Below are 288,358 nucleotides of genomic sequence, written 5' to 3'. Positions count from 1 at the left end.
TGATTTGACAGCGAGTCGATCGCACCGCGAAGAGGTTCGACACGCTCGATTGCCGCAATCTGCGGAGGTGACGCCTGGCGAGCCACCGCATGTTTCACCCATTGCTAGAGTCGCAAGCGGCCGGATCGCTTGTGATGACGAGCAACGGAGCAAACAGTCGCCAACGGAGTTGATGGCTGCCGAGGGAGAAAGCCGCAGGAACATGCACGGAAGTGCATCGCTCCGCGGACCGGGAGCGCCTTGATGACGAGAGGCGCTTCCTGAAGCCATGCCGAGTCATCGGCAATAAAGACGAGCGCGTCGAGACGGATCTCGCAGCCCAAGAACGAATCACAGCTGACATGACGTAGAATGAAAATCATAAACTTGTCGGAAGTCGCTTAGACGCCTGCCCCAAGGTGGGCGCCAACTGTCATGGGAATGAACCTAACAGTAGAGGTGTAGGTTACGAAAGGAGAGGGCATAGTCCTAGGTATGACAAGCTTGTATGGAAGATGTATGAGTTCAGGCCCCTCTCGTGGAGGTAACAGCCCTACGTCTCAGTGCTCAGGAGCTCTTGAAGTGTGGAATGCGTGCTACAAGGGCTACAAACCCTTGTGCTAGAGGGGAGTGGCGGCTTATATAGAGTGCGCTGCCCCTCATCAATACCAGGCCACTAAGGGTTCGATCAATGGAGCTTAAAGGCGTACGTTACTGATAACGTACACAATTAATGTTACTTATGACGAACAACCGAACGCTCGCCTGTTGGCATCCCTGGAGTGGCTTGTGGTCTTCTGCGTTGACTGGCTTCTGGTTTTTCCGAGTGGAACTTGATTGTCGACTGAAGGGGGAATTCCTCCGAGTGATTTCTTACCGAGTGATTCAGACAATATGGCTATCCAGTCGGAACCCTGCTTGTAGTCTTCAAGTCTTTAATGACGTGCCCTTAGGTAGGACATGTGGGTGAGGCCTATGGCCCTACCCTAGGTACATATCCCATCAGCAAGCACTGTGTTAGCAGGTGGTCGACGCGTGGAGCAATGACCTGTTGGGGTAGGAGTAATTGTCATAGCGAGCGTGTCCCCTTTTCGGTAAGAAGTTTTCTTTGAAACCCTGGTCAAGGAAGGATGTATCCTAGGATGGTCAGCTATGAGGGTAACCTCAGAGCCATCAATGCTTGCATGAAAGAAGAAACCATCCTCAAAAATGATCGAGTATAGGGATCATCATGGAATCCTGGATCATCGTCCCTGGCATAGTTCTCTAGTTGGGGAGGAGGGTAGTTAACTTCCTCTACCCACCGTCTCATTCCTTCTTGACGAATTTTGAAAGATTCAACTCGCGAGAATCATTATAAAATAAAACCCAAATTAGGAAAATAGAGTTGTACTCACCCATTCAATGGGGTTATGGTTGTAGTAGCCTTCCTTGGTATTTGAACTGACGAAATCCTCCTTTTTTGTATTGAAAAGGTCGGCTAATATAACAACCAATGCTGCTCGACTGGCTGGACCCTCTCGTTTATATTGAGTGGCATCACTTGAACTATTATATTTCCATATAGTATCGGACCTTTGTTGAAGTGTTCAACACATCGCTTTACGGCCGCAGCCATCACGTAAATAATGGTGAGCTTAAAATGTGCCAATCATTTCACCTTGACAACAAGTTGTTTCACTTCCGAGCTATCCTCTTGAAAAGAGCTCTTTGAGCGCTAGTTACACCGCTTCTTAAAAGGTGCGGTTGAAAATTTGGGCAAATACCTCCCAACGAGATCAAATAGAGGAACTTCTTCAATATAGAACCGTTATGAGGTCCACTCTTCGGATGCTTCCTTCGTAGTCCCTACTGAATACCTGGTTCTTGGAATGTGTCATACTTTAGCTCCGCCTACTTCGGAAATTTTCCCCCCGGGTTCGGGGGACAAGGCAGAAAACCTTCTCCACAGACCGAAATGGGCTTCAGAACCAACAAACAACTCACAAAGAGCGACAAACCCCAAAATGCGAAGAATGGATCCGATGGTGAGGTGGTGGAGTTGAATCCCATAAAACTCCAATAAGCCCCTTAAAAAGGGATGAATAGGGAAGCCTAAAACTCGTAAGAGGAACAGAACAAAGCATACCTCCTCCTTGCGTGGGGTTGGGAATTTCTTTCCGAGAGGCTCGTCGTCGGCGCTGGTTAATCTGAAACGGGAAGGCGCTGGAGCTGAGCAGGGTAAATACCCTTGCACTACAAGTTTGCATAGACAAAGACATGAGACACAGCAACTAGCCTAGTCTCCTAGGAGAGGGCCATGAGGGTTCGAGGAAGAGCCTGGAGCACTTGCCATTGTCTTTGTTTTTCTGTTGTTCTTCTCGACACTTGAGGGGATGGGAAGTGTCACTTTATACACGCATGGATTATATAATAAGTATTTTACCTCATTCTCCATAGAGGAGTTTTTGCGGAAGGGTTATTGGAACCGCTTATCTCTTATTAGCACATGGGAATCAAGGGGTGTGATTAACGTTGCGGATGAAATATTAATTTTGTGGGCGAAGCAATACTTCGACAATCCCGAATGCGGCGCAAGCTAGACCGATGTCAGTCGAACATATGGATGAGAAGAACTCGCCTCGCAAGCCGAAGACTGTGAACACGTGAAGATGATGATCAAGACTGCAGCATTGGAGGCCAGTTTGGGGGCTACCGAGGGAGTCCGGGACTAACGGTCCTCCGGTCGCTTACCTATTTCCATGAGCCGGACTCGCGGGCCATTTTACCATCATTATGGGACTGCGGATTAATAAAGTGATGCAGTATTCAATATGGACTCTTCCAAAGATTTGACATGTACTCCATGGTCACATGGTGATAGGCATGTTCCCTCCTTGATGTAACTGACATTGTGTGACCCTAGCACCCCTGGTATCTATATAAACGAGTAGGCCTTATTTCATAGGGAGGATTAAGCTCATTGTTCCTAGGGTTTAGACCACAACATACGATCCGGAGATAGATGAACCGTGTACTCGGTACCCCACCATTAGTATAAACTAAAGCAGGACATAGGGTTTTAGCTCTATCAAGAGGGCTCGAACCTAGGTAAACGTCGTCTCCTTTGTCTCCAGTCACCAATCGATTCGAAGATCCATAGTTTGGACCCCCTATTCGAGATCAACCGGTTTTGACAAGGACAATAGCCCCACAGTCGAGAACACTCTATACAAGATGAGAGCAAATGGGGTGAAATTTGAGTATATTCCCCGGGAAGAAGGACAACACCTGTTGGCAGAGATACACAATGGAATATATGGCTCCCACCTTGGATCACAAGTCCTTGTCAGAAAGGCATCCCAACAAGGCTTCTATTGGTTGATAAACCTTCAAGACCCTTGGCGGTAGTGACTACATGTGAAGCATATCAATTCCATGCCAAGTTGATATATCAGCCAACACAAGCCCTCCAAACCACATCGCTCTCCTCGACATTTGTAGTCTGGAGGCTCGACATCATCGTCTCTTTCCCCCGTGCTACCAGGGGCTTTCAATTTTTGTTCATATTTATCGACAAGTTTACAAAGTTGTACAAAGTGGAGCTAGTGAGGAAGGTAACGACGCAAGCGACAGTCAAGTTCATTAGAGGGATTGTTTGCTTTTTGGCGTACCCAACAGGATCATCACTCGCAACGGCATGCAATTCACCAGCAACATCTCCATGCAATACTAGCAAGACATTGGCACAAAGATCTGCTTCGCGTGAGTTGCACACCCTAGGAGCAACAGCAAAGTAGAGGGGGCCAATGTTGAAGTCTTTTGGGGCCTCAAGACATGGACTTTCGACAAGCTGCACCAGCACGGGAGACGTTGGATTGATGAGTTGTCGACCGTTCTTTGGTCAATCACAACGATGCCAAATCAAGCCACAGGGGAGACACCCTTCTCCCTGGTCTATGCTGCAGAGGCGATGCACCCCACGGAACTCACATATGGGTCACCTCGAGTACAAGCATTCAATGAGGAACAACAAGAGCAATTGTGACAAGACGATGCCATGCTCCTCGAGGAAGATCGTCTTGAGGCTATGGTTTGTGCTGCCCGATACGAGCAAGCCTTGCGCCGCTATCATAGCCGCAGGGTGCGTGCTAGGGGAGTTGCGGAAGGTGACCTTGTCCTTTGGCACATCCAGTATGCGAAGGGAACAAACAACTTGACACCAAAGTGGGAAGGCCCTTACCGGGTCGTACAAGTCACCAGACCCGGTGTAGCCCGCCTGGAGATACAAGATCGCACCCGGCTGCAAAACTCGTCGAATACCAAGCATCTCCGCAAGTTCTACCTTTGAGGCGTGGTTGTTGGGCCACTTGGCAGCCTCTTTTGTACGAGTCGGCCCGACAAGGTTTGTAATCCTTTGTACAAAGCTAGGCGAAGACCGGGTGCGTAGTCAATAAAGCTAAGTGTTCTACCAGTTCTTGTCAAATGTATATTTATTTTGTGTACCCTTCATGAAATGTAGTGCTCACCTTTTGACTTGCTTAACATAACCGTTGAACTGCCAAGGTTCCTAGCCTCCTCTATTTTATCCTCTTTCTTTTGCTCTAAAGGAAGAAGGGTCCCTCGCGTTCAAGTGTTCCGAGGGAGGAGTGACGGGATGGCCACCTACGTATGTTTTCAAGGACGGCCACCTTGCAACAAGGAATGCAATAAAGAGAAAGCTAAGTCATAAAAGACTTTGAGAATTTCTTCGTTGCACACAAAGGACCCTTGATGGATTTGTCTACGCTCCTTGTTGTTTTTGAGTCTGCTCAACAACCCGAGTAGTCGCTACAAGGACGACAAGGTGGTCTAGCCAGCAGCCGCATCTTCGGCAAGCTGCTAAGGACCCGCTCCTAAAGTGCTCACGGGAAGAATATGCGCGTCGGCGGGCATTTCCAATAAGCGTAGGCACCAAAACCATGCAAGTGCAAAATCAAACATAAGGGAAAAAAGGGCCACTCGACAGGCATAACAAGCACTTAAATATTTACCGAAAGGCACCCGACAACTTTTCTTTGCGTTTCCGCAGGATTACATCGGGTACCATATAAATGCAAAAGGAGATCTACCACTATGATGTGGCGATTGATCAAAAAAGAAGGCCTTGCGGATGGAGCGCCGAGTGTGGAGCAGCCAAGCCAAGGTGCGGCCATTCTTGAAAATCCGGCTATGGCGTCGTTGCACCTACTCGGAGTCGTCGCCCTCGAGCTTGAAGTTGGGGGAGCTGTCACTTTGTCAATTTCGCTGGAGAAGTCGAGGTCGCTGTCGCTCGAGCTTTCCGCGTAGCACTCCAGTCGGTTGCCAGAACCCCTGAAAAACTTCACGAAGAGGGTGACGTCTCCATCAAACTTGAACTGCAGAAGATGCTGTGGACCGAGGCCGCAGGAGCGAGCGAAAGACTTCCACCGCCGCGTAGGGAACATGGCGCTTACGAGGAGAGATCGACCACCACCCACACAGGTCCGTTGTAGGAGTCGTCTGCCCGAAGAAATGGGCCTAAGGGCCTGCTGCCTTCCATGGCCCAACAAAGGGGTCGGGGAGTCGCAGCTAATTGCGAGGACGCCCGTGCAACATAACCACGGACTAATGTGCCACATCCCATGCAGGGGGCTCCACCCGGGTCAATGGGAAGGGCGTGCCACCATGACCTCCTTCACTCAAGGCGCCTCATCCTCTGTGGCTCAGGTCCGCGCTCATACCACACGAGCCACAGCTAGACCCCACAACCATGACCACAATGCCCGTCTAGGGGGAGGCCCTCAAAGTGGCTACAGATGCTTTAGATCAACCACGACCCCTGCCCTCGCCATTGCAATGGTGGCCCTTAGGGGGAAAGGAAGAAGATGAAGGAGGATGGCGAGGGTGGCTCCCAGTATGATAGAAGAAGTGGTGAATGATCAATGCTCCCCGTGACCTCCCTTTTATAGGGAGAAAGGAAGGATCTAGCTCTTTATTGTTCCAAGAAATGACTGCGCATTGCCAAGCGCACCATCGCGGCGGACGCCCATACCTACCAATACCATTCCTCACATGCAACACAGGACATAAAGTACACAATAACGGACGGGATGGTGGGCAGAGAAAGTTGGACTGGGATGAGAAACACCCCTGCAAATTCCCGCCGTTATTTTTATCATCCAAGGGCGGAATATGCACATGGCTCCTCTCCTCGTCTTACATTCCTCCGTTTTCCCAGATGCACTCTGCATGCGTCGTTTCACTCCACCACTCCCATGACCCGCCTTCAACACGCATCATGGGAAAACAGTGAAAACCATCATCACTACCATAGTACAAATCACCCACATATATGTGCACTACTTTGGGCCTAGCCCAACAGCATCATGGACTTCAGTATGGTTTAGGCCTGGGGGCTACTGTCAATGTAGTAAAGAATGAGTCCCTTAGTACCCTATCTTGTGCACACACGACAACGACCTCCTCCCCGGCATGCTCTACCGGCAGACTATGCATCCAACACGATGCTAATCATCAAGGCCAAGCCAGCGGCAAGCCACCTTTCGAGTCAAGAAGACCCGACAGCCACGATGCATGGCAAGGACCCCACTACCACTTCACTGCTCCACCTCATTAGGCTGATTGTCAACATTAGTGAGGTGTCGAGCGAGCAGGCGGTTAGGTGAGCCTTTACAAAGGCACGTGGCAGCCCCAGGGATTTACAACAGCTATAATGACACCCATCCCATGGCATGGCAAGATAATGGGAGGTAGTTGGGAGAATGGCACAGAAGGAGAGGTGATCCTTGTCATGAGACGCCACTAGCATGACACCTCACTGTGCATTCAATGCACCTGTCCTAATCCGTCAAGTTTAGGTGTTTACCACTATAGCTCATGTCAGTAGATTTGGCAGCTATAGGATCCCCATGTAATGAGCATTTTAGTCACTATGGTAACCCTTGACCTATAAAAGGAGGTCCGTGGATACATTTACAAGGGCCGACTCTTCGTCCATTTGCACATGTAGCTGCACACATCAAGCATTCATGTCGGATTGTCGCGCTCTTGTACTTGGACCAATATAATCCAAAAAACACAGGACAGAGGGTTTTACGCTTCCGAGCAGCCCAGACATGTCTAAACCATGAGTACATATGAGGTTGGTGATCCTCTTTGTGCCTCCACGTCCCCAAAGTTAAACCTGCACAGGTCCCATAGATTTTTGTACCATGATAAATATCTTCTTGATTTTTTCTAGGTCAAAACCCATCATATAGCAGAAAAGGGTGGCCGGAGGCCACTTGTGAGCCCGCCAGTGGGCGCGCCCTGTTGACTTGGCACCAATAGGTGGCCCCCCTCAAGTATATTTTTTCTCAATAAATTCAGGTATATTCCACATAAATTCCTCTTGAAGTTTTAGGTCATTTGGAGTCCACAGAAATTTCATCCTTTTTCTTGGTTTTCATGTCCAAAATTCCAGTTTCTGGTAATTTCCCTCTTTGTGATGTACCTTGTCAATTAAGAGAGAAAAGCATAAGAACAGTATTATAAAGTGGAATAATGATGAAGTATAATATAATTATCAATAATAATTCATGATGCAAAATGGACGAATCACTTTAACAACCTTGATCGAGTAATGGAGAGATGTGAAGAAAATAAGCTTGTTTTGAATTTGGACAAATGTGACTTTATGGTGAATGAAGGTATATATAGTCCTTGGGCCTAAAATCTCTGAAAGAGGTATTGAGGTATATAAATCTAAAGTTGATCCAATTGAGAAAATGCCATGTCCTAAATATATTAAAGGTATAAGATGTTTCCTAGGTCATGTTGGTTTTTATAAAGGTTCATAAAAGACTTTTCCAAGATTTTTATACCTCTTACCAGTATTTTGCAAAAATATGTTTTCTTTTTATGATGATTGTGTAGAAGCCTTTAAAATACTAAAGGGGACCTTAATTTCTACACCCATTGTTTAACCATCTCATATGATCCTACCCATTTAAATAATGTGTGATGCTAGTGATTATGCTATTGGCACTGTTCTAGGACAAAGAGTTGATAAGAAATTTAATGTTCTTCACTATGCTAGTACAACTCTAACAATACTCACAAGAATTATGCTGCTACCAAAAAAGAATTTCTAGCAGTTGTCTTTGCATGTGATAAATTTAGATCTGACATTGTTGATTCTAAAGTAATATCTCTGACTAATTATTTTGCTATAAAATATCTTATGGAAAAGAAAGATGCTAAACCTAGATTGATTAGATGGGTTCTTTTATTACAAGAGTTTAATTTTCATATTGTCGGTAGAAACGGAGTTGAATATCCTATAGTAGATAATTTGTCTAGCATGGAAAATGTTTTTGGTGGCCCACTTCCTATTGACGATAGTTTTCCTGATGAGCAATTAGCTATTATAAATCCTTCTTCTCCTAGCAATAGCCCTTGGTATGCAGATTATGTTAATTACATTGGTGCTAAATATATAGCACCTAATTTCACATAACAACAAATGAAAAAGGTTTTCTTTGACTTCAAATATTACTTTTGGGATGACCCACAATTACATAAAGAAGGAGTAAATGGTATTATTAGACAATGTGTGCCTGGCCATTAACAAGAACAAATCCTAAAGAAGTGTCATTCCGAAGCATATGGAGGACACCATGCTGGAGACAGAACTGCACATAAAGTACTAGTGTCTAGTTTTGATTGGCCTACTCCCTTGAAGGACGCATGTAAGTTTGTCATCTCTTGTGATGAATGTCCAAGAATTGGTAATATTGGTAGATGTTAGGAAATGCCTATGAATTATTCACTCATTACTAAACCATTTGTTGTTTGGGGCTTTAATATATGGGACATTTTCTTTCCTCTAATGTTTACACTCATATTTTAGTTGCTCCACTACAACACGACCTCACCTCTAGCAACGCTCTTTTCCGTATCTAAAAGTCCACATATGCGTTGCTAGCGTCTTTACCAACGGTTTAGGATGCGTAGCCTTATCCAGTGTTGCTAGCACGTAATGCAACACTTATAATGTCGTTGGTAAAAGGGACCGTTGCTGGAGTACAACACATAAAACTCATTTTTACAACAGATTTATGTGTTGGTGTTTAATGTACAAGAATCCAAATCTCATTGGTTGGCAACTAAGAATTTACAGCGTTTCACGTGTTGGTACACATATAATGTCAATACTATAATATTTTTCACATATATATTAAGGCTCCACATAAAGGTGATAATTATGTATATCAAGTATGGAAAAAGAAGAGAATATAATCACAAAAGGAAAAAACATATATTGGATATAACTGTTTGGTTACAATAGCGAACATTACAGGAGGAACATCATCCAAACGTGATAAATTTAAATATTTTCTTTACAGCAAAACTTAAACTGAACACATCCATCGACATCCCTACATCTTAACTAAGACTTAACCGAGGAACATCATCCAACAGGAACAACATCCCTACAACTTAACTAAAACTGAGAGCCATCCATCATCATCATCATCAACCAGAACACCATCATCATCATCATCATCATCATTGCAATATACTTGCCACCGCACCCATATAATCATCCATATATATTTTGAATCTACAAAGAAATAACAAAATGAATTGTTAAAACGCAATGAATTTAGATGATGTAAGTAGTGATATAGGTAGAATATTAGACACGTACAAAGGTTGAAGGCCATGCAATCTTTGTTTTTCCGCATTATCGGGAGTATTGCAGTTTTTCCGACTCTATACCAAATCTTCAGTTTTCACATGTGCCTTATCGACATGCGCTTCACAGAATTCATTTGTAATTTCAGCACCATCAAGTTTAAATTTAGGATCACTATTTAGTTGGCAAACTGAACTACAACAGTTTTTGTCATCAGAAACTAAACCAAAACATTTTCATCTAGCCGGTTTTACTCATCCAACTCGAAACAGACAAGCCTACAATGTTCACAATGCTTTGGAACAAATCTACAACCCCAAATCCACTAAACTGATTTACATGGTCATCACCAGCCTAGAGATCCACTTCTAATTTTGTAGACGTACAGCCAAAACTTTTTTATGTGAACCAACAGATTTATTTATTAGTGAACAAATCCACTGAACCTACAATCCCACATGCTATAAGTTTGCATGGACAACATCATATAAACTAGCATGTAACAATGGACATGGACAGAGGAAGCAGTAGCATGGTACGGAGAGGGGAGAGATTATACCTTCCATGGCATCATTCATGACTTGTTCCACGAATTCGACTTGCTCCATGGCGTCCCCTTGCATCGAGTTGGTGCATGCAGCTGAAAAACCAATGGAGAAAGGTTTTAGATTTACAGGTCTCTCATGCTTGTCTAGAATAGGGCAACACAAGTAAAGCTTCATCAAGTTCCATTCCTACTTAACAAAAGAAGAGCCAGCTATATTCCTTCCCCCCCATGAATTTATCCATGAGTTAGTTAGATAGTTGTACACACACCTTAGGATCAATTATCTCGAGAGTATATATATTACTTCCTTCGTTCCTAAATATAAGACCTTTTAGATATTCCATTATGAACTACATACGAATGTATGTTGTCATATTTTAGTATGTAGATTCACTCATTTTACTCTGTATCTAGTCTATAGTAAAATCTCTAAAAGGTCTTATATTTAGGAACGGAGGGAGTAGAACATAAAGGGTCGCTTTATCGCACCCACCCATATTCACAACAAATAACAAAACTATTATAAAAGAGGAAACTGAATGGTACATTCATCCAAGAAATTTGTATAGTTTCGATGAGTTCAAATATGGACGACACATATTTCTGAGGTAGCAGTCCAAAGCTTCAAACCATAGATCAAAAAGCAGTGTTGCACTTTTGCTGAACCATCTTAACCAAATTATCGAAAATCTCTAGAAAAAGAAAACAAGACTGATAAGCACATGGGCACTCCCCATGCACTCCAATACCACCTAATACTTCCATAAAGTGTTCAAAAGGAAAGATGCAGCATTAAAAATGGTATTCGCTACATTTAGGTTGTCCTTTTACCAAACTGTAGTCAATCTGTTCCATTCTTGTAGTGTTGTGAGTATACGATGCATAGAACATCATACACACAATGCGAAATGTAGAAAGCTTCTGGTATCTTGTATCTAGGTCACCGGGTGCGTACATCGCCATGTAGATAACTCGATCTCAGTCATACAAATTCTTTTGCTGCCACAGAAACCTAAAATGGCACAACTGAAGTCAAGTGCTCAGTTAATTGCAAGAAACACCGCGTGAATGTCGACTTCAGTTGCTCCATTTAAGAACATTACAACAGAATGCAAATGTATATTTATTTATCCGCACAGGTTATGAATTTTAAAACCATGCGGCAGAATGAATTAAGTTTAGCTAGATGAAATAAAAGATTTGCTGCAGCTTAACAGCGGAACATGTACTTTCAAGAATTAGCTGTGCATGTGCACAATCAGCAAAGGGACAAAATATTCTAACAGTAAATTGTTATAAATACTTTCAAGAGTAATACACGAAAACAGGAATAAAATTAGCTTAGGAAACAAACCTTGGTTTAGTTAAAAGCTTAAACAAAGAGCACTTACGTGCACTTCACATCTATCAGAGCACAATCAAGCATAAGAAACACTTATTGAGAGCATCAACACATCATCTGCATGGTCATGAAAAAAACTGAATCTCAACTCGAGGGATCATCAGATCATTAGCACTTGATCAGTACATACATGCGAAGATGGTCCAAGTTAGGCACAAATCTCGCACAATGAGAATCAACTCTCATACTCAATTGGACAATTGCAGGCTACAGAAAAAAATCATACACTATTTTTCTGAATCCAACACGAGTTCAACCACATAGATTCTTGGCCTTACTTGGATATTCCCACAGGGGAAAAACAAACTCATTGGTCCATCAATGATAACATAATAGGAACTATATGCAAGAATAGACTGAACAAGAAAGAACAGTCAAAAGTAGGGAGGGGTGGAACTTTATCCCAATTTCTACCAGCGTCCGCTCAGAAGGAAGAGAGAAAGCGACAAAGAGAAGACATCACCGCCATCGCTTCCCCAAGGACATGCAAGCAGGTTTCCATCAGCAATTTCCAAACAGTTTCTGCAAGAATAACAGGTCTACACTTAAAATCGGGAGTAAGCTACTATCCATCCAGACCAAAAAAACAAAATCATGTTTATTATCGAAGAGCCAACCTAGGTAACAAGAGATGACTGCCGGGATAAGCATGTGGAAAAGAGAACCACATGGCCAATGGTGCCGGAGCCGACGCCCGGCGCCCGAAACCCTAGCCATGAGGGAAGTCTCGTGGTTGGTCTTTGGTGGTTGCGATCAGCATACCTAGCCGGACGGGGGCACCATGGTGTGAGGGGGCCTCGAGTTGTGCTTGGAGGTGGCAGGATTCACTGGACGCCGCATGAATCAGACGCCGCAGGTGGGGCGTCGAGAAGCCGCATGAAAGATAGAGATGGGACGCGAGAGGGATCGGTGGATGGTGGATGCGATGGATCAGTAGCCTCTGGAGCTACGAGGTGGGAGGAGGGGGAGGGCCGACGGTGAGATGGGTCGGGGGAGGTAGACGAGGCAGTTGGTGGCGGCGATTTAGGAGAGAGGAGGGGAATTTGGCGCTTTGTTTCTCTCGCGTCTTTTCTCTTTTTTTACATATATGTACCAAATAGGAAGGGTTATGACCTGCCAATCTACAACGCATATGTTGCACCGGTTATATGCGTATCTACTATAAATTTTGCAACATATAGTTAAAACGTTGCACGATTTGTGTTGCTTTACATGGGATATTCTTGTAGTGCTCTTGAATATGTTACTTAGTGGGTAGAAGCTATTCCAACTAGTAGTAATGATCATAACCCTTGTATTAAACTGCTTAAGGAAGTTATCTTTTCAAGGTTCGGAGTCCCTAGATATTTAATGACCGATGGTGGTTCACATTTTATTCATGGTGCATTTCGTAAACTCTTAGCTAAATATGATGTTAACCATAGAGTTGCTTCTCTATATCATCCTAAATCTAGTGTTCAAGTTAAGTTGTGCAATACAAAAATAAAATTAATTCTGCAAAGTACCGTTAATAGATCTAGGAAGAATTGGTCTAAGAAACTTGATTATGCATTGTGGGCATATAGAGCTGCTTATAAAAATCATATGGGTATGTCCGCCTACAAAATGGTTTATGGAAAGTATTGTCATATACCTTGAGAATTGTAACATAAGGCTTATTAGGCAATTTAAGAACTTAATTATGGTTTCAAAGTTGCCAATGAAAAGAGGTTATTTTACATGAGTTCTCTAGAAGAATGGAGAACACGAGCCTCTGAAAATGCCAAGTTATTTTAAGAGAAATTTAAAAGATGGCATGACAAAAGGATAGAAAAATGAGATTTTAATTATGGTGATCAAGTTCTGTTGTACAATTATCGTTTTAGATTATTTGGAGGAAAACTCCTCTCCAAATAGGAAGGACCTTATGTTATCGAGCAGGTTTATCGCTCGAGAGCCATCAAGATTAACAATGCCGAAAGCACTTATACTAAGATGGTTAATGGGCAAATAATCAAACATTATATTTCAGGTACAACCAGTAATAAGGAAATCAATATTATCCAAACGAAGACCCTGGAAGATCACATAAAAGAGTACTTCTTGAATGCTCCAAAACCCTGAAAGTATGTGGTACAATAAGAAACCGACTCCAAAAATTCCGTAAAAACATATTTTCTCTGTTTTGCAATATTTCAAATATTACAAAAATAATAGATAACAAGTAAAGTGCATGAGGTGGCCACAAGGCTAGGGTGTGTGCCCTTCCCCCAGGGCGCCCCCACCGAGCTTGTGGGCCCCTCGTGTGTCACATCCCTAGCTACCCTTTGCAGTCTAGCAAGATTGTGCTCATGTTTATTATTGCATTTAAAAGTGAATATAGAAATCAAAGACAAAAACCCTAGCAACTCCATATTCAAACTAATTCAAACTTGTGACAAATCAATGAACTCAAAATGGCCTTCATAAAAGTCCATCATTTTTGATAAATATTGGAAGCAACAATTCAGGGGTGGATTTATTTTTAAAAATACTTTTGGCATTTTATTTAAACTACAAAAGCCACTAAAATCAACTATATATTTGATTTCAAATATTTCAGAGTTTCATAAAATGTTGAATCTTTTATATGGGGTTAGAAATAATCCAAATTACACCCCAGCATTATTTTCACTATTTTAGAAATAGTTTGGAGCCAAAAATAAAATGGAACAAATGTGAGAAGGATTAAAACAGAAAACAGAAAAGATAGAAAAGAGAAAACTCTTACGTGTCGCTCACCTGGCCGAGCCCAGCTCCTCTCCCTATCGTCTTACTCGCGCCAGTCGGCAACAGGAGGTGGCCCCCGCTCTCTCCGGCACAGTCACGCACCTGCGTGCCTGCCTGGACCCTCCAACGCGCTCGCAAGGAAGATAACTCTCCCCGCAACCCATTCCAGCTCTCTCCCTCTCCCCGTTCGCCCCCTGTGTCCCTCTCTCTCGGCCGCCATTAGAGACGAGCTCAAGCTCGAGCTTGCTGTCGTTCCCTTGGCCACCCCAAACCAACCTCGTCGAGCACATCGTCCCCGCCAAAGGAAAAGAGCCCCCGAGCCCTGCATCGTCAGATCACCGTCGTCTTCTTCCTCGGGCCGCCGTTGATCGCCGTCGTCGTTCTCCTTCTCCAGGCCGTCCCTGAGCCCACTCTCGACGCCTCTGCAATCCCTGTGAGCCCAGGGATCTTTTCCCCTCATTTCCCCTCTCGATCCCGTGCCCTAGCGCCCAATTCCACTGGAGCCCGATGAGATCCGCCGTGGGAGCTCGTCGCCGGTGACACTCCGGTGATCGGTCGGTCAATCTGAGGCTACCATCGGCTTTAGCTAAACGAGTAGGTGTCGTAGGAGCCCAGCCCCACGCGTGATAAGCCCGGTAGCAATGACCTCGATGGTGCCCGAGCTTCGGCCGCCGCCAAGCTCGTCGCCGGCGTCAGCTCTGGCCACTTCAACCCTTGAGACTAGCAAAAATGGACTCGCGGGTGAAGTGTCGTTCCCCTGGTGCCCTCCGTCGTCCTTTTGGTCACCGGGAGAGCAATCCCGAAGCCCTCTGCCGTCCCTAGAGTCACAGGAGGCTCGCCGCCGGTGGGTTTGACCCGATCGCCGGTGGGTTTGACCCCCCAAGGTCTATGACAGGTGAGGCCATCTCCTGGCGAATTAAAGTTTAAACTAATAAAAATATTTAGTTAATTAAATTACTAAACAGTCACTGACATGTGGGCCAGCCCCTGTTAAATAAATAATTAACTTATGGTTTAATTAAAATCTTGCTAGAGTCACTGACCAGTGGGTCCCACTGGTCAGGTTTGACTTTCAACGCCCAGTTGGACCTGCTGATGTCATGCTAATGTAATAATACTAATTCTGTTTTAAATAATTCCAGAATAAGTGCAAAACTTTGGAAATTCATAGAAAATAGAATATAACTCCAAATTTGACAAATAATATATGAAAATTGATCAGAAAAATTCAATGAACACAACGATGCTACTTTCATGCATGACAAACAAAGTTATGAAACAGCATCAGGTCAAATCAAGTAAATGAATATGATAAATATACTATTTCAACTAATATTTGAATTTGAATTCAAATCAGCATCATCCCAAAGGTTTGATAGCCACACTAGCTCATGCTACATTCCATTTCATGCCATGATCATGCATCATATTGTTGCATATGAATGTTATTGATTTTTGTTATTGTTTTGGTAGGTTTGCCCTTCCGGATACCTCCGAATATCCGACTGGCGGATTTAATCCCTTTGCTGAGCAAGAAGGCAAGCACCCTTTTGATCATCCCGATATAATCCCATGTTCTGCTCCTGCTCCCACTTATTGCATTAGGACAAAATATTTCAAATGCTTTACTTCGGTAGCTGAACCTATTCCTTTGCATGACCTGTCATTGTCACAGTAAATAGCCAAACCTTGCAACCTAGCATAACTGGTAGTTGCTTGAGCTATGATGTTTTTTACCCTGCTATGCTTGCTATGCCTAGAGTTGTGTTAGGTCTGTTTCATCTGGGTGATGAACAGGAACGAATGAATGTGTTCTAGTGACTAAGAATAAGTGTGGAACCTGATTTCGTAAAGGTACCGATGAAAGGCTATGTAGGAGTACATGGTGGGTTGTTTCATTGGAACCGTCCTTAGGAACTGAGTTCCGTGTATGTAATCCAAGACTAGTTACTACCACATGCTGGGCCCTGAAATATGACCCCGCTCGACTTATTAATCGCCTATTACTCGGTCCAAGAGTTGCAATTAGTTTCTGGTGTTTATAGTCATGCTGGAGGCCGTGCATAGTGCTCACCTTAGAAGTGGGCTGTGATGCGGTAGGCAGTGGCACGGTGTACCAAGTGGCACCCGGATGGTGGGCTTGGGAACCCTGCGCACATCGTTTGGGGCCGTGGTGGAAACCTCGGTCGTACTTCCGTGCGGGTTCACTCTCAAATAGGCGATAAACCTGGACTAGGTATTAGCGTGGTTAAGGCCGTGGCCGACTCCCTCACTGAGCTTCCGCTTGAAGGTTACCGAGGTGCATGACGTGCACATGGCGATAAGTGGCGAGAGCATGTGTGAAGAAGTACACCCCTACAGGGTTATGATCTATTCGAATAGCCGCTTCTGCGGATATGGACTACTTGGAGACATAAGTTGTTCATAGATAACTTTAATGGCTACTCATAAAAGTATGAAGATAAGCGTGAGTATCATGTATGGCATTTCCATAGGGAGACGGAAAGGAGTTCATGATAGTGTATTGTTGTGGTGGAAGTGGACTCGTGTACGACTTATCAAAGTTGTTTAAAACTATTTAAAATTGTAGTTTAGTCTAGCCAAGAGTCAAATCTGGCTTGCTGCATGAAACACCACAACCCCTTTATTGATACATGTGCATGAGTTGATAGATCTGTTCTTAAGTCTTGCTGAGTACTTTTGTACTCATGTTTGCTTAATAAATGTTGCAGAGGATACCCACGAGCCAACAGGTGGGTTCTATCTAGACATCGATGATGACGAGTAGCTGGTGTCCCAGCTACGACCTGGCCCCTTTCTGAAAGGGATCTGTAGATAGTCAGGCTTTAGGCCTTTTCCTTTCAACTGTCTGTACTCAGACAGCTTTTATGCTTCCATTGGTTTGTATGACTCTGTTTGTATGACTTGAGTGTCGGGTCGTTTGACTCCTGCCTGTATGTACATATTATGCAAGACTCTTCCAAGTCTTCTAAATAAATGTTGTGTTGTTGTATGGTTATGTTGTGATGCCATTGTTGTATCTATGCATATCGAGTATGTCAGGCGTACGAGTGATGCACTGTGATATGTATGGGATTCGACACCTAGTCGTATGCCCTTAGTAGCTCTCTATACAGAAAATGCCCCTTTGTGATTCCACCGAGCCTTGGTAGTTCGCTACTGCTTTGGACACATTGGTTGACCGGCATGTATCCTTCTTAGCTGTTGTGTCTGTCCCTACGGGGAAATGTCACTCGGTGTAATGGAGTCCTTGTAGCTTGCTATGAGTCGTCTACGCTCGCTGATGACCGGCACCTGCTTTGCTGGGTTATGTATGCCTGTCTCTGTACACTCGAGCCACTTGAGTTTATGACTAGTTATGTCGACCTAGGTTCTTTGACATTGGAATACTAGCGACACAAATGCATACGTGAATCAAAAGGCGCATACGGTCCCGGCTATGGTAAGGTGGCAGCCGTGGGGTTAACCGTGCGTGAGACCGCAAAGGGATGCGATGTGTTATAGGGTGGATTCCTATGGCTTAGGATCGGGGTCCCGACATCGTGGACTTTCCCAACTGTGTTTTCTTCTCGTAGACTTGTCCTGCATGAGAAAAATTCATTGTATATACTCCTCTCTTTTTTGACCACCGTATCACAAATTTTCCCTTTGTTTCTATTTTGAGCTATTTTTTGGCAGATTTAGAAGCACTATGCCGTCTCAAGATTCAGATGGAGAGAGTTATATCTCATACCTCCTTGCAGACCCCAAAATCTATGCGGATATTGATCCCTATGGATGGACAACACATGTGGAGGAGGAGGCCAATCTTAAGAGGATGGAATCATCTAGCAAGGAAAGCTTGCTATCATGAGGGGAAATATGAAGTGACATTCCACTACAAGAAATAAGCTCATTTATGACCCCAAAAAGTGATGGCGGTTGAATTGGTCATAGATCTATGACTAAAATTTACAAAAAGGTCATGAGGTGTCTAAAAGGGTCCAAACCCTAGAAATTTTTGACCATCTCTATCAAGAAAGTCATAATCGCATTGCACAAAATGGTCACTGACATGTGTAGCTCTATTTATGCCCGCATTGTAGGTCCTCCATGATAAAATTAAGAAGGTCATAGGCTTATTTACAGGTGACTGGGCAGACAACTCAACAGTTGCACCTACGTGGCTTGTATAGGTGTCGACAAGGCCACAAAGTATAAATACATTGATAGGTTAGAATTTATATTTTCTTAATTGCCCTCAATATTTTTGGGCACTCTTTCATACCCAAATCATTGCCTCATGAAAACATTTAGATCTATTTGCCTATTAAACCGTCCTTAGAAAAATTCCAAAGTTTCTATTCAGCTAGAAGCTTTATGAAGGAAGTACTAGCTACACCTCTCCTAATGAGAAGATTTTTTGCCGAATATTCTATATGCCCAAATCTCACCTCTCCGCAAAATTTGGTCTCCATCTAACAACACATCTAAGCTCACAATCCAATCTTTGTTTCTGGTAATATTTTTAGTTTGTGAAGCGACTATATTTTATATTGCTTTATAATTGCTGAAATTTTACCAGGGCATGACACTACCCATAGAACCTCCCTCCACCAAATTTTAGCTCATTTTAATGTAACCAATTTGCCTCATTATTTTTCCCAATTTTCAGTTCACTTGAGAGCAATGTGAAGGAAGTAGCATCTTTATTTATCCATATGGTATGCAATTTTTATAGTTCTTTCAAATGCCCAGCTTATCATCCTCATCAGAATTGCAAATCAATCCAATCACCTATGTGAGCCCAGCTTAAATTTCTATTTATTTGGTCCAATTTTTCAACAAATATAATGTAGGTCCTTCACAAAAAAACTCATTTTGGTAACTGAAAAAATGGAAAATGAATTTTTTGTTCAAAGAAAATGAAACTTTCTTAGGCCACATTGTTTTCTGTTCCAAGATGCACCCTTGTGCAAAATAAGATATTATTTGAACAAACTATCTCATGAATGTTGCCATAACAGTAGTTATTTGCCTTGAAACAATGAATCTTCATACATGATAACCCTTTTCAGAGAACACTTTTTTAAGACATTTGTCGTATTCCATTTACAAAAAAACTCATGATATTATAGGTTCTTTACAGAAAAACTCATTTTGACCACTCGAAAAATGAAAAATGCAAAAAATATATGGTAGTTCCAATTTTTTTTGCTATAGATTGTGGTGGATCTTTTTGTTATCTTACTTGTTTGTTCTATAGTCTTTCATATTCAAGAGACGTATTCAATATTAGGAGTAATTAATATATGCGTTTTTTAACACTGGTCTCTTAAAAATAACTTATGCAATATAAGCTGATCCATTAGGCCCATATAGTGGAGTATATATACTAGTGCTATTCTCAAACCCTAAAACAACCGTCGCCCCACCCAAAAACCAATTGTAGCTCACGGCGGCCGCCGCCGCCCCGTCTCTCTCTTTCTACCTCAACTCCGACGCATCCGGCCTCAGATCCGGCGGCTGGTTGGGAGGATGAAGTAAACCAGCTGTCGAGCTGGTCCTAGATCCACGATGGCAGCATCCTCTAGAGTCGACCTCGTCCACGGCGACATCGGCGAGTCCCCGTCCATGTCCATGACTTCGATGCTGGGAGCGCGTCCACCTCGACATCATTTGCAACGAGGATGGGGGCGCTCCTACCCCTCATGTGGCGATTTCGGGGCATGCCCAAGGGGTGGTTGATTCGGCCGTAGTGCCGGAGGACGACGCGGATGAAGGTACGGACCTCCATTAGATCCTGCCCGACTCCATCCGCCTAGTTGCCGGCCTAGCAGCCATACAGCAACATCTCCCTTCTGCTAAGGTTTGTATAACAATAGATCTTCGTGGGTATAGTATTTTTGGGTCGGCATGCGTGTGTATATAGGGAGGCATCTTAGTCCCTGTTAATGCCGATGCTGCTACTGTACGATCAATTCTACCCTTGTCTGAGTGCGAATGTGACCTAGCAGGGGCAGCCGTTCCTGTTCGAGTCTGGTGTGAGTGCGAGTTTTTCATATACTCACATTTTCAGTTTTAAGAAAACCATGATTTCCTTATCCAAGTATTTGTTATGTCCAACAAATATAGTTTTAGGTATATACGTCCTCAATTAGCAGAAACTGGTTTGTCAAAAACTCTGTATCCATACAACCCCTGGAAGTATCGCCCCTGTGCATTATTGTTATTTCCTTCTACATTAACTGCTACCGCCCACGGAAACTCCGCTGTGCAGGCATGCCGTGTTTTTTCTTTTGTGTTTGAAACTAGAGAATAATCAGATTGTTGTTGTGAAAAGGGGTAGTGTTAGGATGGAATCTCTGAATTGGACCAGGTTCATCAACCTGATAACATACTCAGTGTGTATCAATATATTTGTTGTAAATCTAGTTCTCTGCTATACTGTATAAGTGCATCAGATCGTTACCTTTTTCTAGCTAATTTAGTTGGTTTTGTAGATTGCATGACCTATTATTTTTATTATTTCTATATCCGTAACTATTGTCATTATCCAACGTATTAATCCTTGTGTTATCAAGTATATGATTCATTGTATCCTGAGAAGTACTATTTTCTTGTTGGATGTAGTGTTGGTGCTTTTTGTGATATGGTTGCCTCATTGACGCCTTCTTCTGGTGTGGCCTTGTCGTGCTTCCTCACAGATGGCGGAGTCTATGTACAACAGCAGCATCAGCGATTCGACTACCCAGCGCAGAGGGCGCCTATGGATGCCCATCAGAAGGTGCCTCAGTAGACCACACTAGGTCTATGCTGCTGGCAATGGCTCTCTACAGGTAGCTCCTCCCTCTCCCCATGCCCACTCACTTGCTAATTTCCTTTAGCGACAAACTGTTGCTGCAAGTGCCATTGGAAGGTATCTTTCCTGTAATGTGTTTCTTTCCAGGTAGCTCCTACCATGCAAGTTTTCAAATACTTTTCTTTTATATTGAAAAGTGTAAATATGTTGAAGAAAAATCTACTAATTATCTGTCGACCCGCTATGTGGCTACATGCGTAATTGCATATGCACATACATCCATATTTCTTTTATGCATAGCCTATAATGTGTGTCTTCCCTGCAGGAATAGACAAGCACACGAGAAGACGCTCTCAGCTAGCAGCAAACCAAATGCAATATGGTCATCACACTACTCTAAATATGTTCTTTATTCATGTTTTCCTCCCACTATATTGTCTACTTTTTCAAGGAAGATGGGCATATATCAACTTCATTCTACATGTCCTATAGACATAGGAAATTTCTTAAATTTAAGATAAAAGGAGATACTCAACCATAGGCTAATTAGTAATCATCACATGAAATAAAAATAATACCCCATATCCAAGCGTAAACCCTTTATAAGTTGTTTTGTTGAGTTAAAACGTAAATTGGATTGCCGCCTCATGTTGATGGCATTGCCTCCAAAATTTTCATAAGGTCTCCTTTTAGTATTATTCAAAATAAATATTTCGCCATCTATTTGTCGAGTCATTTCTATCGAAGCCTAACAAGTTTTCATGTTTTTCTTTCAACAAAAAAATGACAAATTAATGGATGAAATTACATTAATTTACTTAGTCACTCGCATGTATTTGTGTTTTCCTATGTTCCAAGTTACTTTCATGGCTTTGGTAGCATGTTCCAATATATTGACATATCTTTCGATTGTTGGTTGCAAGAAATATCTTATATAAAAGCTTAGTACACGGGTTGCACTATGGATAATATTTTATATAACATACATGTAAAATATAAAGTGAAAAAGACAAAAAATTATAAAAAAAGATCGTGCGAATGCATTGGTTGGCGACTATATAGTTAATAGTAGTCTGTATATACTTATTAATAGTTTGTAATAAAACAAATTTGGATGTAGATCTATTTTTACCTGTTATTCAGATTTAGTTCTTGCTTTTCAATGTTCAGTTTGCCGTTTAAGCAAATTAATTCTAAAAAAGTTGGACTGAATTAACAGTTATGTTTATTTTGACATGGTTGAGAATCGCATGAATTTGTCCAGTTTTTATTTGTTATTTAGTTGATGTATGTTTAGGCGTATGTATACATAATATAACATGGCTTTGAGTTGATGTATGTTTAGGTGTAGGTATACGTAATCTAGCATCTTAATTAAATTTCGGCCTGTTATTCTTGAAATGTTGTGTTGTTGTATGTTTCGTGTTGCACATTATAATTGCTCTTACATTTTCTATTACTGTAATAGGGAACACAATCCATTGTCACTACTGCTTTACTAACCTTGTTAACTACATTTTCATCTGAGTATGTTTTACTTCCATTAGTGTGAACTTACTTTTTGTTCAATATCCAACTGTTTTGACTGGTTTGAGCATGTGAGGTGTTCTAATGGATATATGTTGTTTTGGCACAGATGACACCACTCCCAAGTACACGAAGGCCCATTATGATGTTCTAATTGTTAAGAAAGTCTCTTCATACCTGAAGAAGATTGGACGTGTACAAGATTGGTGCTATTTGTGTGCATGTCGGTCATGTTGAGACCAAGTCATCAAGCCCGTAGTTGAGGGACGATGTTATTGTATTTTCTGTGATACGATACAATTGTAAATTATTTCAGTTTTGTGTGTAAATAATTGGTTTTAACTGAACATGCTTTTCTGCACTCAAACCTTGCAAAATAATGCCAAGAACTAATTCAATTAGACTATGTAAACCAAATTATTGGCCTGAATATATTATGGACACTATTTGACCAAATAAATGCGTTGAACAGATAATGGCTGTAAAAATAAATGGGGTTGAACCATATAACTGGGTCGAAATGAATATGGCCATAAAAATTAATGGGCCAAAATATTAGGCCTGGCCCATGTAGAATTGATCAAGGAATGTCCATGCCATGTCATATTACATGTCACCACAAGCGACACCTCAGCATGCCATGTCAGATCCTATGTGGTTCACCTGTGCCACGTCACCTTGCCATGTAAGATCCTACATGGTTTAGGCACATGGCCATGACCAAAATTTTGGTCATACATTTAACGACCAAAGCATTTTCTTCATAGATCTAATGACCAAAATATTATGAAGGTCAAGTTTCTACATTCTTGACGGCCAACTGTTGACCTCCTATATTTGGTCATAACATGGTCATAAAACAATAACAGTGACCAAAATGGAGCATCATGATTGCACGAATTTCTTGTAGTGTTCCTTTCCATTAAGAGTTTGCACATCTAAACAAAAAGCGCATGACAACCCCTACTTCCCTGTGCGAAGGGCCAATCTTTTATTTTCAAGTATCTACTTTTACGCAAGAGTCATCGATATGTCTCCAACGTATCTATAATTTTTTATTGTTCCATGCTATTATTATTTTTTTGATTTTTTATATGCATTAGATATCTTGTTTTATATTATTTTTAGAACTAACCTATTAATCTAGAGCCTAATGCCCATTTCTGTTTTTTCCATGTTTTTAAGTATTGCAGATAAGGAATATTAAACAGAGTCCAAATGGAATAAAATCTCCGGAATGATTTTTCTTGGACCATAAGAAACCCAGAATACTTGGAGTAGGGGGCAGGGCTCCTGCCGGGAGGCCACAAGCCTGCAGGGTGCGCCCTAGGGGGGGCCCTGGATTGTGGCTCCCCTGCAAGTCTCCTAACCCTATTCTTTGGCCTATAAATTACGAAATATTCCTGTATCGAAGAAAGAGAGCCACAAAAATACTTTTCCGCCGCCGGGAGCCTCTGTTCCCATGAGATTAAATTTGGGAGCCTTTTTCGGTTATCTGCCGGAGAGGGAATTGATCACGGAGGGCATCTACATCAACTCCATTGGCCCTCCGATGATGCGTGAGTAGTTCACCACAGACCTACGAGTCCATAACTAGTAGCTAGATGGCTTCTTCTCTCTCTTTGATCTTCAATTCCATGTTCTTCATGATCTTCATGATCTATTTGATGTAATACACTTTTGCGGTGTGTTTGTCGAATTCGATGAATTGTGGATTTATGTTCTGGTTATCTATAATATTATTTGAGTCTCTTGTGAATTCTTATATGCATGATTTCATATCTTTGCAGGTCTCTTCGAGTTATTGGTTTGGTTTGGCCAACTAGATTGGTAATTCTTGCAATGGTAGAAGTGCTTAGTTTTGGGTTCAATCTTGTGGTGTCCTCACCCAGCGACAAAGTAGGGTAAGCGAGGTACGTATCGTATTGTTGCCATCCAGGATAAAAAGATGGGGTTTTCATCATATTGCTTGAGTTTATCCATGTACATCATGTCATAATTAATGCGTTACTCTGTTCTTCATGAACTTAATACTCTAGATGCAGACAGGAGTCGGTCATTGTGTGGAGTAATAGTAGTAGATGCAGAATCGTTTCGGTCTACTTAACATGAATGTGATGCCTATATACATAATCATTGCTTTGGATATCTTCATAATTATTCTCTTTTATGTCAATTGCTTGAAAGTAATTTGTTCACCCACCATATTATTTTCCTTTATGAGAGAAGCCTCTTGTGAAACCTATGGCCCCCGGGTCTAGTTTCCATATTATACTTTCAGATCTATAAACCAAAAAAACCAAAAATACTTTGCTAAAATTTATTTACTTTTTTTCGCATTCTTTTATATCTATCTCTATCACATCTCATCTTTGCAAATAAATCTTCAAGGGATTGACAACCCCTTTTTAGCGTTGGGTGCAAGTGCTTGATTGTTTGTGTAGGTACTACGATTGGGGACTTGCTTGTTCCTCCTACTGGATTGATACATTCGTTCTGAACAAACTGAGGGAAATACTTATCTACTTTGCTGCATCACCCTTTCCTCTTCAAGGAAAACCAACGCAAGCACAAGAAGTAGCAAGAAGGATTTCTTGCGCCATTGTCGGGGAGGAGACATAGCAAGATCAAGCCTACGAAGTACCCATCACAAACTCATCTCTTGCATTTACTTTATTTTCCATTCGTCTCTCATTTTCCTCTCCCCCACTTCTAAAACGATTTTCAGAAAATACCGAAATGATTTTATTTTTTTATTCGCCCTTTTTCCCTCCGTCTTTTTGTTTGCTTGCGTGTGTGCTAGATTTCTTGCTTTGTCACAATGACTCAAGAGAATACCAATCTATGTGATTTTTCCACTACTACTAATAATGATTTAATTAGTACTCCGATCGCTCCCGCCACTAGTGTGGAATCTTGTGAAATTAATGCCGCTTTGCTCAATCTTGTTATGAAAGAACAATTTTCTGGCCTTCCTATTGAAGATACCGCATCCCATCTAAGTACTTTCATTGAGTTGTGTGATATGCAAAAGAAGAAAGATGTGGATAATGAAATTGTTAAATTGAAGTTATTTCCTTTCTCACTACGAGATTGTGCCAAAACTTGGTTTTCATCTTTACCTACAAATAGTATTGATTCATGGAATAAGTGTAAAGATGCTATTATTTCCAAGTACTTTACGCCCGCTAAGATTATCTCTGTTAGGAACGATATAATGAATTTTAAGAAACTTGATCACGAGCATGTTACACAATCTTGGGACCGGATGAAACTAATTATTAGGATTTGCCCCTCTCATGGTTTGAGTTTATGAATGGTTATACAAGTTTTTTATGCGTGATTGAATTTTCCTTCTAGAAATCTTTTAGATTCCTCCGCGGGCGGTACCTTTATGGAAATCACATTAGGAGAAGCTACTAAACTCCTAGATAATATTATGGCAAATTAATCTCAATGGCATAGCGAAAGATCTCTTACTAGTAAAAAAAGTGCACGCTATTGAAGAAATAAATACTTTGAGTGGAAAGATGGATGAATTTATGAAGTTGTTTTCTAGTAAGAGTAATCCTATTGATACCAATGATATGCCTTTGTCTTCTTTGATTGGAAATAATAATGAATCTATGGATGTGAATTTTGTTGGTAGGAACAAGTTTGGCAATAATGCATATAGAGGTAATTTAAATCGTAGGTCGTTTCCTAGTAATTCATCTAACAATTATGGTAATTCCTACAACAATTCTTATGGAAATTATAATAAGAAGTCCTCTGATATTGGGAATAATATTAAATAATTCATTAGCTCTCAAAAATGTTTCAATGCTATGACTGAAGAAAAATTGCTCAAGATTGATTATTTGTCTAGGAACGTTGATAGAATTTCTCTTGAGATTAATTCTTTGAAAATTAAATCTATTTCACCCAAGCATGATATTAATGAGTCTTTAAAAGCTATGAGAATTTCTATTGATGAATGTAAGGAAAGAACCGCCAGAATATGTGCTAAGCATGAATGGCTTGAAAAAGTGTTTTCCCGTGATAATAATGATGAAGATCTTAACGTGGTTGATGTGAATCCTATTGAATCTTTGTTTTCGTGAATAAATCCTAAAAAGATGGGACTAGAGATGAGTCAACTTTAGTTCAAAGGCGTCCCAATGATTCGTTATAGATCTTAATGATAATATTGGTAAACGTGGGATGGAAGAGGTCAAAACTTTAAATACCACCAAGCCCACACTTTTGGATTTCAAGGATTTTAATTATGAAAGTTGCTCTTTGATAGAATGTGTTTCCTTGTTGCAATCCATGTTGAATTCTCCGCATGCTTATAGTCAAAATAAAGCTTTTACTAAACATATTGTGGATGCTATTATGAAATCTTTTAAAGAAAAACTTGAGTTGGAAGTTTCTATACTTAGAAAGCTTTACGATGAGTGGGAACCTACTATTAAGATTAAAATTAAATATTATGAGTGCCAAGCTTTGTGTGATTTGGGTGCTAGCGTTTCCACGATTCCAAAAACTTTATGTGATGTGCTAGGATTCGATGAATTTGATGATTGCTCTTTAAATTTGCATCCTGCGGATTCTACAATTAAGAAACCTACGGGAACGATTAGTGATGTTCTTATTGTGGCAAATAGGAATTATGTGCCCGTAGATTTCATTGTTCTTGCTATAGATTGCAATCCTACATGTCCTATTATTCTTGGTAGACCTTTCCATAGAACGATTGGTGCAATTATTGATATGAAGGAAGGAAATATTAGATTCCAATTTACATTAACTAAAGGCATGGAGTACTCTCCTAGAAAGGAAATAAAATTTCCTTGCGAATCTATTATGAGAGCTACTTATGGATTGCATACCAAAGATGACAGTACCTAGATATATTGCATTGTGGCTAGCTAGGGGCATTAAACAATAGCGCTTGTTGGGAGGCAACCCAATTTTATTTTTATGATTTCGCTTTTGATTCTGTTTTTGAGGTTTGAACACATTATTACCTCTTTAATAATTGTTTTTTCTTGTTTTAATTAGTGTTTGAGCCAAGTTGATTTTGCTGAAAAACAGAAACTTTCCCTCTTAGTCCAGAAATTTATTAAATTCAGTGAAATGTGGTGTTGATCTGAATTTTTTGTACAAGATTTATTTACAAATTTCCCAGATGTTTCTAATGTTTCAGAATTTTTGGAGTTAGAGAAGTATTTGAAGTAAACATATTGCTACAGACTGTTCTGTTTTTGACAGATTCTGTTTTCTTTGTGTTGTTTGCCTATTTTGATGAATCTATGGGTTGTATCGGCGGGTAGGAACCTTGGATAAGTTGGAATACTGTAAATATTACATCAATATAAATAAATAATGAGTTCACAACAGTAGCTCAAGTGGTGATTTATTTTTCTTATACTAACGGATCTCATGAGTTTTCTGTTGAGTTTTGTGTTGTGAAGTTTTCAAGTTTTGGGTATAGATTTGATGGACTATGGAATAAGGAGTGGCAAGAGCCTAAGCTTGGGGATTCCCAAGGCACCCCAATTCATATTCAAGGATACCAAAAAACCTAAGCTTGGGGATGCCCCGGAAGGCATCCCCTCTTTCGTCTTCAATCCATCGGTAAATTTACTTGAGGCTATATTTTTATTCACCACATGATATGTGTTTTGCTTGGAGCATCTTGTATGATATGAGTCTTCACGTTTTAGTTTACCACAATCATCCTTGCTGCACACATCTTTTGAGAGAAACACGCTGAATCATGAATTTATTAGAATACTCTTTGTGCTTCACTTATATATTTTGAGTTAGGCAATGTTGCTCTAGTGTTTCACTTATATCTTTTAGAGCACGGTAGAAAATATTAAACTCTTGTACCTCATTTATATTATTTTGAGAGTTATTTAAACAACATGTTAATTGGTCTATGTTATGAATTTAGTCCTAATATAATGGGCATCCAAGAGGGATATAATCAAAACTTTCATATTAAGTGCATTGAATATGATGAGAAGTTTGATTCCTTGCATATAGTTTTGAGATATAAAGATGGTAATATGAGAGTAATGCTATTAAGTAACTGTGAATTAGAAGAAATACTGGTGTTAAAGCTTGTGATTCCCGTATCATGCACGTATAGTGAACCGTTATGTGATGTAGTCGGAGCATGATTTGTTTAAAGATTGTCAACCTTTGTGTGGAGGTCGGGATCACGCGATGCTTATCTCCTATCAACCCTTCCCCTAGGAGCATGTGTCTAATACTTTGCTTTGATAAATAATAGGCTTTTGCAATAAGTATGTGAGTTATTTATGACTAATGTTGAGTTCATGGATTATACGCACTCTCACCCTTCCACCTTTGCTATCCTCTCTAGTACCGCGCAACTCCCGCGGTACATTAAACCCACCTTCCTCAGAACAGACACCATATATTTTCCTCAAAATATCCACCATACCTACCTATTATGGCATTTTCATAGCCATTCCGAGATATATTGCCATGCAAAACCACCGACCCGTTTTTATGACACGCACCATCACTTCCATATTTCTTATAAAGTCATATTTTGTTCTAGACATCGAGATGTAATTTTTGAGATGTAAGTAAATAAAAGTGTGATGATTTGCATTATTAGAGCATTGTCCCGTGTGAGAAAAGGATGATGGAAGCTATGGTTCCCTCACAAGTTGGGATGAGTCTCCGGACTTTACAAAAAATAAAAGAGGCCACTGAAGCCCATAAAAAAAGAGGCAAAAGATGCCCACCAAAAAAAGGAAAAAAAAGAAAAAAGAGAAAAAAATGAGAGTAAGAGAGGAGGGACAATGCTACTATCTTTTTTTCCACACTTGTACTTCAAAGTAGCACCTTGTTCTTCATAGAAAGTTTCCTATTTTGTCACTTTCATATAACTAGTGGAATTTCATATTTTGCAGAACCACTTAGTTTTCTTTTTCAGCTTTCATACACTTATAGCTCTAGTGCATTTGTTGCATGGCAATCCCTACTCACTCACATTGATATATATTGATGGGCATCTACATAGCCCGTTGATATGCTGTCGGGACCCCGATCCTAAGCCATAGGAATCCAGCCTGTAACACATCGCATCTCTTTGTGGTCTCACGCACGGTTAACTCCACGGCTGCAGCCTTACCTTAGCCGGGACCGTTTGCGTATTTTGACTCACGTATGCGATCGTGTCGCTAGCATTCCAATGTCAAAGAACCCGGATCGACATGTATAGTCATAAACCAAAGTGGCAGTTCCGCACAAGGACAGGCATACATGACCCAACAAAGCAGGTGTCGGTCATCAACGAACGTAGACGAGTCGTAGCAAGCTACAAGGACTCCATTACGTCGTGTGACATTTACCCAAAGGGGACAGACACAGCAGCTAAGAAGGACACATGCCAGTCAACCAATGCGTCCAGAGCAGTAGCGAACTACCAATGCTCGTTGGATAACAAAGGGGCATTTCCTTGTAAGGAGTGCTCCTAAAGTTCACGACTAGGTAATCGAACCCCATACATATCAAGTAAGACACACGTACGCATGGCATAACGATATGTATAGATACCTCGATGGCATCACAACATAACCATAAACATACAAGCTTTATTGAAGAGGCTCGGAAGAGCCACACACATATTATTACACATTAAGGGTCTCACGACCCATAATACCAGTCACACGATACAAGCCAGCGGAAGAGTTATAAGCTGTCTGGGTACAGACAAAGCAACTAGGAGGCACATGGCCTGCCTATACTACAGAGCCGACGTAGGGCCAGATCGTAGCTGGGACACCAGCTACTCGTCGTCGTCGATGTCTACGAAGAACCCTCCATTAGGGTCATTAACAACCTCTGCAACATGAGTAAGCAAACATGAGTACGAAGGTACTCAGCAAGACTTTAGGATGGCTAACTACTCATGCAAGGTATCAAGAAGGTATTGTGGGGTTTCATGCGGGAAGCCAGCATTTGACTCGTGGCTAGACAACTTGCTTTTGAAATTAGTTTTGACAACTAGATTTCTCGCACACGAGTCCACTAACACCACAACAATACACTATCGTGGAATCATTCCGTCTCCATACGGAAATGCCGTCCATGACACTCACGCTTATCTTGACAATTTTATGAGTAGCCACTGAAATTATCTATGAACAACATATGTCTCCAAGTAGTCCATATCCGCGGACGCGGCTATTCGAATAGATCATAACCCTGCAGGGGTGTACTTCGTTACACACGCTCCCGCCACTTATCGCCATGTGCACGTCATGCACCTCGGCAACCTTCAAGCGGAAGCCCAGCGAGGGAGTCGGCCACGACCGTTAACCACACTAGTACCTAGTCCAGGTTTATCGCCTATCTGAGAGTAACCCGTAGGGAAGTCCGGCCGAGGTTTCCGCCACGGCCTCAAACCATGTGCGCAGGGTTCCCAAGCCCACCATCCGGGTGCCACTTGGTACACCGTGCCACTGCCTACCGCATCACGGTCCACCTCTCAGGTCAGCACCATGCACGGCCTCCAGCATTACTATAAACACCAGAAACTACTTGCAACTCGTGGACCGAGTACTACGCGATTAATAGGCCGAGCGGGGTCATATTTCAGGGCCCAGCATGTGGTAGTATCTAGTCTTGGATTACATACACGGAACTCAGTTCCTAAGGACGGTTCCAATGAAACAACCCGCCATGTACTCCTACATAGCCTTTCACCGGTACCTTTACCAAATCAAGTTCAACACACGACCTTTGCTCACCGAACACATTCCACATTTCTGTTCATCTCCCAGATGACAGACCATACACAACTCTAAGCATAGCATGCATAGCAGGATAAGGCACATCATAGCTCAAGCAACTACCAGGTATGCTAGGTTGCAAGGTTCGGCTATTTACTGTGACAAGGTTAAGTCATGCAAAGGAAGTGGGTCCAACTATCATGGCAAAAGCAGTTGAAGCATTTGATCCTAATGCATTAAATAGGTGCAGGAGCAAGAACATAGGTGTTATCGGGATGATCAAAAGGGGTGCTTGCCTTGTTGCTCAGAGGAGGAACGATATCCGTCGGGCGTATATTCGGTGGAATCCGGGGGTGCGGAGCCTACCGAGATGAATGGCAACATTCAATAACAATCATATGCAATCAAAATGATGCATGAGCATGGCATGAGAATGCAAAGTGATAAGTTATTATAATCAAGATGTTTTAGGATTAGAGTTGATTTGAATCACATTCGAATAGCAATTCAAACGGGTATTCCCGGATACCGGTTTAATTGATTCGACCTGATGCTCAGATCAACCTAATGTTAACATGCATGAAATGTCATGTTATGGTACTGATTTACATCTAGGGCAGTGTGTGATCATTGCATTTATAATGAAATTTGGATATTTTTGCAAATTCCATTTATAAAGTGATTAAAAGAATTGAATTATTCCTTATTTCACAATTTAGGGTTCTGTAACTTTTTCAAACTTAGCTGAAAATAGCATAATCAGAATCCTTGAATTTTTCTGATACTTTTTCATGTATAAATTATTTTCATTGGAGTTACAGATTAATTTCTATGATTTTTGCAATTTTTAGCAATTTCCTGAATTATTTTTATACTGGAAATTCCATTTATTGCATCAGGCTGACGTCAGCAGGTCAGCCGACCTGTGCAGGTCAAACCTGATAGGGGGGCCCCACTGGTCAGCCTCTCTGGGACTAATCCCGCGCTGACCAGCCCCTAATTGGGGTTTGACCAGGCGTGGGGCCCTCTGTCAGTGACTCAGAGGAGGGCGATTAGGCCCTAATGGCCGGCCACGTCGACGGCCACCGGAGGGTGGTCGCCGGCGACCCAACCCGCGGCGGAGGGCTCGCCGGAAGCGACCTAGACGGCGCTGCACAGCACCAAATCGCACGCGGATGGCAGCTACAGCAAGCTCGCGAAGCGGCCGATCTGGCAGGACCAACTAGGGAGGCTAGGGTCACCGGAAGAGGCGTCGGTGACGAGCCGGAGCGGCGGCCGAAGCTCGAGCGTCGTCGGGGGGCTCGAATCAGAGGGTTCCACGCTTAGATCTTAGCTGCTATGGCGTCTACCCGTCGTCCTGGAGCTTCTGGTGCTCACGGGAGGACGAGCTGGACATCGGAGGGCTACCGGCGACGAGCGGCAGCGGCGGTGCTCGTCGGGCTCCGGTGGAACTAGGGCTAGAGGAGGGGATCGACGGGGAAAGCTTAGGGAAAACCACCGCATGCTCACAGGGAGTGCAGAGAAGAGCTCAGACGGCTCGGGGAAGGCCTGGGGGCGACGAATCGACGGGAGAGGTCCGGCGGCCGGAGGAAGAAGACGACGGCGTTGCGGGCGTTGCAGGGCTCGAGGGGACTTCGGCTTCTGCAGAGACGACCAGGGCGACGAGGCGGATCTAATGGCGTGCTCGGGGAGGGGTTCCTATGGCCAGGGCAACGGCCAGCTTGAGCTCGAGCTCGGCTCTAATGGCGGCAGCAGGGAGAAGGAGGGGATCCGGGCGGAGGAGGAGAACCGAGGCGGGGAATGGATAGGGGAGGCTCTGGGGAGCTTATCCCCGCCGTCGCCAGCGCGAACCGGCGGCCAGGCAGGCACGCAGGTGCGTGGCCGCGCCGGAGGAGGCGGCGGCCACCTCCTACTGCCTACTGGCGCGGGGAAGGGGACGAGCGGAGAGATGGGCTGGGCCTGGCGTGGGCGTCAGGTAAGTCTTTTCCTTTTTCTTCTGCTTTTTTTTTCTGTTTTGCTATTTATTGCTTTGCTAATTATTTCAGGTCCAAAACAAAAAGTAAAAACTATTTTAAACCTCCTGAAATATTTGTTATAATGTCCCCACTCATTTCCAAGACTTTCAACATTTTTGGAAAATTATAGCTTCTGTTTTCAAATTTTTAAATTTGAAACCAGTGGCTTTTGCATTTATTTAAAATGCTTGAAGTGTCAAGGAAATAGTTTTCTCCAATGCTCATTTACTTTCATGATTTATCAGAAAGTTTGAACATTTCTTGAGGCCATTTTGGGTTCATTGATTTTGAACTAATTTGAAATTTCCTTTAATTGAAATGGTGGCTAGGGTTTTGAGTTTTTCCTTTGCCACTTTGTTGTTTTTGTTGAAACTTCTTAGATGCAAATGCAAAGAAGACATGAGCACAATGCTATCTAGCTTAAGGTTTAGGGATGTGACATATGCCTAGTTTATGTGAGACTATCTTCTCCTCTCTTTCTTGCAACCTGCACCACACACTATTCCACCTATAGTGCTATATCCATGGCTCACGCTCATGTATTGTGTGAGAGTTTAAAATGTTTGATAACATAAAAAGTGCGAAACAATTGCTTGATTTTCATTGGGGTTGTGCAATATTTAGATACTTTGTGTGGTGAAGATGGAGCATAGCAAGACCATATGATTTTGTAGGGAATACTTTCTAAGATCATGTTATTTCGAAAGTAAGCAATTGCCTTATTGGTATGCTTGAAGTATTATTGTTTTTATGTCAATATTAGACATTTGTTTTGAATCTTATGGATCTGAATATTTATGCCACAATAGAGAATATTACATGGATAAATATGTTAGGTAGCATTCCACATAAAAAATTCTGTTTTTATCATTTACCTACTCGAGGACGAGCAGGAATTAAGCTTGGGGATGCTTGATACGTCTCCAACATATCTATAATTTTTGATTGTTCCATGCTATTATATTATCTGGTTTGGATGTTTTATATGCATTAATATGTTGTTGTATATTATTTTTGGGACTACCCTATTAATCTAGAGCCTAGTGCCAGTTTCTGTTTTTTTCATGTTTTTGAGTATTGCGAATAAGGAATATTAAATGGAGTCCAAACGGAATAAAATCTATGGAATGATTTTTCTTGGACCAGAAGAAACCCAAAAGACTTGGAGTAGGCGGCAGGGCACCTGCCAGGAGGCCACAAGCCTACAGGGCGCGCCCTAGGGGGGGGCCCGTGTGGCTTGTGGGTCCCATGCAAGTCTCCTAACCATATTCTTTGGCCTATAAATTCCCAAGTATTCCCGCATCGCAAAAATAGAGCCATAAAAATACTTTGCCTCTGTACTCGTGAAATTCAATCTAGGAACCTTTTCCGGTAATCTGCTGGAGAGGGAATTGATCACGTAGGGCATCTACATCAACTCCATTGCCCCTCCGATGATGCGTGAGTTGTTCACCACAGACCTACGGTTCCATAGCTAGTAGCTAGATGGCTTCTTCTCTCTCTCTTTGATCTTCAATACCATATTCTTCATCATCTTCATACAGATCTATTTGATGTAATACTCTTTTGCGATGTGTTTGTCGAGATCCGATGAATTGTGGGTTTATGTTCACATTATCTATGAATAATATTTGAGTCTCTTGTGAATTCTTATATGCATGATTTCATATCTTTGTAAGTCTCTTCGAGTTATTGGTTTGGTATGGCCAACTGGATTGGTAATTCTTTCAATGGGAGAAGTGCTTAGTTTTGGGTTCAATCTTGCGGTTTCCTCACCCAGTGACAACGTAGGGGTAGCGAGGCACGTATTGTATTATTGCCATTGAGGATAAAAAGATGGGGTCTTCGTCATATTGCTTGAGTTTATACCTCTACATCATGTCGTCTTACTTAGTGCCTTACTCTGTTCTTCATGAACTTAATATTCTAGATGCAGGCAGGAGTCGGTCGATGTGTGGAGTAATAGTAGTAGATGCAGAATATTTTTGGTCTACTTGACACAGACGTGATGCCTATATGAATAATCATTGCCTTGGATATCTTCATAATTATTCTCTTTTCTATCAATTGACTGATAGTAATTTGTTTACCCACCGTATTATTTTCCTTTATGAGAGAAGCCTCTAGTGAAACCTATGGCCCTCGGGTCTATTTTTCATATTATACTTTCAGATCTATAAACCAAAAATACTTTGCTGCAATTTATTTACTTTTGTTTACGCAATCTTTTATATCTATCTCTATCAAATCCCATCCTTGCGAATAACTCTGAAGGGATTGAAAACCGTTTTAGCGTTGGATGCAAGTGTTTGATTCTTTGTGTAGGTACTACGATTGGGGCCTTGCTTGTTCCTCCTACTGAATTGATAACTTGGTTCTCAACAAGCTGAGGGAAATACTTATCTACTTTGCTGCATCACCCTTTCCTCTTCGAGGGAAAACCAACGCAAGCTCAAGAGGTAGCAGTCATTAATGTTCATCCCTATTCCATCCTTAATTATTCTATACTTGGCAAGCTCATGTGGTGGGGAAAGATCTAGGCATACATATCCAGTTGGATGTAGGTGATCATGAGTTATTATTGTTGGCATTATCCTTGAGATAACTAGTTGGGTGGTAAAACTATAAACTCCAATCTTCCTATGTGTCTGATAGATACTTTTCATTTCAAAAATATACTGTGAGTGTCCGCAATCATAGAAGACTAAATTATAGTTGAGTATGCAAACTTGCTAAACAAAGCTCTGACATACATTCTTTCTGAAAATATGATGGATTGCAATTGTTACAATGACTAATAACATAGTTTGTTAGTTTTCAATAAGGTTTGTGATTAATAATCTAGCGTATAAATTGATTATTATCACTTGTTCATGACAAGCTTTATGATAATATATTTCTTCTATGATAATGAGCATGATCCATGCATGTTTTTATATTTTTTTATCGACACCTCTCTTTCTAAGCATGTGGTCATGATTATCGAGTTTCACTTTTTCTTGAGGACAATTGATGTCTAAGATTGTGGGAGTTGATATATACATTTTGCACATATTTTCCTATTGATATTTATTATGTTTTTCCATTGTTTATTTCACTTTATGATGCAATCTTAATGCCTTCTCTCTTATTTTACAAGATTTATACATATAGGAAAATTATTGATAGTTGGAATTCTGGACGGGAAAGGGCTATTGGAGAGTTGGATATTTTCCGAAACTCCAAATGACATGAAAATTTATGGAGATTTATTTTGGAATATATAAAAATTATCGGCGAAGGAATCACTAGAAGAGGACCCACCACGTGGCCACTAGGGCTCGCCCATGGAGCTTGTGGGCCCTTGGCAAGCATACGGTGCCCACATTATCCTATATGATGTCATTTACCCCAGGAAAAAAAACATAATATTGCTTTCGGGATGAAGCGTGTTAGTCTCGAGGAGAACCTGGACAGGAGTACTTTTTCTCTCCCCATAGAGTGATTCCGTCCGGGAAACATCCCTTCGGGAGGAGGAAACCGAAGCCATCATCATCACCAACACTTTCTACATAATGGGAGGACCAATGTATTTCAACATATTCACTAGCACCATCTCATCTGAAACTCTAGTTCATCTCTTGTACTCAATGTTTGTCTCAAAACCTCAGATTGGTACCTAGGGGCTTCTAGTAGTGCTAATTAGACCTTGTAGTTGATGCTATTTGGTTTACTTGGTGAAAGATCATATGTTCATATCGTTAATAATATTCATTACACCCCTGATATTCAACATGGTGATGATTCGTGAGTAGTTACTTTCGTTCTTGTGGACATGGGATAAGTCTTGTTATAAATAATCATGTGATGCTGGTATTCATTTGATATTTTGATGGTTTGTATGCTGCTCTTCCTTTAGTGGTGTCATGTGAACGTCACTACATGACACTTTACCATATTTGGGCCAAGGTAAATCATTCGGGAGTAATAAGTAAATGATGGGTTGCGAGAGTGACAGAAGCTTAAACCACAATTTATATGTTACTCTCTAAGGGGCTGATTTGGTTCTATATGTTTCATGCTAAGGTTAGATTTATCTTAATTCTTATTTCATAGTTGCGGATGCTTGCAAGAGGGGGTAATCATAAGATGGTTGTTTGTTCAAGTAAGAACAACACCGTAGCACCGGTCCACCCACATATATCAAATTATCAAAGTACCAAACGTGACTGAGCTAAACATGATGAACTTGACTAGGCAACAAATCCCGTGTGTCCTCGAGAGCACTTTTCTTCATATAAGAGAACTTTCAGGCTTTTGCTTTGCTACAAAAAGGATTGGGCCGCCTTGTTGTACCCTTTTTACAATTGTTACTTGTCACTTCTTATGAATTACACTATTATAAAACTATTTGTTACTGCTACTATCACTGCTTGCAGGTATTATCTAGCTGAAAACCACTTATCATTTCCTTTAGCTCCTCCTTTGGTTCGACACTCTTAATTGTCTACAGGACTATGATTGATCCCCTATACTTATGGGTCATCATAGAGGCACACTTGTGTTTCAGGAACAACATGAATAACCATAGTGTGAAGGTGGCAATCTTTATTTTCTTTCAGCTGACTAGCCCTGTTCCTCGCCTTCTGACGTTCTTCTTCTTTCTCCCTTCTTCACGAAAGATCCTCCTAGCAAGCAATTTCTTCATTTCTCATGTTACACAGTTGAGAAATGTCCAGGTGCATGCGGGAGTGATAATCAACTTTTCACTTTGCAAAAAACGCATAGAGTGTTTGTGATGTGGATCACTTCCTTGATTAGCTTACTCTCTCTTCTCCATTTGTTTGAAATTCCTTTCACATTTTCTCCAAGTATTTTTTTATTGCTCACAGCCTACTTGAAATTCTTGATAATCTTCCTTAGATCAGCAAAGTGCTTGGCCGTCATCTTAGTAACATCATCTCGCAGACCAAGACCACCCAGATCATTTGACTTGGCATCGTAAGAAGCACTGCCAACAATGTCGATGTCAAGTTAAAATCATACTTTGGTTCCTCTACGGGAGCTGGAACACTTGGCTTTTCCTTACTAGAAGATGCTTCAGCTTTTTGTTTGGACTAAAGCTTTCGTTTTTGTAGTGCTGTTGGCCAAAGATTTCTGAGCACTACGGAATGAGGGTTTATCAGTGACTGGGGTTGCATCATGTCTTGGAGATATTATTGGAGACATCTGAAACTTTGTAGGAGAGGAACTTCCAGCCAGTTTGTTGACGAGTGCTGGCAAATCATACAAGGGAATTTCATCAGCAATATCTTCGCTTGACTAATCACATGAGTCAGAGGAAGCCTTCTTTGATCTTTTTGTTTCTAACTGATGGAGGGGAAACGACTTCTTTGATTTACTTTCTTAGAGGCAGAAGAAAGCTCTTTCTTCTTTTCCACATCTTTCTTGGTCAGGGCCACATTTGGTGCATCAACCTAGATTTTCTTCTCTTCCCTCGCGTCACGCCTGGCCTTAGCCAAGGCTCCTTTTCTACTTCCTTCGGGAAGTCAACTTTGGTTTTGATGGAGTAAGCATGAGGATTTTCTTTTGGTTGCCTAACATTCGGATCACCTTCATTCAAGAGTCCTTCAACAATGCATTCGTTCCATGGATCAGTGAAGGCGAACAAGATCTGATACTTCTCTTTGTCATTATCATGCAAAAACCACTTTCTTGCACAGTGGCATCGAATCCTTTGCAACATGTTGTCGCGATCTTGTGTATACTCAAAGCCTTATGGAGTTGCATAACTTTCGGGATCAGACATTTCTGCAATAGTATTCTTTTCACAGCCATGACCACCTTTTCATGCATTTCCATCACAGAACATGGTTAGTGCATCCTTTACAAGGTGATCCTCGGTATGACTAATATTAGTTGGAACTTCCTCATCAGATTCCTAAGGTTCAACAACTTTCTTTCTCTTTGAAGCCTTTGGAGCTTTCAAGGGTCCCCCCAACCATCAATTTTCTGCTGGACTTGGGTGAGAGCTGAGGCATATCTTCCTCAGATTTAGAATGATCTCGTTAGCTCGAATCCACGAACAATTGTGAGCCAGAAGGGATACGAGGGAAGGCAAGGTAGGGTCGCAAAATGCGCACATATAGATTCTTATTTAAGAACTTTCAGGGAAACCTATCTAGTGGGATTATTGAAAATATCCTTGATAGATTCTCGTCTAGACATTACAAGGTAGATGAGATCTATCTAATCTTAGAAAATAAGTATCCAGTGAACTAGAATCGGAAGTATGTGCGTGCGGAAAAACTACAGACAGTACACATCAAAACTATGTGATGGTATGATATCTACTGGAGCAAGATAAAACGTGAGTAAATTACTATGGTAAGAATAACTCCTAGAACAGAAAGAACGGAGTAATTTATATCCTTGAGGATAAACCACCTCTCCAAGATCTACAATCCTCAAACAATACATGCACTGTATTCAATAGACAAGATCACGATCGAGAGATTGTGGGCACGTGTCAACCGTTTTTTGCGAACGTGTCAAATCGGGAAGTGGAGTGGTTGGTCAAAAGGTTTGAAATGGGCTAGTACCAAAATTAGATAACCATTCGAGATCCATTTCTTTCACGATCAAATTGTGTGCTTGTGACATATAACATATATTTAAAATAGATAGAATAGAGACGAAACCTGGTCCAAAACAAAACACTTAGCCAAAGAAACACAAGCAATCAATAAACTATAAGTGAGTTGTTTATCAGACAAAACAGAAACACATCAAAGTCTAGAAGTAGCCGTCCAAATGAAAAAAAAGAGGAGCAATAAGGTATGTCTCACAACTGTTGGTATGCGAAAGATTATTCCTGCAACAAAATATTGGTTCTTCTTCACAACCACACTTGAGTGGGAGGTGGAGTCCGGATGTCCCTTCTCTATGTTGGGACCATCTTCCTTTGTGGGTTTTTGTAACCTGCCTATGAGTAGCGAGAGTAACCATAGAAAAATGTATTGAAGTTGTTTCGTGATACATGAACATAGTGATATGAGAAGGTGCACATTCATACCGAGATTGATTTTTAGCTAGTTCCATTCAATGAATTCATAATGCCATACCGAGATTGATTTTTATTTTTATGAATGAAATCCCCCTATAGAGAGAGATTAGTCGTAACAAACAAATTTTTTATCAAAGCCTTTTTCACCCATATTAATTTCTTAGGAGAACCTCCCCTACAGTTAGGTCCAGTATATCGAGCAAAAACCTTACCATTCTGTTGTTTGAAGAATTTGTAGTTGGTGCAATTAGACTCATGAGATTCAAAAATTGAGGTTCTTTTCAAACCCTAAACTTTCTTTGCTGGAGTTCTTGTGCGGAATAGATTTATTGAGCACATCACATAATGATTGATGACCTTTGAGACTCCTGAGCATGCCAGTCTCGATTAAGCTTCTTAGCCTAAAATTTTCATCAAAAAGAGCAAAAGTTCCTTAGAGGAGGAATTAGCAATATCATCGGTAGCTCTTGTTGCATTCATCATTTTCACATGCTAAGTTTCAGCATCGGAATCATTATTGATGTGATCTAGGCATTTTAGATAAGGTGGAACAAATTCATCAGGAAGCTTTTTGAATTGCTCAGCGATGCGAGAAGCCTTTTCTTTCACAATTATACTATAATCCTCCCTTAGTGACTCGAGTTCTTGATTCTCATTAAGGAGATTGATACTTGTGATCTGCGTTGGGTTTTCCGTGAAGGGAAACAAGTGATGTAGCACATTATAGATAAGTATTTCCCATAGTGAGAACTAAGGTTACCAAACCAATAGGAGTAACACGCAACTCTGTCTTGATTGACTACACACAAAGAAGCAAACACTTGCACTCAATGTGGGAAAGAGGGTTGTCAATCCCCTTGGACTCGTTACTTGCAAGCAAATGAAGTGTGTAGATGATAGTCGATAATTGCAGAATAAATAAAAGGTAAAAAAAGGGAGTGAGGTAATTGTAGTGTCTGTAAAAATATAAGCGAATAGACCCGGGGGCCATGGTTTACCTAGTGGCCTCTCTGGTGTAGTAAGGATACGGTGGGTAAAAAAATTACTATTTTGCAATTTATAGAAAAACCATAGTTATGTGACATTCACGGCAATGATCATGTGTACATACGCATTGATACTTGTGATCTACGTTGGGTTTTCCATGAAGAGGAACGGGTAAATACAACACAATACATGTTTTCCATCAGTTAAGAAGCCAAGGTATATCGAACAAATACGAATATTATTCCGAAACCATCTTCAGCGGCTCGATATAAAAGAGCAAACAACTTGCACCCAACAGGGGCAAGAGGGTTGTCAATTCCATTGATCTTGTTATTTGCAAGCGAGTGAGGTGTGTAGATAATTGTAGAGAACGGTAACTTGCAAAATAAAATATAAGACAAATAAAAACAAGTAGGAAATTATATGTTTTCTGAATATATATATGTGAATAGACCCGAGGGACATAGTGCTCTCTAGTGGCATCTCTTATGAAAGTAACATATGGTGGGTAAACAAATTATTGTTGGGCAATTGACAGAAAAGAGGATAGTTATGCTATTTTCACGGCAATGATCATGTCTATATAAGAATCACATCCATAAGCAAATAGGACGACTCCTGCCTACACCTACTACTATTACTCCACTTCAAGAGCGCTTCTATGCTTGCCTCTCTACATATTGAGTTCATGACAAATAGAGTAATGCTTATGAAAGTAACATATGGTGGGTAAACAAATTATTGTTGGGCAATTGACAGAAAAGAGGATAGTTATGCTATTTTCACGGCAATGATCATGTCTATATAGGCATCACATCCATAAGCAAATAGGATGACTCCTGCCTGCACCTACTACTATTACTCCACTTCAAGAGCGCTTCTATGCTTGCCTCTCTATATATTAAGTTCATGAGAAATAGACTAATGCTTGGAGAACGATGACATGATGTAGAGAAAGTAAACTCAACCAATATGAATAAACCTCATCGTTTTATCCTTAGTGGAAACAACACAAAAATGCAACTTGCCCCCTTCTGTCGCAGCGATATAGAAACTCGTGAGGTTGAACTTACTACAACACACCCCTCTCACTGAAGAAATACCAAACTACTTGGCCAAAGTAATTAAATAGATTGTATAGAAATGCGAAGCTATGAATCATAAAACTCAGAGAAGACTCAAATACATTTCATGAATAATCTGAATATAGACCAACAATTCATCGGATCCCAACAAACACACCATACAAAAGAATTACATCGAATAGATCAAAGCGAAGATGCAATGATCATTGTATTGAAGCTCAAGAGAGAGAGAGAGATCCATCTAGGTACTAACTACAGACCTTTAGGACTGTGGTGAACTACTCACACATCATCACAAGGGAAGCAAGGTTGATGAAGAGGCCCCGCGTGATCGATCCCCCCTCTGATAGGGTGCCAGAACAGAGCTCCAGATAGGATCACCGTGGAACAGAGACTTGCGGTGGCAAAAAAGTGTTTCTCATTGATAGTTAGGGTTTTGGAATATATGTGAATTTATAGGCTCGGAGAGGGTCCACTAGCTCGGACAAGCCATTAGGGCGCGCTGATCCCCTTGGTCACGCCCTGTTGGATTGTGCCTCCCTCGTGTGGCTTTCGGCCTTCCCTTAAAGCTTCCACGTCTTCTTTTGGTCTCTAAAAAATCATAAAAAAGTTTTGGGGCAATTGGACTTCGTTTGGTAAAGTAAACCTAAAAAGTAAAAAACACGCAGAAAACAGCAACTCGCACTAGGCACTAGGTCAGTAGGTTAGTGCTAAAAAAAGTATAAATTGCTTAATTATGACCCAAAAAGTATCCTAGGATGATAATAAATTAGCATGGAACAATAAAAAATTATAGGTACGTTGGAGACGTGTCAAGCATCCCCAAGCTTAATTCCTGCTCGTCCTTGGGTCGGTAAATGATAAAAATAGACTTTTTGATGTGACATGCTATCCAATATGTAAAATTTTGCATGTATGCTCATTAAGAAATGATGAATTGACAAACATCAACATAGAAATATTTCTAAGGCCAAGCAACAAAATTATCAATCTTTTGAAGTATACGATCCTAAAAGAATGTTTAGCTCCATTAAACTTCCGTATTAGCATGGCATGGCTCTGTCCTCATCACATTAATACAAATGTCAAGCACTACGGTGTCCAAGTCACCCAATTGGATCATACTTTTTCAATGTGAATCAACTTTTTATTCTTCACACGTTACATCAGCGTGAACCATGGGCACAACATAAGGTTGGAATAGAATATGGTGGTACATATCAAAGAGGTAAAAAGTGGAGAAGATAGTCTCACATAAACTAGGCGTACCAATGGGCTATAGAGATGCACATCGGTAGATGTCAATGCAAGGAGTAGGGATTGACATGCAAATGATGCACTAGATCTATAAGTGTATGAAAGTTCAACTGAAGCTAAGTGGGTTGTGCATCCAACTTGCTTGCTCATGAAGACTTTGGGCATTTGAGGAAGCCCGTCATCGAATATGCAAGCCAATTTTATAATAATGAAAAATTGATTGCCACTAGCATATGAACATGACATATCATGAGAGTCTCTATATGAAGAACAAGGTGCCACTTTGAGGCACAAGTGTGGTAAATTGTGACGCCCTCTATTTGATCGTACGCTAATCGTACACGCAAATGTGTACGACCAAGGCTTAAGGACTCATGGGAAGATATCACAACACAACTCTAGACACAAATAAAAACATACAAGCTTCCTATTTCAAGCCAGGGGCCCCGAGAGCTAGAATACTGAAGCTCGATAAACACACGAGTTAGACGGAGCAACAAATATCTGAGTACAGACATGAAACATGATAATGCCTTAGAGAAGGCTAGCACAAAAGATACAACGATTGAACGAGGCGAGGCCTCCTGCCTGGGAACCTCCTAAACTACTCCTGGTCGTCAACGGCCTCCACGTAGAAGCAGGCACCATCGAGGTAGCAGTCGTCGTCGGCGGGACATGCCATCTCCTAGGATCCATCATCTGGTCGTAGCAACGGATCAAGGGGAAAAGAGGGAGCAAAGCAAAGGTGAGTACTCATCCAAAGTACGCGCAAGACAGACATCAGAACTATGCTAAGTTATGCATCAATATCAAAGGAAGAGGTTATATGTCGACTGACTGCAGCAATGCGAGAATAGAGAGAGGGGACTAGTCCTATCGAAGAATAGCATCTTAAAGGGTCTTGCAACAATAGATGAGAGTAGATCAAGTAACACAATTAATAGTCATATTGTTGTGGCAATATTAATTAAAGTCACGCCCAGAGATTCTTCCTCGACTCCCTGCGAGGAAGCAATCCCGGAGCAAACATTCCAGTTAAGTAACCGTTGTAGTTGTATAAGATAAGGGCACAACTCCAAATCGTCCTGTAACTGTGGATACGGCTATTCGAATAGTTAATATTCATCCCTGCAAAGGTGCACCAAGTTTCCTGTCACGCTTGATAAACACTGGCCGGACACACTTTCCTGGGTCATGCCCGGCCTCGGAACATCAACACGTCATAGCCCTACCTAGGCTCAACAGAGAGGCTAGACCACCGGTCTAAATACTAAGCGCGCAGGGGTCATGGGCCCATCACCCTTTTCTCTCGTGCATGATGCGAGGGTGGCCGATGTCAGTCCTGGCACCTCTTGTACTAGAACGATGCTTATCCGGTCCACTCGGGCAAGCGCCACTCCATTGCTGGCGTCTGAAGAGCTTCGGTTGACACCACGATGTCAGGTACCCGTAACTTCTCCCACGTAGACGGTTAATGCGAAAAGGTCTCCGACCAACCCATATCAAATACCAAAATCCTTGGCATTTTAGTTAACTCATCATCTAATCCACGCGGGAATCCACCCACAACACACCATTCATGTTCCAGTAGCATGGTCAAGTAACTGTGTGGTTGTAACATCAGAGGGATCCGGGATATCACCCTTGATGGATTCCGAACGATTTAACCGTCAAGGTGGTCAAGAAGGAATCACCCTCGATGGACCATGCTTGATGGGTTGTACGACAGAGTCCTTATCAGAGGTGGTGAAGGAGGAATCACCCTCCGAGAACCACCATCGGTCGACTACACTACAACGCTAACATTGGACTACGTAATGAGGTGTCACCCTCGGTACTCGATAGTAGCTCAGCAGCGTCGTACAACTAAGGGGGTTGTGAGTGATGTGACAAGTCACGGCTCGTCGATTAGATGATCGAGACTTGAGGAAAAAGCAGGGGCAACTGTACTAAGGGTCTAAGGGGATGACTGCTCCACCTATACTAAATAGTTTTAAAGGTGCAGTACAATAAAGTAGCAGTTTATCAAAACCAGGCTATGCATCAGATGTAGGATCTAACTACAAGAGTAGCAAAATTCTAATGCAAGCATGCGTGAGAAAGAATATGCGATATAGGAATGATCAAGGGGTTTTTTCTTGCCTTGTTGCTCTACAGATAGATACAGATCCTCAACGTTGAAGTAGTCGATCACCGGATCAACATCGGTCTCGGGGTCTACCGGAAAGGATGTAATAGAGGGAAAACACAATAAATAACAAAGCAATCTAATGCAATACAAAGCATGACAAGGCTATATGCAGCGGTAGACATGATCTAACACAGTACTAAACGTTATAGACGAATCAGGAAAATATATAACGATATTTCCCGGGTCTCTCGCTATTATCTCACAAACAATCCTAATGCAAAATGTCCATGATCATCATGCTAGAGGAATGTGACACATGAAAGGATAGTGTATTCGGATTTGTTGGATTTTTCTGAGCAACTTTCATATATACAATATTTTCATCTGACTTACAGTTTATTTTCTATTAATTGTCAAAGTTTTAAAGGTTTTCTAAAATTAACAGAATTAATATTAATTCGAAAAATAGGGGAAATTGCTGGGTGCACGTGGTTGAGTGCACCCAAAGGGGTGGCAGAAGCTGACCAACGGGCCCAGTTGACTGGTCAACTGACCAGTCAATTGAGGCTGACTCGTGGGCCAGGCTGCTGAGTGAGCACGCTGACTTGGTCAGTCTTACCCACTATAACAATGGGTAGGCCCCACCTGTGAGTCTCAAAGGGTTAATTAAGGGTTTGCTTAATCAGTTTGGTTTAAATAGCGGGTGGGGCCGATGTCAGTGGCTGATTTAATTAAACAAGTTATTTTTTTGTTAACCTAATTAACCCACTGTGCGGGCCCACAAGCCAGTGGGTCATCTAGCGGTTTAAACGGCAGTGCATGCTAGGAGCATGATGGCGGCGAGCCAGACACGACGGAGGTGCTCGCGTGGCCGCCTCCGGTTACCAAACTACATGACGAGTGACGGGATTGAAACAGTGTGGAGCGCCGCATCCAGTGATGCACGAGGGAGGGTCGAGGTTTGACCAAAACGACGACGGCGAGCTAACCCGACGGTGGCCGGAGCAAGCGAGCTCGGCCACGGCGGCTGCAGCCACTAAACACACAAGGGGAAGAGGGGTTTTGAAATTGCGCTCACAGCTCTGACGGGAAGCCGGTCGAGGAGGGCGGAAGAGATCGAGGCGGCACGGATCGACGTGGTGGTCGCCGAAACCAGAAGAGGAAGGAGAGGATGTGTGCGACATTGAGGGAGCGCCTCGGCTTCGATCCAACACCGACGAGAGGAAGTAGACCGCGGCATACCTTCTGGGCAACCTCCAGGGGCGGCGGGACGGCGGTGGCCGCGAAGTCGACGGCGAGTGGTGACAGAGGCGCTCGGGAATGGCGGGGTGGGGGGGAGGGGGTGTGTAGGAGAAATCGAGGGTGAGAGGGGAGCGCGACTATGGGGGCTTGGGTTTCAGGGGCGATAAGTGGGGCACCGGGGTCATCTTACCCCTCGCCGGCGCGCCGGGATGGCCGACGCGTGTGGCCCTGCGCCATGGACGGTGCACGGGTGAATAGGGGGAGGAGGAAGGGGAAGGCCTGGCCGGGCTAGCTGGGCCAGGTGGGCCGACACTGTGCAGTAGGCCCAGTGCAAAGTGGCCCTTTTACCCCTTTCTATCCTTTGGTTTTTCTTTTTTATTCAGTTTTTGTCTCTGTTTTGTATTTATTTTCTTCACCAAATGTCTTTTTTGATATTTTTAACTTGGCCCATCAATCATATTGTACTTATGAGATATCCCTATAAGTGTCACGAACAACCTAGATATCCCTATAAGTGCCACCAAAAGTTTGGGGGTAATTGAAATAGGTTTGGATATTTTCATAAGTCAAAAGGCCTCTTATTTATTATTTTGGCTTCTGTTTCAATTTTTTAGAGATTTTAAATACTTACAAAAATGTTGCTTTATATTTTACAAATAATCAAGGAATATTTGTAACCAAACCATGATTTTAGTTTTCAGGTTTGTGAATTTAACATTTCACCTTTTATTTGAATATTGAATATTTAAGTTGCAATTTCTAATTTGCCTTTGATTTTTATGAGTGGCATTTTGGCTTAACCAATCTTGGTGACATGGCACCATTAGCGTGTGATTACTGTAGCTTAACTACCGGGGCGTCACAACTCTCCACCACTAAAAGAAATTCTTGTCCCGTGAATTAAGAGGTAGACTTAAGGGGGAACGTTTGGTTACGATATTCTAACGAGTCTTCTCAGTGTTGTTTGTTCTTCCCAAAGAAATTTATCCTTTCCCTTAATGACTTCAATTCTCTGACTTAGATCATCCTGATGAATTCGTCATCCTTACTTCGGGATCTTCATCACCCTATGAATGCGATACTTGGGAAAACTTTGGAAGAATGTAGCTACATAAAGTTGGGCATCTAGGTGAATTCACGGAAGAGGACATGAATTATTCCTCAAGTTGTAACTCATGGAATTTATTGGGAATACAACAAGATGGTACAGAGGTTTCAAACGATTCTACAATAGTTTGGTGCCTAAACACATATGAAAAGGGGGTTTAGAGCAACGAAATAAACATTCCGTCTAATACAAGAATAGATCATCACATTGGATGGTGGCTCGGGAATTTTCACACGAAGCCACATGCAAAGGATACTTTGGAGTCAAATATGTACAAGAGAGTCAGGTTTCGATCTTGTGTAACTTTGGATTATGGGCCCACCATGCGGGCCAAGAGTAGGCAGAGTGTTGTGATGTTTACTACACAACCTTCTTCTTGTAGACTCACGTTGGGCCTCCAAGCGCAGAGTTTTGTAGGACAGTAGCAAATTTCACTCAAGTGGATGACCTAAGGTTTATCAATCCGTGGGAGGTGCAGGATGAAGATGGTCTCTCTCAAGCAACCATACAATCAAATAACAAAGAGTCTCTTGTGTCCCCAAAACACCCAACACAATGGTAAATTGTACAAGTGCACTAGTTCGACGAAGAGATGGTGATACAAGTGTAATATGGTTCGTAGATATAGGTTTTTGTAATATGAAAATATAAAAACAGCAAGGTAACAAGTAGTAAACAGCGAGCAAAATGTTGTATAAATGCCTAGAAACAGGGCATAGGGTCCATACTTTCACTAGTGCAATTTCTCTCAACAATACTAACATAGTTGAATCATATATAAATCCCTCACGTGCGACAAAGAATTCACTCCAAAGTCACAAATAGCGGAGAACAAACGAATAAATTATTATAGGTTACGAAACCACCTCAAAGATATCTTTTCTGATCAATCTTATGAGCTATCCCTATCGGTGTCGTGAACAACCCTAGAGTTCGTACTAAAATAACACCTTAATATACACATCAACCAAAACCCTAATGTCACCCAAATACTCCAATGTCAACACAAGTACCCATGGCCATGATTATACGATATGCATCACATAATTTAAGATTCAACATGTGCAATCCAACACAAAGAACTTCAATGAGTGCCCCAAAGTTTCTACCGGAAAGTCAAGAGGAAAACCTGTGCCAACCCCTATGCATAGATTCCCAAGGTCATGAAACCCGCAACTTGATCACCAAAACATATATCAAGTGGATCAATAGAACATCCCATTGTCACCACATATATCCCACCACAAGACATACATCGAGTGTTTTCAAATCCTTAAACACTTAATCCGGTAAGAAAACTTCAAAGGGAAAACTCAATTCATCACAAGAAGATAGAGAGGGGAAAACTCCATATGATTTATCTATATTGATAAAGCTCGCGATACATCAAGACCGTTCCATCTCAAGAACATGACAGAGGGAGATTGAAGACATAGCTACTAGTACATACCCTCACCCCCGAGGAGGAATACTCACACATTATCATGGTGAAAAAGACAGATTTATTGATGGAGAGGTGCAGCCTAGAAGAGATGGAGGCGATGGCGGCCACGACACCGGCGACGGGCGGCGGCGGTGGCGACCGGAGGCGGCCCCTTGGCTCTCCTTCTTCTTGGTCATGGTGCTGCAATGAAGGAGCCTCTATCATTCTTGGCAGCTGGCAAGGGAGAGGCAAATTCGTGGCTCTTGGTGGCTCTACCAAAATTAGGATTTTTCTCTCCTTATATGTGCCTCTGTGGTGCTCTATGGCCCTCCGATGGATGGACCCTTGATCAAATGGCTCTCGGGCACCACTAGAACCTTCCTAGGGGCTCCTCACAGCCCTCATGAGTTTCCAAAGTTGTGGCTTTGCCGAATATATCAGATATGTTAAGAGTTGGACTCAATCATGTAAAAAATTCTCATGATCCCATAATAAGATATTTGCCTTCAGTAAAACGGGTCTCCAGATCACATACAAACTCCGTTTTGGACGAATTTGTTGTCCAGAATCATTGCCGTAAAATTTCCCACACTTACCTAGTTTGAGATTGTTCCATTTGACGCCGTACTCGGGGGTAAAAATGATGATCTCTAAAAAATGTTTGTGGACAGATTTTAGGAGAGTCAGAGTCCTCCTCCAACAAGGCTCCTTTTGCATTTTTAAACAATTTCTAATTAATTCCTACAAATCAAAGTGTGAAATAAGAACTTGTGAAATTTTGCAACCATTAATAGGTTAGTCCCAAAAAATAATATAAAGTTGTAGTAATATGATTGTAAAACATCCAAAAATGATAATATAACAGCGTGGAACAAGCAAAAATTATAGATACGTTGTAGACGTATCAGCATCCCCAAGCTTAATTCCTGCTCGTCCTCGAGTAGGTAAATGATAAAAATAGAATTTTTTATGTGGAATGCTGCGTAACATGTTCATTGTTTCTTATTGTATAGCACGGGCATTGGACTTGTAAGTGATTCAAAGCAATAGTCTAGTTCTAACATAATGACTTCAATACTCAAGCATGTCAACAAGTGTGAGGACCGGATTTTCAGGGATTTTCAATTTCCCTTCAAATGGCCCTTAAGTATACCAGCCCCAGGAATATTGTTAGCTGGCACACAATCCCTTGATAGAACTGTCCAAGCAAACATACAAATTGAGGTACAAGACAAGGTTGGTCCATAGAGTACATCAAAAGGTTTCAAATGGTTGATTGCGGAAGCGGTTCGGGGACTTCCAGCGTCTATGGGACTCCATTTCCCACATGAACAACTGACCTGGATAATTCCTATCTCACGCGGCTGCTGTCTTTGAGGCCTAGGTTCCGGGTTTATCGTTAAGCTCGTCCTCTCCAAGCACGCAATCTGGCCAAGACAATAGCCAAGGATAAGCCAGTGAGTACTTTGAATGTACTCGCAAACATCATGAAACAAACATAAATTGACAGGGTTAATTATACACTTATAACAATGACACAATACTTTATCAACCCAGAAATACTTCTCAAGTATTAGTAGTGAAACTATGATCATACTGAAATTTAATAAGAAATCAATAAGGGTAATAATAACGATCGTAATATAAAACATGCCACAGTCGGGTCTCGGAGCGACACCAAATAAAGGGCTTATATGAAATAATAAACATGCCACAGTCGGGCGTCTAAGCGACACCACATAAAATGAAATAATAAACATGCCATAGTCGGGCATCTAAGCGACACCACATAAAGTGCTTATATGAATAAATATAGAATATCCTGGAGATAGAACCATCCCAGGGATATTCATCAATCAATATCATAAGGGTTAGTCCACAGAAAATAATGTTTACAATCATCTACCATATTCCCAAATTAGTATGATACTTCTTTAACTACCTCTGAAGACCGACACTTGACTAGCCAAGAAGCCGTCCTTGACCGAGGACACGGCTACTCGAATAGTTTTGACTCTGCAGAGGGTGTGCTCTTTACCCATAGCTCACGGGTTCCAATAGTCAACAAGACTAATCCCGCATACAGTACCTTAGAAGCAGATACTCAGAACCAGCACACACCCATTTTACCTCCGCAAATCCCGGCTTCACCCAGACTATGCTGCCAAGGCAAAACCATAAGACGGGGAGGCTCCGACCTCGACTAGCATGGGATTAAAAAATTATACCACGTGCTAACGGGGAGTGCCCTCCCTTCTGGTCCCAGACTGGAAACAACCATGCCCCCTTTATTGGATGACTGGATTTAGTCCACGGTTGTGGATACCTTCATCCCGGCCCCTCTACTTGGTGTGTGACAGATAATAGGTGTACAACTGGCTATACCGAATCCATTATCCAGGAAACTGTGGTAGCATGAAAGGGTAAGGTGACATTTTGACAAGACTCGATCTATGGTCCACTCACGAGGTTTAAGTATTACCTGCATAATTAGTACCAACAAGATGCAGACAGAGTCACTACATGCCCTAACATGCATCGCTGACAACTCTCCTCCCACGAGATGTCAGTCCCACGGTCGTGTCTCCACCAGACACCGAATTTTACCGAATCCCATCCGGTAGGTATGTAGGGTAGGAAGGTGTGACCAATGTCGCGTGTATCTCAATGTAACAATCTTTACTTTCTAATCATGAAAGCACATGCATGATTTTCACATGAAATAACACCATATATTCAGCATAACCATAAGTTATCCTCATCTAACAACCCAGACATAACCAAGGTAGATGTAGGTTCAGGGTGCTTTCGAGGAGGGTGATGTGTACCCCAACATCTTGGAGTAGGTACCCTTTTCTCAAAAATCCTATTTTGAAATATTTGAATTAACACAAAAATATGAAAAAACACACAAAAGTTGTTTGAATTTTTTTGAAATAAATCTTAGAATAAACTAGGTGAAATCATAGACAGGTAGGAAAAATAATCATCTGATTTGGAGTTATAAATAAAGAGCTGTGGCCAGAAAAAGTTTTGGTTTGAATCTGTTTTCAAAATAGAACAAGAAGAAAATGTTTCGCCTAAAAGGCGCTTTCGCAAAGGGGATTCGTACCAGGATGGCATCTTCTTTCCTAGGGTAACACACACTCACGTTTGGGCGTGGCTGAGATGATCAGACTACACGCCGACAGATGGGACCCATCTGTCGGGTCTTCCTTCTTCCTCCCAAGCGCATAGACAGTGAGCAAGGATCTCACTCCGGCGGCAATTGTAGGTGACATGGTGCACCTCAGGCGAAGCTCCGGCTATGAATCTTCTCGGGAGGATGAGGCACATCCATTTTGTGGGTTTGGGGACATGGTGAGGCTCGAGGACGAGAAGCGAACCAAGGAGAGCTCTAGCGTGCTTCGAGGGTTGGGGTAGCTCCAGGGCTAGGAAACTGCGCTTAAGCCAAATCGATCTGAGACGTGGTGGCCGATTGGTTCATCGTAGATGGGGAAGACAACTGCTTCGGGCTAAATTGGAGGAGGGAAAGGCCTTGCTACGACTACTAGGGGTTATGCGAGCTAAGCAGCAGTTCTAGGGCATCTTAAATAGCCGCGGGACGTCGGTGCTAGGGTGGCCGGGGATAAGCTCGTCGGGGACAGAAATTCAGGCGATGACAGGGGCAACAGGGACAAACTAGTCGTGTAGGAAGAGAAGCAGGGCAGCGGGGCACCAAGGGGCGATGCTGGGGATGGGTCCAGGGGCAGCTGGTGCCCAGAGAAGGCTCGGGTGGCGCTGCAACGTTGGGTGGCCACTTTGGCATCGACGGCCGACATGGCGGCCATGCTCCACGTGCAGCAGGGGCAGCAGGAGCCCACGAAGCACACGTGCGAAAGGCTAACGCGTCGTGGCTTCATTGGACACCAAGGGGGCACGCAGGGATCGAGACACGGTGGCTCAGGCGTTGGCTGCAACACGCATCGTCCAGAGCGCGCTCTTGGGATGCCTGCTAGGTGCTCGACGAAACGCCAGAGTTTGCCATGGCCTTGGATTGGAGCCCAAGGTCTCCAGATCCCAAGATGGGGGTGGGAAAGGTTTACTCGACATGCTGGTTTGGCCTAGAAGAAGAATCCATCATGCAATATACAAACCAACACAATTATGGTCACGCACACAAGGTGCTCGACAAAATGCCATGGGCATTTAGGAATGCTTACCAGGCACCAAAACTACCAGGTAGGTGTATCCTTGGGTGCAACCAATGATGGCATAGCTAGATTTGTCAACCCAAAAACTTCCTAATGCAATTCTAGCAAAAAGTCCATTTCCAGTTGAACTAAATGATGATGCAACTAGGTATTAAGCAAGTTAGATGGGGATGAAATCTATTACTTAAGGGTTTTGCAGGGTCTACTACAAGCACAAAAAAATTCAAGGGCAATAGAAAAGAAAATAATAGGGTTGTAGTGCAAATTGTAAATCTGGTCCAGAATAGAAAATAAGAAGAAGTGCTCAAAATTTTCAAAAGACCAATATATGTTTTTGTATGAAACTCATTTATATGAACTCCTTGACGACTACAATTTTTTGTAGTATTTTTTAATTCTCATACCTAGGGGTTGTAGTACAAAACTCCAATTGGACCAGAATGTAAAATCAATTAATGTGCTCAATTTTTTAAAACACTTGGCTTTATTTTTATATAAAATTGATCCAGAAGCATATTATGTAATTTCCAAGTTTTTGTGGAATTTCTAGAAGAAGTTATCAGGTGGTTGTAGTTTAAATTAGGCCTTTTAAAGTATTTAGAGGTGAATTTTTGAATAAATGAACCTTAGAGATATATTATAAAAATACCTCATTTGATTTGGAAATAATGAGAAGAATATTTGAGGGAGCACTCAAATCAATCATATCTTTAAAAAAAACTCCTTAAGAAGAAATCTTTTTATAAAGTAAAACAAAGAAGGGTCTCAGAATAGCAGAAAACCAAGGATAAAATTTTTAAATCACCAAGGCAAAATTTTAAATAATAATAAAAAATCATGCCCTAAATTTTGGGGTGTTACAAACTCTACCCTCTTAAGAAAATCTCATCCTCGAGATTTGCTAGGGACATTGCAAAATTTAAACTCCCACCACACTGTAGTATCTACACAAAAATAATTACTCTCCGAGGTTATAGTAACAACGATAATTGGTGCAACTGTGGTGGTACAGGGGCTACAGGCTATTGCTACTGTTGGGGAAAACGAGGTTGCTACAAATGGATGCGACAAATTTTTTGAAATAGAAAACCTTCCAATTTACGGATTTGTGCTTGTCGTACCCGAGTGTATAGTGTTGTCTCTCGCTGACAGGTGGGTCCTAGGCCCATGGTCAGTCTCTTCTTCTTCCTCCGGCTCTCCTCTTTCCTCTCTCTCGCGGGCTTTTCGCTGCTTTCTCCATGTGTGGTGTCTAGCTCGTAGGCGTCTTGGGTCGTACTGTGCTAGTGTGCAGCGTGCTAGCTGCCGGCGCAGCGAGCATTCCCATCGCGGGCCAGCGCTTTGTCGGCACTGCTCGCGGATTCATTTTTGAATATCGGCGAACCAGCAACGAGCGGCGCTGGTGGACTGCGTCCATCGCGCACTAGTTTCACGCTATAAAACGACCGTGTCGTTCTCTCTTCTACCTCACTCTCAGCCTCACCCGTCCTGCTTCCTCCTCCTCTTCCTCTCTGTTTGCAGGAGCTCGAAGCGAGGCTCCAATGTTGGACGAGCACCCGGGGTGGATGATAGTCCTGCTGGCTGGAATAACGGCGGCGTAGAGCGGATTCTCAATGCTCCTATGCTTGATGATCCAGGATGATTGTCGCGATGCTGCCGCTTGGGTGGCGGCTCTCCGAAGTGGCGATGAACACGAAGACTATGCGCGCGCAAAAATGCAGGTGTGGCTGCAAGCGTGCTGGTAGCACTTTTGGAAAAATAAAGTACTCACAGGCTATTCCCTTCGGAGAAACTGTGGTGCTAGCGAGGCAATTAGCTACGGTTCTCTATGTGTGGTTCTCCTCTTAGTGCATTGGCATAGTGAGTGTGGTTATGAGCTGATTGGCATGCAAATAAAATCTTGTAGAAAAATATTTTTGCTGCAGTAGTTGTATTAAGAAAAATAATCACGCAGGGTCATCCTAAGAAAAAGCAATCTAAGGCAAAACTTTGCAGTGATCACACAAACAAAACACATGCACGCAGTAATATATAATACAAGGCACAATCATCTCATTACACAAACAGAACTATACTAGTAGATACATCAAGGCGTTTACGGCACATGCAAAAGAAAAATCTAACGGTCTTAAGGGAATATTCCTGGTAGTTGAATATCTACTTCCTCTTCAGGGGCGAGCGGTTGGAGGACTCGCAAAATGCGTCCTGCTGGGTCTATCCTCAGCGGTTCGCCAATGGCGACTTGAGGGTTTTGGATGGTGAGGTTATGGAGAAAATCCATCACGTGTTGTATCAAGCGCTCTTGAGCGATGACATATTGCACGAGCATGATCAATACGGGATCTCTCTCTGAACGGGTTCCCGAAAAAGATGTTGCTCCTCCGGGCTCTACTCGGCTCGGAAAGTAACAATACCCGCTTTCACTGGCATATGGCATTGCATATCGAAGACGAGTAACCGCTTCATAGGCAGCAGCCTGTATGTCCATTTCCAGGGTAAGCATAGATTTTCCGCTGAAGCAGATTTCCGCGAGGTCTTGGTTAGGGTCTACTAGGAAAATGTGCACAACTGCCCAATATTTCGAGGTAGTGGAAGTGATCCTCAATTTGAACAGCTCGTACCGGGGTGGAAGGGAAGAACCCATGGTACTGTGGGTAAAATCCCACAATACTTTAACAAAACTGCCCGGAGTTGAATCCGGAGTTCTGAGGTAACTCTCTTGGAGTAGCATGGTAAAAGGTTGTGAATGCAGTGCACAAGGTGACAGATGCTGGAAACATCACTGGGTGACCCTTATATAGGCGGGGTTGGGACACAAGTCGTAGGTTGGGTTGGTCTCGGTGGTTAGCTTCGCTCTAATGTGGTCTGGTCAAGGCCACAAATAAAAGTCCACGAAATGTGACACCTTACTGTCGTGGTCTATTGGGAATCGTCTTCCCGCGGTTACGTCCAACTATGGCCATGCAGCTTAAAAGCATACACATGTGATTATATGTGGTTCTTATAAAAAAATGGTACAAAAACAGCTTGCCCTTTCATTTTATAAAAATACCAGCTCATACATTACACGCAAGAGAACTTATAAAGCAGGGTCAAAGCTTAGTCTACTTCGTTTACATCTAGGTAAGCGGGTCTTGCAGACGTCGAGTTTGCTGGAACTACAACGTCATGGTTGCTCGGGGAAGAAGGTGGAGCTACAAGGTTTGGTAGCAGTGGTGTCCATTGCGGGGTGCTGTGGCTACCATTCCGTTGGAGGAAATCCCTAAAATGTGGCGAAGCTCCCCGGGGGAGATAGGCACATGAGTCGGGTCGGCAGCTGGGACGGACCTCTGGAGCTCAATCGGTCTCCCAAACTGCACTACAGGGTTGATGGCGTCGGGCTCCACTTCTCTCCTCCTTGGGTCAAGACGGGCCAACTCTTCACAAGCCTCAAGCAGGTCGAGGGTGACCTGAGCGTACAATGCCTCTTGCGCTGTGACATAGTGCACAAGGCTCAACCGGGCGGGGTCGTTCTCATTGTCTCTGCTGGCGACTTGGATCGGCCTACCATAACCTTCACGGCTAGGGTAGTAGTAGAACGAGCGAGAGTTAACTCCGGGCGACAGGTGTCGGAGTTGAACTATTGCCTCTCGAGCTGCCAGCTGGATGGCTTTGGGCTCGTAGGAAGTTGTCCTTCCGGTGAACCGATGGGGACGCTCTGGGGTGACACTCCTGCCGTAGATGTGTACCGTGGCCTAGAAGTGACGAGTGGCATCACTCGTGCGCTCTTGGTATACAACATACTCCGGAGGCTCTTCCATGGCAAAGGCACGACGGGTCGGGTTGGCTAGGATGGCTACAAAACCTCCTTGGTCCGCAGCAGTGGTCTCATTGTGGACAATGGGGCCTGGCATCTTGAGGTGGTTATGGTTGTGATGTGCTATGTTATGCAATCGTTCCCTTTATAGAAAAGGAAAGCAAAGTCTTCTCTCGCAAGATTGCGAGAAAGGACAAATAGGTCATGGGTCACTTGCGTGTGACCACACGGCTAGTCTGATAGGTTGGGCACCGATTGTCTAAATTTGTTGGCGAACACTATTCGGGCTATTGGTTTAGGCAGGCTTGACTGGGTTGCTTCCTAGGTTTATTGACCCGGCTAAGATAGGATTAGCCAATGGCCAACCTGGCTCTGATACCAAGGTTGTGAGGACCGGATTTTCGGGGATTTTTAATTTCCCTTCTAATAGCCCTTAAGTATACCAACCCTAGGAATACTGTTAGCGGGCACACAATCCCTTGATACAATTGTCCAAGCAAATATACAAATTGAGGTACAAGACCAGGGTGGTCCATAGAGTACATCAAAAGGTTTCTAATGGTTGATGGCGGAAGCGGTTCGGGGATCTCCAGCGTCTATGGGACTCCATTTCCCACAGGAACAACTGACCTGGATAATTCCTATCTCATGTGGCTGCTGTCTTCGAGGCCTAGGTTCTGGGTTTATCGTCAAGCTCCTCCTCTCCAAGCACACAATCTGGCCAAGACAATAGCCAGGGAAAAGCCAGTGACTACTTTGAATGTACTCACAAACATCATGAAACAAACATAAATTGACAGGGTTAATTATACACTTATAATAATGCCACAATACTTCGTCAACCCAGAAATACTTCTCAAGTATTAGTAGTGAAACTATAATCATACTGAAATTTAATAAGAAATCAATAAGGGTAATAATAATGAATGTAATATAAAACATGCCATAGTCGGGCATCTGAGCGACACCACATAAAGGGCTTATATGAAATAATAAACATGCCATAGTCGAACATCTAAGCGACACCACATAAAGGGCTTATATGAAATAATAAACATGCCACATTCAGGTGTCTAAGCAACACCACATAAAGGGATTATATGAATAGATAAATAATATCCAGGAGGTAGAACCGTCCGAGGGATATTCATCAATCAATATCATAAGGGTTAGTCCACAAAAAATAATGTTTATAATCATCCACCATATTCCTTGATTAGTCTCATACTCCTTTAACTACCTCCGAAGACCAACACTTAGACCGACACTTGACTAGCCAACCAGTCGTCCTTGACCGAGGACACAGCCACTCGAATAGTTTTGACTCTGCATAGGGTGTACTCTTTACCCATAGCTCACGAGTTCCGATACTAAACAAGACTAATCCCGCGTACAATACCTTAGAAGCAGACACTCAGAACCAGCACACACCCATTTTACCTCCGCGAAGCCCGCCTTCACTCGGACTACACTGTCAAGGCTAAACCAAAAGACGGGGAGGCACCGACCTCGACTAGCATGGGATCAAAAATTTATAACGCGCGCTAATGGGGAGTGCCCTCCCTTCCGGTCCGAGACCGGAAACACCATGCCCCCCTGACCAAATAACTGTATTTAGTCCATGGCCGTGGATACCTTCATGCCGGCCCCTCTACATGGTGTGTGACTGATAATAGGTCTACAACTGACTATACCGAATCCATTATCCAGGAAACTATTGTAGCACGAAAGGGTAAGGTGCCATATTGACAAGACTCGATCTATGGTTGACTCACAAGGTTTAAGTATTACCTGCGTAATTAGTACCAACAAGATGCAGACACAGTCACTACCTGCCCTAACATGCCTTGCTGACCACTCTCATCCCACGAGATGTCTCTCGCATGGTCGTGTCTCGACCAGACACCGACTTTTACCGAATCCCATCCGGTAGGCATGTAGGGTAGGAAGGTGTGACCAATGTCGCGTGTATCTCAATGTAACAAACTATACTTTCTAATCATGAAACCACATGCATGATTGTCACATGAAATAACACCATATATTCAGCATAACCATAAGTTATCCTCATCTAATAACCCACACATAACCAGGGTAGATGTAGGTTCAGGATGCTTGCATTAGGCTTCGAGGAGGGTGATGTGTACCCCAACATCTTGGAGTATTTACCCTCTTCTTTAAAATTCTATTTTAAAATATTTGAATTAAAACACAAACATGAAGCAGCACACAAAAGTTGTTTGAGTTGTTTTTAAATAAATCTTAGAATAAACAAGGTGAAATTATAGACAGGTAGGAAAAAGAATCATTTGATTTGGAGTTATAAATAAACTGCTGTGGCTAGAGCAGGTTTTGGTTTGAATCTGTTTTTAAAATAGAAAAGGAAGAAAACGTTTCGGGTAAAAGGCGCTTTCGCAAAGGGGAGGAATACCAGGCTGGCGGCGTCTTTCCTAGGCTAACACGCACTCACGCGTGGGCGCGACTGAGGGGATCACACTACTCGCCGACATATGGGACCCATCTGTCGGGTCTTCCTTCTTCCCCCCGTGCGCGTAGAAAGTGAGCAAGGAGCTCACTCCAGCAGCAATTGCCAGCGACATGGTGCACCTCAGGCAAAGCTTCGGCTATGAATCTTCTCAGGAGGATGAGGCGCATCCATTTTGTGGGTTTGGGGACACGGTGAGGCTCGAGGATGAGCAGCCCTTCCTCCGCGGCGGAGAGAGCTTCGGGTCCGATGAGAAGCAAACCAGGGAGAGGTCTAGGCGTGCTCCGAGGGTTGGGATAGCTCCAAGCGGCCGAGGGTGGATCAAGGATGGGCTCAGGTGGGGCTAGGAAACTACGATTAAGGCGAATCGATCCGAGACGACGAGGCAGATGCGGTCATCGGAGATGGGGAAGACGACTGCTTCGGGCTAAAATTGGAGGAGGGAAAGGCCTTGCTACGGCTACTAGAGGTTGTACGGGCGGGCTACGCAACACTTCTAGGGCATCTTAAATAGCCGCCCGATGTCATTGCTATGGTGGTCGCGGATAGAAATTCAGGCGATGACAGGGGCAACAGGGACGAACTGGTCGTGCAACAAGAGTGGGAGGGCAGCAGGGCAGCAAGGGTCGATGCTGGGGATGGGTCCAGGGGTAGCTGGCGCTCAGAGAAGGCTAGGGAGGCTCTACAACATTGTGCGGCCACTCTGGCATCGACGGCTGACACGGCGGCCGTGCTCCAGGGGCACCAGGGGCTGCAGGAGCCCACGAAGAACACGTGTGAAGGACTAACGCATCATGGCTTCTTTGGACAGCAAGGGGGCGTGTAGGGACTGAGACGCGGCGGCTCGGGCGCTCGCTGCAACACGTGTGCTCCAAAGCACACTCCTGGCATGCCTACTAGGTGATCGAAGAAATGCAAGAGCTTGCCATGGCCATGGGTTGGAGTCTAAGGTCTCCGGATCCCTAGATGGGAGTGGGAAAGTTTTATTGGACATGCTGATTTGGCCTAGAAGAAGAATCCACCATGCGATCTACAAACCAAAACCATTCTGGTCAGGCACACAAGGTGCTTGACAGAATGACATGGGCATCTAGGAATGCTTACCACGCACCAGAACTACGAGGTAGGTGTCTCCTTGGATGCAACCAATGATGGCATATCTAGTTTTGGCAACCCAAAAACTTCCTAATTCAATTTTAGCAAAAGTCCATTTCTGGACAGAAACTAAATGGTGATGCAACTGGGTCTTAAACAAATTAGATGGGGCTGAAATCTATTACTTAAGGGTTTTGCAGGGTCTACTACAAGCACAACAATTTTCAAGGGCATTGGAAAATAAAATAATAGGGTTGAAGTACAAATTGCAAATCTGGTCGAGAATAGAAAATAAGGAGTAGTGCTGAAAATTTTCAAAAGGCCAATATATGTTTTTGTATGAAACTCATTTATATGAACCCCTTGACCACTACAAATTTTTGTAGAATTTTTGAAGTCTTATACCTAGGTGTTGTAGTAGAAAACTCCAATTGGACGAGAATGTAAAATCAATTAACGTGCTAAAATTTTCGAAAACACTTAGCTATATTTTTATATAAAATTGATCCAGAAGCATATTAGGTAATTTCCAAGTTTTTGTGGAATTTTTAGAAGTTATCAGGTGGTTGTAGTTCAAATTAGGCCTTTTAAAGTACTTAGCGGTGAATTTTTGAATAAATGAACCTTAGATATATATTATAAAAAAGCCTCATTTAATTTGCAAATAATAAGAAGAATATTTGAGGCAGCGCTAAAATCAATAATATCTTTCGAAAAAACTCCTTAAAAAGAAATCTTTTTATAAAGTAAAACAAAGAAGGGTGCGAGAATAGCAGAAAATCCAAGGATAAATTTTTTAAATCACCAAGGCAAAATTTTAAATAATAAAAGAAATCATGCCCAAAATTTTGGGGTGTTACAACAAGCAACCATGTCTTTCAAAATATCTACACGAAAGAAATTTATCCCTAGCCCATCATGCTCAATCATTGATCCATTAATGAAACACACTCAAATATTAGCTATGCCCAATGCTCAAGTATGATCGTAGTGTTCCCTTGTTGGTGCTTATAAGAGAAGACGGAGACTCAAAGCAAAAATAAAAATTGCATAAAGTAAATAAATAGGCTCTTCGCAAAGGGAAGTACGGATTTGTAGAGGTGCAAGATCTCAAGGTTTAAATTGAGAGAGAAAAATTATTTTGAGTAGCATGCTTTTGCTATCAACGAAAACGACAAAGTAGCTCGCAATACTTTCCATGCTAGATACATTATAGGCGGTTCCCAAGAAGAATGGTAAACTTTTTACTCTCCCTCCACCAATCAATAACACTCCACGGCGAGCCAAATCCACGGGTACCGTCCATCCAAACAACAATCATGGGGGATTTTTGTTTCATTATATTTTGATTTGATTTTTTTGAGCACGGGCCTGAGCATCCCGAATACCAGCCACTTTCTCGTGAATGATAGTGAATCAACACATATCGTGAGAATAACTCACCTAGCAAGGAAAAATATTGGATAGTCCCCACCGTTTCATGAGGGGTACGGGCACACAAAAGAGAAAATTTAGTTTGAAAATTTAGAGATGGCACATACAACTTTGCTTGGAACGGCATGGAAATACCGCATATAGGTAGGTATGGTGGACTCATGAGGCAAAACTTGGTTTAAGGATTTTGGATGCACAAGTAGTATTTCTACTTAGTACAAATGAAGGCTAGCAAATAGATTGGTCACATAAGTGAGCATTGAGTCATAACTAACACCGAATAATGCACCATAGTAGGATGTAACTTCATTGCATAACTATTGACTTTCGTGCATGCATAGGGAATCAGAAAACATAACTATTGACTATTTCTACTTAAAGCATAATTACTCACTAACATGACTCACATATTACTATCATCATGTTTAAACACTATTACAAAGAATCAAGTTTAATTTGTCCCATGATCTTCATGAAAGGTATAACTGAAGCATTAGAGGAAATGACAAGCTACTCACAAAATATATAAGTGAAGATCAATGAGTAGTCAAACAACTAAGGGACTATGTGAGAACTATCTCTCCCTCAAAAAATTATTTTCAGATCTGACTATTTGATTTAAACAACAAACAAAAGAAAAATAATACTCCAAGAATAGGACGCATCATGTGAATGAATAAAAGTTTAGGCTCAACATAGGCTAACTGATAGTTGACGAAGAGAGGTGGGATGCGTAGCATCCCCAAGCTTGAGCTTTTGTATCTTTTTCAATCCTCTCGTATCCCGGTTTCACCTATTCCCAAAAACATCATCCACACAAAAACTTGAAAAGAACTCGTAAGATAGGTTAGTGTACATAACAATAAATCAACTCTTTATGTACTGCCAAGTGTAGGATCGAAAGTATGTCTAGAGGGGGGGGGGTGATTAGACTACTTGACAATTTTTTTTTCATTTTCCCAATTTTACTTGAGAGGCAGCTACGACAGTTATAACAAGTCAAGTACACCCTACACATGCAGTTCTAATTGTATATCAGCGAAAAGTTAACATGCAAGTGTAAATATAGGATTAAGGTAGGGAGATCAAACGCATGAGGTTGACACGGTGATTTTTGGTATGGTTCCGATACGTGGCGCTATTGTACATCCATGTTAGTGGAGACTTTAACCCACGGAGGGTAACGTCTGCGAGAGTCCATGGAGGGCTCCACCATGGAGGGTCCACAAAGAAGCGACCTTGTCTATCCCACCATGGCTTACGTGCATGGAGGACTAGCCTTACTCATGGTAGATCTTCACAAAGTAGGCGATCTACTTGCCCTTACAAACATCTTGGTTCAACTCCATAACTAGAAGGAGGAGGCTCCCAAGCGATATCTAACGAATCTAGGAGGTACCACCCTCCAAAAGGTAATAGATGGGGTAGATCAATGAACTCCTTGCTCTTGTGCTTCTAAAGATAGTCTCCTCAACACAAATCACTCTCTCGCAGAATATGCATGGTAGGAGAGGTTGATTTAGTGGAAAGCAGTTTGGGAGCCTAGAGATCAAGTTTCAAATGATTGGATTGGAATATCTTAGTCTCAACACAAGAGTAGGTGGTTTTCTCTTAGAAAATGGATCTGGAAATGAAGCGTGTGTTCAGAGTGCTTCTCCCACGAATCAGAGGTGGGTGAAGGGGTATATATAGGCATCAGCCAAAATCCAACCGTTACACCGAAGTGGACACCTCGGTGGTACCGACTAGTACTAAAAGTGTGAACTTTTTTAATCTCGGTGAGACCGATATATAGAACTCGGTGGCACCGAAAAGGTGACTAACGGTCAGATGGCCAAACTCCATGGCACCAATACGCAAACTCAGAAATTTGGATTTTGTGTATCTTGGCAACAGAATGTTGGTCACACTGAATTCGGTAGCACCTGTGTAGTTTCGATTGCACCGATTTGGTGGGAATGGCTAGGTTTATGTGTGAGGTTCAAACTCGGTTGGTCCGATGTGGAAATGTTAGTGACACCGAATTTGTGAATGTGCAACATGACAGAGTGGATATGTGGGAAAAATGACTAAGTGTTTTGGTGGCTAACTTTGCGCATTTGAGCAATCAGCTCATTTTACTACCTCACCCCCTTTTAATAGTATTGGCTTTTCTATGGACTCAAAAGTGATTTCTCACAAATAGAAAATGAAGAGTCTTCTACCTTGAAGCTTGAGACAATATTATTCCTTTCTTGCATTCAGGGGTATCTCCACATAGACCTTAAGCCATAGCATCTTTTGAACTTTTCTGAAATATACTTGGAAAACAAATTAGTCCAATGATGTGTATGTTGTGATCAATTATGAAAACCACCCTAGGGAGAAATTGTGCTTTAAATCTCCCCCTTTTTGGTAATTGATGACAACATATAGATCAAAGCTTCGACAAAAGATATAATCAATGATTAGCATCGACGCTTTGAGAAGTATGTGAAAAGCAAGAGCTCCCCCTAAATTTATGCATTATTTTCAATTTGTGTCTGAATGCAAATGTACAATCGATTAGGATCATGGGTTACTCTTCCATGTCACATACATCTTGGTGGTGAGTAAAAGTAATAGCAATGCACATGACAGCAACAAGATAAGTGAGTGATCATCACAAGGATCGCTAAAAGATGATATCGTAGCATCACACATGATAAAGCGTATGATCAATCACACAGATAGGATAAAGTCATCCAAAAACCAAAGTTTTTAAAACCAAACGAGAGCAAATAAATTCAACATCTCTCTCTCACACGAAGTCTATGATCTATACATTTCTCCCCCTTTGGCAACAAGTTACCAAAAAGTTCAAAAGTATCGAACTACTCGTCTCTCTGGGCAGCTGATGATGGAGTCGATAGAGCAGCATCTCTGAAGGCTTATGTTGGATGTCTTGGAGCTGGAGGACTAGATACTGAAGGAGCTTCAGCTGGAGCTGGTGCTGAAGGTGCTCAAGTTTGTGCTGAAGATGTCTGCCTTGTCTCCTGAGCAGTAACAACAACTGACCGAGGATTGGTGCTGAACCTAGTGGTAGTGGGAGGAGGAGACTCATCCTTGTCATCATTAACATCTTCATCTTCATGTTCATTCTCTGAGCATGGAATCTCCACAGAGTCAACTTGATGGTGAAGCTGTGTGACAATGGTGGTCAACTCAGTTACCTTCACACCCATGTTGTGGAATTTTGTCTCCACAACTCTCTAAAGACTCTTCTGATTTTGCATGATCTCCTGGGTGTTCTTCTCCATGCCTTGGATAGTGCTCACTAGAAATGTCATTTGCTCAGCTTGAGTTCTGAGTTGTGGAACTGGAGGTGGCCTATTTCTAGCAGCTTCTCCATCTGCTGCCTCTGCTGCCATTCTTGCTGCAGCTGAGTTGGGATCATTTTCATCCGTCACAACCTCATTATCTTCAAATTCAGGCTGAAGAGGTAGATGGGGATGATCAAGTTGATATGCATGCTTGCCTAGCTTGGCATTGACGAGCATCTAAATGTAAGGTGCATATCCACATGATCCCTTTTGATCCCTAGCAGTTCTTCGGATAGTCTCAACTATCAAGTCTAGCAGGTGCAGGAGGTTGATAGAATATCCTCTAATCATCTTCTCATCTCCTGACTTAGGCATGAGGGTGTATCACAGTATAGTGTTCGTCGTGGGAATGCCAGCTTGAAGAAAATATACTGAACAAAACTTGTGACTGGCCAAGTACTGATGTGGAACTGTCTTGTACATATTGGCCATGGTGTTGTGATTCTTCTTAGCGTCTACATACACATCTACATCTGATTCTTCCTGCTTGGGGACACCAATGATGGCAGCCCGTTCATCAATTTTGGCTTCATACTTGTAACCATCGGTCATCCAGACTAAAGAGACATCTCCATAGAAATGAACAGTTGCATAGTATTGCATGATCAGCTCATCATTCCATGGGTTCATCTTCTTCCCAACAAAATCTTCGATGTCCACTGCCTTGAAGTTCTCTTGAACATGAGGAAATAAATTCTCATTTTCCTTGATGTATGCCCAGTTGAGATACCTCATATCACTGATAGCAGGACTCTTGCCATACAAGACAGTCTCATAAAAATCTTTTTGTTCCTTGGTCTGAAACCTAGGATCAACACCAGTTCTTCTTCTAACGACATATAGCTCTCCACTTTTTTAGTCCGGCATCCTTCCCTTTCTTCATATCTTCTGCTATAGGATGAGCATCATTGTGGAGTGGAAGGAATGGTCGGAGCCTCCTGAGAACTGGAGCATTCTTATCTTGTTCCTCTTATGCAGCATGGGCACTGGATGCAGGGCCTTTGCTCTTAGCAGCTGCAGGTATATCTTTGGTAGTCTTCCTGGAAGCTACAACCTTCTTTGCTTTAGCAGTAGGCTTAGGAGTAGACTTCATTGCATCAACCATCAGCTTATTCTTTTTGGGAGGAACTGGGATCTCCTGAGGAGCTTCTTCCTCAGCTTCTTCTGGGTCTTCAAACATAGAAGTTTTTCTGCCAACAAGATGGATAGTTCTCTTCTTGGGCCTCTTCATACCAGCCTTCTTTGCAGGTGCATCCTTGGAAAGTGCTTTGCCCTTCTTCGCATATTCACGTGCTCTCAAATCAGCAGCACTAGCAGATATCTTCCTGACAACACTCCTTGTAGGAGCCTTAGGAGGGGCTAAAGTTTCTTCTTGCAAAATATCTGAGTCTTCCTCATTCGAAACTAGCTTCTTCCTTTGCCTGGTGGCTGCCTTGGGAAAGCCATGGGAACTGGGAGAACTTGGGTCTGAAGCAGTCTTCTGTGGACTAGTGTCTGAGTCTATATCGACACTCTCGTCTCTAAAGTCATTTTGAGTATCATCTGAACCCCACACACTGACACACACGCTCAACAGCAAACAACAGAACCTGCGAAATGGATATAGGAAATACAGAATGGATGTGCATCACATAATTCAACTGTTTTGAAAATTTGAAATCTGAAACTTAGGGTATGATATTCTATAGGATGTAAATTGGTGGCACCAAGTTGGCATTTTAGAGTTACCGAGTAAGCTAACTCGCTTAACAAAAACTTTGCAGTCATTTTTGGTGGCACCGAAAAGAGTTGCTTGGTCTCACCGAGTTGCTTCTCAGGAACCCTAAAACAAGAACCGGTGCAACCGATTTTACAAACTCGGTCTCACCGAGTAGCATGCTCCGGCAGATCGGATCCAAAATTTCTACTTCTTCTACACTACGAGATTCATCTAGTGGAAGGAAGGGTTTGCACATGGTGACTCGAAGAAAATCTTTCCAATGCGTAAGAATCAAATAGGAGAACACAATGGAAATTAGATCTGTACCCTAACTTGGTGGCGGTCCGGCTACGACGACGACGGCGGGGCAGATTGCATCGATGGCGGCGAATCCGAGAGGAGGCGACGCTCGGGGATACAAAGGTGGTTACATGGTGTCTCGGTGGCAGCAAGGGTTTGGCAAACAAAATGGTTTTGACAAAGTGAAGTCAAAATATTCGGTCCATGGATATATATACACGTGCGCTCTGAGTGTCACCGGGATGGCAAACTCGGTGTCACCGAGTTCCTCAACTATCAGTAAACAGGGAAACTCGGTGTAACCGAGTTGGCAATTTCGGAGGTACCGAGATAGGAAAACCTGATTAACTTTGAAAAGTTGGTGGCGCCGAGTTTGTGGAGTTGGTCACACCGAGTTTTTCAAAGAGGTTTTGTAAGGGAGCCTTTGATGATAAGGAACTCCGAGTGCACCTTCACACAGAGGGATCGACAAGTGCTTGTTAAAGTTTTATGATGAATCGTGAATAGAACTTGAGATGAGATAGCATAGATATCTAGAGAAGGGTCCTAGGTATTCTTGTCCATCCAATTGGCAGAAGATAAATCAAAAGCCAAATAACAACAATTGGATGTCCTCGAATGATCAAACACATGCAGACCAACATGCTCACACAATAAAAATGATGAATAAAACATGGTGGACATGCACACACATCCTAGCAGCTATCAAGCACTTGGGCGATGACAAATTCATCTATATATGAGTATATTGATATAGGAGCCAAGTAAGAATACTTGATCATAGGTCATACTCATCGTTAAGCACAAGTGGGGTTAACAATTTTACATAAGCATTAATGTGTTCATATCCTTAGGAGATGCTTATACTCAAGTCTTAGAGTAAATGTCCCCCTTGATATGATATCCCCACTAAGAGGGATAAACTAACCTTGAGTTTTGTCGTAGAAGACTTCAAGTAGGTGAAGTAGTGGTGGATGCTCAATGTTGATGAAGATCATCTTGAGTTGGGAGCAATCCTTGTTATTTAGATACTCTTCTCACCTACATGGGTTAGTCCCAAAGCAAAAGAAACATATGCAAGAATATCTATGGGCATGGAGTGAAGCACACATGGGACAATGTCCAAAGGTGCATTAATTACCTTGTTCCTTGCTTACCATTGAGGGAATGTGTGACTCCTTGAACTAATGCATATAGTTGAGGTTGATTGCATATAGTTCTTGGCAAAATGAATAAGAGTGAACTTCATTGGCATAATCACCCCTCAAGAACTTCTAGTTCTTCCTCTTGAGAATCCACACCAAATTGATGGGAATCCTTGGAGTTGTGGTAGAAGTTGCTAAGGTAGAGCTACTAGTATCCTTGGGAATCCACTTGACTCTAGCTTGGGGTTCTTCTCCAAATAGGTCAATGTCATCTTGAAGCTTTCCCTCGCCTTTGTGGTATTGTGGTAGAAGGCCATCTTGTGAGCTTGTTCCTTCAGAAGGAGTGGACTTATCCTCTTGGGGAACAAACTTGGGAGTGGTATACGGACCTTGTTCCCAAACATCTCTATTGATGTTGAAGTAGCCAACACCTTGTTTCTTCCGAGGTCCTCCTTGCTTATGCACAATTTCCTAAAATTTCTTACTTCCGACAAGACTCTTAAAAAAACCTCTTTCTATAATCCCTTTCACTAGATGATTTTCTTGCTCAAGTGTAACTTGGCTAAGAGTATCGTTAGTGGAACCAACAGTGGTACTAGGAACAACATTATTGGATTAAGCTTTAGCATTGTTGTTACTAGATTAAGAAACAATCTTTCCTTTGTTACTAGTGTTCCTAGTTTTAACTTGTGGAACAAAGTTAGACAAGAGTAACCGTTTGGCTAGATTAGAAGAACTCTTCTTCCGAAGATCATCATTGATTGCTTTTAAGAACTCGTGCTCTTGCTCCAAGTTAAGCTTCTCGTAGCGTAGCTTCTCATGGGTTCGTGCAAGATATCTATGATATTTTAGAGTAGTCTCATGAGCTAACTTAAGAGTTTTTAATTCTTGAGTTAGTCGTTCAATTTCTTTCTTATCATCATCATTCAATTTGTCTTGACTAGCACGATAAATAGCAAGTTCATTTTCAGTGCATTCACTTGTTCTATCTAGAAGCAAGTCATCTTCTCCTAACAAGTGATCCTCGTAACTATTGAAATCAAGATACTCAGGATGTGATACCTTGGGGCCTTTAGCCATGAAGAACTTTCGGACTCCTTCATTTGGTGAATCAAATAAGTCGTAGGAGTTGGTGGAAACAAGCGCAATCCCGACAACACCTTCATCTTTACTATAGTCGGAGTTGGAGTGATAGCTTATCTAAGAGTGGTGATCAGACTCGGAGCGAGAGACCCATTCACCAACATGAGCTTGATGTTTTCTTCTTGAAATGCTCTTGGTGTATTTGTCCTTCTTCTCCGATTCCTTGCCTCTCCGTGAGTGTCTTCATTCATAGTGATCTTCTCTACTCCTTCTCTCTCTACGAGGTGACTCATCTCTTGAGCTTCGTCTTCGAGGTGACTCTTCTCTTCTTTTGTAGGGAGCCGAGCACTCATTTGAGTAGTGTTTGGGCTTCCCACACTTATAGTAGTTTCGATCACGACTGGACGAACGCTTCTCATCATGTCCTGAACGTGAGCTTCTATCTTTGCCTCTACTCTTGTAGAACTCATTGAATTTTCTGACCATGAGGCTTATCTATTCATCAGTGACAAGATTGTCTTTTGAAGTAGTGGGCACTTCACATGAAGCTTTATAAGCACTGCTTCACTTGTTGTGCAACTGATTTTTTTTTCCTTTAGTGACATCTCATGAGCAACAATCCTACAAATGACTTCAGTTGGCTTGAGATCTTTGTAATTTGGTATCATTTGGATCAATGTGCACACTTTGTCATACTTTGCCTCAAGAGCTCTAAGTATCTTCTTCCTGATGAATTTGTCGGTCATCTCTTCGCTTCCTAAGCCGGCAATCTCATTGGTGATGAGAGCTAGCCTAGAGTACATTTTAGCGACTCCTTCACCATCCTCCATCTTGAACTTGTCAAGCTGACTTTGAAGCACATCCAAATTAGATACTCTGACAGAATCAGTACCTTCGTGCATATCAACCAAAGTATCCCAAATTTCTTTCGCATTCTCAAGACGACTGATTTTGTTTAATTCTTCGGGGAAAAGGCAGTTGAACATGATATCGCAGGCTTGAGCATTAAGTTGCAACATCTTCAGTTCATCAGTTGTCGCATCACGATCTGGCTCATGCCCTTCTCTAGATAAGTTACCTTGCACACCAACACCAATAACAACCCAAACATGAGGATTAAAGCCGAGTATATGCATTTTCATTTTATGCTTCCAACTAGCAAAATTAGTGTCATCAAAGTAAGGACCTCTACGATGATAATTTCCCTCACTAGATGCCATACTCTCCTAGGTTGCTAAACCAATGAAATGGAGACCAAAGATCTGATACAACTTGTAGGATTGAAAGTATGTCTAGAGGGGGGTGATTAGACTACTTGACAATATAATTTGTTTTGCCTTTTGCCAATTTTACTTGAGATGCAGCTACAGCAGTTATAACAAGTCAAGTACACCCTACATATGCAGCTCTAATACTATAGCAGCGGAAAGTATACTGGCAAGTGTAAATAAAGGAGTAAGGTAGAGATCTCAAACACATGAGGTTGACACGGTGATTTTTGGCATGGTTCCGATAGGTGGCGTGATTGTACGTCCATGTTAGTGGAGACTTGAACCTACGGAGGGTATCGGCTGCGAGAGTCCACGGAGGGATCCACCCACGGAGGGTCCACAAAGAAGCAGCCTTGTCTATCCCACCACGGCAAATGTCCATGGAGGACTAGCATTACTCACGGTAGATCTTCACGAAGTAGGCGATCTCCTTGACCTTACAAACATCTTGGTTCAACTCCACAACACGAAGTAGGAGGCTCCCAAGCGACACCTAACCAATCTAGCGGGCAGCACCCTCCAAAAGGTAATAAATGGGGTAGATCAATGACCTGCTTGCTCTTGTGCTTCAAAAGATAGTCTCCTCAACACAAATCACTCTCTCACAGAATATGCATGGGTAGGAGAGGTAGATTTGGTGGAAAGCAGTTTGGAGAGGCTATAGATCAAGTTTCAAATGATTGGATCGGAATATCTTGGTGTCAACACATGAGTAGGCGGTTCTCTCTCAGAAAATGGATCTGGAAATGAAGTATGTGTTCTGAGTGCTTCTCCCACTAATGAGAGGTGGGTGAAGGGGTATATATAGGCAGTAGTCAAAATCCAACCATTACACACAAAATAGCAAACTCGGTGACACCGAAGTGGACAACTCAGTGGTACCGACTAGTACTAAAAGTGTGAACTTTTGAATCTATGTGAGACCGATATATAGAACTCAGTGGCACTGAAAAGGTGACTAACGGTCAGATGGCCAAACTCGCTGGCGCTAATACTCAAACTCGGACATTACGATTTCGTGTATCTTGGCAACAGAATGTTGGTCACACTAAACTCGGTAGCACAGATGCAATTTCGGTTGCACCGATTTGGTGGGAATAGCTAGGTTTCTGTCTGAGGTTCAAAGTCGGTGGGTCCGATGTGGAATGTTGGTGACACCAAATTTTTGAATGTGGAACTTGATAGAGTGGATATGTGGGAAAAATGACTAAGTGTTTTGGTGGCTTCCTTTGAGCATTTGAGAAATTAGTTCATTTTACTACCTCACCCCCCTTTTAATAGTATTGCTTTCCAATGGAGTCAAAAGTGATTTCTCACAAGTAGAAAATGAAGAGTCTTCTAGCTTGAAGATTGAACCAATATTATTCCTTTCTTGCATCCACGGGTATCTCCAGAGAATCCTTAAGCCATAACATATTTCGAAGTTTTCTGAAATATACTTGGAAAACACATTAGTCCAATGATGCATATGTTGTGATCAATTATCAAAACCACCCTAGGGAGCAATTGTGCTTTCACCAAGACAAGTTGCATAATAGTTGCAAACATCATCTACTGTTTACTATCTTTTCCACAATTTATATCTATCACTATAGGCTATGGAAACTATAGGATAAGTAGATAACAAAACTATGACAGCAATCTGTCCAAACATAACAGTCTCTAGAAATTTATGAAAACAGTATACTTCTGTAACTCAAAAAATTATTAAAATTTAGGACATTCTATAAAATGTATATGGCAACCCTCTGTAAAATTTAGAAAACTTTCCACGCTCCAGTAAAATATGAAAATTCAAACACTACAGCACCAGTCTGTTTTTACACAACACCAATCAAAGCATGCAATGCAAGCATCCTAATGTAATTCTTGGAATTTTTTATTGAAAAATAAGATTATAAATAACACCTAACAAAGAAAAAAAATGAGGCTCCAAGAAAAAACTCATATTATGTGACGAATAAAAATATAGCTCCAAGTAAGATATACCGATAATGTTGAAGACAAAAGATAGGATGCTTTCCGGGGCATCCCCAAGCTTAAGCGCTTGAGTCTTCCTTGGATATTACCATGGGGCTGCCTTGGGCATACCCAATCTTAGGTTATTGTCACTCATTAATCTCCACATGTCGGTGTCTCACCCAAAACTTCAATCACACAAAACATAACGGAACTTCGTGAGATGGGTTAGTATAACAAATAATGACCATTCACTTAGGTACTGTCAAGACAAGATTTATAATTGTTCCCACATGATACCTACTGTATTCTACTATTTCCACAATTTATATCACTGAATATAAGCTATGTGAACACTAAAACAAGCAAACTATGCATGCAAAACAGAATCTGTCAAAAACAAAACAGTTTTTGAAGATCTGTAGTGTAAGTGTGTAACCATACTTCCCTGTCTCTAAAAATTCTGAAATATTAGAACAAACCGGGTAATTTGTATATCAATCATGTGTAAAACATTTAGATCAAAAGCACGCTCCACTGAATTTACAAAATTCCTGGACTGAGAGCAAATGTTTATGTGTTTGCATAGAATCAAGTCAACTATCATCCACACTATCCCAAAGGCTTTACTTGGCACTCTATTGAAATAAAAGGCATAAAACATGATTACTAGAGTAGCTTAATCATGTGAACACAAAAAAACAAAAGTAAAAGTGTTGGGTTATCTCCCAACAAGCGCTTTTCTTTAAAGCCTTTTAGCTAGGCATGATGATTTCAATCATGCTCACATTAGAATAATAATTATAATATGCAAAACAACATCATGAATCTCATGACAAGCACATTTAAGTATAACCCACTTCCTATGCATAGGGATTTTGTGAACAAACAATTTATGGGAGCAAGAATCAACTAGCATAGGAAGGCAAAACGAGCATAACTTCAAAACTTTGAACACATAGGGAGGAAACTTGATATTATTGAACTTCCTACAAGCATATGTTCCTCCCTCATAATAATTTTCAGTAGCATCATGAAGGATTTTAATAATATAACTATGACATACAACATTATTTTCATGATCTACAAGCATAGAAAATTTTTCAATCTCCAAATAAGCAAACTTCTTCTCATTCATAATAGTGGGAACATAACCAAATTGAATATTAAAATCTTGATACCAAGTTTCATGGTTACTATCACTCTTTATAGAATACATGTCATCGCAAAAATCATCATACATAGGAGTCATGCTATAATCATAATAGTTTTTCTCATCAAAACTTGGGGGACTAAAAATATCATATTCATCAAGCATAGCATCCAAAAGCTTGTGGCTTTGGATATCATTGGCATCATGAATATTCACAGAATTCATACTAACAATATTGCTATCATGCTCATCACTCAAAGATTTAGTGCCAAACATTTTAATAACTTGTTCTTCTAACACTTGAGCACAATTTTCCTTTCCATCATTTTCACGAAAGACATTGAAAAGATGAAGCATATGAGGCAACCTCAATTCCATTTTTTTTATAGTTTTCTTTTATAAAACCAAACTAGTAAAAAATAAGAAACTAAAATATTTGATTGCAAGATCTAAAGATATACCTTCAAGCACTCACCTCCCCGGCAATAGCGCCATAAAAGAGCTTCGTTGACGGGATGTGAGTGCCGCTGACCTAACCTCCCCGGCAACAGCGCCAGAAAAGAGCTTCATGTCTACCACACAACCTTCTTCTTGTAGACTCGTGTTGGGCCTCCAAGCGCAGAGTTTTGTAGGAGAATAGCAAATTTCCCTCAAGTGGATGACCTAAGGTTTATCAATCTGTGGGAGGCATAGGATGAATATGGTCTCTCTCAAGCATCCTTGCAATCAAATAACAAAGAGTCTCTTGTGTCCCCAACACACCCAATACAATGGTAAATTCTATAGGTGCACTAGTTCGGCGAAGAGATGGTGATACAAGTGTAATATGGATGGTAGGTATAAGTTTTTGTAATATGAAAATATAAAAATAGCAAGGTAACAAATAGTAAACAACGAGCTAAACAATGTATAAATGCTCGAAAACAAGGCCTAGGGTACATACTTTCAGTAGTGCAAGTTCTCTCAACAATACTAACATAGTTGAATCATATATAAATCCCTCACGTGCGACAAAGAATTCACTCCAAAGTCACAAATAGCGGAGAACAAACGAAGAAATTATTATAGGTTACGAAACCACCTCAAAGATATCTTTTCTGATCAATCTTATGAGCTATCCCTATCGGTGTCGTGAACAGCCCTAGAGTTCGTACTAAAATAACACCTTAATATACACATCAACCAAAACCCTAATGTCACCCAAATACTCCAATGTCAACACAAGTACCCATGGCCATGATTATACGATATGCATCACATAATTTAAGATTCAACATGTGCAATCCAACACAAAGGACTTCAATGAGTGCCCCAAAGTTTCTACCGGAAATTCAAGAGGAAAACATGTGCCAACCCCTATGCATAGATTCCCAAGGTCATGAAACCCGCAACTTGATCACCAAAACATATATCAAGTGGATCAATAGAACATCCCATTGTCACCACATATATCCCATCGCAAGACATACATCGAGTGTTCTCAAATCCTTAAAGACTCAATCTAATAAGAAAACTTCAAAGGAAAAAACTCAATTCCTCACAAGAAGATAGAGAGGGGAAAACTCCATATGATTCATCTGTATTAATAAAGCTCGCGATACATCAAGATCGTATCATCTCAAGAACACGAGAGAGAGAGATTGAATAGATAGCTACTAGTACATACCTTCAGCCCCGAGGAGGATTACTCACAGACTATCATGGTGAGAAAGAGAGATTTGTTGATGGAGAGGTGCAGCCCCGAAGAGATGGAGGCAATGGCGGCCACGGCACCGGCGACGGGGAGCGACCCTTGCCCTTCTGTCTTCCTTGGTCTTGGAGCTGCAATGTAGGAGCATCTCCCCTTCTTGGCAGCTGGCAAGGGAGAGGCAAATTCGTGGCTCTTGGTGGCTCTACCAAAATTAGGGTTTTTCTCACCTTATATGTGCCTTTGTGGTGCTCTATGGCCCTCCAATGGATGGCCCTTGATCCAATGGCTCTAGGGCACCTCTAGAACCTTCGTAAGGACTCCTCGCAGCCCTCACGAGTCTTCAAAGTCGTGGCTCGGTCGAATATATCAGATATGTTAAGAGTTGGACTCAATCACGTCAACAATTCTCGTAATCCTGTAATCAGATATTTTCATTCAGTAAAACGGGTGTTCAGATTGCATACCACTCCATTTTGGACAACTTTGTAGTCCAGAATCATTGACATAAAATTAGCCACACTTTTCTAGGTTTTGGTTTTTCCATTTGACGCAGTATTCGGGGGTCAAACTGACGATCTCTAAAAACTGTTTGTGGACAGATCTTAGGAGAGTGAGAGTCCTCCTCCAAGAAGGCTCCTTTTGCGTTTTTTCGATAATTTATAATTAATTCCTACAAATCAAAGTCTGAAACTAGAACTTGTACAATTTTGCAATGTTTAATAGGTTAGTCCCAAAAAATAATATAAAGTTGTAGTAAAATGAATGTAAAACATCCAAGAATGATAATATAACAACATGGAACAAGCAAAAAATATAGATACGTTGGTGACGTATCACGGTGTCATTTTGTATGGTCTTGTAAGCAAGACTGGTCAGAGGATATCATGTCATTATGTTTGCGACAACGTCGGTACCAAGGGATGGGGACGAATAGAACCATTTTCCTGCTCATTGGAACCAGGTGGACCAATAGGCAAAGTTCTCATCAACCGGCGGCTACCGAAATGTTATCCATAATAGTAACGAGGTCTTACTAACAGAGTTGTACACCGAGGTTTTTTACCTAAGCATGGAATTACCACTGCTCAGATAAGTTTAGATTTTAAGAAAGGTTAAACAGAACAATGGAAAGGAAAATGTGTTCACACACACAAGTATTATAGTATACCATTCTCTAGGAATATAGAGTATGGTATACATGATAGGTCATCAAGTACATAAGCATTTTGATGAAAGGGAAAGGAGAATCCTGATGTTTACCCATACCTTAAGGTTTGGATAATTGACCAGGAATAGTTTAGCATTGCGCTTCCAATGTCCCTGTTGAAATTTGAAGTACGACATCCATGCTTCGGGGTAGCATCGACATGGTCATCGGGTAAGGTCGGACTTTCGGTACACGAAGCATCCATCAAGAACAACTTATAAAATAAGCCATACAATTCCTTATTGGAAGAATGGTTAACCTTAGCAAGGAAGATAATATAAAAATAGGTCATTCCGCCAGGTGTGCTGGACAACACAGCAGCGTACCGGTTTACATAAGACCAAAGTTACAAATATAGGGAAATATTCCAACTATCCTATCTTCTCGAGATTCAGATCTGATTGGTATCAGGATACCTCAGACTTAGGAGGCCCGTGAAGAAAAAGAAGGGGGGGCTACAAAATTGACAAGATGTTGATGCAAGACCCCCGGGATATGAACTATAGAAGCAAGTCTTAAACCATGAGCGGGCTCGTAACACACATGAACACAATGTCAAGACATTCGTGCCCACATGGAATTCTTCCCATGAAATGCAACCGAGTTTTGATTTACAAACCATCATCGGGGATATCAAGGTCCTCGTGGAAGCTTGGATTAGCTCTTAAGAAAGAACTTCCTTTCTTTGATCAAATCTGTCACTGGCTTGGGGTCCTAAGAAAAGTTATATGAAGTGAAGATAATAAATCTTCAATACATATAACACTCGCACATGCGTGAATGAATTGGGATGATCCTAGAGGAAGTGGAACAAAACTTTCACATATTCACGGCGGCAAGAATTTATGTGAATTTTGGGAAAACACTTCTTGTTATCAAACATATTCTTCATGAGATAGGCATAAGGATAGTGCTTTCAAAAAGCTTCATCATGTAACATGGAGAAGTTGGGGTGTGGCCGATGGGCTCAACAACAATCCATCAAGCTTTCGATAGGGATGAATGTCCAAAACTATAAGAACAAGGAGATATCATTTCTCAGATCAAATGATATAATGACGTATGCTCGATTAAAACATGAACAATTAAACATTGATCGAAGGGTGCACTCGGAAGTACGGACTGAGTACCACGACCAATGCTAAAATGATGAGTCAACAACCAACCCACTAAGAATGAAACAATCAGTTATTAACTTCAAAGAGATAGGATTGCTAGAAGTATTGGAATCACACATTAGAGTTTACTGGTCGGTATTCCGGTTAGGGACAACACGGGGACCAAGAAATAAATGGTGATGGGGGGAAGTATTACTATATCAAGAACTCTTAAGACGTGTGCAATCCTCACAGCATTCTTGACATAAAAGATAGTAATACTCCATGGTAGAAGATAACATAAGCTGAGTAGAAGGAACTCAAGGGACAACACAAAACATGAACAAGTTTGTGTTGGAGGGGAGGCAATAAGGTTGTTGATGATTTCACAAATCATCAAGGGAAAATATGGTATTTCTCATCATGAATTTGATTGATATCCTGGAAGAGCTCAGAATGCTGATGATGATCACGACACATTTTTCAAGAAGCTTCATGAAGATGTAATCCTTCAGTGACAACATCAAGCAAAGGAATGATGAAGCAAAAGGTTGTCGGAACACAGGTAAGATTGCTAGCTTGAAATCAAAATTGCCTTTCAAGAAAACTAACAAGATGTTGAAAGCTTCATGTAAGCTTATTGCAATATAGAAAATGTGTTCCGAGGATGAAGGACTTAGATAGCATGGTCAAGCTTTAGCATGACGATCATGATATAGCTTATCAGCTTGGAAAGACAAGATCGAGTACAGACTCATAAGAAAATAATATTACTAAGAGTTGTTGAATCGCTATGTGTACCCGATTCAGTTATCGGTGTACTTGAGTGTCCAATAACTCAACTCACGAGGAAACTGTAATTTAACAAAATATCATAGTTGATGAGGAGCTCATAAGAAGTTATTTAGCTCCGTGATATTCTTGAGATACCAGGGGTAGTACTTGGAGGTAGATCAGAATAGAGGTTATACTATTGTACTCTATGTGGAAGATGAGCACTTTAACTCGTCTGAGAATGAAATCAAGGTAGGACAACATGGTCAGAATCATGATTGCAAGGTAATAAACCATCGTTACAAGATTAAATCATACAATGAATGATTATTGATATGAGAAGCTTCTATGATAGGGTCAACATTGTTTCCATGTGCATGAACACAAGGTTCAAGGTCGACTCCCACTTCATCAATGCATCACCTCCCATGTACTCCTCGCCTTTGATGAGGTTGCAGTTTTGAAGGATGCAAAACCCCACAAGATTAAGACTCGTTAAAACTCTTCAGATTATATTGATTCAGGAAGGCATAGGTTCAACCCATCGGGGCATCTTAGGAACATATACCACAAACTTCAAGAGTAATTAACACATGCTTGAAGAGCATGGTTGACAAAAGCATAGGATACAACTTATCAGAGGGAGAAGACACAGTTTACCAATGTCATCATATATCAGGGGGGAATATCACAAGAATTTATTAATGTTAAGGATGTCATCGGATAATAACCCAACAATGGTTCTGACGGTCCACAAAGGACATCATGTGAGTATCGATACTCAATCAGAGCGAGATAGCATGCAAGACATCAGATTATAGGACATCTGAAAATTATTGATACTTAAATACCAAAGGAATTTATGATTTCCAGGTTGGTGTATCAGATTCAAATGCTCTGATCAAATACAAGTAAGCTAAATGTACTTAGATGGACAATCAATCAAGGTTGATTTGTCGAGAGCCAGCTCCTGTTCACAAGACGTCTGAGCCGGAAATATAATTTATGAGGATCAACTAATGATTGTGTGTATTCAGACATAGGTTGAGTCAATAAGATCAAGGAAAAATTCACAAAGGAATTTAATGAATTTTGCTACACATATGAATTTAACCATAATGCAAGCAGGTGCGAAAGGCCATGAACAATAGGTTACTGAGGATTTCGGAAGATCAAATAGTAATTCAAGGGACTTGTGAAACCCATGACAATGAATCCCTGGTAATAATTCGATGTACCTTGTAATAACAAGAGCAACTGGAAAGAAAATATGAACGACATTTGTATGTAGTCATCCATAGGGGATGATGGAGGAAGGGAAATCGCAAAAGCGATGAGCACAAGTTCTCGGGATAACATCGGAGAATATCTTCGTAGTCTTCTGATGAATCGAGTCATCATTTGGGATGAGGGGCTCTCCGGGAGGAATTAGTTACGAGAACCTAGAGTTAGACTTAGCAAAATATTTAATCGGAAAGAGAAGAGAGATCAGAACCGAGAGTATAGTCAAGGAGTAAAAGATCCTAATACCACCCGATTGAGATGTGGGCCCGTAAGCCACACAACAATGTTAGCAAAAGTTTTTCAAGTACTAGACTCAACTTCGGCCAATGAATTGGAAAGGGGACTACCTACAGGTAGTCGTCTCTGATACCAACTCGTGACACCCTCGATTTAATCGTACGCTAATCATATACGCAAATGCGTACGACCAAGCTCAAGGACTCATGGGAAGATATGACAACAAAACTCTAGACACAAATAAAAACATACAAGCTTTATATTACAAGACAGGGGCCTCGAGGGCTAGAATACAGAAGCTCGATAAACACACAAGTCAGCGGAAGCAACAAATATCTAAGTACAAACAAGAAACATGTTAATCCTTAGATAAGGCTAGCACAAAAGATACAGCGATCGAATGAGGCGAAGCCTCCTACCTGGGAACCTCCTAAACTACTCCTAGTTGTCAGCGGCCTCTACGTAGAAGCAGGCACCGTCGGGGTAGCAGTCGTCGTCGGTAGGATACGCCATGTCCTGGGCTCCATCATCTCGTCGCAACAACGGCTCCCGGGGAAAAGGGGGAGCAAAGCAATGGTGAGTACTCATCCAAAGTACTCGCAAGACTTACATCAGAACTATGCTAAGTTATGCATCAGTATCAAAGGAAGGGGTTATACGTGGACTGAGTGCAACAATGCGAGAATAGAGAGAGGGGACTAGTCCTATCGAAGACTAGCATGTTCAGGGGTCTTGCAGCAATAGATGAGAGTAGAGCAAGTAACACGATTAATAGTTATATTGTTGCAGCAATATTAATTAAAGTCACGCCCAGATATTCCTCCTCGACTCCCTGCGAGGAAGCAATCCCGAAGCAAACATTCCAATTAAGTAAATGTTGTAGTTGTACAAGATCAGGGCACAACTCCAAATCGTCCTCTAACCTTGGGCACGGTTATTCGAACGGTTAAGTTTCATCCCTGTAGGGGTGCACCATGTTTCCTGTTACGCTTTATAAACTCTCGCTGGACACACTTTCCTGGGTCATGCCCGGCCTCGGAACATCAACACGTTGCAACCCTACCTAGACTCAACAGAGAGACCAGCCCGCCTGTCTAAATCATAAGCGCAGGGGTCATGGGCCCATCACCCTTTGTGCTCCTGCATGATACGAGGGCGGCTGATGTCAGTCATGACACCTCTTACACAAGAACGATGTTTATCCGGGCCACTCGGGCGCGTGTTGCTCCATTGCTGACGTCTTAAGAGCTTCGGCTGATACCACGATATCGAGTACCCATAACTTCTCCCACGTAGATGGTTAGTACCAAAAGGTCTCCGACCAACCCTGATCAAATTCCCAAATCCTTAGCATTTTAATTAACTTATCATCTCATCCATGCGAGAATCCACCCGCAACACACCATTCATGTTCCCAGTAGCACGGTCAAGTAACTGTGTTCTTGTAACTTCAGAGGGATCCAAGCTATCACCCTCGATGGATTCCGAACGATGTAACTGTCAAGGTGGTCAGGGAGGAATCACCCTCGATGGACCACGCTTGATGGTTTGTAGGACAGAGTCGTTATCGGAGGTGGTGACGGAGGAATCACCCTCCGAGAACCACCGCTGGTCAAGTACACTACAACGCTAACATCAGAGTACGTAACGAGGTGTCACCCTGGGTACTCTGTAGTATCTCTGCAGTGTCGTACAACTAAGGGGGTTGTGAGTGCTGTGACGGGTCACGGATCGTCGATCAGATGATCGAGACTTGAGGAAAAAGTAGGGGCAACTATACTAAGGGTCTAAGCGGATGACTACTCCACCTACACTAAGGTGCAGTAGAATAAAGTAGCAGTTTATCAAAAAACAGGCTATGCATTAGATATAGGAGCTAAATACAATAGTAGCAAAATTCTGATGCAAGCATGAGGGAGAAAGAATAGGCGATGTAGGAATGTTCCAGGGGATTTTGTTTGCCTTGTTGCTCTGCAGAGAGATACAGATCCTCAATGTTGAAGTAGTCGATCACCGGATCAACATCGGTCTCTGGGTCTATCAGAAAGGAAGTAATGGACGGGAAACACAATGAATAACAAAGCAATCTAATGCAATACAAAGCATGACAAGGCTATATGTAGCGCTAGGCATGAGCTAACACAGTATTAAACATTATAGATGGATCGGGAAAATATCTGACGATATTTACCGGGTCTCTAGGTATTAACGTACAAACGATCCTAATGCAAAATGTCCATGTATATCATGCTGGAGACATGCGACAGATGAACGGATAGTGTATTCAGATTCGTTTGATTTTTCTGAGTAACTTTCATATATAAAATATTTTCATCTGACTTACGGTTTATTTTCTATTAATTTTCAAAGTTTTAACGATTTTCTAAAATTAACAGAATTAATATTAATTCAAAAAATAGTGGAAATTGCTGGGTGCACCTCGTCTAGTGCACCCAAAGGTGTGGCAGAGGCTGACCAAGGGGCCCGGTTGACTGGTCAACTGACCAGTCAACTGAGGCTAACTTGTGGGCGAGGCTGCTGAGTCAGCACGCTAACTAGGTCGGTCTTATCCACTGTAATTGTGGGTAGGCCCCACCTGTTAGTCTCAAAGGGTTAATTAGGGGTTAGTTTAATCAGTTTGGTTTAAATAGAGGGTGGGGCCCGATGTGAGTGGCTGATTTAATTAAACAAGTTAGTTTTTTTCGTTAGCCTAATTAACCCACTGTGCGAGCCCACATGCGAGTGGGTCATCCAGCAGTTTAAACAGCAGTGCATCGTGGGAGCACGCGGGCGGAAAGCCCGACACGATGGAGGTGCTCGCGGGGGCCGATGACCAAACTACATGGCAAGCGGCGGGATTGAAACAGCGCGGAGCGCCGCATCCACTATTGCACGAGGGGGGGTGTTGGGGGCCGACCAATAAGTTGGCGGCGAGCCTACCCGACGGTGGTCGGAGCAAGCGAGCTCGGCCACGGAGGCTGTGGCCATTAAACATGCAAGGGGGAGAGGGGCTTCGAAATGTCACTCACACCAGTGACAGGAAGCCAGTCGAGGAGGGCGGAGGAGCTCGAGGCGGCGCAGATCGACGCGGTGATCGTCGGAACCCGAAGAGGAAGGAGAGGATGTGTGCGTCGTTGATGGAGTGCCTCGGCTCCGATCCAATAGCGAGCGAGAGGAAGCAGACCGCGTCAGACCTCCTCGACAACCTCCGGGGTCGCTGGAATGGCGGTGGCTGCAAAGTCAACGGCAAGTAGTGACGGAGGCACTCAGGAATGGCGGGGGGAGGTGATGGAGAGAGAGGGGAGCGCGACTATGGGGGCTAGGGTTTCAGGGGTGACAAGGGGCACGAGGGTCATCTTACCCCTTGTCGGAGCACCGGGATGGCCGACATATGTGGCCCCGCGCCATGGATGGTGCACGGGTTCCTACCGCACCTAGGGTGACGAGGAGCACGAGGAAGGGGAAGGCCTGGCCGGGCCAGCTGGTCCAGGTGTGTAACACCCAAGATGCGGTCCTATCCTTATTTTGGCACGAGATCCTCGACAGGGTTAGAAACGCATCTCGTCGTTTGGCAAGAATGGTTACCGTTACAAGTACATGTACTGAAAAGATGAGTATAAGGAGTTGGCTTACACTCGCCACAAGCAACATCAGAGTCACATCAGTACAATACATACAATCATCATTAACAATAGCAGGGTCCATCTACGGACAAAAAAAAACAATAAAATAATGACGTCCATCCTTGCTATCCCAGGCTGTCGGCCTGGAACCCATCCTAGATCGATTAATAAGAAGAAGAAGAAACTCCAAATGAACAATCAATGCACTCGCGTCAAGTAACCCTTTACTTGTACCTGCAACTAGTGTTGTAGTAATCTGTGAGCCACATAGACTCAGCTATCTAATTTCCAAAGGTATCAAGACTAGCACAGCTTAATGGGTGAGGTATGGTTAAGTGTTGAGGCTGCAGCAAGCGACTAAGCATTTATTTGAGGTGTCTAACTTACGAGTACAAGAATAGGAGGGGGGTGATCTACTCATATCAAACATGAACTAATAATGATCAAATGAATGATCATGAACACCTATTTACCTCGGACATAATCCCACTGTGTCGTCGATCGAAGAAGGAGCTCAGGAAATAGACAATCACGGTTACGCACTCAGTTGGCAAGTTTTTAATTAAGTTTACTTCAAGTTATCTACAACCGGATATTAAACAAGGTTTTCACGTTGCCACATAACCGCGGGCACGGCTTTCCGAAAGATTTAACCCTGCAGGGGTGCTCCAACTAGTCCATCACAAATTACCACAGGCCGCATAGAAATCCTCGATCACGAAACTCATGATCTCGTCCTACTTCTTGGTGGAAAACCTCAAGTCTGATATTACCCAAAGTTTCACCCGAATCCCGATGCACAAGATATTTTGTGAAAGGTAAAACTAATCCAGCAAGGCCGCCCGACTTGTCAACGATCCTGATAGGAGCCGCGTATCTCGTTCTCAGGACACGACGGATAAGGTACGCGTACGGTGGCCTGATAGAAATCACCCAAGTTGCCCTGGGTTGGCCCTGCACAATGCTCTGGCTTGGACCAACACTCATGAGGAGCACTGGCCCGGGGGTTGATTAAATTTCCTCGGGTTCATTACTCCCTATGTGGTACATTAGTTATTAGGAAAATGTAGTACGAAATTTGGGCCTTGCCAGACCAGTCCCAATCTAAAACGAATTATCAAGGTGGTCCCCATAACAACCCCGATCATGTTAGGAGCGCTCAATTATGGAATATAACACGAGTAGCTGAAACTAAGGCGGCAAAGGTGGAACAATTAAAACACCAGGCTAGAAAAGGCCGAGCCTTCTACCTTTTACCAAGTATATAGGTGCATTAAATTAAATAACATTTAATAGCGCAATATAACAAGGAACCCATGTTATCACATGGAAGCAACTGCACCTACAACTAGCAACGCTAGCACCTGTAACATAGACAATTAGTGGTTTTCTAGGTTGTAGAGGGTTGAAGGTTTAATGGCAATGTTAAGAGGCTGGTATTTAACATGTGTTAGGCAATGATACATAATGATAGATACGATACAACTAGCATGGAAATGATAGTAATGGTATCTAGGGAAATGATCATCTCGCCTGAGATCCCGCTGAGAAGAAGATCGACTCGGTGCAGCAGACGAACCGACGTAGTCGAATGGGTCCTCACATTCCAACACGCTTGCGGAACTCTATCGAGATGAAGCAACCATAAACATGCATCAACACACGATATTCACCACAGCACATGTACGGCATAATGCACAACACATATGATGCATGAACGGTTTCAATTGTGCAAGGCATGCCATGACAACTCACATCAATCAAACACTACACATTAAGTGAAGCTGAATATGCAACTAGTTGCATATTGACAAAACTCCACATACGAATTATTAAGTTCACTCCCGTTTAGGTACACAACAATATTAAAGTTGTTAAACATGTCAAGAGGTGAAGCACAAATAAACTACCTATCTATTCATTATAAATGAGGCCGGAAACAACTTATAGCACTTCTGAAATGACCCCATGTGTTAAATTAGCAATCTGTCCAGATCTGTCCTAATCACATTTTATGATTGTTAAACAGTGAAATAAAGTGGATCATGTAATTCTACATGTTTTTCTACTCAATTTACATATATAGATCATCTCCAACGGAGCTACAGATCAAAAGTTACGGGTAAAACGGTATTAGCACGACACAACCCAAAAAAACGATGCAAACAGAAAGCCTAACTGTTTTAATCAAGCATGAGAGTTGGAAAATATTAATCTACGCAAAATTATAGTCAAGTTACATATTTAAATCACTCCGATCTGATGCATGGTTTAGAAACTACGCTCGTTTGACAAACAATGCATTTTCTGAAATCCTGGTAATTAAATAAATCGCCAAAACGGGAAAAAAAACTACTGCGGGCCAAATCTATCAGCAAGTGGGCCGAAACTACACAGTGCTAAATAACTATAACTCACTCGGGCAGAAGATAGCAGAGAGGGGCTGAACTTCTCACCTTAGGCTCTCGGTCCTCTAGAGAGGGAGGTGGGCCGACGAAGGAGGATGGGCCGATGAAGGAGGATGGGCCGCGAGGGAGGCGGAGCCGCGCTCGGGCGAAGAATCGCAGATGGGCCGCATGAGTGCTGCGCTGGCTCGGGCGAGCGGCTCGGCCGAGAGGAGCTGCTCTAGCCTCGCGGTGGAGTTGAGCCGCAGTGGCGCTCCTGTGCTTCGGAGCGCTCTGGGACGACGCTGGCCAGCCGAGCAGGAGGCACGAGCGAGCGCTGCGCTCGGTCAATGGGGAGCCGACGGGATCACGATGCCGATCCAGAACACCGGCAGCAGCACGCGGTGCATGGGAACAGGGCGAGGTGGCCGGGAACCGTTGGGGAACACCGGATCTGGTGGGGGGAAGGAGCGGTCGGTGCTCCGGCGAGCGCTTGAGGCGGCGGCCGGCGAGCTCAAGCTCCATACGCACGGGTACCTGCGGGAAGAAGGAGAGAAAAGTGAGGCCGAGAGCAAAAGGGAGAAGATAGGAGAGAACGAGGGATCCAGCAGAGGGGAGCTCCGGCGACTCCGGCAAGGTCTGGCGAGGCACGGGCTTCTCGGGAGACGAGGAGGAGCTCGGGAGGAGGTGTGGTGGAGAGAATTTCGGGCACGGGACGATCTGGTCCGTCGGGTCTCCGATGTGACGGTCTAGATCGCTTAGATTGGATCTGAGAGGATAAGGTGGAGAAGGTGGTGGTGGATGTCATGGATTCCGAGGTGGAGAGGGTGGGTGTAAAAAAATTAGAGGAGGGGAGATTAAATAGGAAAGGGGGCTAGGGATATCCGAATCCAGCTCTGATTTCGACCACGGGATCGCGATCGGACGGCCACGGACGCTGGAATGGAATAGATAGGATAGACGGGTTGTGTATACCAAGAAGGGCTAAGATAAGAGAGGAGTATGCAGCCTAGCACGATATTTTTTAAAACACCGGAAAACGTCCGACGATAAACTGATAACGGTCCCGCTTCGGTCGACCGTTCAGGAATCAAACGAACCCCGATTGTGATGAAAATTGGCAGGAGGCCTACCTACATTAAAATAAGACCGCACACCAAGTTTCAATCCAATCCGAGAATATTTTACGAACACTTTTAAAAACAAGATTTAAACGATGTCGGGTGCGTGCGAGTGTGGTCGGGCTCAAAACGGACAACGACGAACAGGGAGAGAACCGACAACTAATAACGGATGCAGGTTTGAAAATTGGCAACAACGAAGTGTCGATGCAATGCATATGATGCGCATGATGCGATGATGAATGAAACACACAATCTAATTGCACGACAGCAATAGAATAAAATGGAAATCTTCTGGAGCATCGGTCTCGGGCTGTCACAACTCTCCTACACTAACAAGAGATCTCGCCCCGAGATCTAAGAATGAAAGGAGAAGAGGAAGAGAAAGAGTAATAGGTAAACTTAGTTGCTTCTTTTACAAACGTGTGAAACCAACGATCCTTGAAGGTTGCAAAGATATGAAGAATGAAGTGAGAAACAAGCAAGAATTCAATCGAAATTTCGGCAGCACTTCGGTATGGAAATTGAGGACAAAAATTATTAAGATGGAAAGATGTTGACAAGATTCACAACAAACCAGCTACATTGAACATCAAGGAGAGAACATGACACAAGACACATGCCCTTGGTTAAATGAATAAGAAAGGAAAGAACACGATCTTGACAAAACTAGATAATGGATAAAAGAGAGCAACATCACCAAAACTCCGGAATAAGAGAATAGGAACTAGATCATTGAGAAGAAGGAATGGAGAACGAAATGACAACTACTATCACAATTGGATTTGACAAGCAGCCTTGCAAGAAGAATTTGACGAAGTTGTTGCAAAACAAACAACGAAAGACCAAGCTTGTAGCGGGCTTATAGAGACCATCTCAACAATGAGGTGAAAACCAGCCACTATCAGAAACAAGGATTGATTGGATGCAACAAGAAAGGCAAAACTTCTAACACCGAGAGGATTCATTGAGAACTTGGATCAACGATAATCACCATAATAGCAACAACCCTTAGGAAATGCTTTAGGTGAACTTTAAACCAAGATAGCCTCAATGAAGAAATCCTGGATTGGAAACATCCCATGATCAAAGAATTGGTGGGTTTAAATATCTCATTCTTGAAACAAATTTTCTTCGAGACTCCTCCACTAACACGAATGTTATAGCACCACCTCAAAGGATAAAGGAGGAAGATTTGCACTTTGAAATGCAAGAGAAAGAATACTTGAGATCCTCCAATAAGAATCTTGAAGAACACCTTGAGAAAAGAATTGATATCATGAACCACTCTGGAAGAAGAATTGAAATCACCATGAAACAAGAATAATAATTATCTTATTCTTATCCTTCATCAAGCTAAATTGATGACAAGCAACGGATTCAGCATACCACTTATTCTTCTGGAAAATATTGAGGAGAGATATGAGTACAAACTTGAAGAAGTCTTGAACGAGACACCGGTAAGAATTGGAATGAATGGGGATAACAAGAATGAATGGAGATATATGAGAATGAAGAGATCATGAGCCACCTGAGAGAAAAACTTGAACAAGCACCAAAATAATTGAGTGACAAACAAAGAGATAACAATTGAGAAGAATATGAGGATGAAAGCCGAAAGCTGAGAACGAAGAAATCTTCTGAAATGATGGCCTTCAGAGGATCAAAGAAATGAAAACAACACCGAACTGCACTGGATAGATTTCAAGGAATACTCATGATCGAGAACAAATGAGAGGATAACACGAAGCTGAGATGAAAATCTTCAAAAGAATAGACAAGAAATGAGAGAAACACTCCTTCAGTCTTCGAGGCTGAAAATGATTAGGAGAACACCACCAAGAACAACTGAGACACTCCGGAATAATGAATAATGAAAGGTTTAGAGGAATTAGAGAATTAATTCAAATTGATCTTGAAGAAGGAATATGACTGATGAAATTCATACTTACGTCATAGTTGAAAAGAATAAGAGAACTCTTGAAAGATTACAAGAGCTAGATAAGATCCTGGGAAAAGCGTGTGGGTTATGGGGCCACTCAAAGGAAACCATCGTTGAAACAACTGATTAGAAAAGAGAGATTGCACCGATATAAAGAAAACTTGATGAGGTTAGCACCTTGAATGATTAAAAGTATTTGAAAACAAGAAACTTCTGAGATATCTTCAGCAAACCGGATAGAATAGAGAGAAATGACAACAAGAAGACTTCATAAGAATTTTCAACATGGGAAAAAAATTAAAGGATGAAAAGGATATGATGAACACCGAAATCTTGAATTGAATCCACCGGGTAAGAAACAACATGAAGAAATGATGAACTCGAACTCCTGAGAATTTTCATATGAATCACCGGATAAGAGAGAAAAGAAAAGATAGCGGAAGCAAGAATGAAGTGAAATTCACTTGGATGAGAATTGAATCACAAAAGAAATGGGTGGGAGGGCGGGGAAAAACAAGACCACTTGGGGCAGATGAGACGAACTCCGGAAGAAATGAGAGAATGATCTTGCAAAACTTGAAAGGATAGAATTGACTTGAAGAGAAGCTCACCGGTGAAAAAGAATTGACATGACGACTCCGATTGACAAGAATTGATAAGACAATTTGATTGAGCAAAAGAATTTGCATTCCCGTAAAAATATGAGAACATTTCTTGGAAAGATATGAGTTCACCACTTGACATCAAAGCAACTCGAATTACCATACTCAAACAAAACAAAAGATGAGGCTCACGAAACAAGCCAGAACAAATTCATGACAGAGATTTCGCTCGATATTTTCATGGATAAGATCGCACGGGCTCTATCCTATAGTAGACATCATGTACATGGCAGTGCACACGACATACGAAGCGTCCGCGAGTCGTTGCAAGATACAAGGACTCTTTAAGACAGAATGAGAACCGCTGTAAGACGACCGTGAACAAACAAATCCACTAAATGTCAAACCCCAAGCTCACATCATGCATCTGTTGGAAGATTGTCCTATAAGTAACTACTTGAATTCCCACCTAAGAACTCCCAAACAATTTTGGTCATGCAATCTGGTCCACGGATACAAGGAGTAATATATCACTCAACTCCTATACTAACCCGTCGAGTGTATCCCATATGTCAACACATAACCAGAATCTCGGAACATCACCTGTCTCACACCCTCGTAATCACAACGATACTAGGTGTGGCGATAGATCCGGACCTATCTGCACCAGTACTGGGAAGCCGGACTCCTCTCGCACTACTAGTACTGAAGAAATTTCGAACATCCTCCGTCCTGAGATACTAAGAAATATGAATGATAGTGATGTGCTCAAGAATCCCCTAGAGCTCAACTCCCCGGAAGAAACCAAGTCAGACAGGAGGCACCAAGACAAAACTCCGTCACATCGACATCATATAGATTCTAAAAATATCCGCATGATCCTAAAAAAATTTGAGTGAGAAGAGAAGTAGAATTAACATTATTACATCAAGATTCCTCACTAGAGCATAGAAGAGGAGAAAAAAGAATCATACTCTCCAATATATAACTAGACTCACAACAGTTTTTCACTAGACTCGACTCGGCCAAGTTCGATGAATCAAGGGGGCTCCTAGGTCGGTATTGCTCTGATAACAACTTGTAACGTCAAGATGCAGTCCTATCCTTATTTTGGCGTGAGGGCCTCGACCAGGATAGAAACGCATCTCGTCGTTTCGCAAGAATGGATATCGTTACAAGTACATGTATGGAAAATATGAATACAAGGAGTTGGCTTACACTCACCACAAGCTACATCAGAGTCACATCAGTGTAATACATACAATCATCATGAAGAAAAGAAGGGTCCGTCTACGGACTAAAAGAAACGATAAAATAACAACATCCATCCTTGCTATTCCAGGCTGCCGGCCTGGAACCCATCCTAGTGTTGGGGAACGTTGCATGGCAAACAATAAATTTCCTACACACACGAAGACCTATCATGGTGATGTCCATCTACGAGAGGATATTTGGATCTAGGTACCCTTGTAGATCGCACAGTAGGAAGCGTTAAGAAACACGATTGATGTAGTGGAACGTATTAACGTCCCTCGAACCGCCCCACGAACCGTCCCGTGATCCGTCCCATGAACCATCCCGCGATCCGTCTCACGAACCGTCCTGCGATCCGTCTCACGAACCGTCTCGCGATCCATCCCACGATCCGTTCCGATCTAGTGTCCAACGGACGGCACCTCCGCGTTCAGCACACATACTGCTCGACGATGATCTCGGCCTTCTAGATCCAGCAAGCAAGACGGATAAGTATATGCAGTCTTCGGCAGCGTGACGGTGGTCCGGTGGTGGTGACGATCTACTCCTGCAGGGCTCCGCCGAGCTCCGAAGAAATACGATCTATAGGAAGAACTATGGTGTCTAGATCTGAGTTGCACGTGGAAAAAGTTGTCTCAAATCAGCCCTAAATCACCACAATATATAGGAGGGAGGGGAAGGAAGCCTTGCCTTGAGGACCAAGTCCCCAAGGGTGCGTCGGCCAGGAAGGAGAGGAGGAATCCTATTCCAATTAGGATTGGAAAGTGGAGTCCTTCTCTTCCTTCCCACCTCCCCCTTTTTTTCCTTTCTCTTTGGTTTTTTCTCTTCTTGGCACCAAGGCCTTATTGGGCTGTCCCACCAGCCCACTAAGGGCTGATGGCGCCACCCTATAGCCTTGGGCTCGCTCCCTGGTGGGTGGGCCCCTCCCGGTGAACTCCCGGAACCCATTCGTCACTCGTGGTACATTGCGGGAATTGCCCGAAACTTTCCGGTAACCAAATGAAACCATCCTATATATCAATCTTCATTTCCGGACCATTCTAGAAACCCTCGTGACGTCCGTGATCTCATCCGGGACTCCGAACAACATTCGGTAACCACACATATAACTCAACTATACTAAAACATCATCGAACCTTAAGTGTGCAGACCCTGCGGGTTCGAGAACTATGTAGACATGCTTCGAGGTACTCCAGGTCAAAATCCAATAGCGGCACCTGGATGCCCATATTGGATCCTACATATTCTCCAAAGATCTTATCGGTTGAACGTCAGTGTCCAGGATTCATATAATCCCGTATGTTATTCCCTTTGTCCTTCGGTATGTTACTTGCCCGAGATTTGATCGTTGGTATCCGCATACCTATTTCAATCTCGTTACCGGGAAGTCTCTTTACTCGTTCCGTAATACAAGATCCTGTGACTTACAATTAGTCACATTTCTTGCAAGGCTTGTATGTGATGTTGTATTACCGAGTGGGCCCCAAGATACCTCTCCGTCACACGGAGTGACAAATCCCAATCTTGATCCATACTAACTCAACAGACACCTTCGGAGATACCTGAAGAGTACCTTTATAGTCACCCAGTTACATTGTGACGTTTCATACACACAAGGTATTCCTCCGGTGCCAGTGAGTTATATGATCTCATGGTCATAGGAATAGATACTTGACATGCAGAAAACAATAGCAATAAAATGACATGATCAATATGCTACTATATAATTTGGGTCTTGTCCATCACATTATTCTCCTAAAGATGTGATCCCGTTATCAAGTGACAACACTTGCCTATGGCCAGGAAACCTTGACCATCTTTGATCAAACAACTAGTCAACTAGAGGCTCACTAGGGGAAGTGTGTTGTCTGTGTATCCACACATGTATTTGAGTTTCCAATCAATACAGTTCTAGCATGGATAATAAAGGATTGTTATGAACAAGGAAATTTAATAATAACTAATTTATTATTGCCTCTAGGCATATTTCCAACACCTATATCGATGAAGAAGAAGAAGAAACTCCAAATAAACAATGAACACGCTCGCGTCAAGTAACCCTTTACCTCTACCTGCAACTGGTGTTGTAGTAATCTGTGAGCCATAGGGACTCAACAATCTCATTTCCAAAGGTATCAAGACTAGCACAACTTAATTGGTGAGGTATGGTTAAGTGTTGAGGCTGCAGCAAGCGACTAAACATATATTTGAGGTCGCTAACTTACGAGTACAAGAATAAGAGGGGGTGATCTACGCATATCGAACGTGAACTAATAATGATCAAATGAATGATCCTGAACACCTACTTACGTCACACATAACCCCACTGTGTCCTCGATCGGAGAAGGAGCTCACGAAAGAGACAGTCACGGTTACGCACTCAGTTGGCAAGTTTTTAATTAAGTTTACTTCAAGTTATCTATAATCGGATATAAAACAAAGTTTCCACGTTGCCACATAACCGCGAGCATGACTTTCCGGAAGATTTAACCCTACACGGGTGCTCCAACTAGTCCATCACAAATTACCACAAGCCGCATAGAAATCCTCGATCACGAAACTCACGATCTCGTCGGACTTCTTAGTGGAAAACCTCAACTCTGAGATTACCCAAGGTTTCACCGGAATCTCGATGCACAAGATATTTCGTCAAAGGTAAAACTAATCAAGCAAGGCCGCCCGACATGTCGACGATCCCAATAGGAGCCGCGTATCTCGTTTTGAGGACACGACGGATAATATATGCGTACGGTGGCCTGATAGAAATCACCCAAGTTGCCCTGGGTTGGCCCCGCATAGTGCTCTGGGTTGGACCAACACTCATGAGGAGCACTGGCCCAAGGGTTCATTAAATTTCCTTCGGTTAATTACTCCCTATGTGGTTCATTAGTTATTAGGCAAATGTAGTACCAAAGTTGGGCCTTGCGAGACCAGTCTTAATCTAAAACGAATTATGAAGGGTGTCCCCATAACAACCCCGATGGTGTTAGGAGTGCTCAATTATGGAATATAACACCGGTAGCTGAAACTAAGACGGCAAAGGTGGAACAAAACACCAGGCTAGAAAAGGCCGAGCCTCCACCTTTTACAAAGTATATAGGTGCATTGAATTAAATAGCATTTATTAGGGTGATATAACAAGGAACCCATGTTATCACATGGAAGCAACTGCACCTGCAACTAGCAACGCTAACACATGGTTAAGCAAGTTGTAACATAGCCAATCAGTGGTTTGCTAGGTTGTAAAGGGTTGAAGGTTTAATGGCAATGTTAAGAAGATGATATTTAACAGGTGTTAGGCAATGAGACATAACGATAGAAACGATACAACTAGGATGACAGTGATAGTAATGGTATCTAGGGAAATGATCATCTCGCCTGAGATCCCGCAGAGAAGAAGATCGACTCCGTGAAGCAGACGAACCGACATGGTCAAACGGGTCCTCACATTCGGACACGCTTGCGGAACTCTATCGAGACGAAGCAAACCGGAAATAAGCATCAACACACGATATTTACCATAGCACATGTACGACATAATGCACAACACGTATAATGCATGAATGGTTTCAGTTGTGCAAGGCATGGCATGACAACTCACATCAATCAAACATTACACATTAAGTGAAGCTGAATATGCAACGAGTTGCATATTGACGAAACTCCACATACGAATTATTTAGTTCACTCCCATTTAGGTACACAACAATGTTAAATGTTTTTAAATATGGCAAGAGGTGAAGCACAAATAAACTACCTATCTAGTCATTTTAAACAAGGTCGGAAACAACTTATAGCACTTCCGAAATGACCCAATATGTTAAATTAGCAATCTCTCCAGATCTGTCCTAATCACATTTTATATTAGTTAAATAGCGAAACAAAGTGGGGCATGTGATTGTACACGTCGTTATACTCGATTTACATATATAAATCATCTCCAACGAAGCTACGGATCAAAAGTTAAGGGTAAAACAGTATTAGCATGACACGACACACAAAACGACGCAAACATCAAGCTTAACAGTTTTAATCATGCATGGGAGTTCGAAAATATTAATCCATGCAAAATTCTAGTCAAGTTACATATTTAAATCACTCCAATCTGATGCACGGTTTAGAAACTACGCTCGTTTAACAAACAATGCATTTTGTGAAATCCTGGTAATTAAATAAATCACCAAAACGGGGAAAAACTACCGCGGGCCAAAACTATCAGTCACTAGGCCAAAACTACACAACTCTAAATAACTATAACTCGCTCGGTCGGAAGATAGTAGAGAGGGGCTGAACTGCTCACCTTGGGCTCTCAGGCCGCTGGAGAGGGAGGTGGGCCGGCTAAGAAGGATGGGCCACGAGGGAGGCGGAGCCGTGCCTGGGCGAAGACTAGCAGATGGGCCGCGTGAGTGTTGGTCCAGCTCGGGCGAGCGACTAGGCCGAGAGGAGCTGCTCTGGCCTCGCGGTGGAGTTGGGCCACGGTGGCGCTCCTGGGCCTCGGAGCGCTCTGGGCCGGCGCTGGACAGCCGAGTGGGAGGCAAGGGCAAGCGCTGCGCTCGGTCAACGGGCAGCTGACGGGATCCCGATCAAGAATGCCGACGGCAGCACACGGCGCACGGGAACGGCGCGAGGCGGTCGGGAACCGATGGGGAATGCTGGATCTGGCGGGGGGAAGGAGCGGGCGGTGCTCCGACGAGCGCTTGAGGCGACAGCCGGCGAGCTCGAGCTCCATGCGCACGGGTACCTGCGGGAAGTAGGAGAGAAAAGTGAGGCCGAGAGGAGAAGGAGAAGGGAGAAGAGAGGAGGGAAGGAGGGATCCGGTGGAGGGGAGATCCCACGACTCTAGCGAGGCACGGGCTGCTCGGGAAACGAGGAGGAGCTCAGGAGGAGCTGTGGTGGAGAGAATTTCGGGCAAGGGACGATTTGCTCCGTCGGGTCTCCGATCTGACGGTCGAGATCACTCAGATTGTAGCTGAGAGGATAAGGTGGAGAAGGTGGTGGTGGCTGACACGGATTCCGTGGTGGAGAGGGTGGCTGTCCAAAAATTAGAGGAGGGGAGATTAAATAGGAAAGGGGGCTAGGGATATCCGAATCCAGCTCTGATTTCGACCACGGGATCGCGATCGGACGACCACGGATGCGGGAAGGGAATAGATAGGTAGACGGGCTGTGTAAACCAAGACGGGCTAAGAAAAGAGAGGACTATGTGGCCGGGCACGATATTTTTTTTAAACACCAGAAAACGTCCGATGATAAACCGATAATTCGATTGTGACGAAAATTGGCAGGCGGGCTACCTACATTAAAATAAGATCGCACGCAAAGTTTCAATCCAATCCGAGAATTTTTTCCAGACACTTTTAAAAACAAGATTTGAACAATGTCGGGCGCATGCGAGTGTGGCCGGGCTCAAAACGGACAACGACGAACACGGAGAGAACCGACAACTAGTAACGGATGCAGGTTTGAAAACTGGCAACAACAAAGTGTCGATGCAATGCAGATAATGCGCATGATGCGATGATGAATGCGACAGACAATCTAATTGACGGCGGCAACAGAATAAAAGGGGAATCTTCTCGAGCTTAGTCTCGGGCTGTCACAAGGCGGGCCGGCACTGCGCACTAGGCCGAGTGCCAAGTGGCCCTTTTACTCTTTTCTATCCTTTGGTTTTTCTTTAATATTTATTTTTGTCTCTGTTTTGTATTTATTTTCTTCACCAAGTGACTTTTGTAATATTTTTAGCTTGACCCATCAATCATATTGTAATATCAGGTACTGCCACCAAAAGTTTGGGGGTAATTGAAATAGGTTTGGATATTTTCAAAAGTCAAAAGGCCTCTTATTTATTCTTTTGGCTTCTGTTTTAAGTGTTTTAGAGCTTTTAAATACTTACAAAAAGTTTCCTTTATATTTTGCAAATACTCAAGGAATATTTGTAACAAAACCATGATTTTAGTTTCAGGTTTGTGAATTCCTCATTTCACCTTTTATTTGAATATTGAATTTTAACTTGTAATTTCTAATTTGCCTTTGATTTTTATGAGTGGCATTTTGTCTTAATCAATCTGATGACATGGCACCATTAATGTGTGATTACTGTAGCTTAACTACCGGGGCATCATATAAATGATCGTGGCAAAGTCCCTTCTTTCTATTCCTCTCTTTCAATTTTTCATTTTTTATTATGCTGGGCTCATTTGGTGTCCCCCATTTTTATTTCCTCACCGGTACAATGCTAAAATAATGATGATCAGCAAACTTTTATTTACATACAACTAATGAAAGCTCGATATGAAGAACTATGAAGCAATATGACTCAATATGAAACCCTCTAGGAGTGTACCAGGATGTGCAATGATCTAGCATGACCTGTTTGAGCAATATAATGAATGGTGGCTTTGCCACAAATGCTATGTCAGCTCTGTATGATCATGCAAAGCAATATGATGATGAATGAACTAGTCATATGATGTAACGATGGAATTTGCATGTTAATATATCTCAGAATGGCTATGGAAATGCCATGATAGGTAGGTATGGTGGCTATTTTGAGGAAGATATAGGAAGGCTTATGTGTGACACAGCGTATCATGTCACGGGGTTTTGATGCACCCGCGAAGTTTGCACCGATCTTCGAGGTGAGAATGGGCAAAGCACACTACCGAAGACGCTAGCAGAATATGAGGAGGTGAGATTGCGTATGTCCATGGTTTCACATTAGTCATGTATAACTCATATACTTATTGCAAAGTTTTATTAGTTTTATCACAAATCGAAGCACTACTCGCATTGCTCGAGGGAGGAATAGAAATGCTCACACATCCCCTGCATGCCTTTTTAATATTTGGAAAACAAGAAACTAAAACCTCTTAATACGAGTACTTCTATGAATCAACAATGATGCACTCAGACCTTTTTCATATTACCACACCAATATCATTAACTAACAATTTGTCTTTATGTCCTACATGATGGTTTTAATTCTCATTCATTGAATACCTTTTTTTTTGGACTAGCCTTATGACCCACAAATATTACCATTACTATTTACTAACGTTCAAAAAAAATATAAGTAAACAATGGGAATTCAAATATTTCTATAAAATCTACACACCACCATGCTAAAAAAGATATAAGTCAAGTACTAGAGGAACTTCTAATTTCAAACAATATAAATGAAGCACATAGAGTCTTCTAACAAATCACGATGAATGTGTGTCTCTCTCAAGTTCATGTGTCCATAAAATGATTAGTGTGAAAAACTCAAAATAAAAAAAGCAAACTAAAGTAAATGATGCTCCAAGCAAAACTCATATCATGTAATGAATAAAAATGTAGCTCCAAGTGACATACCGATGGATTGAGACGAAACAGGGGATGCTTTCCGAGGAATCCCCAAGCTTTGATGCTGGAGTATTCCTAGAATATTACCTTGTGATGCCATGGTCATCCCCAAGCTTAGTCTCTAGCTGCTCTTTATTCCTTTGTCCATCGTGATAATACCCAAAACTTGAAAACTTCAATCACACAAAACTCAACAAAAATTCAGGAGGTCCGTTAGTATAAGCAAAATATCAAATACTTAGCTACTGTTATAAATTGATTCATAATAAACTATTGCATAATAGGTACTATTTTCTAACTTCTCCATGGATTATACCCACCAATACAATCCATAGCATCATCAAAACAGGCAAACTATGCAAGCAAAAACATAATCTATCTAAAAAAGAATAGTCTGTAATGATCTGTTAAAAACCTATACTACTGTAACTCCAAAAATTCTGAGAAAAATAGGAATGCCTGAGGATTTTTTACATAAATACCGTGTAAAATATGAAACTTAAAAAGATGTTCGAGCAAAAATAGAGAAATTGTGCATTGGACATCAAAGTTTCTATTTTTGCATCATATCAATTATACTTATCATACAAGTCATCCCAAAGGCTTTACTTGGGACAACACTAATTTAAACATAAAACAAAATATTTATAGAGGCTATAATTATTTAATCACACCAAAATAGAAAGTAAAAAAGCAAAACTTAAGGTAACTACTGGGTTGCCTCCCAGCAAGCGCTATTATTTTTGAAAGTATGTCATATCAACTAGAGGGGGTGAATAGGCGATTTTTATGAATTCGTCACTGAGGAATTTCCCTATGAGAAAATTTCTAAGTCACGATAAGCTTGAGGCGAAAGAAGTCCTCGGGCGTAAGTGTAACATTGCAAAAGAATAGTCATTATGATGAAATGAAACAAACACTTAGCACGAGTAGCTTGATCAGGATAAGGACGTGAAGAACGAGTGATGTGAAGAATTTGAGATGAGGAAACTGTGAAAGTCTTGAGTCATATTCTTCAAATAGTAATGATCAATTTCATCAACACGTAAATGAGGAAATAGAAAGCTTGAGGAAATAGAAGCAGGTACTCGATGAAGACAATGATTTGATGATCCGGTTCCATATGATGTGACAATCGTACGTCTCGTTCGGAGCGGCTTGGTATTGAAACCAAAGGAGACACAGTCCCAGGACACAAAGTCCTTATTGTATTCTCCTTTATCTAAGGAGACATAGTCCTCATGCAACACTCGTCGTAGGTCTTCAGGGCAGACTCCCAAACCCTCACAAACTCGGTCACCCGGCAATCCACAATTTACTGTTGGATGCTCTCGACCAGTGATGCCTAACCGTCTGGAAGATGCACAGTCTTCAAAGGTAACAAACATCAGTTCCACACAGGAACAATATCTTCAGTGATGCTCAATCACTTTGGGTTTTTGGGTTTTAGTTTGGGTGTTTGGCGTTTCTCCTCACTGATGATTTCTCTCACAGGCTTCGAGGAATGGGTTGCTCTCAAATCACAAGTGTCAAGTTCTCTGGCGGAGCAACCAACCTGCTAGTGATTATGGGGCGGCTATTTATAGCTAGGGAGAAATCCCGACATGATTTGACATAAATGCCCCAATGATATGACCGTTATGTGGATAAGTTTTGGGGACAACTGGCGCGTAGCGGAGCAACGGTCGGAACTATCAAGCTGTGAAAGTCCTCATGTCTCTCATATTCCTCACACGTAGGTAATTCGCACTAGCGAATAGCTAACTCCTCAATTAGAGCAATTTCCTCGGAGACTAGAAGATCTTCGTCTTTGTCACTGAATGAATTGACTAGAATGTAAAAGATTTCGAAAGTCTTCACTCGAAGGATTGGGTATGTGTAGGCTTTGAGATGAGCATCACTTGGAAACTTTTCCTTAGTTTTACATCAAGACCCTTTAATAGTATGGTTTTCCTATGACTAAAAAGAAAGGAAATGAAACTACGAAAACAAAAGTCTTCATTCTTCAAAGTCCTCGTATCAATGTCTTCAAGGACACACCAATTTCCTCGCTTTTAGAGTCTTCGAATTATCAAAATCTTCAGTTGAAGACATTCATTTGTAGGAGTCTATATTCTTAGAATAAGTCAAACTCCTCAGCGACTTATGGAGTGTATGTAAACTCACAAACACATTATTCTCTTAACCTATAAGTCTTCAATACACCAAAATCACTAAGGGGCACTAGATGCACGTACAATCTCCCCCTTTTTGGTCATTGATGACAAATAGGTTGGGTTTTCTATGGGGATAAATCTATGAAGCGTAAGTATTGAGTTTGAGGAATTTGATTGCAAGATATAGAGAAACTCCCCTGAAGTTGTGCATATTTGAATAATTTGCACTGGACTGCAAATGCAGATTGTAGGTTTATACCATGGAGATCTCCCACTATAACTCGTAATCCATGCGTGCATTTAACATATATCATGAGGAAAATGAAATGCATAATGGAAAGTGGTGTGTGACGAAATTCACGATGCATGCATTAATCAACGTGAGGGATAAGAATGCGAAGAAAATGGTTCAAAAGTGTCAGACCACCACCGGACTTAAGTTTACAACTCATACAGCCAAACACTTCAGAAGAACGAGAGTTGAAACTAACAAATACATCCCATAAGGTAGACCTGCTTGAAGACTAACTCAGATTTCCCCCGCATTGTCATCAAGTGACGAAAAGCGATGAAATTGAGGACTAACACCCCTGAAGAATTTCAACTTTTTGGTGGAGGAGGAGCGCCAACATTATCATGGTTGTCATCAATTGAAGGGCCGGCAGAAGTGACATCAAGATCCTTAGCTTCATCCGTCGAGCGTGATGAAGAAAATGAAATAATCACCAGCACAGGAACTTGAACCTTCTTTAATTTCTTCTTGGGTGGCCACGACCAATCGAAGTCTTGCTGAAATTCCATCTCCTTGAGTTCTTCAAGAGTCTTGAGATGAGACAGAATGGCCCATGTGTGATCGTAGATTTCATGAAGATAATAGTGATTCTTCCGCACCGCATTATGCGTCAGAGTCAGATCACGCACAATGGCACCAAAGTTATGCTTGGTCCACTTGTGATTGTGATCGACCTTTGGATGAAGACTTAGTAGAAATTCACAGTGAGTCACCACGAGCGCGGCAGTCTCACGAGTAATTTGAGCTGAGCCTTTTTCAGCAGAGTCTTGTGTTGAAGTGTCATCATTGGTTGAGTAGGATGCCACTTTGCAAAATTGTCCATCGAGGGGATGAGATCCTTCATCAATAACAGTTTTGCCCTTGCCTTCAATCATCTCAAATGATTCCTTGAGGACTTCGAGTTGGGGCAGGTAGCTGACGTGGTTCTGGAAATCAGCTTTGTAAGGAATTAAGGATTTGGCCGTGATGAATTTCATGATCCATGGCGCATAAGGATATAGTTCAAAAGGTGACGTAGCAATGTTAGCCAAAGTCCTCATGAAGAAATCGTGAAGATTTACGGGAATCCCGTGAATGATGTTGAATATCAAATTATTCATGATTCCCACCACATCTTCGTCTTTAGAGTTATAACCCTTGATGGGGCTGAGGGTATTGATCAAGATGTGGTACACTATACTTGGAACACATGAGGTCCTTGACGAGGAATGTGGTCCTCGGTGGCTTTCCAGGAGCCAAAGGCTTCATCAGCACTTGCATCAGGTGATTGGGCATCTCAGGTTCATCATAGATGCATGTGGCCCCTTCTTAGGGGATTTCAGCTGAGACCACATGAAGCAATCCCATTGCTGGAGCAGCGTAGTGTGTGTCTTCGGTCATCCAGTCAAGAACCCAAGTGTTTATGTCTTGTGCTTCACTAGAAAGATGCAAAGTGGCATAGAATTGAAGAATTATATCTTCATTCCAATCACATATATCCATGCAAAACGACAATAGGCACCATCATGAAGAACATTGAGGACTAGCATGAAGCAAGGAATGAATTCCATGTCTGCATGAGGAATTTGACGGTGCTGAAAAAGCTTATTCTTCCCAAAGAGCACAGCGCTGCAGAAGTTCATTTGAGTGGCAGTCCAGAACATCTTGCGCCTTTTCCTCGGAGAATCATACGGATTTGCACCGATGAAGAAATGATGTTCATCAAAAAAATTATCGTTGAGGAATTTGGGTCTATTTGTACCTCTGAATGGATGAAGAGTCTTGGGTTGAAGATTTGGCTTATATCTTCCCATAAGTCCTTAGCGCTCTTCTTCAGTCTAAGGAGCTTGAGACACAACCACTGCTCACTAAGGATTTTGAACAGGAGGCTCATCAGCAGTAACCTCACCTTGAGGAGTAGTTTCTTTGGTCATAGTTTGTTCAGTGTGAGGAATATGCTTCGCAGATTCATCAATGATAGGTTCTGCAATATCCTCACTGGCGGTTTGATCAACAGTTTCTTCAACTGATTTAACTGTTTCTTCCTCCGAAATAGATTTCATCAGAGTGTGTCAGTCATCAGACCCAGTATGAATTTCCTCAGTAACAGTAGGGGACAGAGGGTTTTGAGGAAGTGGAGTTGCTAGGGGTGAGTTGGGATGATCTTGTTCCCAATATTCCTTGTTGATGACAGGTGTGTAGCAGGCAATATCCACATCTTCTTCCATTTCTTCAATGCTCGCCTCTTCAGCACAGAACTGAGGCGGAGGTGATGATGCTTGAGGAATTTAAGTATTTGGTTCCACTTCAATTTCTTCATCGATCGGCTCTATGGAAGCAACAGATTGATTATATTCAATTTATTCATCCCCTTCTGGGATGACATGTTATTCACCAAATGGCACCATCTCGTAAGAGGGTACCATGCGGACTGGAGTAGCATCAATTGGTGCACTTGAGGAACTTGTCACGGTCCTCAAGCATTTGCCTTCTAAGGAATCAATGCTCGTTTACCCCTTTTCGCTTCTTAGCAGCTTCCTTTTCAGCAACCTTGGTTTTCTTCACTTCAGATACAGAAGGAAGTGTCACGTTCTTCACTCTTGAAGATTTTGTTCTTGGGGCAGATTCTTCATGCACGACTGATGCAGTCGTCCTGGTAGGAGCATGTTCTTCAGGTGCATCAGGTTCTTCAGCACGCCTGGTAGGTTCTTCACATGCAATATCTTTAGGCTCTTGAATTTCTAGAGGCCTGACAATTTCTTGAGAAAGCTGTGCGGATGAGCTAGCCAAAGGAATTTATGATTGCGTTGGAGCTACAACCCTGGCATTGTGATTCGTGATGGCCTTGGTCACCATGTTGAGTAATCTGACCTTTGCACCTTTCCATTCCGTATGATAGCGACTGTATTCTTTACTGAGGTTTTCGGTCTCAGTGTGAGTGGTAACCAGTTGTTCAGGGGTCAAAGAGAGGAGGTTGTTCTTTAGAAACATCTCCTTCTGAGTTTGTTCTTTTCCGGCCTTCTTGGCCTTCTCAAATTTCCATTTCTCTTGAGCAATAAATGTTGCTAACGCATAGCTTGGCCCAGGTGGAAGCTACAAATCATTAATTGGAGTCTGAGGATTTTTGATACCAGAGGTCGATGAATTCCAGCACCACCCTGGGATCCAGCATGAGAGGAATATTTGTGCCTTTCGCGTGAGCAACCCTCTCTTGTTTGTTTCTGATGATATGAACTAATTCTTCATTTTTAGCCTCATCTTCCTTATATTCCAAGGGAATATTGAAGACCTCCGTGTTGGGGCTTTGTATTTTTCCTCGCCTAGAAGTAATCTCTTTCTTCATGGTTGCATTTGAAGAATTGAGTGCACAACGAAAATCAGAGCGTCGTGAGGGAATTGCAGTTTCCATTATTTGCTGACTTGTTTCCAGATGCACTCATATTGAGGACTTTGGTGTGGTCGCTGAGGAAGTTGCACCCATAGTTGGACGTGGTTGAGGATTTTGCTATGAGGATTGTGAAATTGAAGATTTTCTCTTCACATCTGATTTCTTCACCAGAGCTCGCTTCGGTGTTGTTTCTGTGCTAGAAGCTTCAGTAGCCGTGGAGGTGGTAGTAGTAGTTGTAGTAGTAGTTTCCAAGTTGAAACTCCTCATGACATCTTCTGTAACCTTGTACAGTTTTGCCAGATGTTTTTCCCATTCGACAGGAAGTTCCTCACCATGGACAATGCTAGTGGGATCAGCGACTTGGCCTTCAACAAGAGGAGGTCTTGGCATGGAGGTTTCAGTGCGAATTTCTACATGTATTTGGGAGTCACATATATATACTCTTCCATTCTCTAGCCCATCCCCTTTCATTTTTCTGTATGCGCGTCTTGCGCTTCTCTTTAGTTCCCTTGCCATATACTTCTTCATCTGGTGTGCAATATTCATCATATATTTGCTCAAGGATTTCAAAGGCAGTGTTTCTTCCCTCCTTTCTGCTTTCTCTTCCCTCCTTTATGCTATCTCTTCCCTTCAGCCATTTCCTTCACTTGAGGAATTTGAACTTTTGAGGATTCTGAGGAGGTGTTTAAATTTTCTTTAAGAAATGCTGCAAATGATTTAAGTTGATGAGAACCTAGAGATTCGTGAGAAGACATTTTGTACTTGTGAACGGATTACAAGTGCGAAAAATTTCAAGAGATCATATGCGTTCTCACAAGATTTTCAGAAGTAAATCAAGTTGAGAAATTTGACCAATTATGTCTTGAAGAATTTCGCTTAGTGTTCTTGACTTATGTTCCAGAGTTGCGTAGATCTGAAAATTCACACAATTGAGGAATATTTTGAAGAATAATATAACTTAGTGAAATTGATCACGTGATCTAAGCATTGGGAGTATTCATTTGATGAATCTATTGAGAAATAAACACTTTTTGAAGATTTTATGGAAACACAAAGATCTACAAGGGTAGTAAAATTAGATTTTAATTACCCTTGAAGAAGAACATGATGAACACGAAGAAGTGGGGGACAGGTTCGTCGATTTAGATCTTCAACGCCCTAAATCAGCGTCAGAAGACTGCAATGGAGGCAGCAGAGGGAGGATGTCCACGGCTGCCATGAGTACGTCAATGAGGAGGTCGAGGTAGTGAAGCTCTTCCACTCCGGCAATGATGATTTCCAGTGGTGGCGCTAGGTTTGAGGTTTGAGTGGTGAAGAGTGAGATCAAGAGGGAGTGGTGAAAAGTGAGATCAAGAGGAAGATAGAGTTATTGAAGGGGTGAAGGGTATTTATAGCCTAGGTGAAAAATGGTGCGCCCCGAAGATTTTGGACCAAAGTGCCCCTGACTCTTCCTCTCTGCTTCACATGTGTCACCCATGTATTAAGAGGTGGAGTTAGTGGGAGATCATGGGTTATCCATACATGCGTAGTGGGAGAGGTTTGAGCGACAATGGCTGAAAGTTCTAATAAGATATTTTTGAAGATTTTGTTCGCAAATTCTTCAGCTGACAAGAATTCAGAAAAGATTTTGAATGGGTTTCAAATAGAACGCATATGAAGATTTTTAGTACAGACTGGGTTGTGCTTAGTATAGAGGGGGAATGGGTCTGACCACATTCACTTAGAAGAAAAACCAACTTGAAGACTTAGCAATAAGTGAATATTGCTGAAGATTTTGGAAGTTCAAACATAAATATATTTGTACATAGTCAATGAAGAACATATGTTGAAAAAGTTTGAAGAATTTGAACTTTTGAGGAATTTGCAAATTTGAGGAATTTGAAGATTTGAAGAATTTCAACTTTGGTTGGTGGCGTAACCCACCATATAAGAATGACGGTTTCAAACACCACATACAATTATTGTAGGGTTCTCAAAATCAAAATCTTCATTAATTTCTTCACACTTTGCGGGTTAGTCTTCATTGAGTGAAGAAAAACATTACTTCGTGTGTTGCACACCCAAGTCATCAATTTTCCATAAGTGTTAAGATGTGTGTCCTTTCACAGAACATTCGAAGATTCTAAGATATTTAGCTCACACCGCAACTTGAAAAATCTATTTTCATCCAATGGCTTACTGAAGATATCTGCCAACTATTCTTCAGTCTTCATGTTGTTGAGGAAGATGTTGCCCTTGAGTAGATAATCACGAAGAAAATGATGACGAATCTGGATGTGCTTGGTCTTCGAGTGTTGTACTGGATTATTTGCAATCTTGATTGCACTTTCATTGTTGCAGTAGAGTGGCACATTCTTCACATTGATGTATTAGTCCTTGAGGGTTTGCTTCATCCACAGTAGTTGAGCACAACACGAACCAGTAGCAATATCCTGAGATTCAGCAGTGGAAACTGACATGCAGTTTTATTTCTTCGAGGACCGAGAAACTAAGGATTGTCTAAGAAAGTGGCATGTCCCTTATGTTGACTTGCGATACACACGTTCACCAGCATAGTCAGAATTAGAGTATCCAACAAGATGAAGATTTGAGCCCTTGGGGTACCATAATCCAAGCGTTGGTGTGTGAGCTAGATATCAAGAATATGCTTCAGACCCTTATGGTGTGATTCCTACAGTGTTTCTTGGAAACGGGCACACATGCAAATACTAAGCATAATACCTCGCCTAGATGCACATAGGTACAATAAAGAGCCAATAATGGAGCAATATACCTTCTAATCGAAATCTACACCATTTTCGTCAGTGTAGAGATGGTCGTTGGTAGGCATTGGAATTCCTACGCCTTTGCAGTCTTGCATGCCGAATTTCTTGAGGACATCCTTTATGTATTTCTCTTAATAGATGAAGATTCCATTGCGTTGTTGATGATTTTCAAGACCTAGGAAGAATCTCAACTCCCCCATCATGAACATTTGATATTCTTCACGCATTATATAGCCAAATTCATCACTATAACATTTGTCAGTACAACTAAAGATAATGTCATCTACATATATTTGGCACACGAATAGTTCATTGTCATAGGATTTTGTGAAAATAGTTGGATCAAGTGAACTGGGTTTGAAGCCTTTCTTCATGAGGAATTCAACATGCCATACCATGCCCGAGGGGCCCGCTTGAGGCCATAGAGAGCCTTGTTGAGCCTGAAGACTTTGTCAGGATTCTTTGGGTCTTCAAAACCTCGGAGTTGAGTAACATATACTTCTTTGTCAAGCTTACCATTGAGGAATGAACTTTTCACATCCATTTTGATATAGGTGATATTGTGATGGTTAGCATTACCAAGCAATATATGAATAGCTTCAAATCTAGCAACAGTTGCAAAAGTTTCATCAAAAGTCAATTCCTTACACTTATGTGTAGCCTTGTGCCGCAACACGAGCCTTATTCCTCACTACCTGACCATCTTCGTCATGGTTGTTTCAATAGAGACACTTGGTATCGATGTTTTTGTCCTTGCAAGGATGAGGCAGCTTGACAAGTTCCCACACATTGTTAAGCATGAATTGATGTAGTGCCTCTTGCATTTATTGAATCCACTCACGCTCCATGAAGGATTCATCAACCTTTGAGGGTTATGTGATAGACACAAAGGAAGTGTGCCCACAAAAGTTAGTTAAATGTGCATCTTTTGAGAGAGTGAAGGGACTGATACATCTTTGTAGAATCTATATTTTTTTATTGTTCCATGCCAATATTATACAACTTCCACATATTTTTGGCAACATTTTATATGATTTATTTTGACTAACATAGTGATCTAGTGCCAAGTGGCAGTTCATGTTTGTTTCATGTTCTTTGTTTCACAGAATATTCACATCTAACGAAGAACAAACATGATAAATTTTACGGAGAATTATTTTGGAATATATGTCATTTTGGGAGGTGGAATCAACGTAAAAGGAGGCCCACGGCCTCCACTATCGACTAGGACGCGACCCATACCCCCTAGTGCGCCATGTCCTCTAGTGGCCACACCGTCAGTCGGTTGGGGCTCTTCTTCAGCGCAATATATATAACTTATGGGAAAATCATGTATAACTTTCAACCCAATCACAGTTACGAATCTCCGTGAAGGTCCAGAAACGAGGAATGCAAAATAGTAGAGAACAGACAGGGGGATCCAATCTTGGGGGGCTCCTGCCCCTCCACCACCTTGGAGTCCATGGATCAGAGGGGGAACTGTCCTCCCATCTAGGGGGTGGCCAATGAAGAACAATAAGGAGGGTGGCTCTCTCCCATCTCTCCAGGTGGCGTTGGAGTGCCGCCGGGGCAAGGAGCGTGACTGCGATCTACATCAACAATCTTGCCACCGTCAACACCAACTCCCCCTTCTATGCAGAGGTGTAACACCTATTTTCCCGCTGGAACTCTCTACTTAAATATGGTTCTCAACACTACATACTATTTCCCAATTATATGTGGCTATCGTATTATGTTTGAGTATATCTGTTTTCTCCTATCGGTTAATTGTGATATGATGTTATTGATATGAGTTCTATGTTGATATGGTGTTGTCCTAAGGTGCCTTTCGTGAGGCGCACCCGTGAAGAATACACGCTAGAGGGTTTGCAATATGTTCATAATTCTCTTATAGTGGGTGGCGAGAGTGAAAGAAACTTACACCTGAGTAAGGGAGTTGTGCGCGCATGGGAGTAAAGAGGAGTTGATGTTTAATGCTATGGTTGGGTTTACCTTAATGATTTCTAGTAGTTGCGGATGCTTGCTAGAGTTCCAATCATAAGTGTATATGATCCAAGTATGAAAAGTTTGTTAGCGTATGCCTTTTCCTCATTGCACATGATAAGTATCTATCATGTTATATTCACTTGCCTATAGACAATCTTTTTCTAGCATTACACAAAAAGCTTTCTACTAAACATCCCCTAACTTTTATTTCCACGCTCTTTATTTTCTTGCAAAACATCACTTAAGTTTTATTTACTTGTTCTTTATTATCTTGCAAACCTATCTATTACACTTATTAAGTACTTCTATTTTTATTCTTGTTTTGGGTAAATTAAACGTCAAGTGTGCCTAGAGTTGTATTGGTGGTCCATAGAACTTGAGGGAATATTTGTTCTGCCTTCAGCTCCTCGTTGGGTTCAACACTCTTATTTGTCTAAAAGGGCTACAAACGACCCCCCATACTTGTGGGTTATCAAGACCTTTTTCTGGAGCCGTTACCGGGGAGCAATAGCGTGGGGTGAATATTTTTTGTGTACTTGTTTACTTTATCACTAAGTAATTTTTATTTTCTATTATTAGTTGTTTTATACCTTTAGTTATGGATATGGAACACGAAACACCAAAAAAATTAGTTGTACTTGCTACTCATGGAGATGGGGAACCTCCTAAAACCCTTGACGATGGTTACGTGGAAAAAATTAAATACTACTTTGATAATCCTAAGAATTGCCCATTGAACTTGAGTATTTTAGGGAATATCGTTGCGTTGGTATGCAAATTAAAACACTACTTGGTATGCTAGGAATTTATGGGAAACACTTACGGGATCAAATTAAAACGTTGCGTTGGTATGCTAGGAATTTATGCTTGAGGTGTGATTATACTTGTTGATCTAAGATGGAGACTTCACGCCTTCCCTTTCAATGTTAATTTAATGATAGTGAAATCTTGGACTCTTATGCTAAGGGTATGTATGATTACTATGATGTGTAGAAGAATTTGTTGCTTTAAAGCGTGCATATGAAATTGCTTCTTTGATTGAAAATTATGATGATATTCCTAACAAATATGAAATTTTTCCATACTTACATTTTGCTATGAGAATTATGAATTTAATTGTGGTATTAATTAATTTATTGAAAGAATGTTGGATACCTTGGAAGATACTAGTTTTTTGTAGGAATCTATGGAAGAAGAAAATTCTGAAACTTTGAGCTCACTGGATGAAAAAGATGAGAAGAAGAGCAAAAACAAAAGTAGGAAGAGTGGATTAGCTACCCGTTCCCACCTTCTAATGAGAGAAACTCTTGAACTCATACATTTTTGAGTTTCCCTTTGCACATACCAGAGGATGTTTGCTATGATGATTGCTATGACCCCTTGGATTCATTTGAAATATCCCTTTTTGATGAACTTGATACTTGCTATACTTGTGGCCATGATGATAATATGAATTATGATTATGAAGATGAACTTGTTGTAGTTCCTTATGTTAAGCAAAAAATTATTGCTATTGCACCCACACATGATAATCCTATTATATTTTGAATTCTCCCAACTACACTATATCAGAGAAGTTTGCACTTATTAAGGATTATATTGATGGGTTGTATTTTACCACTTCACATGATGATTTTGATGGATATAATATGCACGTGCTTGCTGCTACTACTTGCAATTGTCATGAGAGAGGAACCGAATCTTCACCTTTCTATGTTTCCAATACGATAAAATTATAAAGAAACTACTTATGCTATGTAATGGACTTTACTTTGTGTGAATGAATTGTACTTTATGACATGCTAATGCATATGAAAAGAATAAGACTTCATCGTCACATCATATATATCACTTTGTGCTCACTACTAAATTACAAATCATTGTTAATTAAACTTGGCTCGGATATACCTTGGGATCTGGGTGGATCCATTACTTTGAGCACTTCATGCCTAGCTTAATGGATTTAAAGAAAGCGCTGCCAGGGAGACAACCCAGAAGATTTAAAAAGTCATTTATTTATGTTGTCTGCTTTTAAAATGTTAAAAACAAAAAATATATAGAGGGGAACTTAAGACTTTTTCAAAAAGAGAAGCGATTGGAAGGTTATGCATTGGAGAAGTGAGGGTCGACGTCGAACGCTTGTGTTCATGCTCACGGAAGCAATGTCGAATTTTTCATGAGTTTCTCACAAACATGATTATAACCTTGTACAAATCCATTTTATTATAGAAATAAAGTGCCAATATCTTCATTTAGGATTATTAGCTTGCTTGTTGGTATGTGCAGTGCAAAAACAAAAATTTTGGATGGAGTGCATGAATTTACATTTTTGAGTGGAACGTCAAATGTTTCTGAAATTTTTACACAGTAATTCCATGAAAAGGTTTTATTTGTTTCTAATGTTTTAGATTTTTTAAGTTAAAGAAGTATGGTTAATGTTCAGATTACTATAGACTGTGCTTGTTTTGACAGATTCTGTTTCTGATGCATTATTTTGCTCGTTTGGATGAAACTATAGATTGTATCAATGATATAAGGCAAGGAGGAGTTATATTGCTGTAGCTATAATGCAAAAAAATATGAATGGGTTATCAATATTACTTAAGGTGGTAATTTGTATTATTATACTAATGGATCTCACGAGTTTTCTGTTAAGTTTTGTGTGGATGAAGTATTCGAAGTTCGAGGAGGTCTCCGTGTGAGGAGATGGAGGAGAGGCAAGAGTTCAAGCTTCATGATGCTCATGGCACCCCAAGTAAATATCCAAGGATACTCAAATGTCTAAGCTTGGGAATGCCCCGGAAGGCACCCCATCTTTGTTCAACAAGTATCGGCATGTTTCCATCTTCGTTTCATTCACGTGATATGCGTAAATCTTGGAGCGTCTTTTGTGTTTAATTTTCACTTATATTTTATGCACCATGCTAGTATGAGATAGTACATGGTTGATTTATAGAATTCTCATTGCACTTCACTTATATCTTTTGAGTATGGCTTTATAGAATCCTTCATGTGCTTCACTTATATCATTCGAAGTTTGGATTGTGTATTTCTCTACATATAGAAAACCATTATTTTTAGTATGCTCTTCTACTTCAATTTTATTTATTAGAGCATGGTATTTTGTCGAAATAATTAAAATCCCATGCTTAACTTATACCTATTTAGAGTAAAACTGAATTGGTCATTTACATGGTTAGTCATAAAATCCTACATAAGACTTGTAGATCACTCAGTATGATACGTTTGATTCCCTACAATAGTTTTGCGACATTGAGATAGTAATATGTGGGTGCACTAGTTGATGATTGTGGATTAGTAAGAATATTGAAGTTATGGTTTGTGATTCCCGAAGCATGCATGTATAGTCTCTGGTTATGCGATGAAGTTGGAGCATAATTTATCCTTGATTGAAACCCTTTGTGCTGTTATAATTGGAGTTGCGCGGTTAACTCCTCCCAACCTTCTCCCTATGGGTATGCGAGTAATGATTTGCATAGAGAGAGATAATAAAATCTTGTAATAACTATGTGAGTTCTTTATGACTAATGTGAATCCATGGATATACGCACTCATACCTTTCCGCAATTTGCTAGCCTCTATGGTACTATACATTGCCCTTTCTCACCTCGAGAGTCGGTGCAAACTTCGCAGGTGCATCCAAACCCCATGATATGGTACACTCTATCACACCTAAGCCTTATTGCATCTTCCTCAAAACAACCACCATACCAACCTATTATGTCATTTCCATAGCGATTCCAAGATATATTGCCATGAAACCTCCACCGCTTCCGTTTTGATAACTTGAGCATTCATTGACATATTGCCTAGCATGATCGTAAGATAGCTTGCATGATATTTCCACGGCTTGTCCGTTTTTTAATGTTCGTTCTATGCTAGGTCATTGCATATCCTGGTACACTTCTAGAAGCATTCTTATAGAGTCATACTTTGTTCTAGATATCGAGTTATAATATTGAGTTGTAAGTAAACAAAAGTATGATGATCATCATTATTCATTATTAGAGCATTTCCCCAGTGAGGAAAGGATGTTGCAGACTATGATTCCCCCACAAGTCGGGATGAGGCTTCGGACAAAAATTAAAAATGGGGGAGGCCAAATTAGCCCACCACAAAAAAGCGAAAGGAAAATAATGGGGGAGGCAAAAAAAGAAAAAAAATAACACCATCAAAAAACTGATGAGAGAAAAACGAGAATGGGCATGCTAATCCCACACTTGTGCTTCAAAGTAGCACCATGTCCATCACATAGAAAGTCTCATGTTTTGTCACTTCCATATGTTGGGCATCTTAGTAATAATTCAAAAAAATTCCTACATCACACCAAGATCATCTAGAAGAAACTAGCAACGAGTGAGGAAGAGCATCTTCATACCGTTGAAGATCACAAAGCGGAAGCGTTACTATGAACGCAGTCGATGTAGTCGTACTCGCGACGATCCGATCCGAACACCGAACGTTCGGTGTCTCCGTGTTCAAGACACCTACAGCCCGGGGACGTCTCCTCCTTCTTGATCCAGCAAGGAGAGAGGAGAAGTTGAGGAAGAACTCTGGCAGCACGACGGTGTAGTGGCGATGGAGTTTGCGGTTCTCCGGCAGGGCTTCACCAAGCACCGCGGAGGAGGAGAGGTGGAGAGTTAGGGCTGCGTCGAGGGAGAGAGAGATGTGTGTGTGCAGCCCTCTCAATACCTCCGGTATTTATAGGAGGGAGGGAGAGGGGGGAGGACACGCTAGGGAAACCCTAGGTGGTGCGGCAACCCTAGGAGGAGGAGGGAGCGGCGCCCTAGTGTGTGGCTTGCCACCGAAGGCAACCACCACGCCCTAGGGTTTGGCCTCCTTGCGCCTTGGGCCTCCTCCCCTTGGCTCGGTCCAGCCTACAAGGGGCGGGTTCCCTTCTCCTTTCAGCCCATGTAGCCCTCCGGGACAGGTGGATCTCCGGTACCCTTTCGGTGGTCCGCGTACAATACCGCACTACTAGGAAAAGGCCTGCTAGTGGCGCACCTATTTTGGCTACTAATGGCGCACTATAGGTGCGCCACTAGCATCACGCCATTAGAATTTTTTACTAATGGCGCACCACAGGTGCGCCATTAGTATCTGGTATACTAATGGCGCACCAGGCAGTGCGCCATTAGGATAGCTCATGGTGCGCCATTAGTATGCCTCCGAGGTGCGCCATTAGTATGCCTCCGAGGTGCGCCATTAGTATACCTCCCAGGTGCGCCATTAGTATGCCTCCCAGGTGCGCCATTAGTATGCCTCCCAGGTGCGCCATTTGTATGCCTCCCAGGTACGTCATTAGTATAGGTCATGGTGCGCCACAGGTTATACTACCAGCTCTAAAAATATTCAATTATTATCCTCACACCCACAAGAAGATTCAAGATAAACATATATTACACCACAATGAAAATATGTTTATAAACATGCACATACATTGAACGAAAGTTGACAAACAAATTAACCTAGAGGAAGCATAGTTTTGACCATCTTAACAATCATCTAGAACACACACGTCACAACAAGATAAGGACTATTGGTTACTATGAGAGACTTCAGATGGTCCAGAACACACAAATTTATATCTAAATGCACAAAGTGCAAGCTCCAAAACACTCAAAACACCAAATGGTCTACAAGACAATAAGGTCCATGATTACACGTTGGTTGGTCCATCAACGCTAGAGAGTCATCATGTCCATGTGCATCAATAGGTTGAGTACCTGAAAACATTTTGCACAAATTTGTCAAGAAAGTGGAACCAGATCGAGTTATTAAAATCTCATATGCGTATTAAAAATATTCGATCAAAAGATTATCATGATATCATAGTTAACAATATAGTTTCTATAAAAGTTATAATCATCTCACATGCAATGGCAGCCAATGTTTAGAATTATGGTATCAATAACCATTTTATATGCACAAAGACAATTTCATTATTGGCCAAAGAGAAAACAAATATGTTTAAAGTAGCATCCAGTATGACATGAACCGTTTTGAATAACCTCGAGGCAAATATATCTAAACAAACAACATCCACCTTGATGACCTGATGCATAAGAAATGGCCTCTCAGAAACCATATCCATTCACACCAAATCCGTGTCACCTAATCTTTTTCTCACTTTTAACTTCAAACCAACACCGAAAACAATAATAGTCTAAAGCAAAATTAAATTAGACTCATTTGTTCATCGACATAGAAGTAAATAATTGACCTAATACTAAATCTAACTAAATTTTTATCAGAATTCAATCGCTCTCTGAATGACACAAATGTAGTAAAGAAGGAGAAATGAACTCCTGGACTCGTACTGTGGGAAGATAGACACACGAATAAAAGACGACCATGCTATTTATCCAATTTTACCAGCTTTAGTTGAATCGCTGCTACAATAAAGAACCGGAACTACAAGGTTTAAGTATATTTGAGTTGCTACACTAACTAAGTGTGCTGGAACTCGAATTAAGAGTCCAGTCGCACGATTTATGGAGTAAATGTATGCCCTTTGAAAGCACCAGTTTGCTAGTTTGTGCAGAAGAAACAGAAGCTGGCAGGGCTCCAAATTTCAGGACGCACTAATCGACATGCATCGTTCATTGCCTCCAATCCATTACCAAGATTAACTAAGATTGTTATTGTCATCTGCGTTTCAGTAAGATCTACGATGTCAACTATGACTGGTTAAGTCCGATGGCAGATCTAGCGGGTAAACAATTGATTTTATTATTAGTATCGTCAAAGCTTATCCAGCAAGATCTATGTGAAGGAACACATCACTTACCACGCCGCGGCGCCCGCCACCACACTCATAATACGGAGTACTTGTAAAACAACAAAAAATTTCACGGCAGAAGATGATAAGAAGAGCAAAGCAAGGTGTCTCACAGTCCGTACCTCTTCGACGGAAGCCAGGCCAGCGGCGCCGCCAGTGAGATGAACAAATCGGTAGCGGCGATTGCGAGATATCCAGCCAGAGTGGAGACCGGGAGCCGCTCGTTTCTGCGATGGGCACAAAAGTCGTGGCAACGGCAACGGCGGCTGGGAGTGGCGGCCGTGGAAGTGTGGGCAGAGGAAGCATGGACATCGCCTTCACTAAGCGACAAAATGACGCAATCTTCTTACAGACAAACAGATAAATGAACCCAAAGCGAATTCAGGCGGAGGGTTAGGGATTCCCCCCCCCCATTGCCGTACAAGCTGCGCGATGTGCTGGCCGAGCTTGATGTAGATGTCATCGTTGAGGAAGCAGAGGTCATGGAGGTGGTTGGCGAAGCGGAGGTGGGCGTCGCGCTTGGCGCTGAGCCAGGCGGGGGAGTCCGGATGGAGGCCCCAGAGGGAGTAATGGTAGTCGAAGGCGATGGTGGCGATGGCGACCGAGTCGCGGTGGAGGCGCGGGGGCAGGTGCCGGCAGATCTTGAGGGTCCTGGCCGGGTCCTCGAAGGTGGCGACCGCGTGGGCGCCCGCGCCGGCCCCCAGCGCCAGCGCCGCCATCGCTGCCCGCCGCCACATGGTCGCGTGGTGTGGTTTGCTTCTTTCTTTTTTTTGCTTTATTCCACCGCAAGATGAAGATGGTGCGGTGCATTTGTGACTGGTCACTCGCCAGGTTACTAATGGCGCACCACCTACAAATGCGCCATTAGTAACCCTGGTTACTAATGGCGCACCAGCTGGTGATGCGCCATTAGTAGTTTTGCAAAAAAAAATATAGTAGTGGCGCACTGGGTGAGTGGTGCGCCATTACTAGTTAAACTAGTAATGGCGCACTCTGCCCCGGTGCGCCATTAGTACTTTTGGGAAAAAAGTTTGTTAGTAGTGGCGCACCGTGTGTGTGGTGCGCGATTAGTGTCCATCACACGGAGTAGTGGCGCATGGTGCACATGGTGCGCCACTGCTATATAGTAGTGGCGCACCACTTGTCTGGTGTGCCATTAGTGTCTATATTATCTATAGCCCTTTTCCTAGTAGTGTCGATAAACCCCGGAACTTTTCTGGTGACCGAAACTGGACTTCCCATATATAAATATTTACCTCCGGACCATTTCGGAACTCCTCGTGAAGTCCGGGATCTCATCTGGGACTCCTAACAACCTTCGGTAACCACATATACGATTCCCATAACAAGTCTAGCGTCATGGAACCTTAAGTGTGTAGACCCGACGGGTTCGGGAACCATGCAGACATGACTGAGACATCTCTTCAGCCAATAACCAACAACGGGTTTTGGATATCCATGTTGGCTCCCACATGTTCCATGATGATCTCATCGGATGAACCACGATGTCGAGGATTCACTCAATCCCGTATGCAATTCCCTTTGTCTACTGGCATGATACTTGCCCGAGATTCGATCATCGGTATACATATACCTTGTTCAATCTCGTTACCGACAAGTCTCTTTACTTGTTCCGTAACAGATCATCCCGTGGCTAACTCCTTAGTCACAGCCCAGAGATACCTCTTCATCACACGGAGTGACAAATCCCAATCTCGATTCGTACCAACCCAACAGACACTTTTGGAGATACCTGTAGTGCACCTTTATAATCACCCAGTTACGTTGTGATGTTTGATACACCCAAAGCACTCCTACAGTATATGGGAGTTGCACAATCTCATGGTCTAAGGAAATGATACTTGACATTATAGAAGCTCTAGTAGATGAACTACACGATCTCGTGCTATGCTTAGGATTGGGATTGTCCATCACATCATTCTCCTAATGATGTGATCCCGTTATCAATGACATCCAATGTCCATGATTAGGAAACCATGATCATCTATTGATCAAGGAGCTAGCCAACTAGAGGCTCACTAGGGACATATTGTGGTCTATGTATTCACACATGTATTACGGTTTCCGGTTAATACAATTATAGCATGAACAATAGACAATTATCATGAATTCGGAAATATAATAATAACCACTTTATTATTGCCTCTAGGGCATATTTCCAACAGTCTCCCACTTGCACTAGAGTCTGTAATCTAGTTACATTGTGAATAATCGAACACCCATAGAGTTCTGGTGATGATCATGTTTCGCTCGTGGAAGAGGTTTAGTCAATGGATTTGCAACATTCAGATCTGTATGTACTTTACAAATATCTATATCTCCATCCTGGATGTATCCACAAATGGAGTTTAACGACGCTTGATGTGCTTGGTCTTCTCGTAAAATGTCGGGACCCCGATCCTAAGCCATTGGAATCTAGCGTGTAACCCATCGCATCCCTTTGTGGTCTCACGCATGGTTAACTCCACGGCTGCAGCCTTACCTTAGCCGGGACCGTTTGCATCTTGTGACTCACGTATGCGATAGTATCGCTAGCAATCCAATGTCAAAGAACCCGGATCGACATGTCTAGTCATAAACCAAAGTGGCAGTACCGCACAAGGACAGGCATACATGACCCAACAAAGCAGGTGTCGGTCACCGGCGAATGTAGACGAGTCGTAGCAAGCTACAAGGACTCCATTACATCGCGTGACATTTCCCCAAAGGGGACAGACACAGCAGCTAAGAAGGACACATGCCGGTCAACCAATGTGTCCGGAGCAGTAGCGAACTACCAAGGCTCGTTGGACCACAAAGGGGCATTTCCTTGTAAGGAGTGCTACTAAAGTTCACGACTAGGTAATCGAACCCCATACATATCAAGTACGACACACGTACGCATGGCATACCGATATGTATAGATACATCGATGGCATCACAACATAACCATAAACATACAAGCTTTATTTAAGAGGCTCGGAAGAGCCACACACATAATATTACACATTAAGGGTCTCACGACCCATAATAGCAGTCATACAATACAAGCCAGCGGAAGAGTTATAAACTGTCTGGGTACAGACAGGGCAACTAGTAGGCACGTGGCCTGACTATACTACAGAGCCGACGTAGGGCCAGATTGTAGCTGGGACACCAGCTACGCGTCCTCGTCGATGTCTATGAAGAACCCTCCATTAGGGTCATTAGCAACCTCTGCAACATTTATTAAGAAAACATGAGTACGAAGGTACTCAGCAAGACTTCAGGAGACCTAACTACTCATGCAAGGTATCAAAAGGTATTGTGGGGTTTCATCCGGAAAGCCAGCATTTGACTCGTGGCTAGACAACTTGCATTTTGAAATTAGTTTTGACAACTTGATTTCTCGCACACGAGTCCACTAACACCACAACAATACACTATCGTGGAATCATTCCGTCTCCATACGGAAATGCCGTCCACGACACTCACGCTTATCTTGACAATTTTATGAGTAGCCATTGAAGTTATCTATGAACAACATATGTCTCCAAGTAGTCCATATCCGCGGACGCGGCTATTCGAATATATCATAACCCTGCAGGGGTGTACTTCGTCACACACGCTCCCGCCACTTATCGCCATGTGCACGTCATGCACCTCGGCAACCTTCAAGCGGAAGCCCAGCGAGGGAGTCGGCCACGACCGTTAACCACACTAGTACCTAGTCCAGGTTTATCGCCTATCTGAGAGTAACCCGTACGGAAGTCCGGCCGAGGTTTCCACCACGGCCTCAAACGATGTGCGCAGGGTTCCCAAGCCCACCATCCGGGTGCCACCTGCTACACCGTGCCACTGCCTACCGCATCACGGTCCACCTCTCAGGTCAGCACCATGCACGGCCTCCAGCATTACTATAAACACCAGAAACTACTTGCAACTCCTGGACCGAGTACTACGCGATTAATAGGCCGAGCGGGGTCATATTTCAGGGCCCAGCATGTGGTAGTATCTAGTCTTGGATTACATACACGGAACTCAGTTCCTAAGGACGGTTCCAATGAAACAACCCGCCATGTACTCCTACACAGCCTTTCACCGGTACCTTTACCAAATCAAGTTCAACACACAACCTTTGCTCACCGAACACATTCCACATTTCTGTTCATCTCCCAGATGACAGAACATACACAACTCTAAGCATAGCATGCATAGCAGGATAAGGCACATCATAGCTCAAGCAACTACCAGGTATGCTAGGTTGCAAGGTTTGGCTATTTACTGTGACAAGGTTAGGTCATGCAAAGGAAGTGGGTCCAACTATCGTGGCAAAAGCAGTTGAAGCATTTGACCTTAAATGCAATAAATAGGTGCAGGAGCAAGAACATGGGATTTATCGGGATGATCAAAAGGGTTGCTTGCCTTCTTGCTCAGAGGAGGAACGATATCCGTCAGACGGATATTCGGTGGAATCCGGGGGTGCGGAGCCTACCGAAATGAATGGCAACATTCAATAACAATCATATGCAATCAAAATGATGCATGAGCATGGCATGGGAATGCAAAGTGATAAGTTATTATAATCAAGATGTTTTAGGTTTAGAGTTGATTTGAATCACATTCGAATAGCAATTCAAACGGGTATTCTCGGATACCGGTTTAATTGATTCGACCTGATGCTCAGATCAACTTAATGTTAACATGCATGAAATGTCATGTTATGGTATTGATTTATATCTAGGGCAGTGTGTGATCATTGCATTTATAATGAAATTTAGATATTTTTGCAAATTCCATTTATAAAGTGATTAAAAGAATTGAATTATTCCTTATTTCACAAATTAGGGTCCTGTAACTTTTTCAAACATAGTTGAAAATAGCATAATCAGAATCCTTGAATTTTTCTAATACTTTTTCATATATAATTTATTTTCATTGGAGTTACAGATTAATTTCTATGATTTTTGCAATTTTTTGCAATTTCCTGAATTAGTTTTAAACTGGAAATTCCATTTATTGCATCAGGCTGACGTCAGCAGGTCAGCCGACCTGTTCAGGTCAAACCTGACAGGGGGGCCCCACTGGTCAGCCTCTCTGGGACTAATCCCACGCTGACCAGCCCTAACTGAGGTTTGACTTGGCCTTGGGCCAACTTGTCAGCGAGTGATTAAGTCACTAATCGGCTGGGTTAGCTTGCCACGTCGACCTCCACCGGCGGCGAGGTCGTCCTCGCCGGCGGGGAGCCTCCGGCGACCACCAGCACGGCGGAGGGGCTCAGAAACGGCGCACAGGGGGCCAAATGCTGCGCGGAGAGCACCAGAGGAACGACACGTCTCCCGCAGCTTCATTTCTGCGCCTAGCCGGTGCGGATCTGGCCGGAGATGACGCCGGCGACGAGCTTGGCGGCGGCCAAGGCTCGGGCGTCATCGGGGTCTTTGCAACAGGGGGATCTACGCTCGGTTCTTAGCTGCTACAACATCTACGTGTCGTCCTGGAGCTGTTGGTGCCATCGGAAGGACGAGCTGGACATCGGAGGGCTACCGGCGACGAGTGGCAGCGGCGATCCTCGTCGGGCTCCGGTGAAACTAGGGCTAGAGAAGGGGATCGACGGGGAAAACTTAGGGAAAACGACCGCATGCTCACAGGGAGTGCAGAGCAGAGCTCAGACGGCTCGGGGAAGGCCTGGGGGCGACAAATCGACGGGAGAGGTCCGGCAGCCGGAGGTGGAAGACGACGGCGTTGCGGGCGTTGCAGGGCTCGAGGAAGCTTCGGCTTCTGCAGGGATGACCAGGGCGACGAGACGGAGCTAATGGCGTGCTCTGGGAGGGGTTCCTATGGCCAGGGGCACGGCCGGCTCGAGCTCGAGCTCGGCTCTAATGGCGGCAGCTGGGAGAAGGAGGGGATCCGGGAGGAGGGGAAGAACCGAGGCAGGGAATGGATAGGGGAAGCTCTGGGGAGCTTATCCCCATCGTCGCCAGCGTGAACCGGCGGCCAGGCAGGCACGCAGGTGCGTGGTCGCGCCGGAGGAGGTGGCGGCCACCTCCTTCTGCCTACTGGCGCGAGGGAGGGGACGAGCGGGGAGATGGGTCGGGCCTGGCTTGGGCGACAGGTAAGTCTTTTTCCATTTCCTCTGTTTTTGTTTTTCTGTTTTGCTATTTTATGCTTTGCTAATTATTTCAGCTCCAAAACTAAAAGTAAAAACTATTTTAGACCTCTTGAAATATTTGTTATAATATCCCCTCTCATTTCCAAGGTTTTCAACATTTTTGGAAAATTATAGTTTCTGATTTCAATTTTTAAATTTGAAACCAGTGGCTTTTGCATTTATTTAAAATGCTTAAAGTGTCAAGAAAATAGTTTTCTCCAATGCTCATTTACTTTCATGATTTATCAGAAAGTTTGAACATTTCTTGAGGCCATTTTGGGTTCATTGATTTGAACTAGTTTGAAATTTCCTTTAATTGAAATGGTGGCTAGGGTTTTGAGTTTTTCCTTTGCCACTTTGTTGTTTTTGTTGAAACTTCTTAGATGCAAATGCAAAGAAGACATGAGCACAATGCTATCTTGCTTAAGGGTTAGGGATGTGACATAAAACGTGGGCTCCTTGGCAATGGCAATATCTCTAGTGTTGTCACACAAGAGAGTTATCGGGCCCGAAGCACTGGGAATCACTCCTAGGTCGGTGATGAACTCCTTCATCCAGACTCCTTCCCGTGCTGCTTCTGAAGCAGCTATGTACTCCGCTTCACATGTAGATGCCGCCACGACGCTTTGCTTGCAACTGCACCAGCTGACTGCCCCACCATTCAAAATATACAAGTATCCGATTTGTGATTTGGAGTCATCCGGATCTGTGTCGAAGCTAGCATCGACGTAACCCTTTACGACGAGCTCTTCGGCACCTGCATAAACGAGAAACATATCGTTAGTCCTTTTCAGGTACTTAAGGATATTATTGACCGATGTCCAGTGATCCACTCCTGGATCACTTTGGTACCTCCCTACCAAACTTATGGCAAGTTTCACATCAGGTGTGGTACACAACATGTCATACATAATAGAGCCTATGGCTGAAGCATAGGGGATGGTGCTCGTCTTTTCTTTATCTTCTGTCGTGGTCGGTCATTGAGCTGCGCTCAACCTCACACCATGAAATACAGGCAAGAACCCCTTCTTGTACTTATCCATATTGAACTTCTTCAATATCTTCTCAAGGTATGTCCTTTGTGAAACACCTATGAGGTGTCTCGATCTATCTCTATAGATATTTATTCCTAATATGTAAGCAGCTTCTCCAAGGTGCTTCATTGAAAAACACTTATTCCAATAGGCCTTTATGCTTTGCAAAAGTTCTATATCATTTCCCATCAAGAATATGTTATCCACATATAATATGAGAAATGCTACAGAGCTCCCACTCACTTTCTTATAAATACAGGCTTCTCCGTAAGCCTATACAAACCCAAACGTTTTGATCACCTCATCAAAGCAAATGTTCCAACTCCGAGATGCTTGCACAAGCCCATAGATGGAGCACTCGAGCTTGCATACCTTGTCAGCATTATTAGGATCGACAAAACCTTCCGACTGTATCATATACAATTCTTCCTTAAGAATGTCGTTAAGGAATGCCATTTTGACGTCCATTTTCCAGATTTCATAATCATAAAATGCGGCAACTGCTAACATGATTCGGACAGACTTCAGCATCGCTACGGGTGAGAAAGTCTCATCGTAGTCAATTCCTTGAACTTGTCGATAACCCTTAGCGACAAGTTGAGCCTTATAAATGGTCACATTACCATCCGCGTCAGTCTTCTTCCTGAAGATCCATTTATTTTCGATGGCTCGCCAATCATCAGGCAAGTCCACCAAAGTCCATACTTTGTTCTTGTAGATGGATCCTATCTCGGGTTTCATGGCTTCAAGCCATTTGTTGGAATCCGGGCCCGCCATCGCTTCTTCATAGTTCGAAGGTTCACTGGTGTCCAACAACATGATTTTCATGACATGGGTTACCGTACACCATTCTGGTCCGGAACGTGTCCTCGTGGACCTACGAAGTTTCATGATCATCATCATTAACTTCCTCCCTAGCCGTTGCACGCACCCCAGAAACATTTTCCTGTGTTGTGCTACTCTCTGGTTCGAGAGGAGGTACAATTACCTCATCAAGTTCTAGTTTCCTCCCACTCACTTCTTTCGAGAGAAACTCTTTCTCCAGAAAGGATCCATTCCTGGCAACAAAGATCTTGCCTTCGACTCTGAGATAGAAGGTACACCCAATAGTTTCCTTAGGGTATCCTATGAAGACACACTTCTCCGATTTGGCTTTGAGCTTTTCAGGTTGAAGTTTCTTGACATAAGCATCGCATCCCCAAACTTTCAGAAACGACAGGTTAGGTTTCTTGCCAAACCATAATTCATACGGTGTCGTCTCAACGGATTTAGACAGTTCCCTATTTAAAGTGAATGTGCAGTTTCCAATGCATATCCCCAAAATGATAGCGGTAGATGAGTAAGAGACATCATAGATCGCACCATATATAATAGAGTGCAATTACGACGTTCAGACACACCATTACGCTGAGGTGTGCCAGGTGGCGTGAGTTGTGAAACAATTCCACATTTCCTTAAGTGCATGCCAAACTCGTGACTCAAATATTCTCCTCCACGATCAGATCGCAAGAACTTTATTTTCTTGTCACGTTGAGTCTCTACCTCACTCTGAAATTCCTTGAACCTTTTGAAGGTTTCAGACTTGTGTTTCATTAAGTAGACAAACCCATATCTGCATAAGTCATTAGGGAGGCTAAGAACATAACGATAGCCACCGCGAGCCTCAACGCTCATTGGACCGCATACATCAGTTTGTATTATTTCCAACAAGTTGGTTGCTCGTTCCGTTGTTCCGGAGAACGGAGCCTTGGTCATCTTGCCCATGAGGCACGGTTTGCATGTGTCAAATGATTCAAAATCAAGAGACTCCAAAAGTCCATCAGTATGGAGTTTCTTCATGCTCTTGATGCCGATATGACCAAGGCGGCAGTGCCACAAGTATGTGGGACTATCATTATCAACCTTACATCTTTTGGTACTCACACTATGAATATGTATCATCATGTTCGAGATTGATTAAGAATAAACCATTGACCAGAAGGGCATGACCATAAAACATATCTCTCATATAAATAGAACAACCATTATTCTCAGTTTTAAATGAGTAGGCATCTCGCATCAAGCGAGATCCCGATAGAATGTTGATGCTCAAAGCTGGTACTAAATAACAATTATTAAGGTTTAAAACTAAGACCGAAGGTAGATGTAGGGGCAGCGTGCCAACGGCGATCACAACAACCTTGGAACCATTCCCTACGCGCATCGTCACCTCGTCCTTTGCCAGCCTCCGCTTATTCTGCAGCTCATGTTTTGAGTTACAAATGTGAGCAACTGCGCAGGTATGAGCGTGATACGTCCAGTTTGCATCATGCTTTTTTATTGATATTTATCGCATTATGGTCTGTTATTACACATTATGGTACAATACTTATGCCTTTTCTCTCTTATTTTATAAGGTTTACATGAAGAGGGAGAATGCCGGCAGTTGGAATTCTGGGCTTGAAAAGGAGCAAGTTTGAGATACCTATTCTGCACAACTCCAAAAGCCGTGAAAATCAGCGAGGAATTATTTTGGAAAATATAAAAAATACTGGGCGGAAGAAATACTGGAGGGGAGCCACCAGGATGTCACGAGCCTGCGAGGCGCGCCCCACCCCCTAGGCGCCCGTGGGGGCTCGTGGGCCCCCTATTACCCCTTCGGCTCCCATCTTCTGTTATATAGAGGGTTTCGTCCCAGAAAAAATCAAGGGAGAGCTTTTGGGAAGAAACACCGCCGCCACGAAGCGGAACTTGAGCAGAACCAATCTAGAGCTCCGGCAGGGCCGTCCTGCTGGGGAAACTTCCCTCCCGGAGGGGGAAATCGTCGCCATCGTCATCACCAACAGTCCTCTCATCGAAGGGGACTGATCTCCATCAGCACCATCTCATCTCCAAACCGTAGTTCATCTCTTTTACCCAATCTCCGTCTCTCGACTCCTATTGGTACTTGTAAGGTTGTCAGTAGTGTTAATTACTCCTTGTAGTTGATGCTAGTTGGATTACTTGGTGGAAGATCATATGTTCAGATCCTTAATGCTATTCAATACCTCTGTGATCATGGACATAATTATGCTTTGTGAGTAGTTATGTTTGTTCCTGAGGATATGGGATAAGTCTTGCTATAAGTAGTCATGTGAATTTGGTATTCGTTCGATATTTTGATGCGTTGTATGTTGTCTTTCCTCTAGTGGTGTTTTGTGAACGTCGACTACATGACACTTCACCATTATTTGTGCCTCGGGGAAGGCATTGTGAAGTAATAAGTAGATGATGGGTTGCTAGAGTGACAGAAGCTTAAACCCTAGTTTATGTGTTGCTCCGCAAGGGGCTGATTTGGATCCACCAGTTTAATGCTATGGTTAGACTTTGTCTTAATTCTTATTTCGTAGTGGCGGATGCTTGCGAGAGGGGTTAATCATAAGTGGGATATTTTTCCGAGTAAGGACAGCACCCAAGCACCGGTCCACCCACATGTCAAACTATCAAAGTAGCCAACGCGGATCATATGAACATGATGAAAACTAGCTTGATAGAAATTCCCATGTATCCTCGGGAGCGCTTTACCTTATATAAGAGTTCATCCACGCTTGTCCCTTGCTACAAAAGGGATTGGGCCATCTTGCTGCACCTTTGTTACTATTGTTACTTGTTACCCGTTACAAATTATCTTATCCCGCAACTATCTGTTATCGATAATTTCAGTGCTTGCAGAGCATACCTTGCTGAAAACCACTTGTCATTTCCTTCTGCTCCTCGTTGGGTTCGACACTCTTACTTATCGAAAGGACTACGATAGATCCCCTATACTTGTGGGTCGTCAAGACTCTTTTCTGGCACCGTTGCCGGGAGTGAAGCGCCTTTGGTGAGTGGAATTTGGTAAGGAAATATTTATATAGTGTGCTAAAATTTATTGTCACTTGTCACTATGGAAACTATTCCTTTGAGGGGCTTGTTCGGGGTATCTTCACCTCGACCGAAAGCACAAAGAGTTGCTCCTCAACCTACTGCACCTACTGAAAATACTTATTATGAAATTCCTTCGGGTATGCTAGAGAAACTGTTGGCTAATCCTTTTACAGGAGATGGAACATCACATCCCGACTTGCAACTAATCTATGTAGATGAAGTTTGTGGTTTATTTAAGCTTGCAGGTGTGCCCGAGGAATAGGTCAAGAAGAAGGTATTTCCCTTTATCTTTGAGGGATAAATCATTGACATGGTATAGGCTATGTGATGATACTGGATCATGGAATTACAACCGATTGAAATTGGAGTTTCATCAAAAGTTTTATCCTATGCATTTGGTACATCGTGATCAGAATTATATCTATAATTTTTGGCCTCGTGATAGAGAAAGTATAGCTCAAGCTTGGGGGAGGCTTAAGTCAATGTTATATTCATTCCCCAACCATGAGCTTCCTAGATAAATTATTATTATGAACTTTTATGCTCGGCTTTCTCATGACAATCGCACCATGCTTGACACTTCTTGTACCGGTTCTTTTATGAAGAGAGATATCGATTTCAAATGGGATTTATTGGAAAGTATTAAACGCAACTCTGAAGATTGGGAGTTTGATGAAGGTAAGGATTCAGGTATGAATCTTAAGTTCGATTGCGTTAAATCCATCGTTGAAACAAATACTTCTCATGATTTTAGCGCTAAACATGGACTTGACTCTGAGATAGTAGCTTCTTTATGTGAATCATTTGCTGCTCATATTAATCTCCCTAAGGAGAAGTGGTTTAAATATCATCCTCCCATAGAAGTTAATGTAGTAAAACCCAATCCAGTTGAAGATAAAGTTATTGCTTATAATGATTCTATTGTTCCTAGTGCTTACACTGAGAAACCACCTTTCCCCGTTAGAAAAAAGGATCATACTAAAGCTTCAACTCTGATACGTAAGGGATACATTAGAACACCCACACCCCCTGAGAAAATTAAAGTTGAACCTAGTACTGCTATTATTAAAGATATCTTGGTTGATAATGTTGATGGGCATGTTATTCAATTCTGTGAAGCTGCTGCTAGAATTGCTAAACCTCATGCCAGAGACAAACATAAACCTGTTGTTGGCAAGCCTGTTGTTTCTGTTAAGATAGGAGATCATTGTTATCATGGGTTATGTGACATGGGTGCTAGTGTTAGTGCAATACCTCAATCTTTATATAATGAAATTAAAGATGAGATTGCACCTGTCGAGATGGAATTTATTGATGTTACTATTAAACTTGCTAATAGAGATACTATCTGCCATGTGGGAATTGTTAGATATGTTGAAGTCTTGTGTGGTAAAACTAAGTATCCTACTGATTCTCTCGTTCTTGCTACCACACAAGATAGCTTTTGTCCCATCATATTTGGTAGACCTTTCCTCAATACTGTTAATGCTCAAATTGATTGTGAGAAACAAACTGTTACTATTGGCTTTGGAGGTGTGTCACATGAATTTAATTTTTCTAAGTTTGGTAGTCAACCTCATGAAAAAGTATTGTCTAGTAAGGATGAAATTATTGCTCTTGCTTCTATTGCTGTGCCTCCTACTGATCCTTTAGAGCAATACTTGCTTGAACATGAAAATTATATGCATATGGATGAAAGGAATGAGATAGATAGAGTTATCTCTGAACAACGTCCTATCCTTAAGAATAATTTGCGTGTTGAATTACTTGGGGATCCACCTCCACCAAAGGGTGATCCTGTGTTTGAGCTTAAACAATTACATGATACTCTTAAGTATGCTTATCTTGATAAAAAAGAGATATATCCTGTTATTATTAGTGCTAACCTTTCAGAGCATGAAGAAAAGAAATTATTGAAAACACTGAGGAAGCACCGTGCTGCTATTGGATATATTCTTGATGATCTTAAGGGCATTAGTCCCACTCTATGCCAGCATAAAATTAAAACTGATCCTGATTCCAAACCAGTTGCCGATCACCAACGAAGATTAAATACTAAGATGAAAGAGGTGGTAAGAAAAGAAATACTAAAGCTCCTGGAAGCATGTATTATTTATCATGTTGCTCATAGTGATTGGGTAAGTCCGATGTATTGTGTCCCTAAGAAGGGAGGTATTACCGTTGTCCCTAATGATAAAGATGAACTGATCCCACAAAGAATTGTTACTGGCTATAGGATGGTAATTGATTTTAGGAAATTAAATAAAGCTACTAAGAAAGATCATTACCCTTTACCTTTTATTGATCAAATTCTAGAAAGATTGTCTAAACATACACACTTTTGCTTTCTAGATGGTTATTCTGGTTTCTCCCAAATACCTGTTGCACAATCTGATCAGGAGAAAACCACTTTTACTTGCCCTTTCGGTACCTTTGCTTATAGACATATGCCTTTTGGTTTATGTAATGCACCCGCTACCTTTCAAAGATATATGATGGCTATATTCTCTGACTTTTGTGAAAAGATTGTTGAGGTTTTCATGGATGATTTCTCCGTTTACGGATCTTCTTTTGATGATTGCTTCAGCAACCTTGATAGAGTTTTGCAGAGATGTAAATATACTAACCTTGACTTGAATTGGGAGAAATGCCACTTTATGGTTAATGAAGGCATTGTCCTGGGACATGAAATTTATGAAAGAGGTATTTAAGTCGATAAGGCTAAAGTTGATGCGATCGAGAAAATGCCATGCCCTACAGACATTAAAGGTATAAGAAGTTTCCTTGGTCATGCTGGTTTCTATAGAAGGTTTATTAAAGACTTATCTAAGATTTCTAGGCCTCTCACCAATCTCTTGCAAAAAGATATTCCATTCGTTTTCGATGATGATTGTGAAGAAGCATTTGAAATACTTAAGAAGGCCTTGATAACGGCACCTATTGTTCAACCACCTGATTGGAACCTACCTTTTGAAATTATATGTGATGCTAGTGATTAAGATGTTGGTGCTGTTCTAGGACAAAGAGTTGATAAGAAATTAAATGTTATTCATTATGCTAGTAAAACTCTAGACAATGCCCAAAGAAACTATGCTACTACTGAAAAAGAATTTTTAGCAGTTGCGTTTGCATGTGAAAAGTTCAGATCTTACATAGTTGATTCCAAAGTTACTATTCACACTGATCATGCTGCTATTGAATATCTCATGGAAAAGAAAGATGCTAAACCTAGACTTATCAGATGGGTTCTCTTGCTACAAGAATTTGATTTGCATGTTGTTGATAGAACGGGTGCTGAGAACCCCATAACAGATAACTTGTCTAGGTTAGAGAATGTTCTTGTTGACCCACAACCTATTGATGATAGCTTTCCTGATGAACAATTGAATGTCATCAATGCTTCACGTAGTACACCATGGTATGCTGATTATGCTAATTATATTGTTGCTAAATATATACCACCTAGTTTCACATACCAACAAAAGAAAATGTTCTTTTATGATTTGAGACGTTACTTTTGGGATGATCCTCACCTTTATAAAGGAGTAGATGGTGTTATTAGACATTGTGTACCTGAGCATGAATAGGGACAGATCCTACAGAAGTGTCACTCCGAGGCTTACGGAGGACACCATGCGGGAGATAGAACTGCACACAAGGTATTGCAATCCGGTTTTTATTGGCCTCTCTCTTCAAGGATGCTCGTAAGTTTGTCTTGTCTTGTGATGAATGTCAAAGAATAGGTAATATCAGTAAACGTCAGGAAAGGCCTATGAATTATTCACTTGTTATTGAACCATTTGATGTTTGGGGTTTTGATTATACGGGACCTTTTCCAAATTCCAACGGGTATACTCATATTCTAGTTGTTGTTGATTACGTTACTAAGTGGGTAGAAGCTATTCCAACTAGTAGTGCTGATCATAACACCTCTATTAAGATGCTTAAAGAAGTCATTTTTCCTAGATTTGGAGTCCCTAGATATTTAATGACTGATGGTGGTTCACATTTTATTCATGGTGCTTTCCGTAAAATGCTTGCTAAGTCTGATGTCAACCATAGAATTGCATCTCCTTATCATCCTCACTCTAGTGGTCAAGTGGAGTTAACTAATAGAGAAATTAAATTAATTTTGCAAAAGACTGTTAATAGGTCTAGAAAGATTTGGTCTAAGAAACTTGATGATGCACTGTGGGCTTATAGAACTGCTTATAAGAATCCCATGGGCATGTCTCCGTATAAAATGGTTTAGGGTAAAGCATGTCATTTACCTCTTTAGCTAGAGAATAAGGCTTATTGGGCAATCAAAGATCTCAACTTTGATTTCAAACTTGCTGGTGAGAAGAGGTTGTTTGATATTAGCTCACCTGATGAATGAAGAACTCAGGCATATGAAAATGCCAAGTTGTTTAAAGAAAAAAGTTAAGAGGTGGCATGATAAAAGGATACAAAAACGTGAGTTCAATGTAGGTGATTATGTCTTGCTATACAATTCTCGTTTAAGATTTTTTGCAGGCAAACTTCTCTCTAAATGGGAAGGACCTTACATTGTTGAGGAATTATATCGTTCCGGTGCCATAAAAATCAACAACGCGGAAGGTAATTTTTCGAGAGTTGTAAATGGGCAAAGAATCAAGCATTATATCTCACGTACTCCCATAAATGTTGAAAGCAATATTATTAATACCATAACTCCGGAGGAGTACATAAGGGATATTTACCAGCTTGTTTCAGACTCCAAAAACGAAGAGGTATGTGATACAGTAAGTAAACCAACTCCAAAACTTTTCCAATAGCAATTTTCTCCGTTTTGGAATATGTAGAAAAATAGAAAAATTTAAAGTAGTCCGGAAAGCGCACGAGAAAATGACAAGCCTGCGAGGCACGCCCCACCCCCGTGGGCGTGCCTGGGGGGCTCGTGAGCACCTCGTGTGTCTCCCGGACTACGTTTTCTTGTGGAATACTCCTTATGGTCGGTAAAAATTCATTATATAATCTCCCGAAAGGTCTGACCATCGTATCACGCAAATATCCTCTTATTTCGTTTCGAGCATGTTTCTGCAACAGATTTAGAGCAAAGATGTCTTCTCATAATTCAGAGGGCGGAGCTATGTGGCTAATTACCTTGCTAACCCCAAGGTCTACGGAGACTTAGATCCTTATGATTGGACCACACATGAGGAAGAAGATTATGATCCTAAGGGGAAGGAAGGAACAAGTTCCGACGAAGAGGAAGTTCCTCTACCCCAACCTAGGGACATGCATGTGGAGCTCAAGAAGTCGAGTCTCCCTCACTCAAGGAAGAAGCCTAAGATTTTGTTTACCCCTTCTCGTCTAAAGAAAAGAATAATAATAGAACAAAATCATGAAAGATCATGTGATGATTCTATGGGAAGTGGTGGCTTCACATATAAAAAGAATGTTGATTGAAACTTGTTGTGGGTGGACAAACGTAGACCTTGGTCATTATTGCAATTAATAGGAAGTAATAAATAAAGAGAGGTTCACATATAAATATATCATGTTTGACACCGTCTATGATTGTGAACACTCATTAAACTATTACATGCTAAGAAGTAGATGTTGGACAAGGAAGACAACATAATGAATTATGTTTGCTTGGTTCCGAACAATGTTATATGACTAGAGATCCCTTAGCATGTGACGCTTGCTACCACCTCATATCAGCCAAAACTTCCGCACTAAGTAGAGATACTACTTGTGCATCCATAAACCCTCAATCCAGTTTTGCCATGAGAGTCCACCATACCTACCTATGGATTGAATAACATCCCTCAAGTAAGTTATCATCAGTGCAAGCAATAAAAATTGCTCCCTAAATATGTATGATCTATTAGTGTGTGGAAAATAATCTTTGTACGAACCTGTGATGAGGAAGACATAAAAGCGACATAGTACATAATAAAGTTCTTTATCATAGGAGGCAATATAAAGTGACGTTCCTTCACACTAAGAGATCACACATCCAAACCTCAAAAGTGCATGACAACCACTGTTTCCCTCTGCGAAGGGCCTATCTTGTACCTTTCCTTTTTATCTTTAAAAGAGTCATGGTGATCGACACCAATTCCTTATTTCACCATTATCTTGGCAAGCGTCATGTGCTAGGGACAGATCTATATTCATATATCAACTTGGAAGTAAATAATCATGAATTATTATTGTTGACATTACCCTTGAGGTAAATAGTTGGGAGGTGAACCTATAAGCCCCTATCTTTCTCTGTGTCCAACTCAAGCTTTTATTTCATGAGTACCGCGTGAGGTTTAGCAATTGTAGAAGACTAAAAGATGATTGAGTATGTGGATTTGCTCTACAAGATCTTATTTGACTCTTTCCAATGTTATGATAAATTGCAATTGCTTCAATGACTAAAGACTATTGGTTGTTAATTCTCAATAAGGTTCTTGATCCATACGTTACATTGTGAAGGAATTGTCACTTTAGCATAAGAGATTATATGACGATGTTGTTGTTCTAAATATGATCATGATGCCTGCATGTCTGTATTTTATTTTATCGACACTTCTATCTCTAAACATGTGGGCATATTTATTGATCTCGGCTTCCACTTGAGGACAAGCGAGGTCTAAGCTTGGGGGAGTTGATATGTCCATTTTGCATCATGCTTTTTTATTGATATTTATCGTATTATGGGCTGTTATTGCACATTATGGTACAATAATTATGCCTTTTCTCACTTATTTTATAAGGTTTACATGAAGAGGGAGAATGCGGGCAGTTGGAATTCTAGGCTGGAAAAGGAGCAAGTTTGAGATACCTATTCTGCACAACTCCAAAAGCCGTGAAAATCAGCGAGGAATTATTTTGGAATATATAAAAAATACTCGACGGAAGAAATATTGGAGGGGACCCACCAGGAGGTCACGAGCCTGCCAGGCGTGCCTGGGTGGCTCGTGGGCCCCCTGTTACCCCTCCGGCTCCCATCTTCTGCTATATAGAGGGTTTCGTCCCAGAAAAAATCAAGGAAGAGCTTTCGGGAAGAAACGCCGCCGCCACGAGGCGGAACTTGAGCAGAACCAATCTAGAGCTCCTGCAGGGCCGTTCTGCCGGGGAAACTTCCCTCCCGGAGAGGGAAATCGTCGCCATCGTCATCACGAACACTCCTCTCATCGGAGGGGACTGATCTCCATCAACATCTCCATCAGCACCATATCATCTCCAAACCCTAGTTCATCTCTTGTACCCAATCTCCGTCTCGCGACTCCGATTGGTACTTGTAAGGTTGATAGTAGTGTTAATTACTCCTTGTAGTTGATGCTAGTTGGATATCTTGGTGGAAGATCATATGTTCAGATCCTAATGTTATTCAATACCTCTCTGATCATGGACATAATTATGCTTTGTGAGTAGTTACGTTTGTTCCTGAGGACATGGGATAAGTCTTGCTATAAGTAGTCATGTGAATTTGGTATTCGTTCGATATTTTGATGCGTTGTATGTTGTCTTTCCTCTAGTGGTGTTATGTGAACGTCGACTACATGACACTTCACCATTATTTGGGCCTAGAGGAAGGCATTGGGAAGTAATAAGTAGATGATGGGTTGCTAGAGTGACACAAGCTTAAACCCTAGTTTATGTGTTGCTTCGCAAGGGGCTGATTTGAATCCACCAGTTTAATGCTATGGTTAGACTTTGTCTTATTTATTCTTTCTTAGTTGCCGATGCTTGCGAGAGGGGTTAATCATAAGTGGGATGTTTGTCCAATTAAGGACAACACCCAAGCACCGGTCCACCCACATATCAAACTATCAAAGTAGCGAACACGAATCATATGAACATGATGAAAACTAGCTTGACAGAAATTCCCATGTGTACTCGGGAGCGCTTTGTCTTATATAAGAGTTCGTCTAGGATTGTCCCTTGCTAAAAAGGGATTGGGCCATCTTTCTTCACCTTTGTTACTATTGTTACGTGTTACCCGTTACGAATTATCTTATCCCGCAACTATCTGTTACCGATAATTTCAGTGCTTGCACAGAATACCTTGGTGAAAACCACTTGTCATTTCCTTCTGCTCCTCGTTGGGTTCGACACTCTTACTTATCGAAAGGACTATGATAGATCCCCTATACTTGTGGGTCATCATTGCTCTGGTAAGGTACACATCTATACATGTATATCACATATACCTTTGACGTTGCCGTCCTTCTTATCCGCTAAGTACTTGGGGTAGTTCTGCTTCTAGTGACTGTTTCCCTTGCAGTAACAGCCCTCAGTATCAGGCTTGGGTCCATTCTTAGGCTTCTTCCCGGCAACTGGTTTACCAGGCGCGACAACTCCTTTGCCGTCCTTCTTGAAGTTCTGTTTACCCTTTCCTTTCTTGAACTTGGTGGTGTTATTCACTATCAACACTTGATGTTCTTTCTTGAGTTCCACCTCCGCTTATTTCAGCATTGAATACAACTCGGGAATGGTCTTCTCCATCACTTGCATGTTGTAGTTCATCACAAAGCTCTTGTAGCTAGGTGGAAGTGACTGAAGGATTCTGTCAATAACCGCGTCATCCGGAAGGTTAACTCCCAGTTGAGACAAGCGGTTGTTCAACCCAGACATTATGAGTATGTGCTCGCTGACAGACCCATTCTCCTCCATCTTACAACTGAAGAACTTGTCGGAGACTTCATATCTCTCGACCCGGGCATGATCTTGGAAAACTAGTTTCAACTCTTCGAACACCAAATATGCTCCATTTCCTAAAACACTTTTGAAGCCCCGGTTCTAAAATATAAAGCATGACGCACTGAACCAGGGGGTAATCATCACTACGCGACTGCCAGGCGTTCATAACGTCTTGAGCCACCGGGAAAATGGGTGCTTCACCTAGCGGTGCATCAAGGACATATGTTTTCTTGGAAGCTATGAGGATGAGCCTCAAGTTACGGATCTAGTACGCATAGTTGCTTCCATTGTCTTTCACTTGGTTTTCTCTAGGAACGTGTTGAAGTTCAGTGGGACATTTGCATTGGCCATTGGATCCACAAAATAGATTGTAAATACAATTTTAGACTAAGTTCATCTAATCACATTATTTAATGAACCCCTACTCAGATAGACATCCTTCTCGTCATCCAAGTGATACATGATCCACATCGACTAGGTCGTGTCCGAACATCACGTGAGATGGACTAGTCATCAATGTTGAAAATCTCCATGTTGATTGTATCTCCATACAACTCATGTTTGACCTTTCGGTCTCTCGTATTCCGAGGCCATGTATGTACATGCTAGGCTCGTCAAGTCAACCTAATTCTTTTGCATGTGTAACTCTGGCTTACACTCGTTGTATGCGAACGTTAGAATCTATCACACCCCATCATCCCGTGGTACTTCGAAACAATGATCCTTCGCAATGGTTCACACTTAGGGGGAACACTTTTCTTGAAATTTTAGTGAGGGATCATCATATTTACTACCGTCATTCTAAGCACATAAGATATAGAAACATGATAAACATCACATGAAAATCATATAGTGACATGATATGGCCAATATCATCTTGATCCTTTGATCTCCATCTTCGGGGCAAGACATGATCATCATTGTCACCGGCATGACACCATGATCTCCATCACTGTGTCTTCATGATGTCGTCTCGCCAACAATTAATTCTACTACTATGGCTAAGGGTTAGCAATAAAGTAAAGTAATTACATGGCGTTGCATCTCATACAACAAATTAAGACAACTCCTATGGCTCCTGCCGGTTGTCATACTCATCGACATGCAAGTCGTGAATCCTATTACAATAACATGATCAATCTCATACATCACATATACATCATCACATCATTTTGTCCATATCACATCACATAGCATACCCTACAAAAACAAGTTAGACGTCCTCTAATTGTTGTTGCAAGATTTACGTGGCTGCTATGGGTTAGTCGCAATAACGTTTCTTACCTACGTCACAACCACTCCGGTAGTATGCCAGTTGCTACTTACCCTTCATAAGGACCCTCTTCATCGAATCCGATCCGACTAAAGTGGGAGAGACACACACCCACTAGCCACCTTATGCAACAAGTGCATGTCAGGCGGTGGAACCAGTCTCACGTAAGAGTACGTGTAAAATCGATCCGGGCCGCTTCATCCCACGATGCCGCCAAATCAAGATAAGACTAGTTCTTGTAAGTAAATTGACCAAATCATCGCCCACAACTACTTGTGTTCTACTTTTCCATATAATCTATGCTTAGACCTAGCTCGGATGCTACTGTTGGGGATCGTAGTAATAATTCAAAAAAATTCCAACATCACACCAAAATCATCTAGGAGAAACCAGCAACAAGTGAGGAAGAACATCTTCATACCGTTGAAGATCGCAAAGCGGAAGCGTTACTATGAACGCAGTCGATGGAGTTGTACTCGTGGCGATCCGATCCAAACACCGAAAGTTCGGTGTCTCCGCGTTCAACACACCTACAGCCCGGGGACGTCTCCTCCTTCTTGATCTAGCAAAAAGAGAGGAGAAGTTGAGGAAGAACTCCGACAGCACGACGGCGTGGTGGCGATGGAGTTTGCGGTTCTCCGGCAGGGCTTCGCTAAGCACCGCCGAGGAGGAGAGGTGGAGAGGTAGGGACGCGCCGAGGGAGAGAGATACGTGTGTGTGCAGCCCTCCCAATACCTCCGGTATTTATAGGAGGGAGGGAGAGCGGGTGCGGCCACCCTAGGGAAACCCTAGGTGGTGCGACAGCCCTAGGAGGAGGCGGGGGCGGCGCCCTAGGGGTGGCTTGCCACCCCACGCTGCCACCACGCCCTAGGGTTTGGCCTCCTTGCGCCTTGGGCCTCCTTCCCTTGGCTCGCACCAGCCCACCATAGGTTGTTCCCGGGACAGGTGGACCTTCCCGGTGGACCTCCGATACCCTTTCGGTGGTCTTGATACAATACCGATAAACCCCAAAACATTTCTGGCGACCAAAACTGGACCTCCCATATATAAATCTTTACCTCCTCACCATTCCGGAACTCCCCGTGACGTCCGGGATCTCATCTGGGACTCCGATAAACCTTCGGTTACCACTTATAGGATTCCCATAACAACTCTAGCGTCACCGAACCGTAAGTGTGTAGACCGTACTGGTTCGGGAACCATGCAAACATGACCGAGACATCTCTCCGGCCAATAACCAACAGCGGGGTCTGGATATCCATGTTGTGTCACAGCCCTAGATTTAGCCTTGTTTGGCATTGCATTCATGCATGCATTTTTATTTTTATTTTGAATTTGAAATGTGGAAGTGATCAAGGCTCACGAACCAAATTTTGGAAAATAGGAAATATAAAAATTGCTTCAAAATGATCCAAGAAAATGTTCCAAATATTCTGTGAAAATATTGGGATGAGGTAAACTTTCCAAGCAATATTTTGAAAACGCAGAAACATTTTATATTGGAATTTTTAATTAATCAAACAATTATTTGAAGTGGAATTATATTTGCTTTATATAAACTACACTTCCAATTATTCTGAAACTTTTTTATGTGGCATTGGGAAAATCCACTAAGCCCACATGATTATTTTCATGATATTGAAAAATGGCTATATATTTTATCAAAGCAAAAACAAATGTCAGAAAAGAAAATGAAATATAAAATAAAAACAAAAGAGAGTAAGCCTACCTGGCGTTCACCTGGCTGAGAAGAGGCCCAGCCCACCAAGGGCAGGGTCGTCTTCTTCCTCTGCCTACTGGCCGAGGAGAGACCGAGCACGGCCACCACCTCCACCTCCTGCTTTGTCGTGGCAGCCCCTTGACCCCAACCGTGCTAGTGCAAAGGCCCTTCTTCCTTATCCCCTCTGGAACTCTTTCCCCTCGCTTTCTTCCTCTCTCCCCTGCTCTCTTCTCCCTGCCGCCATTGACGAGCTCGGGCTCGAGGTCACCGACGCCCTCCAGAAACCGCATCGCCTCCTGGAGCAGCCTATCGTCTCTGTCACCACGAGCATGTCCTCGATGCCAACGGAATCAAGCCGCAAGCCCCCGCAGCGTCACCGCCATCGTTGTTTCCTTCTCCAGCCACCGGAGTTGGTTGCGACGATTCGCCGGCTAGATGATGACCCCGACCTCCCCGTCACCGCAAATGGAACCGCCGTGAGCTCGCCGTTATTTCCCCTCTCTTTTCCCTTATTTTCCCGCGTCCTAGCCTCACCCCATCGAGGCCGAGCTCCGGCCACTGGGCGATCTCGTCGCCGGTGCCTATCCGGTCACCCTAGCCCCTCTTTCGCTCATGCTAGATGAGGCCGAGCCTGGGCTTCGTCCCATTGCTCTCGGAGCTCGAATCCACCCCGTGTGGCGCGATTTCGAGCAACTCCGGCGAGCCCCGCCACCGGTTTGGTCGCCGCCGGCCAGTTTCCGGCGAGCGCCGGCGTGGCCGGCCTATTAGCGCTAACCACCCCAACTAATTAACCGCTAGAGCCGCTGATAGTGGGCCCCAACGGCTCTAATTACAGAATTAAGGTTAAATTAACCCTGTTATTGAAATGTGACACTGACGTGTGGACCCCACACGTCAGGATTGACTCTGGCCAGGTCAGTTGACCTGCTGATGCAATGATGACCTAATGCCGACGCAATAAATGATTATTTGATATAAAAATAATTCTAGAAATTGCTGAAAACTTTGAAAAATCATAGCAAATAAAATTTAACTACAATGAAAATAAATAATATATGAAAAATAGTCAGAAAAATGCAAGGAATCTGTTTATGGCATTTTCATGCATGTGAGAACAACTTTTGTCCTCTGTTTTGGACAAATAAAATAAATGCCATTTAAATAATCATATATAGAATTTGAATTTGAACCTTTGGTTCAAACTAACTTCATTTAATCCTTATGCAAGATGCATTAGCTCAATCATTAGCATTTTACCATGCCATGATCATGCTTGATAGCGTTGCATTTCCGTAAAGTCAATATTGTTCTTTCTTGTTTTCCTATCCTGTTTCCCCCTTAGTAGACGATGGTTCCGATGGTGTGATCACTGACATTGATGAAGACTCATTGCTATCTTCAGAACTGTCAGACAAGCAAACCCCCTTGAACATTCCGATACAATCCCATTCCCTCGCTCCTGCTCTCTTTTACTGCATTAGGACAATCGCGATTCAACTGATACATGTTCTCGATAGTTGAACCCATTCCTCTGCAAGACCTGCTTTTGCCACAGTAAATAGTTGAAACCACTTAGCATGAGTAGCAACTGCTTGAGCCTTGATGTGCTACTCATCCATGCTTACTTACTATGCCTGCTATGCTTAGAGTCGTGTCGGGTCTGATCCATCTGGATGATGAATCAGAATGGTTGTGTTCATGTCCTACAGTGTGAGAGTAAAGGTGTGAATTCGATTTGGTAAAGGTAGCGATGAGAGGCCATGTAGGAGTACATGGTGGGTTGTCTCATTGGGACCGTCCTTAAGAACTGAGTTGTGTGTATGTTATCCAAGACAAGATACTACCATACATTGGGAACCTTAATTGACTCTCTCGGCTTATTAATCGCCTAGATCTCTGTCCAGAAGTTGCAATTAGTTTCTGGTGTTTGTAGGAAAAGTGTTGGCGGCCGTGTTTAGGTCTGCCCGACGGGGTAGGCTTCAGTGCGGTAGATATAGAGTGGCACGGTGTACCAAGTGGCACCCGGATGGTGGTCTTGGGAACCCTGCGCACATCGTTTTGGGCTGTAGAGGGAAACTTTGGCCGGACTTCCTTGCGGGTTTAGTCTCAAATAGGCGATAAACTTGGACTAGGGTCTTGTGTGGTTAACGGTCATGGCCGACACCCACGCCAGTGCTTCCACTTGAAGGTTGCCGAGATGCATGGCGTGCATATGGTGATAAGTGGTGAGAGCGTGTGTGAACAAGTATGCCCCTGCAGGGTGAATTAATCTATTCGAATAGCCGCATCCTCAGATATGGACTACTTGGAAACATTACGTGGTACATAGACAACTTGGAATGGATACTCTAAAATATGAAAGATAAGTGTGAGTACTATGGATGGCTTTCTCGTAGGGAGTCGAGAGTGGATCCATAGTGGTGTATTGATTGGTGAATATGTGGACTCGTGTGCGCTATCCCACCTCAAAGAAAGAACTTGTAGTCATAGTACAGGTTAGCTAGGATTCAAACCTGGCTTGTTGCAATTAAACTCCACAACCCCTTCATTGATACTGATGCATATGTAGATAATTATGATGTAAGTATTGATGAGTACCTTTGTACTCACGTTTGCTTAATTTATGTTTTGCAGAGGAAATATTAGTTTCACTATTGGTTCTACACGATGTGATAGACGTTGACCGGAATATCTTGGGAATCCCAGACAGAGGTCTGGCTCCTTTGGTAGGGTCGTTGTAGCTTTTAGGCTCCTCCAGCCATTTTTACTAGATGTCGGTACCCAGACATGCTTTGCTTCCGCTTGATGCTTGTATGATTTGAGTGTTGGGTCATGTGACCCCTGTTTATAATATCACACCATGTTGACTCATATGAGTCTTTAATAAAAGCTTGAATCATAGAGTTATGTTGTGATGCCATGTTGTATCTACACATATCGTGCATATTGTGTGTATGTTTGAAATGCATTGGTATGTGTGGGATTCGACACCTAGTTGTGTGCCTTTAGTAGCACTCTTTACGGGGAAATGCCTTTTTGTGCTTCCATAGAGCCTTGGTAGCTTGCTACTGCTCCGGACACATTGATTGACCAGCATGTATCCTTCTTTGCTGATGTGTATGTCCCCTCGGGGAAATGTGATGCGGTGTAATGGAGTCCTTGTAGTTTCCTACGACTCGCTACACACGTTGTTGGCCGATACCTGCTTTGTTGGGTTATGTATGCATGTCCCTGTACAGATGTGCCACTTGGGTTTATAACTAGTCATGTGACCCGAGTTCTTTGTCGTTTGAATGCTAGATACACACTCACATACGTGAGCCAAAAGACGCAAATGGTCCCGGTCAAGGTAAGGTGGTAGCCGTGGAGTTTACCGTGTGTGAGGCCGCAAAGTGATGTGATGCGTTACAGGCTGGGTTCTTATGACTGAGGATCGTGGTCCCGACATGTTGGCTCCCACATGTTCCACGATGATCTCATCAGATGAACCAGGATGTCGAGGATTCACTCAATCTCGTATGCAATTCCCTTTGCCTACCGGCATGATACTTGCCCAAGATTCGATCGTCGGTATCCCCATACCTTTTTCAATCTCGTTACCAGCAAGTCTATTTGCTCATTCCGTAACAGAGAATCTCGTGGCTAACTCCTTAGTCACATTGATCTCATTATGATGATGCATTACCGAGTGGGCCCAGAGATACCTCTCAGTCACACGGAGCAACAAATCCCAATCTCGATTCGTACCAACCCAACAGACACTTTCGGAGATACCTGTAGTGCACCTTTATAGTCACCCAATTACGTTGTGATGTTTGATACACCCAAAGCACTCCTATGGTATCTAGGAGTTGCACAATCTCATGGCCTAAGGAAATGATACTTGACATTATAAAAGCTCTAACAGACAAACTACACGATCTTGTGCTATGCTTAGGATTGGGTCTTGTCCATCACAGCATTCTCCTAATGATGTGATCCCATTATCAATGACATCCAATGTCCATGATCAGGAAACCATGATCATCTATTGATCAACGAGCTAGACAACTAGAGGCTCACTAGGGACATGTTGTGGCTATGTATTCACACATGTATTACCGTTTCTGGTTAATACAATTACGGCATGAACAATAGACAATTGTCATGAACTAGGAAATATAATAATAAACCCTTTATTATTGCCTCTAGGACATATTTCCAACACCATATGCTAGTGGTAATTTGTAACTATAGAACTTGGCTCGTATATTCTGATGATGGGCTTCCTCAAATGCCCGAGGTCTTCGTGAGCAAGCAAGTTGGATGCACACCCACCTAGCTTTAGTCATGATTTCATACACTTGTAGCTCTAGTGTATCCGTTGCATGGCAATCCCTACTCCTATAATTGGTATCTATTGATGGAAATCTCCATAGCCCATTGATTCGCCCAGCTGATGCGAGGCTTTCTTCTTCACTTTTACCCCTTTGAAACCGACCACCATATTCTATCCCACCTTTATGCTATATCCATGGTTCACACTCATGTATTGAGTGAGTAATAAAAATCTGAAGCACGTTAATATTAAGATCCAATCGCGTGATTTGACACCAGGGTGTTCGTGATTTATACCTTATGCTAGGAAGCCAAGCATGACCAGCTATATGATTTTGCAGGGATAACTTTCTTTAGCATTTTTATTTTAAAAGGACATGATTGTTTGCTAGTAAACCTGAGTATGGATGTATTTTTGTCAAATGATAGACTATTGCCTTGAACCACTTGTATCTTAATATTCATGCCATAATTAGATATATGATCTAGATTATGCTAGGTAGCATTCCAGATCAAAAATTATCTTTTTTATCATTTGCCTACTCGAGGACGAGCAAGAATTAAGCTTGGGGATGCTGATACGTCTCCGTCGTATGTATTAATTTTTATGGTTCCATGCCTATATTATACAACTTTCACATATTTTTTGCCATATTTTATATGATTTATTGGACTAACATATTGATCCAGTGCCAAGTGTGAGTTCTTGTTTGTTGCATATCAAACAAAGTCCAAATGTGATAAAAATTTACACAGAATTATTTTGGAATATATGCGATTTTTGGGAGGTGGAATCAACATAAATGGAGGACCACGACCTCCACTACCCACCATGGCATGGCCCATACCACCTGGCGTGCTCTTCCCCCTAGTGGCCACATCATGATTTGGTTGGATCTTTTCTTTGGGAGAAACAAAGATCATTCAGCTCAATCGGTGTTACGGATCTCCGGGTATTTAAGAAACGGTGAAGGGCCAGAAACCACGAACCTGAAACAGAAGAGAACAAAGAGGGAGATCTCCATGGAGGCCATGGACCAGAGGGGGAACTCTCCTCACATCTAGGGGGAGGCTAACATACATAATATTTCCTAGTGATATGTGTCTATCCTATGATGTTTGAGTATATCCGTTTTGTCCTATGGGTTAGTTGTGATATAATGTTATTGATATGAGTTGTGTGTTGATATTGTGCTGTCCTAAGGTGCCTTGTCGAAGGTGCACATGTGAATGATACATGTAGGAGGGTTTGCAATATGTTCATAATTAGCATATAGTGGGTGGCGAGACTGATACAAACTTACACCCGAGTCAGGGAGTTGTGCGCGTATTGGAGGGAAGAGGACTTGTTGTTTAATGCTATGGTTGGGTTTACCTTAATGATTTCTGGTAGTTGCGCATGCTTGCCACAGGTCCAATCATAAATGCATATGATCCAAGTATGAAAAGTGTGTTAGCGTATGACTCTCCCTCATTGCACATGATAAGTATCTATCATGTTATATTCAATTGCCTATGGACAATATTTTTCATGCGTTACACAAAAATATTTCTACTAAACAGCCCCTAACTTTTATTTCCATGCTCTTTATTTTCTTGCAAAACAGCACCTAACTTTTATTTACTTGTTCTTTATTATCTTGCAAACCTATCTATTACACCTACTAAGTACTTCTAGTTTTATTCTTGTTTTAGGTAAAGCAAACGTTAAGTGTATGTAGAGTTGTACCGGTGGTCGACAGAACTTGAGGGAATATTTGTTCTTCGTTTAGGTCCTCGTTGGCTTCGACACTCTTATTTATCAAAATTGGCTACAAACGATCCCCTATACGTGTGGGTTATCACGGACCTATTTGATTGATGTCATTGAGGATTTTGTCAATTTGCACGTCATTTGCAACCCTTGGGTGCATATGTTGATAACTTTGTTCGGGTTGACGAATTTGATGAGTAGGAATTTCCTCAGGTGCACCAGCCTGAATTTCTTCATTGTTTGGGATGACTTCTTCAACAGGGACAGGTTCTTAAGTGGGAATGGTATCTTCAGTAGCCTTGGACCTAATGGATTCCTCAGGAGGCATTTCATCTAGCATAGGAGGCAAGAGCTCTCTTTGAGAGCCGTTAGTTTCATCAAACCACACATCTACTGTTTCAACAACTTTGTTGTGATAGTTGTTGAAGACCCTATAGGTATGCGAATCCTTTCCGTAAACAAGCATAAAAACCTCATGTGCTTTTGGTGCAAATGTAGAACTGTGGTGAGGATCTCTAATCAAACATCTTGCATCGAAGACTTTGAAATAACTTACATTGAGTTTCTTGTCAGTGAGGAGTTCATATGAGGTCTTCTTGAGGAATTTGTGAAGATATACCGTGTTGATGATGTGACATGCATTGTTGATTGCCTCAAGCTAGAAGAGACAATGAGTATGATATTCTTCAAGAATAGTGCAAGCCATCTAAACAAGAGTCGTGTTCTTGCGCTCCACGACGCCATCCTGCTAAGGAGTATATGGGGCAGACAACTCATGAGTAATACCAAGTTCATCAAGATAATCAACAAGACCAGTGTTTTTGAATTATGTCCCATTGTCACTCCTGATGTGCTTGATCTTGACACTGAAGTTTGTTGAGGCCCTTGAGGAAAACCATTTTAAGACTTCCTACTTTTCATTTTTGCCGTCCGCATCGGGCTGGCCCGGATGTCTACCACGACCGCCTCCGTGGTGATTCTATTAAGCTTGATTGTGAAACTCCTGCATGATGAAGTAGTTCTCCCACGAGTGGTTGGCCGGCTTGTGTGCGAAACTATGTTAGGGACAAGGACCTTTAAGTGTGTCCTCATAGTTATGAGGCTTGTTCCCATTGTAAGACCTGTCGGAGTTCTTGTTCTGTCACTGATCCTCGAAGCAAGTGTTGGTTTTAGCAACAAAGTCTGATCCTCCCTCCGGATGCTTCGGCTTACCACTATTGCATGGACTACCATGATTTCCGTTATGCCCTCAGGTGTTCTGCTAGTGAACCTTACCGCCATCATCTTTCTTGGCTTTGCCACACTTGTCATCGTCCGAATTAGGATCTTTGGTGTTGTCCGACTCAGCATACCTAGTAAGGACATCCGTGAGGTCTCCCATGTCTTGAGCCTTTCGCTTGAGGTGTCCCAGCTTCTTAACAAGCGGCTTGAAGTGATAGTTCTTATCCAAATTAAGAAAGCCTGGGCTTCTATTATACTGTCATAGGAGTGGATAATCTCCATGACCGAGCAAGTCCAGTGATGGGCAGACTCATCTGTATGTTGGATACAATGTTGTAGATCAACAATCGTCATTGGGCGTTTACATGTTCCTTGAATGTTTTTTATGAAGCGATCCTTCAATTCTGCCCAAGTGCAGATTGAATTGGGAGGTACGTTTTTCAACCATGTGTGAGTCGGCCCCTCCAACATCACGGTCACGTACGCAGACTGCATCACTCACATCCACCATGTCCATGGCTAGCTCATAGCTCTCTATCCTTACAGTCCTCTTGAGGTCAACCATATAATTGGGAACCTTGTGAAAGCCTTTGAAATCCTTGGGCATACGCTCATTGCATAGAGCCGGGGTGAGACATGGCATTCTGATATTTCTAGAGCTTAGACCTGCCCCGGAAGAAACTAGTTGGGGTGTTGAGGGAGGCAAATCACCCGCCGCTTCTGCCTCTCACATGGTCAGAGCCGCATCGACGATTTCATATGCGTCTGATACTACTGGCTGAGGTGGGCAATTCTGAACTTGTTGCATGTGTTCACTTCCAAATACTGTGGGGGATTCCACTTGTTGACTTCAGGTGCAACTCTGATATAGGGTAGAGTGATCCCGATCAAGACTATAGGAGTAATGTGTGTGTTGGGTGACCGCAGTGTTTAACATATCGGTGGCGTTTCTGGCCTCAATTTCAATTGGGGTGTTTCCCGTTATAGGAAGTGCATCCACGTTGCGAGTTTCCGCCAACATATTGTCCACATGAATGAAAAAATGACCCACCTACATCTGGAAACGACAAGGTGTTGACTCAGTCGAGGAAGCGTGAGCCACATAATGAGGCTCAGCCGACCACAACTGCACTTTCCCACTTAAATAGGGTATAACCTTTGCGTCAGGCGTACTAGTCCTAGCCCTTGGCGTATCCTGAGGAGGTGTGCTGAACAGGCACGTTGTCTCATAATCAAGGGGCGTGCAAGTTCAATATCTCTTCTGATGAACAACCTGTGAAGCGTTTTGATGAGAACCAAGATTTCAGGATTCTACCTTCAGGCTTTCGACCTCGCCGTGGATGCGAGCATGCACCTCCGTCATGGGACTATTCTCAACATTGATATTGTCCTCAACCTTAACCATATGCTTGCGAAGCTTGGTCATCTCCATGTTATGTTCCGCTTGATTTTCCGCTGTTACAGGTGCTTCTAGAAGTTTCATCATGGCAAACATCAAGTCAGGCATAGCTTGAGCCGGTGTTTTGTCCGAGCTGACTGCACCTAGTCCCGACGCCGAACTGTCGTTCTCGCTTGTCGCTCCATCCGTCGTGGAGTCGAGCGCCATTGTTGTCCATGCCATGAAGACGGCGGTTAACAGAGGCGGCTCGAGGGACTCTTGAACTGTCTCGTAGTTTGAATAACCCCCAAGCCTACCGTTAAAGAGTGGGAGGATCGATTCTATGTCTTTAACTAAGGACTCGCCATCATAGTAGACGAAGGTATCCCCGCTAATCGCAGAGTTGTTCGCGAGGTCAACTCCTTGAGTGAAGTGGTGAAAACATGCTCCCGACCGGTTTGAGCCCATCCGGGTTGGGTGCACCAAGCCAGCTCGACGATGTGAGTGTGGATGTTTGACTTGGGAACTAACTCGCCAATTTTACCGATGAAGACGTGGATCTTGCCAATGGGGACCTGATACCCATACTCGATTGAGCCGACCTCTGGACTCCATCATGAATTGTTGATGTAGAGACTGTCGCGATGACTCTTGATCATCTGTGCGATAGCGTATCCTTGATCCCTGTGATAGTTCCCTCTAAGAATTCAACACCGTCGTGCGCTGGCACCATGGTGGACGCCAATTGTGGTGGTTTTTTCATGGCAAATGCCTAGCTATAGGACTAAGTCTAGGAGCCAATCCAACTAGGTGGTTACTTGGATGGGGTTGATCGAGAACGAGAGACGAGGGTTTACCCAGTTTTTGCCCCTCCGATGGAGGTAAAAGCCTATGTCCTGCTTGTGTGTATATTAATGATGAACTCAATTACAAGGGTGCCGAATCTCTAGCATAGCTCTCGATGGTGTGTTTTTTAACCTTTCTTCCTCAAGGGCTCTCCTTTATATATAGGTTGACGCCCTGAGGTCACAATAGAGTTCGGGTCGTACTACAACATGTGCCTTAGTCTATTTCCTACTCATCTTATCTCTCAAGTAAGGGGATTTCCTCATAGTTTCCTCCTTGAGCCAGCCCGTCACATACTCGTCCATGATCTTGCCTCCTCTTCAAGCTGCCTCATGGGCCTTGTACTGCACGACTAACCATGTCCCACATAATGACACTGATTATGAGCCGCCACTGAGTGACCAGGTCATAACCTGTCCGGGTCAAACCATGGGGTATATCCCTAACATCTACCTGACATGTAATTATTTCTTTTGGTGAGAGCCTCCTTGAGAGAGCTGACCATATCAAGCCCCCAGACCATGAAAGGCCAAGTGATTGGAATCATGTGGGGTGATGTTGTTGTCATATGACTCCTGTTTGCAAAGACCTCATAGCCCTGGGAGGGATCAACTAAAGTTTTACCATCATCCTTGGCGATAGGCCAATAGAATCATGCTCGAAAAGCTTTGCTTTCTATGGAACGGGTTGTTGCATGATGTCCTGGCATGCCAGAGTGTACCTCGGCTAGGAACTTGCATCCGTCCTCCTCGGATATACATCTTTGGAGGACACATGTAACGCTACGTTTATAGAGCTCACCTTCATGAAGCCAATATGCTTTAGACTGACGGACAATCCTTCACGCCTCGGTCTGGTCATAGGGTATCTCCTTATGAAGCAGATATTTGAGACAAGCCTCGGTCCATGGCGCGATTACTATGCTGATAGCATGGGTCGAGGTTATTTCTTCGGGGGTTGATCCTCGAGTCAACCTGTTGTCGTCGTCACCCGGTGGGCTAGTCCTTCTGGTGTCCTAGATGCCCACAATGTTCGCTCCACCATGCCAGTCTTGCAAGCGTGTGAGCGGCTTGATTGCTATCTCGAGGGATGTGATGGAATTCCAGCCCTTTGAAGCATGCTGAAATTGATAAGATAACATTGTGGTATGTAGTCATCTTCGAATCCTTTGCATCGAATTCACCATTCACTTGCGAGATGGCGAGGTTAGGGTCGCCTCGGACATCGAGGTGTTGGATGTCCATTGATGCTGCTATTCATAGCCCATGCAACAAAGCGTCGTACTCGTCTACATTGTTGGAGTCGGGATACATGATTTGCAGGAAAAATCATATATTATTGCCGATGGGCGAGGTCAGGACGTCCCTAGCTCCTAGTCATGTTAGCATTTTGCAGCCATCAAAACACATAGTCCAGTGGGAGTATGTGTTATACTCTCGAGGGAGTTCGTCTTCTGTCCATCTGGCTAAGAAAGCAGCCAATACGTGAGACGATTTCAAAGGGGATGAGCTCCATTGCCCATTTGGCGATACGCCCAGTTGTGTCTATGTTATTGATTATATCCCCTAAGGGGACTACAAATGCCACAGTGATGGATCACTCTTGAAAGTAGTGTCCTAGCTTCTGAGATGCCATAAAGACTGTGTAAGCAATATTCTTGTAATGGGGTACCTTGTCTTACATGGGGTAAACACCTCACACACGTAGTACGCCGGCTTTTGCACCTGGAACTTGTGTACTTCATCGTCGAGCTCGACTACTAGCACCACACTAACCACCTGATCTGTTGCCGATATGTATAGCAACATTGGTTCCCCGAGTCCAGGTGCTGTGAGGATAGGGTTGGTGGCAAGTAGTTTTTCGATATCTTCAAGGGCTTCACATGCCTCGTTAATCCATTTGAAGTTATTTGTTTGCTTTAAAAGTTTGTATAATGGCAGGGCCTTTTCTCCTAGCCGAGATATCAACTGGCTGAGTGCGGCTACACAGTCGGCCAATTTTCGGACGTGCTTAAGTTCAGTCGGTATTGCCAGTGCCAGCAATGCTCATATTTTTACCGGATTGTCCTTGATTCCTTGATGTGAAATGCTGAATCCAAGCAGTTTTCCTGTTGGCACCCCGAATATGCATTTCTCCAGGTTAAGCTTGATATGGTAAATCTGTAGACTCGCTAACATATCACCGAGGACCTTTACCAGCTGTCGAATGTATTTTGTGTTAACAACCACGTCATCTACATAACCTTCGGCCATTTTACTTATATGATCGTTCAAGCATATTTGGATCGTGCGCTGATATTTGGCGCCTGCGTTTTTTTAGCCCGGATGGCTTTGTGTTGTAGCAGAATGGCACATACAGGTTTATGAAGTTGGTTGCTTCTTGATCAGATTTCTTCATCTTTATTTGATGGTACCCGGAGTATTCATCTAGGAATAAGAGGGAATCATGTCATGCCATTGCATCGATAATATGGTATATGAACGGCACTGGGAAAGGGTCCTTGGGGCAATCTTTATTAACATCTTTAAAATCGACGCATAGCCGCCACAATTTTCTTTCAGAGGCACCATTACCAGGTTTGCTAGCCAGTCGGGGTGTTTGATATCTTGGATGAATATAGCTTCCAATAATTTGCCAGTTCCTCGCCCATGGCTTATCGCTTGGGCTTGGACAATTCGTCGTAGTGCTTGCTTAATGGGTTTAAACCCCTTTTATGAGGTTCAAGCTATGTTCAGCTAGGTTGGTTGGATTCGTGTCATATGTGAGGGAAGCCGGGCGAAGATGACCCAATTTACCCGAAGAAAATTTCTCAGCGGCTCGTCGATCTCTGAGTCAAGCTTCGTGCCGATGGACGCCACTTTATTTGGGGCAGTCAGGTGTACCTCAAATTTTACGATCTCGTTCGCTGCCTTGAATGAGGTTGATTTCGAATGTTTGTATAGGATTACGTCATGTGTGTCGACTGAGGCCCGAAGTTCTGTTAACTCTTTGGCTACAAAGGCCTCGACCGGAGATTCTAGCGCCAGGGAGACCGTCTTGTTTTCAGCCATAAGTGATAGGTCTGGATTACTGGTCATGGTGATTATTCCATTAGTGCCTTGCATCTTAAGCATCATGTAATCGTAGCGAGGTACGACGTGAGACTTTACAAATGCTTCCCGATCGAGGAGGGTGTGATAACCACTTCTGAAGGGTATGACATGGAATGTTAGTTCCTAGGAAGATAGTTCTGAGAGTGTCGAATACCACATCGAGGGTGACTGCACCCATGAAGCGTGCTTCCTTGCCGAGGATAATTCCTCGTAACATGGTGGAACTTCGTCTAATGCGAGTTGTATCCAGTTGGATATTCTCGAGCATGCCCTCATAGATGAGGTTTAGGCTGCTACCACCATCCATTAAAACTTTGTGTAGGTGGCATCCATCTATTATTGTGTCCAAAACCAAGGTGTCTGGGCATCGACTTAGGTCAGCCATCGGCAGATCGATTTGTTCGAAGGTGATCGACATGTCTAGCCATGTGGCCGATGTTTTTTCAGCTTTCGGTGCACCGGACACCTTTTCGTTGATTTCCATATCTACATGTTTGATAGATCATCATTACTTTGGCTTCATCCAAGTTATTGTTTGGGTGGCTTCTAGTGACATTACCCCTGAGGAGGGATTCACCATGCTTGGCTACTAACCTCACTACCCAGCAAGTGTGAAGGCCTCCGGTGCCCATCTTCTCCTATATGAAGGGTTTTGACCTAGAAAAAATCATACCAGAGTTTTCGGGATGCGACGCCGCCGTCTCGAGGCGGAACTTCGAAAGAACCAATCTTGATCTCCGGTGGAGCTATTCTGTCATGCAAACTTCCCTCCGGGAGGTTGAAATCGAAGTCATTGTCATCACCAATGATCCTCCCATTGAGAGGGGGTCAATCTCCATCAACATATTCATCAACACCATCTTCTCTCCAAACCCTAGTTCGTCTCTTGTATCCGATCTTTGTCTAAAAACCTCACATTGGTACCTGCGGGTTGCTAGTAGTGCTGATTACTCCTTGTAGTTGATGCTAGTTGGTTTATTTGGTGGAAGATCATATGTTCAGATGCTTAATGACTATTAATACTCCTCTGATTATGAATATGAATATGCTTTGTGAGTAGTTACGTTTGTTCCCGAGGACATGGGAAAAGTCTTCTTATAAGTAATCATGTGAATTTGGTATTCGTTCGATATTTTGATAAGTTATATGTTGTCTCTCCTCTAGTGGTGGCATGTGAACATTGACTACATGACACTTCACCATCATTTGGGCCTAGAGGAAAGCATTGGGAAGTAATAAGTAGATGATGGGTTGCTAGAGTGCCAGAAGCTTAAACCCTACTTTATGCGTTGCTTTGTAAGGGGCTGATTTGGATCCATATGTTTAATGCTATGGTTAGATTTATCTTAATTCCTATTTCGTAGTTGCGGATGCTTGCAAGGGAGGTTAATCATAAGTGGGAGGTTTTTCCAATTAAGGGAAGCACCCAAGCACTGGTCCACCCACATATCAAATTATCAAAGTAACGAACGCGAATCATATGAGCATGATGAAAACTAGCTTGACATAAATTCCCATGTGTCCTCGGGAGCGCTTTTCTTTATATAATAGTTTGTCCAGGCTTGTCCTTTGCTACAAAAACGATTGGGCCACCTTGATGCACCTTAGTTACAATTGTTACTTGTTACCCATTACAAATTACCTTATCACAAAACTATGTGTTATCGATAATTTCAGTGTTTGCAGAGAATACCTTACTGAAAACCGCTTGTCATTTCCTTCTGATCCTCGTTGAGTACGACACTCTTACTTATCGAAAGGACTATGATAGATTCCCTACACTTGTGGGTCATCAAGACTCTTTTCTAGCGCCGTTGCCGGGGAGTGAAGCGCCTTTGGTAAGTGGAACTTGGTAAGGAAAAAATTATATATTGTGCTGAAATTTACTGTCACTTGTCACTATGGAAAATAATCCTTTGAGGAGCTTGTTCGGGGTATCGTCACCCCGACCGGAAGCACAAATATAGGCTCCTCAACCTGCTGCACTCATACGTCCCAAACGTATCTATAATTTATGCTTGTTCCATGATCTTTTGGGTGACATTGTTATATGTTTTGCTACACTTTCATATCTTTTTACACATATTTGGACTAACCTACTAACTTAGTGCACCCACTGCCAGTTTCTGACTGTTGATGTCTTTTTTGTAGGGACTTTTACCCAAATTTACCGAGCCCCAAAAATCCCGAGAAAAATATATAAAAATCAGCATGACGGAAGCTTCGAGAGGCAACAAGGTGGGCCAGAGGGGAGCCAGGGGCTGCCCAAGCGGCCTCCCTGCGCGACCTAGCCCCTGGTCGTGCCCATAGGTCGCCTCGGTGGGGCCAACCTCCTCTGACGCCCTCCTTTGGCCTATATTTTCCCCTCCGGTTGAAAACCCTTCCATCATATCCAGAATCGCGAATTTCTCCATATTTCCGCCGCCGCAGAGCTTCCGAGATCGGGAGCGTCAGGACACCTCTTCCCGGCACCCTGCCGGAAGGAGGATTGACCTCCGGGAGCTTCTCCACCGCCATGGATGCTACCCGGACATGCCGTGAGTAGTCCTCCTTAGACCATGAGTCCATGACCAGTAGCTATGTGATGTATTCTCTCCAATCTTGTGCTTCAATGATTATCCCTTGTGAGCTTCCCTACATGATCAAGGCATCAATGCAATTTTCCTTCTATTGCTATCCTCGGTTTGCTAGGATCGATGGATTATGAGATTATGTTCAAATTGTGATGAGTTATATATTTCATTATCCTTTTATATTCTGTTCTTTCGTGATTCATGCATGTTATCCGTTGCTTTTTATTGATTTGGCCGAGTAGTAGACTGTAACTTCAAGAGGGAGCGTTATGCATGATTGTGGGTTCATGACCCCTGATGTCTAGCTTGAGTGACAGAAACATGAGACTAGGGGATGTGATGTTGCCACCAGGGAGAAAACAATGGTGCTTGTGACCGCGGTTGCCAGGATTGTTTACCTTACACAAAGTTCGTTAATGTAGTTGTCCGTTGCTTTGAGTTTACACTTTGGGTGGGGCTCGCAACTTAATACCAGCGAGTTTTTATGGATAGATATCGCAAGGTGGATGATTAGTAAGTAGATGCTGATGAATAACCGGTCTACTTGTCTTGGCATACTGCCCATTACTTTTGAGCCTCTAACATTCTAGTAGCATGATTAGCACTGCGTTGCGTTTATAATTCTGTCAATTGCCCACCTGTAATTTGTTTACCCATGCATAGTTGTTTATCGTCTTTTGGGAGAGAGACATCACTAGTGAACATCGTGTGACTCAGGTCCATATCACCACCATTGTTTACACCTCCATCATTTATTGCTTTCATTTACTTTTCCGTTGCAATCACTATCACTATTCCCGCTTGTGTTTTGATCCTTTGCAAACTACAAGGCCGGAGAGATTAACAACCCCTCTGTACTCGTTGGGAGCAAAGTTATTTGTTGTGTGTGCAGGTCCACGTCTTCTGCTGGTGCCAGAGCAGCAGACACCTACTTGTTGATCCTTGGAGTCCTCCTGGTTCGATAAGCCTTACAGTCCCCGTGTAAGGGAAATCTGCTGCTGACTACATCTCCACCTTCCACTTGGGGTAACCAATGAGGGGTGAGAAGTATACCCATGAACTCGTCATCAAGCAAATTTCTGGCGCCTTTGTGGGGGACTCCAGTCTTCAAGATAGGGGCGTTGCACGCTATCTTTTACCTTTGCTTTTTAGTCTTGTTAGCTTGCTTTCTAGTATTTTCTTTAGAGTCTTATACCAAAAACCACAAAAAAAATAGTTACTTTGCTTTGTTTAGTCTGTATGTCTAAGTCCTTTGCCTTTCGTATTGCCCCCGAAGGAGAGATTCTCACCTTCAAACAAAGTGTTGGAGAAAGTTTGAAAGATGCTTGGTATAGAATTAAAAATTCCCAAGATAGAGCCACCAAGAAGCAATCCACCACTATTTTGCTTAGATTTTTTTATGTCGGTATTACTTCTTGGCATAGGTTTGTTCTAGACACATCAATAGGTGGGAATTTCTTGGAAGCTCCCGTTTGGGAGGCTGTTAACGTTGTGGAAAATCTTGTCGGAATCCCACCTATTGTTGACATAAAGGATGATATCACTTTAGCTCACATTATAAGTAAACTTGAGAAGATAGATCTAGAGATGTCAAGCATGAGTAAAATAAATGAGGTAGATCGTAGGATTCAAGGGAACTTAAATAGATTTAATAGCTCCATGCACAAAATTTACAAAACTCTTGAGACCCTTAAATCCTATGATGTGGATCCTTCTAGGATTGATAAGATCAAGGATATTATTGAAGCTTTAAGAACTAGTCTATCCTCCATCAAGACTAAAAAGGTAGAAACCCCCGCAAGTAAGGGACCTAAGTTCGTTAACGTATCCAAGGTTCCTCATCCCAAAATGAGTATACCTATTGCTAAGGGTGTTGAAATTGTGAAGACCTTGGAAGAGATACCACTCCTAAATAGAATTAGAAATGAAATTCCAATTGGTCCTACTACCTTTGCTTTTGTTCCTAGAAGTGTTTCCACTAGGCCTCTCTTTGAGAGTCCCCTTAAGATTAGTTGTACTATTGAAGAGCTTTTTGATGATGTTTGTGATGGTTAGATTGATACAACTTGATCTTTTTGCATCATGCCTAGCTCAAAGGCATAAAAGAAACCGCTTGTTGGGAGGCAACCCGATTTGTTTTTACTTTCAGTTTTAGTATTCTTGATGCTTGCTACTACTGTAGCAACATCATTGTATCTTTATTTTGAAGCTTTGTGCCAAGTTTTAGCCTCCGATTGCAAGAAAATTCAAAAGTTGTGACATGCTATCCAGAAACAGATTATGTCTACTTGACGGAAAAATTCGCCAAAAATCACCATATCATCTTTTTGATATGATTTTTTTTACAGTATGTTATATATAATAGTCTTTCTAGCATGTGTTCTGAGTTTTTTTATTTGAGTTGCATAAGTGCCCCTAAACAATTCTTTACTACATGTTGTTCTGTTTTTCACAGATTCTGCCACGTTTTGCGTTTTCATCGTTTTGCAAATTTTAAGCTTGATTTTCCTTTGCAAAAATCTTTTGGCAATCATAAGAAACAGTAGCTATTCATGACAATATTTATTTTCAGTAGGGATTAAATTATTTTATCTTGGGTACTAATGATGTCAGTTGTGCCACTGCAACAAAAGACCTTCCAATGGCGCCAGAAATAGGTGTGTCGGCGGCACCAGGAATCCTTCTGCTACGGCTACGCCTTAAGGGACTTCCTAGGCAAATATACAAAGGATTTCCCCCGTAGCCTTGGAGCCTTGCGTTGGTGTTCCCTTGAAGAGGAAAGGGTGATGTAGCGCAGCGATGGTAAGTATTTCCCTCAGTTTGAGAACCAAGCTATCGATCTAGTGAGGGAGTATCACAAGAGCCTGCACAAACACAAAGGACCTGCTCCCAATGCTATGAAGGGGTTGTCAATCCCTTATAGATTGTTTGCCAAGTGAGAACTGAAAGCAACAAAGTAACAAAGCAAAGTAAAAGTGGAGGTGTAAACGATAGATGTGAATAGACCCGGGGGTCGTAGTGTTTACTAGTGGCTTCTCTCACGAAAGCAAGTAGACGGTGGGTGAACAAATTACTGTCGAGCAATTGATAGAACCGCGCAAATTCATGACGATATCTATGGTAATGATTATATCTATAGGCATCACGTCCAAAACAAGTAGACCGATACTTTCTGCATCTAGGTCAGGGGGCGCTCATTTTTTGTTGTATTTTAGGGAATGTATAGGCCAAAGATCTAGGTCAGGGGGCGCTCAGGGAGGCCACAAGCCCTGCCACCGCCGCCTCCCCCCTTGTGGCGGAGTGGGGGCTTGTGAGCTCCCTGGAGCCCTCCTGGCTTGGCCCACAGGCCCCCTGATCTTCTTCCGTTCGGGAAAAAATTATTTTGGGGATTTTATTCCGTTTGGACTCCGTTCCAAAATCAGATTTGAAAAGAGCCAAAAACACAGAAAAAACAGGAACTGGAACTTGGCAGTAAATTAATAAGTTATTCCCAAAAAAGATATAAAAGGTACATAAAACATCCAAAGATGACAAGATAACAGCATGAAACCATCAAAAATTATAAATACGTTTGAGACGTATCAAGCATCCCCAAGCTTAACTCCTGCTCGTCCTCGAGTAGGGAAGTGATAAAGAATGATTTTTTTATGCTTTCATGCTACATAGCATAGATGTCCTTTGTAACTCCTCTTATGTGACGTGAATGTTCAGATCCATTAGATACAAAACAATAGTTTGCTATGGACGTGGAAACAATAATAATTCAAGCAAACTAGCAAGGTAATCATGAACTTTCAAAATAACAAGGCCAAAAGAAAGTTATCCCTACAAAAGCATATAGTCTGGCTATGCTCTATCATCATTGCACAACGAATTTAAATCATGCACAACCCCGGTATTGGCCAAGTAATTGTTTCACACCTTTACTTTCTCAAACCTTTTCAACTCTCACGCAATACATGAGCGTGAGCCATGGTTTTAGCACTATAAGTGGTGTAGACTGTGGTGGAGGTTGCAAGACGAACAAGGAGAAGATAGTCACATTAACTAGGCATATCAATGAGCTGTGGAGATGCTCATCAATAGATATCAATGTGAATGAGTAGGGATTGACATACAAATGATGCACTAGAGCTACAAGTATGTGAAAGCTCTTCAAGAAAACTAGTGGGTGTGCATCCAACTTGCTTGCTCACGAAGACCTAAGGCAATTTTAAGGAAGCCTATCATTGGAATATACAAGCCAAGTTATATAATGAAAAATTCCCACTAGCTATATGGTGGTGACAAAACGAGAGACTCTCAATCATGAAGATCATGGTGCTTAATATGCACAAGTGTGGAAAAAGTGGTAGCATTGTCCCTTCTCTCTTTTTCTCTCATTTTTTTATTTTTTTGGTGGGCTCTTTGGCCTCTTTTTTTTGGTGGGCTTCTTTGGCCTATTTTATTTCCTCACATGGGACGATGCTCCATCAATGATGATCATCACACTTTCAACTCAAAACTTAGAGCAACGATGACTCTATATGGAATGCCTTCGGTAGTTTACCGTCACAATGATCTAGCATGGCATAGACATCAATGGAAACATCATGCTAGCTATCTTACAATCATGCAATGGCAATGTAGATGTGGTGGCACGTGTCATGGTGGTAGTTGCATGGCAATATATCTCGGAATGACTTTGAAAAAGCCATAATAGGTAGGTATGGTGGCTGTTTTGAGGGAGTCTAATGGTGGGTTTTGTGCACCGGCGAAAGTTGCACGGCACTAAGAAGATAGTGATGGTGGAAGGTAAAAGTGCATCTAAACCATGGACTCAACATTAGTCATGAAGAACTCATATACTTGTTGCAGAAGTTTTATTAGTAATCGAAACAAAGCATTCAACGCATACTCCTAGGGGAAGGGTTGGTAGGTATAAACAATCGCGCGATCCCGACCGCCACGCAAAGGATGACAATCAATAGACTAGTCATGCTCAGATTTCATCACATAGCGGTTCACCATATGTGCCTGCTACGGGAATCACTAAATTCAACACAAGTATTTCTAGATCCACAACACCTTACTAGCATAACTTCAATATTACCAAAACCACAACTCAAAACTAATTGAGATGAATCAAACTTCTCTAACTATTCAATGCACATGAAGGTGGAAGTTTTCGTATCCCTTTGGATAACTACCCCTTTTGAGACTACTTTCAAAGCATAGATCAACTACCAAGCCACGCACCGCTGTGCTCTATAAGATATAAGTGAAGCACATAGAGCGAAAGTATCTAAGTGAAGCACATGTGAGCTGAATTGTCTACCAAAGGATATAAGTGAAGCTCGACAAAATCACGGTGTGTGCATGTATATCTATCTAGGTGTGCAGCAAGGATGATTGTGACACAACAAACATAAAAGACTCCTACGATACAAGATGCTCCAAGCAAAAACACATAACATGTGGTGAATAAAAATATAGCCCCAAGTAACATTACCGATGGATTGAAGACGAGAGAGGGGATGCCTTCCCGGGGCATCCCCAAGCTTAGGCTTTTATGGCATCCTTGAATCTCTTGGGGTGACTTGGGCATCCCCAAGCTTGAGCTCTTGCCACTCTTTATCTCTTTGTCCATAAGAACTTCACCCAAAACATGAAAATTCACAACACGAAACTTAAACAGAAACTCGTGATAACACTAGTATGAGAAAGCAAACCACCACTTCCTAAGGTACTGTAGAAAACTTAAATTCTACTTGTGTTGATGTTGGGTTACTGTATTTTCAATCTTCCATGGCTAATACCTGTCACATCCCTGGAACCCTAATCAAGTATAGCATTGTGCTCATATCTTCTTTGCATTGCATCAAAGGAAATTGCAACAAGATCAAAGCAAGTGGTGAAGCAAAACTCAAAAACCCTAGCCACTTTTCAAATTCAAAGAAATTATAAACTTGTTCAAATCAATGAACCCAAAATGGCCTCAAGAAAAGTTCAACTTTTTTGATAATTCTTGAAAGAAAATAAGCATTGAAGAAAACTATTTTCGTAACACATTTGGCATTTTATTTAAAAGCAAAAAGCCACTGGAATCAAGTTTAAATTTGAATTCAAAAACTTTAAGTTTTCAAAAATGTTGAAAACTTCAGGAATGGTTGGATATATTCCAACAAATATTCGGGTGTGTTCAAAATATTCTTTGTAAACTATTTTGGAGCTGAAAAAAAAAGCAAATCAAATAGTTAGTAAAAGAGAAAACAAAACAGAAAAAAAAAGGAAGAAACACCTACGTGTCGCTCACCTAGCCCGGCCCAGCTTCTTCCCTGTCGTCTTCCTCACCCGCCAATGGGCAGCAGGAGGTGGCCGCCGAGTACTCCGGCGCGGCCACGCACGTGTGCACCTGCCTGGCCGCCGCTTTGCGCTGGCACGCGAGGGGATAACCCTCCCGAGGCGTGCCCGAGCTCATCCTCTCCTCATTCTCCCCCTTTGCTTCGTTCCCCACTGCCGCCATTGGAGCCCGAGCAGAGCTCGAGCTCGCCGTCCTTCTAGCCTACCTCTTTCCCTTCTAAGCTGCGCAATAGAACCGCCGCAGCTCCCTGAAGCTTCCTAGCCACGAGTCCGACACCGAGATGCAGTGAAACGACGAGTCAGAGTCGTCTTCTTCCTCGGTTCACCGAAGTTCGTCGCCGGCGTTCTCCCTCTCCAGGCCGTCCCCGAGCAAGCTAGCGCCACCAATGCACTCCCCGTGAGCTTGCATAGCTTTCCCCCAAGTTTCCCCCTTTGATCCCTTCCTCTAGCCTTGATTTCAGCGGACACCGACGAGATCCACCGCGGGAGCTCGTCGCCGGTAGCCCTCCGGTGAACAGCTCGTCCTTCTGAGGCCACCAGCTGCTTCAGGTCATCGCGTAGATGTCGTACGAGCTCAGTCCCGTACGTAGCTCCCTCTGTTGCGATGACCCCGATGACGCCCGAACTTTGGCCGCCGCCAAGCTCGTCGCCGGCGTCATCTCCGGCCAGATCAGCCCCGGCTAAGTGCAAAAATGAACCTGCGGGAGTCGTGTCGTTCCTCTGGTGCACTCCGCGCAGAGTTTGGCCGCCTGTGCGTCGTTTCCGAGCCCCTCCGCTATACTAGTGGTCGTAGGAGGCTCGCCGTCGGCGAGGACGACCTCGCCGCCGGTGGATCTCAGCTGGCCTGAGCCACTGACGCGTGGGGCGAGCCTCTGGAAGTTCTGGATTAATAAAAATAATGTTAATTAATCTAATAAGTCACTGACATGTGGGTCCAGTACTGTTAATTAGCTAATTAAGTTTAAAGCTAATATAAAACTGACCAGAGTCACTGACCAGTGGTCAGGTTTGACTTTCAACGGCCAGTTGGACCTGCTGATGTCATGCTGATGTAGTAAAGATTTTCTGATTTAAAAGAATTCCAGAAAAATGCCAAAACTTCTAAAAATCATAGAAATTAATTTGTAACTCCAATGAAAATAATTTATATATGAAGAAGTATCTGAAAAATCAAAGGAATCGGAATATGTCATTTTCAAACATGTTTGAAAATGTTACTGGACCAAACCTGTAGAATAATGAATAAGTTAAATTTTATAAATGCTATGGAGATGGAACTTGAAAATCATTTGAATTCCACTTCAAATGCTACGATCAAACATTGTTCAATCACAACCAGCAACATAACATATCATTTCCATGCATGTTAAAAACAAGTTGATCTGAGCATCAGGTCGAATCAATTAAAATGGTATTCGAGAATACCTCGTTTGAAGTGATATTTGAATCTGATTCAAATCAACTTCAAACCTAATAAATGTTAGCGATATTAGCATACCACCTTCCATCCTCATGCCATGCTCATGCATCATCTTGTTGCATATGATTGTTATTGATTGTTGTCATTTCTTTCGGTAGGCTCCGCTCCTCTGGATTCCACTGAATATCCGACTGACGGATATTGTCCCTCTTTTGAGCAACAAGGCAAGCAACCATTTTGATCATCCCGATGAATCCCATGTTCTCGCTCCTACACTTACTTATTGCATTAGGATCAAATGCTCAAATGCTTTTGCCACGTTAGTTGAACCCACTTCCTTTGCATGACATGTCTTTGTCACAGTAAATAGCTGAACCTTGCAACCTAGCATACCTGGTAGATGCTTGAGCCATGATGTGCCTTATCCTGCTATGCATGCTATGCTTAGAGTTGTGTATGGTCTGTCATCTGGGAGATGAACAGAATTGTGAGAATGTGTTCAGTAAGTAAAGGTTGTGTGTTGAACCTGATTTGGTAAAGGTACCGGGGAAAGGCTATGTAGGAGTACATGGCGTGTTGTTTCATTGGAACCGTCCTTAGGACCTGAGTTCCGTGTATGTAATCCAAGATGAGATACTACCACATGCTGGGCCCTGAAATATGACCCCGCTCGACTTATTAATCGCTTAGTACTTGGTCCAGGAGTTGCAAGCAGTTTCTGTTGTTTATAGTCATGCTGGAGGCCGTGCATAACGCTGACCTGAGAGGTGGGCTGTGATGCGGTAGGCAGTGGCACGGTGTACTAGGTGGCACCCGGAAGGTGGGCTTGGGAACCCTGCACACATCATTTGGGGCCGTGGCGGAAACCTCGGCCGGACTTCCGTGCGGGTTAACCTCAGATAGGCGATAGACCTGGACTAAGTATTAGTGTGGTTAACGGTCGTGGCCGACTCCCTTGCTGGGCTTCCACTTGAAGGTTGCCGAGGTGCATGACGTGCACATGGCGATAAGTTGCGAGAGCGTGTGTGAAGAAGTACACCCCTGTAGGGTTATGATCTATTCGAATAGCCGCGTCCGCGGATATGGACTACTTGGAGACATATGTTGTTCATAGATAACTTCAATGGGTACTCATAAAATTGTCAAGATAAGCGTGAGTGTCGTGGACGGCGTTCCCGTATGGAGACGGAATGATTCCACGATGGAGTATTGTTGTGGTGTCAGTGGAATCGTGTGCGAGAAATCAATTCGTCAAAATTATTTAAAAATGCAAGTTCTCTAGCCACGAGTCAAATGTTGGCTTTCCGCATGAAACCCCACAATTCCTTATTGATACTTGCATGAGTAGATAGTTATCCTAAAGTCTTGTTGAGTACCTCCGTACTCATGTTTGCTTAATATTTGTTGCAGAGGTTGTTAATGACCCTAATGGAGGGTTCTTCCTAGACATCGACGACGATGAGTAGCTGGTATCCCAGCTACGATCTGGCCCTAGGGTGGGTCTGTAGTATAGTCAGGCCACGTGCCTTCTAGTTTCATCTGTCTGTACTCAGACAACTTATCTACTTCCGCTGGCTTGTAACTTGAATGACAGTTATGATGGGTGGTGAGACCCCTACTGTGTAATATTATGTGTGAGGCTCTTCCAAGCCTTTTAAATAAAGGTTGTATGTTTATGATTATGTTGTGATGCCATCGATGTATCTATACATATTGGTATGCCATGCGTATGTGTGTCGTACTTGATATGTATGGGGTTCGATTACCTAGCCGTAGACTTTAGTAGCATTCCTTACAGGGAAATGCCCCTTTGTGATCCAACGAGCCATGGTAGCTCGCTACTGCTCCGGACACATTTTTTGACCGGCGTGTGTCCTTCTTAGCTATAGTGTCTGTCCCCTTTGGGGAAATGTCACGCGATGTAATGGAGTCCTTGTAGCTTGCTACGACTCGTCTACATTCGCTGGTGACCGACACCTGCTTTGCTGGGTCATGTATGCCTGTCCCTGTGCAGAACTGCCACTTTAGTTTATGACTAGACATGTCGATCTGGGTTCTTTGTCATTGGATTGCTAGTGACACAATTGCATACGCGAGCCAAAAGGCGCAAACGGTCCCGGCTAAGGTAAGGCTGCAGCCATGGGGTTAACCGTGCGTGAGACCGTAAAGAGATGCGATGTGTTACAGGCTGGATTCCTATGACTTAGGATCGGGGTCCCGACGGCGTTGGTATCAGAGCCTCACTGACTGTAGGACTACTAAGCCAAACTGGTCGAAGTTGAGTCTAGAATTGCTTTAGTTATATATAAGGGAATTTTTTATGGAAGGGAACGTAAGACTCTCGTTCTCTTCTCAAGTTATTCTATTCTAGTCATCCTCGTCTTTTCTACGGGAATTAAGGACTAGGTTACTCATCTTCTTCTAGGCTCATGTTTCTGATCGGTAGATTATAAGACTACGGGTCGAGAGATTTTTGGGTTTCTTTTATTCCCAAGATAAAGGAACTAAGTTTGATGATCAGAGAATTGAACTTGATAGTTGAGTGGTTACGTTATTCTATTTTTTGGGTTGTCTCAAAATTGTTTTTCAGCATTTACAGCCGTTATGCTGCCCAGTTTTGCATTCAGAGCTCCAATGCTTTTGCATTACTCTCTATTTTCAGATGCCTGGTCGTCCTTCTCGTCAGGTGGTTCGTCTCACTAGGTGCATTGATGTGCCGGGTCATACGGCCATGCTGGTCAGGGTGATGTCGGTGTGCGGTTACCGCTGGTACCTAGAGTACACAGTGGGGGAACAGTACCGAGACTTCAACCAGAGCCAATATATCTGCACTATTAGGGTATTACCAGACTACCCTGGAGCTGAGGAGCCAATCCATTGGTCCTATCGATTGGGGGTCACTGTTGACATGGCAGTACAAGATGCTGCCTATTCAATGCTGACCAATATGAGGGCGAGACATGCACTGCTGCAGAATTCAGAGTTGTGCTATGTTCCTGCCTCTCAGCCAGGTGAAGAGGGATACCTCAGTGGGGTCTATTTTGATTCCTCTATGGAGGATCCGCTACTGCAGTCCACTGCTGAGATGCTAGAGAGCAGAGGCAGGGATGCTCGTGCTCTCCGCATGGAGCTTTATGCTACACGTGCCCGTCTGTGGAAGGCTTTGACGCAGCTGGCACCGGTAGTCCAGACATGGTATGGAGATATGGAGATGCTGAACCCTGTTAGAACCCATCTTCCGGCCCATGTTGACTGGCCAGCTATAGGAGGAGTCACCCCTCTTCGGGGACCCCTACTACCACCAGTCAGGGGACCAAGGCCACATTCGTGTCCTTATGGATCCTAGGGATCCCAGGCCAGAGTATTTCCTGATCCACAGGTTGAGCTTCCAGGCCATGGAGGCAATCTTTCTGAGATGTTCTATGCGGATGCCTGAACCGTGAGTGGAAGGATATTATGGTAGTAGTCGTACGTTCACAGTCCTGTATGACTTGTGAAGTATGCTTGTGATGTGAAATGAATTTCGGAGGCCTAGATAAACAATGTATAGGAAGCTTGTAAACCTCTGATGAGTAGTTTCAAAATTTCAGTAGTTTGCTCTTCGGTTAAGGTTGTACTGAACTATGTAAGGGTGGGTATGAACCATGGTGTATATATAGCAGTTGCTTGTTACCATGTTGTTCGGATATTCATTTCCGCATTCCATGTGTTCAGTGCATTCTTAATCCATAGCTAGTATTGATAATGATATTGGTCTAAGCTGTGAGTTTGTTTGTCAGGATGGTGTTCACCAGGTTGAACCGTGCCCTTGCTCATGAACAAGGCGAGTGTAGTCAAGCATCGCTGGAAGACCCGCCTCACCCGCCCTCTCTGGGGGAAGTGATCCTTGAGGCAGAAAGGAACAAAAGGGAGACCAACCGACTGTTAGAGCGTATTGAGCAGAATACGGCTCGTCAGCCTAGGAATGTTGCAGTGTCCCTAAATGACTTTGTGAAGCTGAATCCTCCAAAGTTCCATCACTCCGTCGATCCCCTCGACGCTGATGATTGGTTGTGTAGTATTTCACGTAAGATTCGCTCTGCGAATGTTTCTAAGGCCGACAAGGTGACCTTTGCGGTGTATTTTCTGGAAGGACCCACCAATCTATGGTGGGAGAACTTTGAAGCTATGCGTCCTACTGAACCAGCAGTCACATGGGAAGACTTTAGTGCAGCCTTCCGTCTGCACCATATTCGGGAAGGCCTGATGGACAGAAAGAGAGAGGAGTTCTGTGCATTCACCCAGGGCAAGTTGACCGTGGATGCCTATAGTCGCGAGTTCGGTAACCTCGCCCGCTATGCAACAGAGGAGGTGTCTACTGACGCCAAGAAGCAAACAAGATTCCATAAGGGTCTGAGCCCTGAGCTTCGTCGTGATTTGCGCCTCCACGAGTGTGCAAGCTTCCAAGCCCTGGTCAACAAGGCGATCAGTGCCGAGACTGGTCATACCAACTTCGAAGCCACAAAGAATCACTCCCGTGACTTTGGCTCGTCATCTGGTTCCGCGTTTCCAAAACGCAGGCTGTGGGTTCCAAACAGTTCTCTGCCGCCAAGATACACTCCGAGGCCATCCTACGTGGCGCCTCAGACGAATCAAACCAACCCTCCAGCAAAAACCTATGGTGGTCTAGCTAGCAATGCTACACCACGTGCCAACCAAGTGATATGCTACAAGTGTGGAGAACCAGGGCACTATTCCCATGAGTGTCCTCAGAATGTGGGTGCCAAGCAACCCGGAAAGTCCGTCGGGCAAGGCAAGTCGGGCAAATCTTACTATGTGAAGCCAACTCCTGCACGTGGCCGTGTGAACTATGTCTCAGCAGAAGAAGCTGCAGAGGATCCCGACGTCATACTGGGTACGCTCCTTGTTAATCATCACCCAGCGTCTGTTCTTTTTGACACTGGGTCTTCTCATTCCTTCATTTCAGAAAGTTATGCACAGTTGCATAACATATCTTTTTGTGATATGCCAATTCCATTGGTTGTCCAAACTCCTGGTAGCAAGTGGCAAACCTCTAGGATAACCTATGACAATGAAATTCTAGTAGACAGGCTAGTTTTTCTAGCCTCATTGATAGCCCTGAAATCTTCGGATATTAATATCATCTTGGGTATGGACTGGATGTCAGCTCACTATGCCAAGATTGATACTCATCCTAGAAATGTTCAGCTTACCCATCCCTCGGGTGAGATAGTCAATGTCTCTACTCGAGTTGCCAAATGCCAACTCTATTCCCTCAATGCCAACCCTCTTCCGGAACTTGAAGACATTCCTGTAGTCCGTGACTTCCCGGATGTTTTTCCAGAGGAACTGCCAGGAATTCCACTTGACAGAGATGTAGAGTTCATGATATATCTTGTTCCAGGAACTGTTCCAATAGCCAGAAGACCATATAAGATGGCACCCCTGGAGCTAGCGAACTTAAGAAGCAACTAGATGAGGCATTGAATAAAGGTTTCATTCGTCCTAGCTCTTCCCCTTGGGCTTGCCCCGTCCTCTTCGTCAAGAAGAAGGATGGAACGGATCGGATGGTTGTACACTACCGACCCGTTAATCTGGTCACCATAAAGAACAAGTATCCGCTCCCCAGGATCAACGACCTGTATGATCAGCTCGCTGGATCCTCAGTCTTCTCAAAAATGGATTTGAGGTTGGGATACCATCAAGTCAAAATCAAGAACGGGGACATTCCAAAAACGGCTTTTGTTACTCGTTATGGCCAATACGAGTACACCATCATGTCCTTATGTTTAACCAATGCCCCAGCCACCTTCTCTCGTCTGATGAATTCAATCTTCATGGAGTATCTGGATAAATTCGTCATGGTATACCTCGACGATATTCTCATCTACTCGAAGAACGAACAAGAACATGCCGAGCATCTAAGGCTGGTATTGACGAAACTTCGAGAGCATCGCCTTTATGCCAAGTTTTCAAAATGTGAATTTTGGTTACCAGAAGTGACCTATCTAGGTCACGTAATCTCTGGTAAGGGTATTGTTGTCAATTCGGAGAGAGTTCAAGCCGTCCTTGATTGGACTCAACCTGAATCGGTTAAGCAAGTTAGGATTTTTCTTGGTCTAGCGAGGTATTGTCGCTGCTTTGTCGAGAATTTATCCAAGGTTGCAAAGCCTCTAACTGAAATCCTCAAGAAGGATAAAAAGTTAGAGTCGACACCACAGTGTGAGCATAGTTTTCAGGAACTGAAAAGACGCCTGACTTTCGCACCTGTCTTGCTACCACCAGATTTTTCTAAGGACTTTGTTATCTATTCCGACGCCTCTTGACAAGGATTAGGTTGCATCCTCATGCATGATCGTCATGTGATTGCATACGCATCTCGACAGTTGCGTCCACATGAGGATAATTATCCCACACATGATCTTGAGCTTGCAGCTGTAGTCCATGCACTAAAAACCTGGCGACATTACCTTCTGGGTAATCGTTGCAAAATATTCACTGATCACCAAAGTCTGAAATATATCTTCACCCAACCGGATTTGAATCTCACGCAAAGACGGTGGGTTGAGTTGATCTCGGATTACGACTTAGGGATAACTTACACCCCGGGGAAGGCCAATGTTATGGCTGATGCACTAAGTCATAAATCTTATTGTAACAATTTGATGCTACAACGAGGTCAACCACATCTCTATGAGGAATTTCGGAAGTTAAATCTTCATATTGTTCCTCAAGGATTCCTTTCTACCCTGGTGGCGAAGCCTACCCTTAGGGATCAAATTATAGCTGGCCAAAAGCGTGATAAGGGGATATCACGGATCAAGGAGAATATTATTAGCGGAAACGCTAATGAATTCTCCATGAATGATCAAGGTGTTGTGTTCTTCCAGAATCGTCTAGTGGTTCCTAAGAAACCACATCTAAGGCAGTTAATCCTTAAGGAGGCTCATGATTCTCCTCTCACCATTCATCCCGGTAGTACTAAGATGTATCAGGACCTACGCCAGAGGTTCTGGTGGACTAGGATGAAGAGAGAAATTGCTGATTTGGTTGCTAACTGCGATGTTTGTCGTCGAGTTAAGGCAAAACATCAAAGGCCTGCTAGTACCCTTCATCCTTTAGCTATTCCTGAATGGAAATGGGATAAAATTAGTATGGATTTCATTAACGGATTTCCCAAGACCAAGAAAGGAAATAATGTTATCTTTGTGGTCATTGACCGTCTCTCCAAAGTAGCTCATTTTCTTCCAGTTCGTGAGAGTATAACAGCTAGCCAGCTAGCAGAGTTATATATCTCTCGAATAGTGTCATTTCATGGTGTTCCCCCGGAGATTAACTCAGACCATGGGAGTATCTTTACTTCTCGCTTCTGGGAAAGTTTTTAGAATGCTATGGGGACTCACTTATCTTTTAGCATTGCTTTCCATCCTCAATCAAGTGGTCAAGTAGAAAGAGTAAATCAAATCCTAGAGGATATGCTCCGAGCTTGCGTTATATCATTCAGTATGAATTGGGAGAAGTGCCTTCCATTCACCAAATTTGCTTATAACAATAGTTATCAATCAAGCTTGGGCAAAGCTCCTTTTGAAGTTCTCTATGGACGAAGATGTCGAACACCTCTTAATTGGTCAGAAACCAGAGAGAGGCAACTCTTTAGCCCGGATATGATCCAGCATGCAGAAGAGGATGTTCGCATTATTCGTGAAAAGTTGAAAACAGCCCAGTCTCGTCAAAAGAGCCAATATGATTGTCATCATAAGGTTGTGACCTTTGAAGTTGATGAGAAGGCTTACCTTTGGGTTACACCTTTGAAGGGTACCCATCGATTCGTTATCAAGGGCAAGTTGGCTCCTCATTACATTGGTCCTTTTCGCATTCTTGCCAAACAAGGAGAAGTTGCCTACCATTTGGAACTTCCTCCGCATCTTTCCAAGGTTCATGATGTCTTCCACGTCTCGCAACACAGGCATTGCTTTTCGGATCCTATCCGTGAAGTGGACCACGAAACGCTTGATCTCCAAGATAACCTTTCATACCGAGAATACCCTGTACGTATTCTTGATCAAGCTGAGCGTACCACTCGACGTTGAAACCTCAAGTTTCTTAAAGTTCAATGGTCAAATCATTCTGAAAAGGAGGCAACTTGGGAAAGAGAGGATCGTCTCCGACTTAAGTATCCTCCGTTATTCCCGACGACTTGTAAATCTCGGGACGAGATTCTTTTGAGTTGGGGTGAGTTGTCACATCCCTGGAACCCTAATCAAGTATAGCATTGTGCTCACATCTTCTTTGCATTGCATCAAAGGAAATTGCAACAAGATCAAAGCAAGTGGTGAAGCAAAACTCAAAAACCCTAGCCACTTCTTAAATTCCAAGAAATTATAAACTTGTTCAAATCAATGAACCCAAAATGGCCCCAAGAAAAGTTCAACTTTTCTGATAATTCTTGAAAGCAAATAAGCAGTGAAGAAAACTCTTTTCATAACACATTTGGCAATTTATTTAAAAGAAAAAAGCCACTGGATTCAAGTTTAAATTTGAATTCAAAAACTTTTAGTTGTCAAAAATGTTGAAAACTTCAGGAACGGTTGGATATATTCCAACAAATATTCTGGTGTGTTTAAAATATTCTTTGTAAACTATTTTGGAGCTGAAATAAATAGCAGATCAAATAGTTAGTAAAATAGAAAACAAAACACAAAAAAGGAAGAAACACCTACGTGTCGCTCACCTGGCCCGGCCCACCTTCTTCCCTGTCGTCTTCCTCCCCCGCCAGTGGGCGGCAGGAGGTGTCCGCCGCATACTCTGGCGCGGCCACGAACCTGTGCGCCTGCCTGGCCGCCGCTTTGCGCTGGCACGCGAGGGGATAACCCTCCCGAGGCGTCCCCGAGCTCATCCTCTCCTCATTCTCCCCCTTTTCTTCGTTACCCACTGCCGCCATTGGAGCACGAGCAGAGCTCGAGCTCGCCGTCGTTCTAGCCTACCTCTTTCCCTTCTAAGCCGCACAATAGAACCGCCGCAGCTCCCTGAAGCTTCCTAGCCACGAGCCCGGTGCCGAGACGCAGTGAAACGACGAGTCGCACTCGTCTTCTTCCTCGGGTCACCGAAGTTCGTCACAGGCGTTCTCCCTCTCCAGGCCGTCCCCGAGCAAGCTAGCGCCACCACTGCACTCCCCGTGAGCTTGCGCAACTTTCCCCCAAGTTTCCCCCTTCGATCCCTTCCTCTAGCCTTGATTTCACCGGAGCCCGACGAGATCGGCCGCGGGAGCTCGTCGCCAATAGCCCTCCGGTGAACAGCTCGTCCTACCGAGGCCACTAGCAGCTTCAGCCCGTCGCGTAGATGTCTCCGATGACCCCGATGACGCTCAAACTTTGGCCGCCGCCAAGCTCGTCGCCGGCGTCATCCCCGGCCAGATCAGCCCCGGCTAAGTGCAAAAATAAACCTGCAGGAGTCGTGTCGTTCCTCTGGTGCACTCCGCGCAGAGTTTGGCCGCATGTGCGCCGTTTCCGAGCCCCTCCGCTGTACTGGTGGTCGTCGGAGGCTCACCGCCGGCGAGGACGACCTCGCCGCCGGTGGATCTCAGCTGGCCTGAGCCACTGACGCGTGGGGCCAGCCACTGGAAGTTTTGGATTAATAAAAATAAAGTAAATTAATCTAATAAGTCACTGACATGTGGGTCCAGTACTGTTAATTAGCTAATTAAGTTTAAAACTAATATAAAACTCACCAGTGGGTCCCACTGGTCAGGTTTGACTTTCAACGGCCAGTTGGACCTGGTGAAGTCATGGCGATAAGTGGCGAGAGCGTGTGTGAAGAAGTACACCCCTGCAGGGTTATGATCTATTCGAATAGCCGCGTCCGCGGATATGGACTACTTGGAGACATATGTTGTTCATAGATAACTTCAATGGCTACTCATAAAATTGTCAAGATAAGCATGAGTGTTGTGGACGGCATTCCCGTATGGAGGCGGAATGATTCCACGATGGAATATTGTTGTGGTGTTAGTGGACTCGTGTGCGAGAAATCAAGTTGTCAAAATTATTTAAAAATGCAAGTTGTCTAGCCACGAGTCAAATGCTGGCTTAACGCATGAAACCCCACAATTCCTTATTGATACTTGCATGAGTAGATAGTTATCCTAAATTCTTGTTGAGTACCTCCGTACTCATGTTTGCTTAATATTTGTTGCAGACGTTGTTAATGACCCTAATGGAAGGTTCTTCCTAGACATCGACGATGACGAGTAGCTGGTATCCCAGCTACGATCTGGCCCTAGGGTGGGTCTGTAGTATTGTGAGGCCACGTGCCTTCTAGTTTCATCTGTCTGTACTCAGACAGCTTATCTACTTCCGCTGACCTGTAACTTGAATGACTGTTATGATGGGTCGTCAGACCCCTACTGTGTAATATTATGTGTGAGGCTCTTCCGAGCCTTTTAAATAAAGCTTGTATGTTTATGGTTATGTTGTGATTCCATCGATGTATCTATACATATCGGTATGCCATGCGTATGTGTGTCTTACTTGATATATATGGGGTTCGATTACCTAGCCGTAGACTTTAGTAGCATTCCTTACAGGGAAATGCTCCTTTGTGATCCAACGAGCCATGGTAGCTCGCTACTGCTTCGGACACATTGGTTGACCGGCGTGTGTCCTTCTTAGCTGCTGTGTCTGTCCCCTTTGGGGAAATGTCACGCGATTTAATGGAGTCCTTGTAGCTTGCTACGACTCGTCTACATTCGCTGGTGACCGACACCTGCTTTGCTGGGTCATGTATGCATGTCCCTGTGCGGAACTGCCACTTTGGTTTATGACTAGACATGTCGATCCGGGTTCTTTGTCAATGGATTGCTAGAGACACAATTGCATACGCGAGTCAAGAGGCGCAAACGGTCCCGGCTAAGGTAAGGCTGCAGTCGTGGGTTTAACCGTGCATGAGACCGCAAAGAGATGCGATGTGTTACAGGCTGGATTCTATGACTTAGGATCGGGGTCCCGACAATACCGCCCGATACTATCCATAGGTTCATCAAAATAAGCAACCAACACAACAAAAACAGAATCTGTTAATAGCAGACTAGTCTGTAGCAATCTGTATATTTCTTATACTTCTTTTACTTCAAAAATTCTTAAAAATTACTACAGTCTGAAGAATTTGCGTAGAAATCAGCATCAAAAAGAATCAACTCAAAAGCTCTTACAGAAAAAAAATGAAAATTCTTTTCGTTAGCAGAAAGTTTTTGTCTTTTCCAGCATGACCAAACGATCATCCCCGAGACTAATCATAACGGTTTTGCTTGGCACAAACGCAAAAAGAAACAAAAAAAACACAATCATAACAGAATTATGAAAGTGTGAAAAACAAAAAACAGAAAGAAAAAGGATAGATTCGTTGGGTTACCTCGCAACAAGCGCTATTGTTTAACGCCCTTAGCTAGGCATTCAATGATGCTCTCACAAAAGACAAGAATTGAAGCACAACGGGAGCATCCTAAAGCATGTGAAAACCACATCTAAGTCTAACATACTTCCAATGCATAGGCATTTTATAGGAAAACAGATTGTCAAGACAACCAATTGTTGCCATATGCAAGGAAGAAGAAAGAGACAATAGCAATCTCCACATAACGAGAGGTAATTTGGTAACATAAAAGTTTCTACCACAATATTTTCCTCTCTCATAGCTATTACATGTGGGATCATATTCGAATTCAACAATGTAACTATCACAAAGGATATTCTTTTCATGATCCACATGCATGCAAAGTTGACGCTCTTCAAAAATAGTGGGATTGTCATCAACTAAAGTCATGACTTCTCCAATCCCACTTTCAATATTATTGCAAATATCATATTCATCATGAGGTTTAAACAGATTTTCAAGATCAAAAGAAAAATCATCACCCCAATCATGATCTTTGCCACAAGTAGTGGACATAGCAAAACTAGCATCCCCAAGCTTAGGGTTTTGCATATTTTTAGCATGATTGTCACTAACAGAATTTATAGTGAAACCATTGCAATCATGCTTTTCATCCAAGGAGCCCTCGTCAATCACTTCATGAATTTCTTCATCATGATTTTTAGATTCACGCATCTCAAGCAAAACTCCATAAAGAAATTCAAGTGCACTCAACTCACTAGCAATTCGTTCCACATAAGTGGGTCTCTTAAAGAGATTAGCTAGTGGGTGAGGATCCATATCAATGGATTTTTAGCAAGCAAAGATGCAAGCTAAAAGAAGTCACATGGCACTCGAGCAAAGGAAAGGCAAACAAAAAAGGCAAACGAAAACGGCAAAGGAGAAAGGCAAATGAAAACGTTAAATGTGAAGTGGGGGAGAGGAAAACGAGAGGCAACTCGCAAAAAAGGTAAATGCAAGAGATGAGTTTGTGAGACCTACTTGGATAGATCTTGATCTCTCCTCCCCGGCAACGGCGCCAGAAATGCTTCTGATGTCAGCTGTGCCACTGCAACAAAAGATCTTCCAATGGCGCCAGAAATAGGTGTGTCGGCGGCACCAGGAATCCTTCTGCTACGGCTACGCCTTAAGGGACTTCCTAGGCAAATATGCAAAGGATTTCCCCTGTGGCCTTGGAGCCTTGCGTTGGTATTCCCTCGAAGCGGAAAGGGTGATGTAGCGCAGCGATGGTAAGTATTTCCCTCAGTTTGAGAACCAAGTTAACGATCCAGTGAGGGAGTATCACAAGAGCCTACACAAACACAAAGAACCTGCTCCCAACGCTATGAAGGGGTTGTCAATCCCTTATAGATTGTTCGCCAAGTGAGAACTTGAAGCAACAAAGTAACAAAGCAAAGTAAAAGTGGAGGTGTAAACGATAGATGTGAATAGACCCGGGGACCGTAGTGTATACTAGTGGCTTCTCTCATGAAAGCAAGTAGACGGTGGGTGAACAAATTACTGTCGAGCAATTGATAGAACCGCGCAAAGTCGTGACGATATCTATGGCAATGATTATATCTATAGGCATCACGTCCAAAACAAGTGGACCGATACTTTCTGCATCTACTACTATTACTCCACATGTCGACCGCTATCCAGCATGCATCTAGTGTATTAAGTTCAAAAGAACAGAGTAATGCCTTAAGCAAGATGACATGATGTAGATGGACAATCTCATATGAATGACAGAGCCCATCTTGTTACCCTTGATGGAAACTACTTAATGTGTGCCTTGCTGCCCCTACTGTCACTGGGGAAGGTCACCACATGGTAGAACCCAAAACCAAGCACTTCTCCCATTGCAAGAATCATAGATCTAGTTGGCCAAACAAAACCCAAGACTCGGAGAGACTTACAAAGATATCAAATCATGCATATAAGAAATCAGCAAAGACTCAAATATATATCCTAGATAATCTGATCACAAATCCACAATTCATCGGATCTCGACAAACACACCGCCATAGAAGATTACATTAGACAGATCTCCATGAAGATCATGGAGAACTTTGTATTGAAGATCCAAGAGAGAGAAGAAGCCATCTAGCTACTAACTACGAACCCGTAGGTCTGAAGTGAACTACTCACGTGTCTTTGGAGGGGCGATGATGATGATGAAAAAGCCCTCCAACTCCAAAGTCCCCTCCGGAAGGGCACCGGGAAGGGTCTCCAGATGAGTTCTCGCAGAAACGGAAGCTTGCGGCGGCAAAAAAGTATTTTCGTGGATCCCCTGATTTTTTGCTGTATTTTAAGGAATATATATGCCAAAGATCTAGGTCAGGGGGCGCTCAGGGAGGCCACAAGCCCTGCCACCACCGCCTCCCCCCTGGTGGCGGAGTGGGGACTTGTGGGCTCCCTGGAGCCCTCCTGGCTTGGCCCACAGGCCCCCTGATCTTCTTTCGTTCGGGAAAAATCATTTCGGGGATTTTATTCCGTTTGGACTCCGTTCCAAAATCAGATCTGAAAAGAGCCAAAAACACAGAAAAACAGGAACTGGCACTGAATTAATAAGTTAGTCCCAAAAAAGATATAAAAGGTACATAAAACATCCAAAGATGACAAGATAACAACATGAAACCATCAAAAATTATAGATACATTTGAGACGTTTCAACTAACCACTCTAATCAGCTTATGACGAGTTTCGTATGATGGGAGTTTTCAAGTATGCGATGGAAGATGATGAAAGAAGATCCAGGAGTGTGAAGCGCTCAAGCTTGGGGATGCCCCCATTCACCCCAAGAAATATTCAAGGAGACTCAAGCGTCTAAGCTTGGGGATGCCCCCATGCATCCCCTTCTCTATCAACAATCATCAGTTCGTCCATCTCCATGCTATATTTTTATCACTTCATATGTTATGTGCTATGCTTGGAGCGTCCCGCTCTTTACTTTTTAGTTTGTTTTAGTTTTGCTTGTTGTTCATAACAAGTCGGAACCTAGCCTTCTTTGTTTGGGAGAGAAACATGCTCCACTCCACTCTAGAACACAACATAGGTTTTCATGCTTATCTTTTATGTGTGTTCTTTATCTTTTCATAGCTGGTGTCATGCTTAGCTCTTATCTTTCATGCTTTATCTTTTTAAGAGCTTATATTTAGGTTGCTTTTGGAACTCTCTTGAGTAATCATGCTTATCTTGTTTAGAGAGTTGGCTTGTTGCGCTGAGTTGTGTGTCTTGCATGAGTAGGTAATTGAGGTTGCTATTTAAGTATAGTAGTAACTTGCAATAGTTTTGAGGTATTGATTTGAGTAATGTTTGTACTATTGGTGCCAAGAGCTTGAGCCTATTAGTGATAGGTGTCGTATTTTGGGAAATCCGTGTGTTTTTTAAAAACTAAAAATTAGTTGAGAACTCTAGCTACTAGACAGATCGCTAACCTCTGGAGGGGTTGGAATATATAGAGTACCCTCATGTTACCATGGGTCGAGGATGCGCAAGGATAACCAAACCCCAAAACACTCCTCCTCGGGGTACTCGTCTCTTTGTGAATTTCCTGACTAGATAGAGAGTCACCGATAATAAGTGTATGAGTTCTTTGGAGTAATGCAAGTATTCGATTGTTGGCACTTCCACCATCCATATTTGGGTAGCCTCTTCGGTACCGTGCATTTCCCTTTCTCATATTGAGAGTTAGTGCAAACTTTGTCGGTGCATCCAAACCCTTGGCATGATACGCTCTGTCATCATAAGCCTCATTATATCTTTCCTCACACCAGCCACCATACCTACCTATTAAGGCATTTGCATAGCCTTTCCGAGATACATTTCCATGCAACGTCCACCATCTCATGACTTGATCTTCATGTCATACATGCTTTTGCTTGATCGAGGAGCCGCATGCTAGTTGGGCCTTGCCCTTATTATTGCTACATGACGCGCTAGTTTCATTGCATATCATGCTACACTCGCAGAGGCATACATTTGCATACATCATGATAGTTTCCATTCGTATTTATGTTGAGTACTTCTTATAAAGTGTGAAGATCTTCTTTTTATTCTTGTATAATATAGAGTGTTGCCCTTAAGTGAGGAAAAGATCCCAAAGAGGACAAATTAAAAGATCCCAAAGAGGACAGATGAAAAGATCCGAAAGAGGACAAATGAGAGATAAATAGAAAGAGCCAAAGAGGTCACAAAAATAAAAAATAAAAAGAAAAAAAACAAAAAGAGAGAAAGGGGCAGCACTACTATTCCATTTGAACGGTCCACACTCGTACTCCATTGTTATATTTGTACTCCATAGAGATTATCATTCATGCATAACTATGTGGGAACCCTTACACTGTAGAACTTGGCTTGTATATTCCAATGATGAGCCTCCTCAAATGAGCTATGGGTCTTCATGAGAAAGCAAGTTGGATGCACCCCCCACTACTTCCATTGGAGAGCTTACCTTAGCTCATATGTGCATCCGTTCCATGGCAATCCCTACACCTCACATCATATCTATCATTTGGCTTTCTATCGCCTATGGTTGTCCTCATTGATGTGAGCCTTTCACACCTTTTTGTCTTCCTTCCTCGTTATTATTCTCTTTGCCATCCTAAGTGCCAACATATCTTGCTTGCGCTCATCCATTGCATGAGTGCTCAAAGTGGAAAGGGAGAGGATCATTTTGACTTGTGCCTCACTAGTGGTCTGGGGATGAGTCAAAATAAGATTCCGAAGGAGACCAAGTGTGAAGTTTAGTAGATTGAGTTATCAATTAGAAAAATATGCTCTAAACCCATATCCCATTTCTTGCACGCAAACACCATTTGGAGACATTCGAGTCACGGACAGCGAGAGCTCTTGCACCTTTATGTTCTTACTTTGTTATTTTCAACAATAGATATAGACTCTTGCTTATTATTGTCTTGACTTGAATTGCATATCTTACTTGCTTTACTTCGAAGTTCTTATATGTGTGTTAACATGTCACCACAGAAATTATTTGCGTTATCATTTACCTACTCGAGGATGAGCAGTAATTAAGCTTGGGGATGTTGATACGTCCCAAACGTATCTATAATTTATGTTTGTTCCATGATCTTTTGGGTGACATTGTTATATGTTTTGATACACTTTCATATCTTTTTACACATATTTGGACTAACCTACTAACTAAGTGCACCCAGTGCCTGTTTCTGTCTACTGATGTCCTTTTTGCAGGGACTTTTACCCAAATTTAGCGAGTCCCAAAAATCCAGAGAAAAATATATAAAAATCAGCGTGACGGAAGCTTCGAGAGGCATCACGGTGGGCGAGAGGGGAGCCAGGGGCTCCCCAGGCGGCCTCCCTGCACGGCCTGCCCCTGGTCGTGCCCTAGGTCGCCTGGGTGGGGCCCACCTCCTCTAACGCCCTCCTTTGGCCTATATTTACCCCTCCGATCGAAAACCCTTCCATCATATCCAGAATCGCGAATTTCTCCATCTCCGCTACCGCAGCGCTTCCAAGATCGGGACCGTTAGGAGACCGCTTCCCGGCACCCTGCCGGAAGGAGGATTGACCTCCGGGACCTTCTCCACTGCCATGGACGCTTCCCGGATGTGTCGTGAGTAGTCCTCCTTGGACCATGAGTCCATGACCAGTAGCTATGCGATGTCTTCTCTCTAATCTTGTGCTTCAACGCATCCATGTAATTTTCCTGCTATTGCTATACTCGATTTGCTGGGATCCGATGGACTATGAGATTATGTTCAGATTGTGATGAGTTATATATTTGATTATACTTTTATAGTATGTTCTTTAGTGATTCATGCATGTTCTCCATTGCTTTTTATTGCTTTCGCCAAGTAGTAGATTGTAAATCCAAGAGGGAGCGTTATGCATGATTGTGGGTTCATGCCCCCTGATGTCTAGCTTGAGTGACAGAAACATGAGACTAGGGGGTGTGTTGTTGCCACCAGGGAGAAAACAACGGTGCTTGTGACCACGGTTGCAAGGATTGTTTACCTTACACAAAGTTCGTTAATGCAGTTGTCCGTTGCTTTGAGTTTACACTTTGGGTGGGGCTCGCAACTTAATACCAGCGAGATGTTCTGGATAGATATCTCAAGGTGGATGATTAGTAAGTAGATGTTTATGAATATACGGTCTACTTGTCTTGGCGTACTGCACATTACTTTTGAGCCTCTAACTTTCTAGTAGCATGATTAGCATTGCGGTGCGTTTATAATTATGTCAATTGCCGAGCTGTAATTTGTTTACCCATGCATAGTTTTTTATCGTCTTTTGGGAGAGAGACATCACTACTGAACATCATAATACTCAGGTCCATATCACCACCATTGTTTACACCTCCATCGTTTACCGCTTTCATTTACTTTTCTGTTGCAATCATTCTCACTATTCCCGCTTGTGTTTTGATCCTTTGCAAACTACAAGGGCGAAGAGATTGATAACCTCTCTGTACTCCTCGGGAGCAAAGTTATTTGTTGTGTGTCTAGGTCCACGTATTCTGCTAGCGCCAGAGCAGCGGACACCTACTAGTTAATCCTCGGAGTCCTCGTGGTTCGTAAAACTTACAGTCCACGTGTAAGGGAAATCTGTTGCTGACTACATCTCCACCTTTAACTTGGGGTAACCAACGAGGGGCGAGAAGTATATCCATCAACTCTTCATCATGCACCTACTGAAAATATTTATTATGAAATTCCTTCGGGTATGATAGAAAAACTGCTAGCTAATCCTTATGCAGGAGATGGAACACTACATCCTGATTTGCACCAAATCTATGTGGATGAAGTTTGTTGATTATTTAATCTTGCAGGTTTGCCCGAGGTTGATGTCAAGAAGAAGGTCTTTCCTTTGTCTTTGAAGGAAAATGCCTTGACATGGTATATGCTATGTGATGATATAGGATCATGAAACTACAACCGGTTGAAATTGGAATTTCATCAGAAGTTTTATCCTATGCATCTGGTTCATCGTGATCGGAATTATATCTATAATTTTTGGCCTCGTGAAGGACAAAGAATCGCTCAAGCTTGGGGGAGGCTTAAGTCAATGTTATATTAATGGGCCAATGATGAGCTCCCGGGACAAATTATTAGTCAGAATTTTTATGCTTGGCTCTCTCGTAATGATCAATCCATGCTCGACACTTCTTGTGTTGGTTCCTTTATGAAGAAAGATATTGAATTCAAATGGGACTTATTGGAAAGAACTAAACGCAACTCTGATGATTGGGAACTCGACGAAGGTAATGAGTCAGGTATAAGCCTTAAGTTTGATTGTGTTAAATCCTGTATAGACACCGATGCTTTTCGTGATTTTAGCACTAAATATGGACTTGACTCTGAGGTAGTAGCTTCATTCTGTGAATCTTTTGCTACTCATGTTGATCTCCCCAACGAAAAGTGGTTTAAATATCATCCTCCCATTGAATTTAAAGTGGTAGAACCTATTAAAGTTGAAGAAGAAACTATTATTTATAATGCTGAATTACTAATCATGTTATTCCTACTGCTTATATTGAGAAGCCACCCTTTCCTGTTAGGTTAAAGGAACATGCTAAAGCTTCAACTGTGGTTCGTACGAGTTGTACTAGAACACATATACCCCCTGAACAAATTAAAGTTGAACCTAATATTGCTATGGTTAAAGATCTCTTGGTTGATAATATTGAAGGGCATGTCATTCACTTCTGTGATGAAGACGCTAGAATTGCTAGACCTGATACTAAGGGTAAACATAGACCAATTGTTGGCGTGCCTGTTGTTTCTGTTAAAATAGGAGATTGTCGTTATCATGGCTTATGTGATGTGGGTGCTAGTGTGAGTGCAATTCCCTTTACCTTATACTAAGAAATTATGAATGATATTGCACCAGTCGAATTAGAGGAAATTGATGTTACCATCAAGTTTGCTAATAGAGATACTATTTCACCTATTGGGATTGTTAGAGATGTTGAAGTCTTGTGTGGGAAAATAAAGTATCCTACTGATTTTCTTCTTCTTGGTTCCCCACAAGATGATTATTGTCCCATTATATTCTGTAGACCCTTCTTGAATACTGTTAATGCTAAGATTGATTGTGAAAAAGAAACATTTACTCTAAGTTTTGGGGATGCATCTCATGAGTTCAATTTCTCTAAATTTCGTAGACAACCCCATGAGAAATAGTTGCCTAGTAAAGATGAAATTATTGGGCTCACTTCTATTGATGTGCCTCCTACCGATCCATTACAACAATATTTGCTAGACCATGAAAATGATATGTATATGAATGAAAGGAATGAAAGAGATAAGATTTTTTTTTATCAGCATCCTATCCTGAAACACAACGTACCTGTGGAAATACTTGGGGATCCTCCTCCACCCAAGGGTGATCCCGAGTTTGAGCTTAAACAATTACCTGATACTCTGAAGTATGCTTATCTTGATGAAAAAGAGATATATATTGTTATTATTAGTGCTAACCTTTCAGAGCATGAAGAAAACAGATTATTGAAAATTCTGAGGAAGCACCGTGCCGCTATTGGATATACTCTTGATGATCTTAAGGGCATTAGTCCCACTCTATGTCAACACAAAATCGATATGGAACCAGGTGCTAAACCATTTGTTGATCACCAACGATGATTAAATCCTAAAATGAAGGAAGGTAATAAATTAAATACTAAAGCTTTTGGAGGCAGGTATAATTTATCCTATTGCTAATAGTAGATGGGTTAGTCCCGTTCGTTTTGTCTCTAAAAAAGGGAGGTATTACCGTTGTTCCTAATGACAAAGATGAATTAATCCCACAAAGAATTGTTACAGGATATAGAATGGTAATTGATTTCAGGAAATTAAATAAGGCAACTAGGAAAGATCATTACCCACTACCTTTGATTGGTCAAATGCTAGAAAGACTATCCAAATATACACAACATTTTTGCTTTCTACATGGTAACTCTGGGTTTTCTCAAACACCTGTATCAAAAGAGGATCATGAGAAGACCACTTTTACTTGCCCTTTCTGTACCTTTGCTTATAGATGTATGCCTTTTGGTTTCCAATCCACCTGCTACCTTTCAAAGATGTATGATGGCTATATTCTCTAACTTTGTGAAAAGATTGTTGAGGTCTTCATGGATGATTTTTCCGTTTATGGAACTTCTTTTGATGATTGCTTGAGCAACCTTGATCGAGTTTTGCAGAGATGTGAAGAAACTAATATTGTCTTGAATTGGGAGAAGTGCCACTTTATGGTTAATGAAGGCATTGTTTTCTGACACAAAATCTGTGAAAGAGGTATTGAAGTTGATAAAGCTAAGGTTGATGCTATTGAAAAAATGTTGTGTCCAACAGATATTAAAGGTATAAAAAGTTTCCTTGGTCATGCTTGTTTTCATAGGAGATTTGTTAAAGACTTCTGTAAAATTTCTAAGCCTCTCACTAATCTTTTGCAAAAGGATGTTCCATTCGTTTTTTTATGATGATTGTGTAGAAGCATTTGAAATTCTTAAGAAAGCCTTGATAACCGCACCTGTTGTTCAACCACCTGATTGGAACCTACCCTTTAAAATTATGTGTGATGCTAGTGATTATGTTGTTGGTCTTGTTCTAGGACAAAGAGTTGATAAGAAATTAAATGTTATCCATTATGCTAGTAAAACTCTAGACAGTGATCAAAGAAACTATGCTACCACTGAAAAGGAATTTTTAGTTGTTGTGTTTGCTTGCGATAAGTTTAGACCTTACATTGTTGATTCCAAAGTAACTGTTCACACTGATCACGTTGTTATTAAGTACCTTCTGGAAAAGAAAGATGCTAGACCTAGACTTATTAGATGGGTCCTTCTCCTACAAGAATTTGATTTTCAGATTATTGATAGAAAGGGCATTGATAACCCCATAGCACATAACTTGTCTAGATTAGAGAATGTTCTTGATGACCCACTACATATTGATGATAGCTTTCCTGATGAACAATTAGCTGTCATAAATACTTCACGCAATGCTCCTTGATATGATGATTATGATAATTACATTTTTCCTAAATTTATACCGCCTAGTTTCACATACCAACAAAAGAAAAAGTTCTTCTATGGTTTAAGACATTACTTTTGGGACGACCCACACCTTTATAAAGGAGTAGATGGTATTATTAGACGTTGTGTACATGATCATGAACAGGGACATATCCTATACAAGTTTCACCCCGAGGTCTACAGAGGACATCACCCTAGAGATAGAACTGCACACAAAGTATTACAATATGGTTTTTATTGGCCTGCTCTCTTCAAGGATGCTCGTAAGTTTGTCTTGTCTTGTGATGAATGCTAAAGAATAGGTGATATTAATAGATGTTAGGAAATGCCTATGAATTACTCTGTTGTTATTGAACCATTTGATGTTTGGGGTTTTGATTATATGGGACCTTTTCCAAAATCCAACGGGTATACTCATATTCTAGTTGTTGATGTTACCAAGTGGGTAGAAGCTATTCCAACTAGTAGCGTTGATCATAACACTTCTATTAAAATGTTGAAAGAAGTTATTTTCCCTAGATTTGGAGTTCCTAGATATTTAATGACTGATGGTGGTTCACACTTTATTCATGGTGCTTTCCGTAAATTGCTTGCTAGGTATGATGTTAATCATAGAATTGCATCTCCTTATCATCCTCAGTCTAGTGGGCAAGTAGAATTGAGCAATAGAGAAATAAATTGATCTTGCACAAGACCATTAATAGATCTAGAAATGATTGTCTAAGAAACTTGACGATGCATTATGGGCTTATAGAACAACTTACAAAAACCCTATGGTTATGTCTCCTTATAAAATGGTCTATTGTAAAGCATGTGACTTACCTCTAGAGCTAGAACATAAAGCTTATTGGGCAATTAAAGAAATTAACTATGATTTCAAACGTGCTAGTGAAAAGAGGTTATTTGACATTAGCTCACTTGATGAATGGAGAGCCCAGGCCTATGAGAATGCCAAGTTGTTTAAAATAAGGTTAATAGGTGGCATGATAGAAGGATACAAAAGCGTGCAGTCAATGTAGGTGATCATGTCCTCCTATACAACTCTCGTTTAAGATTTTTTGTAGGAAAACTTCTCTCTAAATGGGAAGGGCATTACATTATCAAGGAAGTATATCGTTCTGGTGCCATCATGATCAACAAAGCCGAAGGCACGAACCCGGAGGTGGTAAATGGGAAAAGAACCAATACTTATATCTCAGGTACTCCCATAAATGTTGAGACTAACATTATCAATACCATAACTCCGGAAGAGTACATTAGGGAGACCTATCAGAACGTCTCGGACCTTGAAAAGGAATAGGTATGTGCCACGGTAAGCAAATCGACTCCAAAAAGTTTTCAATGGCAATTTTTACCAGTTTTGGAATATTTAAAAATTAGGAAAATTTAAAGAAGTCCGAAGCATGATCAGGAGGTGACAAGCCAGGGGCAAGGCCTACCCCCTGGCCCCGCCCTGCGGGCTTGTGGCCACCCCGTGCACCCTCCGGACTCCGTTTTCTTGTGGAATACCCCTTACAGTCAGCAAAAATTCATTATATAATATCCCGAATGTTTTGACATCTGTATCTCGACAATATCTCGTGTTTTTCATTTTGAGCTATTTCTGCAACAGATTTGGAGTAAGATATCGTCCCAATATTCCAATGGGGAGAGCTATGTATCACACTATCTTGCCAATCCCAAGCTCCACGGGGACATAAAGCCCTATGGATTGTGATCGGAGGAGGAACGGGATACATGCAAGTATGCAGAAGAAAGTTTGGATGAAGAGGAGATTCCCTTGCCTCAACCCAAAGATATGTGATACGTCTTCGTCGTATCTACTATTCTGAACTCTTTTGCCCTTGTTTTGGACTCTAATTTGCATGATTTGAATGGAACTAACCCGGACTAACGCTGTTTTCAGCAGAATTGCCATGGTGTTGTTTTTGAGCAGAAATAAAAGTTCTCGGAATGACCTGAAAATTTACGGAGAATTTTTGTGGAATTTATGTAAAATACTGGCGCAAGTATCAACGGAGGGAGTGGAGCCATGACCCCACAAACCCACCAGCCCCCCCCCCCCCCCGGCCGCGCCTGGCAGGTTTGTGGGGCCCACAACGCTCCACCGCTTCCAAATCCAGCTATATTTAGTTCGTCTCGCCCGGAAAAAAATCAAGGAAAGAGTTCATCGCGTTTTACGATACGGAGGCACCGCCACCTCCAGTTCTTCATCTGGAGGACAGATCTGGAGTCCGTTTTGGGCTCCGAAGAGGGCAGATCGTCGCCATCGTCATCATCAACCTTCCTTCACCGGCAATTCCATGATGCTCTTCACCGTTCATTAGTAATCTCATCGTAGGCTTGCTGGATGGTGATGTGTTGGATGAGATCTATCATGTAACCGAGTTAGTTTTGACGGGGATTGATCCCTAGTATCCACTATGTTCTGAGATTGATGTTGCTACTACTTTGCCATGCTTAATGCTTGTCACTAGGGCCCGAGTGCCATGATTTCAGATCTGAACCTATTAAGTTGTCGCCAATATATGTGTGTTTTAGATCCTATCTTGCAAGTTGTAGTCACCTACTATGTGTTATGACCCGGCAACCCTGGAGTGACAATAGCCGGAACCACTCCCGGAGATGACCATAGTATGAGGAGTTCCTGTATTCACCAAGTGTTAATGCGTTGGTCCGGTTCTTTAATAATAGGAGAACCTTAATATCCCATAGTTTCCATTAGGACCCCGCTGCCACGGGAGGGATGGACAATAGATGTCATGCAAGTTCTTTTCCATAAGCACGTATGACTACATACAGAATACATGCCTACATTAGATTGACGAACTGGAGCTAGTTACTTATCTCTCTGTGTTATAACTGTTACATGATGAATAGCATCCGACATAATCATCCATCACCGATCCAATGCCTACGAGTCTTTCCTATTGGTCCTTGCTATGTTACTTTGCCGCTACTGTTGTCACTGCTGCTACTGTTACACTGTTGCTACTGTTGTTACTTTGTTGCTATGCTCTTACTTTGCTGCTACTGGTTACTGTTGCTACTGCTTCTATCAAACTACCTTGCTACTGATACTTTGCTGCAGATACTAAATCTTTCAGGTGTGGTTGAATTGACAACTCAACTACTAATACTTGAGATATTCTTTGGCTTCCCCTTGAGTCAAATCTATAAATTTGGGTTGAATACTCTGCCCTCGAAAACTGTTGCGATCCCCTATACTTGTGGGTTATCAAGACCTTTTTCTGGCGCCATTACCGGGGAAGCACAGCAATATTATCTGAGTCACTTGGGATTCACGTCTGCTGATCACTATGAGGAATCCGATAGATCCAAGAACTAAAGTCTTGCCCTCAACTACGAGGACAGGTAAGGAACTGCCATCTAGCTCTGCACTTGATTCACCTTCCGTTATGAGTAAGTTTGCAACACCATCTCCTGCTAGAAATCTTGATATGTCGCCTGTGTTTGATGATGCTACTTCTGCTGCCCATGATGCTTATGATGATGCTATGCTTGATACTGCTATGCCTGATGATGCTATGCTTGATACTTCTTTGCCACCAGGTGCATTCCTTGATGCACAAATTGCTAGAGTTGCTGCTAGATGTGATGATACTTTTGAAACTGCTCATACTATTGAAGTAGAACCTGCTATTTTGCCTGCTAGAGTTATCTCTCCTAGACATGAATTGCGTGATATGCCTGAGTGTTATGTTATGGAGGGAGAGATAGCTGACGAATTATTGCTTGTAAGGATAGCTATGATGTTGAGAAATTACTGCTCAAGTGGAAAGAAAAATCTTTGAACGCTAGGATGAAATATGACCCGAAGTTTGCTACTTCGCCTATCTTTGTGACCGATAAGGATTATGAATTCTCTGTCGACCTTGAGTTAATCACTCTAGTCGAATCTGATCCTTTTCACGGTTATGAGTCTGAAACGGTTGTAGCCCATCTTACCAAACTACACGATATAGCCACCCTATTCACTAGTGAGGAAAAGATCCAACACTACTACATCCTTAAGTTGTTTCCTTTCTCGCTAAAGGATGACGCTAAGACTTGGTTCACTTCTCTTGCTCCTCGTTGTGTGCGTAGCCCCTAGGATATGGTCTACTTCTCTCAGAAACATTTCCCTGCCCATAAGAAGCAAGCTGCCTTGCAGGAAATATACAACTTTGCTCAAGATGAAGAAGAGAGTCTCCCACAAGCTTGGGGGAGGCTCGTCCAGCTGTTGAATGCTTTGCGTGATCACCCTCTTGAAAAGAACGAAATACTTGATATCTTCTATAATGGACTTACCGATGCTTCTAAAGACCACCTAGATAGTTGTGATGGTTGTGTTTTTAGGGAACGAACTGTAGAACAAGCTGAGATCCTATTGAATAACATCTTGTGCAGTGAGAATGCTGGGACTATTCCTGAACCACCTCCTAAGCCAACTCCGAAGAAAAGAGGTATTCTATTCCTCAGTCCTGAAGATATGCAAGAATCCAAGAAATCTATGCAAGAGAAAGGTATTAAATCTGAAGATGTCAAAAATCTACCACCTATCGAAGAGATCCATGGTCTTGATAACCCGATACAGGTAGTAGAAGTAAATTCTCTGCGTAGGTTTTATGAGAGTGATATTCCTTTTGATAAACCTGCTAGCTTATGCCTGAATGAATTTGATAACTCTGCGTAGGTTCAATGATTATGTTAGCAGACAATTGGAACAGAATGCTCGTATGCTTAGTCATTTAAGTGCTTGTGTGGACAGAAATGTCAATGATCTTGAGCTCCTGAGTAAACATGCCTCTATGGTTACTACTCCAGTAGAACAAGTACTTAAGGCTCGGAATGACTTTCTCAATGAGTTGAATGACAATTCTGTCAGAGTCGTCACTAGAGGCGGTAGAATGACCCAGGAACGTTTGTATCCTGAGGGTCATCATAAGAGAATTGAACAAGATTCTCAAGGAGTTAGCACCGATGCACCTAGTCATCCTAGAAAGAAGAAGAAAGATGATAGGAACCTGCACGCTAGCAACTGATACGTCTCCAGCGTATCTACAATTTTTGATGGTTTCATGCTATTATCTTGTCACACTTTGGATGTTTTGTATGCCTTTTATATCTTTTTTGGGACTAACTTATTAACTCAGTGCCAAGTGCCAATTGTTGTTTTTTCCATGTTTTTGACCCCTTTCAGAGGAGGATTTTGAACGGAGTCCAAACGGAACGAAACTGTCAAAAAGATTTTTTCCGAAACAGAAAAAAATCGGGAAGCCTGAGAATCAGGGCAGGGGACCTGCAGTGACCCCACAAGCCCCCTAGCCGTGGCAGGGGGCCGCGCCTCCCTGGCTTTTGGTCTCCTTGGGCCACCTCTGCCCTAGGACTTTCGCCTATAAATTCCCTAAAATCCCAGAAAAAATCAGGAGTTCATCGAAAGTACTTTTCCGCCGCCGCAAGCTTCTGTCTCCGTAAGATCCCATCTGGGGCACGTTCTGGTGCCCTGCCGGAGGGGGGACTCGGATACGGAGGGCTTCTCCATCAACACCATGACCTCTTCGATGATGCGTGAGTAGTTCACCATAGACCTACGGGTCCATAGCTAAAAGCTAGATGGCTTCTTCTCTCTCTTGGATCTTCAATACAAAGTTCTCCATGATCTTCATAGAGATCAATCCGATGTAATCTTCTTTTGCGGTGTGTTTGTCGAGATCCGATGAATTATGGATTTATGATCAGATTATCTATGAATCTTATTTGAGTTTCTTTTGATCTCTCTTATGCATGATTTCATATCCTTGTAATTCTCTTCGAGTTGTGGGTTTTGTTTGGCCAACTAGATCTATGATTCTTGCAATGGGAGAAGTGCTTGGTTTGGGTTCATACCGTGCGTTGACCTCACCGAGTGACAGAAGGGGTAGCAAGGCACGCATCATGTTGTTGCCATCAAGGGTAAAAAGATGGGGTTTTCATCATTAGTTTGAGATTATCCCTCTACATCATGTAATCTTGCTTAAGGCGTTACTCTGTTCGTCATGAACTCAATACACTAGATGCATGCTGGACAGCGGTCGATGTGTGGAGTAATAGTAGTAGATGCAGAAAGTATCGGTCTACTTGTCTCGGACGTGATTCCTATATGTATGATCATTGCCTTAGATATCGTCATGACTTTCCGCGGTTCTATCAATTGCTCGACAGTAATTTGTTCACCCACCGTAATATTTTCAAATTTTAGAGAAGCCTCCAGTGAACACTATGGCCCCCGGGTCTACTCCACACCATATTTTCAGCCTTCACTTTTTCTTCGTTGCACTTTCCGCCTTTAGATCTCACTTTGCAATCAATCTTGAAGGGATTGACAACCCCTTTATAGCATTGGGTGGAGGCTTGTTTGTGTTTGTGCAGGTACTCTGGACTTGACGAGATTCTCCTACTGGATTGATACCTTGGTTCTCAAACTGAGGTAAATACTTACTGCTCGTGTGCTCCATCACCCTTTCCTCTTCAAGGGAAAACCAATGCAAGCTAAAGAGACGACATAAGGTTTCTGTCGACGTAGCGGAAGGATTTCTGGCACCGTTGGCTGGGAGGATCAAGTTAAGAATTCATCCAAGTAAGTGTCGCAAACTCATCTCTTGCATTTACTTTTTTGCCGCTCGTTTTCCTCTCCCCCACTTATGAAAAACAAAAATTTTAAAAAAAACTTTGTCTTTTTCGTTCGCCCTTTTCTCTCGCTTGCTCTTTGTTCGCTTGTGTGCTTGCTTGCTTGTTGAAGTCAACATGACTGAAAACACCAAAAGTTTGTGACTTCTCGAATACTAATAATAAGGATTTTATTAGTACTCCGATTGCTCCCGCCACTAGTGCGGAGTCATACGAAATCAATGCCGCTTTGCTGATTCTTGTTATGAAAGAGCAATTCTCCGGCCTTCCTAGTGAAGATGCCGCATCCCATCTTAACACCTTCATTGAGCTTTGCGATATGCAAAAGAAGAAAGATGTGGATAATGATGTGATTAAACTGAAGCTTTTTCCTTTCTCGTTGTGAGATCAAGCAAAAACTTGGTTTTCGTCTTTGCCCAAAAATAGTATCGATTCTTGGGATAAGTGCAAAGATGCTTATATATCCAAGTATTTTCCGCCAGCTAAGATCATCTCTCTCCGTAATGACATCATCAATTTTAAGCAACTTGATCAATAACATGTTGCACAATCTTGGGAGAGAATGAAATTGATGATTAGAAATTGTCCCGCTCATGGCTTGAGTCTTTGGATGATTATACAAATCTTTTACGCTGGCTTCAATTTCGCTTCTAGAAATATCTTGGACTCCGCCTCAGGTGCAACGTTCATGGAAATCACGTTAGGAGAAGCCACAAAATTCCTAGAGAATATCATGATGAAATACTCTCAGTGGCACACTGAAAGGTCACCTACTAGTAAGAAGGTACACGCTATAGAAGAAATTAACTCGTTGAGTGCTAAGATGGATGAGTTAATGAATTTGGTTGCTAGTAGAAGTGCTCCTTTAGATCCTAATGATATGCCCTTGTCTTCCTTTATTGAGAGTAGCAACGCTAGCTTGGGTGTTAATTTTGTTGGTAGGAATAATTTTGGCAACAACAATGCTTTTAGAGGAAACTATGTTCCTAGGTCTTTTCCTAGTAACTCCTCTAATAACTTTGGCAACTCCTACAACAATACTCTTGGAAATTACAATAGATTACCCTCTGATCTAGAGAGTAATATCAAAGAGTTTATCAACTCGCAAAAGATTTTCAATGCGTCCATAGAGGAAAAACTACTCAAAATTGACGATTTGGTTAAGAGCGTTGATAGAATGTCTAGTGATATTGATGCTTTGAAAGTTAGATGTGCTCCTCCCAAGATCAATATGGATCAAACTTTGAAAGCTATGCGTGTTTCCATGATTGAGAGCAAAGAAAGAACCGCACAAATTCATGCTGGACATGAATAACTTAAAAAGGCGTGTTCTCGTGATAAGAATCACGAAGATCTTAAAGTGCTTGGTGTGACTCCCACTGAATCTTAGTTTTCTTGTGTCAAACCCAATGATGATGGGGCTGGATATGAATCCTCTTTGGTTGAAAAGCGCCACAATGATTCGGAGTCCATCTATCTTGATGCTAAAAGCATTGAAAGTGGAGTAGAAGACATTAAAGCTTTGCGTAGTAATGAAATTACTACTTTGGATTTCAAGGAATTCAATTATGATAGTTTCTCCTTGATTGAATGCATTTCCTTGATGCAATCCATGCTAAACTCTCCACACGCTTATAGCCAAAACAAGGCCTTTACCGATCATATCGTCGAAGCTATGATAAAATCTCTTGAAGAGAAACTTGAATTGGAAGTCTCTATCCCTAGAAAGGTTCATGATGAGTGGGAACCTACTATCAAAATCAAAATCAAAAACTATGAATGCAATGTTTTGTGTGATTTGGGTGCTAGTGTTTCCGCGACTCCAAAGTCTTTATGTGATGTTCTGGGTTTTAATGAGATTGAAGAGTGTTCTATTAATATGCATCTTGCGGATTCTACTGTCAAGAAACCCATGGGAAGGATCAATGATGTTCTTATTATTGCAAATAGGAACTATATACTCGTGGATTTCATTGTGCTTGACATTGATTACAATCCTACATGCCCTATTATTCTTGGTAGACCTTTCCTAAGGACAATTGGTGCCATCATCGATATGAAGGAAGGGAATATTAGATTTCAATTTCCTTTAAAGAAGGGCATGGAGAATTTTCCTAGAAATAAAATAAGATTGCCTTATGAATCCATGATGAGGGCCACTTATGGTTTTAGCGCCAAAGACGACGATACGTGATTCTGTCGCTTTTATGCCTAGCTAAGGGCGTTAAACAATAGCGCTTGTTGGGAGGCAACCCAATGAATTTATCTTTTTCTTTCTGTTTTGTTGCGTCCACACCATCATAGTTCTGTTTTGATTGTGTTTTTTGTGTTTCTTTTTGTGTTTGAGCCAAGCAAAACCTTTATTACTAGTCTTGGTAATGGTTGTTTGATCCTGCTGGAAAAAGACAGAAACTTTTCTCTTACAAGATGATTTTTCATTTTTATTCAGAAAGAGATTTTTAGTTGATTCTTTTTGCTGCACATTTATATGCCTTTTCCTCAGACCGTCGTAAATTTTTAGAATTCTTTAGGTACCATAAGTATACGAAGTATACAGATTGCTACAGACTAGTCTGTTTTTGACAAATTCTATTTTTATTGAGTTTGTTGCTTGTTTTGATGAAACTATGGATAGTATCGGGGGGTACTAGCCATGGAAAAGTGAGAATACAGTAGCCCAATACCAATATAAATAGAAATCAAGATTTCTACAGTACCAAAAGTGGTGGTAGTTTGTTTTCTTGTGCTAATGTTATCATGAGTTTCTGTTTAAGTTTTGTGTTGTGAAGTTTTCAAGTTTTGGGTGATGTTTTCATGGACAAAGAGATAAGGAGTGGAAAGAGATCAAGCTTGGGGATGCCCAAGGCATCCCAAGCCAAATTCAAGGACACCAAAAAGCCTAAGCTTGGGGATGCCCTGGGAAGGCATCCCCTCTTTCGTCTTCAATCCATCGGTAACATTACTTGGAGCTATATTTTTATTCACCACATGATATGTGTTTTCCTTGGAGCATCTTGTATCGTAGGAGTCTTTTCTTTTTGTTGTGTCACAATCATCCTTTCTTCACACCTTTAGAGAGAGACATGCACTCATCGTGATTTTGCTAGAATGCTCATAGTGCTTCACTTATATCTTTTGAGCTAGATAACTTTGCTCTATGTGCTTCACTCAGATCTTTTAGAGAACGGCGGTGCGTGACTTGGTAGTTGGCTTATGCTATAAAGTAGTTCCAAAGGTGATAGGTACCCAAAGAGGATACAAGAACCTCCATCTTCATGTGCATTGAGTAGAAAGAGAAGTTTCGATTCCTCTCAATTAGTTTTGAGACATGGATTTGATAATATTAAGAGTTATGTTAGTAGGGTGTTGAGAATCTAGAAATACTTGTGTTGAAGTTAGTGATTCCCGTAGCATGCACGTATGGTGAACCGCTATGTTAGGAAGTCGGAGCATAATTGATCTATTGATTGTCATCCTTTGTGTTGAGGTCAGGATCGCGCGATGGTTAACACCTACCAACCCTTCCCCTAGGAGTATGCGTTTAGCACTTTGTTTCGATTACTAATAAAAACTTTCGCAACAAGTATGTGAGTTCTTCATGACTAATGTGAGTCCATCGTATATATGCACTTTCACCTTCCACCATTGCTAGCTTCTTTAGTGCCGCGCAATTCTCGCCGGTGCACAAACCCACCATATGCCTTCCTCAAAACAGCCACCATACCTACCTACTATGGCATTTTCATAGCCATTCCGAGATATATTGCCATGCAACTCCCACCGTTCCATCTCATGACTTGTGCCGTCACTCTCATATTGCCATTGCATGATCGTAATATAGCTAGCGAGATGTTTCAACGTCATACGCCAAGCTAGATCGTTGCACATCCTGGAACACTGCCGGAGGCATTTCCTATAGAGTCATCATCGTTCTAAGCTTTGATCTGTGAGTAAATAAAAGTGTGATGATCATCATTATTAGAGAATTGTCCCATGTGAGGAAATAAAAAAAAGAGGCCAAAGAGCCCATACAAAAAAGGAGAGAAAAAAAAAGAGGCCCAAGTGCCCAAATAAAAAAATAAAAAAAGAGAGAAAAAGAGAGAAGGGACAATGCTACTATCTTTTTCCACACTTGTGCTTCGTAATAGCACCATGTTCTTCATGATTGAGAGCCTCTCGTTTCGTTACTACCATATGCTAGTGGGAATCTTAATTATATAACTTGGCTTGTATATTCCAATGATGGGCTTCCTCAAAATTGCCCTAGGTCTTCGTGAGCAAGCAAGTTGGATGCACACCCACTAGTTCTCCTTTTGAGCTTTCACATACTTATAGCTCTAGTGCATCCTTTGTAAGGAAATCCGTACTCATTCACATTGATATCTATTAATGGGCATCTCCATAGCCCTTTGATACGCTGAATCAATGTGACCATCTCCTCTTTTTTGTCTCACAACCACCACCACACTCTATTCCACCTATAGTGCTATATCCATGGCTCACGCTCATGTATTGTGTGATAGTTGTAAAAGGTGTCAGAAAGTAAGAGTGCGAAAACATTTACTTGGCCAATACCGGGGCTGTGCATGTTTTACATTAGTTGTGTGAGGATGATAGAGCATAGCCAGACTATATGATTTTGTAGGGATAACTTTCCTTGGCCTTGTTATTTTCAAAGTTCATGATTACCTTGCTAGTTTGCTTGAAGTATTATTGTTTTCATGTCAATAGAAAACTATTGTTTTGAATCTTACGGATCTGAACATTCATGTCACATGAAAGAAGTTGCAAAGGACAACTATGCTAGGTAGCATTCCACATCAAAAATTCAGTCTTTATCACTTCCCTACTCGAGGACGAGCAGGAGTTAACCTTGGGGATGCCTGATTCGTCTCCAGTGTATCTATAATTTTTGATGGTTTCATGCTATTATCTTGTCAAACTTTGGATGTTTTGTATGCCTTTTATATCTTTTTTGGGACTAACTTATTAACTCAGTGCCAAGTGCCAGTTTCTGTTTTTCCATGTTTTTGACCCCTTTCAGAGGAGGATTTTGAACGGAGTCCAAACGGAACGAAACTGTCAAAAAGGTTTTTTCCGAAACAGAAAAAAATCGGGAAGCCTGAGAATCAGGGCAGGGGGCCTGCAGTGACCCCACAAGCCCCCTAGCCGCGGCAGGGGGGCGCGCCTCCCTGGCTTGTGGTCTCCCTGGGCCACCTCTGCCCTAGGACTTTCGCCTATAAATTCCCTAAAATACCAGAAAAAATAAGGAGATCATCGAAAGTACTTTTCCGCCGCCGCAAGCTTCTGTCTCCGCAAGATCCCATCTGGGGCACGTTCTGGTGCCCTACCAGAGGGGGATTCGGATACGGAGGGCTTCTTCATCAACACCATGACCTCTCGGATGATGCGTGAGTAGTTCACCATAGACCTACGGGTCCATAGCTAGTAGCTAGATGGCTTCTTCTCTCTCTTGGATCTTCAATACAAAGTTCTCCATGATCTTCCTGGAGATCAATCCAATGTAATCTTCTTTTGCGGTGTGTTTGTCGAGATCCGATGAATTGTGGATTTATGATCAGATTATGTATGAATCTTATTTGAGTTTCTTCTGATCTCTCTTATGCATGCTTTCATATCCTTGTAATTCTCTTCGAGTTGTGGGTTTTGTTTGGCCAACTAGATCTATGATTCTTGCAATGGGAGAATTGCTTGGTTTTGGGTTCATACCGTGCGTTGACCTCACCGAGTGACAGAAGGGGTAGCGAGGCACGCATCGTGTTGTTGCCATCAAGGGTAAAAAGTTGGGGTTTTCATCATTGGTTTGAGATTATCCTTCTACATCATGTCATCTTGCTTAAGGTGTTACTCTGTTCGTCATGAACTCAATACACTAGATGCATCCTGGATAGCGGTCGATGTGTGGAGTAATAGTAGTAGATGCAGAAAGGATCGGTCTACTTGTCTCGGACGTGATGCCTATATGTATGATCATTGCCTTAGATATCGTCATGACTTTGCGCAGTTCTATCAATTGCTCAACAGTAATTTGTTCACCCATCGTAATATTTTCAATTTTGAGAGAAGCCTCTAGTGAACACTATGGTCCCCGGGTCTACTGCACACCATATTTTCATCCTTACACTTTTTCTTCGTTGCACTTTCCGCCTTCAAATCTCACTTTGCAATCAATCTTGAAGGGATTGACAACCCCTTTCTAGCGTTGGTTGCAAGCTCGTTTGTGTTTGTGCAGGTACTCTGGACTTGACGAGATTCTCCTACTGGATTGATACCTTGGTTCTGAAACTGAGGGAAATACTTACTGCTCCTGTGCTGCATCACCCTTTCCTCTTCAAGGGAAAACCTGTTGGGTAACGTAGCATAAATTCAAAAAAATTCCTACGCATATTCAGATCTTCCTATGGAGAGACCAGCAACGAGAGAGGGGTGAGTGCATCTTCATACCTTTGAAGATCGCTAAGCGGAAGCGTTTCTAGAACGCGGTTGATGGAGTCGTACTCGCGGCGATTCAGATCGCGGTGTGATTCCGATCTAGTGCCGAATCACGGCACCTCCGCATTCAACACACGTGCAGCCCGGTGACGTCTCCCGCACCTTGATCCAGCAAGGAGGAGGGAGAGGTTGGGGAAGATATCCGGCAATGCGACGGCATGGTGTCAATGGAGAGACGAGGTCTCCCGGCAGGGCTTCGCCAAGCACCAGCACATAGGAGTAAGAAGGGGGTAGGGCTGCGCCGAGAGAGATGGGAAACCGTGTGTCAAACAGCCCCAAAACCCCCCACTATTTATAGGAGGAGGGGAGGGGGGTGCGCCACCCCTAGGGTTCCCAACCTAGGTGTTGCGGCAGCCCAGATGGGAGAGGGGGGCGGCGGCCAGGGCAGGGAAAGGGGGGTGGCGCCCTAGGTGGGCCTTGGGCCTCCCTTGTGCCTAGGGTCCCCCCCCTCCCTCTCTGGGGCGCATGGGCTGGGTGTGGGGGGCGCACCAGCCCACCTAGGGGTTGGTTCCCTCCTGCACTTGGCCCATGTAGCCCTCCGGGGCTTGTGGCCCCTCCCGGTGGGCATCCGGAACCCTTCCGTTGGTCCCGGCACTTTGCCGGTGGTGCCCGAAACATTTCCGGCGTCCAAACCCATCCATCATATATATCAATCTTTACCTCTGGTCCATTCCGGAGCTCCTCGTGATGTTCGGGATCTCATCCGGGACTCCGAACATCCTTCGGTAACCTCGTATAACAATTCCCTATAACCCTAGCATCATCGAACCTTAAGTGTGTAGACCTACGGGTTCGGGAAGCATGCAGACATGACCGAGACGCTCTCCGGCCAATAACCATCAGTGGGATCTGGATACCCATGGTGGCTCCCACACGTTCCACGATGATCTCATCAGATGAACCACGATGTCAAGGATTCAATCAATCCCGTATACAATTCCCTTTGTCTGTCGGTATAGAACTTGCCCGAGAGTCGATCATCGGTATACCTATACCTTGTTCAATCAAGTTACCGGTAAGTCTCTTTACTCGTTCCGTAGCACGTCATCATGTGACTAACTCCTTAGTCACATTGATCTCATGATGATGTTCTACCGAGTGGGCCCAGAGATACCTCTCCATCACACGAAGTGGCAAATCCCGATCTCGATTCGTACCAACCCAACGAACACTTTCAGAGGTACCCGTAGTGCACCTTTTATAGCCACCCAGTTACGTTGTGACATTTGATACACCCAAAGCACTCCTACGGTATCCGGGAGTTGCACAATCTCACGGTCGAAGGAAAAGACACTTGACATTAGAAAAGCTTTAGCATACGAACAATACGATCTAGTGTTATGCTTAGGATTGGGTCTTGTCCATCACATCATTCTCCCAATGATGTGATCCCATTATCAATGACATCTAATGCCCATGACCAGGAAACCATGATCATCTATTGACTAATGAGCTAGCCAACTAGAGGCTTGCTAGGGACACATTGTGATCTATTTATTCACACATGTATTACTGTTTCCTGTTAATACAATTATAGCATGAACAATAGACGATTATCATGAACAAGGAAATATGATAATAACCATTTTATTATTGCCTCTAGGGCATATTTCCAAAAGTCTCCCACTTGCACTAGAGTCAATAATCTAGTTACATTATGATGTATCGAACACCCATAGCATTATGGTGTTGATCATGTTTTTCTCGTGGAAGAGGTTTAGTCAACGAGTCTCTAACATTCAGATCTGTGTGTACTTTACAAATCTCTATTACTCCACTCTGGACATGGTCCTGGATGGAGTTGTAGCGGCGTTTGATGTGCTTCGTCTTCTGGTGAAACCTGGGCTCCTTGGCTATGGCAATGGCCCCAGTGTTATCACAGAAGAGTGTCATTGGACCTGACGCCCTTGGAACCACTCCAATGTCGGTGATGAGCTCCTTCATCCAAATTCCTTCATGAGCTGCTTCTGAAGCAGCTATGTACTCCGCTTCGCATGTAGATGCTGCCACGACTTCTTGCATGCTGCTGCACCAGCTAACTGCCCCACCATTCAAAATATATATGTATCCGGTCTATGACTTAGAGTCATCCGGATCTATGTCGAAGCTAGCGTCGACGTAACTATTTACGACGAGCTCTTTGTCACCTCCATAAACGAGACACATTTCCTTAGTCCTTTTCAGGTACTTAAGGATATTCTTGACCGCTGTCCAGTGTTCCATACCGGGATGACTTTGGTACCTCCCTACCAAACTTATGGCAAGGTTTATATCAGGTCTGGTACAAAGTATGGCATACATAAGAGAGCCTACGGCTAAAGCGTAGGGGACAAAACTCATCTTCTCTCTATCTGTTACGGTGGTCGGCAACTGAGTCTTACTCAATCTCATACCTTGCAAAACTGGCAAGAACCCTTTCTTTGAGTTTTCCATATTGAACTTCTTCAATATATTGTCAAGGTATGTACTTTGCGAAAGACCTATGAGGCGTCTCGATCTATCTCTATAGATCTTGATGCCTAATATGTATGCAGCTTCTCCAAGGTCCTTCATTGAAAAACTCTTGTTCAAATAGGCCTTTATGCTCTCCAACATCTCTATATTATTCCCCATCAATAATATGTCATCCACATACAGTATGAGGAAAGCTACAGAGCTCCCACTCACTTTCTTGTACAGTCAGGCTTCTCAGTAAACCTGTATGAACCCAAACGCTTTAATCACCTCATTAAAGCGAATGTTCCAACTCCGAGATGCTTGCACCAGCCCATAGATCGAGCGCTGGAGCTTGCACACTTTGTTAGTACCCTTAGGGTCGACAGAACCTTCCGGTTGCATCATATACAACTCTTCCTTAAGGTTCCCGTTAAGGAATGCTGTTTTGACGTCCATTTGCCAAATTTCATAATCATAAAAGGCGGCAATTGCTAACATGATTAGGACTGATTTCAGCTTCGCTACGGGAGAGAAAGTCTCTTCGTAGTCAATTCCTTGAATTTTTCGAAAACCCTTTGCGACAAGTCGACTTTATAAACGGTTACATTACTGTTTGCATCAGTCTTCTTCTTGAAGATCCATTTATTTTCTATGGCTCGCCGGTCATCGGGCAAGTCCATCAAAGTCCATACTTTGTTCTCATGCATGGATCCTATCTTGGATTTCATAGCTTCAAGCCATTTGTTGGAATCTGGGCCCGCCATCGCTTCTTCATAGTTCCAAGGTTCAGCGGTGTCTAATAACATGATTTCCATTACAGGGTTGTCGTACCAATCTGGTGCGGAGCGTAACCTTGTGGACCTTCGCGGCTTAGTAGTCACTTGATCCGACGCTTCATGATCATTATCATTAACTTCCTCTTCAGTTGGTGTAGGCGCCACAGGAACAACTTACCACGCTGCGCTACTATCCTGTTCGAGAGGGGGTGTAATTACCTCATCAAGTTCTACCGTCCTCCCACTTACTTCTTTCGAGAGAAACTCTTTGTCTAGAAAGGATCCGTTCTTGGCAACAAAGGTTTTACCTTCGGATCTAAGATAGAAGGTACACCCAATAGTTTCCTTAGGGTATCCTATGAATACGCATTTCTCCGCTTTGGGTTCGAGCTTTTCTGGTTGAAGTTTCTTCACATAAGCATCGCAGCCTCAAACTTTAAGAAACGACAACTTAGGTTTCCTGCCAAACCATAGTTCATACGGTGTCGTCTCAACGAATTTAGACGGTGCCCTATTTAAAGTGAATGTTGCAGTTTCTAATGTGTATCCCCAAAATGATAGCGGTAAGTCGATAAGAGACATCATAGATCGTACCATATCTAATAAAGTGCAATTACGACGTTTAGACACTCCGTTGCGTTGCGTTGTGCCAGGCGGCGTCAGTTGTGAAACGATTCCACACTTCCTTAGGTGTGTGCCAAACTCGTGACTCAAATATTCTCCTCCACGATCAGAACGTAGACACTTAATTTTTCTGTCACGTTGATTCTCGACCTCACTCTGAAATTCCTTGAACTTTTCAAATGTCTCAGATTTGTGCTTCATCAAGTAGATATACCTATACCTACTCAAATCATCGGTGAGAGTGAGAACGTAATGATAGCCACCGCGAGCTTCAATGTTCATTGGACCACACACATCAGTATGTATTATTTCCAATAAGTCGGTTGCTCTCTCCATTATTCCTGAGAATGGAGTCTTAGTCATATTTCCCATGAGGCATGGTTCGCATGTGTCAAATGATTCAAAGTCAAGAGACTCTAATAGTCCATCAGTATGGAGCTTCTTCATGCGCTTAACGCCGATATGACCAAGGCGGCAGTGCCACAAGTATGTGGGACTATCATTATCAACTTTACATCTTTTGGTACTCACACTATGAATATGCGTAACATCACGATCGAGATTCATCAAGAATAAACCATTCACCAGCGGAGCATGACCATAAAACATATCACTCATATAAATAGAACAACCATTATTCTCTGACTTAAATGAGTAGCCATCTCGCATTAAGCAAGACCCTGATACAATATTCATGCTCAAAGCTGGTACTAAATAACAATTATTAAGGTTTAAAACTAATCCCGACGATAGATGTAGAGGTATCGTGCCGACGGCGATCACATCGACTTTGGAGCCATTCCCGACGCGCATCGTCACCTCGTCCTTGGCCAGTCTCCGCTTATTCCGCAGTTCCTGCTTTGAGTTGCAAATGTGAGCAACAACACCGGTATCAAATACCCAGGAGCTACTACGAGCGCTGGTGAGGTACACATCAATAACATGTATATCACATATACCTTTAACGTTGCCGGCCTTCTTGTCCGCTAAGTATTTGGGGCAGTTCCGCTTCCAGTGACCCTTTTCCTTGCAATAGAAGCACTGAGTCTCAGGCTTGGGTCCATTCTTTTTCTTCTTCCCGGCATCTGGCTTACCGGGCGTGGCAACGGCTTTGCCATCTTTCTTGAAGTTCTTCTTACCCTTTCCCTTCTTGAAACTAGTGGTCTTGTTGACCATCAACACTTGATGCTCTTTCTTGATTTCTACTTCTGCAGACTTGAGCTTCGAGTACAACTCGGGAATGGTCTTCTCCATCCCTTGCATGTTGTAGTTAAGCACAAAACCTTTGTAGCTTGGTGGGAGAGACTGGAGGATTCTGTCAATTATAGCGTCTTCCGGAAGTTCGACTCCAACTGAAGTCAGACGACCGTGTAACCCAGACATTTTGAGTATGTGCTCGCTGACAGAACTGTTCTCCTCCATCTTACAGCTAAAGAACTTGTCGGAGACTTCATATCTCTCGACACGGGCATGAGCTTGAAAAACTAGCTTCAGCTCTTGGAACATCTGATATGCACCATGTTGCTCAAAACGTCTTTGGAGCCCCGTTTCTAAATTGTATAACATGCCACACCTAACCAGAGAGTAGTCATCACTCCGCATTTGCCAGACGTTCAGAATGTCCTGGGCTGCTGTGGGAGCGGGAAGGTCACCTAGCGGTGCATCAAGGACATAAGCCTTTTTAGCTTCTTCAAGGATGAGCTTCAAGTTGCGAACCCAGTCCGCATAGTTGCTACCATCATCTTTTAGCTTGTTTTTCTCTAGGAATGCGTTGAAATTGAGGTTGACGTTGGCCATCTACAATATTTATAAAGACAACTTTTAGAGTAAGTTCATGACAATTAAGTTCATTTAATCAAATTAAGTATGAACTTCCACTTCAATCGACATCCCTCTAGACATCTAAGTGATACATGATCCATGTTGACTAACCCGTGTTCGATCATCACGTGAGACGGACTAGTCACCATGGTGAGCAACTTCATGCTGATCGTATTCAACCATACGACTCATGTTCGACCTTTCGGTCTCTTGTATTCGAGGTCATGTCTGTACATGCTAAGCTCGTCGAGTCAACCTAGGTGTTTCGTGTGTGTAAATCTGGCTTACACTCGTTGTATGCGAACGTTAGAATCTATCACACCCGATCATCACGTGGTGCTTCGAGACAACGATCCTTCACAACGGTGCACACTTAGGGGAATAAGTTCTCGAAATTTTAAGTGGGATCATCTTATTATGCTACCGTCGTTCTAAGCAATAAGATGAAAAACATGATAAACATCACAATGCAATCATATAGTGACATGATATGGCCATTATCATCTTTGCTCTTTCGATCTCCATCTTCAGGCATCGCATGATCATCATTGTCACTGGCGTGACACCATGATCTCCATCATCGTGTCTCCGTGAAGTCATCACGCCAACTACTAGTATCACTACTACTATAGCTAACCGTTAGCAATGAAGTAAAAGTAGTAAGCACATGGCGTTGCATCTCATACAATAAATTAAGACAACTCCTATGGCTCCTGCCGGTTGTCATACTCATCGACATGCAAGTCGTGAAACCTATTACAATAACATGATCATCTCATACATCATACATGCAACATCACAACTTTGACCATATCACATCACATGTCAAACCCTGCAAAAACAAGTTAGATGTCCTCTAATTGTTGTTGCAAGTTTTACGTGGATGATTTGGGTTTCTAGCAAGAATGCCTTCTTACCTACGTGACAGCCACAACGATGAAATGCCAAAGCTATTTACCCTTCGTAAGGACCCTTTTCATCAAATCCAATCCGACTAGAGTGGGAGAGACAGACACCTTCTAGCCACCTTTGTGCACGGTATTCATGTCTGTCGGTGGAACCAGTCTCACGTAAGCGTACGTGTAAGATCGGTCTGATCCGCTTCATCCCACAATACCGCCGGAAAAGAATAAGACTAGTGGCGGCAAGAAATTGACAAATCATCGCCCACAACCTTTTGTGTTCTACTCGTGCATAGAATCTACGCATAGAAAACCTCGCTCGGATGCCACTGTTGGGTAACGTAGCATAAATTCAAAAAAATTCCTACGCATATTCAGATCTTCCTATGGAGAGACCAGCAACGAGAGAGGGGTGAGTGCATCTACATACATTTGAAGATCGCTAAGCGGAAGCGTTGCTAGAATGCGGTTGATGGAGTCGTACTCGCGGCGATTCAGATCGGAGTGTGATTCCGATCTAGTGCCGAATCACGGCACCTCCGCGCTCAACACACGTGCAGCCCGGTGACGTCTCCCGCACCTTGATCCAGCAAGGAAGAGGGAGAGGTTGGGGAAGATCTCCGGCAACATGACGGGGTGGTGTCGATGGAGAGACGAGGTCTACCGGCAGGGCTTCCCCAAGCACCGGCAGAGAGGAGGAAGAAGGGGGGCAGGGCTGCGCCGAGAGAGATGGGAAACCGTGTGTCAAACAGCCCCCAAACCCCCCCCCACTATTTATAGGAGGAGGGGAGGGGGGTGCGCCACCCCTAGGGTTCCCACCCTAGGTGGTGCGGCAGCCCAGATGGGAGAGGGGGGCGGCGGCCAGGGCAGGGAAAGGGGGGGCGACGCCCTAGGTGGGCCTTGGGCCTCACCTGCGCCTAGGGTTTCCCCTCCCTCCCTCTCTGGTGCGCATGGGCTGGGTGTGGGGGCGCACCAGCCCACCTAGGGGCTGGTTCCCTCCCGCACTTGGCCCATGTAGCCCTCCGGGGCTTGTGGCCCCTCCCGGTGGGCCTCCGGAACCCTTCCGGTGGTCCCAACACTTTGCCGGTGGTGCCCGAAACATTTCCGGCGTCCTAACCCATCCATCCTATATATCAATCTTTACCTCCGGAACATTTTGGAGCTCCTCGTGACGTCGGGGGTCTCATCCGGGACTCCAAACATCCTTCGGTAACCTCATATAACAATTCCATATAACCCTAGCGTCATCGAACCTTAAGTGTGTAGACCCTACGGGTTCGGGAAGCATGCAGACATGACCGAGACGCTCTCCGGACAATAACCATCAGCGGGATCTGGATACCCATGGTGGCTCCCACACGTTCCACGATGATCTCATAGGATGAACCACGATGTCAAGGATTCAATCAATCCCGTATACAATTCCCTTTGGCTGTCGATATAGAACTTGCCCGAGATTCGATCGTCGGTATACCTATACCTTGTTCAATCTCGTTACCGGTAAGTCTCTTTACTCGTTCCGTAGCACGTCATCATGTGACTAACTCCTTATCCACATTGAGCTCATGATGATGTTCTACCGAGTGGGCATAGAGATACCTCTCCGTCACACGGAGTGACAAATCCCGATCTCGATTCGTACCAACCCAACAGACACTTTCAGAGGTACCCGTAGTGCACCTTTTATAGTCACCCAGTTACGTTGTGACATTTGATACACCCAAAGCACTCCTACGGTATCCCGGAGTTGCACAATCTCACGGTCGAAGGAAAAGACACTTGACATTAGAAAAGCTTTAGCATCGAACAATACGATCTAGTGCTATGCTTAGGATTGGGTATTGTCCATCACATCATTCTCCCAATGATGTGATCCCGTTATCAATGACATCAAATGCCCATGACCAGGAAACCATGATCATCTATTGACTAACGAGCTAGCCAACTAGAGGCTTGCTAGGGACACATTGTGATCTATTTATTCACACATGTATTACTGTTTCCTGTTAATACAATTATAGCATGAAAAATAGACGATTATCATGAACAAGGAAATATGATAATAACCATTTTATTATCGCCTCTAGGGCATATTTCCAACAAAACCAATGCAAGCTAAAGAGACAACAGAAGGTTTCTGTCGACGTAGCAGCAACCCTGTTGCTGCAACACCTGAGAGTCCAAACGATGTCTCTGTCTCTGATGCCGAAACACAATCTGGTGATGAACATGAGCCTAATGATAATATCAATAGTAATGTTCATGAAGATGTTCAACCTAGCAATGATAAGGATGTGGAGATTGAACCTGTTGATCTTGATAAACCACAACCTAAGGATAGAAGATACGATAAGAATGACTTCACTGCTAGGAAGCACGGTAAAGAAAGGGAACCATGGGTTCAGAAACCCATGCCATTTCCTCCCAAACCATCCAAGAAAAAGGATGATGAGGATTTTGAGCGCTTTGTTGAAATGATTAGACCTGTCTTTCTGCAAATGCGTTTGACAGATATGCTCAAAATGTCTCGGTATGCTAAGTACATGAAGGATATTGTGACTAATAAGAGGAGGATACCTGAGGTTGACATTTCCACCATGCTCGCTAATTATACCTTCAAGGGTGGAACTCCTAAGAAACTAGGTGATCCCGGTGTGCCCACTATACCTTGGTCCATTAAAGGTAACTACGTTAGAACTATTTTATGCGACCTTGGAGTCGGTGTTAGTGTCATACCTCTCTCTCTTTATCATAGACTTGAACTGGATAAGTTGACTCCCACTGAAATCTCTCCCTATCGGCATTTGCGAGGATGTTCCTGTTGTGGTTGCTAATGTACTATCTTAACAGACTTTGTTATCTTGGATATTCCTGAGAATGATGCCATGGCAGTCATCCTCGGAAGACCCTTTTTAAACACCGCAGGGGCTGTTATTGATCGCAACAAAGGCAATGTTACTTTCCATGTCAACGGTATTGAGCATACGGTGCACTTTCTGAAGAAACAATATCGAGTACATTGCATCAATGCTATCGAAAAAACTTCATCGATTCTTATTGGGAGCTTTGAATGCCCTTTACCTCGTGTCAAGATGAAGTATGATTTGCTTGTTGGGGAGATACACATCCCCATTGAGGTGACCTAGTGACTATTCGAAAATTCTCCGTTCTCTTTTGTGATTCGAAAATTTTGTCAAGGAGACTTGATCAACCCCATTGACGGATTTCTTTCGATGACCATGAGATGGATGAATCGAGGAGTCACAAACATCTGTTCCAAGCTTTCACCTTCGGTTGCTTAGAAGAATAATGATAGATTTAGTTTAGTTTTCCCTATTTTCTGTTTTAGCGTCTCGTGGAAAATTACCCCGAAAATAAAAGTTCTCCGAATGTCATGAAAATCAAGTATGATTTTTCTGGAATTTTTGAAAAATACTGAGACGAAGAGCTAGTCTGGGGGCTGCACCAGTGGGCCACAAGCCCTGGAGGCGTGAGCACCCCCTTGGCCACGCCACCCAGGCTTGTGGGGCCCACGTGCACCCCCTCCAGTCATTCTAGCTCCCATCTGCTTCTCCTATCTCGAGAAAAAAATCGTTTCGTAGCTCAAACCCGTGTTCTTGTTCTTCTTGCTGGGATTTTCGATCTCTTTGCTCAAAGCACCATTCTCCGAACTGTTTTGGGGAAATTACTCCTTGGTAAGTGACTCCTCCATTGGTCCAATTAGTTTTTGCCCAAGTGCCTTATACATCGCGTATTTTTGCTGCCTTGGTGACCATGTTCTTAAGCTTTGCATGCTAATTTTAGCTGGTCCCAAGTAGTTTTGATGCGTAATATGGCCTCTAGGCACTTGTGGGAGTAGTTGGTACGAGTTTAGTTGAACCTTGTTCACTTTTCCTTAGAGTCACTGAAAATTTCAGAAAGGAAGATGTTCAGGAGAAACTATCATGGTGGTTCCTCAAGCAAGAGAAATCCCCGTATTGCGATTCGTGAGCCCGATCCTTACCAACCAAGGAACGCACGGGTACAACCATGTGAATGGCCTTCTGATGAATTCATGATTCAGGGAGGTTTCAAAGACGAGTTTGATACACTTGTTCACAACGTCGGACTCGAAGAATTCGTCTCCGATAAATGTGAACAGTATGTTGCTCTCACTGCCTCTTTTGTTCGTAGATTCAAATTTTCAGTTGGCCGTGATACATCTATACTGTTTGATCTCTATGACAAATTGTATACCATAGATTTAGAGGATTTCAATAGAATTTGCAAGATACGTATTTGGGGTAGTCTTAATGATCCTCCTAAATCTTCGGTTAGGGATTTTTTCTCTGGTATAACCGTTGGAGAAACTAGAGATATTACGCAGGCTACCATGGGGAGCATTCATTTTCCTGCCTTGCATTACTTTTCCCTCTTCATAGGCAGATGCATTAATGGCAAGATTCAGCATTGTCACCTCTGCGCACCCGACTTTAGTATTATTAAGAGCACAGTAACGGGTGATAGAAGTTTCAACATTGGAGCTATAATAGCAAGGAGGCTGAATAATAACGCTAATGAAGGGGATTTATTTGGTGGAATATATGCCACTCGCATAGCAAATTTTCTTAGAGTACCCATCCGCGAAGGAGATCCCCCGCTCCATACAGCTTTCCTTGACCTCATCGCTTTCACACGCTACCAGTTCCTTGAGAGGGATGATGGATCCCTCCTATGCCGTTTAATATTTAACCGGCAGCATGTTTTCCATATTACCCTTCCTGCTCCTGCCTTCTTTCACTTTCAGCTAAAATGGAGATATTACATAACCAGAGGAGAGGCAGAGGAGTATGAGAGGGAGGAAAATGCTGCTCGTCTCCGTGAGGTAGCTATTCAGGCAGTGGCTGCAGCGCTCCCGTATAACCCCGTTATGATTTTGGGTGTCGCCCGGACCATCCTTGGGAGTAGACCAACTTAGGCCAAAAGGCTAAGCTTCGGGGAGTACGTGTTTCTCACCAACTTTATATTCTTGCTTATGCTTTCACCTTGTTTGTCGGTGTTCACACTTTGCCACTGTATCATCCATGCTAGTTTACTTTTCTTTTTCTTATTTTTCTTTTCGTGTGTCTGTTTAGTTTGAGAAAACCCAAAAAGATTTTCTTGTTCTTCTTTTGCTTGTTGGGAGCTTTCCCGTGTAAATAGTTTTCTTTTTCTTTGGGTCAAGGTAGAAGACCATGGTTACAATGTTTAGTGGCTCTCGCATGCATATATGTTTATCTGTCAAAGAGTCATATTACTTTGTCTTCTCCTTTATGTTTGCCTGCAGATTCCAGCGTAGTCCAATGCACGAGCACGCTTATTATTGTTCACATCGTTCGGTCGTAAAAGTGAAAGGCAATAATGACGATATATGATGAAGTGACTGAGCCTGGAAAAGCTGGTATGAACTCGATCTATTTTGTTTTTGTAAATATGACTAGCTCATCGTTCCTGATTCAGCTTTGTTGTGAGAGAAACATGTTTGCAATGACAACTTAGAGATCATAGTTTCTGATGCCATGCTTAATTAGCTAGGAGCTTATAATGGTTTGTCTTGGATGCCCACATGAATTTTGAGATGACTATGATGTAGTGTTATTGGATGGTATCCTCCTTTGAATGATTCAAGTGGCTCGACTTGGCGCATGTTTACGCATGTAGTTGAAACAAAATCAACATAGCCTCTATGATATTCATGTTCATGGTGATTTATGTCCTACTCATGCTTGCACTCAATGTTAGTTAATCTCCATGCATTTTGATGACTGTTGTCGCTCTCTAGTTGGTCGCTTCCCGGACTTTTGCTAGCCTTCACTTGTACTAAGCGGGACTACTGCTGTGCATCCACTTCCATAAACCCAAAGTTGTTCCATATGAGTCCACCATACCTACCTATATGCGGTATCTACCTGCCGTTCCAAGTAAATTTGCATGTGCCACTCTCTAAATCTTCAAGAAATAATCTGTTTTGCATGCCCAAACCGCTCATGTGGTGACAGGGGGCTATCAGTATCTTCCATGCTAGGCGTGTTATCCTCGATATGTGTTTATCCACTATCATTCACGAGAAAGGGGCCGGCAATTGGAATGCCCAGTTCCATACTCAAATCGAAAATATAATTGCAAACAAAAATCCCCCTGGATTGTTGTTGGTATGGACGGCACCCGAATATTCGGCTAGTCGTGGAGTCTAATTGATTGGTGGTGGGGGAGTCAAAACTTTACTTTTCTGTTTGGGAACCGCCTATAGCATGTGTAGTGTGGAAGATGGTGAGAACTCTTAGTCATTGCGTTGATAATGAAAGCATGCCACCCAAAATTATTATCTCTGTTATCAAAGCTTGAGCTTTGGCACCTCTGCAAATCAATGCTTCCCTCTGCGAAGGGCCTGTCTATTTATGTTCCTGTTGAGTCATCCTCCTCTTATAAAAGCACCAATTAGAGAGCACCTCTGTCATTTTTATGCTCTGCTTTTTGTTGGAAATATGCCCTAGAGGCAATAATAAATTAGTTATTATTATATTTCTTTGTTCATGATAATCGTTTATTATCCATGCTATAATTGTATTGATTGGAAACACAGTGCATGTGTGGATATATAGACAAAACACTGTCCCTATTAAGCCTCTAGTTGACTAGCTCGTTGATCAAAGATGGTCAAGGTTTCCTGACCATAGGCAAGTGTTGTCACTTGATAACGGGATCACATCATTAGGAGAATCATGTGATGGACTAGACTCAAACTAATAGACGTAGCATGTTGATCGTGTCATTTTGTTGCTATTGTTTTCTTGTGTCAAGTATTTGTTCCTATGACCATGAGATCATATAACTCACTAACACCGGAGGAATGCTTTGTGTATATCAAACGTCGCAACGTAACTTGGTGACTATAAAGATGCTCTACAGGTATCTCCGAAGGTGTTCGTTGAGTTAGTATGGATCGAGACTGGGATTTGTCACTCCGTGTGACGGAGAGGTATCTAGGGTCCCACTCGGTAATACAACATCACACACAAGCCTTGCAAGCATTGTGACTTAGTGTAAGTTGCGGGATCTTGTATTACGGAACGAGTAAATAGACTTGCCGGTAAACGAGATTGAAATAGGTATGCGGATAGTGACGATCGAATCTCGGGCAAGTAACATACTGAAGGACAAAGGGAATGACATACGGGATTATATGAATCCTTGGCACTGAGGTTCAAACGATAAGATCTTCGTAGAATATGTAGGAACCAATATGGGCATCCAGGACCCGCTATTGGATATTGACCGAGGAGTCACTCGGGTCATGTCTACATAGTTCTCGAGCCCGCAGGGTCTGCACACTTAAGGTTCGACGTTGTTTTATGCGTATTTGAGTTATATGGTTGGTTACCGAATGTTGTTCGGAGTCCCGGATGAGACCACGGACATCACGAGGGTTTCCGAAATGGTCCGGAAACGAAGATTGATATATAGGATGACCTCATTTGGTTACCGGAAGGTTTTCGTGCATTACCGGAAAAGTTTCGGGCTCATCGGTAGTGTACTGGGAGTGCCGGGAGGGGTGACGGGGACCATCGAGAGGGGTGTAACGCCCCAAGGGGTCTCATGGGCTATGGGAAGAGATAAACCAGCCCCTAGTGGGCTGGAATAAGTTCCCACTAAGGCCCATAAGGTTTGAGAAGGAAAAAACACAAGGTGGAAAGAGTTTCCAAGTGGGAAGGTGGAATCCTACTCCAAGTAGGATTGGAGTAGGACTCCTCCACCTCAAATTTCGGCCAAACCTTGAGGGTTTGAGGCTTCCTCCTCCCCTCCCTCCCTCCCATATATACTGAGGTATTAGGGCTGATTTCAGACAACTTTTGCCACGGCAGCCCGACCACATACCTCCACGGTTTTTCCTCTAGATCGCGTTTCTGCGGAGCTCGGGCGGAGCCCTGCTGAGATTAGATCACCACCAACCTCCGGAGCGCCGTCACGCTGCCGAAGAACTCATCTACCTCTCCGTCTCTCTTGCTGGATCAAGAAGGCCGAGATCATCGTTGAGCTGTACGTGTGCTGAACGTGGAGGTGCCGTCCGTTCGGAACAAGATCGGAGCGGATCGTGGGACGGATCGCGGGACGGTTCGTGGGACGGTTCGCGGGGCGGATCGAGGGACGTGAGGGCGTTCCACTACATCAACCGCGTTCACTAACGCTTCTGCTGTGCGATCTACAAGGTTACGTAGATCGGAAATCCCCTCTCGTAGATGGACATCACCATGATAGGTCTTCGTGCGCGTAGGAAAATTTTTGTTTCCCATGCGACGTTCCCCAACAGTGGCATCATCAGCTAGGTTCATGCGTAGATGTAATCTCGAGTAGAACACAAAAGTTTCTGTGGGCGGTGATGTGCGTTTTGCTGCCCTCCTTAGTATTTTCTTGATGCCGCGGTATTGTTGGATCGAAGCGGCTCGGACCGACATTACTCATACGCTTACGACAGACTGGTTTCATCGCTACGAGTAACTTCGTTGCTCAAAGATGACCGGCGAGTGTCGGTTTCTCCAACTTTAGTTGAATTGGATTTGACCGAGGAGGTCCTTGGATGAGGTTAAATAGCAATTCATATATCTCCGTTGTGGTGTTTGCGTAAGTAAGATGCGATCCTACTAGATACCCATGGTCACCACGTAAAACATGCAACAACAATTAGAGGACGTCTAACTTGTTTTTGCAGGGTATGCTTGTGATGTGATATGGCCAACGATGTGATGTGATATATTGGATGTATGAGATGATCATGTTGTAATAGTTAATATCGACTTGCACGTCGATGGTACAACAACCGGCAGGAGCCATAGGGTTGTCTTTAAACTAACGTTTGTGCTTTGCGTTTACTATATTGCTAGGACGTAGCTTTAGTAGTAATAGCAGGATTAGCACGACAACCCCGATGGCGACACGTTGATGGAGATCATGGTGTGACACCGGTGACAAGAAGATCGTGTCGGTGCTTTGGTGATGGAGATCAAGAAGCACATGATGATGGGCATGTCATATCACTTATGAATTGCATGTGATGTTAATCCTTTATGCACCTTACCTTGCTTAGAATGATGGTAGCATTATGAGATGATCTCTCACTAAAATTTCAAGACGAAATTGTGTTCTCCCCGACTGTGCACCGTTGCGACAGTTCTTCGTTTCGAGACACCACGTGATGATCAGGTGTGATAGACTCAACGTTCACATACAACGGGTGCAAAACAGTTCCACACGCGGAACACTCGGGTTAAGCTTGACGAGCCTAGCATGTGCAGACATGGCCTCGGAACACATGAGACCGAAAGGTCGAGCATGAATCGTATAGTTGATATGATTAGCATAGAGATGCTTACCACTGAAACTATTCTCGACTCACGTGATGATCGGACTTGAGATAGTGGATTTGGATCATGTACCACTCAAATGACTAGAGAGATGTACTTTTTGAGTGGGAGTTCTTAAGTAATATGATTAATTGAACTAATTGTCATGAATATAGTCTAATGGTCTTTGCGAATTACAATGTAGCTTGCGCTATAGCTCTACTATTTTTATATGTTCCTAGAGAAAATTTAGTTGAAGTTGATAGTAGCAAACTTTGCAGAGTATTGTCCTCGTTGCTGCGCAGAAGGCTTATGTCCTTAATGCACCACTCGGTGTGCTGTACCTCGAGCGTCGTCAGTGGATGCTGTGAACATCCTGCATACACGTTTCTGATGACTACACGATAGTTCAGTGCAAAATACTTAATGGCTTAGAAGCAAGGCGCCGAAGACGTTTTGAAACGTCATGGAACATAAGTGATGTTCTAAAGAGATGAAATTGTGATTTCATGCTTGTGCCCTTGTTAAGAGGTACGAGACCTCTGACAAGATTCTTTGTCCACAAAGTAAAGGAGAAAAGCTCAATCGTTGAGCGTGTGCTCAGATTGTCTGAGTACGACAATCGCTTGAATCAAGTGGGAGTTAATCTTCTAGATGAGATAGTGATGGTTCTCCAAAGTCACTGCCACCAAGCTGTGAGAGCTTCGTGATGAACTATAACATATCAAGGATAGATACAATGATCCTTGAGTGATTCACGATGTTTGACACTGCGAAAGTAGAAATCAAGAAGGAGCATCAATAGTTGATGGTTAGTAAAACCACTAAGTTTCAAGAAAGGGAATGGCTAGAAGGGATACTTCGTGAAATGGCAAAACAATTGCTGCACTAATGAAGAGACCCAAGATTAAACCCAAACCCGAGACTAAGTGCTTCTGTAATTAGGGGAACAGTCACTGAGGCGGAGCAACTCTAGATACTTGGTAGATAAGAAGGCTAGCAAAAGTCGAAAGAAGTATATTTGATATACATGATGTTGATGTGTACTTTACTAGTACTCCTAGTAGCACGAGGGTATTGGATACCGGTTCAGTTGCTAAGTGATTAGTAACACGAAATGATAGCTACGGCATAAACGGAGACTAGCTAAAGGCGAGGTGACGATACGTGTTGGAAGTGTTTCCAAGGTTGATATGATCAAAACGTCGCACGCTCCCTCTACCATCGGGATTGGTGTTAAACCAAAATAATTATTATTGGGTGCTTGCGTTAAGCATGAACATGATTGGATCGTGTTTATTGCAATACGATTATTCATTTAAAAGAATAATGGTTACTCTATTTGCTTGAATAATCACCTTCAATGGTTTATTGAATCTCGGTCATAGTGTTACACATGTTCATGATATTGGTGCCAAAAGATACGACGTAATGATGATAGTACCACTTACTTGTGGCACTGCCGCTTGAGTCATGTTGGTATAAATTGCATGAGGAGGCTCCATGATGATGGATCTTTATACTCTCCTGATTTTGAATCACTAGTGACATGCAAATCATACCACATGAGCAAGGCCTTGTTTTCATTGAGATGAAACAAGATAGTAACTTGTTGGAAGTGATACATTTTGATGTATGCAGTCCAATGGGTGCTAAGGCACGCAGTGGATATCATTATGTTCTTACTGCAATGACGATTTGAGTGGATACAAGAGTATTTACTTAATGAATCACAAGTCTGAAATATTGAAAAGTTCAATTCTGTTTCGGAGTGAAGTTCGTTGTAACAAGAGGATAAATTGTCTACAATATGATCATAGAAATGAATATCTGAGTTACGAGTTTTGGTACGCAGTTAAGACAATGTGGAAATTGTTTCGCAGTTCATGCCACCTGGAACATCATAGTGTGATGATGTGTCTGAACGTCATAGCCATGCACTATTTGGTATGGTGCATGCTATGATGTCTCTTATCGAATTACCACTATCGTTTATGGGTTATGCATTAGAGACAACCGCATTCACTTTAAATAGGGCACCGCGTATTTGTGTTGAGATGACACAGTATAGAGTGAGGTTTAGAGAAATCTAAACTGTCGTTTCTTGAAAGTTTGGGGCTTCGACACTTATGTGAAAAAGTTTCAGTCTGATAAGCTCGAACCCAAAGCGGGTAAATGCATCTTCATAGGATATCCAAAACAGTTGGGTACATCTCCTATCTCAGATCCGAAAGCAAAGTGTTTGTTTCTAGAAACGGATCCTTTCTCGAGGAAAGGTTTCTCTCGAAAGAATTGAGTGGGAGGGTGGTAGAACTTGATGAGGTTATTGAACTGTCACTTCAACCAGTGTGTAGCAGGGCACAGGAAGTTGTTCCTGTGGCGCCTACACCAATTGAAGTGAAAGCTGATGATGGTGATTATCGAGCATCGGATCAAGTTACTACAAGCCTCGTAGGTTTACAAGGTCGCGTACTACTGCAGAGTGGTATGGTAACCCTGTCTTGGAGGTCATGTTGTTGAGCAACAATGAACCTACGAGTTATGGAGAAAGCAATGGTGGGCCCGGATTCCGACAAATGGCTGGAAGCCATGAAATCCGAGAGAGGATCCATGTATGAAAACAAAGTGTAGACTTTGGAAGAACTACTTGATGGTCATAGGACTGTTGAGTAAAGATGGATCTTTAAAAGGAAGACAGACGATGATGGTGATAAATCACTATTAAGAAAAAGCTCGACTTGTCGCAAAGATGTTTCCGACAAGATCAAACAGTTGACTATGATGAGACTTTCTCACTCGTAGCGATGCTAAAAGTCTGTTAGAATTATGTTAGTAGTTGCTGCATTATTTATGAAATATTGCACATAAGATGTCAAAACATTGTTTCCTCGACGATTTCCTTGAGCAAACATTGTATGTGATACAACCAGGAGGTTTTGTCGATCCTAAAGATACTAGCAAGTATGCAAGCTCCAGCGATCCTTCAAGGGAATGGTGCAAGCATCTCGGAGATGGAATATACACTTTCATGAGATGATCAAAGATTTTTGGTTTGTACAAGGTTTATGAGAAACTTGTATTTCCAAAGAAGTGAGTGGGAGCACTATAGAATTTCTGATAAGTATATGTGGTTGACATATTGTGGATCAAAAGTAATGTAGAAATTCTGTAAAGCATACAAGGTTGTTTGAAAGGAGTTTTTCAAAGGAATACCTGGATTGCGCTACTTGAACGTTGAGCATCAAAGATCTATGGAGATAGATCGAAAGCGCTTAATAGAAGTTTCAACAAGATGCATGCCTTGACAAGTTTTTGAAGGAGTATAGATCAGCAAAGAAGGAGTTCTTGGTTGCGTTGTGAGGTGTGAATTTGAGTAAGACTCAAAACCCGACCCCGGCAGAATAAAGAGAATAGACGAAGGTTGTCTTCTATGCCTTGGCCGTACAATCTGAAGTATGCCCTGCTGGGTACCGCACCTGATGTGTGCCTTAACTCAAAGTCTGTTGAGAGGTACAGAGAGTGATCCATGATTGAATCACTAGCAGCGGTCAAAATTTATCCTTAGTAACTGATGGACTAAGGAATTTTTCTCGATTATGGAGGTGGTTAAAAAGTTCGTCGTAAAGGGTTACGTCGACGCAAACTTTGACACTAATCTGAATAACTATGAGTAGTGAAACGGATTCGTATAGTAGAGTAGATATTTGGAGTATTTCTGAATAGCACATAGTAGCAGCATCTATAAGATGACATAAAGATTTGTAAAGAACACACGGATCTGAAAGTTTCAGAACCGTTGACTAAAACCTCTCTCACGAGCAAGACGTGATCAGACCCCATAACTATATGGGTGTTGGATTCGTTGGAATCACATGGTGATGTGAACTAGATTATTGACTCTAGTGCAAGTGGGAGACTGTTGGAAATATGCCCTAGAGGCAATAATAAATTAGTTATTATTATATTTCTTTGTTCATGATAATTGTTTATTATCCATGCTATAATTGTATTGATTGGAAACACAGTGCATGTGTGGATACATAGACAAAACACTGTCCCTATTAAGCCTCTAGTTGACTAGCTCGTTGATCAAAGATGGTCAAGGTTTCCTGACCATAGGCAAGTGTTGTCACTTGATAACGGGATCACATCATTAGGAGAGTCATGTGATGGACTAGACCCAAACTAATAGACGTAGCATGTTGATCGTGTCATTTTGTTGCTACTGTTTTCTTGTGTCAAGTATTTGTTCCTATGACCATGAGATCATATAACTCACTGACACCGGAGGAATGCTTTGTGTGTATCAAACGTCGCAACGTAAGTGGGTGACTATAAATATGCTCTACAGGCATCTCCGAAGGTGTTCGTTGAGTTAGTATGGATCGAGACTGGGATTTGTCACTCCGTGTGACGGAGAGGTATCTAGGGGCCCACTCGGTAATACAACATCACACACAAGCCTTGCAAGCATTGTGACTTAGTGTAAGTTGCGGGATCTTGTATTACGGAACGAGTAAAGAGACTTGCCGGTAAACGATATTGAAATAGGTATGCGGATACTGACGATCGAATCTCGGGCAAGTAACATACCGAAGGACAAAGGGAATGACATACGGGATTATATGAATCCTTGGCACTGAGGTTCAAACGAAAAGATCTTCTTATAATATGTACGATCCAATATGGGCATCCAGGTCCCGCTATTGGATATTGACCGAGGAGTCACTCGGGTCATGTCTACATAGTTCTCGAGCCCGCAGGGTCTGCACACTTAAGGTTCGACGTTGTTTTATGCGTATTTGAGTTATATGGTTGGTTACCGAATGTTGTTTGGAGTCCCGGATGAGATCATGGACGTTACGAGGGTTTCCGAAATGGTTCGGAAACGAAGATTGATATATAGGATGACCTCATTTGGTTACCGGAAGGTTTTCGTGCATTACCGGAAAAGTTTCGGGCTCATCGGTAGTGTACTGGGAGTGCCGGGAGGGGTGACGGGGACCATCGAGAGGGGTGTCACGCCCCAAGGGGTCTCATGGGCTATGGGAAGAGATAAACCAGCCCCTAGTGGGCTGCAATAAGTTCCCACTAAGTCCCATAAGGTTTGAGAAGGAAAAAACACAAGGTGGAAAGAGTTTCCAAGTGGGAAGGTGGAATCCTACTCCAAGTAGGATTGGAGTAGGACCCCTCCACCTCAAATTTCGGCCAAACCTTGAGGGTTTGAGGCTGCCTCCTCCCCTCCCTCCCTCCCATATATACTGAGGTATTAGGGCTGATTTGAGACAACTTTTGCCACGGCAGCCCGACCACATACCTCCACGGTTTTTCCTCTAGATCGCGTTTCTGCGGAGCTCGGGCGGAGCCCTGCTGAGATTAGATCACCACCAAACTCCGGAGCACCGTCACGCTGCCTGAGAAATCATCTACCTCTCCGTCTCTCTTGCTGGATCATGAAGGCCGATATCATCGTCGAGCTGTACGTGTGCTGAACGCGGAGGTGCCGTCCGTTCGGCACTAGATCGGAGCGGATCATGGGACGGATCGCGGGACAGTTCGTGGGACGGTTCGCGGGGCGGATCGAGGGACGTGAGGACGTTCCACTACATCAACCGCGTTCACTAACGCTTCTTATGTGCGATCTACAAGGGTACGTAGATCGGAAATCCCCTCTCGTAGATGGACATCACCATGATAGGTCTTCGTGCGCGTAGGAAAATTTTTGTTTCCCATGCGACGTTCCCCAACACTTTTAACTATGTTGAGTATGACTGTGACTAGATCTTCTTTGCCATGAATTACAATGTTTAGTCAGCCCTTGCTCTTTGAAGGTGCTCTGCATTTATGTTTTGCGGTCTCAGAAAGAGCTACCGAGATACCATCTGTTCGTACTGCTTCATGATTATTTTGATTGAAGTGTTGACGTTTGAGACTTATTATTATTTTCTCGCTAGTGGATTATGCCATTGATATGAGTTTACCGTGAGATCTGGATGTCATTTGCTTTTGTGGTTTGCTTGTGATCTTGCTAAAATTTTGGTTATGAGTTAGACACAGTTGCAACAACAAGATCAAACAGAGTTTGTAAAAGTTTTTCTTTTGTCTCTTTCAGTTTGTCAACTGCTTGAGGACAAGCAAGGCTTTAAGCTTGGGGGAGTTGATACGTCTCCGTCGTATCTACTTTCCCAAACTCTTTTGCCCTTGTTTTGGACTCTAATTTGGATGATTTGAATGGAACTAACCCGGACTAACGTTGTTTTCAGCAGAATTGCCATGGTGTTGTTTTGCGCAGAAATAAAAGTTCTCGGAATGACCTGAAAATTTACGGAGAATTTTTGTGGAATTTATGAAAAATACTGGCGTGAGAATCAACGGAGGGAGTGGAGCGTGAGCCCACAAGCCCACCAGGCGCCCCCCTGGTCGCGCCTGGCAGGCTTGTGGGGCCCACAACGCTCCACCGCCTCCAAATCCAGCTCTATTTAGTCCTCTCGCCCGAAAAAAATTCAAGGAGAATGGTTCATCGCGTTTTACGATACGGAGGCACCGCCACCTCCTGTTCTTCATCTGGAGGGCAGATCTGGAGTCCGTTTTGGGCTCCAGAGAGGGGAGATCAACGCCATCGTCATCATCAACCTTCCTTCATCACCAATTCCATGTTGCTCTTCACCGTTCGTGAGTAATCTCATCGTAGGCTTGCTGGACGGTGATGGGTTGGATGAGATCTATCATGTAACTGAGTTAGTTTTGACGGGGATTGATCCCTAGTATCCACTATGTTGTGAGATTGATGTTGCTACTACTTTGCCATGCTTAATGCTTGTCACTAGGGCCCGAGTGTCATGATTTCAGATCTGAACCTATTATGTTGTCGCCAATATATGTGTGTTTTAGATCCTATCTTGCAAGTTGTAGTCACCTACTATGTGTTATGATCCGGCAACCCCGGAGTGACAATAGCCGGAACCACTCCCGGAGATGACCATAGTATGAGGAGTTCATGTATTCACCAAGTGTTAATGCGTTGGTACGGTTCTTTATTAAAAGGAGAACCTTAATATCCCGTAGTTTCCATTAGGACCCCGCTGCCACGGGAGGGATGGACAATAGATGTCATGCAAGTTCTTTTCCCGAAGCACGTATGACTACATACGGAATACATGCCTACATTAGATTAATGATCTGGAGCTAGTTACTTATCTCTCCGTGTTAGAACTGTTACATGATGAATAGCATCTGGGAAAATCATCCATCACCGATCCAATGCCTACGAGTCTTTCCTACTCGTCCTTGCTACATTGCTTTGCCGCTACTGCTGTCACTGCTGCTACTGTTACTCTGTTGTACTACTGTTACTTTGCTGCTACTGCTGCTACTTTGCTGCTACTGGTTACTATTGCTACTGCTGCTATCATACTACCTTGCTACTGATACTTTGCTGCAGATACTAAATCTTTCAGGTGTGGTTGAATTGACAACTCAACTGCTAATACTTGAGAATATTCTTTGGCTTCCCCTTGAGTCGAATCAATAAATTAGGGTTAAATACTCTACCCTCGAAAACTGTTGCGATCCCCTATACTTGTGGGTTATCAATATGCATGTGGAGTTAAAGAAGTCGAGCCTCCCAAATACAAGGAGAAAACCCAAGGTGCTATTTATCCCTTCTTGTTTTCTGCAGGTGAGAAAGAGTGAATTATCTCAAAGGATATTGAGGCTTGAGCTGGAAGTAGACGATCTGAGGGAACAAAATTTCATGCTTAAGTGGAAACTCGATAAGCTTTCAACCTCATCAACAACTCCAACATCACCGCTCCGAAGGAAGACAACTGAACACATGAGTATGGGCACTCCCCTTGGCTTGTGCCAAGCTTGGGGGAGGTGCCCGGTATCGTATCACCATCATACCTTTTTACTTTTTCTTCGTTTTTCCTCGTTCGATCCTTTTGGTTATATCTTGATCGAGTAGAATAAATTTTTAGTGTGATCTAGTTTTAAGTTTTTCTTTTTGTTCCCCCTATGTAAGCAAGTCCGAGAGTTATATAATAAAGAGTAGTTTTGAGTCAAGGGCTTTGCTTGCTTCATAAGATCTAGAGAAAAAGAAATAGAAAGAAGTATAGAATAAAAGCAATAGAGCATACATAATGATCTTATGGGGAGTGATGACTTCACATATAAAAAGTATGTTGATTGAAATTTGTTGTGCGTTCAGAAACAAAGCTATTGGTCATTGTTGCAATTAAAAGGAAGTAATAAAGAAAGAGACGTTCACATATAAATATATTACCTTAGACATCTTTTGTGATTGTGAGCACTCAATAAATATTATATGCTAAAAGGTTGATGTTGGACAAGGAAGACAACATAATGAGTTATGTTTGCTTATTTCCGAATATAAGTTATATGGTTGTAGATCCTTCAACATGTGTCGCTTGCTTCCACCTCATATTAGCCAAAAGAAACTCCTGCAACAAGTAGAGATACTACTTGTGCATCCAAAAACCTTTAACCCAGTTTTGCCTTGAGAGTCCACCATACCTACCTATGGATTGAGTAAGATCCTTCAAGTAAGTTTTCATCGGTGCAAGCAATAAAAATTGGTCCTTAAATATGTGTAGTTTATTAGTGCAAGAAAATAAACTTTATACGAACTTGTGATATAGAAGAAATAAAAGCGACGGACTGCACAATAAAGTCTTTATCACAAGGGGAAATATAAAGTGACGTTATTTTTCATTAAGAGATTGTGCATCCAACTATAAAAGCGCATGACAACCTCTGCTTCCCTCTGCGAAGGTCCTATCTGATACCTTTACTTTTCTAAAACTTACCTTTATGTAAGAGTCGTGGTGATCTTCACTATTTCCTTTATTTCGCCTTTATCTTTTGGCAAGCGTCATGTGTTGGGGAATGATTTAGACAAATATGTCCACTCGGATGTGGGTGATCATGAGTTATTATTGTTGACATTACCCTTGAGGTAAATAGTTGGGAGGCAGAAATATAAGCCCCTATCTTTCTTTGTGTCCAATTGAAGCTTTGACCTCATAGGTACCGCGTCAGTGTTAGCAATTATGAAAGGCTATAAGATGATTGAGTATGTAGATTTGTATTACAAGCTCTTATATTGACTCTTTCCTACGTTGCGATAAATTGGAATTTCTTCAATGACTGAAATCATAGTTTGTTAGTTCTGAATAGAGTTCTTGATGCATATTTTGTCTGGTGAATGAATTGTTACTCTAGTATAAGATATTCTATGTCAATATGTATTGTTGTTCTAAAGATAATCATGATGCCTCCATGTCTGTATTTTATTTTATCGACACCTCTATCTCTAAAAATGTGGGCATATTTATTGATCTCGACTTTCGCTTGAGGACAACCAAGATCTAAGCTTGGAGGAGTGGATACGTCCATTTTGCATCATGCTTTTATATCTATATTTATTGCATTATGGACTATTAATACACATTATGGTACAATACTTATGTCTTTTCTCTCTTATTTTAAAAGGTTTACATGAAGAGGGAGAATGCCGGCAGCTGGAATTCTGGACTAGAAAAGGAGCAAATCCTAGAGACCTATTCTGCACAGCTCCAAAAGTCCTGAAAAGTTAGAGATAATTTTTTTAGAATATATAAAAAATAAAGGGTGAAAGAAGTACCGGAGGGGACCCACCAGGTGGCCACAAGCCAGGGGCGCGGCCCACCCCTAGTCGCGCCCTGTAGGCTTGTGGGGCCCCTAGCAGGCCTTCGGTGCCCATCTTCTTCTATATGAAGGGTTTTAACCGGGAAAATCATATTAGAGCTTTCGGGATGCGATGCCGCCGTCACGAGGCGGAACTTCGACAGAACCAATCTAGAGCTTCGGCGGAGCTATTCTGCCGGGGAAACTTCTCTCCCGGACGGGGAAATCAAAGCCATCGTCATTACCAATGATCCTATCATCGAGAGGGGGTCAATCTCCATCAACATCTTCATCAGCACCATCTCCCCTCCAAACCCTAGTTCGTCTCTTGTATCCGATCTTTGTCTCAAAACCTCAGATTGGTACCTGTGGGTTGCTAGTAGTGTTGATTACTCCTTGTAGATGATGCTAGTTGGTTTATTTGGTGGAAGATCATATGTTCAAATCCTTAATGATTATTAATATTCCTCTGATCATGACTAGGAATATGCTTTGTGATTATTTACGTTTGTTCCTGAGGACATGGGATAAGTCTTGTTATAAGTCATCATGTGAATTTGGTATTCGTTCGATATTTTGATAAGGTATATGTTGTCTCTCCTCTAGTGGTGTCATGTGAACGTCGACTACATGACACTTCACCATTATTTGGGCCTAGAGTAAGGCATTGGGAAGTAGTAATTAGATGATGGGTTGCTAGAGTGACAGAAGCTTAAACCCTAGTTTATGTGTTGCTTCATAAGGGGCTGATTTGGATCCATATGTTTAATTCTATGGTTAGATTTATCTTAATTCCTATTTCGTAGTTGCGGATGCTTGAGAGAGAGGTTAATCATAAGTGGGAGGTTTGTCCAAGTAAAGGAAGCACCCAAGCACCGGTGCACCCACGTATCAAATTATCAGAGTAACGAACGCAAATCATATGAGTATGATGAAAACTAGCTTGACATAAATTCCCATGTGTCCTCGGGAGCGCTTTTCTTTATATAAGAGTTTGTCCAGGCTTATCCTTTGCTACAAAAAGATTTTTGCCACCTTGCTGCACCTTAGTTACAATTGTTACTTGTTACCCGTTACAAATTACCTTATCACAAAACTATCTGTTACCAATAATTTCAATGCTTGGAGAGAATACCTTACTGAAAACCGCTTGTCATTTCCTTCTGCTCCTCGTTGGGTACGACACTCTTATCGAAAGGACTAGATGGATCCCCTACACTTGTGGGTCATCACTTTGGCAAATGACTGGACCCGACATCGAGAAACAGCGTTTAGCACCCATGCGTCGCCACAACTACAGCAGAAGGCGATGAGCATCTCGTAGTCCTGACAACTCATTGTTTTGTTTTTGACAGATAGAAATCTAGACCAGAACTGCCAGGATGTCCCAAATGTGTGAATGGTACCCGATGTGAGGGTGGTTGGGATCAAATCTTCCAACTCGATTAAGGGGGACTCCATCGTGACCCCATGTTTGTCGTAGGAAGGTGGTGCGGGTTTTGGCTCAAGGTCCAAGACTAGCCTCCTTGCCATCTGATTAGTCCGGTGTTTGTTCCTTGTTGGGGAGTTTAGATCTGAGGCGTCTTGGGAGGGGGACTATTAGCTTAACAGTTTTGGGGGGCGAGATGTGCAATACAAGTTTCCCGATCGCATCCTACCGCCCTTACGAGGGAGTGCGTTCACGGTTCGACCTTCTTCTTGGCTGACCCATTGAATAAGGTTGATGGGATGATGAAGGTCTCAAAGGTGGTGAGGAAGCCATCAATCCTAATGACTAGACACCAGGCTCTCAATGAAAGCACAAATGTTGGTGCCAAAACCGGCACACCTTGGGTAGGGGGGCAAGCTATGAGATTTTATAGATGGTAACAGGAGACGAAGAAAACAAGGCTTTTACCCAGGTTTGGTCCCCCTCGATGGAGGTAAACCCTATGTCCTGCTCTGGTGGTATTGATATTGTAAGATTATAGAGTTGATCTACCCCGAGATCATGGATCTGTGGTCTAAAACCTAGGGGTTATGAAGTTGTGTATGGATATCCTCTACGGACTAAACCCCGTGGTTTATATAGGCACCTAGGGTATCTAGGGTTACATCAAAGTTGCTTATTACATATGCGTTATATGCCGAAGGGAATCCTTCTCCCTTGGAGCGCACGCCAAGTCTTCAGCATAATCATGGATGCTCACGCCTTGTTGCAAGGCCTCTGAAGTCCTTCCTCTAGGGTGGACCACTGACCTGGCCCACGGACTAACTTACCTCAACAGAGACCCCCTAGTCCAGGATTATCTCACCATGAGCAAGACAAGGGAGGAGGGAGGCCATCTCGCTAGAGGTCGCCTCACGCTGCCCAGCTACCACTTCGGAGGAGGCAGGAGGTGGGGTGGAAGGAGGGGCATATTGGATTTTAATTTTCTAAATAAGGGTGCCTTTGTGAAATCCAAGGAGTTGTATGTTAGTTTTTCACTGAAATATATCCTTACAATTCGACCCCGCTTGTTGGAAACTAATCAACCAGCCTAAAACACCTAATTTGTGCAATTTGCAAAAAGTTTACTAGATACACGGTGACTTTTCCAAATAATTAGGGACCAAGTATTTTTTGGCAAACGAAGCTCCAAATGTGGTGGTTTCTTACAATTATATCCGTGTAGGTGCTTGGGACGGATTATGGTGTTCACGGTAGTAGGGAATAGAGTTGTTCAAACGGGTCAGGTCAATCAAGCTGGCACATGAGCACGCCGACACGGCCCGCCATGGGCCACGCATGACACGGGCTAAACGGGTCGTGTTCGGCACACGACACGACTTGGGTCGTGCCTGGGCCTAGAGGCTGGGCACGCAAGCCGGCACGGCATGACCAATTTTATTTTTTTTGCAAATATATATATATATATATATATGTGTGTGTGTGTGTGTGTGTGTGTGTTTGTCTATGTGTGAGTGTGACCTAAATTACAACCCAATAGGCCTAAAATACAGTCTGATAGGCTGAAAAACATGCAGACGAGCATGATAAACGTGCCACGGGCCGACCCGTTTAATAACCAGGTCGTGCCTGGGCCAAGGAGCAGCGCATGTGGGCTGACAATAGACGATCCGACTATTAAACGTGACACGTTGGGTTGTGCCACACACGATTAGTACGGGTTGGGCCGTGCCACGTCGGACCGGCCAATTTGGCCAACTCTGGTAGGGAACTAGGGATTCAGCCCCGCCCCTCATAACTTTCCTAAGATTTTTCCCTCTCGGTAGGGTTTTGGTCCTCGTGGGGTGATTTTTTCGCTGCCATCAAGGTTGGTGGTTCCCTGCCCTGTCATTATTCGGTTGGCCTGTGAGATAAATTGGTGCGGCCTTGCGCCTCCTAGTCATCGTCGATGCACTCGAGATTGAGGGGGTTCTGGGTTCTAAACAAAAGCCCGGTAGATCATATCAATTGGGTTATGGTTTTCTCAAGATGTCTTTGAGCGAGGCTAGTGGTTCACCGTCTTCCAACTCAACAGAGACACGGGATGTGGAGAAGATGATGAAGGAACTAGGGTTGGGAGAAGCGGACCTGGATGATGTGATGTTTGACGAACAAGAGGCTCCGCCTGAGGCGGCTCGATGGATGACACTCGCCAGGCTACACCCTGACAAGATGTACAACCAATACTGGTTCTTTCGGAGTATGAGATCTACATGGTACCCAGCACAAATGATGAATTTCAGGCCACTAGAGGACAATCTATACACTATCTAGCTCTCATGCTTGAAGGATTGGTAGCATGTCGCTTTGGATGGTCCGTGGCACTTCAGAGGAGATGCAGTAATAATTAAGCCATATGATGGAGTAGCGAAGCCATCGATAGTTAGGTTGGATACCATTGAAATGTGGGAGGAAATTCATGATGTGCCTCGTATTTATACTCATCTGGTTCCATCCCTGTGACGCCCTCCGTTTAATCGTACGCTATCATACACGCAAATGCATACGATCAAACTCAAGGACTCACGGGAAGATATCACAACACAACTCTAGACACAAATAAAAAAATATCAGCTTCGTATTACAAGCCAGGAGCCTCGAGGGCTAGAATACGGAAGCTCGAGAAACACATGAGACAGCGGAAGCAACAATATCTGAGTACACACATAAAACAGGGGGGTTCCTTAGAGAAGGCTAGCACAAAAGATACAGCGATCGAACGAGGCGAGGCCTCCAGCCTGGGAACCTCCTAACTACTCCTTGTCTTCAGCGGCCTCCATGTAGTAGTAGGCACCATCGGGGTAGCAGTCGTCGTCGGCGGGAACCTCCATCTCCTGGGCTCCATCATCTGGTCGCAGCAACGGATCAAGGGGCAAAGGGGGAGCAAAGCAACAGTGATTACTCATCCAAAGTACTCGCAAGTCTTACATCATAACTATTCTAAGTATGCATCAGTATCAAAGAAGGGGGTGGTTAATATGTGGACTGACTGCAGCAATGCGAGAATAGAGAGAGAAGGCCTAGTCCCATCGAAGACTAACATCTTCAGGGTCTTGCAGCAATACACGAGAGTAGAGAAAGGTAACACATTAATAGTCATATTGTTGCAGCAATATTAATATGAGGGCACGCCCAGAGATCCTTCCTCGACTCCCTGCGAGGAAGCAATCCCGGGGCAACTAATTCCAGTTACGTAACAATTGTAGTTGTATAAGATCAGGACAAAACTCCAAGTCGTCTTGTAACCGTGGACACGACTATCCGAATAGTTAAATTTCATCCCTGCAGGGGTGCACCAAGTTTCCCGTCACGCTCGATAACACTCTGGTCGGACACACTTTTCTTGGTCATGTCCGGCCTCGAAATATCGACACGTCGCAGCCCCATCTAAGACTCAACAAAGAGCTCAGCCCGCCGGTCTAACTCCTAAGCACAAAGGGTTCATGGGCCCACTTGCCCTCCGCACTCCTACATGATGCGAGGATGGCCGACGTCAGTCCTAGCACCCCTTAATACAAGAGTGATCTCTGGACCACTCGAGCGCGCACCGCTACATCGCTGACATCTGAAGAGCTTCGGCTGATACCGCGACGTCGAGTACCCATAATTCTTCCCGCGTAGCCGGTTAGTGCGAAAAGGTCTCCAACCAACCCAGATCAAATACCCAAACCATTATCATTTTAATTAGGCCATCGACACAAACACGTCGGAATCCACTCGCCTAACAACTAATCACCAATGAAACCAGTAACATGGTCGAGTAACTGTGTGGTTGCAACATCGGGGGGAATCCGAGGTATCACCCTCGTTGGATCCCGAACCATGTAACCGTCAAGGTGGACTTAGAGGAATCACCCTCGAGGGTCCCACACTTGAGGGGTTGCACAACAGAGGCATCGTCGGGAATGGTGAAAGTCGAATCACCCTCGATAACCACGACCGACTAGATGTATGATACGTCTCCAACGTACCTATAATTTTTTATTGTTCCATGCTATTATATTATAACCATTGGATGTCTAATATGCATTTATATGCCTTTTTATATCATTTCTGGGACTAACCTATTAACTCAGTGCCTAGTGGCAGTTTCTGTTTTTCCGTGTTTTTGACCTTTTTTGAAAAACAATATTAAATGGAGTCCAAACGGAATAAAACCTGCGGGGTGATTTTTTCCATAACAGAAGATACACAAAGGACTTGAGAACCAAGGCCGGAGGTCTCGTGGGAGGTCACGAGCCCCCTAGGCGTGCCCTAGGGGGGCCGCGCCTAGGAGGCTCATGGGCCCCCATTGCCTCCTTTGTCCTACCTCTTTCGCCTATAAATTCCCAAAAAATATGAAACCTCCAGAGAGAGACATGAATACTTTTCCGCCGCCGCAAGCTTCTGTCTCCGCGAGATCCCATCTGGGGACCGTTCTGGTGCCCTGTCGGAGGGGGATTCGGACACGGAGGGCTTCTTCATCAACACCATTGCCTCTCCGATGATGCGTGAGTAGTTCACCACAGACCTTCGGGTCCATAGCTAGTAGCTAGATGGCTTCTTCTCTCTCTTGGATCTTCAATACAAAGTTCTCCATGATCTTCATGGAGATCTATCTGATGTAACTTTCTTTTGCGGTGTGTTTGTCGAGATCCGATGAATTGTGGATTTATGATAAGATTATCTATGAATATTATTTGAGTCTCCTCTGATTTCTTATATGCATGATTTCGTATCCTTGTAATTCCCTTCGAGTTATGTGTTTCGTTTCGCCAACTTGATCTATAATTCTTGCAATTGGAGAAGTGCTTGGTTTTGGGTTCATACCATGCGTGTACTCACCTAGTGACAGAAGGGGTAGCGAGGCACGCATCGTGTTGTTGCCATCAAGGGTAAAAAGATGGGGTTTATATCATATTGCATGAATTTATCCCTCTACATCATGTCATCTTGCTTAAGGCGTTACTCCGTTTGTTATGAACTTAATACACTAGATGCATGCTGGATAGCGGTTGATGTGTGGAGTAATAGTAGTAGATGCAAACAGTATCGGTCTACTTGTCTCGGACGTGATGCCTATATGTATGATCATTGCCTTAGATATCGTTATGACTTTGCACGATTCTATCAATTGCTCGACAGTAATTCGATGACCCACCGTAATACTTGCTATCATGAGAGAAGCCTCTAGTGAACACTATGGCCCCCGGGTCTATTTTACACATTATATAATTAGATCTACATACAAAAATACTTTGTTGCACCTTTACCTATTTACCTTCCATCCCTGTCACATCTCACCTTGCAAATAACCGTGAAGGGATTGGCAACCCCTTTATCGCGTTGGGTGCAAGTTTGTTTGTTTTTGCACAGGTTCATTGGTGCCTCATCTTGATACTCCTACTGGATTGATACCTTGCTTCTCAAACTGAGGGAAATACTTATTTCTACTTTGCTGCATCACCCTTTCCTCTTCAAGGGAAAAACCAATGCAATCTCGAGAAGTAGCAAGAAGAATTTCTGGCGCCGTTGCCGGGGAGTATTCAAGTGAAGCATATCTACCAAGTACCTATCACAAATTCATCTATTGCGTTTACATTATTTGCCATTTTCCTTTCGTTTTCCTCTCCCCCACTTCTGAAAAAATTACAAAAATAATTGCCTTTTTCTACTTGGATCTTTCCTTTGCCTTTCCTTTGCTTGTGTGCTATGTGCCTTCAATATGCTTGCATCTTTGCTTGCTAAGTATCTATTGATATGGATCCACTTCAAGTTTTCTACTTGGATCATCTTTGATCCCTTTGTGCTCGTGTTGAAACCCCAACCATCTTGGTTGATGGGAAATCTTTAGATGAGCATGCTCATTTTGTGCGTCACCGCTTGTATGAAAAGGGGAGACTCTTATGGCATCACGTAAATAGTTTGTTGTGCTATGCTTTGAATCTATGTGAAATTTATGATTATACTTGTTGCTCTAAAAACCCTAAAAACATCTTCCCTACCTATGTGAGTTTAATGATAATGAAATCTTATCTTCTTATGAAAAGGGTGTTTATAGTTATTATGATATCGAACAAATTGAAGAATTTGTTGTTTTTAAGGGTGCTCATGAAGTTGCTTCTTTGATTGAAAAGTATGATATTACTCTCTACAAATATTAAAATCTTGACATACTTAATTACTGCCATGAGAACTTTGCTTCTAATGCCTATGTTATTGAATTTGTTGAGAGAATGTCCCGTTCGTTGGAGGGAAATAATGATATGCATGAACCTATAGATAATTGTGATTCCGTTGATATGATTGAAATATCTCCCCTTGATAAACATGATGCTTGCTATGATTGTGGCCACGATGCCAATATTAATGATGCCTATGGAGATGAACTTGCTATAGTTCCTTATGTTAAACGTGAAATTATTGTTCTTGCATCCACACTTGCTAGCCCCTTTAAAGAAAAGCATGATTGCAATGATTTTATTATAAATTCTATGAATGTCAATTATGCTAAAAATATGCAAAACCCTAAGCTTGGGCATGCTAGTTTTGCTATGTCCACTACTTATTGCAATGATCATGATTGGGGTGATGATTTTTCTTATGATCTTGAAAATTTGTTTAAGCCTCATGATGAATATGATATTTATAATAATGATTTCAGTAATAAAGAGTGTCAACTTTTCATACATGTGGATATTGAAAAGAATATCCTATGTGATAGTTATATTGTTGAATTTGAATACGATCCCACATGTAATTATTATGAGAGAGGAAAATATTGTGGTAGAAACTTTCATGTTACTAGATTACCTCTCGTCATGTTGAAATTGATATTGTCTCTTTCTTCTTCCTTGCATATGGTAGTTATTGCTTGTCTTGATAATTTGTTCTCCTATGAAATGCCTATGCATAGGAATTATGTTAGACTTGGATATGTTTGTCACATGTTTCATGATGCTCTCTTCGTGTCCGATTGCTATCTTTTATGTGAGCATCACTGAATTATCAATGCCTAGCTAAAGGGCTTTAAAGAAAAGCGCTTCTTAGGAGGCAACCCAATGAATAATTTTTTTACTTTCTGTTTTGTTGAGTCCACACCATCATGATTATGTTATGATTGTGTTTTTTATGTTTTAATTAGTGTTTGTGCCAAGTAGAACCTTTATGATTAGTTTTGGTGATAGTTGTTTAATCATGCTGAAAAAGACAGAAACTTTGTGCTCATGAAATTATTTTTAATTCCTATCTAGAAAGAGATTTTGAGTTGATTCTTTTTGCTACTGATTTATACACAAATTTCCCTACTTTTCATAAGTTTTCAAATTTTTGGGATATCACAGGTATACGAAATATACAGATTGCTAGAGACTGTTCTGTTTTTGACAGATTCTGTTTTTGTTGTGTTGATTACTTATTTTGATGAAACTATGGTTAGTATCGGGGCGTACGAGCCATGGAAAAGTGAGAATACAGTAATATAACATCAATATAAATGTAAATCAAGTTTACTACAGTACCAGAAAGTTGGTGGTTTGTTTTCCTATGCTAATGATATCACGAGTTTCTATTTAAGTTTTGTGTTGTGAAGTTTTCAAGTTTGGGGTGATGTTCTTATGGACAATGGAATAAAGAGTGGAAATATCCTAAGCTTGGGGATTCCCAAGTCATCCCAAGCCAAATTCAAGGACACCAAAAATCCTAAGCTTGGGGATGCCCCGGGAAGGCATCCCCTCTTTCGTATTCAATCCATTGGTAACGTTACTTGGAGCTATATTTTTATTTACCACATTATATGTGTTTTTCTTGGAGCATCGTGTACTATAGGAGTCTTTGCTTTTTGTTTTATCACAATCATCCTTGATGCACACCTTTTTGAGAGGGACATGCACTCATCGTGAATTTGTTAGAATACTCAATGAGCTTCACTTATATCTTTTGAGCTAGATAATTTTGCTCCCATGAGCTTCACTTATATCTTTTGAGCTATATAATTTTTCTCTAGTGCTTCACTTAAATCTTTTTAGAGCACGGCGGTATCATATTTTTAGAAATAAAAACTCTCGATCTTCACTTATATCATTTTGAGAGTGCTCTCTCTAAGTAACTTGGTAATTGGCGTGTGCTATGAAATTAGTCCTAAATATGATAGGCATCCAAAGAGGATATAATAAAAACTTTCATATTCAAGTGCATTGATTAGTAAGAGAAGTTTGATTCCTCACAATTAGTTTTGAGATATGGATATGGTAATATTAGAGTCATGTTAGTAGGGTGTTGTGAATCTAGAAATACTTGTGTTGAGGTTAGTGATTCTCGGAGCATGCACGTATGGTGAACCGCTATGTTAGGAAGTCGAAGCATATAATTGATTTATTGATTGTCATCCTTTGTGTGGCGGTCAGGATCGTGCGATGGTTAACACCTACCAACCCTTCCCCTAGGAGTATGCGTTTAGCACTTTGTTTTGATTACTAATAAAACTTTCGCAATAAGTATATGAATTCTTCAAGACTAATGTGAGTCCATAGTATAGATGCACTTTCACCTTCCACCATTGCTAGCCTCTCTAGTGTCGAGCAACTTTCATCGGTGCACAAACCCACCATATACCTTCCTCAAAACAGCCACCCTACCTACCTATTATGGCATTTTCATAGCCATTCTGAGATATATTGCCATACAACTTCCACCGTTCCGTCTCATGACATGTGCCGTCATTTTCATTTTTCCATTGCATGATCATAAGATAGCTAGCGAGATGTTTCAACATCATACGCTAAGCTAGATCGTTGCACATCCCGGCACACTGCCGGAGGCATTTCATACAGAGTCATTATTGTTCTAAGTATCGAGTTGTAAGTAAATAAAAGTGTGATGATCATCATTATTAGAGCATTGTCCCATGTGAGGAAATAAAAAAATAGGCCAAAGATGCCCACTAAAAAAATTAAATGAAAAAAAAAGAGGCCAAAGAGCCCAAACAAAAAAATGAAGAGAGAAAAAGAGAGAAGGGACAATGCTACTATCTTTTTCCACACTTGTGCTTCAAAATAGCACCATGTTCTTCATGATAGAGAGTCTCTTATTTTGTAACTTTCATATACTAGTGGGAATTTTCATTATATAACTTGGCTTGTATATTCCAATGATGGGCTTCCTCAAAATTGCCCTAGGTCATCGTGAGCAAGAAAGTTGGGTGCACACCCACTAGTTTTCTTTTTGAGCTTTCATACACTTATAGCTCTAGTGCATTCGTTGCATGGCAATCCCTACTCATTCACATTGATATCTATTGATGGGCATCTCCATAACCCATTGATACATCGAGTCGATGTGACCATCTCATCCTTTTTGCCTCACAACCTCCACCGCACTCTATTCCACCTATAGTGCTATATCCATGGCTCACGCTCATCTATTGTGTGAGAGTTGAAATTTTTTGAGAAAGTAAGAGTGTGAAAACAATTACTTGGCCAATACCGGGGTTGTGCATGATTTAAATTCGTTGTGTGGGGATGATGGAGCATAGCTAGACTATATGATTTTGTAGGGATAACTTTCTTTGACCTTGTTATTTCAAAAGTTAATCATTACTTTGCTAGTATGCTTGAAGTATTATTGTTTTCATGTCAATATTAAATTATTGTTTCGAATCACACGGATCTAAACATTCATGCCACAATAAATAAGTTATAAAAGAACAAATATGTTAGGTAGCATTCCACATCAAAAATTCAGTCTTTAGCACTTCCCTACTCGAGGACGAGCAGGAGTTAAACTTGGGGATGCTTGATACGTCTCCAACGTATCTATAATTTTTTATTGTTCCATGCTATTATATTATCAACTTGGGATGTCTTATATGCATTTATATGCCTTTTATATCATTTTTGGGACTAACCTATTAACTCAGTGCCTAGTGCCAGTTTCTGTATTTTCCATGTTTTTGACCTTTTTCAGAAAAGAATATAAAATGGAGTCCAAACGGAATAAACCCCCTAGGCGTGCCTAGCAGGCTCGTGGGCCCCCCTTGCCTCCTTTTCCCTACCTGTTTCGCCTATAAATTCCCAAAAATCTCGAAACCTCCAGAGAGAGCCACGAAAATACTTTTTCGCCGCCGCAAGGTTCTGTCTCCCGTGAGATCCCATCGGAGGACCGTTCTAGTGCCTTGCCGGAGGGGGATTCAGACATGGAGGGCTTCTTCATCAACACCATTGTCTCTCCGATGATGCGTGAGTAGTTCACCACAGACCTTCGGGTCCATAGCTAGTAGCTAGATGGCTTCTTTTCTCTGTTAGATCTTCAATACAAAGTTCTCCATGATCTTCATGGAGATCTATCCGATGTAAATTTCTTTTGCGGTGTGTTTGTCGAGATCCGATGAATTGTGGATTTATGATCAGATTATCTATGAATATTATTTGAGTCTCCTCTGATTTCTTATATGCATGATTTCGTATCCTTGTAATTCTCTTCGAGTTATGGGTTTCGTTTGGCCAACTTGATCTATAATTCTTGCAATGGGAGAAGTGCTTGGTTTTGGTTTCATACCATGCGGTGTCCTCACCTAGTGATAGAAGGGGTAGCGAGGCATGCATCATGTTGTTGTCATCAAGGGTAAAAAGATGGGGTTTATATCATATTATATGAATTTATCCCTCTACATCATGCCATCTTGCTTAAGGCGTTACTCCGTTTGTTATGAAGTTAATACACTAGATGCATGTTGGATAGTGGTCGATGTGTGGAGTAATAGTAGTAGATGCACACAGTATCGGTCTACTTGTCTCGGACGTGATGCCTATATGTATGATCATTGCATTAGATATCGTCATGACTTTGCGTGATTCCATCAATTGCTCGACAGTAATTTGATCACCCACCGTAATACTTGCTATCATGAGAGAAGCCTCTAGTGAACACTATGGCCCCCGGTCTATTTTACACATTATATAATCAGATCTACATACAAAAATACTTTGCTGCACCTTTACCTATTTACCTTTCATCTCTGTCAGATCTCACCTTGCAAATAACCGTGAAGGGATTGACAACCCCTTTATCGCGTTGGGTGCAAGTTTTTTGTTTTTGCGTAGGTTCATTGGTGCCTCATCTTGATACTCCTACTGGATTGAGACCTTGGTTCTCAAACTGAGGGAAATACTTATTTCTACTTTGCTGCATCACCCTTTGCTCTTCAAGGGAAAAACCAACGCAACCTCGAGAAGTAGCACTGTACTACAGAGATATCATCAGGAGTGCTTAGCGAGGTGTCACCCTCGGTACCCGATATTATCTTTGTAGCGTCGCACAACTAAGGGGGTGTAAGTGTTGTGTCGGGTCTGGCTCGTCGATCAGGGGTCGAGATTTGAAAGCAAAGCGGGGCAACTGGACTACGGGGTCAAGGGGAAGACTTCTCCACCTATACTAAACAGTTTAATGGTACAGTACTGAAAGCAGCAGTTCATGAAAAATAGGCTATGCATGAGATATAGGATCTAACTACAACAGTAGCAAAATTCTAATGCAAGCAGGAGGAAGAAAGACATAGGTGATATAGGGATGATCAAGGGGGTTTGCTTGCCTTGTTGCTCTGCGGCAAAGGGCTTGTCGGCAGGGTCGTAGGTGTACCCGGCAGCAGCGTCAGTCTCGGGGTCTACCGGTAAGAAGAGGGGGGAGAAACAATAAATAATAGCAACAGGTGCAACACTAAGCATGACATGGCAATATGCAGACTAGGCATGAGCTAACGCAGTAACATCCGTCATAGACGGGTCGGAAGAATATCTCATGATATTTTTTCGAGTCTCGGGCTACTACCGGTCAGATGAAAAACAATGGAAAAGTTCCACGTTTGCTATGCTAGGGACGCGTGACACACGAAAGGACCGTGTATCCGGGTTCGTCTCGTTCTGCTGATCAACTTTCATGTTGAAAATATTTTGATCTAACTTACGGATTATTTTTTTATTGTTTTTTAAAGTTTTATTCAATATTTAGGAATTAAAAACAGATTAAATTAATTTGATTAAATGCAATTACGACATCAGCATGATGTCATGCTGACATCAGCAATTGACTGGTCAACTGACCAGTGGGCCCCGTGCGTCATAGACTCAGTTTTTAATTAGGTTTAATATTAATTAATCAGATTAATTTAATGGGGGGCCCACGTGTCATACTCTAATAGGATAATTTAATTATCCTAATTAACAGATTATCTAAATATCTATTTAATTAATTAACTAATTAAATAATATATCTAATTATTTATTTATTTATTTTATTAATAAAAACACATTTATATTTTTATATTTATATTTTTTTTGTTATTGTTTTTTTTTCTTACACACGGTGTGGGGCCTCCCTGTCATAGACAGTGGGGGTGTTGGCCCCACCGGTAAGTGGCATTGGCCACATACACACAGAACACACATACACATATTGTATTCTTTTTACATACATGCATATATACCCAATACATACACACATACATACATGATACATACATACATACGTATAATACATTCATAATACATTTTTCACTTTTTCTTTTCTGTGCTAACTCTCATCTCCAACCTCTGTGCTAACAGGGAACTCTCAACACAGAGAGAGAGGAGGCAATCTCCACCTCCTCCTACCGGAGCCTAACGACGTCGGAATGCGGTGGCGATCGCCGAAATGGAACCGGGAGAGGGAGAGGGGCGTTCTCACCCACGTTGTAGGGGGTGGGTTTGACGAGGCTCGGTGGAGCCGTTGAGGAGGAGGACGGGGAAGCCAGCGACGTTAATGGGGTGACGGCGCGATTACGGCGAGGAGAATCTCTTGGTGATGGTGACGATGTTGGGGAGCCGACCCCGGGCCGATGGTGTGGATCTGGCGATGGGGCAGCGCGGCGGAGGGCCGCCGTGGCCGGAGGAGCCCCAGCCGAGGGCATCGGTGGGGAGCTCCGGCAGGGGGGCGGTTGGAGGTGAGGGGGGCTTCGCGCGGCCTGGGATCGGGAGGAGGGGCCGGCACGGCGTGGTTGCGCTGGGTGGGGTGAGGCGCGGTGGGGGAGGGTGGGAGGCGCGGTGGAGAAAGGGATCTGGGAGGAGAGGAGCGAGGCACAGACGAGCGGGACGGGAGGCGGGGCCAGGCACGGTAGATGGGGCGAGGGGGTTGCCCTCGTCCCTGGCGGCGGAGGCACGGAGTGCTTGGAGAGGCGCGGGGGTGCGGTAGGGTTTGGCCCGATGGGGGGCTTTATACCCGACCTAATAGGTGGGCCGAGATGGTGGCGAGCTCGGCCACTTGGCCCAGTTGGCCAGGTTTTTTTATTTTTTGTTTTTTTCATTATTTATTTTATTTCATTATATTGTTTTGTATTATTATTTTTAATTACGTTCTTTTTCTATTTTTTTATAGTTTCCCTTTTAAATATATAGGGTTTTAATAATTTCTAAAAATGTCCGATTGATAATTATAATCTATTAGAGAATTTTTATAACTCACTAGACATCTTTATTTTCGCATTCGATAATTTTCCCCGTTTGATTTTATTTTTAAATTTCGAATTCGAATTGTTTTGAACTAATGCGGGATCAACGATAGGGAATCTCGGTGACGTGGCATCATTAGCGTGTGATCACTGTAGCTTAATTACATTCAATACTGTAGCAAAACTTGAGGATGTCACAACTCTCCCCTACTAACAAGAATTCTCGTCCCGAGAATTAAGAGGTAGAAGGAAAGAGCTCGGTGTATTCATCACGAAGATGATCCTCGCGTTCCCAAGTGGCTTCATCTTCAGAATGATTTAACCACTGCACTTTAAGGAACTTGGTGACTTTGCGACGAGTCTTACGTTCAGCCTGGTCGAGAATGCGGACCGGATGCTCTTTATAAGAGATGTCTTGTTGCAGCTCAAGCATATCATGATCCACTCCTCGAATAGGATCCTTGAAGCAGCGGCGGAGCTGAGACACATGGAAGACATCGTGAACCTGAGAAAGGTTCGCCGGCAGTTCCAATTGATAAGCCACTCTTCCACGCCTTTCGAGAATAGTGAAAGGACCAGTATAGCGAGGTGCTAACTTGCCCTTGATCCCGAAATGGTGTGCACCTCTCATTGGTGTGACACGAAGATAAGCCTTTTCGACAGGTTGATAGACCATATCTTGATGATGACGGTCATACTGACTCTCCTGACGAGACTGAGCAGCCTTCAGATTCTCATGAATAATGCAGACTTGATCTTCGGCATGTTGAATAATATCCGGACCGAAGAGTGATCGTTCCCCAGTTTCTGACCAATTCAGAGGAGTTCGACACCTTCGTCCATACAATACTTCGAAAGGGGCCATCTTGAGAGTAGCTTGATAGCTATTGTTGTAAGAGAACTCGGCATACGGGGGAGATTCGTCCCATTTCTTACCGAAAGAAATGATACAAGCTCGAAGCATGTCCTCGAGAATTTGGTTGACTCGTTCAACTTTTCCCTAGGATTGAGGATGAAATGTTGTGCTGAAGGACAGATGAGTCCCCGTAGCCTTCTGAAAACTTTCCCAGAATTTTGAAATGAACAAGATGCCACGGACCGAGCAGATTACCAATGGAATACCGTGAAGTGAAACAACCCTTGACATATAAAGATCTGCCAGCTGACTAGCATTAATTGTTTCTTTGACGGCCAGGAAATGTGCAACTTTGGACAGTTGGTCAATGACGACAAGAATAGCATCATTACCTTTCTGGGATTTGCGAAAACCAGTGACAAACTCCATTTCAACATGGTCCCATTTCCACTCAGGAATAGAGATAGGTTGCAGAGTTCCAACAGGCTTTTGATGTTCTGCTTTGATATGCCGGCAAATATCACATTCTGCCACATAGCGTGCAATGTCTTATTTCAACTTGGGCCACCAGAATCTTTGACGGATATCTTGGTACATCTTGGTACTACCCGGGTGAATAGACAATGGTGTATCGTGAGCTTCTTTCATCACCTCACCGGTCATTCTGAGATTTTCCTTCTTATTTGGGACGAATAGGCGACCCTTGCAGTACAAGGCGCAATCTTTAGCAACAGTGAAGAAGGAGGGTTTACCCTTCGCAATATAGCTTTTAATCTTGTGGACGTCATCGTCATAACCTTGTATAGTCTTGATGGTGCCCACAAGATCTGGTTCAACAACTAGGTTACTGAGGGAACCCTAATTAACAACACGAAGGTTCATCTTTCGATACTCTTCAGGAGGGGGAACAAGGTAACCCTGAGGAAAAATATGGAGGTTCAGCTTACGGAATTCCTCTAGCAGACGATCGTGAACCTTATGAACCTGGAGGTGGTTGGAGTATGACTTGCGACTCAAGGCATCAACCATTATGTTAGCCTTGCCGGGGGTATATGATATACTACACTCAAAATCTGCAATACGCTCCATCCATCTTTGTTGGCCTAGATTCAGCTCTGGTTGAGTGAACAAATACTTCAGACTTTGACGATCGGTGTAGATTTCACAGCAATTACCGACAAGGTATTGTCGACATTCTTTCAGTGCATGAATAACTGCGGCAAGCTCGAGATCATGACCTGGGTAGTTCTCTTCATGAGCACGCAACTGACGTGGGGCATAAGAAATCACCTTGCGATCGTGCATCAGGATACAGCCCAATCCTTGACGAGAAGCATCACAATATATGACGAAATCCCTTTCCGTATATGGAGGAGCAAGTACTGGAGCGGATGTCAGTTTTTCCTTGAGTGCCTGGAAACTTTCCTGACATTTATCAGTCCACTCATACTTAACACCTTTGTGAAGCAGGTTGGTTAAGGGCTTCGCAATCTTGGAGAAGTTCTTGACGAATCGACGGCAATAGCTGGCAAGTCCAAGAAAACTTCTGACTTGCTTGACATTCTTGGGGGAGTCCAGTCAAGAATACCTTGAATTCATTCGGGGTTGACTGCAATACCATCCATGGAAATCACAAGACCAAGGTAAGTGACTTCGTCCAGCCAGAATTCACATTTGGAATAATTTGCATAGAGTTTATGCTCCCGAAGCTTATCTAGTACAAGATGAAGATGTTCAGCATGCTCTTGTTTATTATTCGAAAATACCAGAATATCATCCAGATATACCACGATGAGTTTGTCGAGGTAGTCCATGAATATATAATCATCAACCGAGCGAAGGTTGCCGGTGCATCGGTTAAGCCGAAGGACATGACAGTGTACTCGTATGATCCATAACGAGTAACAAAGGCGGTCTTTGGAATATGCTCTTTGCGAACACGGATCTGGTGGTATCCCAACCTCAAGTTGAGCTTAGAGAAGACGGTGGAACCAGCAACTTGATCATACAGATCATTCATCTGAGGGAGAGGATATTTGTTTTGAATAGTGGCCTGGTTGATAGGACGATAGTCTTGAACCAATCGATTTGTCCCATCCTTCTTCTTAACAAAGAGAGAAGGTAATCCGCAAGCAGAGGAACTCGGACGAATGAAACCCAGACGAAGCGAGTTGTCAATTTCTTGCTTAAGTTCAAAAAGTTCATGTGGTGGCATTTTATAAGGACGCTTAGCGATAGGAGTGGTACCGGGTACCAAGTCAATGACAAACTCAACAGCTCGAGGTGGGGGAATCCCCGGAAGTTCTTCTGGAAAGACATCTTGAAACTCTCGGATAATTGGAATGTTTTCAATCCCTTCAGGAGGCGACGCATTTAACGCATTCAAGGCATATAGAGGTGCCTCAGCATCTCGGACGAGATGAGCATGGTAGCTTATTAATTCATCTGAAGGGTATAGAAGGTGGACGGTCTTGGTGGCACAATCGATCGATGTCGTATGAGCTTTCAACCAGTCCATCCCCGGTATGGATCAATGTTGGAAGAACTCAATAGCATGGGAGCGGCAAGGAATTCCAATCCGTCAATTTCAATGGGGACATTGGGGCAGACCATGGAGGGTCGGCATTGGCCCGAGGGGGTGCTTACCACTATTGGAATGTTCATCTCTGCATACTTAATGCCATGCATGAATGCAAAATTTTCCAACATAAAGGAATGTGATGCTTCTGTATCAAATAATACAGAAGTAGGTACTGAGTTAACAAGAAGTGCACCCATCACAGTAGCAGGCTGGTCTTGAGCTTGACTCATATCAATGTTGTTGGCCTGACCAACATAAGCAGGCTTAGCGTTGAAGTTGCGGTTCTGGTTGTTGCCACTGCCAGTTGAGGGAAGTGCCAGCTGATTCGGATTCTGCCTGCAGTCTTTAGCACGGTGACCAGCACGGCAACACTTGAAGCACAGCCGTCCTCAGGACGGGAAGGAGTAACTCGAGGCGGTGGAGCTGGAAGCCTCGGCTGCCTAGGTAGTGGAGTAGGCAGGCGAGGTGCAGCATAGGACGGCCTCGGAGCAGGAGCAGGTGCATGGGACATGTTGTTGGAGATCCAGATCTTCCGCTTCTGTGCAGATGAGCCCATGTCATGGTTGCGCTTGCTACTATCCTTGTATTCCTGCAGACCAGGCTCAACCTGAATAGCCTTGTTCACCAGGGTGGCGAAATCAACATAGTCCTAAACGAGGAGTGTCAACTTGATATCAGGGTGAAGGCCTTCATGGAACTTCTCCTGTCTTCGTGCATCAGTTGCAATGTCTTCTTTAGCATAGCGAGATAAGTCCAGAAATTCCCGTTGATAAGCATCCATAGTCTTGTTGCCCTGGACCAGGTTGCAAAACTCACGCTTCTTTCGGTCCATGATTCCTTAAGGAATGTAGCGAGCACAAAAAGCAGCCTTGAACTCTGCCCAAGTGATGACAGTTCCAGCGGGCTGAGAGCGCCTGTGGTTGTCCCACCATTGAGCAGCGGGACCCTATAGGAAGTAGGCGGCAAAGTTGACATAGCTCGTCAGGGGCACATTGGCAGACTCCACCTCATAAGCAAGGTCACGGAGCCAGACATCAGCAACAAGAGGCTGAGTTGAGCTGTGGTAGATCGCAGGGTTGAGGCGATAGAAGTCTTGAAGTGTCACGCCTTGCTGCTGGTTCATGTTCGGCCATTGGAACTGATCCATGAGCCCTTGCATAAACTGGCGGTTCAGTTCAAACTGTTGGATCATCCCCGCCATATACTCAGGAGGCGGGGGTGGTGCATCGTTGGCGGGGCCACGCTGGCGGCCAGCTGGTCTAACCATCCTGCTAAATATTTAACAGGGGTAGTTTTGCTTAAAGTAATTGCAAAGGCATCGCACGCATTCATGAAGTAATCAAGCATGATGAAAGGGAAATGCGGTAGATACTTCATAGTAGTGGAGTTCGACATACAGACCCATACATCAGTTCGATTACAGACCAATGATTACAAATTCGAAATTTGGCGATAGCCTGGACGCATTAGACGATACCCTGGACTCACTAGGCGGCACGCAGGCATGTGGTGGAACAGTACCACAATGAGATATAGCGATAAGGCTACATTAACGTCGGAGAGGACGAACAAATCCTAGTAGCTGGCGGTGATAGAAGGTAGGAACACGACCCTATGTCCCGTGGTGACTCTGCTGAGCGTACCACATCCACTCGAGGAGCTGAGGTCCAAGTCCAGGGGTTCTACCCCCAACATAAGTCCACTCGAGACCTAATGGTATCTCTGTCCTGCTCGTCTCGCGGATGTGCACAGGGGGAACCCTCGGGTGGTGTGCTGGCTGCAGCTTTGTCAACGCGTCGTAAAGACGAGCACGCGTAGCGTACAGCTCCGCAGTCAGAGCTCGAAAAGCACGATCCAGTGCCTCAGTGGATTGCACCAGAACCCGCGCGTCGTAGGGATGCGTCACATAGGGGGCGCAGACAGCGACGTAGGATCGGTCGTTGCGCTCCCGAACGCTAGCAGTGTAGGCAATGAGATCAGACCAAGTCTCATCCCCAGCAGGAGCATGCGGGATGTATCTGAAAACAGTCTCCTCCAGGTGAGGGTACGCTCCACGAAGACGGGTGATAGCCATGTAGGACGCATCATGGACGGCCATCTCGACCGACGCTCCAATACCACAGAAGACGTGGCGCTCGAGGGTGGAGCCGCCCATCTGGTCGAAGATGCGAACCTCAACCTGGTACTGGTACTGGTTGTACTCGCGGAAATCCTCGTACACAGTGTACTCGGGGTACCAGTGATATCCCAGCCTGGTGAGGAGGTCGACTAATATGGCCGGCAACCCAGTCGTCTCAGTGGCCTGTGTCAGGCGCACGTGTTGTCTTGCGGGATGCATCTGAAAAATAAGATTGACGAATGTCAAATGACAGTGTGTGTAATATATATTCAGAAGAACATAGTAGATAGTCCTGCGCTCTGGGTCGATGTAATTACGAGAACCTAATGTTAGAGTTACTAAAATCTTTAACCCGAAAGAGAAGAGAGAGAAGAACCTAGAGTATAGAAAAGTAGTAAAAGGTACTAATACCACCCAATTGAGATGTGGGCCGTAAGCCACGACATCAGTGTTAGTAATGTTTTTCAAACACTAGACTCAACTTCGGCCAAGGAGTTGGAAAGGGGGCTACCTACAGGCAGTCGGCTCTGATACCAACTTGTGACGCCCTCCATTTAATCGTAGGCTAATCATACACGCAAATGCGTACGATCAAACTTAAGGACTCACGGGAAGATATCACAACACAACTCTAGACACAAATAAAAGAATATCAGCTTCATATTACAAGTCAGGGGCCCCGAGGGCTAGAATACAGAAGTTCGGTAAACACACGAGTCAGCGGAAGCAACAATATCTGAGTACAGACATAAAACATGGGGGTGCCTTAGAGAAGGTTAGCACAAAAGATACAACGATCGAACGAGGCGAGGCCTCCTGCCTGGGAACCTCCTAACTACTTCTGGTCTTCAGCGGCCTCCACGTAGTAGTAGGCACCGTCGGGGTAGCAGTCGTCATCGGGGGGAACCTCCATCTCCTAGGCTCCGTCATTTGGTCGCAGCAACGGATCAAGGGGCAAAGGGGGAGCAAAGCAACAGTGAGTACTCAGCCAAAGTACTCGCAAGTCTTACATCAAAACTATTCTAAGTATGCATCAGTATTAAAGACGGGGGTGGTTAATATGTGGACTGACTGCAGCAATGCGAGAATAGAGAGAGAAGGCCTAGTCCTATCAAAGACTAGCATCTTCAGGCTCTTGCAACAATAGACGAGAGTAGAGCAAGGTAACACATTAATAGTCATATTGTTGTAGCAATATTAATATGAGGGCACGCCGAGAGATCATTCCTCGACTCCCTGCGAGGAAGCAATCCCGGGGCAACTAATTCCAGTTAAGTAACAATTGTAGTTGTATAAGATCAGGGCACAACTCCAAGTCGTCTTGTAACCGTGGACACGGCTATCCGAATAGTTAATTTTCATCCCCGCAGGGGTGCACCAAATTTCCCATCACGCTCGATAACACTCTGCTCAGACACACTTTTCTGGGTCATGCCTGGCCTCGGAATATCGACACGTCGCAGCCCCACCTAAGACTCAACAAAGAGGCCAGCCCGCCGGTCTAACTCCTAAACACAAAGGGTTCGTGGGCCCACTTGCCCTTCGCGCTCCTGCACGATGCGAGGGCGGCTGTCGTCAGTCCTACCACCCCTTAATACAAGAGCGATGCATCTCGGGACCACTCAGGCGCGCGTCGCTACATCGCTGACATCTGAAGAGCTTCGGCTGATACCGCGACATCGAGTACCCATAATTCTTCCCGCATGGCCGGTTAGTGCGAAAAGGTCTCCAACCAACCCAGATCACATACCAAATCCATTATCATTTTAACTAGTCCATCGACACAAACACGTCGGAATCTACTTGCCTAACAACTAATCACCAATGAAACCATTAACATGGTCGAGTAACTGTGTGGTTGTAACATCGGGGGGAATCCGAGGTATCACCCACGTTGGATCCCGAACGATGTAACCGTCAAGGTGGACTTAGAGGAATCACCCTCGAGGGTCCCACACTTGAGGGGTTGCACGACAGAGGCATCGTCGGGAATGGTGAAAGAGGAATCACCCTCGATAACTACGACCGACTAGTTGTACTATAGAGATAACATCAGGAGTACTTAGCGAGGTGTCACCCTCGGTGCCCAATATTATCTCTGTAGCGTCGAAGAACTAAGGGGGTGTAAGTGTTGTGCCAGGTCTGGCTCGTCGATTAGGGGTCAGGGGGAAGACTGCTCCACCTATACTAAACATTTTAAAGGTACAGTACTGAATGCAGCAGTTCATCAAAAACAGGCTATGCATGAGATATAGGAGCTAACTACAACAGTAGCAAAATTCTAATGCAAGCAGGAGGAAGAAAGACATAGGCGATATAGGGATGATCAAGGGGGTTTGCTTGCCTTGTTACTCTGCGGCAAAGGGCTGGTCGGCAGGGTCGTAGGTGTACCCGGCAGCAGTGTCAGTCCCGGGGTCTACAGGTAAGAAGAGGGGGGAGAAACAATAAATAATAGCAACAGGTGCAACACTAAGCATGACATGGCAATATGCAGACTAGGCATGAGCTAACGCAGTAACATCTGTCATAGACGGGTCGGAAGAATATCTGATGATATTTTCCGGGTCTCGGGCTACTACTGGTCACATGAAAAACGATGGAAAAGGTCCACGTTTGCTATGGTAGGGACGCGTGACAAACGAAAGGACCGTTTACCCGGGTTCGTCTCGTTCTGCTGATCAACTTTCATGTTGAAAATATTTTGATGTGACTTACAGATTATTTTATATTAATTTTTTAATTTTATTCAATATTTAGGAACTAAAAACAGATTTAGTTAATTTGATTAAATGCAATTATGACATCAGCATGATGTCACGCTCACATGAGCAGTTAACTAGTCAAATGACGAGTGGGTCCCGTGTGTCATAGACTCAGTTTTTAATTAGGTTTAATATTAATTAATCAAATTAATTTAGTGGGGTACCCACGTGTCATGCTCTAATAGGATAATTTAATTATCCTAATTAATAGATTATCTAAATATCTATTTAATTTATTAACTACTAATTAATTAAATAATATATCTAATGATTTATTTATTTTATTAATAAAAACACATTGATGTTTTTATATTTATATTTATATTATTATTTTTCTTACAGAGGGTGTGGGGCCTCCCTGCCATAGACAGTGGGGGTGTGGGCCCCACCGGTAAGTGGCATTCGCCACATACACACAAAACACACATACACATATTGTATTCTTTTTACATACATGCATATATACCCAATACATACACACATACATACATGATACATACATACGTATAATACATTCATAATACATTTTTCACTTTTTATTTTCTATGCTAACTCTCATCTCCAACCTGTGTGCTAACACGGAACTCTCAACACAGAGAGAAGGAGGCAATCTCCTCCTCCTCCTACCGGAGCCTAACGACATCGGAATGCGGTGGCGATCGCCGGAACAGAACCGAGAGAGGGAGAGGGGCGTTCTCACCCACGTTGTAAGGGGGCGGGTTCGGCGAGGCTCGGTGGAGCCGTTGAGGAGGAGGACGGGGAAGCCGGCGACGTCGATGGGGTGACGGCGCGGTTCCGACGAGGAGCAGCTCCTGGTGATGGTGACGACGTTGGGGAGGCGACCCCGGGAATTACTTTCTTTTTTATTTTTTTATTTTTGTTTTATAGTTTCCCTTTTAAATATATAGGGTTTTAGCAATTTCTAAAAATGCCCAATTGATAATTATAATCTATTAGGGAATTTTCATAACTCACCACACATCTTTATTTTCGCATTCGATAATTTTCCCCGTTTGATTTAATTTTTAAATTTTGAATTCAAATTATTTTGAACTAACGCGGGATCAACGTTTGGGAATCTCGGTGATGTGGCATCATTAGCATGTGATCACTGTAGCTTAATTACGTTCAATACTGTAGCAAAAGCTGAGGATGTCACAATCCCTAGGTTCAAAGATTGGTGAATTTCTATTCATGGAGACACAATCCCAAGACTTTAAGGGTAACTTGCTCCATGTATGGGTGAGAATTAATATCACTAAACCTCTAAAAAATGTAGTATCCATAATACGTTATGGGAAGAGGTGGATCTATAGAGTCAAATATGAGAAGTTGCTTGACTAGTGTGTCGTATTTGGAATGTTGGGTCGTCAACTCAAGAAGCATGGTAGGAGGATGTTGGAAATATGCCCTAGAGGCAATAACAAATTAGTTATTATTATATTTCTTTCTTCATGATAATCGTTTATTATCCATGCTATAATTGTATTGATTGGAAACACAGTGCATGTGTGGATACATAGACAAAACACTGTCCCTAGTAAGCCTCTAGTTGAGTAGCTCGTTGATCAAAGATGGTCAAAGTTTCCTGACCATAGGAAAGTGTTGTCAGTTGATAACGGGATCACATCATTAGGAGAATCATGTGATGGACTAGACCCAAACTAATAGACGTAGCATGTTGATCGTGTCATTTTGTTGCTACCGTTCTCTTCGTGTCAAGTATTTGTTCCTATGACCATGAGATCATATAACTCACTGACACCGGAGGAATGCTTTGTGTGTATCAAACGTTGCAACATAACTGGGTGACTATAAAGATGCTCTACAGGTATCTCCGAAGGTGTTCGTTGAGTTAGTATGGATCGAGACTGGGATTTGTCACTCCGTGTGACGGAGAGGTATCTTGGGGCCCACTCGGTAATACAACATCACACACAAGCCTTGCAAGCAATGTGACTTAGTGTAAGTCACGGGATCTTGTATTACAGAACGAGTAAAGAGAATTGCCGGTAAACGAGATTGAAATAGGTACGCGGATACCGACGATCGAATCTCGGGCAAGTAACATATCGAAGGACAAAGGCAATGACATACGGGATTATATGAATCCTTGGCACTGAGGTTCAACCGATAAAGATCTTCGGAATATGTAGGATCCAACATGGGCATCCAGGTCCCGCTATTGGATATTGACCGAGGAGTCCCTCGGGTCATGTCTACATAGTTCTCGAACCCGCAGGGTCTGCACACTTAAGGTTCGACGATGTTTTATGCGTATTTGAGTTATATGGTTGGTTACCGACTGTTGTTCGGAGTCCCGAATGGGATCACGGACGTCACGAGGGTTTCCGGAATGGTGCGGAGACGAAGATTGATATATAGGATGACCTCATTTGGTTACCGGAAAGTTTTCGGGCATTACCGGAAAAGTTTCGGGCTCATCGGTAGTGTACCGGGAGTGCCGGGAGGGGTGTCAGGGACCATCGAGAGGGGTGTCACGCCCCAAGGGGTCTCATGGGCTATGGGAAGAGATAAACCAGCCCCTAGTGGGCTGGAATAAGTTCCCACTAAGGCCCATAAGGTTTGAGAAGGGAAAAACACAAGGTGGAAAGAGTTTCCAAGTGGGAAGGTGGAATCCTACTCCAAGTAGGATTGGAGTAGGACTCCTCCACCTCAAATTTCGGTCAAACCTTGAGGGTTTTAGGCTGCCTCCTCCCCTCCCTCTCTCCTATATATACTGGGGTATTAGGGCTGATTTGAGACAACTTTTGCCACGGCAGCCCGACCACATACCTCCACGGTTTTTCCTCTAGATCGCGTTTCTGTGGAGCTCGAGCGGAGCCCTGTTGAGATTAGATCCCCACCAACCTCCGGAGCACCGTCACACTGCCGGAGAACTCATCTACCTCTCCGTCTCTCTTGCTGGATCAAGAAGGCCGAGATCATCGTCGAGCTGTACGTGTGCTGAACGCGGAGGTGTCGTCTGTTCGGCACTAGATCAGAGCGGATCGTGGGACGGATCGCGGGACGGTTCGTGGGACGGTTTGCGGGGCGGATGGAGGGACGTGAGGACGTTCCACTACATCAACCGCGTTTATTAACGCTTCTGTTGTGCGATCTACAAGGGTACGTAGATCGGAAATCCCCTCTCGTAGATGGACATCACCATGATAGGTCTTCATGCGCGTAGGAAATTTTTTGTTTCCCATGCGACGTTCCCCAACAGAGGATCCACCCACCCTCATCACTAATCTTTAAGTATCTGTAGGCATCCTGGGCTACGAGGATTGGATGACGTCCTAGTGAAGGCATATGCCGAAGAGGAGGAAGGAGCGGATGCTTCTTGGGAGGAACAGGACACAATGCACAATACAACTCATAGTTTGGTGATGAGGACTATGGTGAGGTAGGATGGAGACCAGGACTCGGATATGGAAGATTCATATAATAAAAGGAAGAGGGGATTAGAGTTGGCGGCAATTCATAACGCGCAGCCCATAACAAACCAAATTGTCGTTTCCGCTACAAGATGGGGCAATGCCCTGGCACTTCCGGCCACGGTAGTTCGGCCAAGCCTGACCGGCAAGAAGGATCCCAAAAGGACTAAGATGTTAATAGATTCAGATAAGAGTACCATAGCTAAAAATGGAGTGCAAGGATAAGGTGATCAAAAGTTGACGGGCCCCGACGGCCGCGGCCGAGCCCAATGAGTGCCTTCTATTGGAACTGCCGTGGCATGGACAAGGCTACGACAGTTCACGAGCTTCATGATTTTATGAAGCAATTTTACCTTACCCATTTATTCACTCTAGAAACACAAATTAAAGGAGATAGGGTAAAAGCTTTAGCTGGTACTCTTGGATATGCGAACTCTTATGTTGTGGATAATCCAGGTAAGAGAGGTGGTATTGGTATTTTTTGTAATAATTCAATAAAAGTTGAGATTCTTGGTTACTCTCTTTATCACTTAGATGTTTCGGTTGAGGAGGATGATCAGGACCGATTGAGGATGATGATATTTGTGATTTGCATTGGGTTTTTCGTAAAGAGGAACGGGTTATCGCAGTACAATGCGGGTGAGTATTTCCCTCGATTAAGAAACAAAGATTTATCGCACCAATACGAATATTAATCCTCAACCATCTTCAGCGGTTGCACACAACAAAGAAAACAACTTGCACCCAACGCGGGCAAGAGGGGTGTCAATCCCCTTGATCTCGTTATTTGCAAGCGAATGAGGTGTGTAGATAACTGTAGATAGTTGTGACTTGCAAAATAAATTAAAAAGACAAATAATAACAGCGAGGAAATTATAAGTTTTTAGAATATATAAGTGAATAGACCCGGGAACCATAGTGTCCTCTAGTGGCATCTCATGAAAGCAACATATGGTGGGTAAACAAATTATTGTTGGGCAATTGATAGAACAACGGGTAGTTATGTGATTTTCACGACAATGATCATGTATATATAGGCATCATGTCCATAAGAAAATGGGTCGTCTCTTGCCTGCACCTACTACTATTACACCACCTATCGACCGCTATCCAGCATGCATCTAGAGTATTAACTAAAACGCAATAACATGATGTAGACAAAGTAAACTCAACTAATATGAATAAACCCCATCGTTTTATCCTTAGTGGAAGCAAAACAAAGACAAAACTTGTCCCTTTCTGTCACTGGGATATAGAAACTCGCCAGGTTGAACCCACTACAATGCACCCCTCTCATTGAAGAAATACCAAACTACTTGGCCAAAGAAATTCAATAGATCGGAGAGAATTACGAAGCCATGATGATCATGCAAATAAGAATCATAAAACTTTGAGAAGACTCAAATACTAGTCATGAATAATCTAAACATAAACACACAATTCATCGAATCCCAACAAACACACCATACAAAAGAATTACATCAGATATATCAATGTGAAGATGCGATGATCATTGTATTGAAGATCAAGAGAGAGAGAGGGAGAGATATAGCCATCTAGATACCAACTACAGCCCCGTACGTCTCTGGTGAACAACTCACACATCATCACAAACGCGCCAAGGTTGATAAAGAGGCCCTCCGTGATCGATCCCCCCTCTAGCAGGACGCTGGAACATCGCTCTAGATGGGGACGTCGTGGATGAGAGACTTGCGGCGGCATAAAAAGTGTTTGCGTATGATATTTAGGGTTTTTAGAATATTTGGGAATTTATAGGCCAGAGAACGAGGCAAGTGGGGTCACACGAGCATGCCAAGGCATCAGGGTGCGACCACCCATCTGGCCGCGCCTTCTTGCCTTGGGAGCTCCTCGTGTGGCTTCAGGTTTCCTCCCAAAGCTTCCAGGTCTTCTTTTGGTCCAAAAAATCCATTAAAAAATTCATAGCAATTGGACTTCATTTGGTAGTGAAAACCTAAAAAACAAAAAACACACAAAAAATAGCAACTGGCACTACGCACTGGGTTAATAGGTTAGTGCTCAAAAATAATATAAATTGGTGAATTATGACCCAAAAAGTATCCTAGAATGATAATATGACAGCATAGAACAATAAAAAATTATAGATACATTGGAGATGCATCAAGCATCTGCAAGCTTAATTCCTACTCGACCTCCACTAGGTAAATGATAAAACAGAATTTTTGATATGACATGTTATCCATTATGTAATCATTTGCATGTATTCTTATTAAGAAATGATGAATAAACAAACATCAACATAGTAATAATTATAACCATTAGAAACAAAATCATTAATATTTCAAAGTATACGATCCTAAAAGAATCTTTACCCCCATTAATATTTCATATTAGCAAAGCATAGCTCCGTCCTCACCATATTAATACAAATGTTAATCACCACGATGTCCAATTCAGACAATTGGATCATACTTTTTCAAAGTGAATCAACTTTTTATTCTTCATGCAATACATGAGCATGAGCCATGGACATAGCATAAGGTGGAATAGAATATGGTGGTAGGTATCAAAGGGGTAAAAATGGAGAAGATAGTCTCACATCAACTAAGCATACCGGCGGGCTATGGAGATGCCCATCGGTAGATGTCAATGCAAGGAGTACGGATTGCCATTCAAATAATGCACTAGAGCTATAAGTGTGTCAAATCTCAAATGAAGCTAAGTGCGGTGTGCATCAAACTTGCTTGCTCATGAAGACCTCGGGCATTTGAGGAAGCCTGTCATCGAAATATGCAAGCCAAGTTTTTAATGATGATAATATGATTCCCACTATCATATGAAAATGGCATATCATCACACTTTCTATATGAGGAACATGGTGCCACTTTGAGGCACAAGTGTGGTAAAAGATAGTAGCAAAGTCCCTTCTCTCTTTTTCTCTCATTCATTTTTTCATCTCTTTTTTTATGGTGGGTTCATTTGGCCTCCCCCATTTTTATTTTTTGTCTATAGATTTTTCCCAACTTGTGGGGGAATCATAGTCTCCATCATCCTTTCCTCAGTGGGACAATGCTCAATAATGATGATCATCACACTTTTATTTACTTACAACTCATGAAAGCTCGATATGACTCAATATGAATGCCTCTAGCAGTGTACCAGGATGTGCAATAATCTAGAGTGACATGTATCGGCAATATAATGAATGGTGGCTTTGCCACAAATGCTATGTGACAGCCCGAGACCGACGCTCCAGAAGATTCCCCTCTTATCCCATTCTCGTCGTGTGAGTCGTTTGGTTGTCGCATTCATCATCGCATCATGTGCATTATCTGCATTGCATGGGCACTCCGTTGCCGCCCGTTTTCAAAATTTCCATCCGTTATTAGTTGTCGGTTCTCTCCGCGTTCGTCGTTGACCGTCTGGAGACCAACCACACACGCACGCGCCCGCGACATCGTCAAATCCTTGCTTTTAAAAGTGTGTATAAAATATTTTCTGATTGGGTTGAAACATGGCGTGCGGTCTTATTTCAATATAGGTAGGCCGCGTGCCAGTTTTCATCGCAATCGGAGTCTGTCTGGTACACAAACGATCGACCGTAGCGGCACCGTCTTCGGTTATCGTCGCACGTTTTCCGTTGTTATTAAACTCTGTCGACAAGTTGCCCGTTTTCCCTCTCGTCTCGGTCTACACCCCCTCTACACGGCCTAACCTAACCCTAGGGCATTCACGGAGCCGTCCGATCGAGATCGGAGGGTCCGAAAACACCCAAAATGCCTAACCCTAGCCTCTGTCTATAAATAGATAACTTCCCCAGCCCAAATTGGCCAAAACCTCCCTCTCCTTGAAATCCGTGCTACCATCCAAACCCTAGCCGCAGCTCCTCCCACCTCTCTCTCCTCAGCTTCCACGGGCCCGCCCGAGCCCAGATCCGGCCCTCCGCGGGCCCGGTTCACGCCGCCCGAGCTTCCGCCTGCCAGGGCCTCCCGCAGCTCTTGTGCAAGTCGTCGTTGCCCGTCGGCCCTGTTCAGCAGCCCCGCGTCGGCCATCTTCCTCGTTGGAGCAGTCATTTCCGTGCCACTCCGGTGACCCGCAGCCACCGGTGACCTCTCAGGCCAGTCCCTCGCCACTATCTCCCCCTGCATGTGCCAAGCAGCCAGGTAGACGACCCCGGATCAGCGCCGTCGTCCGCCGCCGAGGCCCCAGCCGGTCGGATCCGGCCAGATCCGGTCCGGGGGAGCCCCTTTTCCGCCTCGCCGTGGAGCTCTACCCCCGCCGGAGTGCCTCCGCCGCGTGGCGTTGACCGCCGCCTCTGCCAGGCCCTACCCTGTTGCGGCAGGAGGGAGACAACCTGCCGCTGGCAGCCGCTCGCTCGACCCGTGGGCCTTGCCAACCCCGAGCCGTCCCAGCAGCACCCTCCCGTCTGGCCTGCACCCCACACCTGGCCCAGTCGAAGCCTCGAGTCGGCCTGCCTCCTCTTCGCTCCCCGTGGGCTGCGCCACTCCTTTGGCCCATCAGCCCCGGGCGGCCTGCCTCTCCACCGATGGCCCGAAGGCCTAGGGTGAGCCACCCCCGAGCCCTATTCCCCGCCGTCGGCACCGTTTAACTAAGTTGCACGTGTGTACAGTTTCGGGCCATAACAGATTTGGCCCACGAGCGTTTTTTTTCTTCGCATATAGTATTTCAGGAATATGCGATATTTTTTCTAACTTCCGTAGATATTAAACCGTGCATTGGACCGCGATGATTTACATATGTAACTTGTGTATATTTTTGCGTAGAACATTATTTTACAACCTGCATGCTTGGTTGAAGTAGTTTGACCCGCCGTTTGCCTAGAATTGCGTGTTGTCCTAATAGGTTAACTGTTGCGTAGATATTTTTGTGCGCGTACGGATTGTTCAAATACCGTAGATAAAATGTCCACGTTGTTCGGGACCCTTTGCCATGTATTTTAGAGTATTTGTTTGCATTTTTGCATATAGAAGTTGTCAATAGTTTGTTATGTCGTGTTTAGGCCATATTCTCGCATATATGTGTGGCGTTAGTTTTATTTTGCAACCTCACATATTATATATGTTTTGGGGGTAGAAAAATCTATAGAATTTAACTGTGCATTTAGTTTTGCCTTCCGAGTAAGTTTGCGTGCATGGTATTTTTGCCATGTTGCCCTTTTATTTATTTTGTGGGATTTATTCCGTGCATGATATGCATGAGTTGTGAACTAGATATATGCCCTTGGATATGTATGCTAGCCCCTCGTAATTTTGGGTGCGATAGAAATCCATGTTTAGGTGATGTTTGCTTGTTGTCAACATGCTAGGAAATAGTCTTGATTTGGAGATGCTGAAATATTTCTAAGTCTGAGATCTGTAATATTTTGTTGCTGCCTTGCCAAGAGTTTTGCTAGTGATCTACAGCTCCTCTAAGTTTGGTGCAATGGAGTTATTTGTAGTCCTTAAGATTCTCTAGCATGCTGTAAATTTTCATGCCATTCTATGCCCTGTAGCATATAGTTTTGCTGCTATCAATATGCCTTCAGATTGAAAACTGCACTATCAAAGTGTTATGTTCACTAAGTCTGAAACTGTGTGCGAGATGCCATTTTGTGAGTTCTTTTCCTAGTGATCCATGCTTCCATGCTAGTTGTATTTAGTAGGGTGTTGTTGTGCATGTTGACTACTACTGTCTTGTACCTTGTTTGAGCATTTTAGATTTATGTAGCTTGTTGTTTTGGGGTGTAGAAAATGCCATGTTGCTGTTTTTGGCAGATTATGACTTTCTTGTGTAGCTTGTATTTGTTGAACCGTTGCTCCGCTTTGATCGTGTACAATATGAAACTTGCTTAGAATCTCGTGTAGGTTCATATTATCTTGCTGGTTGTATCTTTTGGAATGCTTGTGGCTGTCATTGCATACATATTGCATTCATGGCATCTTATCTTGCGGTGATCGTATCTTTTGAACTGTAGCTCCGTTTGCAATGATCTCTATGTGTAAATTGATTGGAACGATGAGTAGAATCACGTGAACCACTTTATTTTCCTGGTTAACAAGTATTAAAAGATGTTATATCAGATCTGGACATAATTCTAATTTAACGTGTGGGGTCATCTTGGAGATGCTATATGTCATTTCCGACCTCATTTAAAATGCCTAGATAGGTAGTTTAATTACGCTTCACCTCCTACCATGTTCAACCAACATTTAATATTGCCATGTACATAATCGGAAGTCAACTAAATAATTAAAGGTGGAGTTTCGTCGATATGCAACTCGTTGCATATTGAACTTCACTTAATGTGTAGTGTTTGATTGTGTGAATTGCCATGTCATACCGTGCATAAATGAAACCGCTCATGCATCATTTGTGTTGTGCATTGTGTGGTGAATATCGTGTGTTGATTCTTGTTTTCGGTTTGCTTCATCTCGATAGAGTTCCGCAAGTGTGTCGGAAAGTGAGGACCCGTTCGACTACGTCGGTTCGTCTGCTTCACGGAGTTTGTTCTTCTTCCAAGCAGGATTTCAGGCAAGATGATCATTTCCCCAGATATCATTACTATGTTTGCCATGCTAGTTGTCTCGATTCTTTCGCTATGTCTCGTTTCCTACCACCTGTTAAATATCAACCTCTCAACATTGCCATGAAACCTTCAACCTGTTCACAACCTAGCAAACCACTGATTGGCTATGTTTCCGCTTGTTTAACCATGTGTTAGCATTGCTAGTTGCAGGTGCAGTTGCTTCCATGTGATAACGTGGGTTCCTTGTTATATCACCACATTAATACTATTTAATTTAAAGCACCTATATACTTGGTAAAAGGTGGAAGGCTCGGCTTTCTAGCCTAGTGTTTTGTTCCACCTTTGCCCCCTTAGTTTCGGCTACTGGTGTTATGTTCCATAATTGAGCGCTCCTAACACGATCGAGGCTATTATGGGGACCCCCTTGATAATTCGTCTTAGATTAAAACAGGTCTGGCAAGGCCCAACTTTGGTAGTACATTTGCCTAATAACCTAATAAAAATGCATAGGGACCCGTCAGCACCCGTGGAGTAATTAATCAACCCCCGGGCCAGTGCTTCGCATGAGTGTTGGTCCAAACCGGGCGATGTCCGGCGCCCCCTGGTCACCCAGGGTTTAGCCACCCGACGTCCTGCCCATCTGTCGTGTCCTGAGAACGATATACGCGGCTCCTATCGGGATCGTCGACATGTCGGGCGGCCTTGCTGGATTAATTTTGCCTTTGACGAATGTCTTGTGCATCGAGATTCCGGTGATGCTTTGGGTTATCTCAAAGTTGAGGTTTTCCACTAAGGAGTCCGACGAGATCGCGAGCTTCGTTATCGAGGATTTCTATGCGGCTTATGGTAATTTATGATGGACTAGTTGGAGCACCCCTGGAGGGTTAAATCTTTCGGAAAGCCGTGCCCATGGTTAGGTGGCAACGTGGAAACTTTGTTTAACATCTGCTTCTAGACGACCTGAAGTAAACTTAATTAAAACTTGCCAACTGAGTGGGTAACCGTGACTGTCTCTTTCGTGAGCTCCTTCTCCGATCAAGGACACGGTGGAGTTATGTTTGACATAGGCAGGTGTACAGGATCATTCATTTGATTATCAGTAGTTCGTGTCCGCTATGCGTAGATCACCCCCCTCTTTTATTCTTGTACTCATAAGTTAGCCACCTCAAATATATGCTTAGTCGCTTGCCGCAGCCTCAGCACTTAACCATACCTCACCTAATAAGCTTTGCTAGTCTTGATACCTTTGGAAATGAGATTGATGAGTCCCATGTGGCTCACAGATTACTACAACACGGGTTGCAGGTACCGGTAAAGTGATATTATGACGTGAGCGCGATGATTGTGCTTTTGAGTTTCTTCTTATTATTATTCATCGATCTAGGATGGGTTCCAGGCCGGTAGACTATGATAGCAAGGATGGACGTCGTTCTTTTCTCGTTTGTTTTCGTCAGTAGTCGGGCCTGCTCTTCTTCGTGATATTTACGTATTGTATTGATGTGACTCTGATGTAGCTTGTGGCAAGTGTAAGCCAATTCCATATACTCTTCTCTTTAGTACATGTACTTGTAACGATATCCATTCTTGTGAAATGATGAGATGCGCTTCTATCCCTGTCGAGGCCCTCATGCCAAAATAAGGATAGGGTCACATCTTGGGCGTTACAAGTTGGTATCAGAGATGTACCGACCTAGGAGCCCCCTTGATTGGTCGAACTTGGCCGAGTCGAGTCTAGTTAAAAACTGCTCTGAGTCTAGTTATATATCGGAGAGTAGGATTCTTTTTTCTCCTCTTCTATGCTCTGGTGAGGAATCTTGACGTAACAAGTTTAATTCTACTCCTCGTCTTGCTCAAAAAAAATAGGATCACGCAGATATTTTTGGAATCTATATGATGCTGATGTGACGGAGTTCTGTCTTGGTGCCTCCTGTCTGACTTGATTTCTTCCGGTGAGTTGAGCTCCAGGGGATTCTCGAGCATATCGTTATCATTCAGATTTCTTAGTATCTCAGGACGAAGGATGTTCGAAATGGCTTCAATACTAGTAGTGGCGAGAGGAGTCCGGCTTCCCCAGTACTGGTGTAGATAGATCCGGATGTAGCTCCATACTAAGTATCGTTGTGATTACGAGGGTCTGAGATAGATGAAGTTCCGAGATTCTGGTTATGTGTTGACAGATGTGATACACTAGACGAGTTAGATGCTAGGAGTTGAGTGAAATTTTACTCCTTGTATCCATGGACCAGATTGCATGACCAGAAATTTCGGGAGTTCTTAGGTGGGAATTCAAGTAGTCACTTATAGGACAATCTTCGAACAGATGAACGATGTGAGGTTGGGGTTCGACATCTAGTGGATTCATTTGTTCACGGTCGCTTTATAGTGGTTCTTGTTGTGTCTTAAAGAGCCTTGTAGCTTTCTATGACTCGGGGATGCTTCGTATGTCATGTGCACTGCCTTGTACATGATGGCTACTGTAGGATAGAGCTCGTGCGAGCCTCATTCACGGAAATATCAGACGAAATCTCTCTCATGAATTTGTTCCGGCTTGTTTCATAAGCCTCATCCTTGTTTTGTTGAAGTATGGTACTTCGAGTTGCTTCGATGTCAAATGGTGATCCATATCTTTTCAAGAGTTGTTCTCATATTTCTATGGGAATGATTATTAATTATTTTGCTCAATCAATTTGTGTTTTCAATTCTTTTCAACCGGAGTCGTCATGTCAATTCTTTTCAACCAGGTGTGCTTCTGTGCAAGTCAATTCTATCCTCTCCAATTTTGCAAGATCAATCATCATTTCCTTCCGGAGTTCATCTCATGTGTCCCAAGTTGTCTTTGTTTTTCCCCGCCCTCCCACCCTTTTTTCTCTGGTTCAATTTTAATCCAAGTGCCTTTCTTTCAGCGATGCTTCCGCTGTCTCCTCTCATGTGTCCTATCCGGTGTGTTGTAGATATCTCAGGAGTTTCTTGTTTCCAAAACTTACAATTATTTCGAGGTTCTCATCTCATCAAGTTTTCTTTATACCAGTGCAATATCTCTCTTCTAAGAAATCTTTTCGACGGCGGTTTCGTTTGAGTGGGCCCATAAATCACAGGTTTTTCCAGAATCTTATCTGGCTCTTGTAAACTTTTCGGAGTTCTCTAATCCTTTTCAAGTATGACGTAAGTATGAATTTCATCAATCATATTCCTTGTCCAAGATCTATTCGAATTCGTTCTCTTCATTCGCTCAACTTTTCATATTCTTATGCTGGAGTGTCTCAGTAATTCTTGGTGGTGTTCTCCTCATCATTTTCACCTTGAAGACTGAAGGAGTGTTTCTCTCAAATCTTGGTCCGTTCTCTTGAATATGTCATCTCACCTTCGTGGTATCCTCTCAGTTGTTTTCGATCATGAGTGTTCCCTTTCTTTCTATCCGGTGCATTTCAGATTTTTTTCATTTCTTGATCCTCCGAAGGCCATCATTTCAGAAGATTTGTTCGTAATCAAATTCTTCTCAATTGTTGTCTCTTCGTTCGTCTCTCAATTATTCTGGTGCCTTGTTCATTTTTCTATTAGGCGGCTCAAGATCTCTTCATTCTCAAGGTGTTCTTCAAGATTCTTGTGGTAGTAGTTCTCATTTTCTTCTTCGTTCCTTCTTGCCTAGAGCTAGTTTCTATTCTTTCTAACGGAGACTTTGTGATGTTGCTCTCTTCAATCTATCATTTTGTCTTTTCTAGATCTTAGGGTTCCCTTGTTCAATTTACTTAGTTTGTTGTGAATCTTCAAGATCTTTCCATTGTATCAAATTTTATCCCCTTTTCCTACCAAAGTGCTGCGGAAATTTTGTTTGAATTCCTGCTTGTTCCCATGTCATTCTTCAACCTCTTTGCAACCTTTGAGGATCGTTGGTTTCACTCGTTGTCAAAGAAGCAACTAAGTTTTACCTCTTGCTCTTTCTCTTCCTCTTCCCCTTTCATTCTGGGATCTCGGGTCGAGATCCTCTTGTAGTGTAGGAGAATTGTGACAGCCCGAGACCGACGCTCCAGAAGATTCCCCTCTTATCACTTTCTCGTCGTGTAATTCGTTTGGTTGTCACATTCATCATCGCATCATGCGCATCATCTACATTGCATTGGCACTCCGTTGTCGCGTGTTTTCAAATTTTGCATCCGTTATTAGTTGTGGGTTCTCTCCGCGTTCGTTGTTGACCGTCTCGAGACCAACCATACATGCACGCGCCCATGACATCGTCAAATCCTTTTTTTTAAAGTGTGTATAAAATACTCTCTTATTGGGTTGAAACTTGGTGTGCGGTCTTATTTTAATATAGATAGGTCGTCTGCCAGTTTTCGTCGTAATCAGAGGCCGTCTAGTACCCGAACGGTCGACCGTACCGGCACCGTCTTCGGTTATTGTCGGACATTTTCCGTTGTTTTTAAACTATGTTGCCGGGTTGCCCTTTTTCCCTCTCGTCTTAGCCTACACCCCCTCTACACGGCCTAACCTAACCCTAGGGCATTCCCAGAGCCGTCCGATCGAGATCGGAGGGTCCGAAAACGCCTGAAATGGCTAACCCTAGCCTCCATCTATAAATAGACAAGTCCCCCTGCCCAAATTGACCTAAACCTCCCTCTCCTCGAAATCCGCGCTGCCATCCAAACCCTAGCCGCAGCTCCTCCCACCTCTCTCTCCTCAGCTGCCGCGGGCCCGCCCGATCCCAGATCTGGCCCTCCCCAGGCCCGGGTCGCGCCGCCCGAGCTTCCCCCTGCCAAGGCCTCCCGTAGCTCTTGTGCAAGTTGTCATTGCCCGTCGGCCTTGTGCAGCAGCCCCGCACCGGCCATCTTCCTCGCTGGAGCAGCCGCTGTCGCGCCACTCCGGTGACCTACTGCTGCCGGCGACCTCTCAGGCTAGCTCCTCGCCACTCTCTCCCCCCGCATGTGCTAAGCAGCCAGGTAGAAGACCCCCGATCCACGCCGTCATCCACCACCGAGGCCCCAGCCGGCCGGATCCGGCCAGATCCGGTCCGGGGGAGCCCCTTTTCCGCCTCGCCATGAAGCTCTGCCCCCGCCCGAGTGCCTCCGCCGTGTGGCGTTGACCGCCGCCTCTGCGAGGTCCTGCCCTGTTGCGGCAGGACGGAGACAACCGGGCACTGGCAACCGCTCGCTCGCCCCGTGGGCCTCGCGAACCCCAAGCCGGCCCAGCAGCACCCTCCCGGCTGGTCTGCTCCCCACGCCTGGCCCAGCCGAAGCCTCGAGCCGGCCTGCCTCCTCTTCGCTCCCCGTGGGCTGCGCCACTCCTTTGGCCCATCAGCCCCGGGCAGCATGCCTCTCCACTGACGGCCCAAAGGCCCAAGGTGATCCACACCCGAGCCCTATTCCCCGTCATCGGTGTCGTTTAACTAAGCTGCGCCTATGTACAGTTTCGGGTCACAACAGATTTGGCCCACGAGCGGGTTTTTTCTGCGCATATAGTATTTCAGGAATATGCGATATTTTTTCTAACGTCCGTAGATATTAAACTGTGCATCGGACCACGATGATTTACATATGCAACTTGTGTAGATTTTCGCGTAGAACATTATTTTGCAACTTGCATGCTTGGTTGAAGTAGTTTAACCCGCTGTTTTCCTAGAATTGCGTGTTGTCCTAATATGTTAATTGTTGCGTAGATATTTTTGTGCATGTCCGGATTGTTCAAATCCCATAGATAAAATATTCACGTTGTTCGGGACCCTTTGCCATGTATTTTAGAGTAGGTTTTTGCATTTTTGCATATAGGAGTTGTCAATAGTTTATTATGTCGTGTTTAAGCCATATTCTCGCATATGTGTGTGGCGTTAGTTTTATTTTGCAACCCCATATATTATATTTGTTTTGGGGGTAGAAAAATCTTTAGAATTTAACTGTGCATTTAGTTTTGCCTTTCGAGTAAGTTTGCGTGCGTGATATTTTTGCCATGTTGCCCTTTTGTTTATTTTGTGGGATTTATTCCATGCGTGATATGCATGAGTTGTGAACTAGAGATATGCCCTTGGATATGTATGCTAGCCCCTCGTAATTTTGGTTGCGATAGAAATCCATGTTTAGGTGATGTTTGCTTGTTGTCAACATGCTAGGAAATAGTGTTGATTTGGAGATGCTGGAGTATTTCTAAGTCTGAGATCTGTAATATTTTGTTGCTGTCTTGCCATGAGTTTTGCTAGTGATCTACAGCTCCTTTAAGGTTGGTGCAATGGAGTTATTAATAGTCCTTAAGATTCTCTAGCATGCTGTAAATTTTCATGCCATTCTATGCCCTGTAGCATATAGTTTTGCTGATGTCAATATGTTTTCAGATTGAAAACTGCACTATCAAAGTGTTATTTTCAGAAAGTCTGAAATTGTGTGCGAGATTCAATTTTGAGAGTTCTTTTCCTAGTTATCCATGCTTCCATGCTAGTTGTATTTAGTAGGGTGTTGTTGTGCATCTTGACTACTACTGTCTCATGCCTTGTTTGAGCATTTTAGATTTATGTACCTTGTTGTTTTGGGGTGTAGGAAATGCCATGTTGCTGTTTTTGGCAGATTATGACTATTTCTTGTGTAGCTCGTATTTGTTGTACCGTTGCTCCGTTTTGATCGTGTCCTATATGAAACTTGCTTAGAATCTCGTGTAGGTTCATATTATCTTGATGGTTGTATCTTTTGGAATGCTTGTGGTTGTCATCGCATATATATTGCATTCATGGCATCTTATCTTGGAGTGATCGTATCTTTTGAACCGTAGCTCCGTTTGCAATGATCTGTATGTGTAAATTGATTGGAACGATGCGTAGAATCACGTGAACAACTTTATTTTGCTGTTTGACAAGTATTAAATCATGTTAGTTCAGATCTGGACATAATTCTAATTTAACGTGTGGGGTCATCTCGGAGATGGTATATGTCATTTTCGACCTTATTTAAAATGCTTAGATAGGTAGTTTAATTATGCTTCACCTCCTTCCATGTTTCACCAACATTTAACATTGTTGTGTAAATAATCGGAAGTGAACTAAATAATTAAAGGTGGAGTATCGTCGATATGCAACTCGTTGCATATTGAACTTAATGTGTAGTGTTTGATTGTGTGAATTGCCATGTCATATCGTGCATAAATGAAACCGCTCATGCATCATTTGTGTTGTGCATCGCATGGTGAATATCGTGTGTCGTTTCTTGTTTCCTGTTTGCTTCGTCTCGATAGAGTTCCGCAAGTGTGTCGAAAAGTGAGGACCCATTCGACTACGTCGGTTCATCTCCTTCACGGAGTTCGTCCTTCTTCCAAGCAGGATTTCAGGCAAGATGATCATTTCCCCATATATCATTACTATATTTTCCATGCTAGTTGTCTCGATTCTTTCGCTATATCTCGTTGCCTACCACCTGTTAAATATCAACCCCTCAACATTTCCATGAAACCTTCAACCTGTTCACAACCTAGCAAACCACGGATTGGCTATGTTAACGCTTGTTTAACCATGTGTTAGCATTGCTAGTTGTAGGTGCAGTTGCTTCCATGTGATAACATGGGTTCCTTGTTATATCACCATATTAATACTATTTAATTTAATGCACCTATATACTTGGTAAAAGGTGGAAGGCTTGGCTTTCTAGCCTAGTGTTTTGTTCCACCTTTGCCCCCTTAGTTTCAGCTACCGGTGTTATGTTCCATAACTGAGCACTCCTAACATTATCGAGGTTGTTATGGGGACCCCCTTGATAATTCGTCTTAGATTAAAACTGGTCTGGCAAGGCCCAACTTTGATACAATATTTGCCTAATAACCTAATAAAAATGCATAGGGACCCGCCAGCACCCGCGGAGTAATTAATCAACCCCCGGGCCATTGCTCCGCATGAGTGTTGGTCCAAACCGGGCGATGTCCGGCGCCCCGTGGTCACCCAGGGTTTAGCCAACCCGACGTCATGCCCATCCGTCGAGTCCTGAGAACGAGATACGCGGCTCCTATCGGGATCGTCGACATGTCAGGCGGCCTTGCTGGATTAGTTTTACCTTTGACGAATGTCTTGTGCATCGGGATTCCGGTGATGCATTGGGTTATCTCAAAGTTGAGGTTTTCCACTAAGGAGTCCGACGAGATCGCGAGCTTTGTGATCGAGGATTTCTATGCGGCTTGTGGTAATTTATGATGGACTAGTTGGAGCACCCCTGCAGGGTTAAATCTTTCGGAAAGCCGTGCCCGCGGTTATGTGGCAACGTGGAAACTTTCTTTAACATCCGGTTCTAGACGACCTGAAGTAAAATTAATTAAAACTTGCCAACTGAGTGCGTAACTGTGACTGTCTCTTTCGTGAGCTCCTTCTCCGTTCGAGGACATGTTTGGGTTATGTTTGACGTAGGCAGGTGTACAGGATCATTCATTTGATCATCAGTAGTTCGTGTCCGCTATGCGTAGATCACCCCCCCTCTTTTATTCTTGTACACGTAAGTTAGCCACCTCAAATATATGCTTAGTCGCTTGCTGCAGCCTCACCACTTAACCATACCTCACCTAATAAGCTTTGCTAGTCTTGATACCTTCGGAAATGAGATTGATGAGTCCCCTGTGGCTCACAGATTACTACAACACCAGTTGCAGGTACCGGTAAAGTGATATTATGATGTGAGCGCAATGATTGTGCTTTGGAGTTTCTTCTTACTATTATTCATCGATCTAGGATGGGTTCCTGGCCGGTATACTATGATAGAAAGGATGAACGTCGTTCTTTTCTCATTTGTTTTCGTCCGTAGTCGGACCTGCTCTTCTTCGTAATATTTATGTATTGTACTGATGTGACTCTGATGTAGCTTGTGGCGAGTGTAAGCCAATTCCATATACTATTCTCTTTAGTACATGTACTTGTAACGATATCCATTCTTGCGAAACGACGAGATGCGCTTCTATCCCTGTCGAGGCCCTCACGACAAAATAAGGATAGGGTCGCATCTTGGGTGTTACATGCTATGTGAGCTCTATATGATCATGCAAAGCAATATGATGATGAATGAACTAGTCATATGATGTAACGGTGGAATTTCCATGGCAGTATAACTCGGAATGGCTATGGAAATGCCATGATAGGTAGGTATAGTGGCTATTTTGAGGAAGATTGTCGGGACCCCGATCCTAAGCCATAGGAATCCAGCCTGTAACACATCGCATCTCTTTGCGGTCTCACGCACGGTTAACCCCACGCCTGCAGCCTTACCTTAGCCGGCACCATTTGCGCCTTTTGACTCACGTATGCAATTGTGTCGCTAGCAATCCAATGACAAAGAACCCGGATCGACATGTCTAGTCATAAACCAAAGTGGCAGTTCCGCACAGGAACAGGCATACATGACCCAGCAAAGCAGGTGTCGGTCACCAGCGGATGTAGACGAGTCGTAGCAAGCTACAAGGACTCCATTACATCGCGTGACATTTCCCCAAAGGGGACAGACACAGCAGCTAAGAAGGACACATGTCGGTCTACCAATGTGTCCGGAGCAGTAGCGAGCTACCATGGCTCGTTGGATCACAAAGGGGCATTTCCCTGTAAAGAATGCTACAAAAGTCTATGGCTAGGTAATCGAACCCCATACATATCAAGTACGACACACGTACGCATGGCATACCGATATGTATAGATACATCGATGGCATCACAACATAACCATAAACATACAAACTTTATTTAAAAGGCTCGGAAGAGCCACACATGTAATATTACACAGTAGGGGTCTCACGACCCATCATAGCAGTCACTCAGTTACAAGCCAGCGGAAGTGATTAAACTGTCTGAGTACAGACAGGTGAAACTAGAAGGCACATGGCCTGACTATACTATAGACCCAACCTAGGGCCAGATCGTAGCTGGGACACCAGCTACTCGTCATCGTCGATGTCTAGGAAGAACCCTCCATTAGGGTCATTAACAACCTCTGCAACAATTATTAAGCAAACATGAGTACGGAGGTACTCAGCAAGACTTTAGGATAACTATCTACTCATGCAAGTATCAATAAGGAATTGTGGGGTTTCATGCGGAAAGCCAGCATTTGACTCGTGGCTAGACAACTTGCATTTTTAAATAATTTTGACAACTTGATTTCTCGCACACGAGTCCACTAACACCACAACAATACTCCATCGTGGAATCATTCCGTCTCCATACGGAAATGCCGTCCATGACACTCACGCTTATCTTGACAATTTTAGGAGTAGCAATTGAGTTATCTATGAACAACATATGTCTCCAAGTAGTCCATATCCGCGGACGCGGCTATTCGAATAGATCATAACCCTGCAGGGGTGTACTTCTTCACACACGCTCTCGCCACTTATCGCCATGTGCACGTCATGCACCTCGGCAACCTTCAAGCGGAAGCCCAGCGAGGGAGTCGGCCACGACCGTTAACCACGCTAATACTTAGTCCAGGTATATCACATATCTGAGGGTAACCCGCACGGAAGTCCGGCCGAGGTTTCCGCCACGGCACCAAATGATGTGCGCAGGGTTCCCAAGCCCACCATCTGGGTGCCACTTGGTACACCGTGCCACTACCTACCGCATCACAGCCCACCTCTCAGGTCAGCACTATGCACGGCCTCCAGCATGACTATAAACACCAGAAACTAGTAGCAACTCCTGGACCGAGTACTAGGCGATTAATAAGTCGAGCTGGGTCATATTTCAGGGCCCAGCATGTGGTAGTATCTCGTCTTGGATTACATACATGGAACTCAGGTCCTAAGGACGGTTCCAATGAAAAAACCCGCCATGTACTCCTACATAGCCTTTCACCGGTACCTTTACCAAATCAGGTTCAACACACAGCCTTTACTTACTGAACACATTCTCACAATTCTGTTCATCTCCCAGATAACATACCATACACAACTCTAAGCATAGCAGGATAAGGCACATCATGGCTCAAGCATCTACCATGTATGCTAGGTTGCAAGGTTCACCTATTTACTGTGACAAGGACAGGTCATGGAAAGGAAGTGGGTTCAACTGACGTGGCAAAAGCATTTCAAGCATTTCATCCTAATGCAATAAATAAGTGCAGGAGCGAGAACATGGGATTTATCGGGATGATCAAAGTGGTTGCTTGCCTTGTTGCTCAGAGGAGTGACAATATCCAACAGTCGGATATTCGGTGGCATCCGGAGGTGCGGAGCCTACCGAAAGAAATGACAACAATCAATAACAATCATATGCAACAAGATGATGCATGAGCATGGCATGAGGATGCAAGGTGGTATGCTAATATAGCTAACATTTATTAGGTTTGAAGTTGATTTGAATCAGATTCAAATATCACTTCAAACGAGGTATTCTCGAATACCATTTTAATTGATTCGACCTGATGCTCAGATCAACTTGTTTTTAACATGCATGGAAATGATATGTTAAGTTGCTGGTTGTGATTGAACAATGTTTGATCATAGCATTTGGAGTGGAATTCAAATGATTTTCAAATTCCATCTCCTAAGCATTTATAAAATTTAACTTATTCATTATTCTATATGTTTGGTCCAATAACATTTTCAAACATGTTTGAAGATGACATCTTCAGATTCCTTGGATATTTCCGATACTTTTTCATATATAAATTATTTTCATTGGAGTTACAGATTAATTTCTATGATTTTTAAAAGATTTGGCATTTTTCTGGAATTCTTTTAATTCAGAAAACTCTTTATTGCGTCATAACCACATCAGCAATGCGTCAGCAGGTCAACTGACCTGGTCAGGTCAAACCTGACGGGTGGGGCCACTGGTCAGCATCTCAGGAGCTAATCCCGCGCTGACCAGCCCCTAAGTGGGTTTGACCCACTGCTAGGGCCCACTGTCAGTGGCTGCTTAGAGCTAATCAACCGGGATTAGGCCGGCCACGTCGTCCCCCGCCGGAGACTGACCGACGGCGACCAGATCCGCGGCGGATCTTCACCGGAGACGCACCAAATCATGTTGTGGTGCTCAGAATCGAGTGCTGAGAGCACTGGGATGATCCCCAGGCTCGGCCTCATCCTCTATGGGCATCAGGAGGGGCTATGGGTGGCCGGAGCATGCCGGCGACGAGCCGAGGCGGCTGCCGGAGCTCGGGTTCATGGGTCTCGGGGCTAGAGTGCCGGAGAGAGAGGGGAAACAGAGGGGAAATGCTCGCAAGCTCACGGTGGAGGCGAAGCTGGGCTCAGACTACTCGGGGAGGGGCTGTAGCCGGCGATCCACCGTCCATTTGTCGGCGGCCGAAGGTTGAAGACGACGGCACTAGAGGCGTTGCAGGGCTTGGGGAGGATGGTTTTGTCGACGTGCGTGTCGGGCTCGACGTTGCGGAGAGGATAGAACACCCGGGGGGCTTCCCTGTGGCCAGAGAGCTCGGGCTCCTCGAGCTCAAGCTTCCGACAATGGCGGCAGGAGGAGGGAGGAGAGAACCGAGAGGAGAGGGGGAATGGCACTCGGGAACGGATAGGGACGCGCTCGGGGTAGTCATCCCCGTTGTTGCGTTGTCCTGGGGGGCACCGGAGGTCACCACGGCGAAGCAGGAGGTGGAGGAGGCCTCCGTGGTAGATCTCTCCTCTGCTAGAAGGCAGAGGAAGAAGACGACCCTGCCCCTCGTGGGCTGGGCCTCCTCAGGCGACACGTAAGTCTTTCCTCATTTTTTTGTTTTGTTTCTGTTTTAATTACTGACATTGATTTCTATTTATTTTGGCTTCAAAAGCAAATTAAAAATAGTTTGAAAAATGCTGGGGTGTTAGTTGGAATATTTCCAATCACCCATAAAGTTTTCAGCATTTTTGAAAACAATATATTTTTGATTTCAAATTTTAAACTTGAAACCAGTAGCCTTTTGCATTTATTTAAAATGTCAAATGTGTTAAGAAAATGGTTTTCTTCATTGCTTATTTTCTTTCAAGAATTATCGGAAAAGTTGAACTTTTCTTGAGGACATTTTGGGTTCATTGATTTGAACAATTTTATAATTCCTTTGAATTTGAGAAGTGGCTAGGGTTTTTGAGTTTTTCTTCACCACTTGCTTTGTTCTTGTTGAAATTTTCTTGGATGCAATGCAAAGAAGATATGAGCACAATGCTAACTTGATTAGGGTTTTAGGGATGTGACAACTAACCCCCACTCAAAAGAATCTCGTCCCGATATTTAGAAGTCGTCGGGAATAACGCAGGATACTCAAGTCGGAGACGATCCTCTCTTTCCCAAGTTGCCTCCTTTTCAGAATGATTTGACCATTGAACTTTAAGAAACTTGAGGTTTCAACGTCAAGTGGTATGCTCAGCTTGAAAGGTTATCTTGGAGATCAAGCGTTTCGTGGTCCACTTCACGGATAGGATCCGAAAAGCAACGCCTGAGTTGCGAGACGTGGAAGACATCATGAACCTTGGCAAGATGCGGAGGAAGTTCCAACTCGTAGGCAACTTCTCCTCGTTTGGCAAGAATGCGAAAAGGACCAATGTAACGAGGAGCCAACTTGCCCTTGATACCGAATCGATGGGTACCCTTCAAAGGTGTAACCCGAAGGTAAGCCTTCTCGTCAACTTCAAAGGTCACAACCTTATGATGACGATCATATTGGCTCTTTTGACGAGACTGGGCTGTTTTCAACTTTTCACGAATAATGCGAACTTGCTCTTCTGCATCCTGGATCATATCCGGGCCAAAGAGTTGCCTATCTCCGGTTTCTGACCAATTAAGAGGTGTTCGACATCTTCGTCCATAGAGAACTTCAAAAGGGGCTTTGCCCAGGCTTGATTGATAACTATTGTTATAAGCAAATTCGGCGAATGGAAGGCACTTCTCCCAATTCATACCGAACGATATAACACAAGCTTGGAGCATATCTTCTAGGATTTGATTCACTCTTTCTACTTGACCACTTGATTGAGGATGGAAAGCAGTGCTAAAAGATAAGTGAGTCCCCATAGCATTCTGAAAACTTTCCCAGAAGCGAGAAGTAAAGATACTCCCACGGTCTGAGTTAATCTCCAAGGGAACACCATGAAGAGACACTATTCGAGAGACATATAACTCTGCTAACTGGCTAGCTGTTATACTCGCGAACTGGAAGAAAATGAGCTACTTTGAGAGACGGTCAATGACCACAAAGATAGCATTATTTCCTTTCTTGGTCTTGGGAAATCCGGTAATGAAATCCATACTGACTTTATCCCATTTCCATTCAGGAATAGCTAAAGGTTGAAGGGTGCCAGCAGGCCTTTGATGTTCTGCCTTAACTCGACGACAAATGTCGCAGTTAGCAACGAACTCAGCAATTTCTCTCTTCATCCTAGTCCACCAGAACCTCTGGCATAGGTCCTGATACATCTTAGTACTACCGGGATGAATGGTGAGAGGAGAATCGTGAGCCTCCTTAAGGATTAACTGCCTTAGATGTGGGTTCTTAGGAACCACTAGACGATTCTGGAAGAACACAACACCTTGATCATTTATGGAGAATTCATTAGCGTTTCCGCTAATAATATTATCCTTGATCCGTGATATCCCCTTATCACGCTTTTGGCCAGCTATAATTTGATCCCTAAGGGTAGGCTTCGCCACCAGGGTAGAAAGGAATCCTTGAGGAACAATTTGAAGATTCAACTTCCGAAATTCCTCATAGAGATGTGGTTGACCTTGTTGTAGCATCAAGTTGTTACAATAAGATTTACGACTTAGTGCATCAGCCATAACATTGGCCTCCCCCGGGGTGTAAGTTATCCCTAAGTCGTAATCCGAGATCAACTCAACCCACCGTCTTTGCCTGAGATTCAAATCCGGCTGGGTGAAGATATATTTCAGACTTTGGTGATCAGTGAATATTTCGCAAAGATTACCCAGAAGGTAATGTCGTTAGGTTTTCAGTGCATGGACTACAGCTGCAAGCTCAAGATCATGTGTGGGATAATTATCCTCATGTGGACGCAACTGTCGATATGCGTATGCAATCACATGACGATCTTGCATGAGAATGCAACCTAATCCTTGTCGCGAGGCGTCGCAATAGATAACAAAGTCCTTAGAAAAATCTGGTGGTAGCAACACATGTGCGGAAGTCAGGCGTCTTTTCAGTTCCTAAAAACTATGCTCACACTGTGGTGTCCACTCGAACTTTTTATCCTTCTTGAGGAGTTCAGTTAGAGGATTTGCAACCTTGGAGAAATTCTCGACAAAGCGGCAACAATAGCTCGCTAGACCAAGAAAACTCCTAACTTGCTTAACCGATTCAGGTTGAGTCCAATCAAGGACGGCTTGAACTCTCTCGGGATTGACAGCAATACCCTTACCAGAGATTACGTGACCTAGATAGGTCACTTCTGGTAATCAAAATTCACATTTTGAAAACTTGGCATAAAGGCGATGCTCTCGAAGTTTCATCAATACCAGCCTTAGATGCTCGGCATGTTCCCGTTCGTTCTTCGAGTAGATGAGAATATCATCGAGGTATACAACGACGAATTTATCCAAATACTCCATGAAGATTGAATTCATCAGACGAGAGAAGGTGGCTGGGGCATTGGTTAAACCGAAGGACATGACGGTGTACTCGTATTGGCCATAACGAGTAACAAAAGCCGTCTTTGGAATGTCCCCGTTCTTGATCTTGATTTGATGGTATCCCAACCTCAAGTCCATTTTGGAGAAGACTGAGGATCCAGCGAGCTGATCATATAGGTCGTTGATCTTGGGGAGCGGATACGTGTTCTTTATGGTGACCAGATTAACTGGTCAGTAATCTACAACCATCCGATCCGTTCCATCCTTCTTCTTGACGAAGAGGACGGGGCATGCCCAAGGAGAAGAGCTAGGACGAATGAAACCTTTATTCAAGGCCTCATCTAGTTGCTTCTTCAGTTCGGCTAGCTCCAAGGGTGCCACCTTATATGGTCTTCTGGCTATTGGAACAGTTCCCGGAACAAGATCTATCACGAACTATACATCTCTGTCAGGTGGAATACCTGGCAGTTCCTCTGGAAAAACATCCGGGAAGTCATGGACTACCGAAATGTCTTCAAGTTCCGGAAGAGGGTTGGCATTGAGGGACTAGAGTTGGCATTTGGCAACTCGAGTAGAGACATTGACTATCTCACCCGAGGGATGTGTAAGCTGAACATTTCTAGAATGAGTATCAATCTTGGCATAGTGAGCTGACATCCAGTCCATGCCCAAGATGATATTAATATCCGAAGATTTCAAGGCTATCAACGAGGCTAGAAAAACTAGCCTGACTACTAGAATTTCATTGTCATAGGTTATCCTAGAGGTTTGCCACTTACTACCAGGGGTTTGGACAACCAATGGAATTGGTATATCACAAAACGACATGTTATGCAAATGTGCATAACTTTCTGAAATGAAGGAATGAGAAGACCCAGTGTCAAAAAGAACAGACGCTGGGTGATGATTAACAAGAAGCGTACCCAGTATGACATCGGGATCCTCTGCAGCTTCCTCTGCTGAGACATAGTTCACACGGCCACGTGCAGGAGTTGCCTTCACATAGTAAGCTTTTCCCGACTTGCCTTGCCCGACGGACTTCCCGGGTTGCTTGGCACCCACATTCTGAGGACACTCACGGGAACAGTGCCCTGGTTCTCCACACTTGTAGCATATCACTTGATTGGCACGTGGTGCAGCATTGCTAGCTGGACCACCATAGGTTTTTGCTGGAGGGTTAGTCTGATTCGTCTGAGGCACCACATAGGATGGCCTTGGAGTGTATCTTGGCGGCAGAGAACTGTTTGGAACCCACAGCCTGCATTTTGGAAATGCGGAACCAGATGACGAGCCAAAGTCACGGGAGTGCTTCTTTGTGGCTTCGAAATCGGTATGACCAGTCTCGGCACTCATCGCCTTGTTGACCAGGGCTTGGAAGCTTGCACACTCGTGGAGGCGCAAATCACGACGAAGCTCAGGGCTCAGACCCTTACAGAATCTTGCTTGCTTCTTGGCGTCAGTAGACACCTCCTCTATTGCATAGCGGCCGAGGTTACCGAACTCGCGACTATAGGCATCCACGGTCAACTTGCCCTAGGTGAATGCATAGAACTCCTCTCTCTTTCTATCCATCAGGCCCTCTTGAGTATGGTGCAGACGGAAGGCTGCACTAAAGTCTTCCCATGTGGCTGCTGGTTCAGCAGGACGCATAGCTTCAAAGTTCTCCCACCACAGATTGGCGGGTCCTTCCAGAAAATACGCCGCGAAGGTCACCTTGTCGGCCGCAGCAACATTCGCAGAGCGAATTTTACGTGAGATACTGCACAGCCAATCATCAGCGTCGAGGGTATCGACGGAGTGATGGAACTTTGGAGGATTCAGCTTCACAAAGTCATTGAGGGACACTGCAGCATTCCTAGGCTGACGAGTTGTATTCTGCTCAATACGCTCTAACACACGGTTGGTCTCCCTTTTGTTCCTCTCTACCTCAAGCATCACTTCCGCCAGAGAGGGCGGGTGAGGCAGGTCTTCCTGCGACGCTTGACTACCCTCGCCTTGCTCATGAGCAGGGGCACGGTTCAACCTGGTGAACACCATCCTGACAAACAAACTTACAGCTTAGACCAATATCATTATCAATACTAGCTATGGATTAAGAATGCACTGAACACATGGAATGCGGAAATGACTATCCATACAACTTGGTCACAAGCAACTGCTATATATACACCATGGTTCATACACACCCTTACATAGTTCAGTACAATCTTAATCAAAGAGCAAACTACTGAAATTATGAAACTACTCATCAGAGGCTTACAAGCTTCCTATACATTATTTATCTAAGCCTCCGGAATTCATTCCACATCACAAGCATACTTCACAAGTCACACAGGACTGTGAACGTACAGCTACTACCATACTATCCTTTCACTCACAGCTCAGGCATCCGCATAGAACATCTCATGAAGATTGCCTCCATGGCCTGGAAGCTCAACCTGCGGATCAGGAAATACTCTGGCCTGAGATCCCTGGGATCCATAAGGACACGGATGTGGCCTTGGTCCCCTGACGGGTGGTAGTAGGGGTCCCCGAAGAGGGGTGACTCCTATAGCGGGCCAGTCAACATGGGCCGGAAGATGGGTCCTAACAGGGTTCGGCATCTCCATATCTCCGTACCCTGTCTGGACTACCGGTGCGAGCTGCGTCAAAGCCGTCCACAGACGGGTACGTGTGGCATAAAGCTCCATGCGGAGAGCACGAGCATCCCTGTCTTTGTTCTCTAGCATCTTAGCAATGGACTGCAGTAGCGGATCCTCCATAGAGGAATCAGAATAGATCCTGCTGAGGTATCCCTCTTCACCTGGCTGAGAGGCAGGAACATAGCAGAACTCTGAATTCTGCAGCAGTGCATGTCTCTCCCTCATAATGGTCAGCATTGAATAGGCAGCATCTTGTACTGCCATCTCAACAGTGACTCCCAATCCATAGGACCAGTGGATTGGCTCCTCAGCTCCAGGGTAGTCTGGAAATACCCTAACAGTGCAGATATACTGGCTCTGGTTGAAGTCTCGGTACTGTTCCTCCACTGTGTACTCTGGGTACCAGCGGTAACCGCACACCGACATCACCATGACCAGCATGGCCGTATGACCCGGCACATCAATGCACCTGGTCAGATGAACCACCTGACGAGAAGGACGGCCATGCATCTGAAAATAGAGAGTAATGCAAAAGCATTAGAGCTCTGAATGCAAAATTGGGCAACATAACGACTGTAAATGCTCAAAAACAATTTTGAGACAACCCAAAATAGAATAGCGTAACCACTCAACTATCAAGTTCAATTCTCTGATCATCAAACTTACTTCCTTTTTCCTAGGGATAAAAGAAACCAAAATATCTCTCGACCCGTAGTCCTATAATCTACCGATCAGAAACACGAGCCTAGAGGAAGATGAGTAACCTAGTCCTTAATTCCCGCAGAAAAGACGAGAATGACCAGAATAGAATAACTTGAGAAGAGAACAAGAGTCTTACGTTCCCTTCCACAAACAATTCCCTTATATATAACTAAACCAATTCTAGACTCAACTTCGACCAGTTTGGCTTAGTAGTCCTACAGTCAGTCAGGCTCTGATACTAACGCTGTCGGGACCCCGATCCTAAGCCATAGGAATCCAGCCTGTAACACATCGCATCTCTTTGCGGTCTCACGCACGGTTAACCCCACGGCTGCAGTGTTACCTTAGCCGGGACCGTTTGCGCCTTTTGACTCGCGTATGCAATTGTGTTGCTAGCAATCCAATGACAAAGAACCCGGATCGACATGTTTAGTCATGAACCAAAGTGGCAGTTCCGCACAGGAACATGCATACATGACCCAGCAAAGCAGGTGTCGGTCACCAGCGAATGTAGACCAATCGTAGCAAGCTACAAGGACTCCATTACATCGCGTGACATTTCCCCAAAGGGCACAGACACAGCAGCTAAGAAGGACACATTTCGGTCAACCAATGTGTCCAGAGCAGTAGGGAGCTACCATGGCTCGTTGGATCACAAAGGGGCATTTCCCTGTAAAGAATGCTACAAAAGTCTACGGCTAGGTAATCGAAACCCATACATATCAAGTACGACACACGTACGCATGGCATACCGATACATATAGATACATCGATGCCATTACAACATAACCATAAACATACAAACTTTATTTAAAAGGCTCGGAAGAGCCACACATGTAATATTACACAGTAGGGGTCTCACGACCCATCATAGCAGTCATTCAGTTACAAGCCAGCGGAAGTGATTAAACTGTGTGAGTACAGACAGGTGAAACTAGAAGGCACATGGCCTGACTATACTACAGACCCAACCTAGGGCCAGATCGTAGCTGGGACACCAGCTACTCGTCGTCGTTGATGTCTAGGAAGAACCCTCCATTAGGGTCATTAGCAACCTCTGCAACAATTATTAAGCAAACATGAGTACGGAGGTACTCAGCAAGACTTTAAGATAACTATCTACTCATGCAAGTATCAATAAGGAATTGTGGGGTTTCATGCGGAAAGCCAGCATTTGACTCGTGGCTAGACAACTTGCATTTTTAAATAATTTTAACAACTTGATTTCTCGCACACGAGTCCACTAACACCACAACAATACTCCATCGTGGAATCATTCCGTCTCCATACGGAAATGCCGTCCACAACACTCACGCTTATCTTGACAATTTTAGGAGTAGCCATTGAGTTATCTATGAACAACATATGTCTCCAAGTAGTCCATATCCGCGGACGAGGCTATTCGAATAGATCATAACCCTGCAGGGGTGTACTTCTTCACACACGCTCTCGCCACTTATCGCCATGTGCACGTCATGCACCTCGGCAACCTTCAAGCGGAAGCCCAGCGAGGGAGTCGGCCATGACCGTTAACCACGGTAATACTTAGTCCAGGTATATCGCCTATCTGAGGGTAACCCGCACGGAAGTCCGGCCGAGGTTTCTGCCACGGCCCCAAACGATGTGCGCAGGGTTCCCAAGCCCACCATCCGGGTGCCACTTAGTACACCGTGCCACTGCCTACCGAATCACAGCCCACCTCTCAGGTTAGCACTTTGCACGGACTCCAGCATGACTATAAACACCAGAAACTACTTGCACCTCCTGGACCGAGTACTAGGCGATTAATAAGTCGAGCGAGGTCATATTTCAGGGCCCAGCATGTGGTAGTATCTCGTCTTGGATTACATACATGGAACTCAGGTCTTAAGGACGGTTCCAATGAAACAACCCGCCATGTACTCCTACATAGCCTTTCACCGGTACCTTTACCAAATCAGGTTCAACACACAACATTTACTTACTGAACACATTCTCACAATTCTATTCATCTCCCAGATGACAGACCATACACAACTCTAAGCATAGCATGCATAGCAGGATCAGGCACATCATGGCTCAAGCATCTACCAGGTATGCTAGGTTGCAAGGTTCAGCTATTTACTATGACAAGGACATGGCATGCAAAGGAAGTGGGTTCAACTGACGTGGCAAAAGCATTTGAAGCATTTCATCCTAATGCAATAAATGAGTGCAGGAGCGAGAACATGGGATTTATCGGGATGATCAAAATGGTTGCTTGCCTTGTTGCTCAGAGGAGGGACCATATCCGTCAGTCGGATATTCGGTGGAATCCGGAGGAGCGGAGCCTACCGAAAGAAATGACAACAATCAATAACAATCATATGCAACAAGATGATGAATGAGCATGGCATGAGGATGCAAGGTGGTATGCTAATATAGCTAACATTTATTAGGTTTGAAGTTGATTTGAATCAGATTCAAATATCACTTCAAACGAGGTATTCTCGAATACCATTTTAATTGATTCGACCTAATGCTCAGATCAACTTGTTTTTAACATGCATGGAAATGATATGTTAAGTTGCTGGTTGTGATTGAACAATGTTTGATCATAGCATTTGGAGTGGAATTCAAATGATTTTCAAATTCCATCTCCTAAGCATTTATAAAATTTAACTTATTCATTATTCTATATGTTTGGTCCAATAACATTTTCAAACATGTTTGAAGATGACATCTTCAGATTCCTTGGATTTTTCTGATACTTTTTCATATATAAATTATTTTCATTGGAGTTACAGATTAATTTCTATGATTTTTAAAAGATTTGGCATTTTTCTGGAATTCTTTTAATTCAAAAAACTCTTTATTGCGTCATAACCACATCAGCTATGCGTCAGCAGGTCAACTGACCTGGTCTGGTCAAACCTGACGGGTGGGGGCCATTGGTCAGCATCTCAGGAGCTAATCCCGCGCTGACCAGCCCCTAAGTGGGTTTGACCCACTGCTAGGGCCCACTGTCAGTGGCTGCTTAGAGCTAATCCACCGGGATTAGGTCGGCCACGTCGTCCCCCGCCGGAGACTGGCCGACGGCGACCAGATCCGCGGCGGATCTTCGCCGGAGACGCACCAATTCGTGTTGTGGTGCTCGGAATCGAGTGCCAAGAGCACTAGGATGATTCCCAGGCTCGGCCTCATCCTCTACGGGCATCAGGAGGGGCTATGGGTGGCCGGAGCATGCCGGCGACGAGCCGAGGCGGCTGCCGGAGCTCGGGTTGATGGGTCTCGGGGCTAGAGTGCCGGAGAGAGAGGGGAAACGGAGGGGAAATGCTCGCAAGCTCACAGTGGAGGCGAAGCTGGGCTAAGACTGCTCGGGGAGGGGCTGTAGCCAGCGATCCACCATCGATTTGTCGGCGGCCGAAGGTTGAAGACGACGGCACTGGAGGCGTTGCAGGGCTCGGGGAGGATGGTTTCGTCGACGTGCGTGTCGGGCTCGACGTTGCGGAGAGGATGGAACACTCAGGGGGGCTTCCCTGTGGCCAGAGATCTCGGGCTCCTCAAGCTCAAGCTTCCGACAATGGCGGTAGGAGGGAGGAGAGAACCGAGAGGAGAGGGGGAATGGCGCTCGGGAATGGATAGGGATGCGCTCGGGGTAGTCATCCCCGTTGTCACGCTGTCCTAGGGGGCACCGGAGGTCGCCACGGTGAAGCAGGAGGTGGAGGAGGCCACCATGGTCGATCTCTCCTCTACCAGAAGGCAGAGGAAGAAGACGACTCTGCCCATGGTGGGCTGGGCCTCCTCAGGCGACAGGTAATTCTTTCCTCATTTTTTTTTGTTTCTGTTTTAGTTACTGACATTGATTTCTATTTATTTTGGCTCCAAAAGCAAACAAAAAATAGTTTGAAAAATGCTGGGGTGTTAGTTGGAATATTTCCAATCACCCATAAAGTTTTCAGCATGTTTGAAAACTATATATTTATGAATTCAAATTTTAAACTTGAAACCAGTAGCCTTTTTCATTTATTTTAAATGCCAAATGTGTTAAGAAAATGGTTTTCTTCATTGCTTATTTGCTTTCAAGAATTATCGGAAAAGTTGAACTTTTCTTGAGGCCATTTTGGGTTCATTGATTTGAACAAGTTTATAATTCCTTTGAATTTGAGAAGTGGCTAGGTTTTTTGAGTTTTTCTTCACCACTTGCTTTGTTCTTGTTGAAATTTTCTTGGATGCAATGCAAAGAAGATATGAGCACAATGCTAACTTGATTAGGGTTTCAGGGATGTGACAAAGATAAACAAAGGTTTATGTGTGACAGAGCATATCATGCCACGGGGTTTGGATGCACCGACGGAGTATGCACCGATCCTCAAGGTAAGAATGGGCAATGCATGATGCCGAAGAGGCTAGCAATATATGAGGAGGTGAGATTGTGTATGTCCATGGTTTCATATTAGTCATGAAGAACTCATATACTTATTGCAACGTTTTATTAGTTTCATCACAAATCAAAGACTACATGCATGCACTGAGGGAGAGGGTGGGGATGAGTTAACCATCGCGCGACTCCGTCTCGAAACAACACTAGGATTTCAACGAGGAATATAAATGCTCGCACATCCCCACCATGACTTTTTAATATTTAGAGAAACAAGGAATTAACACCTCTTAGTACCTCTACTTCTATGAATCAACAATGATGCCTTCACAACTGTTTCATATTACCACATCAATATCATCAACCCACAATTTCCCTTTATGTGCTACATGATGGTTTTGATTATCATACATTGAATACCTAATATTTTTCGACTAGTTTTATGACCCATGCAGATTACCACTACTGTTTATTAACTCTCAAACAAATATAAATGAAGAACTAGAGTTCAAAAATTCCTATAACATCTACACACTACCATGCTCAAAAAGATATAAGTGAAGTACTAGAGCAATTGTTTAGCTTAAAAGATATAAGTGAAGCACAAAGAGTATTCTAACAAATCATGATAGATGTGTATCTATCTCAGGTTGGTCTGTCTAGCAAAATATGATTGTGGCAAACTAAAAACAGCAAACTAAAGCAAACGACGCTCCAAGCAAAACTTATAGCATGTGATGACTAAAAATGTAGTTCAAGCGGAGCCAAAGTGACGTATGAACCCAGTGAAATTTGTCACTACTACATTAGTATTAGGCCTGACCCCAATAAAATATTAGGCCTGGCCCCATCAAACTGCTAATGCCACATGAATAAACAAATGTAAGGCCCAAAAGCCTAGTGGCAGGCCTGATTGTTACTAGATCAATACATGTACGTCCGCTAAAAAAGAGAAATCAATACTTGTACGATGATTACCCGGACGGCTGCCGCATGCCTCAGGCCTTGTTTGGTATTAGTGTATTTTAGGAAATTTGTGGAGATTATCCCGATCAAACCCCTCAATCCCCACACATCCCATAACACCATTTGGTTCTAGTGTATTTAACATGTTTCATCCCCATATTTCCCCTCAAATCCCCAAATTATAGTGCATTATTTTCAATACCCAATACACTACCCCTACCTAGTGTATTGGGGATAAATGGGGATTTGAAGGGATTGGGTGAAGGTTGGGGTTTCACCCGATCCCTTGGAGAATTATCCCCACCAATCTCCTCAAAAACACTAGTACCAAACAAGGCCTAATGGATTTCCCAACTCGTGTCGCCTTTCTCTCCCCCGTCTTGTCCAGTTTTCTTCAGCCCTAGCCCGTCGCTTCGATCTTCACCGTATCGGATGCCGACGCCTGACAGAATCAATGGCGGCAAGCGCAGTAGCGCATAAGTACAGTGTAATTCGAGGCAGTAAGATCACCTCCACATCACTTTCCTTTATACATCTACCCAATCTAATTCTAATAGCCTAGTAGTACGGAAAACTTTTTGCCCTAAGTTTCTAATTCTTTCTTTCATGGACTTTGATTCATGTAGGCTATGGAAAGATATTTTTCAAAGAGAAGTCGATCATCTGATCCAATCCAGATAATGATGCAGGGACATCAAGGTCACCGGTTAGATGTAAGAAAAGTGCATCAAATGTTGCTGCTAGTAGTCTCCCGAAGTCGTCTATCGTAAAAGAGATTAATTTAGATGAGTTGCCCTGTGATCCGGCTGATTGAAAGAGAATTTCAGAGTACACAAGAAATCCTAAGAAGCAAGATGAGATTAGGCGACCATAATTAACGAGGGGACCTTACACGCCGCCGTCTACTTTTGTTTATCTACACAGGGACATTGGAGATACTCCACGAAGATTAAATCCAGAATGGTCTAAAGATCATGGTTGTTGGCTTGAGTGATTGTCTAATCTGCTATGTGGAGAAAGAGATGTTTTCTCCCATTAGTGACGATGTTGTGTTTGACCTTTTAAAGGCGATGAAAAATAGAAAAGGGACAATCTGAAATGTGAGTGACTTTACATGATTATTTTATATGATGTCACTTTTATTTTAAACGTGTCAAACTAACTTGTTATTTTGTTCAATGTTTTCAGAAAGATGAGAAGTTGGATATGACATATGAAGTTTATTTGGTACTACTCTATTTATAATATGTAAGCAGGTGATTTTGTAATATTGTCCTATTGGTAAGTTATGTACTCTTCATTTTAAAGTAACAAATATGTGTTATAAATGATATCATGTGCTTTCTTTGAATGATATAATCTTGTCGTGATATGTCACAAAGTATGACTTAGATCATACGAAAATTTCACAACTAGTTAGTGAATGAACCCATTGACTAAAATTTCTTGCTCCGCCCTGGCTTCAAGTGACATACTGATGGATTGAGATGAAAGAGGGGATGCCTTCCGGGGCATCCCAAGCTTAGACGCTTGAGTATTCCTAGAATATTACCTTGGGGTGCCTTCCACATTCCCAAGCATAGGCTCTTGCTGCTCCTTATTCCACTGTCCATCGCAATAACACCCAAAACTTGCAAACTTCAATCACACAAAACTCAGTAAGACTTTGTGAGATCTGTTAGTATAAGTAACACATCAAATACTTATGTATTGTTGTAAATTGACTCTTATTTCATTATTGCATAACAGGTATTGTATTCTAACTTCTCCATGGCTTATACCCCCCCCCCCGATACAATCCATAGCATCATCAAAACAAGCACACTATGCAAGCAAAAATAGAATTTGTCTAATACAGAACAATCCGTAGTAATCTCTAATGAACCTATACTTTTGTAACTCCAAAAATTCTAAAAACTTAGGATGACCTGAGAAATTTGTACAGCAATATAGTGTAAAACATTCAGCTTAAAATGGCATTCTAGTAAAATCACAGAAATTCTGCACCGGACATCAAAGTGTTTGTTTTTGCACCGTATCAATTATACTTATCATAAAGTCATCCCAAAGGTTTAACTTGGCACAAACACTAATTTAAACATAAAAACAAAATTATTATGGAGGCAATAATCATGTCATCACACTAAAACAAAAATAAATGATAACTATTGGGTTGTCTCCCTACAAGCTCTACCTATATATCCATTAAGATATGCTTTAGATAATAATGATGCTCACGTAAAAGACATGAATTGAAGAACAAAGAAAGCATCATAAATCATGTGAAAAACACATTTAAGTCTAAAATGCTTCCTATTCTTAGGCATTTTATAAGCAAACAAATTTTCAAGACAAGAAGTACCTAGCATATGCAAGTACAAAGATTGAAGCATTAACAATTTAAACATCAAGGGAAGTAAGTGATTAACATGAAAAATTCTATAACCATATTTGCCTATATCATAATAATTACATGTAGGGTCATATTCAAAATAAAAAATATATCTATCATCTCAACCATTGTCTTCATGATCCATATGCATACAAGTCTTATAATCTTCCAAGGTAGTGGGATCATTATTACCTAAAGTTGACGCTCTTCCAAACCCACTTTTAGTAGTGTTGCAAATATGAAAATCAATAATAGATACATCATGAAGCATAGAATTATCAAGATCACAAAAAACATCATGCTTATCACCCCAATCATGATCATTAGCACAACTGATATTCACAGAATTTATACTAACAACGTGGCAATCATGCTTTTTACTCAAGGAACCATCATGAATCCCTTTATAAATTTCACAATTTTTAGATTCATGATTTTCAAGCAAGACCTCATAAAGATAATCTAGTGCACTCTCACTAGCAGTTGTTTCAACATAAATTGGTCTCTTGGAAAGATTAGCTAGTGGATGAGGATCCATTTATCTTAATATTTGCATTTTACTTTCTGTTTTGGTGTGACAAAGATAAACATAGCATAGCAAGGCAAGTAAACTAGCAAAGATAAATATTTTTCTATTTTTGATTTTTTTTTTAAGTAAGCTAATATAACAGCAAATAAAAATAAGAACAAGTGAATGACAATTTGTGTGAAGTTGCTTGATAATTGGTGATAATATTCCCCGGCAACGGAGCTAGAAATCCTTCAAGGTACTTGTGATCTGCGTTGGGTTTTCCGTGAAGAGGAACGGGTTATCGCAGCACAATAAGGGTAAGTATTTACCTCGATTAAGAAACCAAGGTTAATCAAACCTATAGGAATATCAATCCTCAACCATCTTCAATGGCTCCACACAAAAGAGCAAACAACTTGCACCCAACACGGGCAAGAGGGTTGTAAATCCCCTTGATCTCGTTATTTACAAGCGAATGAGGTGTGTAGATAATTGTAGATAGTTGTGACTTGAAAAATAAAATAGAAGACAAATAATAACAGCGAGGAAATTATAAGTTTTATAAATACATAAGTGAATAGACCCGGGGGCCATAGTGTTATCTGGTGGCATCTCTCACGAAAGCAACATATGGTGGGTTAACAAATAACTGTTGGGCAATTGATAGAAGAACAGATAGTTATGTGATTTTCACGACAATGATCATGTATATATAGGCATCACGTCCATAAGCAAGTATGACGACTCCTGCCTGCACCTACTACTATTACTGTACACATCGATCGTTATCCAGCACACATCTAGAGTATTAAGTGAAACAAAGTAATGCTTGGAGAACAATTACATGATGTAGACAAAGTAAACTCAGCCAATATGAATAAACCCCATTGTTTTATACTTAGTGGAAGCAACACAAAGACGCAACTTGTCTCCTTTTGTCATTAGGATCTAGAAACTCGCCAGGTTGAATCCACTACAATGCACCCCTCTCACTGAAGAAATACCAAACTACTTGGCCAAAGTAATTTAACAGATCACACAAAATTATGAAGCTATGATGATCATGCAAATAAGAATCATAAAACTCAGAGTAGACTCAAATATTATTCACGAATAATCTGAACATAAACTGTCGGGACCCCGATCCTAAGCCATAGGAATCCAGCCTGTAACACATCGCATCTCTTTGCGGTCTCACACACGGTTATCCCCACGGCTACAGCATTACCATAGCCGGGACCGTTTGCGCCTTTTGACTCGCGTATGCAATTGTGTCGCTAGCAATCCAATGAAAAAGAACCCGGATCGACATGTCTAGTCATAAACCAAAGCGGCAGTTCCGCACAGGGACAGGCATGCAAGCCCCAGCAAGGCAGGTGTCGGTCACCAGCGAATGTAGACAAGTCGTAGCAAGCTACAGGGACTCCATTACATCGCGTGACATTTCCCCAAAGGGGACAGACACAGCAGCTAAGAAGGACACATGTCGGTCAACCAATGTGTCCGGAGCAGTAGCGAACTACCATGGCTCGTTGGATCACAAAGGGGCATTTTCGTGTAAGGAATGATACTAAAGCCTACGGCTAGGTAATCGAACCCCATACATATCAAGTACAACACATGTACGCATGGCATACCGATATGTATAGGTACATCGGTGGCATCACAACATCACCATAACACACAACTTTATTTAGAAGGCTCGGAAGAGCCACACACATAATATTACAAGGTACGGGTCTCGCGACCCATCATCAGAAATCATACACACAGTTCTTACAAACCAGTGGAAGAGTAAAGCTGTCTGAGTACAGACAGATGGAAAGATAAAGGCACATGGCCTGACTATCTACAGACCCATCCTAGGGCCAGATCGTAGTTGGGATACCAGCTACTCGTCGTCGTCGATGTCTAGGTAGAACCCTCCATTAGGGTCATTAACAACCTCTGCAATAATTATTAAACAAACATGAGTACAAAAGTACTCAGCAAGACTTTAGGATAAGCTATCTACTCATGCAATGTATCAATAAGGAATTGTGGGGTTTCATGCGAAAAGCCAGCATTTGACTCGTGGCTAGACAACTTGCATTTTTAAATAATTTTGACAACTTGATTTCTCGCACACGAGTCCACTAACACCACAACAATACTCCATCATGGAATCAATCCGTATCCATATGGAAATGTCGTCCACGACACTCACGTTTATCTTGACAATTTTATGAGTAGCCATTATAGTTATCTATGAACAACATATGTCTCCAAGTAGTCCATATCCGCGGACGCGGCTATTCGAATAGATCATAACCCTGCAGGGTTGTACTTCTTCACACACGCTCTCGCCACTTATCGCCATGTGCACGTCATGCACCTCGGCAACCTTCAAGCGGAAGCCCAGCGAGGGAGTCGGCCACGACCGTTAACCATGCTAATACTTAGTCCAGGTCTATCGCCTATCTGAGGGTAACCCGCACGGAAGTCCGGCCGAGGTTTCCACCATGGCCTCAAATGATGTGCGCGGGGTTCCCAAGCCCACCATCCGGGTGCCACTTGGTACACCGTGCCACTGCCTACCGCATCATAGCCCTCCTCTAAGATCAACGCTACGCACGACCTCCAGCATTACTATAAACACCAGAAACTATTTGCAACTCCTGGACCGAGTACTAAGCAATTAATAAGTCAAGCGGGGTCATATTTCAGGGCCTAGCATGTGGTAGTATCTCGTCTTGGATTACATACACGGAACTCAGTTCCTAAGGATGGTTCCAATGAAACAACCCGCCATGTACTCCTACATAGCCTTTCACCGGTACCTTTACCAAATCAGGTTTAACACACAACCTTTACTTACTGAACGCATTCTCACAATTCTGTTCATCACCCAGATGATAGACCATACACAACTATAAGCATAGCATGCATAGCAGGATAAGGCACATCATGGCTCAAGCATCTAGCAGGTATGCTAGGTTGCAAGGTTCAGCTATTTACTGTGACAAAGACAGCTCATGCAAAGGAAGTGGGTTCAACTAAAGTGGCAAAATCATTTGATCCTAATGCAATAAGTAAGTGTGGGAGCGAGAACATGGGATTTATCGGGATGATCAAAATGGTTGCTTGCCTTGTTGCTCAGCAGAGGGACAATATCCGTCAGTCGGATGTTCGGTGGAATCCGGAGGAGCGGGGCCTACCGGTAAGAACAATAACAATCAATAACAATCATATGCAACAAGATGATGCATGAGCATGGCATGAAGATGAAAGGTCGTAGGCTAATGTAGCTACCATTTATTAAGTTGAAGTTGATTTGAATCAAGATTCAAATATCACTTCAAACCAGGTATTTTCGAATACCCTTTTAATTGACTCGACCTGATGCTCAGGTCATCTTGTTTTAACATGCATGGGAATGATATGTTGAGTTGCTGGTTGTGATTGAGCATTGTTTGGTCATGGCATTTGAAGTGGAATTCAAATGAATTTCAAATTCCAACTCCAAAGCATTTATCAAATTTAACCTATTCACCATTTTGCATGTTTGTTGAAGTTAACATTTTCAAACATGTTTGAAAATGACATATTCAGATTCCTTGGATTTTTCTGATCATTTTTCATATATTATTTGTCCAATTTGGAGTTATATTCAAACTTTTATGAATTTCCAAAGTTTTGAACTTGTTCTGGAATTACTTTTAAACAGAAAAGGCTTTATTGCATCAGCAGGTCCAACTGGCCGTTGAAAGTCAAACCTGACCAGTGGGACCCACTGGTCTATGACTCAGGCCAGTTTTTAGTTTAAATTTAAGTTAATTAGTTAATTAGAAGGGTAGGACCCACCTGTCAGTGACTGCTTAGGTTAATTTAATTAAGTTAATTTTATTTTTATTATTACTAATTAACCAGAGGCTGGCCCCACCTGTCATAGACTGAGGGGGTCAGATCCACCGGCGGCGAGGTCGTTCTCGCCGGCGGTGAGCCTCCGGCGACCTCCAGGACAGCGGAGAGGCTCGGAAACGCGGCACTGGCGGCCAAGCTCTGCGCGGAGTGCACCAGAAGAACGGCACGTCTCCCGCAGGTCCATTTTTGCATTTAGCCGAGGACGGACTGGCCGGAGAGGGCACCGGCGACGAGCTTGGCGGCGGCCGAAGCTCCGGCATCGCTCGGCTCATGGAAATAGAGGGAGTTACGCACGGGACTGAGCTCCTACAGTACCTACTCGACGCCCTGAAGCCACTGGTGGCCTCATATGGACGAGCCGTTCACCGGAGGGCTACCCGTGACGAGCTCCCGCGGCGGATCTCGTCGGGCTCCGGTGAAAACAGGGCTAGAGGAAGAGATCGAAGGGGGAAACTTGGGGGAAATCTTGCTAGGCTCACGAGGAGTGCAGTGGTAGCGCTAGCTTGCTCGAGGACGACCTGTAGAGAGAGAACGCCGGCGGCGAGCTTCGGTGACACGAGGAAGAAGACGACCGCGTCTCGTCGATTCACTGCATCCTCGCATCGGGCTCGTAGTTTGGGAGCTTCAGGGAGCTGCGGTCGATCTGTTGCACGGCTCAGAAGGAGGAGAGGTGGGCTAGAACGACGGCAAGCTCGAGCTCGAGCTCGGCTCTAATGGCGGCAGAGAAGGATGAGGCAGAGGGGGCGAATGAGGAGAGGGGCGAGCATGGAGACGCTGCGGGGAGGTTATCCCCTCGCGTGCCAGCGCGAAGCGGCGGCCAGGCAGGCACACAGGTGCGTGGCCGCGCCGGAGTACGCGGCGGCCACCTCCTGCTGCCCACTGGCGAGGAGGAAGACGACAGAGAGAGAGATGGGTTGGGCCAGGTGAGCGAGAGGTAAGCTTTTCCCTTTTTTCTATTTTGTTTTCTGTTTTGAAGCTGAATTGTTCTGTTATTTATTTTGGCTCCAAACTTAGTTCAAAAATTATTTTGAACACACTTTGGGATATTTCCAACCATTACTGAAGTTTTCAACATTTTTGAAAACTTGAAAGTTTTTGAATTCAAATTTAAACTTGAATTCAGTGGCTTTTTGAATTTAAATAAAATGCCAAATGTGTTTTGAAAATAGTTTTCTTCCCTGAAAATTTGTTTTCAAGAATTATCAGAAAAGTTGTACTTTTCTTGAGGACATTTTGGGTTCATTGATTTTAACAAGTTTTGAATTTCCTTGGATTTTGAGAAGTGGCTAGGCTTTTTGGGGATTTGTTTCACCACTTGCTTTGAATTTGTTTCAAGTTCTTGAATGCAATGAATGTAAACATGAGCACAATGCTTAAACCTAGTTAGGGATCCAGGGATGTGACATAAACTCACAATTCATAGGATCCCAACAAACATACCATACAAAAGAATTACATCGGATAGATCAAAGGAAAGATGCGATGATCATTGTATTGAAGATCAAGAGAGAGACAGATAGACATCTAGATACTAACTACGGACCTGTAGGTCTATGGTGAACTACTAACACATCATCACGAGGGCGCCAAGGTTCATGAAGAGGCACTTCGTGATCGATCCCCCTCCGGCAGAGTTCCGGAATGGAGCTCCATATGGGGTCGTCGTGGAACACAGACTTGCGACAGCGTAAAAAATGTTTGCGTATGATATTTAGGGTTGCTGAAATATTTTGGAATTTATA

This window comes from Hordeum vulgare, chromosome 2H (genome assembly GCF_904849725.1).
Source record: "Hordeum vulgare subsp. vulgare chromosome 2H, MorexV3_pseudomolecules_assembly, whole genome shotgun sequence".
Lineage (NCBI taxonomy): Eukaryota > Viridiplantae > Streptophyta > Magnoliopsida > Poales > Poaceae > Hordeum > Hordeum vulgare.
This window is presented reverse-complemented; position numbering follows the sequence as displayed.